The sequence below is a fragment of the Saccostrea echinata genome, unplaced genomic scaffold (assembly GCF_033153115.1).
Source record: "Saccostrea echinata isolate AGI-Se365-2 ecotype Australia unplaced genomic scaffold, CSIRO_AGI_Sech_v1 ptg000054l, whole genome shotgun sequence".
Taxonomy (NCBI): domain Eukaryota; kingdom Metazoa; phylum Mollusca; class Bivalvia; order Ostreida; family Ostreidae; genus Saccostrea; species Saccostrea echinata.
In genome coordinates this window covers 38073098-38295971 of record NW_026889803.1, presented here as the reverse complement: position 1 = coordinate 38295971, position 222874 = coordinate 38073098, and the positions used below count along the sequence as shown (strand labels likewise).

Here is a 222874-nt window from a genome sequence, read left to right as displayed (position 1 = left end):
TTCAAGATAGAAAAAAAATCCATTCAATTTAATAGAATGGATCAGAAAGCAATATATATAAACTGCATAATACTGACAGCTAGGATATCATGCAAGTGGACATTATTTTCTATATCTCAAAGGTATATCTGTCTGTATAAAATCAAAAGTTACCAAAACTTGAAACATAATATCATTACTATAAACCACAGCTAAATAAGAATTAACCCCCAACTTAAAGAACTCTTAAAGGGAAAAACAAAAACCACTCCCAAAGCATAGGTCATGTTCCTTGCTGGTTACATTTGTTGCCATGACCATGACCTGGAAGTGACAGGTGAAAGACCTGCCATGGAAGAGTCTAGGTTGGCACCTTGGGAGCGAAGACTCTTAAGGAGAAGTAATGTTGTGGTCAGACAGGTTCAATTGCTGGTGGCTGGATGGCTCAGTTGGAAGAGAACCTGACTAGTGATTCAGGGGGCCTGGATTTGAGTCCTGGTCTGGTCAGTCACAAAAGAGCACATGACTTGTGATATACAATAAAATGCACAATCATACATTGCTATGCACATGAGCATAATATGTAAAAATGAGTCTGTCATTATATCAAGAATTAAACTGGTGAATGTAATAGTGGAAGTGAACTGTGTGCAATAGTTGAATTATTGTTATATCTTCAATTGAATTATTGATATGATTTAATTTCAATTATTGCACACAGTAATTCTTTTAGAGAGAGTAGCTATTTAATTATAGCAATGATATCTTCCATTTCTTATCCATAATTTAAATAATGATCTCTTTACCATAATTAAATTTTTGCTCTCTCTTCAAGAGAATTGATGTGGGCATTATGTTGTGAAATAATTTTTAAAAAAGGAGATCCACGGGTACTCATGGACAGGATTGTCCCTTACCCCCCCCCCCTTTTCAATATTTAAAAACAAGAGGCCCACAGGCCTTATAGGTCACCTGAGTATCTCTTTGCCCTGAGCCCTGCCCTAACACCAGAACCTTGACCCAGGGGACATAAAATTCACAATTTTAGAAGAGGCACCCTTACTCATCATTACTATACTCTTAGTTCATCAGCTAAATACCCAGGAGAAAATTTTCAAAGAATTACTGCATTTTTAACAGTGTAATCATTAAAGCCCCACCCTAACACCAGAACCCCTGACCTAGGGGCCATGAAATTCACAATTTTGGAAGAGGCACCCTTACTCATCATAACTATGTATTCAGTTTGTTTGCTAAATACCCCAGATTAAAGAAGGAAGATTTTTAAAGAAATAATGCATTTTCACTATATATTCAACAGAGCCCAGCCCAAACACCAGAACCCCTGACCCTGGGGCCATGAATTTCACAATTTTGGAAGCGACACCCTTACTCACCATTACTATACTCTTAGTTCAATGGCTTAATACCCAGGAGAAAAGGAGAAGATTGTCAAAGAATTATTGCACTTTTACTATGTAATCATTAAAGCCCCACCCTAACACCAGAACCCCTGACCCAGGGGCCATGAAATTCACAATTCTGGAAGAGGCACTCTTGCTCATCATAACCATGCACTTAGTTTGTTTAAATAATACCCAGGAGCAGAGAGAAGCTTTTTAAAGATTGCATTAATTTTGATGGCTTTAGCCCCACCCCTCAGGTCCCAGGGGGGTAGGGGTTATGAATTTTACAATTTTTACTCCCCTTCACCCATAGATGCTATATGCCAAATTTGGTTGAAATTTGTTTAGTGGTTCCAGAGAAGAAGCTGAAAATGTTCAAATGTTAACGCATGACGGACAACGCATGCTGACGGACGAAAACAGATAGCAATACATTTGTAGGTCACCTGAGTAAACTCAGGTGACCTAAAAAATCTAATTTTTTTAAATTTCTAATCTCTGACAACTTTATCTATATGTCTCTGTTTAAAAATCACATAAATATATCAATCATACGCAATTTCTATTCGCAAAAAATTGTCAAAATGACTATAATTAATTGGAATAAATTATATCTTTTACACAAGTATTCAAACTCTAAATATGATGTATAAAATGAACAAATACAAAGACAACATGCTTTAATTACGCACATACTCTCTTTATGTATATACGTGAAACAACTGTGAATAGAAATTGCCTATGATTGATATATTTATGTGATTTTCAAACAGAGACATAAAGATAAAGTTGTCAGAGATTAGAAATAAAAAAGAAAACATATAGGTAAAGTTGTCAGAGATAAGAAATTAAAAAAAAAAATCAGACTTTTTTTTAATCAAATATTGAAGGGGGAGGAGGTGGGTAGGGAAAATTCTGCCCATGAGTACCTGTGAAGAGATCAACAAAACATTGACACTGACCTTAAATTAATTTTCGCAAGTAGTAATTCCACCACATTATTGAGCTCAATAGAATTAATGTGTGTGTATATGAATTGATATGTGCACATCAAACGAATTGTTGCTCTCATCAGTCATACTGTAATTATTGCTCAATTTGGTTGATACACACATTAATTCAATTATTGTGTGCAATAATTTAACTAATGTTATCTTCCATTAATTACTACAAAATTATAATTATTGTGGAAAATCATGTAAACTATTTGGTTAAAGTTATTCATGTAATGTTTGTGATTTCATTTTCTCAGAATTAATGAATTTATCTGTACACACAGGAGTATAAGGGTTGAGCCACACTATTAGTGCTATTATTGTAATGATATAAAATTGGCAAAGTGAATTTCTTTACAGGCCATATGTAGAACTGAGGTTTGGAATATTATGTTACGATCATCAGGATTTGGTTGCTACAGTAAAGTGCATTTCCAGCAAGGTGAAGTTGATGTTTGAAAAATATTTTGAATCTAATTATCCTTTATTAACACTAAAATTTTGTTCATGCCAACAGATAACAGATAGATTCCACAGAGTGAATATATAGATTTAAGATTTCAATTAAACTAATCATTTAATTCTGTTAAATGTTTATAATTAGATTAAAAAAAAAAAAAGAAATATAAGAGCAAGTTTTGATAATTAATTTTATTTAACTGGAAAAAAACATTCATTCCAGACAGTTTTGAGGACTGTGGATTCTCCTGTAGCATTTTCAGTGGACAATAATAAGAAGTCTTGCATTGACTCAAATCCAAACCCTAATTTGTTGTTGTTGGCACTAATTTTTCCTGAGTATCATAATATACATCACAGTCTCTTTCAAATGTTTATTTCTAAAATTATGTATTAATGTCTGTGTCGTAATTTAAATTTGTATAATCCAGGGGCCAGAACTGGGAGGAACATGTGCAGAACAACAGCAGTTAACCCCCAAATTCGGTGTTCTCCTCCAAGGAATACAGGCAGAGTGAAGCCGGACTGAAGGGATGGCAGTTTTCCTCTCCTGAATTGGGTGGATCCAACATTTTTGCTATCACAGAGTGATGAAACTGTTCTGGTAAAAACATCCTCTACCTAAGAAGACAGTGATTTTTTCCTCCAAATGAATATTCATACTGTCTTGCATGCATATAAGATCAAAAAAAAAAAAAATAAATAAATAAAAAAATAAATAAATAAAAATAAAAAAGATTATATTTCTTTTCAAGATAAGGTCTAAACAATTATTTTATACTATACCTCATCCTTGTTCAAACTGAGCTTGTGTTTTTCTAGTTCACCCACACTTGCAACAATAGGAGTTACCAGATTTTTACCATTCTGCTGAAATAAAAGATTCTTATTTGAAACAATTACAGCAAAACGTCCTGGGGATCTGCTTTATTTACTTCACTAGAACCCCCTAGACCTGAGGATGCTTCCATATCAATATGACCAAACATGGCTTTTCTGTTCTTCAGAAGAATTTTTCCTACATATTCCTATGTTAAATTTTGATCCCCCATTGTGGGGCCATCCTACCCCTGAGGGGGGGGGGGGGGGGTCATGATTTGAATGAACTTGAATCTACACTACCTGAGGATGCTTCCATATCGATATGACTAATCATGGCTTTGCTGTTCTTGAGAAGAAGATTTTTAAAGTTTTTTCCTATACATTCATATGTAAAACTGTGACCCACCCTACCCAGGGGGTGGGGGGGGTGGGGGGTGGGGGGTCATCATTTGAACAAACTTGAATCATCTACACCATGTAAAGAAGGTTGGCTATAAGTTTCAACTTTTTTGGTTATGTAAAGAAGGTTTGCTGTAAGTTTCAACTTTTTTGGCCCATTGGTTCTTGAGAAGAAGATTTTAAAACATGCCACTAAATTTTCACTATTTTTTAATTATCTCCCCTTGAATGAAAGTGTGGCTCTTCATTTGAATAGACTTGAATCCCCTTCACCCAAGGATGCTTTGTGGCAAGATTGGTTGAAATTGGACCAGTGGTTCTGGAGAAGAAGTCAAAAATGTGAAAAGTTTACAGACGGACAGACAGACGGACAGACGTACATGTGTACAGACTGACTACAGACAAAATGTGATCAGAAAAGCTCACCTGAGCTTTCAGCTTAGGTGAGCTAAAATTAAAGTCTACAGAGACACAATGATAGAGTAATTGAAAAAAAAAAATTTTGCATGACTAAATGGAATTTTTTACAACTCTTGAAAATACTGTTTCATAAAATTGCAAGTTTCAGAACCTAAAAAGGTCTATTTTTACAGCCAAAGACTATTTGACCCACACAAAAATATTCATTCCTCCCTTCATGATTGTAGGCATGTGAAGAAAAATAAATCATAGTCTAGGGACTGAAATGTTGATAGAATTTTAACAGAACTTGAAAAAAAGAGAATTAGAACATATTCTTTCCTTTGCACAAGTTACATGCCCCAACTCTGTGATTGATAATTGGATTGGAAGGCTTCTCCAGTTATTTTGATTACTGTAAACCAACTATTATTAATGACAAATTTTTTTTGTGATTTGTCAGTTTTAAACTTATCCGTGATGACTAAGTTTCGCAACTGAAGAAATATTCTACATGAATACACAATAAAATTAATAGTTAGTTGCAAAAAATAATCATGAGTAAAGCAAGGTCACAAAACTTGCAGATATTTCTTGCACATGAATAAAAGTTGGTTTACAATAATCAATTATTATCATTTTCCATCCATTTCCCAACACTATTAACTGTGTATCTTAAAATGAAATGAGGTGCATGATGGAATATGTACATCTGAAGAAGATGAGAAATTTCTCACTCTACTTGGCAAACTCTGAAGTGATCCCCAAACATCTTCCCTAGCAATTTTCAAACCAATTTCTTCATGTGTTTCACGGAGTGCGGTTGCTATCAAATCCTGGTCTGTGTCATCCATCATTCCTCCTGGTAAACTTTAAAAGAATAACATATTTTACGAAGACTTCTCTGAACCGAGAAATTTCTTAAGAACCTCTTGTTTATAGTAATTATATATTACAGAATAAAAATGAATTCTATGCCTTATCATTGTTTTCTTCTTTTATTTACAGTAAAACCTGCTTTAATGAATATGCTTATTATGAATTCATGCTTACAGCAAAGCAATTTTCATTCCCTGAGGTTTTAAACGGATGGTAAAATTAATGGATATATAACAAATCAAGTTTATAATGAACCAAAACTGGACATCCTCGGGCACTTGGCTATAAGCATGTTTTACTGTAATTGACCATAATCGACATGATTGACATCAGCAAGATCTATTCTGAATTTTTACACTAGAATTCATTGCATAATATGAAATCTTTTAATTTGAATAAAAATTACTTTAGCACAATTATACAACGAAAGATCTCACAGTTTACCAGTACATATTATTCCATTATAATATATCTCAGCATTTCTACTTTGCTTTGTGTTTTCTGCAACATTCCTAAAAACCAAGGGAAAATTCAGACAAGAAAACTTTCAATCATAAAGTATTTTCACTAAGACTTACCTGACTTCTCCCCTATGGGAAGGAATTAAGTTTGATCTCACCATGAACAGTATAGATGGCTCACCATTCACTGTACAAAGTGGCACTAATACAGCAGACTTCTTGTGATTATCAGAGACAGTCACTTTTCTTATCACAGATTGCTCATTCACATTATTTTGTAGCTTATCCTGAATTCTTCTTTTGTTTTCTTCAGACAAAATATTCTCAAATGTCACTTTGCTTTCATTGTGCAAAACACGGCTACTATGATACAATTTACATTGCCTGCAGATACCTCCTCTTCTGTGCATAGGCTGTGCGCTACGGAATATATTTGGAAGAAGAAATTTTGTTCCTGGGAGAAAATGCATTTTCTTCATATTCCCATCATCCTAAATATCCCAGCATTACATATATTGGAAGTTCTTTGTAAAGATGTCTACAAATTATTGTTCTGATGATGTCACATCACTTAGGCTCATTTGATAAATATACACCTACAAAGCCATAAAAAAATTAATGTTAAATGCTATATTCTAAATGACAAAGAAATAAATAATATAATTAATTTTCTCCATCTACTCTGAGAAAATTTCCAAAACATCTATTCAGAGACTGGGATTTGCAACTTTGCCATAAAATAAAACAGGTAAAAAACAAAATTTATAAACAAATGGGGATTTAAGATATATTTCAAAGGTAATAACAGTGTTACCTACTGTATATTTGCAATTAATTCTGTCTGGGAGATGTTCTCCTACTAGTCTTTGTAACCTAAACCCAGTGTCTTTAGCATTTTATATGCCATAATCAGACAATTTATTAATTGGACATATAAACTTTTCTCCATGAGAGAGATGGAGGAAGTATTGGTGTAATTGCTTTGTTTCACTTTAATTGATTGGTTGAGAGTTATACAGTTTGAATCATTGACTAATCAGATCAAGCAAAACGGATTGGCATACATCAGAACCTCCTTTATCAATGTCAATGGAGAAAAGTTTATGTGTCTGATTAAAAAATTGTCTAATTTAAATACAATCTGATTAAAATCAGATCCTTTGATCTGCTCACATAGATCACTACATCAGATCCTTTGATCCGCTCACATAGATCACTACCTTGTGTAGCTATCTATGTGAGCAGATCAAAGGATCTGATTTTTATCAGATTGGTCCAATTAAGGCATAAAAAAACACTATGGATGGTGATTAAGTTATAATGACTAGTAGAAGAACATCTCCCTGACAGGGCTCTTGCAGAAATATGACAGGTAATACTGTTATTTACCTTGATAATATATCTTGAAGCAGGGAAACCCCTGTTTGTTTACAAATTTTGTTTCTTACCTGTACCTGTTTGTATTTCTAGGTCACCTGAGTCACTATGGTGACCTTTTGCTATCTGTGTTTTGTCTGTTGTCGTTTGTCATCTGTCGGTCGTAAACTTTTGAACATTTTTAGCTTCTTCTCTGCAACCACTGAACCAATTTCAACCAATTTTGGCATAGAGCATCTATGGATGATGGGGAACCATCAAAATTAACGCAATCTTTAAAAATCTTTCAAACTTTTAGCATGAATGTAATTCATTAAGCAAACAAATTAAATGCATAGTTGTGATGAGCAAGGGTGCCTCATCCAAAATTGTGAATTTCATGGTCCCTGGGTCAAGGGTCCTGATGTTAGGGCGTGCTCTGTTGATTATTCAACTAAATGCATAGTTATGATGAGCAAGGGTGCCTCTTCCAAAGTAGTGAATTTCATGGTCCCTGGGTCAAAGGTTCTGATGTTAGGGCGGACTCTGTTGATTATATATTGAAAATGCATTAATTCTTAAGATATCTTCTCCTCTTTGCCTGGGTATTAAGCAAACAAACTAAATACATAGTCATGATGAGCAAGGGTGCCTCTTCCAAAATTGTGAATTTCATGCCCATGGGTCAGGGGTTCTGGTGTTAGGGTAGGGCTCTAATGAATATATAGTGAAAATGCATTTATTCTTTGAAAATCTTCTCCTCTGGTCCTGGGTATTAAGCCGATGAAGTAAGTGCATAGGTATGATGAGCAAGATTACCTCTTCCAAAGATGTGTCCCAAGGGTCCTAATAATATTTTCTGTATTTATAAGGAAATTAAGACCTGGGAAGTGTGTACTGTTAAAATTTGTCACATTCATAAGCAGTCTGGATGAACCCCCAAACGGGGGTAAACAGAAGTAGGAAAACCATACCCCCAAACAGGGGTATGAGGAAGCGCAGATGCTTAAAAATGTGTGTATTTCACACCAAAAGTAGAGGTTTATAAAAAACGCCGGTGCAAAAGTAACAGGTCATTTTGCAAATGTAAAACCACTCAGAAATGATAGATTAAAGGTGTACAGTAAAACTTGTTTAGTATGAACACGGATATAGCGAATTCACGGACATAGTGAATTTTTCTTGGATTCCCAGCTAAATAAATTTAATGAATTTCTTATATGGATATAACGAATTACGGATATAGTGAAGTAATTTCAGAGGTCCCAGTGACTTCATTATAACCGAGTTTTACTGTATTAAGAGTTTGTATTTTACAAAAATACAACTTTATCGTACAAATCAGGATTTATTCACTGGCACAGTTTGGGATTTATTGCTCCTTGACTTCCAGGTATTTAAGATAAAATATTCAATAAACAGACAAAAACAACTAATACTAAATTGAAATTATAAGGAAATCTATTATTCTACTTTATATCTTTTATTTTCATAATAAAATGCACCAAAATGTGGTGTTCATATTGATTTATTTATGATTGTGGGTTTCAGTCGGCTTTTCCTCTGACTAGCAATCGACAGTCTTTATTATCGATAATCATGCTCATGAAGTGTAACAAAAAATAATACATGTACAGTTAAAAATAAAATTCAAATGCAATTTATCGTATTCATGATCATTGTCTTTTTCTTTTTTTTTCTTATAAGAATTAAATAAAATGTTTGGCCAATATTTTTAATAAATACGATTGTTTGGCATGGGGGAAAACACGATTATATTTTATTTTATTTAAATCTAGATTTTAAATTCAGATTTTCCTTATTATTAGAATATTTTTCCTAGTGTTTTAAATTCCATAATTTAAAAAATCTTAATTGAGACATCACACAAAATTAATAAATTATTTCATGAAATGATAGTAAATATTCCTACAGTACAAATTCAAATTATGGAAAACTTAACCTGTTGAATGTTTTTCTGTTGACATTTTACGAAGTTCATAACAGAAATAACAATATTATCAATGCTTTTTCTTACGATAGATGATATACGCAAGTTTGTTTACACTGGATATGGCAGGAGTTACTGTTCTTGCGCATCGCATGACGGGACGGAAAATCCTCGTTTGAGGGTTCGACCAGACTGATAAGCATAAAGTATTTTTGTGACCAGTAAGCAGTTACATTTAATCTCCATTCAAATTTAGTGTAAACAATAAAATTTTAGTACGTAGAAAAATGATAACCATAGAGGCATTATGAGGCATATTACATGTAGCTTAACTCTATATGAAGTAAAATAAAAAAAAAAAAATAATAAAACTAGTATTTCGTTTCCTTGCCGTCAATCCGGTAAGTTACAAGCATTTTATATTCTTAAGCATAACGTGTTTTTTTTTTTTTTTATAACCCCCCCCCCTCCCCAATGACTGCAATCTCATTTTTTCACATATAAAGAACAAATATGTATACCCTTCTGACGTTCAGTGCTTTCTTGAAAAAAAAGTCCGATGCTGATTGAAAATCTAAGTAGGAAATACTTCGGGCAACATAAATTTTAAACACAATCGAATTGAAGCAATATTTCCGGGATATCTGAAGGTGCCTCGGTGGGGGGTTCGACTATACACGTGTAGGCACTTGCTTTCAGGATGGTGTATTTTGTGTGTTATGCGTTTTTCTACATGTTCTAGGGATGTCTGAATACACTCATTAAAATAAAAATAAAAAATCCATGAAATTAGCACTTTTTAATATTGATAATTTGATATTACTGTATATCTTGGATTTCAGGAGGCACTTTTTAGAGAAATGGCCAATATTTGTATTTTTTTTTTTTTTTTTTTTTTTTTTTTTTTTTTTTGTCATTTTAATTTGAACAACATCAGCAAGTGTGTGAAAATCAAAACATTTCAATTTGATCATTATTCATGATACCATTTATATTTTCATGCATAACATGTACGGTGTCGCATAATGGACAATGATATACTTTTCACATGCAACACACAGAACTTGAATGAATTCTAAACTTATCGAAAAAGAGTCAGTATTGTCAGGCTTCAAACATCTGAGTATGACTGTATTTCTCAGTCAATGTGTGTGTTTTTTGGGTTGCGTTAGAAAAAAAAATAATGTGGGAAAAAAAGGCCCATATACCACAACGCTTATATACTTGATTTTCCTTGACGTTGTCCTTAGATTCTTCAGTCTTGCGTTCCAACATATGAGGGTTGTTCGGAAAGCTCGAGGACCATGTCATCTTCGCTATACTACTTTCAAGAAATTGAAAATAAGCACATTATCATATGTAAAACTAGTATTAATTGTAACGGGGACCGTTACAGATGTTCCCCAAACGCTCCCCAACACCCTCTTGGTGTCTTATTTCCTGTAAGCTTCATTAAATAAGGCAATGAAGTATATTGATCGTTTTTTGCATTTCACGCGCGCGCACGTGCATGCATGTGCAGGATGACCATGTCATCTCATCTATACTATTAATGCATCTTTATATTCTCAGTATCAAAACATTTCGTCAAAAAATAAATAAGTTCCGGCTATATCAAGTATATTGGTCATCTTAGCATTGCATGCATGCGCACCTGCATGCATGTTCCTAATGACCATGCCATTTTGTCTACACTTATAATTTGTCTGTTTATTCTTAGTATCAAAGCTTTTCATAAAAAAATATAAAAGTTATGGCTATATTAAGTATATTGGTCATTTAACACATTGCACGCGCGCGCATGTGCATTCATGAGTATGATGTCCACATCATCTTGTCTACACTTTTAATATATCTGTATATTCTTAATATAAAAACTTTTCATAAAAAAAATATAAAAATTACGGCTATATTAAGTATATTGGTCATTTAACACATTGCACGCGCGCGCACGTGCATGCATATGCATGCATGCATGTGCATGATGACCATGTCATCTTGTCTACACTTTTAATATATATAAATATTTTGAGTATCAAAGCATTTCATCAAAAAGTATAAAAGTTACGAATATATCAAGTATATTTGTCATTTTACGCTTTGCGCGTGCGCACACGTGCATGCATGTGCATGTTGACCATGTCATCTTGTTTACACTTTTAATATATCCTTATATTTTGAGTATCAAAGCATTTCATCAAAATATATAAAAGTTACAGCTATATCAAGTATATTAGTCATTTTACGCATTGCACGCGCACGCACGTGCGCGCAAAATGACCTTGATTCCGCAAATCTACATAACATGCCTATTAACCCTAAAAAGGTTTCACCTCAATCGGATGAGTAGTTGACGAGATCACTCGCGGACAAAAAAGTACCCAGGAAGAAGAAGAAGAAGAAAAATAATAATAATAACTAGAAACTCATTGCGAGCAATGAGAGGTCTTCCGTCCGATTCTGAAAAAAAGAAAACTCAAACTGAAAAAGTGATAAAAGAAATTCAGACACTCTGGAGATTTAACCCTCGTCGTCAGACTGAAAATCCAACGTGCTAACCATTCCCTTATTTGCATTACTTTCTGTCACGACCGGAAGTAACGGCGATACAAGATTTTGTCACGATTCAAATAAACTGATCACTGACTATCAGTCCTGAAAGTTTCAGACTTCAATCGTTTACTGTTGCCGAGCAATAGACCGGAAGTTGACGTTTTATTTCCGGTGGAATCTAACATATTTCAAAACAGCGAAAGAGATGCAATCAAGTGATGCAAGTTTTAGCTTGAAAAAGAAAGAAGAGAAATAATATGATTGCATCCTCTGATCTAAATAATAAAACAGGTTTTGTAATCCTCAGAAAAAGTTCTATCATTTTATAGTTGCATATTTAAGATCAGAGGTTACGCTCTATATTAAATATCGAAAAATTAGCTTTAAAATTGGTTTGTTTTGTTGAATTTTTCACGATATGAGGAAAATGTCGCATTTCATGACGTCATAATGCATTGGCTAGCCAGAAAATTACGTCATTTTGATAGATACGCAGTCATCAAAGGTCTAAATGAGATTTAATGCATTGTCAAAGAAGTTTCAGTTTTTCTGAAATTCACAGGGCCAAAAAAGGCCCTAAGTGGACCTTGTTCTTTAATATTGATACCACTACACTAGCGCAATGTACCAGCCATCATTGATGTTTACCTTGCACTCATTCCCTGAAGTAACGAGTGTCAGGCAGGTTAATCTTTATTTCTTATAGTGTGGAATTATAGGATGAAAACTTGCCAGCTAAATTTTGTGCAAGTACTAGTAGATTTACATCGGATTTGTTACTTGAGTTTTAACAATAACTGATAGCAGAGAAAATAATCTGTTACTGATAAAAACTAAAAAAAAAAAACTATTGTGTTTACTTCCTTTTTTCTTTATGCATTCAACTTTCTATTCTATGCAATTCCAAATTCAGACATGTCCGTGTAATCTTTTTCTGTACTTCTACACTACTGCATCAGACCATTTGTGAAAGGCGGGTCAAGATACATTATTTCGCGCCAAACGTCACGAGTAAATCATCGCGCCTTTTCTTTGGAATGTGTCTTCAATTGAATAAGAGTACGTGATAGCTTCAATGAAATTTTTAAAAATATGTTGCTGTAGCCTGATTTTCGAGTCTAAGAATGTATATTTATCACACTGTACATATTACATATCGTATACGGGCAAGTAACATAAAGGCAGCACTAAGTTTTCTTACACATTTTATATTCCTCTTTACCCCCAAAGTGGATTATTCCAATTAGTAACACATTAATGAAAAGACTGGAATGTTTCGCAACAAAACACGTCTCTCCATATGACGCTCAAGGAATCTGATACCTATTATGTTCTGTAACTTGCATCTATAAAGGAATATTGCCCTACTAAAATCAAAGAAAAATATCATTGAAGTTTATTTTTCTCTCATTTGAAATTGCTATATATGTTATTCAATCAACATGAGAAAGTAACAAATTCTACTTTCAAAATACAATTCCGCAACTCTCCAATTTATGATACAATTGCATAGGTATCTAGCTACATATACATTTGCACCAACATGTTTTCCTCATTTTGTCATATCACAATTGCATCTATGCACATTAATTAGTGCAAAATTAAACTGCAAACTCTTTATGAGGGAGTAAAAAGACACGCTGATATTGTGCCGTCAAACACCGCTGCTCTGACGTCTAAAGACATAGCCCCCCCCCCCCCCCCCCCTTAAGATAAAATCTTATATTTGAGCCCCAAAAAGTGAGAAAAAATTCGGAAATTCTTTGGATTGAATCCAGATCGCCCACTAGAAAATTCAACATGCTAACCATTACACTATCAAACACCGTCTCTTAAAATTGAAAAATGATAAATATTCAGAGTATGGGTTAATCAATTTTTAAACAAACTACATATTTAGCATTCTTGTAAAACTCTTTATTAAGCCTATCAACATCATAAAAAAATATTGAAAAACAAAAAAGTTCAAAAAATTACCCTTTTTAAATCACTTCCTGTGACGACCGGAAGTTACGACGACACACGAAATGTTTCCATCACACATCTACAAACCAAATTCTATCATACCTGAAAGTTTCAGACTCCTACCTTTAACAGTTTCTGAGAACATTCATGGACTAGATTTTTAGTGGAAAAAGTGAAAAATCGTAATAATTCCCGACCGGAAGTAAATTTTTCCAAACTTTTTCAATATTTCAAAATGGCATGAGATAACAAATCATTCCTGAAAATTTGGCTGAAAATGAATGAGTAGTTTTTGAGATATCGCGATTTGAAAAGGTCAGAAAAATAAAAATGAAAAATAATAATAATAACTAGATGGTTCTCGTTGCGAGCAACGAGTGGGTCTTCCGTCTGATTTTGGATAAGATTAGTCAAGATCTTGACTGAGATATTTGTCTGTAAAAAGTGAAAGGATGCATATTGTTTAAAACATTATTCTGAGCTTCTTTTGTTCATTATTGCTTATCAAAATATTTCCCCTTTTTTGAGGTGTCAGAGATTTAGCATTCTGGCCCCTTATGGCCCCTTATTACGTAACATATGATCAAAATTTTATAATATATAGTTGCAGAATGTTAAGATGAACATTTTTGCTTCAGTAATTTATAACAAAATATTGATCATTAAAGAGTTATAGATTAAAGACTTTTGGCCCTTCTGAGCCCCTAGTTTGAGGGGTCAGCCCCTTTTTCTTGATATCAAATGAAAGGTCTTGTGATTTTGAGGACTTTTTGTTCAACAACTATTCAGAAATTTCCTTTCGTTTAAGAGATATATAGAATACCAATATTTAGGGGCCAGCCCTCCAAGTCCTTAATGGGGATGTCTTGCAAAAATTAAAAGGGTGTATGTTGTTTAGAACATTATTCTGAACATCTTTTGTTCAATATTGCTTATCAAAATATTTCTCCTTTTTGAGATACAAAGTGTCAAAGATTTAGCATTCTGGCCCCTTAGGGCCCCTTATTACGTAACATATGATCAAAATTTTATAATATATAGTTGCAGAATGTTAAGATGAACATTTTTGCTTCAGTAATTTATAACAAAATATTGATCATTAAAGAGTTATAGATTAAAGACTTTTGGCCCTTCTGAGCCCCTAGTTTGAGGGGTCAGCCCCTTTTTCTTGATATCAAATGAAAGGTCTTGTGATTTTGAGGACTTTTTGTTCAACAACTATTCAGAAATTTCCTTTCGTTTAAGAGATATATAGAATACCAATATTTAGGGGCCAGCCCTCCAAGTCCTTAATGGGGATGTCTTGCAAAAATTAAAAGGGTGTATATTGTTTAAAACATTATTCTGAACATCTTTTGTTCAATATTGCTTATCAAAATATTTCTCCTTTTCGAGATACAAAGTGTCAAAGATTTATTATTCTGGCCCTTATGGCCCCTTATTACGTAACATATGATCAAACTTTATAATATATAGTTGTAGAATGTTAAGATGAACATTTTTGCTTCAGTAATTTATAACAAAATATTGATCATTAAAGAGTTATAGATAAAAGACTTTTGGCCCTTCTGAGCCCCTAATTTGAGGGGTCAGCCCCTTTTTCTTGATATCAAATAAAAGGTCTTGTGATTTTGAAGACTTTTTGTTCAACAACTATTCAGAAATTTCCTTTCGTTTAAAAGATATCTAGAATAGCAATATTTAGGGGCCAGCCCTCCAAGTCCTTAATGGGGATGTCTTGCAAAAAATTAAAAGGGTGCATATTGTTTAGAACATTATTCTGAACATCTTTTGTTCAATATTGCTTATCAAAATATTTCTCCTTTTCGAGATACAAAGTGTCAAAGATTTAGCATTCTGGCCCCTTATGGCCCCTTATTACGCAACATATGATCAAAATTTTATAATATATAGCTACAGAATGTTAAGATAAACATTTTTGCTTCAGTAATTTATAACAAAATATTGATCATTAAAAAGTTATAGATGAAAGACTTTTGGCCCTTCTGAGCCCCTAATTTGAGGGGCCAGCCCCTTTTTCTTGATATCAAATGAAAGGTCTTGTGATTTTGAAAACTTTTTGTTCAATATGTTTTAACAAAATACTTTTATTTAAAATGTTATTATCAGAAATGTCTCTAAAATTCACTCATAAATCACGTCCTAAATTTTGACCCCCACCGAGCTTCCATACTTTGCACTTCCGGAAAATATGAAAACCAAGGTGCACATCTAGAACATGTCCTCTATCACCACTGAAAGTTTCAACACTCTAGCATTTGTCGTTCCTGAGTTTTTGTGCAGACACAAGGTCTATGTAAAAATCGATCAAAGGGCGATAACTTCTGACCGGAAGTGATTTTTCAAAAACTGACAGGGCGTTATAAACTTCAGATAGCAACGCATTAACCCTGAAAATTTGAAGCAAATCGATCGAGCGATCTCCGAGAAATCTTCTGCACAAAATCGGTAAGGAAAAAAAAAAGAATAATAATAATAATAAGAAAAGTGAAAAATCAACAATAGAATAATAGAAGGGTCTTCCGTTGGAGACGGAAGACCCTAATAATAATAAGAAACAGTAGAATCACTATAGGTCTTCCGTTGAAAACGGAAGACCTAATAAGAAACAGAGTAAAAACAATATGTTCCCCAACTTCGTTTGGGGAACATAAATATTTATTTTGTAGATTAATGACTGTATGAAGTTTCATTCCATAAGATTTGATAGAAATCACGATACTTAATTAAGTTCATATGCAATGTGCCTTACCTATCGATATTTTTTCAAGACATTCTTAATTAAAAATTGTAGTACCAACAGATGTTTGTAGACAAAATTTCAGCATACATTACCAGGGGTTTTGAAAAGATATCAAATGATGAAGATTCTTGTATTTTTTCTAGGAAAAAATTACAACCAATACTAGACATATATGCTTGATTTTTGTTGTTGATATTCCTGTACATAATAACTAATCCTATTTAAAAGAAAAAATAATAATTTCCAAATTGACTAGGTGAGGAACTAAGCAGAATAAACGCATGGCTACTTAAGTGTTATTTCCAATTTCCGTACAACTTTAATTAATAACTCTGTAAAATGTTTGATAGTTAAGCTATCTGCAGAGTTATTTTTCTTTTCAAAGATTTAGCCCATTTGATTTCATTTCTCTCATCATGTTTCACAAAAATGTCTTCGTTACATCATTCCAGTTAAGGACATTGGCAACGAAGCAATCCGGGTTCAAAAATTCTGTATTTGCATTTTCTCTTTTGTACACAATGATTTACAGTTATCGTCCTTGAATTATTTTCAATTGGGAGTGATCTCCCGTAATACGAAATCTTCAGCGTTGTGGAGAGTAAAAATGTGTGTTTCTGAGGTAAACAACATGTCGAACGTTGCATAACACACGATGAAGCGATACCGATCTGCTTCGACAGGTAGATATATATCAGAATCAAAGAAAAGAAGAATCGATTGCTTTATAGAAAACAATGTTAGAAAGATTGTGAATGATCATTCTTATTCTTCAAGACCTACAAGTCATGAAAATCTTGAGAATCCCGATGTCGATGAGCCAGTGTCATTATTTGAAGACGATAATGGAGACCAAGCCTCTATAAATGGGTCACCAAACAGTGCTAATAAGACAGAAAATAGTAACACTTTATGTAATTGTTTAGATGAAGTAGATGGAGAGAATGAATGTGAAACGGGGACCAGTTGGAGGCAGGGTAGACGAATAGTGGAGTTGGGGTTTCTTGTAGCAAACTCTGTGAAGGTTGTTCAGTCTGCCATTCAACTATACCTTTAAACATTACAAATATAGTGCATGAGATACGTTACGGGTTGGGCAGCTTACTGACTATCAGGTATCAACTGTGTGACGGAAAGACTGTTGTGCCAACGGGAAAAAGACATAGTGCGCCCGGTTGTATGTTCGTTCGCCCTAAAACTTGTTCGCCCTTGACGCCGTTCGCCCTGAGTCCGATCGCCCTAAAACTTGTTCGCACAGGGTCCGTTCGTCTTATTTATATTGCAGAAAGTTGAATAATGAACCAATGGATTTTTTAAATAAATTGTATGTACATTGGTACATAAATTGCACACGGGAGACAACAGACGTATGCATGTGGTCACACTATAAATACCTGTCCTATCAAAGACCCGGCAGACCAACAGAAATTAACGTCTCAGTCCTTTAATTGTTTTCAAAACTTACAGTGACATAATTAAGTATAATTAAATCAATTAAGCATGTAAAGAGCATAAATATCAAATTTGAAGATTACGGTAAATAAAAAAAAATTCTGTAGTAACATTTGGAAAAAAAAAACACCAAGTCGTAAAATATTGAATAAAATTAATAATAAATGTTGATATTTATTATTTACTGTATATATAATAGGGCGAACGAGATATAGGGCGAACAAGAATAATGGCGAACGGACCTTGCGCGAACGGACTCGTGCGAACAGGTAGATAGGGCGAACGAACCCGATTACCAGTGCGCCCAAGGAATCTCAGTGGGGGAGAAAAACTTGGGATGTCAGCACAAAGTTAGCTTTAGGTGCAGTATAATGTATAACAATGTTTTTCAAGAAATATATAATACTATGTTAATGTAGACGTTAGTTTGACATTCCTTGGAATCATATATATTTTAAATAATGGCACAATATGTTGTTTTTTTTAAATACTCCAGAATATTTTTTCATACTTGTTGTTTTGCAGTTCAGGTATGCTACACAGTGGTACAGGGGAAAGGAAAGTATCCAACCTATTGTCTACACTGAACATACCCCTTGTTCCAAAACAACACTCAAGAAAAGAGAGAGGGAAATAGGTCAGGCTGTAGAGGAAATTGCTCATTCCAGTGGTTCTGATGCTGCTGTTAGAGAAAGAGAATTGACAGAGTAATACCAAAAAAAAAAAAAACAACAAATTTTTGATAAATTTATATAAAGTGAAATGTATACTTATCCAAATATCATGTAAATTATGGAAGAAATTTTTTTCTTTACATATATCAATAATAATGGACAATTGCACAAAATAGGATATTTGTATTACACCGACAAGATATACATGTAAATTTGTACACTGTCTACATTATAATACATTATTTTTTGTACTTCAGAGAGTCTCCTGTATCTGCATCATTTGATGGTGGCTGGCAAAAACGTGGATCGTGGAAATCTTACAGTAGTCTATCTGGTAATTTTTTGCAAAATAAAGAACTTCACATTTATAATTTGACTCTATAATATATAACAATCTGTGATTCTGGATAAACACATTTATAAGAAATGAATATTTAATTTTTAAAAATTCATGTATTATATCTGTGATGCTTCACACTTTAAATTTTCATGAAGTGCGTTAGTGCTTCATGATAAATATATGCAGATGTGAAGCTTTGTATTTCATGTTCCTCATGACTTATCAAATAATAGATTAATTTCTTATATTTATATTATTTACCGTATCTGATGACTAGTCACAGATTATGTGCTTTGAATGATTATTTTTGGGAAAGAAAAGATTTCTCTATATTTTTTTATGCCATTGAGGTATTCATGTTCATCCATAATAGACATATGTAAAAAAAATTTTCTGTACTTCACAGGTCAAGATTGTGAAATCATTCAAATTGGGGCAGCATACACTGACGAACACAGTTTCAGCAAGTATCTTCTACCTTCCAAACGAATTTCAACTAGTGCTATCGCTTTGACTGGTCTTACTGTTGCTGGGAACCAGATGTATAAGGAAGGTCAACCAGTTCAAGCAACATCCCCATGTGAAGGACTTCGGAACTTTTTGCATTGGTTGTCTACAATTCACAAGCCCATAGTGTTAATGGCTCATAATGATAGATTTGATGCAAATGTCTTTTGTCGTGCGTTAATAGGAAACAAACTTAAGGATGATGCAGGGAAAGTTATTCAAGGATTTGTCGATACTCTTCCACTGTTTAGGAAAAGTGTGCCCGGACTCTCCTCTTACAAACAGACTGATTTGGTAAAGTGTCTCCTTCAAACATACTACTGTGCACATGATGCAGCATCTGATGCAAAATCTCTCCTACAACTTGTAAATTCTCAGACCTTCTTAGAGGATCTCTTTCTTCAACACAGTTTTTCACTTGACTCATACATCAATGTTATTCAATATCATGAGAGAGTGCAGAAGAACAATTCATCACTAATATGCTTAGTGGACAATAATGTCATTTCCAAATTGATGATGACACATATTGCAAAGTCTGGACTTTCTTTATCTCACCTTTTATTGGCTTATAAAAGAGACCCTGAAAATGGTGTGTTCCATCTGTTCTCTGAGAGAACAATTGAAGGCAAAGCAAGGGTGACATGCAATAAGAAAATCATTGGAAACCTTTGTGTTTACCTTAAAAGCATGAGTAATTAAATGTGCAATTTGCAATGGCCTTTATTTACTTTTTTAAATAATTGAATAAAGTGAAACAAAGGGCAGTAACTCTTAAATAGTAAAGAGATGCATAGAGAGGTACATTATCCTTGTAAATATTGGTAAATATTTCATTTTCATCAGGATATCATATAAAATTAACATACAATAATGTGTATCATATAATTGTTAATTACATATCTTACTTAATCAAAATTTGCTCCTTCACAAATAATGATATCAACTTATTTCTTAATTTACATTGAAACCAATATTAAATGACAAATGTATATGTTGAGCAATTTTGAAATTAAGAGTATGGAAAGGTATGCTGGTTGAGTCAGTTATTGTATGTTAAAGCACATTAGTAATTTGTTATAGATTACTGGATAATCCTGTCCATAAACAAGAAACGTTGCCAATCCCCTTAAGATAATTTTTTACTACTATATATAATAACATAGAAAGAATATTAATTCAAGTCAATTTAAATTTTAAAAAAAACTTATTTCGAGCTATTTCAGAATGGTTCCCATCCCAACTTTGAAAGAGGATTTTCGAGTTTGGGCAGTTTACCATTTTTAAAAAAAAAATTTTTTTGCTTGTCCAATTTTTGGGACAAGATCACCACACCACGTTTTGGGACAAGGTCACCGCACACCACACACACACCCCATGTTAAAAGTTACCATAAGCCTGTTATATTTAAGTTTTTGAAGAAAAAAAGTTATTTATTTTCAACATTCTTAGATAAGTATTATGCGTAAAATGATTATGCATTGAAGTGCACGCTACAATTCAGCCTCCATACAGATATTAATTTTAAATTATTTTGAATAGCTATCATATTTTCAGCTGTCTTCCGGCATTTCTGATCTCCTATGCATTTAAAATTAATTCATGTATGCTTTACACAGCCTCAGCTTCCCAGCACAAATCAATCACATTAATTAGTTTTCCTTACCTACGTCGATCATTTTGATTTAAAACCATTTAAAGAATTTTCAATATCATGTCATATTAACTTCTTTCAACTGTTTGCCATATGCATGTATACATTCCACTTGTATTCCTGTTATTTGAGATACAATAAATATCTTTACCTAAATGTTCAGTTTTCAATAAGTTTCTATTCTTTCGGCGAGTCGCAAAGAAGTTAATGAAATATTACCCCCCCAACACCCCCCCCCCTTCAAAAATGGACAGACACATTTATTTTTTATCCTGCTTATATGTTCTACAGATATAAATGGCTTAGTCAGGCAAACTTTTTGAAAAATTATTACTTGTAAGAGATTGGTCTAAGGTATTTAGTTCCGGGAAAACAAAGGTCGGTGAAGCGTGCGAAAAAAGGTTGACGTTGGTTTGGACATATTTTATTGTAATTTATAATTACAAAGGAATTGGGCACAAGTTCTAAAAACTTATAAAGTTGACGTAATTTTGTTCAAGTCCATTGATTAACGATCTATCTAGCGTTTCTTGTCAGAGGCACAAGTTTGGGAATTTTTTAAGTACATTGTGAGTGTTATTCAAAAAATCTGAACAAAGATGTCGAGTGGACAAAAATACGAAATGGATCGTGAGTATTGTTATAAAAATTTATTTTTTATACATTGTACTTTGAAAATATTAAAAGTTAACTTAATTTTGATAATATAATCCCTGCATCAATTATACAATTCATTAGCGATAAGGCTAGTACTTCAGGTCTACTAGGAAATGAATTTAGTTGAACAAAATCGAATCTTATCAGTGTGTTTTTAGGTAAACAATTGCAGACTTTTGTCACAGGTTTAGTTAACTTTATAATCGTACACACGCATGTGACGACATTGATAAAACAGCTACAATAACGTACCCAAAATTCAAATAATTTAAAATTTGATAATATTTGACGAATTAAGCAATTTCATCACCTTCAAATTCAATATTTTTCTCAATTTTGCTAACTTTTTTGGCGAGTGAATAATAATGAACAGTTGCTCTTTTCAACCCGGACACAATTTTTTTTGAAACGTAAAAACATTTTTTTACTAATTTGAATAAAATTGAATGCATAAGAATCTAACAATACTGACAATTGTCTTATGATGTCAATAGTAAAAAGAAGATGTGTTTGTGAAATAAAAAGTAAATACTATCTACTGTGGCTAATTTATACAAAGGGACAGCTTAACAACGCGAAATGTAATAAACTGGGATTATTACATTTTGCGTTATTACATTTTGCGTCGAGATCAACGCAAAATGTAATAACGCGAAATGTAATAATACATTTTTTGGATTATTACATTTTGCGTTATTACATTTTGCGTCGATATCAACGCAAAATGTAATAACGCAAAATGTTATAATACAATTTTTGGATATAACATTTTGCGTTATTACATTTCGCGTTGATCTCGACGCAAAATGTAATAACGCAAAATGTAATAGCAGAATCTTTATGATTATTACATTTTGCTTTATTACATTTTGCGTCGACATTAAGCAAAAACGCATATACGCAAAATGTAATCACACATTTTTTAACAATTACGTTTAATATTCAATTCTTGTTTCGTTTGCTTGTTTGACAATAGTTTGCCTCGAATGAGAATATGTTCGTAGGTACAGCAAGATCTTGTGTATCGAATCAACTGAGAGTCGAATACCTAATATGCAGATACTGTAGGATTGATTGATTGATTATATGTTGTTTTACGTCCCATTCGAGAATTTTTCACTCATATAGAGACATCACCATACATCGGTGAAGGGCTTCAAATTTTGACTTTTACTCGGCACTCAGGGCCATTGAGCAGTGAGGGATCTATATCGTGCCAACGCTTGCCTTGACACGGGGCCTCGGTTTTTAAGGTCTCATCCGAAGGACCCGCAACTTTCACTTCAAAGTGCTGAGCGTATGGCGAAGGAACAGTTGCTACCCATTTTTTATCGACTTAGGTCAGTCGCGACCGAGATTCGAACTCACGACCTCCCGATCACGGAGCGAGCGCTCTACCAACTGAGCTACCGTGAACGGTTCAGATACTGTAGGAAGGGTATATTGCTACACAAGTAAGTTCAGAATTGAAAAGTTTAAATCATCACGTTTATGATATAACTTTATTGTTGGATTACCGTTAAGGTATTTTTCTAGTAAAATATCCAAATGTAGAACAGAATATGTCAGACTTTGTGGTATTTTTAATTTAAGCTCTCTGAGAGATATCAAGACTCTAGGAAAATAAGATTTCAATAAATTATCTTGAAGATATAAAAAAAAGAATACAAATTTATATTTGATGTGGCACTGAAGATGATCTCTTATTTTCCTAACTCTATCTTGATTTGATATTTCTGCACTGGAAAGAATATTCCAAGGAACACTAAGTCAATAATAAACTTTGAAATAGAGAATCTTGGGAATGATACTTCCTTTCATAGAGAAGCCCTAGCACTTATACATGTTTGCATGTAGTTACACATTTTCTCCAAATTCGCTATGTTAATATTTCAGTACATTACGCTCCTATTGGGCAAACAATGTCTACTTGTGTATAATTGCAACGTTGAAAAGGAAATACAATTATAACATTGTTCAGGAAATTTAAGTAATATTTGTTTGTTTTTTTTTTGCTAGTCTTTTTATAATACATGAAAACTAGAATGTTCCAAAGAATGCATGTGTCTCCGGCCTTGTAGCTTCATTAATATATTAAAGACGTAAATAAATCTAGGACTGGTCATCAATTTATTTGCTACTACACCTGTATCAATATAATTTATGCATTCGTCTGCAAAGAAAAAGAGAGGTCAACGAATAGAAGAAGACAAAGATGGAAATTAACAATCAAAGACAAATTTTGGTCCCAAGCTCTCAAACGAGTTATGAAATTGAAACTATTAGAAATAATTAATAATCATTTTTGATTTATGCGTTAGTAAATTTGAGGCCTGTCAATCGATACAAGGCAATGTCTCTATTTAAATGAAAAAAGTCATCGAACAGAACGTAAATCATACAATTAATACGTGTTTCCAACAATGCTCAAAAAAGATTTCAGTTTGTTTTTAATGCATTTATCAGATTTCACGATCCATTGTGGATTATCAATCTCGATATATTTTCATTGTGTAGCAGTTTGTTGGTAATTTTATATCATACACTTTTAATGAATTGTCATGAGTTCATAAACATGTCAAGGTCAATCGGTCGGTTAAGCTGAATTTTTCAGGGTGTTTTATGATAAACAGCTTACATGCTATATAGGCCTAGCATAAACTTTCATGTACCTCTTTCCGAAAAAAGTGTTGTAAATCAGCACTATGAAAAATTTTGAAAAAGTAGGTTAACGTTCAAATCAAATGGTCACGATGTTGAATAGGAATTTTTTATGTAGCGATGCTTTTTTCTGCCCCCGTAATCGAAGATTCGGGGGTATGTAGTTTTTGCCCTGTCCGTACGTCTGTTTGTCTGTTTATCCGAAAAAACTTTAACCTTGTCCATAACTTTTGAGTTGGTGGGGCTATGGCTTTCATATTTCACAGGTGTATTCCTTGTGAGAAGACCTTCCTTTGGGTACCAACAATTTTAACCCTGACCTTGAATTTTAACTTGCATTTGAGAAATTTCAACCCTCGCCATAAGCTGCCATACGGTGGCATCAGTGTTTCACAAATACATTTCTTTTTTTTTTTTTTACCTTTTTAAGTTGAAATATGGTGAGTATTTGACTAAAAAAGTTTTCGTACTTAAAGTGAATTGTTCTTTATATTATAAAGCTGTCCAAAAAAAAATCTAACAAAAGGTTAGAACTTACAATGTATATTTATTTTAAACATTCAAGTAATTCTTTTCTGAGAACTGTATCTAATCACATGCATACATAGCCTGACAAATCTCTGCAAAAAATATTCATGTAAAGATTCGGTGTATAGTTGAAATGAAGCAAGAAAATACAGATAATTATGTTAAAATTGTTTCTTTTGACATGTTTATTAAAAAAACCCACTTCTTTCTGTGCATTGAAATCATTAAAAGACATAGAAGATAAAAAATTAAGACAAATTATATTTTTATTCACAATAATGTTACCCTCACACTTCTTTTCATTGATACGATGACCTAAATATGTTAGTTAACATCGATGACTTGATGCTGGAACAAAAAAAATCCTCATACAAAAATACATAAATTAGAACAGAGATAAGTGAGGTTTATATCGACCGCTTATGGCAAAACTTTCAATCATTGAATTTTCAGATTTTGGCCTGTTTTAAAAAAATGCATAATTTAGCACCACCAAACGTCTCTTATTTCGAACCATCTGTGTTCTTTCTCCATCAGGAAAAGCCATGCATTAGCCCACACTTTACTTTTCCCTAATATATTTTTTTAATTCAGCAGCCAATCCACTTGATCTGCCGGCTAATCGTATTAACCTTCTTACACTTACCGGGTTGGGCACTTGCTCCATAACTTGCCCGGATATATATATGCTTGGACAAGGAATGGCTTTAATTACCTCGTCGAAAATTGGATCTACTTTGGAAATAATATACCTTGAAAGAGGGTCATCTTTCACGCAGACACTAAAAATCTTGCGTAAAATAATGGGAGGCAGATCTTTTAAAGACAGGGGCTCTTTTTCTTCAATTGGCATCTCATTTAAATCATAGATAATCGTGTCGTCATCCGATTCAATTTCCTCAATTACATTTTCAACATCGTTATGTTATATCCATCAGCAAAAAGCACTGGCACAATACTGTAAACGTGGTTATTTTGACGAGTTGAAAAATTGACGATTTTTTGTTTACGAAAATTGACGAGTGTTAATTTTGACGAAATATTGAATCAAGAGTCATGTATATCTTTGATTTCACAAGATTAAAACAAAAATGAATACAAAGAACTCCTAAAAAACAGTTTCAAAACTAGTACTCGGAGTAAGTTCGCCAGAAGCTAGAGGACAAAAAACTTGATTGAAACATTGGCTTAGTTGACTTGAGAACTTCTACGATTAAGCCGCTCTGTGCGAGTTCACGATGTTATAAGCAAGGACCGCGACTTCCTCGGGAACTCATTTACAAGCGTTCTCATCAATAAAATTTAATTTTGCTTGTAAAAACCATCTACAGTGTATAAGATTTGATTGAATTAATTGCTCTTTTGTTCTAGTCTTTGTTTTCATTATACGAGACCGATTGCCTGAGGTGACAAAGTAGGTCAAACATGGTGTGTTAATTGTGACCATAGGTAATAATAGTATATGACATACTCAACGGTTTTTAAAACTGTGATTATATGTTTTCATAACTATTTACAAAAAAAACTTAAACAGTAATTTTGATCTAGTTTCAATGGGGGAAGCCGAGAAAATTAAGCGGTAAAGTTGTACAACGGTCAATGTCTGTTGTGACGCTATATATATGATATGAAGTTTGACGAGTGGAAATTTTGACGAGAAAAGAAAAATCGTCAATATAGTCAAAATTAGCACGTCGTCAAAATTTCCACGTTTACAGTAGCTGGATCAACTGTTAAACTAGCATAATGCTCCCCAGCGTTCTCTGGAAAGTATCCAAGAAAAAGAATGGGATGACTTTCGTTGTATATGTTAGTTGAAGATATGATTCTGTTAAATTCTTGACCTTGTGTAGAAATCACCCCGAACTGCACATTGTATATCTGTGATATAGCTGTTAAGGTAAGATGGTCCCCATAAGTACCTTCTTCTTTCATACTAGAAAGATACTCTTCACTAGACATTTCAGATGTATCTATAAATTCTTTGAAAAGACAAATATTTTGTCTAATATAATCAACCCCCTCTTGTAGAAGACTGAGAGCAGTGCTATGGATGCTTATAGTTTTGAGTTGGTCGCTTATAGCCTCAAACTGACAGTTACCATCTCCTTTGGGGTCATAGGACACATGAATATCATCAGATAGAGGGAGTTCTTGAACTCGATCTGAATGATTCTTTATAACAAAAACTTTTCTCGATGCGATCGTTTAGCTATACTCTGCAAACGCTTTTGAAAATTTTGAATTTCTCTGGGACTTTTTGCAAGGTAATACTTGTTCCTATGTAAGATTTTCTGCTTCTTTTCTAAGACTTTTTGTCGATTTGTTCTTTGTTTTTCTTTTTCAATTTCGAGGGTCTGGCTTGTTATATTTTCAACTGAAATCCACTCTTTACAAAACCTCTGTTTAGGGGATTTGAACAACACTTTGTACAATGAATGGGGCTTTCTAGCAATAATAATTCCAGGTAATACATGCCTACGAGTAGGAACCCTTTGCCCCTTTGTGGGAAACTTTATCCAAACCCTCTATCTCCCCCACTGAATAAGAGGACACGGGGTGTTTGAGCAAAGATCTCCTGATAATCCTATTTCTGCATCTTTTTGATGCCTTTGCTGCCTTCCCCCTAACATTTTTCGGTACACCTGAGCCATCATGAGCTCTGTTAAAATAAACTGCAAAAGGAGTTGCATATCCCAGTACTTCTTTAGGACAAGTATTCAGGGAATGAGATATTTCTGGAAGTTTCTCAACCCAGTTGAAACCCCTAGATTTTGAAGTATTTATCAGGTATCTGAATTTTGACCTAACTTCTCTATTTAATCGTTCACATTTTCCCTGTGACTGAGGATGATAGACTCTACTATTTATGATGTGTACTCCATGCTTTTTAAGATACTTTTTCAGTTCACCTTTGAATTCAGTGCCCCTGTCACATTGAACGATTTTTGGGAATCCATGCTCGTTAAAAATCTTTTTTAATTCTTTGGTGACGGAATGACTTGATTTTATCTGTAGTGGACGTAAAAATACAAATCTCGAGAATACGTTAACTACAGATAATACATACCTGTAAGTATGTCCGTCTAAGCTTACCCTTTCCTTTTTCATATCAATGAGATCAATCTGTATGCGCTCAAAAACGGACTTTGATGTAACTGGCTTCATCTTTGCTTTGTTTGTGAAGCGGGCATGGAGGCGTTGATGAATCTTGCTTTTTCCCAAAATGTTGAGGATTCTTCTCTCTCTGGTCCCAGCATATTTCTTACGTAGTGTATGACTAATAGATCCAGCGCCTGTACCTTGAGCTCTCTTGAATTCTTTCAAAACTTCTTCTTTCAAGGTGTTTTGTTTCAGAACTTCTTTTCCATTACGATAAAGCTTCTCCACACCGTCTTCAACACTGATAGAAAAACTGTTCTTATTTCGCCAGAATTTTATGATAGCATTTTTTTGTAATCTTGTTCTATCTTTCACTGGGATTTTGAATTCATCTTTCGTTAGAAGAAATAAAGTCTCATACGTTTCCTCGTCCACTGGCTGTGGTTGATTTTTTCCGTCCATTTACGATAAACGGCTTAAAGAAAAAATAAATATGTTCAACCTTTTCACGTTAGCGTATATAATTTAAACTTGGAATTCTTAAGAATATTTGACAATTATTTTCCTTGATATTAATACATTTTGCTTCTTAATTTTCGGATTTTTTTTCCTTGTTAAAATTAATCTGAGAGGAAAAAAAAAGAAACAAAGAAAAAATGACTATATACTAACATAAAGATTATAACTAATCATAGTTTGTAATTTTAAACTAACCTTGTTTGACGTTACCTTACAAAACTGCTTTGAAACCCTTTACACTATTTGAATCGTTCGTTCTGTAAACTTCCGGTGTATAAAAAAATAAGAAGAGAACCCGTGTTTCAAAAATTCGAAACTTAATCGGAAATATGTACATGTGTATTTTCTTTTCTCTTGCGCATATCAATATAAAACGAGAATATTCACAATGTACACACGTTTTTCACGGCGAAATAAACATCATTATTTTATTTTATTATACCTCTTTTGATTTTTTCCCTATATAACATTAGATCGTTAGATATTACTAATTCCCTAGAAGTCATTAAGAATGGACTAATCCCCGAGTGTTAGTCAAGTGAGCTAATCCCTGCTTCGAAAGCTAATTCCCGGTTATCCATAATCCTCTAGAATTTACTTTTACATTGCTTTGCCTCGGGAAATAGTCCTGGCCTTGGGGAACTGGAATCTTGCTAACTCCCTCAATGATATACTTAAACTGTATATTAATTACACAAGAATGTTGTACAATCATGTATTTTTTGTCTGTACATGTATTTTATGTTTGTTTTTATGTTTACGAATGAAATGGTAAAAATTATTTTCCAAACTTATGGTTAAACATGATTTGAATATCACTTCATGAAGAAGAATATTTGTTTTAAATATATTATTTTCATTTTCGGGTATATGTTCGTTTTGTTAATTTTTTTAAAGAATGAAAAGCTTGAAAAATTGTTAAGTCGTAGGAAAATTAGATCCCTTGCCTTGAATGGCCAATCGGTAATCCTCGGCTGACTCCGCTACGCTCGAACCTCTAATGTGATAGGTGGAGGAATAAGCATCAGGTTGATATATTTCTCCGCCGGAAACTGCCTTGTCACTCATTTCATATTTCGCTCTGCATAAAGTTCTTCGAAAAGGTTTCTTAATTTGTCTAATTCTTCATTGTAAATAGATTTTGATTACAACTTACGTAAGTAGGCTTTGAAAGCAAAAACAAACTGTTGGGCGTTCCACAAAACAACTGAGATTTCAAATGTATAACATTTAAAAGAAATTAAAATAAGATCACATGACTGAATCAGCAAGATGGTAGAACACCTTTGACGTCCGTGATCAGTGTGCGAGGTACGAGCCATTCCAGGAGCTCCGAGTGTTGAATGCCATTTCAAACAGTGAAATAATTGAAAATGTTCACGTCAATCATAAAGGACAGGGAGTGCATAGTCCAAAAGCTGTATAATACTTCAACTCCACGACCCGTCTTTCAAATCACGTGCTTTGCAGACCTGCAAAACTCTCTCTCTCTCTCATAAAGAATGGGGAGCTTTCTGCAAGCGCAAAAATGAAATGACCAACATACAAAGTTACCCCTCCCCCAACTCACACTTCTAATTTTCTACACTTCTAGTTTTTTACGTTTCATTTTGCTTTCTATTCTCTTTTTGTTTCTTTTCTTTTCACCAAATCATAAAGGGAACTTTTTTTTTTAGTTTTTACCATCATGAAATAATGATTGGACAACGTTTTGGTTTTTTCTTTATTTTGTTTTTGTTTTTTTTTTTCATAAAAGTAAATATAACTTATGTAGGGCTTATAACTGATCTTACAAGGCTGAACTATATGCGACCCTCCCACTGAATCCTTAAGAATTATTTTAAAAAAATATTCCGTTGATTTATGCATTATTAATACTTGGATTAATACATGTTTAGTAGTTTTATACCTAATTATATGAAATATAAATTTAATAGTCGTTACCTGGCAGAAAAGGAAGTTCGTTGCGTCATGTGCCTCGATCTCCTGAATGCTCCAATATACTAAAATCCCTCACCCCCACTCCCACCCCCGCTACGAAAGATGCATGTAACCGTAACAAAAATATGAGTACAAAATTTAATAAATTTTAATTTATTTCCCGATATATGGTTTGATCAATTATAACAAGGTAAATTTGAACAATATTGAATCTCAGGAACAAGTTACTAAAGCATCATTATCTTTTTTTTTTTTTAGTTTTGCAACATAATTTTTCATCAGTATGTTAAAGAAAGCATCTTTCGATAAACTTCCAAAATCAACCGTCGCAGATTTGCTTCCTTGTGCTCCCTAGCATTCAAGAGTTCTTTTTTTAATACTGAAACATGCAAGTCAAACTTTGCGATAGGACATTTCATGTGAGTTTCTTAATATTGTATGAAGACACATATTATTTCATTTTTGAGTATTTGTCGTCTAACCTGTGCAAACATAAAGAAAAAAATGATATGAAGGAACTTAAATGAATTCCTCTTCCCTTATTGACCAATTCACTTCTGTTACTATTCCAATTAATGTCCTTTATTATAAAATATATGTTTAAATCTTATTTTATAACGTTTCGTTTTCAAAACCAAGCAAATAAAACATAGCATTTTGTATTCATACTTTTTGCTTTTATTACATTTTGCGTTGCTCTCAGCGCAAAAAATGAAATAACGCAAAATGTAACAATCAAAATGTACGTTATTACATTTTGCATTGAGATCACCGCAAAATGTAATAACGCAAAATGTAATAAACCTTATTCTCTGTTATAACATTTTGCGTTGATCTCGACGCAAAATGCAATAACGCAAAATGTAATAATCCAAGTTTATTACATTTGGCGTTGTTATTACATTTCGCGTTGTAACACAGCTTAATCAAATTTGACCTTTGGCATTACCAAGGTATCTCTGGCTTAGAATGATCACTAAATGCACATGCAGATAATGATGATGAAAATTATGATGCAGATGATGACGACAATGACGATGAAAGTTAAGGAGGCTAGGCCCTTCATTTCTACAATTTAGGATCCCCTGTACCCAAGGATGTTGCACCAACTTTGTTTAAAATTTTCCCAGTGGTTCTTGAGAAGAAAGTTAAAAATGTAAAATTTGAAAAAGTTTACAGACGGACGTACAGCTAGACGGGCGCCGGACAGAAAAGCTCATTTGAGCTTCAACTCAGGTGAGCTAAAATGTGAACATCCAACCACAATTATATCGGTACATGTTTAAGAAAAACACAAAAAAATTTATCTTAATTCTTACTACTGAAGACAAAATGTAACATTGAAATCTATATACCGGTAATAAGAAAAAAAAGAGAATATTCTGAAATTTCAGTTAAAACAAGAATTCTTGTATCTTTGTATATCATAGTCGTGTTCACCGATCCTGGATACGATTTTCTGACCAAACACTTTTCTCTCTACAGTATTTCAAGTAATGACCTCTCTCTCTGTGTTTGTCAATCTCTCTCTCTCTCTCTCCCTCTCTCTCTCTTCACGACCCTAGTAAATATTCGTCAAAACAATATATCAACGACATCTGACTGTACATATTGTCGCCAATGACCTTTCCTAGGTCATTTCCACAGGCACCTGTTTCGTATACGGGGCACCCCTACTTATTTTTACCAATAAGTAGGAGTGTGGTCATTTCCCTCTATTACCCAGATCATTTCACACCACAATCTAGGTCAATTCACTCCCAACATGAAAATTATCGGTATATTTTTATATTTAAATTTTTTAAAATTATTTATTTATTTATTTTCAACATTTTTTAAACTATGAAATTGCCTTAAAAAGTTCTTTATACTGGTATTGTTATTATTTGAATAAGTATTCAAATAAAGTGAGATGCTGGTAACAATTGTTAAGGAGATGGGCGAACATAGCGTGCAGAAAGCCTATAGCTTCAGATATATATAAATCATGTTCAGTTTGTGAATTTTGACAATTATTATTGTCTCATTATTGAAATTCATGAAATTATGATAAACAAAACTTTTCTGAGGACAATTTTCTCGGCAAAATTTATTCTTTTATTAAAAAAAATTTAATGTGGTATTTCTGGGGTTCGAACCCTAGCAATAAAAACCCTGAATATCATTTTCTTTTGAGACTAGCACGCTAACCACTAGACTACACAAGTCCTGATGAAGAGTGGCATCTAAATCATGTTTGTGATATGACCCTTGACTTAATGGACTTCAAGTATTTCTCGAAAAGATGCGAATGTTATGTCATAAATGTATATCTTTAAGGTAAAGTGGGTCATTGCTCCATATTTTTGATAACCAAAAACTGTATATTTTTATGCAAACTTTGAGGATTAACTTTCAAAAAGGTGGAGCGAAGACCCACTCATATCGAAAAATAATGTTATAGTATGAGAAAATGACTCTTTTTGCTCGCTTTGGTGTGTGTCTAATATTTCACAGGCAAATTATTTCACTCTTTGAGGGATTTTTGCAAATTGTAGAGATTTTACATAAAGTATATTTTAATGTTAGGCGAAATATCAAGGAAAATTTTGATATAATTGAAATTTAATTTTTCATCTTCATGTTTGTCACACTATAGGCTTATCGCTCGTCATGTTCACCCATCTCCTTTCTATGTGATTTTTCAATTCTTGTAATTATAGATCGATAATCCATTAATTAATTTCTTAATAACATGGATCTATTTAGAAAAGAAAAATAAATAATAATAGTTTAGATAAAATAGCAATGAAATTGTGAAAGGAGTTGGATGAACAAGGCGTGCAGAATGCTTATAGCTTCAGATGTACATGTATATAAAAATCATATTCAATTTGTGAATTTAGTATTTAGAGTAGAGTTCTCATTATTGAAATTTATGAAATTATGATAAACAAAATTTTTCTGAGAAAATTATTAAAAAATAATGTGGTATTCGAGGGGTTCGAACCCAGTCGAAAAGCAATAAAAATCCTGAGTGTCATTTTCGTTTGAGACTAACACACTAACCACTAGGCTATACAACTTCTGAGGAAGTGGCATTTTAATCATGTTTGTGATATGACCCTTGACCTGACATCAAGTACGTATTTCTCGGAAAGATGCAAATATGTCATCAAAGTATATTTTTAAGGTATAGTGGGTCTTTGCTCCATGTTTATGTTTACCAAAAATGTATATTTTTAAGCAAACTTTGAGGATAAACTTTCCAAAAATGGAGCGAAGACCCACTCATATCGAAAAATTTTGTTATAGTTTGAGAAAATGATCCAAATTTTGCCCTCTTTAGTGTGTGTAATAAACTATGTTATGTAGGTGAATGATTTCAATCTTTGTGAGATTTTTGCAAATTGTGGCGATTTTACATAAAGTATACTTTAATATTAAATGAAATATCAAAGAAAATTAAGTTATAATTGAGATTTAATTTTTCTCCTTCATGTTTGTCGCACTATAGGCACTTCGCTCGCCTTGATCGCCCATTTTCTTAAAGAAAACTTGCTAGTTTTGAATTTTTAACCTTTCCCAATCAAACTTAAACTAAACATGGGAAAACGAATCGATTGATGCAAAAATAGATTCTTTAAAGTCTGTTTTCAATAAATCTGTTCTCAGTCTTTGGGTGTCTTCCACGAAATTGAACTCCATTACAGTGTATGAGTGTATTTCTCATCGTTAAAATCTTTACGACTCGATATAAAAAATGGAGAGACAGCCCAGGGAAAATCTTCTTTTGATACAGATTTAGAGAGGAACCAGGAATCATAGTAAACGACGATTGAAATGATAAGCCATCTTTTATGAATATCCTGAATTAGTATAAAACATTTTTTTTTAAATAAAATCAAATATATTTCCATAGCTCGATCACCAATTCTTTTTGTGATATGCAAGTTTTTCATAACATTTGATAACTAGTATTAATTGTAACGGGGACCGTTACAGATGTTCCCCAAACGCTCCCCAACTTCCTTTTGGTGTCTTATTCCCTGTAAGTTTTGTTAAATAAGGCAATCAAGTATATTGGGGTTTTCTACACATTGCATGCGTGCGCACTTACATGCATGTACAAAATGACCATGTCAACTTTTCTACACTTTTAATACATCTTTATATTCAAATTTCATCAAAAGAAAAAAAAATCGGCTATATTAAGTATATCTGTCATTTTACGCATTGCACGCGCGCGCACGTGCATGCATGTCCATGATGACCATGTCATCTTGTCAACACTATTAATATATCTACATATTTTGAGTATCAAAGCATTTCATCAAACAGTATAAAAGTTACAGCCATATCAAGTATATTGGTCATTTTAGCATTGCATGCGCGCGCACGTGCTTGCATGTGCATGTTGACAATGTCGTCTTGTCAACATTTATATTATGTCTACATATTCTGAGTATCAAAGCATTTCATCAAGAAATGTAAAAGTTATGGCTATATCAAGTATATTTGTAATTTTACTCATTGCACGTGTACGCACGTGCATGCATGAGTGCGCTGACCATGTCATCTTGTCTACACTTCTAATATATCTTTATATTCCGAGTTTCAAAGCAATTCATCAAAAAATGTACAAGTTAAGTCTATATCAATTGTATTGGTTAAATCAATCATTGCGCATGCGCACACGTGCATGCATGTGCATTCTGACCATGTCATCTTGTCTACACTATTAATATACCCTGATATACTGAGTATCAAAGCATTTCATCAAAAGATATGAAAGTTATGGCTATATCAAGTATATTGGTCATTTTACTCATTGCAAGCGCACGCACGTGCACGCGCGTGCTTGCATGTGTGCGCTGACCATGTCATCTTGTCTACACTTCTAATATATATTTATATTCCGAGTTTCAAAGCAATTCATCAAAAAATGTACAAGTTAAGTCTATATCAATTGTATTTGTAATTTCAATCAATGCGCATGCGCGCACGTGCATGCATGTGCATTCTGACCATGTCATCTTGTCTACACTATTAATATATCCTTATATTCTGAGTATCAAAGTATTTCATCAAAAGATATGAAAGTTATTGCTATATCAAGTATATTAGTCATTTTACTCATTGCACGCGCACGCACGTGCATGCACGTGCGCGCAAAATGACCTTCGTTCCGCAAATCTACATAGCATTCCTATTAACCCTAAAAAGGTTCCACCTCAATCGGATGTGTAGTTTCGGAGATCACTCACGGACAAAAAAGTACCCAGGAAGAAAAATAATAATAACTAGACTCTTGTTGCCATGGCAACAAAAAAGTCTTCCGTTCTTCTAAATCTGTAAGAATTTGCTTTTTTTCTGTGTAAAAAACATACATATCATATTTACTGTGAAAGAAAAAAATAACTGGAAAAAAGTCCTTTCAATACTTAAGGTACTTTCATTTTCATTATCAATCTTGTATAATACATTTGGCACCTGTAAGAGATAAACGTATATCATTAGCAATTTAAAAAAAAATTGTATGCAATCATTTCTAAGACAAACAAACAGACGAACGAACACCGTACTATCATAAACTTCATTGTGTGTATATTTTAACATAATTGTGATGGTGTTATAAAAAAATATAATGAATTAAGTTAGTATCACACTAAACGTAAAGTCACTGAATTTTGTAAAGTTATAATATCAAGATTTGACAGCATACCTATAAGACAGATTATTCATTTACAGCAATTCTTCAGCAATCGATTGATTGATTGATTGATTATACGTATGTTGGTTAACGTCCCTCTCCAGAATTTTTGAATTTTTCACTCACATGGAGACGCCACCACTCGCCGGTGGAGACTGCAAATTTTTGTCCTATACTTTGGCATTTATCGCAATTGAGCAGTGGGGAATCTTTTTTATGCCAGCACCTTCTGCGACAAGGGACCTCGATTTATACGATCTCATCCAAAGGACCGGTCTCCACGTCCCACAATCGAAGTTCATAATACCGAGATATTTTATTTTTTATTTTATTCTATTTTTTTTTTACAAGTTTGTTGCATCAGATTTACTTAAAGATCGTACTTCAAGATCATTTCAAACTCAGGCTACTTAATTGCATTGCATACAGCGTCAAGTGATTTTGATTGACAGGTCAACACACGTGCACTTCGTGTGATACTTTTTAAGCTGAAAAATATACAGGATGTGACCATGACTGACTATGAAATCAGAAAACATTTAATAAGGAATGGGTGTGACCGATATAGAACTAATTTCTGGTCTATGTAAATGGATAGGAGGATCGGGATTAAGAGGGAATCTCTCTCTCTTTCTCTCTTTCAGACGTAAATTGAACATTTCATAATGACAAATCTACCATTATAGAATATGAAATTCTGTATACATGTAAATGGTAATTATATTCACATGTTCCAGATTTAAATCTAAAACGAATACAGTGGCGCCTCGTTAATCCGGACGCCTCCGTCCCCAACGAAATCGTCCGGATAAATGAATCGTCCGGATAAGTGAATCACTTCTTTAAAGACGTACCCTCTCAAAGCATGTACATATGAACATAGTGGTATCAAATGTGAAGGCAAAGAAAACACTTTTATTTTGCCTTGACTTATTGATTTTATTTTTATAGTTTTAAAAGAAATAATTAATATTTAAAAAAGAAAAAATAAAATGTAATTTACATGATGAAAAATGGATAGGCAGTTTTATGTTGAGACTTCCTTTTCTAACACAGGAAACTTTACTCGCCTTCTATTTGACGTGTAGTTACATGGGCTGACCAGATTTTGATCTGCTACTGTTTTATTTTGGCACATTTTTTTTATTTATTCAAGCCCATATTAAGTAGAACTGTTCATTATCACCATTGAGAATGTTCAAGTGACTAACCGCGTATATTCACTACATAGGGAAGTAAGTAACTAAAAACTGTAATCAGTGTACTTATTGCAAACATTCAACGTAAACACAAGCCATATTCAGGATTATCAATACTTTTTCTATAAACTCTAAGTATATACCTTGAAAAAATGTGATCGGCATTTATAACTTACGGCAGTTACGTATTTCTTAGTGCATTAATAGAAATATATTTTCTTGAATTATGTATCATAATAAATTGTCTTACGAAAAGAAAAAAAACGTTTCAAATAATGTACGATCGTAATTTGATAAACATACGCAATACTACAACGAAATCTCGTGATTTATTATTCAGTAAAAAAAATTATTTACAACTCTCCAAAATTCTCATAAATTTATATACCGTTAGCAATTTATTCTATTCTGAACGGATTTATATTTAATTAATGCACAGTGTAAGCTAAATTCTTCGGGCTTTATAATATAAAAGACGTGTGTTTTATCCGAGGTTAACACACGCTAATTATAGACGCTATTGTTTAGAGGTCACTGGTAACCGCCTTCAAACTGACTCCACGGACAATGTTTTTACAATAATTATCACTATTGCAAGAAAGGTGTGAAAAATCGTTCCTCGAAAAATTACCGTCCGGATAAACGAGTCATTTTTCAATGAAATATTACGTTTTGTAGTAGAAATTGACCGTCCGGATCCGGAACGCGAATTTCCGGATTAATGAGACAGAATAATGTGGGAAAAATCGGTTCCCGAAAAATATCGTCCGGAAGGTGAAGCGTCCGGATTATTGGCGTCCGGATTACCGCGGCGCCACTGTATATAATTCAAATGCCTAGCTGCACGAACGTCTCCAAATATTAATCAAGACGGGGGGGGGGGGAGGGGGGGAGGCTTCAAAGGAATTAGATAGTTTTATGTTTTATGAATTATAAGGAAAAGTACGGACGTCAGTTGGATGTACATAATTATATATCATTGCATAAAACTGTGTTCATTCAGGTATACTTATCCCACATATCAACAGACCTGTGCAATTTTTTTTATCATGTTTTTTTTTTTCAAAAGAAACATATAGCGTACCATTATTTCACACAGAATCGCGTTTTCACATATTTTTTTTTAACTCTTTGAGTATTTCACAAGAATCCAAGAATCGTCTTTTCACATCTTTTATAATTCCTTGGGTATATAGAGTATAGATCATGTGTCATAAATAATTTAACTTTTTATCAAATATACATGTAATAACCAAATCTAATCTATAGATTGATTTTCTTTCTTTTAAGTGGCAGATATCAATTTATTTATAAAGGCTTTAAAACAGTACTGTATTACAATTTTCTATCGCTTAATTCCTTTTGGAATGTATGTAATATTTTTTTAATATCGAAAATAAAACTCGGAAATCGGGATAATTTCGCATTCAAATCATAGAGAATAATAAATCGTCTACATTATAGAAAGTTTATAACTATCGTATTCTGAACTTACTATACGAGATAGATAAAATTGCATGCCTGTCCATCACTATAAATGTATATTCAGTGCTTATAATATATTTACTTGAATTAGGTACCTAGCATATATATTAATTTTTTTTTAGATATATTCATGTGTAAATCAATTAACTGTCAATACAGGCTTACACTACATTGGCAACTTTAAACTATACATGCACTGGAAGCGGTAACCAACGTACTCTTACATTTAGAAGAGTGCATATGGAACGTCTAAATATTTTTGATATGGAGAGTGTATATGTCTCTGACGTCATCGATACTATTTCCGCCTTTATCTCGAAAGTTCTATTCTCACTTACAAGTCAGAGTTATCTTTCTTTGCCCATTGTATACACACTAGGTAAATGGGGAAAATGACGGTACTTAAAATCTAGAAAATGCGCAATCCAATTTTAAAACAAATTATATATTTAGTATTTGTAGAATAACCTCTGTTATACATAATAATATCTTGAAAAAATATTAAAAAACAAAAAAGTTGAAAATTGACCAAACACAAAATCACTTCCGGTTCTGACAGGAAGTACCGGAAACACACGAAAACAACTTCGAAACAAAGAGAATGTCATGATCTAATAATCCTGTAAATTTCACATCTTTACCTCAAACCGTTTCCGAGAAAAATTCCGGACAAAAGTCCATTTAAAAATTGGAAATTCGGCCGTAACTTCGGACCGGAAGTGAATTTTTCAAAAAACGGAATTTTATATAAACTTCATATATCAGCCTACTATCATGTGAAAAATTGTGAAAATCTATCCAACCATCTCTGAGTAATCGCGCTCACAAAATTTGGGAGGAATAATAATAATAATAATAATAATAATAATAACTAGACTCTTGTTGCCATGGCAACAAAAAAGTCTTCCGTTCTACTAAATCTGTAAGAATTTGCTTTTTTCTGTGTAAAAAACATACATATCATATTTACTGTGAAAGAAATAAATAACTGGAGGAAAGTCCTTTCAGTACTTAAGGTACTTTGATTTTCATGATCAATCTTGTATAATGCATTTGGCACCTATGAGATATTTACGTATATCATAGAGCAAGGATAATTAGCATTTTAAAAAAAATGTTTGAAATCAATTCTAAGACAAACAAACAGACGAACGAACACCGTACTATCATAAACTTTACTGTGTATATGTTCTGGCATAGTTGTGATGGTGTTATAAAAAAAATTATAATGTATTAAGTTAGTATCAAATTAAACGTAAAGTCACTGAGTTTTGAATATAATATAATATTAAGATTTGACAGCATACCTATAAGAAAGATTATTCAATTACAGTAATTATTCAGCAATCGATTGATTGATTGATTGATTGATTGATTGATTGATTGATTGATTGACTATTCATCTTCTTCTCTTAGAATCATTTGGCCCATTTATCACACTGGTCAAATCCTCACATTATATGACAAGAAAAACATTTAGCGTATTAGATAATCAAACGCTCTCGTGTTATGATCAATCCATTCTATTCATGTGAATGATATGTAGAATTCAAACGTATGCTGGAGATGCCCGTTTTCATAATTGTATTAAATGTTTAGTCAGTAACACGTCTTTCCGATGATGGCAAATTCACAGCTAATTAATTACCTATTTAAAATTCTAATATAAGCCTCGTATTGCACCACCGAAACACTAAATCTGTGTCAGAGTCAAGTGATTTTAGTGCGTTACTGTTGGGACCCACTTTCTTTGAAACAGGTCAAAGTGTTAACAATGAGTAGGTTGTTTGCATAGTTCATTAAAATTTCTAATTAAATTTTTCTTGGTCATCCTTCCAAAGTTTAAATAAAAGTGATGCACCAACTACGGGTGTATATATGATAAATTCTCAAATTTGATTTTTTTGTTTGTTTGTTTGTTCTTTGACGTCCCTCTCGAGAATTTATCACTCACATGGAGACGCCAGCACTCGCCGGTGGAGACTGCAAATTTTTGTCCTATACTTTGGCACTTATCACCATTGATCAGTGAGGAATCTTTTTTGTGCCAGCACCTTCTGCGACACGGGACCTCGATTTAAAGGATCCAAAGGACCGGTCTCCACGTCCCACAATCGAAGTTTATAATACCGAGATATTTTATTTATTTTATTTTATTTTATTTTTTCACAAGTTTGTTGCATTGGATTTACTTAAAGATCATACTTCAAGATCATTTCGAACTCAGGCTATTTTATTGCAGTGCAGACAGCGCGGGTGATCTTGATTGACATGTCAACACACGTGCACTTCGTGTGATACTTTTTAAGCAGAAAAATATACAGAATGTGACCATGACTGACTATGAAATCAGAAAACATTTAATAAAGAATGGGTGTGACTGATATAGAACTAATTTTTGGTCTATGTAAATAGATAGGAGGATCGGGATTAAGAGGGAATCTCTCTCCCCCCCTCTCTCTCTCTCAGACGTAAATTGAACATTTCATGACAAATCCACAGGCACTTGGGGTATGCCCCCCCCTTTTCCATTTTTTTTCCTTTTAAATCTGGGGTTGAGTCACCTTTTTCCAATTTTTGTATTCTAATATTCACTATATGTTATCAATAATGTAACTCTTTTGTCTCTATAAGCTGTTTTTAAATATATCATTTTCGACTGATACATAAAAAGAGAGTTATGTATCAGTCGAAAACGATATATTCAAAAACAGCTTATAGAGACAAAAGAGTTACATTATTGATAACATACAGTGAATATTAGAATACAAAAATAGGAAAAAGGTGACTCGACCCCAGATTTAAAAAGAAAAAAAAAATGGAAAAGGGGGGGGGGTCCATACCCCAAGTGCCTGTGGACAAATCTACCATTATAGAATATGAAATTCTGTATACATGTAAATGGTAATTATATTCACATGTTCCAGATTTAAATCTAAAACGAATATATAATTCAAATGCCTAGCTGCACGAACGTCTCCAAATATTAATCAAGACGGGGGGGGGGGGGGGGGGAGCTTCAAAGGAATTAGATAGTTGCATTATAAATTTATGAATTATAAGGAAAAGTACGGACGTCAGTTGCATGTACATAATTATATATCATTACATTAAATTGTGTTCATTCAGGTACATGTATATACTTATCCCACATATCAACAGGACCTGTGCAATTTTTTTATCATGTTTTTTTTTTCTCAAAAGAAACATACAGAGTAGCATTATTTCACACAGAATCGCATTTTCACATATTTTTTTTTTTAACTCTGGAGTATTTGACAAGAATCCAAGAATCGCCTTTTCACATCTTTTATAACTCCTTGGGTATATAGAATATAGATCATGTGACATAAATAATTTAACTTTTTATCAAAAATACATGTAATAACCAAATCTAATCTACATGTATATACTGATTTTCTTTCTTTTAAGTGACAAATATCAATTTATTTCCAAAGGCTTTAATACAGTCTGTATTACAAATTTCTATCGCTCAGTTCCTTTTTAAGTGTACTTAATATTTTTTAATATCGAAAATAAAACTCGGAAATCGGGATAATTTCGCATTCAAATCATAGAGAATAATAAATCGTCTGCATTATAGAAGGCTTAGTAACTATCCTATTCCGAACTTACTATACGAGATAGATAAATTGCATGCCTGTCCATCACTATAAATGTATATTCAGTGCTTATAATATATTTACTTGAATTACATACCTAGCAGATATAGTAATTTTTTTTTTTACATATATTCATGTGTAAATCAATTAACTGTCAATACAGACTTACACTACACTGGCAACTTCAAACTTTACATGCACTGGAAGCGGTAACTAACGTACTCTTAAATTTTGAAGAGTGAATATAGAACGTCTAAATATTTTGATATGGAGAGTGTATATGTCCCTGACGTCATCGATACTATTTCCGCCTTTATCTCGAAAGTTCTATTCTCACTTACAAGTCAGAGTTATCTTTCTTTGCCCATTGTCTACACACTAGGTAAATAGGGAAAATGACGGTACCGAAAATCTGCAAAATGTGGAATCTGATTTCAAAACAAATTATATATTTAGTATCTGTAGAATAACCTCTGTTATACATAATAAAATCTTGAAAAAATATTAAAAAACAAAAAAGTTGAAAATTGACCAAACAGAAGTTCACTTCCGGTTCTGACAGGAAGTACCGGAAACACACGAAAATAACTTCGAAACAAAGAGAATGTCATGATCTAATACCCCTGTTAATTTCACATCTTTACCTCAAACCGTTTCCGAGAAAAATTCCGGACAAAAGTCCATTTAAAAATTGGAAACTCGGCCGTAACTTCGGACCGGAAGTGAATTTTTCAAAAAACGGAATTTTATATAAACTTCATATATCAGCCTACTATCATGTGAAAAATTGTGAAAATCTATCCAACCATCTCTGAGTAATCGCGCTCACAAAATTTGGGAGGAATAATAATAATAATAATAATAATAACTAGACTCTTGTTGCTATGGCAACAAAAAGGTCTTCCGTTCCTATATGATACCGTTTGCATTGATTTTTTTTGTAGAGAAACGTGTACAGTATGTAATATTTAAGTTGTAAAGAATCTAAAATTTGTCCCTTCGGTACTTGCAGTCCATTGATTTTTACTGCAAAAATGAATGTATCTGTTGTCCTTATATAAGATATTGTATGCATGTTTTTTTTTCATCAGTAGAAGTATATTTAAACTATTTTAAATTTAAAAGTTAAAATGGGGGAGGGGGTTTTATCTAGAAAACAACTTGTCAGTTCTTACAGTACTTTGATTTTCACTACAAAAATGAAAGTATCCACCGTCCTTATATATAAACATGACAAATTTAATACATGTAGTGTATGAATTGAATTTTGCATTTAGAGAAACATCTATATATAAGTCGAAGTAAAAAAGAATAGTAAATATCCTTTCAGTGCTTGCGGTACTTTGATTTTTATTGGCTAATGAAAATACCTTCCATAGGTAACTTATTCTATGCATTGATTTTTATGTATAGAAAAACATGCCTGTTTATACTACACTGTAGTTTGAAAAAATTGGGTATCTAAAACAGTCCTCTCAGTACTTCAGGTACTTTGATATTTACTGCAATTAAATGTAGTCTTCATTCTTATATATGATACTGTATGTATTGATTTTTGTATGCAGAGAAACATGTTAACATAAGTGTTAAAGAAATGCGCTATCAGTACTTTTAGTACTTTGATTTTTGAAAGGAAAAAGAAAGTAGCTGAAATCTATAAAACAGGTGACCTGATTTCAAAACAAATTATATATTTGGCACTTATAGACCTATCTCTATTACGCCTAAAAATATCTTGAAAATATGTTTAAAAACAAAAAAGTCGAAAATTGACCAAAACACAAGTTCACTTCCGGTTTAGACAGGAAGTTCCAGACACAAACGAAAATCACGTAGAAACAAAGAGAATGTCATGATCTATCATTCCTGTAAATTTCACATCTTTACCTCAAACCCTTTCTGAGAAAAACACCGGACAAAAATGCAATTTAAAATTTGAAATACGGCCGTAACTTCGGACCGGAAGTGAATTTTTCAAAAAACGGAATTTTATATAAACTTCATATATCAACCTATTATCCAGTGAAAAATTGTGAAAATCTATCGAAACATCTCTGAGTAATCGCGCTCACAAAATTTGGGAGGAATAATAATAATAATAATAATAATAAAAAGAAACAATACAATCACTATAGGTCTTCCGTTGTGAACGGAAGACCTAAAAAGAAACAATACAATCACTATAAGTCTTCCGTTGTGAACGGAAGACTTAATAATAAAAAGAAACAATACAATCACTATAAGTCTTCCGTTGTGAACGGAAGACTTAATAATAATAATAATAAGAAACAGAGTAAAAACAATATGTTCCCAAACTTCGTTTGGGGAACATAATAAGATAGTCATAGTTTCTAGTATGGGCGGAGTATTAGGATGAAATAATTACTAAAAGCTATTTTGTACGACTTTGTGGAGATGAGTTTGGACACACAGAATAAATCGACTCTTTAAAACCGTTAAACCATTTATTTGCATCTTCAGTTTATTTCAGTTAATAGTTAATCATGTCTATAATTCGGGATGTTGCTGCGTACATGTACATATATATACTTTATACACTTTTAATAAGTGAATACCAGTGTTTGAAACTCACTGCAAAATTAGCCAGACATACAGGGCTGACTGCTAGTAAAAGTCTATGTCCCTTTAAAAGCTAAGTTCATTCCCAGGTACCTGCAAGCCCTATCAGACCAAAATTGCATAAACGTTGCATCTAAGGATATACACTATTAGATTATTGGTTTAGTGTGGGACTTTGCCTTACTTAAAGACTGCTTTCGTTGAGGTGAGCTCTGTAATCTCTGATTACCTATGTTTTGTTTTGATTTCATTTTGCTGTACTTGTAGATCCATGTTAGGAGCTGATTTTTGTTATGTGTCTTTATATTGGTGATTTACAGATTAAGTTTGAGTTTTCAAGTTTCAAGTTTTTATTTAAGGTTGATAATGATTAACCCATTCTCGCAAAAGTTATTGTCCTTAGATTATAGAAACTTTGCCAGTATTATTTTGAGTTAGTTTTTTTTGCAAGATTACATGTCATACCCACATTTGTGTAAGCTGAGATCGACTTTTATTAAGATGTTATGTTCTAAATTTTGAATTTACCCGGTGGAAGAAAATACAAAATTTGTATTTACTCCCACCCCGTAAATTCAAATATGTTCAAAATTTAAAACATGACAAAGAAATGAATTTCATTTTTTATATTTCATGAGGACATGAACGATGTCGCTTCACGCCGGCATATTTCATGAAGGTTATACCTCACGAACTCTCAGAAATATAATTCATATTTATGCCCCGCCATGAATATCACCGGCTCATTTAATGTTTGTCATGGCCGTTTTCCGTCCTCCTGTCCTTTGCGTTTATCTTAGTTTTAAAGCTCTGTTTCAAAGAAACTTTACAAACAATTTTTATCAAACTTCATATGCTGATAAATATTGATCAGGGTTATTCACCTGCAATAACATTTTGTGACCTTGAACTTTTCTTTGACCTTGACCTAACTTTTCTTAAGCCCAGTTTCGTGAAACTATTCAAGATATTTTTATCCAACTTCATATGCTGCTACATATTGATTAGGGCTAAACTGCATCAACATGCCCTTATGACCTTGACCTTTTCTTTGACCTTGACCATACTTCTTTTGAATTAGTGTTTAACTCAGTTTCAGAGAAACCATTCAAGATATTTTTAAGTGAGCGTATGCACTGATACATAATTTGGTAGAAATTTTCAATTATTTTCTACTTTTTTATCATGACCTTTCCAGTGATCTTTGATTTTATTGTTTATTTCTATAAAACTTGGTTTTAAAGAAACCGTTCAAGATATTTCATAAAACATCATACACTAAATCAAATTTTCATGCTGCATTATTAATGAGCCCTGGGTGGGGCATTCATGTTCATGCTGGAAAAAGCTACAGGAGAGCGCGTTTGCTACATATACATTTCTTCAAACCTTTTAGAGAAACCACGTACATTGTATAATGAAGTTTAATTTGATGACAATTGATTCCCTTTTAGCATATTTGCCAGACGGATTGTAAAGCATACATTTTGGTTTAATATTTCTTTCCCTTTTTTAATGATACACCTTGTTCACGTATTCTTCCTGGTGGGTATTTAATGAAATGTTCTTATTTATTACCCTTTTTGTAATTTATGGAGCTTGTCCTTGCTCTTTTTTATTGAATTTTTTTTTAAAAAATTACATAATGAGATTCTAGATTTACTTTAAATTTTCATGTTGTAAAAGAATTAATTTGTGGAATTTAACTTTAGCTAAGATCCATTAAAAGTTACAATTCTCTGAAAAAGAAAAATATATATATGTTGTTAAATAAAATAGAGTCATGTCACCAAAAATTAAATATCAATACTTTTATAAAAGGTTGATCTGAAATAAAATCTGATAGTCATGATTCTTAGCTCTACTGATCACAGACCAGAAGAGCTTATGCGATAGTAAGATGTCCGTCGTCCGTCCATCTGTCTGACTGTCCGTCTATCTGTTAACCATTTTCAAAAGCTACTTCTCCTACAGTTTTGGTCTGATTTCAATGTAACTTGGCACACAAGTAGACTACGCTAAGATAAATAATTTAGTGCATTGGTTTTTGGTATTGATGAACGGTTTTGCCATGGTTACTAAAAATAGAAATTTCTGTGAAATTCTTTTAAAAAAAACCCACTACTCCTCCTACAGTTTTGGTTCTGATTTCAGTATAACTTGGCACACAAGTAGAATACACTAAAATGCATAATTTAGTGTATTGGTTTTTGATATTGATAAACTGTGTTGCCACGGTTACTAAAAATAGAAATTTATGTGAAATTAAAATGCTACTCATCCGACAGTTTTGATCTGATTTCAATATAACTTGGCACACAAGTAGACTACACTAAGATAAATAATTCAATGCATCTTTTTTTTTTTTTGTTTTGATGAACGGTGTTGCGTTAGTTACTAAAATAGAAGTTCTGTGAAATACTTTCAATACCCTACTCCTACTACAGTTTTTGTCTGATTTCAATATAACTTGGCACACACGTTGACTTCAGTAAGGTACATAAGTGCATCGGTTTTTGATTTATTTCTTAACGATGTTGACATGGTTACTTGGTCACTAATAAAATTCTGTGAAATTCCTTTAAAACGCTACCCCTCCTACTGTTTTGAATATAGTGCATCGGTTTTTGATTCAGTTGATGAACAGCAGTATTGCCATGGTTACTAAAAACAGAACTTTCTGTGAAATTCTTTCAAAATTTGCAACTTCTCCTACATTTTTACTCTGAATTCAGTATAACTTGGCACACATTCAAGTAGACTACACTGAGATACATAATTCTTTTGATCATTTTTTGTTTTTTTAAAGTTATTGCCATGGTTACTTAAACAAGAAATGTTTGTGAAATACTTTCAAAACGCTACTCCTCCTACAGTTTTGGTCTGATTTGAATATCATTTGGAAACAAGATTTCAAACTCAGATAAATAATTCTGTGTATCATTTTTAGCTCACCTCAACGAAGTTGGGGGAGCTTATGTAATACCCTCGGCGTCCCAGGTTAAAGTTTTAGGAGCAGATTTCTTTTCAAGTACTTTTATGCCCTACATTACTGGAATAATCAGAGGTGCATGGATCATCTAGTATGTTTCATTGTACCAGTCAAGGTTTCAGGTGCTGAAATTTCAGCTGAAGAATGACCAGGTTACTGTTTTGCAGCAGGTTAGAGTTCTTGGAGCAGGTTAAAGTTTTTGGAGCAGGTCTCATTTCCAAGTAACTATAAGTACTATATTGACCAAACTTGCATGGATGATACATCTAAGGATGCACACTTTAACGTTTGCTTCGGAAGCTGGATCTGACCTTCATTTTCCGAAAGATACCAGGTTAAAGTTTTTGGAGCAGGTCCATTTCCAAGTAACTATAAGCCGTATGTTGACCAAACTTGCATGGATGATACATCAAAGGATGCACACTACTGACTTGCTTCGGATACTGGATCTGACCTACATTTTCCTGATGAGTGACCAGGTTAGTTTTTTGGAGCAGATCTCATTTGCAAGTACTTTAAGCTGTATGTGGACCAAACTTTCATGGATGACGCTTCTAAAGATGCACACTACCAGGCTTGTTTCGGATGCTTTACCTGACCTACCCGGTACATTTTCCAGATGAGTGACCAGGTTAAAGTAAACTAAAAGGGCTATCTGAACCAAACTTGTATGGATGATACATCACGGGATGAACACTCTCAAACTTGCTTCAGATGCTGGATATGACTTATATTTCCTGGATGAGTAACTAATTTAAAGTTTTAGGTATGCCCATTCCCAAGTAACTGCAAGCCCTATCAGACCAAAATTGCATAAATGTTACATCTAGGAATGCACACTACTAGATTATTAGTTTTGAACTTTGCCTTACTTATTTAATTCCTGTGGTAAAATTTAGGAATTTATTTCAAAATTAAGGATTATCTTCCACATGCATAGCTCCGATCTTTGACTTATTTGGCTTCATTCTTTGGCACCTTTTTTTCAAATCTTCAAGGTCTTTTTTATTTAAATATTTTGGATTTCCAACGTTTCGGCTTGAGCATCTCACTGAAGAGACATAAATTGTCAAAATGCGCACCTGTTGCATCAAAATTGGTACCGTATATAAATTACTTAAAGACAACATTCGTTGAGGTGAGCTCTATAATCTCTGATTACCTACTCAGTATTTTTTGATTTGGAATAATGGTGTTGCCATGGTTACTGAAATAAGAAATATTTGTGAAATACTTCCAAATTGCTACTCCTCCTACAGTTTTCATCTGATTTCAGTATGAATTTGCACACAAGTAGACTACACTGAGATTCAGGATTTTATACTGGTTTTTATTTTGATGAACAGTTTTGTCTTGGTTACTTAAAATAAAAATTGGTCCAATGATCCCTACCCCCATCCCAAAAAAGTTACTTCACTAAAATGAGAGTTTGGGCCCATGTGTTCCATCAAAACTTTTGAATGTAAGCCTTAACAAAGCAAGGAGGAATCAGTGCATAACAATCAAATACACAATTTGAGAGACTAATTCTGTACTGGTTTGTTTTACAGCTCAGAACGCAGGATATGTACATAATGAACAACCACAAAACCGTAAGTAGTATTATATTAACTTGATCATGTCTTTTTCACATTGCTTCTTTCAAAAAGGATCAATGCAGGAGAAATAAAAACAAGAGGACATTCATGTTTCTATTTTTAGCATACAATGCAGGGTACAACCAACCTCCTCCTGCATACGGACAAGGGCAGGCTGCGGATTATGGTATCCCGATGACGAACTCCTCTACAAATGTCGTTGTAAGTGTGATCATGACAAAGCACTTGAAAATTTAATTGTTGAATTCTAGTTTATTAAAAAATATCAATTTTTCACTTAAATTTACATTATAATATTCAAATTTGAGTGCAATTTATTCTGAAAAATGTATTAAATAACTTAATAATACATACAATCACTTACGTGGAAAAAAGTAAATTCTTGTTACAAAGACGTATTACCGTATTTTCACCGTGAAGGTCAACAATGCCCCTGCACCCATCGTGGTTGCTGGACCAAGAGAAGAAAATGACTGGCTGCTACCTGCAATCTTTTCCTTTCTCTGCTGTTTCTGGCCTACTGGGATCTGCGCCATTGTTGCAGCCATCAATGTATGATGTTTTTCTTCTAAATACATGTATATAGATATGAGATTTAAAGTGACTTACAATTGCATATTATCCATGCCAAATACTTAAACTATATATAAACAATTTCACTATATATATATATATATATATATATATATATATATATATATATATATATATATATATATATATATATATATATATATATATATATATATATATATATATATATATAAAACTATATATAACTATATATAAACAAGTGTGTATATATATATATATATATATATATATATATATATATATATATATATATATATATATATATATATATATATATATATATATATATATATGAAGCCAAAATACAAAAAATGTAAATAAATACAAGGGTTTCATATTTCACACCCTAGTATGCCCACTTTTATGGTAAGGACTGCATATTGGTTCGATTTCACGATTACATGCAATCTGATTAAAATCAGATCCTTTGACACAAGTGTAGCGATCTATGTGAGCGGATCAAAGAATCTGATTTTAGTCATATTGTGATTATATGTAGCTATTAATCCCAAGATCTATTTGCATATATTAGGAAGATTTTTATTATATTTTTTCAAATATTGAAGTCAGATTTACATTAATATTATCACTGATATTTAATATTTTTGAATACAAGTGAGAAGTCTTTTTAATTTCATGGCTTTATATTTGTACTTGGAGAGGATGTTCGAGAATAAAATAAAAAAAAAACCCAGCAGTTTCTATTAGAAACTCTTTCAAATGAAGACATACCGTATCCGAAGGGAAATAGCTAGCATGCTGACATGTTACAACAGCTGTTATATTCACATCTTCGCTAGCCAAGGGTTTTTTGATCCTCTACAACTCTCCTCATAAATCCAAAGGTTTGGGAGGTAAGTATAGGATCAGAGACCCTCGGTTAGCGGCGATGATACATGCATATTCACTATATTTTAATTATTTGTTCAGGCAAGGGCCCGGTTCGATGTTGGTAACTACGAAGGTGGGCAATCCAGTGCCACTGTGGCTAAATGGCTGACCGTGACCTCGATTGGACTTGGCATAGTCGCTATTATCGTCATTTTTATCCTCTATGCTGTTGTGTTAAAAGAAGCTAAAAACAAATTTCATGGTTATACAACACAAAATCCCCTTGTACAGAGACTAACATATACAACAACAAGAACGACAAAAATCGTTTTCAAGGAATTTATCCTGGTTGTTTTATTGCTTATTACTTGGATGTATCAAATAAGTAGTTTTCTACTGATTACATTCACTGTGATTCATTTTTCAAAAAAAAAAAAATGTTAAGGTAAATTGTTCACAGACACATCAATAGTTTCCGTTTTCTTTCGTACGTGTATCAATGCTAATTTGCGTTGTGTATTTAGTCAGACATGTATTTGTTTTCCTCTTCTCTTCTCTAAGAAACATTCTATGCTGATCCTATTTTTGTTTTGTTTTTTTCAAATTTCAAATTCATCTTAATGAAGTCCAAACCACCAACATCTTATTTAACTTTTGTTCATTGCTCATATCTTTGTACTAATAAAGGTTTGATTAAACCATATTGTTTTAATGTTTTAAATATTTTGTGGTTGCTGATTAAGATTATGGTAAAAAGAACAACGGGAACTTATGAATTATTTTTTATGTAAAATATTTTTTCTTTTATTAAGACATATTTAAGGTCCCTCTCTACACTGCACCATTTGACATAAAATAAAATAAATTTAATTATGCACTGTATGATAAAATTTAAAATAAATCTGTAAGTATCTTAAACATTATATTCGACTAAGATATTGTACAGACCCTGAAACGTGCTACTACCCCAAAAAAGCGTGTGACTTTCGTGCGCTTTTCGTTTCGTGCAAACCGTGTAGCGTTTCGTGTAAACCGTGCAGCGTTTCGTGCAAACCGTGTAGCGTTTCGTGTAAACCGTGCAGCGTTTCGTGTAAGCTCCAAAGCGTTTCGTGCAAACCGTGTAGCGAGCGTGCGAGGAGCGTGTGAGAAACGTGCGACTTTCGTGTAAGAACCGTGTGAGAAACGTGCGAGAATCGTGTGAGAAACGTGTAGGATTCATTCGGAAGTCCTTTTATTTTAAATATGGTTATTGATGGATCAACATCTCATTCTGTGGTGTCTGTAACTAATATTATTCGGATATATCATATACCGGTGGTATTTTAAGAGTGAAAAAAAAATACGGAAACAACAAAATAAAATTACTCGGTAATGTATTACATATTTGTTTGAGTTTCTCTCTTTTTTATTTCAATAAAGATGGACAGAAAATGTGTTAAAAGTAATTAATTATATGCACATAAGTTTAAAGGTATTTGATTCAATACATTTTTTAAAGGGGGCAATACAGAACATTTTTTAAAAGAAAATTCATAAGGAATCCGGTCTTGTCCTTTTCATTCATTTATTTGAATCTCCTCACCATTTTACAATTACGGGATGTGGGATTATATTAGAAAATATCGGTGATTAATACGAAATAATAGATAGATATGGCAGGCGTGAAAAATAAAACGCAAAATTTAGTGTGTTGATATAAATGTGAAGTATTGGAATTCTAGGCCGGGGAGCACAGTTTACTGATTTTCTTTATAAACGAACATAATTTTCTTATAAGATTGTGATACAAATAATTTGAAACGATGAATCATTTAAAGTCTTTTTATGCATAAAATTGGCTGATTAATAATAGTCATATAAATGAATTATAATTCACGTGCATCGGCAAATACAGGGTTAAATATTTCCGGGGGGGGGGATCAAATGAAAATACTAACCGAGTTTTTCTTGTCAACAAGTCTTTTATTGATAATTTTCTTTTTTGAAATAATTTAATGTTTTTTTCAGGGTGCACCCGATGCACCCCTTAAAACAATATTGGAATCTTCTTTACACTTTCAACACTCTTCTTAAGACCGTGATCAAGGTCATTTACAACAGCGATCACGGGCTCCGCGTGCCCGGACTGAAACTTGTTCTGCTATTATTTCTTGTCAATCATAGCTAAGATGACACCCGAAAATAACGATTGATTTTTAATTCGTGAAATTAAACAGTTTTATTAGTATTTAATGGGTATAAATAAATACCCGTGAATTTTATTTCTTAAATTTATCCTATTGTCTGTAAACAGTGAATTAGTTTGCCAGTGCATTCGTGAATAAAATAAATCCTGAATAATCACATATTAGTTGTTTTATTAATCACGCAGTTCTAGAGCATATTTTTTAGTTTTTAGGACATTGGACATTTATATATATTGAATATATTGTGAAGAGTCGCGACTATTGATTACACAATTATTGATTTTTTTGTCTAGACGGGGTTGGAAATCAAGGATTTTAAAAGGTGGTGGGTATAATATTGTTTTTATTTGATAAACACAATGCCTCAAAAGAGAACTAAAGAGTCACAATACCTATCCCCCGGCTTCTCTACCATATAATGATTAATTAAAGTTTATCTCTGTAATGAAATGATATATGTACCATTCTGAATAAAGAGCATTTAATGAATTACATGTATCGGGTCCCGCTGGATATAAGGGTATCCTTTTTCCTTAGAACGGGCACTTGTTTCTATAATATATTTTTTTTTCCGATGGGATACTTACTGAAACAAGTGCCCGTTATATTTAGTCGTGTACAGATTTGAAGATACAACAGTAAGATCTCGGTAACCCCCCCTTTTCTGCACAATGTTCCTGTTAGATGCAGTTAACATATTACCTTTGCAAATTATAAACAGAACTTAATTTAGTCAAATGAATTTTTTTCTTTTACTAAATCAAAAAATGTATAAATCAATCAATAATTAAAAAAAAAAAGGAAAAGAAAATCAATCCGTTTACAGAAATCATACTTAATTTAATCTTTTTTTTTCCAAATCAATAGCTAAGTTTAATTGTCAGTAATAAATAACTATTTAATATCAAACTATAATTGGAAAAAACATCAATGCTGTAAAAGATTATGATTTACAAATATATATTTTTTTTTTCAGTGCGTAATTTAGAATCTAGTGAAAAAAAGTTTGTACACAGACGATAATAAGTAGTTCACCGGGCGGGTCACATACTCAGTGACAACTATTTATTAATTACAACTGAACATTGAATATTTTATCTGTTAATATACATGTAGTACTGGTGTAGCGAGTTTTAATCTTAACTTAATCTGAATGATTGCAATTCTTAACTAATCTTTGATTAATCCGTAATAATTGAAATAAAGTCCGAAAGATTCCGAATAGAAAATCCAGATCGAGGCCAAAGCGTGCCAGAATCGTGTACAAAGCGTGTGAGAAACGTGTACAAAGCGTTTCGTGCAGGCTTTCGTGTAAACCGTGCAGCCTTTTGTGCAAAGTGTTTCGTGTAAACCGTGTAGCGTTTCGTGCAAACCGTGTAGCGTTTCGTGTAAACCGTGCAGCGTTTCGTGCAAACCGTGTAGCGAGCGTGTGGGGTAGTAGCACATTTCAGGGTCTGTAGCTGAAAACATTATTTGCATGTATTATCTCCATTTGAGTAAGCAAAAACTATTTTTCTTTATCATTACTTCATTGACTTTAAAGATTTTTGCTGGAAAAAAGGCATGCTACCTATATAAAAAAAATAATTCTAATAGTAAATTTAAATTATCCTACATTACGCTGTAAAATTTTCTCAAAGTAAAAAAAAAACATTTTTCATCAGTGTAATAAATGATCTTTAATTTGATTTGATATCTCATGGTCAAGGAAAAAACACAATTTGAAGCCTGCTTCTGAATTCTAATTCCGAGGGTCATTAAAAAAAAACGTAGACAATGTCCTTCCCAATCATATTATTGAAAGATTAAAGAACAAAACATTTTCAAGTGTAAACACGTTCATTTTATCGATGTATAAAGTTTCATTCCATTGATTAAATGCAACTCATTTAATTTTGAATTCTACATTTTTTGTTACCACATAGCACCCTTTATTTATTATATTTTTATTATTTATTATAAAAATCTCAATAACACTACCTTTTGAGATTTTATGAGGTTTTCCGAATGCATTATTTAATCGCTCCTCGCTGCTCCGTGACGTCCTTAGACGTCCTTTTTTAAAAACTCTTTTCAGATGAGGATTCTCCTTCTTTAGAAATAGATTTCTTTTAAAAGAGGCAGTATTTTATTAAAATTTGGCATCTGAAATTATACAACAATAATAAAACTGAACATTAAAATTTGATATATTTCGTTTAAACACCATCTATTATATAGGAAAAATCATAGCCATTATAACGTGTATACATGTAGTAAGTGATTTGCTCAGTTTTCATTTGTTTTAAAATTCAAATTATTTCAATGTCTCGTTCAAAATATGTCTATAAAATTTATTCATAATATGGCGTAAAATAAAACATGAGAAAGTCTATTAGACGTATATTTTAAGTGACTATCGTATAATATTCCCATCATTATTAATATACATTCTCCATAGTAAGTTTTCAGATTCAATGATGTTAGGTTTTTGTGCACAACTCGCATTGTCTTATTAGCCAAACCTATGTAAGATCCCAAAAGTCGCACAAACACCACGTGTGATGGATGAATGTGTCATTTATTTTCAGTGCGTAAATGACGACTGATAATTATAAAATAGGCCTCGACTCAGGTGAGCTAAAAAGTTGACAGTCAAACTGCCAGAATAATCAAGTATCAAAAGAGCATAAAAGATTGCACTATACAAAAATTCGATCATCACATTGTATTGAATAACATAAAATAAGAGACGAGGAATACATTTGTATACAAATACAAATATGGTAACATTTGGAAAACCCCACTTAGTGCAATAGTGACGAATTTCATTAGCATTTGGATTTCCACATCATAACATAGTGCGTAAATCAAGGATAGGCAATACTTGTAACTTTCCACGGTCAAAGTGCCAGAATAATCATTAAAAAAACAAGATGTGTTTGTGAACACTGGTGGCAGCTTATAACTATTAAGGTTAAACTTTAAGTTTCTCAAATGCAAGTCAAACTCCAAGGTCAAGACCAAGAGATTAAAAAATGATGCTACTCAAAGAAAGGACTTGTTTATTGGTTATAGGAATGAAATATGAAAGCCAAAGCACCAACCGTTCAAAAGATATAGCGAAGACCATCTTTAAAATAATGTTTGCTTGCTCTCTCCCGACACAGGGTAAAAAATTGGGTCGGTAGGTACATGTAGGTGCGAAAATCTTTTTTTCTCAGAAAATTTCAAAATATATGTTGACGAATGGGAAAATTCAGGAATAAAACGAAAAAAAATTTAATTCCTAGAGGTTTAAAAAAGTTTTGAGTCGGGTCATTTTGAGCCAGTCGGTCGGGAGTTGTAGTACCATCAGATGTTTGTAGACAACATATCAACATACGAGGGGTGATCAGAAAGTTGGCGAACTAATTGAATTGCTTCCATAAAAGAAATAAAATATGGTTTCAATGTTCATTACATCTCCGATTTTAATGTACATCTGCCACTATTCTGCCCATGAGTGAATCACGTGATCCAGGCGGTCACATGACATGCTCCGTAGCGTTCTGTTCACAGAAGCTTAAAGATTTTTCCGAGTCTTATATATTTCTTACCATGAAAGTTATTTTTTTAACAGGAAAAACAGTCCATTTGTCAGAAATGACTAAATTTCGGTAATAGGGTGGGTGGATAAGGATATCCTTTCCCAGAATGAGCATAGTGACCATCAAAACCCGTGTCCTCTGTCTTGGGAGCGTCGTTTATTTAATGTGGATAAAGCATAGGCGCTTTCTTTTTATTATATCTGATATGTTTAAATCCTAAAGTAAACAATATTTTAGGGATTTAATAATTATATAATTGTTAAGATATTCAACTATTTTTCTAACTGTATCTTGGAGATCTTTCATAACAAATTGCTCAACTAAGGACACATATCTCCCCCAGCTTGCTTTCACTGGGCAACGGAACAAACATCAATTTAAAAAGCTCCCTTCCTTCACTTAAACAATCAATCCAATTGATGATTGAACTTCTGGCAAGCTTTTTGTCTTCATAAACATTGTACAAATTACTATATCTTACTGCAAAGGAATTTCCAAAATATACGGAAAACTTTACAGCCGTTCGATCGTTGCTCGAGTACGACTGAGTCAACCATTTTTTGTCACAAGTCATCAACATATAGACGTCATTTTCACATTGTGACGTCACAAACATGGAGGAAAACATCACATAGCATCTGCTATTTATAGAACATTTGCATGAGTATATGTGTGATAAATTTCATTCTGATCTGAATTGTGGTTTTGTAAATATAGAGATAGTTCGTGAACTTTTTTTTTATCACAACTCGCACATTACCAGGGGTTTTGAAAAGATATCAATTGATGAAGAATCTTGTATCTTTTCTTAGAAAAAATTACAACAAGTTCTAGACATATATGCTTGATTTTTTTTTTTTTTTTTTTTTTGATATTCCTGTACATTATAACTAATTCTATTAAAAAGAACAAAATCATTTACAAAATTGACTAGGAACTAAGCAGAATACACGCATGACCCCTTAAGTGCTATTTCCCATTTCCGTACAACTTTAATTGATAACTCTGTAGAATGTTTGATAGTTAATTTATCTGCAGAGTTATTTTTCTTTTCAAAGATTTAGCCACTTGATTTCATGTCTCTCATTATGTTTCATAAAAAAATAATAACGTTACATCTTTCCAGTTACATGTATAAGATAATTTTTTTTACTACTCTATATAATAACATAGAAAAAATATTGATTCAAGTCAATTTGAATAACACCCCCCCCCCCCCCCAAAAAAAAAAGAAAACAACTTATTTCAAGATATTTCAGAATGGTTCCCATCCAAACTATGAAAGAGGATTTTCGAGTTTTGGCAGTTTAACATTTTTTTTATTTGCTTGTCAAATATTTTGGGGCAAGGTCACCACACCACGTGTATGGTTTGATAAAAATAGAACCCCCTGTTAAAAGTTACCCTAGGCCTGTTATATTAAGTTTTTGAAAAAAATATTATTTGTTTTCAAAATTCTGAGATAAATATCCGTAGAATAATTATGCATTAAAGTGCACTCTACAATTCAGCCTCCATACAGATATTAATTTTAAATTATTTTGAATAGCTATCATATTTTCAGCTGTCTTTCGGCATTTCTGATCTCCTGTGCATTTGAAATTAATTCACGCATCCTTTACACAGCCACAGCTTCCCAACACAAATTAATCACATTAATTAGTTTTCCTTACCTACGTCGATCATTTTGATTTAAAACCATTTAAAGAATTTTCAATATTATGTCATATTAACTTCTTTCAACTGTTTGCCATATGCATGTATACATCCCACTTGTATTCCTGTTATTTGAGATACAATAAATATCTTTACCTAAATGTTTAGTTTTCAATAAGTTTCCATTCTTCCGGCGAGTCGCAAAGAAGTTAAGATGAAATTTCATGACGTTTTTTGTTAAAAATGTAAGGTAACAAAATATTACTCCCCCTCCCATCTAGAACTTCAAAAATGGACAGACACATTTATTTTTTATCCTGCTTATATGTTCTACAGATATTAATGGCTTAGTCAGGCAATCTTTTTGAAAAAAAATTACTTGTAAGAGATTGGTCTAAGGTATTTAGTTCCGGAGAAACAAAGGACGGTGAAGCATGCGGGAAAAAGTTGACGTAATTTTGTTTAAGTCCATTGATTAAAGATCTAGCGTTTCTTGTCATAGGCACAAGTTTGGGAATTTTTAAAGTACATTGTGAGTGTTATTCAAAAATTCTGAACAAAGATGTCGAGTGGACAAAAATACGAAATGGATCGTGAGTATTGTTATAAAAGTTTATTTTTTATACATTGTACTTTGAAAATATTACTAGTTAACTTCATTTTGATAATATAATCCCTACATCAATTATACAATTCATTAGCGATAAGGCTAGTACTTCAGGTGTACTAGGAAATGAATTTAGTTGAACAAAATCGAATCTTATCAGTGTGTTTTTAGGTAAACAATTACAGACTTTTGTCACAGGTCTAGTTAACTTTATAAATAATCGTACACACGCATGTGACAACATTGACTGAACTCCTCATATCTTCAAAACAACTACAATATAGTAAAAAGAAGATGTGTTTGTGAAATAAAAAGCAAATTCTACCGACTGTGGCTAATTTATACAAAGGGACAGCTTAATCAAATTTGACCTTTGACATTATCAAGGTATCTGTGACTTATGATTTTGATACATTCGATCACTAGATACACATGCACCTTTGTACATGTACATGCGTGAACGTTTGTACACTACAAAAATAAACTCAAGGCAAGTATATGTGGCCTGTAGTTGGTGGAGGTCGGAGTTCATTCGCTGCACATATTGTCGTCCATCGGTATTTATTGTCGCTGGCTGAAAAGTTACACATGTACATGATGGACATATTGTCGCCAATTATGTGCTTACCCTCACTGCACATATTGTCGCCCCACAGTTAGATTTGCTAAAGGTTTTTTGGTAATTTTATGAATGTAATTGGTGTGTTAATCACACAGACGTGTCTCTTAGGTTATTTTATGCAGCATGATTACATGGATTGTGAAGGTTCATATTGTCGTCCTATACATATTGTCGCCGGCGACATTGTGTACTTCCCTAACTGCACATATTGTTGTCTGTTGATATATATTTTCGCAGGATATACATAATATCGCCGGCGACAAAATTTGCGTACCCTTACAGCGCATATTAAGATAATGATGATGAAAAAAATGATGCAGATGATGACGATAATGATAAGGAAAGTTAAGGAGGCTAGGCCCTTCATTTCTACAATTTAGGATCCCCTGTACCCAGGGATGTCGCACCAACTTTAAAATTTGCCCAGCGGTTCTTGAGCTTCAACTCAGGTGAGCTAAAATGTGAACCTCCAACCAAAATAACGGTACATGTTTAAGAAAAACACAAAAATTTATTTAAATAATTATTAGTACTGTAGAGAAAATGTAAGGTTGAAATCTATATAATAAGAAAAAAAATATTCTGATTTATCAGTTAAAACAGGAATGCTTGTATCTTTGCATATGGGTGACTTCAAAAATAAGGACCACCAGATTGGAATTTTTTGATAAAGTTCAACTACCCATAACATATTTTTAACTTATATCATCATATTATACATGTATTGTAGTTAAAATTCCAAAATTGGATAAAAAAGTTTCAGAATTTTTATTAGTAAAACTTTATTTGAAAAAAGAAAATATCACTACTTCCTTAGAGACTTTATGAAATAAATAATCAAAAGAAATTATAGCTTTTTATGCTATCAGGGATACAACTGATTAGAACTAAACCTTTATAGAATATCTTCTCTTGTATATGTGGAAAAAATGGCTTTTTGATTATTATTTTACATTATTTTTTTTTTCAATTCTGGTTTGAAAAGTTTTAATATGAAAGAAATATGAAACAAAAAAAATTCCCCGCCCAATAAACACATTTTTTGTCCATTTAAGTCAATTCTTTAAATCTAAGCCAAAAAGAATTTTGATATACAAGTTTTCTTGCAAAAATACTAGATTTTTAAAGTGACCATATCTTACATTATTGTGTTGCACTCCTGATATCTGATATATATTTTATCTTACATTGCTTTAAAAATTATAATGCACAATAACCCATTCTTAGTTTGTAAATCAGTTCGTCATTTTGATAATTTTTATCATTTACGGCAAGTTTTTCATATTTACAAGACTTCAAAATATGATTATTTGCAATGCGTATTATATATACATTATATTTAAAAATATGTTTTCAGTGATGAAAACTATTCTCTGAATTGTCTGTAAAATGTCTGTAATTAGTTGATAGACATATGTTTTGAACATCAAATAGTATCAAACATTTTTTTCGATTTATTTTTTAGTCAAGACATATGAAGATCATTGATAATTATAAAACAGTTTTGTTGCATTATTGAATGCAGTAAAATTAAAAATTGAAACCACAGAGCACAAAAATTCATAAAATGTTGGCAACATGAAGTGGTACGAAATTGTGCAATATTTATAGTCCAGTACTTCATAACTAAAACATGAAAGTAGTTAAACTTGGATTTTTATCTTGAATTATTCCCTCTATTTATGTCAAAAACTAGCTAAAATGTATATTTAAAAGATAAAATATATTTTATAGTATATTTCCCTTCACGGGACAAACACTGTAAGCAACCGAGTCAACCAGAAACATTCTACTCATCAATTTTTTCTTTGACGTTTTTCATACTAATTGTTAGGCCATTATTTACACACTGAATTGTCGACGGATTTTTTCGTTATTTCCCGATCATAACAAGGAGCACACGGCGGGTGTGACCAGTCGGCAGAGGATGAATACTCCTCCCTGGCACCTGATCCCACCTCTGATGTTTTGGAGGTCCTTGTTTGCTCTCCACCTACTTTGTAATGTTTAATAGACTTTTGAGCTTGAATACTGTTCGTTATCTCCATATATTTCATTTATTCATATTTGATCAACAATAATTCTAACATATTTGTTGCACTCCTGACCAAGAGCAAGGGAGTCTATAAAGTAGAATTGTGAAGCGAAAATTACATCATAACTTGTTCTGTTGTTTCAGTGAAGTTGAGGTGGAATTACTTGAATTATATAACAATATTTCATTGTGTTTACTTTTTACAATCATAAAAAAATCAAAGAAAAGATAGAAACACATCTGAATTGATAAAATTGAAAAAGAGAAGGATTTTATAATAAGACTGTCAAAAATTTAGTACTAAATTATGCAAATTGATCATTATTAATTAAAGAATATTTATTAGCATGAATAGAAGTCAGTTCATCATATAACCTGAATCTTTAAAAAAGATGTGTTGCACTCCTGACCATAGAAATTACCCTGTAATTAATAAATCTATTTGGTAAAAATGTTCTTTGTATCTTTCTTTTCAAAAATAAAAACCAGAGAATCATATACTGATAAAAGTTTTTTCATGCTGGGGAGCAAAACATCAAATATTGCACTCCTGACATTATTGGGTATGCACAGATAATTGACTTTCATTAATACTGCTTGATTTATATAACATTTTAAAGTTTTAAATTGTATATCAGTTATTGCGTTACACTTTGAAAATTCTTTTTTGACGTAATTGTCTTTCAGATTTTTAAAATCGATGTTTTCTTGGTAACACTTCATTTTTTCTGGTGCACTCCCGACATGGTATAACATTTTTTTTCAACATCAGCCATAGTCACAACTTGGTCAGACAAAAGTTCCTATAGTCTATATTTAAAGCTCAATACTTTGAATATTATCAGGAAAGTCTTTAATTCCAACATGAGCTATTATTTTTTTTCCCACAGATCATCAAAAAATATTGAATTTTCAAAATGTCACAAAAATGTGTTGCACTCCTGAAATTTTTAGCATCATTTTTGGGCATAACTTTTTCGTGAATTGAGGTATCAATGAAATATTTGGCAGGTATATAGACACTATCTAAAAACATATGCTGAAACATAGAAATTTATTCCAATTTCCTGTATTTTTAAAGCAGGTTGATGAAATGTGTTTGGTCATTTTTTTTATTTCACCCATATCATAGTCGTGTTCATCGATCCTTGACACGATTTCTTGAGCAAACACTTTTCTCTCTACAGTATTTCGAGCAATGCTCTCTCTCTCTCTCTCTCTCTCTCTCTCTCTCTGTGTGTGTATCAATCTCTCTCTCTCTCTTCACGACCCTAGTAAATATTCGTCACAACAATATATCAAAGACAATATGTGCCGACGTTTGACTGTACATATTGTCGCCGACAACAATATGTGCCGATGATTTACTGTGGTCCATTATGCAGGAGAAAAATAAGGCTCGTCTCAGCACATATTGTTGCCGGAGACAATATGTACCAATGAACGACAATATGTGCAGTAAGAGTAGGCACATATTGTCGCCGACGCCAATATATACAGAACGACAATATGTACCGTCACACAACCCCTTCCTCCATTCTTAAAACTTAAAATTGGAGCATAAAAAGTAGTTTATTGCAGATTTGACTGGTGTCAAATTTGGTTGTCTACAGCGTGATATGGTATACATACTAAATAACACTAAAATTATTGCTGTTTGCAACAGTGAGTGCTTGTTTGGTTGCAATATACACGTACTATTTTTAATAGCCTATATATTAAAGTGAACATCGAATTCAGGCCCATAGCAACGGTTTCAAAAGTTGGGGGAGGCAACTTCCCAAAGTTATCTGACAAGCAAAAAGAAAAAAGCTAATTTAATGTCCAAATCCTGGAATTTGCCTGAGCTCGACCTTACAACATCAAAAAGGGGGGGGGGTCAACCAGCTTCTAAAGGAAAATTTACTAAGCAAAAACTATACTTAGAAAAAAGTAGCGCCCCCCCCCCCCCCGCGTTCTACTGGCCTGGGGCCCGTTTCACAAAACTATCTTATGACTAAGATCTGTCTTAAGACCGAAAATTATCGTAAGATTGTACCGTAGCTGTTTCACAAAACTGTCATATCTTATGATAATCTTAAGATCTATCTTAATCTTAAGACAACCAGATACATGTCTTAAGACTAAAGTGAACATGGCGGCCGCCTATATTTTGGCTCAAAACAGAAGGAACTTAAGAAGAGAACGAGTATTTAGAGATAGGAACAACCCATTGGACTATATGACTGATGCAGACATCATTGATAAGTTCTGCCTTCCACGCCATTTAATTTTGAGTTTATGTGTAGAGCTTAATGCTCATCTAGCGCGTGATACTAGGCGGTCTCATGCTCTTCCTCCACCACTGCAAATCATGGTGGCACTCAGGTTTTATGCCAGTGGGAACTTTCAAACTGTCACTGGTGATCTTCATGGCATAAGCAAAGCTAGTGTTTCAAGAGTAGTAAATGCTGTATCATCAGCTCTAGTAACTTTGAGTTCCCATTATATAAAATTTCCACAAGACGATAGAAGTATAAATAACACCATACTTGGCTTTTCTCGCATTGCAAATTTTCCTAACGTCATTGGAGCGATGGAACTCATATTCCAATTAAAGCCCCGAAAAATGACGAGCATCTGTTTGTTAACAGAAAAAATTTTCATTCTATAAATGTAATGGCAGTTTGTGATTCCAGGACAAAATTTACTAACATAGTTGCCAAGTGGCCTGGTTCATCACACGATGCTTTTGTGTGGACAAATTCAACACTTAGTGATCTTTTTGAAAATGGATATATTAGAAGAGGTTGGTTGCTTGGGGACAGTGCATACCCTCTGAAAAATTATCTGATGACACCAGTCCTTAACCCAAGCAATCCCCGTGAATTAGCTTACAACGATGCGCATGCTAAGACGAGAAACCCTATTGAAAGAAGCTTCGGAGTGCTTAAAATGCGCTTTCGCTGCATTGATCATTCTGGTGGAACGCTTCTGTTTCATCCAACAAGAGCATGTAGAACTGTGACTGCCTGTGTTGTTCTGCACAACTTGTGCACTGATCACAATGTTCCGGTGCCACAAGCACAAAATCCTGGGGCATATCAACTTAATGCACCAGATATCTACGTCTATCAAGGACCCAATAATGACGGAGCCGAGATCCGCCAAAGATTGATTCTCTCTAGATTTTAAGGTGGCACCACAAAAAAATTGTGCATTCATGAAATATGGTGCCGTTTTCATTTTATGTATTTAGTAAGCATGGATTCGGAACCAAATACACATTAATATTTATTAGAAATATTTTGTTTATCTGTATATTATCCAACTGTTTGTGAAATGGGGAGGAGTGATAGAAGGTGATTTGGTTTTTATAAAATATTGGTAACTTTTAAAAAAAGCGTTTGATGTCCAATTTTCCAATGCTCATAGTAAAATAATAAAGTGTTCAAGTTATCGAGAACAAAAGTAAAATCCATCTACAAGGTTGGTCCCTTGACCCACAACTTTCAGAATTAAAATTCTATTATGCAGCAGCTGCTTACATACAATAATTGTTATTAATTATACCTTCTATCAAATAATTTTTATCACCAAATTTTGATGGAACAATTTTTGAACATCACCTATAGCGATTTTGAATTTGCTCTGTATCAAGATTGTTGTGATTGTAATGAGCACAAAAATAAATAACATGTAGTAAATTGAACACATTTCTACAGGTTTTTTTTATTTATTTTCAGAGGGGGTGTTGACTGTTACTGTGGCGTCACGAACTATCCCCAGCTGACAGAGGTGAAGAGCATGTTGTTCACGTTGTATTTGTAGTTGCTGCTCTGCAATTTCAAGTCGCCGTTCTTCAACTTTCAGTCGTTTTTCCTGCATTTCTAATCTTTTTTTCTCAACAACCAGCCTCTCTTCCTCTGTTGCAACTAATCTTAGCAATGTTATGTCATCATTACAAGAATTCTTTGAGCGTTTCTTTGCTGGCTGTACATGTACATCGGGAAGTCTTTTTTCTGTAAACAAAAATCATATTATACAACCAGAAATACGAAATTCACGTAAACAAAATCGCGAAACTTTTTTTTTCGTAAAATATATTAAAACATTAATTTTGTTATTTTATCTCAATTTCAAAATTTACATGGAGTATTATAAAATGGTGAATAAATGAGATATTTGTTTTCTCTTCATGATACATTGAAATTTTATTTTCGAGCGTTTAACTCCTTTACAGTATTTAAGATACACTTTTTTAAAAACAAAATTAAGAAAAAAAATAACATATCAGTGATTTGATTGGAAGAAAACTTAACATCGAGCAAGAATATTTTTATTTTTATTTTTTATACAATTTCCTATAAAATTTTAGCATGAGATATATCTTAAGACTTGTCTTAAGATTTCTACTACTTAAGGTAGTTTTGTGAAACAGCTGTGACAGATCTTATGATTGTCGTAAGTCAGATCTTAATATTGTCTTAAGATCTGTCTTAGGACAAATCTTAAGATAGTTTTGTGAAACGCGCCCCTGGAATTTAAAAAAAAAAACTTAACTACGTTCGTTGCAACAAGCGTTGCGAGGTTAACTTTTTACTGCAAAAATGGGATATGTTCATAGACGCTTGTTTGAAATAGTACTTATAAAGTAGAGCGTACTATATGAAACATGCGCCCGCCTATGAAGAAGTTACAAATATGACTCAACAAGCTGTGGCAATTGGATTAAAATTCAAATGCTTAATCCATACATAACTATGATTTGCAGCAAATTTATAACTTAGGGGCGGATCAGAGACTTGATTTTATCAGAGTAGACTCTCGAGGACTTTTTCTACTTATTTACAGGGTATCGGACGTAAAAAATTACGGTGTACAAGTGGACTGGTTAACTGAAGTTTCACTGACACTATATTTATCTCCGTTTTGATGAGGATTATTGTATCGAAAAATTGTTTTGCCCAAAATGCACGATTTTAAAAGAACATACATGTATGTGCAACTGACTTTTTTTTCTTTTCAAGTTTTTCAGGTTTTCTTCATGATTTTTTTTTACTTTTTCTGGTTGGTCCCCACTTTTAAAAACAATACTACATGCCTGCAAATCCTACATTGGGAGTAAAATTTGATCATCGCTGTCGTGAAAATCTTTGAGTATGTGCTAGATGAGAGACAAAACACTATTAACAATACTGTCAAAGGTATTATATATTTTTCGCTGTGCTTGTAGATAATGGGCTGATTTTTGGTGTACATGTACGTATGTGTCTTTATGTTGATGATTTACAGATTAAGGTCGAGTTTTAATTGTATTGATCCATTTTACAAAAGTTAAGTATTGCCCTTGAACTTTGAAAATTTCAAAATTTTTCAGTTTTCCAGAATTTTTCTCTTGTGTTTATAGACATTAAATATATTTCATATGTGTCTTTATATTTATTATTTAACAAATTAATTTTGAATTTCATTTTAATTGACTTGTGGAAACGAAAGGTTTTTTTTCACTTAGTTTTGGGATTTTTTTTTTATTTTTCACTGTTTTCCGTTTTTTTTTTTGTTTTTGTTTTGTTGTTTTTTTTTTGTTTTTCAATTTTCTGTACTTGTAGATCCATGTTACGAGCTGATTTTTGTTATGTGTCTTTATATTGATGATTTATAGATCAAGTTTAAGTTTTCAAGTTTCAAGTTTTTATTTAAGGTTGATGATGATTTACCCATTTTCGCAAAAGTTATTGCACTTAGTCTTTAAAAACTTTGCCAGAAATATTCGGAGTTTTTTGTCAGGATTATTTCATACCCACATTTGTGTAAGATGAGATCGACTTTTATTAAGATATGTTCTAAATTCTGAATTTACCAGGTTGGAGAAAATACAAAATTTGTATTTACTCCGACCCGGTAAATTCAAAATTTAGAACATGACAAAGAAATAAATTTCATTTTTGATATTTCAACTCAGTTGCAGAGAAACCATTCAAGATATAATTTTTAAGTAAGCGTTTGCACTGATACATAATTTTGGTTGGAATTTTTCAATTATATTTTATTTTTTAATCCTGGCCTTTCCAGTGACCTTTGACGTTATTGTGTATTCCTATAAAATTTAGTTTTAAAGAAACTGTTCAAGATATTTTCATCAAACTTCATACATTAAAACAAATTTTCATGTTGCATTATTAATGAACACTGGGCGGGGCAAGCTGTAGGAGGGCTACAAATACATTTCTTCGAACCTTTTGGACAAATCTCGTATAATGAAGTTTGATTTGATGAAAATTAATTTCCTTTTTGCATATTTGTCAGACGGATTGTTAAGTATTGTAAACATTTTGGTTTAATTTTTTTCTTCTTTTTAATAATGTACTTTGTTCACGTATTCTTCCTTGTTTGTATTTAATGAAATGTTCCTATTTTCTCTCTGCAATTATGGAGCTTGTCCTTGCTCTTTTTTTATTGAATAATTAAAAATAAAACACTTAATGAAATTGCAGATTTTCTTTAAATTTTCAACTAGTAAAAAATTAAATTGTGGAATTTACCGTTAGCTAAGATCCTCTGCACATAAAAAGTAGAATTCCCAGAAAAAGAAAAAAATCTTTTGTTAAATAAAATCGTGTTATACCACCAAAATATAAATATCAATACTTTTATAAAGGGTCGATCTGGCAAAAACTGATGCTCAAGATTTTAAGCTCTTCCGGTCAAAGACCAGAAGAGCTTATATGCGATAGTAAGGTGTCCGTCGTCCATCTATCTGGCTGTCCATTTGTCTGTAAACAATTTTTCAAAACGCCAGTTCTCCTAAAGTTTTGGAAGTATTACAATATAACTTGGCATACAAGTAAACTATACTAAGATAAACAATTCAGTGCATCGTTTTTGATTTTGATGAATGGCGTTGCCATGGTTACTAAAATTAGAAATCCCTGTGAAATCCCTTTAAAACACTACTCCTCCTACAGTTTTGGTCTGATTTCAGTGTAACTTGGCACACAAGCAGACTACTCTGAGATGCATAAGAACTGTGAACGATAGTATTGTTCTCCCGCTTACCTCCAAGTCAATTTTTCAAAAGTTAACACATTTGAATGATTTTCCTATTGTTTTTTTTTTTTTTTTTTTTTTTAGATATTTATATGAATTTTCATAAAACATTACTTCGTTGGGGAAAAAGGAGAGATTACTCTATAATTTTGGTAAAAAAAAATGTTCACTATAGAAATCAACGGAAAACGGAAAATATTTTCATTTAGAAATCAACGAAAAAAGGAAAATATTTTTAAAACATCAACCTTCCCCCCCCCTCCCCCCCCCCCCCCCGTGAAACAAAAAATCCTTTTTAAGAGTAATATGGACTGTCATTTCACAAATTCATACCAAAGCTTTTTGTGTTTCACGGGGGTGGGGACATATGTTTACAGACAAAAAAACTATATTTGAACAACCAATTTCAAAGGGTTTTACAAATAATACATTGTATTTTATTAATAATATATGTTTAATTTTATATGCGTAAAACATAAGAAAAGATTTAAGGAACATTTATTCATATCCAAGAATATTTTAAAATGTGTTGATGCTTTAAAGCCCGATTTCAATGAAAAATATCCTCTACCCCCTTATTTAAAGAGCTGGAATAAGGGGTAATTAGCTATTTAACACTGGCATTAAAGTTATCATTCAATCACCATTGAACTGTTCTTTGCATTCAACAAAGATTTAACGGCCAAATTGCCATTAGTATGTAATTTAATGGGTGTAAAATGAAGGCGAGAATCGAGAGTTAGCGTGCGTAGTTCTTTAGTGCATTGGTTTTTGATTTTGATGAAAGGTGTTGCCATGGATACTAAAAACAGAAATTTCTGAGATTTTTTATTTAAAAATGTTACTCCTCCAACAGTTTTTGTCTGATTTCAATATAACTTGTAGACTACACTTAGATAAATAATTTAATGCATCGTTTGTTGTTTTGGTGAACGGTCTTGACATGGTTACTAAAATAGAAAGTTCCGTAAAATACTTTCAAAATCTCACTCCTCCTACAGTTTTGTCCTGATTTCAATATAATTGGCACTCACGTAGACTTGACTAAGATGCATAAATAAGTGCATCGTTTTTGATTTTTTAAACAATGTTGCAATGGTTACCAACGAAAGAAATTTCTTAGAAATTCCTTTAAAACGCTACTCCTCCTACTCTTTGGTCTGATTTCAATATTACTTGGCAATCAAGTAGACTACCATACACTAAGATACATAATTTAGTGCATCGGTTTTTAATTTTGATGAACGGTATTGCAATAGTTTCTAAAAACAGAAATTTCTGTGAAATACTTTCAAAATGCAACATCTCCTACAGTTTCAGTCTGATTTCAGTATATAAACTTGGCACACAAATAGACTACACTGAGATACATAATTCTTTTTATCAATTTTTGTTTTCGTTGTTACCATGGTTACAAAATTAGAAACTGTTGTGAAATACTTTCAAAAAGCTACTCCTCCTACAGATTTGGTCTGATTTGAATATGATTTGGACACAAGATTTCAAACTCAGATAAATAATTCTGCGTATCATTTTTTGACTTGGAATTATATTGTTGCCAGGGCTACTAAAATTAGAAGTATTTGTGAAATACTTCCAAAACGCGACTCCTCCTACAGTTTTCATCTGATTTCAATATAAATTTGCACACAAGTAGACTACACTGAGATTCATAAATTTACATTAGTTTTTATTTTGATGAACAGTCTTGCCTTGGTTACTAAAATAAAAATTGTCATGAAATTCTTTCAAAAGTTCAAAAGGTGGTAGGCGCATTAAAACCTCCAAAGGTTTTAATCTGATTGCAATAAATCTTGCCACAAAAGCGACTAAAGTAAGTAATTCTATTTATTGCTGTTGCATAGTTTCAAGTGCGAGTGCTACTAAATTTTTCTTTTTCTTTGTTATAAATACGAACCAGTAGAACTATAGTCTCATCAGAGACTTCTGGTTTGGATTCAGATTTCGCATAATACCATTAATGTAATACCAATAAAATATCGTGTATACTAAATATTGAATTTAGAAATTGAATTTAATTACCGGTATTATACGATCAAAGAAACATATATCGCTAGTACATGCAGAGATTTTTATACCTTATCTACGATGATTATTTAACAGGATATGTATATCTAATTTCTTCTAAATACCGAAAAGAAAGACTATGTGTGAGTAGTTATAATAGGCAGATAAATTCTTGTCACTTCAATGTTTTGTGAAAAATGAATGAAGCTGATTGATTTCCAGACCATTTTATGGAATATAAGATTTCAGATACATGTATTTTGATGTAATAAAAGATTAATTTCATATATTTTGGAATATTTTAATTTATTGGAATTTGTTCCGAAAATGACATACTGCTGGACATTGAAATATACACTGCAAGTGTTCATGTTTTGTTTATTTTGAATGGCAAAAAATATAGTCAAGTTATTCCAACAGATCCTAACATTGTTTTCCTCTTGAAAGCAAATTTAGCTCCAAAGTTTGGTCCAATGATCCCTACCTCATCCCAAAAAGTAATTTTACTAAGATGAGAGTTTGGGCTCATGTGTCCCATCAAAACTTTTGAATGTTGGCCATAACAAAGCAAGGAGTCCGTTCATAATAATCAAATACACAATTTGAGAGACTAATTCTGTACTGGTTTGTTTTACATCTCAGAACGCTGGATTTATGCAAAATGAACAGCCACAAAACCGTGAGTAGTGTTATATTAACTTTACCATGTTTTTTTCACATTGCTTCTTTCAAAAAAGATCAATGCAGGAGAAATCAAAACGGGAGGACATTCATATTTCTATTTTTAGCATACAATGCAGGGTAAAACCAACCTCCTCCGGCATACGGACAAGGACAGGCTGCGGATTATGGTTTCCCGATGACGAATTTCTCTACAAATGTCGATGTAAGTGTGGTCATGACAAAGCACTTGAAATTTTAATTCTAGTTTATTAAAAAGTATCAATTTTTCACTCAAATTTAAATTATAATATTCAAATTTGAGTGCAATTTATACTGAAAAATAACTACGTATGTCAATTTTACTCGGACAGTTATAGACGAATAGTCGGAGGCTTTAGCCGAACGATAGTCGAGTACTCGTTGAAATATAAATTAATATATTTCATGTCATTTTAACTATGTCTTTTACAGACTGCTTATACAATATTTATTCTACGCTATTATCATTATACAACGAATTTCTGAATCGTACACTTTTAATATACGTTATAATAAATATATGTATCCACTGCATTTGATTTCAAATACATGTGTAGTATTTACTGCACATTTTATCTAAATACAGGATATCAGACGTTCGCATTTGTCTTTTCTTTTCATGACGCTACTACATGTACATGTACCCGTTATTGATATATTTCCTGAAGCCATTTGAACGTGTCTTATTAGTGACCCGTGACTGATAAATTTTTTTAAAAATATACACAGCTTGCAAACAATTTTAATTATGAGATTTTGCGCAAACAATCAATACAATCTTGAAATGACTGATATTATTATCGGAAAGAATCACCATTAAACCACACTTGTAACTCCCCCCCCCCCCCCCCCAATTTACGTGTATTTACCAATATGTAAAAGCTATCTGATTATTCTTTTATGGAATTGCAGGTTTAAACTTTATAATTTGGATCTAGCAAATCAATTCTTGAAAGCCTTTTCCATTTACAACAATAAGAGGTAGACAATCCTTTATAATCATATTTGTGATAGCAACATTTTTTCCGTTTCTGCACTTTAGCATCTTTGTGGAGAATTTGCAAGCAAAGTTTCACTTGTTTGACGAATGTTGGCATATATTATGAAACATCATAAATGATGTTCCATGCAGAACGCAACTTCAGTTTCACATATTAGTGATAACGTACATTAAACTGTTTTCCATCCTGAAATCTTTTAAAGTAGGCCAACATTGTAGACTTTGGATGCATGATTGACGAAATAAAAATCGACTCGCAACTAATTTCCTTTGATCAATTAACTAAGACCGGTTAATCCTTACCCTGAGTTTTTACTCACGAGAACACTGATCTGTTAATAAATAAATTGGGCGGATCAAATTTATTACCTTGAATTAAGTTCACTTTTAAGTAGCGAATTTTTAACGAATAACCGAGTAAATATATTTTAGTCGATAGTCGGTATGATCGAACGAAAGTCGATTACTCGAATATATTCGTTGACGGTTGATATCCCTAATTAAATCGAAGATTGCTAGCATACATACAATTACTAAGTACTAACGTGGAAAAAGGTAAATTCTGTTACAAAGATTTATTACCATATTTTCACTGTGAAGGTCACCAATGCCCCTGCACCCACCGTGGTTGCTCCACCAAGAGGAAATGACTGGCTGCTACCTGCAATCATTTCCTGTTTCTTCTGCTTCTGGCCTATTGCGGATCTGCGCCATTATTGCAGCCGTCAATGTATGATGCTAATCTTTTACATACATGTATACATAGAAATGAGATTTAAAGCGACATACAATTGTATATCATCCATGCCAACAACAATTAATACATATATATTTGAAGCCCCAATAAAGAAACACAAGAGTTTCATATTTCACACCCTAGTATGTCCACTTTTATGGTAACAACTGCACGTTGCTTCACGATTACATGCAATCTGATTAAAATCACATCCTTGATCCGCTCACACAAGTATAGGATCTATGTGAGCGGATCAAAGGGTCTGATTTTAATTAGATTGCGATAACATGTAGCTAATAATCTCAAGATCTATTGACATGTATTATGTGATTTTTAACTTATTTTACAAATATTAAAGAATCAGAATAATTTTACATTTCTTTATCACTGATATTTCATATTTTTGAATACAAGTAAGAAGTGAAAAATCCTTTTTAATTTCATGGCTTAATATTTGGACATGGAGAGGCTGTTCAAGAATAAAAATTAAAATAAACAAACAAAACAGTAGTTTCTAACATAAACTCTTTCAAATGAAGACAAACTGTATCAGAAGGGAAGAAAAGATAGCATATTGACATGTTATATTCACATCTTCGCTAGCCAAGGGTTTTTGATCCTCTACAACTCTCTTCATATATCCAAAGGTTTGGGAGGAAAGTAACGGATCAGAAACTTGACTAGCGGCGATGGTTTATTTACTATACATGTATTTTAATTATTTATTCAGGCAAGGGCCCGGTTCGATGTGGGTGACTACGAAGGTGGGCGATCCAGTGCCAGTGTGCCTAAATGGCTGACCTTGACTTCGTTTGGAATCGTCATCGTCGATGTTATCGTCGGTATTCTCCTCTATGCTGTAGTGCTGAAAGAAGCAGAAAGAAATTGCACTTCAGAATCAATATAACAGCAAATCCGTGGTACAGAAACTAACGGCAACAAGAACAAGAAGAATAGTTTCCAAGGAATTTATTTTGATTGTTTTATTGATTTATTACTCGGATATATCAAATAAGTAGTTCTCTTCTGAGTATATTCACTGTAATTCATTTTTCAAAAAAAAAAAAAAAAAAAAAAAAAAAAAAAAAAATTAAAATAAAAAATTGTTAAGGTAAATTGTTCATAGACACATCAATATTTTCCGTTTTCTTTCGTACATGTATCGATGCTAGTTTGCGTTGTGTATTAAGTCAGTGATGTATTTATTTTCGTCTTCTCTAAGAAACATTCTATGCTGATTGCTACTTTTTTTCAAATTTCAAATTCATCGTTATGGAGCCCTAGCCACTAACATCTTATTTCACCTTTGTTCATTGCTCTAATTTTTGTGCTAATAAAGGTTTAATTAAGCCATATTTATACTGATACTTCAACATTATATGCTGATACTTCAACATTATATGCTGATACTTTGTCATTACATGTATATGCTTATATGCAGGACTATGTAATGTTTGGAATGATCAAAATTTCCATAGTGTTAAATGGATTGCGACTGCAATAAACTAAAAGCTCAAAGACCAGTTTTTACAAAAATGTTATAGTGATATGAACAATTCCAGTAAAGGTATTACATATAGAATTTTTAAAACAAAATTTGAATATGAAAAATATTAACTATTTTACCAAAAAAATTTTGATATTTTTTTTTTAAAAATTCAGAACAAGTAACCATCGTCTTCCATAGAGGTGGGTAGATGGAATAATGTTGAAAGAAATGAAAGAGTGTGCTATTTATGTAATAATAATCAAATTGGAGACGAATTTCATTACTTAGTGGAATGTAATGTATTATGTAAATATTTGAAAAGATTTTCTGTTAAAGAAATACTATGTACATCCAAATATTATAAAATTCTGTAAATTGGTGACAAATACTGACCCAGTATTCTTAAGAAAAAATTGTGTGTATTTATCATCAATTTTTTTTGACACTGTCTGTCCTCCTGTAATCTCTGCTCGTCCATAATTATTGTTAATATGTTTACATGTACCTCTTGTACCATTCATATGGTTTTTGAGAGAATAAATGAATGAATGAATGCATGATACTATTACTGATACTGATATGACGATCCCGATGTTTAACCTATTTTTTAAAGCACCATATTGTGACGTATCAGCATAAGTATCAGCATATAATGTCAAAGTATCAGCATATAATGTTAAAGTATCAGCATATAATGACAAACTATCAGCATATAATGTTAAAGTATCAGCACATAATGTTAAAGTATCAGTATATAATGTTGAAGTATCAGCATAAAATGTTGAAGTATCAGCATATAATGACAAACTATCAGCATATAATGTTAAAGTATCAGCACATAATGTTAAAGTATCCGTATATAATGTTGAAGTATCAGCATATAATGACAAACTATCAGCATATAATGTTAAAGTATCAGCACATAATGTTAAAGTATCAGTATATAATGTTGAAGTATCAACATATAATGTTGAAGTATCAGCATATAATGTTAAAGTATCAGTATATAATGAATGTTCTCCACATAAGGCAGCTGAGGCGTTCCATACATTTTTGTTTTAATGTTTTAAATACTATGTGGTTGCCGATTAAAATTATGGTGAAACGACAACGGGAACTTTAGGAATTAATTTTTATTTATTAAAATATATTTATCACTTTTGCAATTAAAATATGCTTAGAAATTTAATTAAGGACCACTCTACACTGCACCCTAATTTCAGGTTAGTTTTGTAGAACTTTAGGCTGACCCACCATGTGACATAAAATAAATTGTATTATGCACTGTAAGACAGAATTGAAATAAATCCAAGTATTCTAAACTTTATATTCGACCAAGATATTGTAACTGAAAACGTTATTTGCAGGTATTTTCTTCATTTGATTAAGCAAAAGTTTTTTTTCGTGGAAAAAAAGGCATGCTTTCTATTTAAAAAAATAATTAGATAATTTCAAAATATCCCCCCTTCACACTATAAAATTATCTCAAAGTTTAAAAAACATTTTTCATCAGTGAATAAAGGCTCCTTAATTTTATTTGATATTATCTCATAATCAGAGGAAAACATTATTTGAAGCCTGTTTCTTAATTCTAATTACGAGAGTCATTAAAAAGATAATGTAGACAATGTCCCTCCCAATCATAGTATTTTTAAAGATCAAAGAAAAAAACATTTTCAAGTATAAACACATTTATTTTGTCTATGTATAGAGTTTCATTCCATTGATTAAATGCAACTCATATAATCTTAAATTCAACATGTTTTGTTACCACAGAGCACGCTTACATTGTAACGTCGAAAACAACCTTTCTAAAAAATTACTCTGCCATTTTATTTATTACACGGCATATAAGGCCTAAACTATTCATAAAATCTCAGTAGGACTACGTTTTCAGAGTTTATGAGGTCCCCCGAATGCATAACAAAATTTTGTCGCTACTCGCTGCTACTGACGTCCTTAGACGCCCACTTTTTTTAAAAACGCTTTTCTCCTTCTTTAGAAATAGATTTCTTTGAAACGAGGCGGTATTTTATTACGATTTGGCATCTGAAATTATATAACAATAATAAATTTAAACATTTCAATTTGATATATTTTGTTTAAACACCATCTATTATAGGAAAAATCATAGCCATTATAACGTGTATATATATACAATGTACATGTAATAAGAGAATTGCTCAGTTTTCACTTTTTTATTCAAATTATTTCTATGTATCGTTCAAAAATATGTCTATCAAATTTATTCATAATATGGCGTAAAATAAAACATGAGAAAGGCTAATAGACGTATTTTATAAGTGATCATCGTATAGTATTCCCGTTGTTATTAACGTTCTCCATTGTTAAGTTTTCAGGTTTAGCGATGGTAGGTTTTTGCACACAACTCGCAATGTCTCATTAGCCAAATCTATGTAGGATTCCAAAAGTCGTACAAACACCACGAGTGATGGATGAATGTGTCGTTTATTCTAAGTGCGTAAATGACGACAGATAATTATAAACAGGTCTTGACTCAGGTGAGCTAAAAGACGACAGTCAACCTGCCAGAATTATCAAGTATGAAAAGAGAGCAAAAAAGTTTGCATAATACAAAATTTTGATCATCACATTGTATTCAATAACAAATTAAAATAAGAGACGTGGAATAAATTTGTATAAAAATCCAGATGTGACGACATTCTGAAAACTCCACTTAGTGCGATCGTGAGGAATTTTCATAAGCATTTGGATTTCTACATCATAACATAGTGCGTAAATCTTGCCAAAGTCAAAGTGCCAGAATAATCCAGAATAATCATTATAAAAAAATGTTTGTGAAACACTGATGCTCTCTTATGGCAGCTTATTACTGAGGTTTAAGTTTCTCAAACTCCAAAGTGAAGACCAAGAAATTTAAAAATGTTGCTACTCAAAAAAGGACCTTTCTATTGGTTATAGTTATGAAATATGAAAGCCAAATCACCAACCGTTCAAAAGTTAAAGCCAAGGTTAAAGATTTTTTAAAAAGTGGATCAAACTCCAAGATCAAGGTCAAAGGGTAAAAGATGCACTTTACTTTGAAACTGGATGGGAACCATTACATGAAAGAAGGAAAAATACTAGATTAACTAAAATGTACAAAATTTATAATAATCAAGTTCCTGAATATCTGACTGATATAATCCCAAATTTGCGTTGTAATTCATCAAGTTGCAGTACGAGAAATTCACACTATAACATACCCAAATGCAGATTACAAACCTATAAGTCAACTTTCATTCCCCTTGTTATTGATGAATGGAACTCATTACCTCTTGTTGTAAGAAATTCTTCCTCATTATCTATTTTTAAAAAGTCTATTTCTTATAATAAAACTATGCCACCCTCTTACTTCAGTTACGGAAATCGACGCTTAAATATATTACATAGAAGACTTCGACACAACTGTGTACTTAATAGCGATCTTTTTCGATGTAATATAATTTTGAGTCCCTTATGTTCCTGTGGAAGAGTGGAGGACACTCATTATTATTTCTTCTCGTGCAAAAAATATACAGAAGCTAGAAAAGAATTTTTCGATAGATTTCTGCAAATGGGAAAATTACAAACTGTTGATACTCATACATTACTCTGGGGGAGATGAAACGTTAAATAATGTTGAAAATGAATACTTATTTTTCATTGTACAAAAATTTATTAAAAAGTCAGGTCGTTTTGGTTGATGCAATAATTATTTCTTGCAAATTCTATACAGCTTGTGTATTGTATAATGTTTCTCTGATTATTATGCTTTTCTGTGTTTTATTCATTTTAAGCTGAAACCCATATATGTAAATATGTTTGGTATAATTCATATGTAGGGAGAGGGCGTATTAAGTTTTAAGAACTTTTGCCCAATCCCAGTTGTAAAGTTTATAGACAATAAAATATGTTCAAACCAAAGCCCTAGCAACAATTGCTCAAAAGTTATGGGCTTCTGGTCAAAATTAAATTTTGGTAATGTTTTGCAAAAGTGGGTCAAATTGTTGGTACCCAACGAAAGGTCTTGTCACAAGGAATACACGTGAAATATAAAAACAACTGCTCTAACCTATCAAAAATATGGGCAAGGTTAAAGTTTTTGCGGATAAACAGACAGGCAGACGGACGAACTGGGCACAAACTATATACCCCCGAATCTTTGATTATGGGGGCATGAAAAAAGTTGCATTATTCAAAATTTTGATCATCACATGGTATTAACAACATTCATTCACTTTATTACGTAGGACTTACACCTTTTTGTGTACGATACAGTTAGTGACACTTGAATAGTAAGGCATAGCGCAATTGTTAAGTACAGTTAGCACAATAATTATACAATAAATAATTCAAAGTGGAGAATGTTAAAATCTTCAAAAAAATTGTTTATAAATTATTTAAAATTTATAATACAGTATGACATTTATTACGCAGTTAAAAAGCATGGCGCAGAAACTTTCCAAAATTACCAAGTTCTTTGACATTGCACATAATAACCATAACACTTATGTAAATGTAAATAAAGATGGGGTTTCCCAGCAATATATTTGAAATATATTTTATACGCAGAATAAAATGGAATTAGTCTTCAATTCCAGATCTGCACAGTTCACACATTTAATTTTCTCTTAAGATATTTTTTATGGCGTCCACTTTCTTTAACTTAATTATAAGATGACAGTCTTGTCTTGTTATTTTGCTTTCTATAATTGAATAACAGAGGTGGAATACATGACGGCAAAATTTGGAAAACCCCACTTAATGTGCTAGTGATGGATTCTCATTAGCATTTGGATTTTCACGCCATAATATAGTGCGTAAATCAAAGATAGACAATACTTGTAACTTGCCACAGATATTTAATTGGTTTTTACATGTTTAATGTATTCTCTTCAATTTTAGAAAATGTCAGATCCTAACATATATTAGGTCTTAAAAGGAACAGAGGACATTTTGTACACAAAAGATACAGGATCTGATGATTATTTGGCGTTCCTTAGATTTTAGACCGTTCTTCCCTCCCCCCCCCCCCTCCCTCTCTCCAATACTAAATTTATTAACATTCACAAAGGCCTGTGATGTTACTACGAAATATCAATATTTCCGCTCTTATTTTGATTCTTCTTTTCGTGTCCCTTGTAAATACTAGTATCTTTGAATAAGTATTTGCAATTTAAGATTTATGAATTATTAAAAAAAAATCAACTGAAGCGTATCAACAGGTATTTTGAATTTCATTCCGTCTATAATAAACCAGGCAACGCGACGACAAAGTCGTTGTAATAAAATTGCATAATTTTGACAATTCAAATGAATATGGATATAATGGGGTTAAACCTGGTTAATTCCTGCAGCTTATTTCATATCCAAAGACGATAACTCTTATTCTTATTAGGTTGGAAATTCATCTGGCTCTGCGTTGTAAATGTATGCGCATGTTTTCTAGCATATTCCTTTTTCATTCCGTAATTTGAATAAAGCAGACGCTAAATTTTTTTAATAAAACTTTATCCAAAAAGAAAAAAAATTAAATCGCTAAAATTACAATTTTAATGAAGAAAAAGCGATCAACTGAGGGCGCGATTTATGAGCACTAATCATAAATTTATAAGTGCATAGTATCAAAATTTCAATTACTTCTAAAACAAATATTAAATTGTTAAAATCATTTAAATGAGGAAAAATGGACAACGAAGAATTCCAATTATAATCGTTTGTCATGACATTAAAGATCGTTTGAAAACTTAAATGAAATTTTACGCTTTTAATTTGAGGTAAATATATTCTTTTTTTTTTTTAAAGTCTTTATTTAATACACAATCTGTTATATCATAATATAATACAAAGTTTAACATTTTTACAGACTGTGGTTTTTAAGAGAGAGGGAGAGAGAGAGAGATACGATATAATACAAAGTTTAACATTTTTCAGACTGTGGTTTTTAAGAGAGAGAGAGAGAGAGGGGAGGGAGAGAGAGACAGTTGGCATGTTATCATGTATTTCAATTTTCATTTAATACATGAATAAGACTGATTCTTATCTTTAATATAACGGATTTATCAAAACAATTGATTCCATTGATTCCCGTTGGTGTCAAATACCTCTTTGTCTCCATTTTTGTATGATAAATATTTCTGAGTTTCATAAAAAAAGTTTGATATGTGAAGTTGCAGGTCTGACATCTAATTTTTTTCCTAAACATCTCATTGTATCAATATATTATTTTACCCACAAGGCCAACAAGTTATGAATATCTTTGTTTTTTCCTAGAAACCCCAAAATAAAACTTTGCTTTGTGAATGAAAGTTGCAGCCCTATCTTTTGCTCACAATATACTTCAAAATTGTTAAGAAAAGTTTGTACATTATCACATTCCCATAGAACATGTATTATTGTTTCTTCTTCCGCATTGCAAAAAGAACATAATTTATCATCTCTTTTCCTAATTTTATATAGATAGGTGTTTGTACCAAGTATTTTATTTAAAATTCTATATTGAAACCATTGAAGTTTACTATTTTTTGTAATTTTAAAAGGAAGTTTAAAAATCATCTTCCATTCATTTTTCCCCAAATCAAAAATATCATTCCATCTTGTTTTCCCAGTGGGTTCAACATCATTAACATTGATTATTTCATAAAACTGTTTTGCTTTCTTACACTTTGAAAGAATATGTGTGCTAGACAAAATTAATTGGTTTGGTAATTTTGCAATAACATAATTAATGTTCATTGGTTTCATCCATGCTTTTACAGCATGTATTATACCTGCAGTATAAATATATTCTTTAAATTATCAAATGACAGTTCACGGTAGCTCAGTCGGTAGAGCGCTCGCTCCATGATCGGGAGGTCGTGAGTTCGAATCTCGGCCGCGACTGACCTGAGTCGATAAAAAATCGGAAGCAACTGTTCCTTCGCCATGCGCTCGGTACATTGAAGTGAAAGTTGCGGGTCTTTGGATCAGACCTTAAAAACCGAGGCCCCGTATCACGACAGGTGTTGGCACGATAGAGATCCCTCACTGTGTAGCGGAGCAGCAATTAACACAAGATGGTTTCAGTGTGATGTTGTTTATTACAAGGATTATATACTACAATGTAGTACCAGATTCTGCAAAACAATATAAAGTACATTAACTAAAGATGATATCACATATAACAGCAGAATCTATTGTCATCATAAAATCAGATAATTACTGCATATTAATTAAGTCATAAAATGATGAATATTGACACAGGTCAATGAGTTATATCTCTTGACAAATGATATTTCTCTTTATATATTCACTTCATATAGTGGATAATAAATATTTACAATATACATGTACATATAGCTACATACCAAACTATGGGCATGAATCCATCTCTAATATATTTCTAATACAGTGTATATGTCTTGCTATGGATTTAATATCTACAATTCATAAGTAACATCTATACACTATATATTCTTTTGTGTCATAAATACATTAGTTCATTACAAAGTTTAAAATCAACTAGTTCATCAGCTTTTGACAAACTTAAATAATTTAATAAATTCTCTCATATGCCTCTTTTCATTCATATAATTATTAATATGAAATGTGAAAGTATTAATATGAAATAAGAATGTCAAAAAGTCAACTTACTGTCAGTGGTCTATAAAATTCTCCAAATAACAAAATACAACTTTATACACTAACTGCTCCTGGGCTAGTAATTAGCTGGACACTCTGGACAAATGGGATTAAAGGTTTTGGCGGGAAAATATTAACCAATGGATATTTTTACTTATTTATTTATTCAAGGTTAAGATTTACACTGTAATTTTAGAACTCTAGAGATTTCTAGACTTTAATTACAGGTAGATGTTATAAATTTATTTAAATGTTTAATATTTAAATAAAACATATTTATTTTAAATCAAGTTTATTATTGAAAGTTATTTCATAACTTTCAATGGCATCTGAAAGAAAATTGCTGTTAATTAAAATCAATATAAAATCATGACTACCACAACTGCTCAATGGCCCTGAGTGCCGAGTAAAGGTCACAATATGAAGCCCTTCACCGGTATATGGTGACGTCTCTACATGTATATGAGTGAAAAATTCTCGAATGGGACGTAAAACAACATACAATCAATCGATCATTAAATTATCAAGTGAGTGCATTAGGCCCTTTGGGCCTCATGTTAGCTCACCTGAGCCAAATCTTCCTTGCCTGTTGATATCGTCGTTGTAAACTTTTCACATTTTCATATTCCTCCAGAACCACATGACCAAAATCAACCAAGCTTGGCACAATCATCCTTGGGTGAAGGAATTTCAAATTTGTTCAATGCAGGGTCTTGAACTTCTCCAAAGGGGAAATAATAGTGAAATACATGTACATTTATGTCTTTTAAAAATCTTCTCCATAAACACTGGACCTCGCCGTTCTCCAGTTCGAGAAAACAGCAAATATATATTGGCTATGATTAGCTCACCTGAACCAAAGGTTCTGATCGAAGTATGTCAGTTGTACATCTTTGTTAGCGTTGTCGTCATCATAACTTTTCACCATTTCATTTTTCTTCAAACCCACACGGCAAATTTCAACCAAACTTGACACAAGGCATCCTTCAGGGTTAAGGGAATTCAAATTAGTTAAGTAAAGGATCACATCCTTCTCCTGGGGGAGATAATAGCAAAACAGTGAAAATACATAAACGACTTTTTAAAAAAATCTTCTCTTAGTAGCATTGGACCAAGTTCAACGAAACTTAGCAGACAGCATCGGGAATTTATATATGTTCAAATGAAGGGATATGTCCTTCAACAAGGGGAAATAATAGCAAAAATGGGGAAATACTTTAACGAATTTTTAAAATCTTCTTCTCCAAAAGTATATTTTTTAAATCGCCATTACTTTTCCCATCATATAGGTTGGACATGCGTAAATCTCATATATTCAATTGAGGAAGAAAATTGAGCACCAGGATTTATTAAAACAATGTACATGTAAATATACATATTGCTAATAATGTTATTGCTTGAAGATATTGATTGCATTTCCTTTACGTCAAAAAGTTTGGCTTCATATGAAAAACCTTTTATTACGAGTTGGGGAAGCAATTTTTCCGAAAACATCTAGTGATACTACATGTAAGTACAATCAATTATTCTACGACCAAGTAAATTTTATTGCCACGTTGACGTTTTGCATTTCAATTACATGTATTACTTTCAATCAGTTAGCTTCTTTATTTGATTTCACGTTATGTCTTGTGCTTGGGTCACGAAATAGTTAAACTTGTTGTACCACATATTCTTACAAGATACTACTTGAACCAAGAACAAGAGAGAGTGATTGTTCTAGTTTAGGTTTCAGAATTGAACAAATTAACTTGTGCATCTAGAGAATATTTACGTTAATAGGCAAGTGGCTGTAAAAAAAATTCCATCTTAAAGTAAAATTGATGTGAATTATTCAAAAATATGCTGCATAACATCAATTCAAAAGTTACCAATTAATAAAAAATATTATAATAGTAATCCCTCACACAATCTGTATTCAAAGGGATTCTAACACGGACTCAAATAAAACTTCAAGGAATGTTTGAGATTCATTGAAAATATATAAACATGTATTGCAAAAAAAATTGAGAAATCTGTTTACAAATTTCTTTATAGTAAATCCTGCTGAATTTCACAAATCTGAATTTAGAATATATACCTTCTAAACAAATTAAGTATATATACAATAATCTTATGGATATCCGCTCCTCAACCAAGAAGGATAACTCTTAAATTTAGCATTTTTAAAATTAAAAAGTGTCAAAATTAAGCTTGAAATTGAAAACTTTTCGTGCAACAATTTTCATTAAATGCATATCATATTGATTCAAAGTTCTTTGAAGATTTAAAAACAGTTTTGTAAAAAGTTGACATCGGAACCCTATAAAAGTACAAAAATAAATACATTATTAAAGAAATCGAATCTTCTTTAATCTAGCCTTAGATACCAATGTTTCTTAGCATGATACCATATTAAAAGTGACCCTTGATGTCTTACATTGATAGAACAAAGGTTTTACACTATGTATTATATAACAGTTGAAGTAACTGGAAAAAAACTAGAGTAGAGAATAAAAAAATATGCAATTTTCTCGAAATGCCTTGAATTTGTTATCCTAAAATATATTTGTTGATCAATTTTCCATAAGAAAATGCATAATAGGTGCTTTTGTTCGCATTTCCTAAAAATATTTTTGAGATTTGATAATTTTCCCTATATTGTATGCCTTGATTAAATATAATGATGAACTTTGAGGAAATACCATAGGTAAAAACACAATTATTTTAAGAATTCAGAGACATTTTTGTAAGCATTTTCAATTACCAGCTCCTGATTTTCAGAACCTAAGGATCGGAGAACCTTAAAACTCATCTCTATGCACATGTGCCTCCGACTTTACAAGTCTTACTTAATATGTCAAAGAGCGTATTCTGGGGACATTTCACAGCGGAAGCAATTCCACCATCACATCTGTAGTAAGCGTCACAAGGTCGTTCAGGATACTGATAATTTCCATCTGCTGTTCCGTTACAAGAAGGAAGATAGCCAAAACCTTTGTATCCTTTAGGTATAGCAAACATATGCACACATTTACCATTGTAGGGGAAGGACTGAACACTCCATGTTTCATCTCGTGGACAAGTACCTGTTTCGATGGTTCTTCCATTCTGACAAATCATGTAGCGAGGTCCATCATATTCGGGCTGTGGCCATAGTCCGTCGTCTTTATCTTCACATTTTGGGTAGAATACCTCACAAGGTATGCAGTGTGATTTTTTACACTGCAGTCTGTAGTATCTACCTGTTGAAATTGAAAAAGAAACGTGTTCAAAGAATTAAGGTGAGAGTTGATCGTTAGATATATGTTAAATGTGATTTTACAATTTGAATAAATTTATAGCTGCCTTTCTAGTATTAAATGTACCTTTTTGTACAACCAAATTGGGATATTGCTTGCTTGAGTAATCACAATTTAGTTATATTTTTCTAAATGTTTTACTTACAAGCCCATTTTGGTTCATAACGTGCTCCACAAACTACTTCGGTGTAATTTTCACAACGAAGTGTTTCATTGGAGAACAAAAGCGGATAATGACACTCATGCAGATGTTTTGCAGTCCAGGAGTTGAACATTTGGCCTATTCCGCCGCCCAAGTCAGGAGCAACTCCAGAACAGTTATAATATCTGTGACAATCTGTGGTGCTTTCTATGACCAAACGTGGATGTCAAACACACATATCATCTATCGTATTATCTGTGGAGTGGGTGTATTATTTTTTGTAATAGAATATCATAAATTGTTATCAAAAAAGCCAATAACTTCTTCAAGGAAGCTAGAAGTAGATTAGCATCATCATTATTTTATTATTAGTATTATATAATTATTAATTTATTTTTGTCTTGTGTGTATCATTTTTGTAAATATTTGTCTTAAAAATATCATAACACATCAAAATCTGAGACTAAAAGAGAAAAGGTTTTTCTCTTGCATGGATACACAAAAAAAAAAGATTATGAACTAATTTTATAAAGTTTATTGTTCGGCATTTTCGTGTCATGCAAAATCGAACAAACTTAAAACTGATATATAAAAAGATAAAAAGTCTTCCTTAAAAAAATTAAATGACAAACGGGAAACAAAACGATTTATGATAAGTCTCGGGGAAAGAAAATATACAACTCGTTAGATAAAAATTCTACCCAACCACAAACCATGGGATATCATAAAAATTATGTACAATTTTTCTGAAATAATGAATCAAAAAGGTAAAAATAACAAACAATAATCGATCTCAAAAATTCCACAAACAATACAAATCTGTGAACAGGGCATTAAAATATTCCAGAGACGTGAGATCAGATGCCTTGAAGGAGTAAACATCCCCTGTTGATCGGTCACACCAGCCGTGAGCCCTATGTGTTGATCAGGTAGACGAGACATTCCGTAGTAAAATTTAGTATAAAATAAAGGCCTGACAATTAGTATGAAACAAGTTAGCCAAAAACCACAATGATAGATTATATCTGCTAACAAGGTAATTATAATGACCAGTAAATTTAAATGAGGAATCTTCTGAGGTTTTAATAGGAAATTGTATAGACTTAAAGAAAAGAGTATAAATTATTTTATATAAAGTTGCATTAATTAATAGCAGAAGATAAATGAGACCTGATGATATGTATTTCAAAACTGACATAAAATCTGAAAGAAAATTGGAAGATTACTACTGAGAGTAGAATGAAATGAAATCAATTGAATAGGTGTTTGAAATACAACTGAATCATACCATTTGGAACTATCCTTAAACTGTACATTTTCAGTAAATCGTCGTAGGTTTTATTGAATGTTTCTGACGTCTGAATAGACTCTTGTAGAAGGAGGGTAATTTCTCGCAAGCGTTTTTCACCTTCTTCTAAAGCCGTCTTGAGAGCATCTATTTTGTTGTCCATGTTAAAGTCTTTATATATTTCATTGTTACCATCATGAATTGTCTGAGAAAAAACAAACTTCCACATCAAGAAACAAAAAGTCAGTTTGATACACCAATGAAATCGGTCCATTTCGTACAAAAAAAATATGACGCTATGTCCTTAAGAAATTGTTCTGAATATTGAATTTAAATAGTCTTCAAGGCACAAAATATTTCCTTTCACATCACACACAGTAGATGTGCGTTTCAGTCAATAAGCAGAGGAATGCATTTAAATGTAATACTAGACAAAACATTTCATATTTAAACGTCATGCAAGTTATAATGGTTATAATCAAAGTACAGCCAGTACTGACTGACGTGGCTTCTTTTCTTGATAACATTTTTAATTGGCAGATGCAAAAAAGATTATTGATATACATTTATACTTTACCATTGTCTTCAACTTTCCTAAATTTAATTTTTTATCTCCATCATGAGTCTACTGTATTCTGCTCTGTTTTTTGCAATATATATATATATATATATATATATATATATATATATATATATATATATATATATATATATATATATATATATATATATATATATATATATATATAAAACTATTTGTGATAAATGAATATTTATTAGAATGCAAAATGTGTACAAAAGTTACACGTGCCTATATTTGAAAATATGAATATATGAATATACATAATATTATAATTTATTATACAAATCCAGGGTTCTCCATCGTTTGAAATTTTACTCTGTTGAAAACTTTACGTGAACCACTAATATTCGCGACATTTTCGCGATCAAATTCGCAACTGAACTACTATCCATTATAATTATAAAAGCATATACATACAATTATATAAATAAAATAATAAATTAATGGATGTTTAAAACAATAAGAATGTATTCATATGATAATGCACATACATGTACAATGTACCACATGTATTAGACAAACCAACTGTACCCCCACCCCCCTCAACACACACACAACTTAAAATAATAAGGACGATTTTTAAAAAATACCGGTAAACTTATATAATATATTTGTATCACTATCTACAAGTTGTACGTATATATTAAACCTTGACATTTTTGTATATATAACTTCATGTTTTACACATACTCTGGAGAGCAGAGGAAATTCTGGTCGATACAATGATCTACAGTAAATTTGCAGTGATTTTTGTCAGTCGATCGAATTACAGAATTTAAAAAAGAAACTTATATAATAGTAAAATACTTTTAGGGGGTGCCTTTAAATTCTTCAGCAATACATTTACATCAAAGAAATGATTACGATGCGATGTTTGACTCACAGTGCCAACATAATTCTAGAGACGTGGTTCTGAAGTATAAAGACATATATTTATAATATATTTTTAAAGTTTGAAATAATATTTTAAAATGCAACTAGCAATTATACAGTTAGATGGAAGTGTGAAAACAAATTATTTGTCATGGTCCTTTATATGTAAAGTCCAGCGAGGGTTAGGAGATAATTAATTTTGCAAGGTGAAGCAAGACAAAGTCCCCTAATTAATTTGGAGATAATTAAAATAAGTGCTCAGCCTTAAAAATTGAAACACGGTAGATCTGTTTGCTTTTTGACTTTGTACTTTTTCTGTTTCACGCATGCACATATATTTAACTATATTTGTAATATGTCTCTACACTGTACTTAATGTCAGTTTATGAGAATAAATTCATTGTCATTGTCATTGTCATTGTTTGATTAAAGTTTCAGTTAGAGAAAATTTATGTTCTGATTTTTTGATTATCACAGATGTTACTGTGTCTCAAATTTTTTTACTGTGTTGCACGCATCGTTACTGAATCGTTTGAATCGTTACAGAGTCGGAGAAAATTTTACTGTGTCGAGACCGACACAGTAAAACACATCCTCGCAAGCCAGGGGTCCTGAGTCAACACGTTCCGTTGGACCCCTGACATATTTCATTCAATATTTGTGGGCTGACTGTAGCGATGTCTTTCGGAAAAATTACAAATCTTTATTGTTTTTCTTATCTCTCAACCAATCACATTAAGCCATTCTATGATAAACAATTTTTAACACGTGCATTTGAGGTGTCAACTGAATCCTTATCTAACTATTTATGAAAGCTTTAATTTGATTGGTGCTTCTCAATGAGAGAAGCAAGCCCACGAATATTGAATGAAATATGCCAGGGGTCCAACGGCAACGTGTTGACTCAGAACCCCTGGCTTGCGAGGATGAGTAAAACAGCTCATGGAGAACCCTGCAAATCTGACTAGCAAAATTTAGAGAATCTTTTCAAACACGCCAAACTTAAAAGCATTTGAAATACAACATGTGAAATTAAGTACGTAATATTATAAACATGATTAACATAACAAATATTGATAATTCAGAGAACGAAGAACAAACAACTACTTTTATATAGATACAAGTACAGTGTACCATTGATTCAAATACAGCTGACTATACATGTATCAGGGAGTGGTTGCATGGCAGAAGGTGGGTCAAAAATTTGTTTCTATATACATTTATTGACTTGGTTTGAGGGTATCGAGCGTTCTGTCGGACCCAAGTACCAAACTGATTGCCTCAGGGTTCTCCACAAGGGGTTTTACCATGGCGGCCCGCCATGGTTGAATTTATGTGCGCCATGGTTAAACGAGCTGCGCCATGGTTAAAATCGTTGGCCGCCATGATTAAATTTTTATTGCATTTCAGTGTTGACACCTACTTTTTAATGACTTGAGTAGTTAATTGTGTTTATACAACGACTGCCAGTGCACCTGGCATGCCTCGAGGGAAAGCGGACAATGCTAATCAAACACGGTCGTTGATCGGCGATTATGCTGTGAAGCGTGACAATGGAGAGTCAATCAGCTGATAATCAATATCTTCATAGTTATTTATCCTGTACACTTGTAATTTCGGGGAATTCCAACGTGTTCTCAATTAGCTCAATACGATAACAAATTTAACAGATGACATAGAAATGAGCAGTAACAACATGAAAATCGGCAAGCGTCCGATTCAAGTTTCTGTGCAAAGAAAAAAAACAATGACCCTATCAACATGATCAACATTTCATATTCTTTGTATTTAATCAATTCCATATGCTTTCTTTCTGATAAAATGTACATCAGTGCCAATGGTAGTATTACTTTTAGAGTTACCTCCCGTTCTTATGAAATGTGGCGTGGATCTATTTTTAGCACTGGAGCACGTGGAGAAGTAAACAAAAGAGGAAAATCGGCGAAAATACAATATGTAGAAAAAAAGAACGTTTAGGATTAAAAGAAAAACAAAAAAGAGAAAGCAAAACTACAGTTATATCAAATTTATGCCCCTGGTTATATTTAGTTACTTCTATCATGCATGCCATCAGTAAGTTTTCATAGACCATGCAGTAAAAAAGCTGAGTCATTAATTGATAGGATGTCGGTGTTTGTGAGTCTGTTAACTTTTAAAAAATGCTACCCATTCATTAGTTTTATTCATATTTAAATAAAACGTTTCATACAACAGGCAACATCAATTCTGTATATATTAATTTTATAATGTTGCCATGGTTACTCTATCAATTTTTTTTCTTTTTGGAATTCCTTCAAATTGTTCCTACAGTCTTCGGATTTTGTTACACATTTGTAAAGAAAGATACATATTAATTTTTTTTATCATGTTTATTCTTATTTATATTTTTTAGATTAGTTGTTTCAACTTTTTGTGTTGCAGTAATTATAAGTTCATTGATTAACGAAGGTTAGGAAGTCTAACACGCATTCGTGTTTTCGGTCACATCATTACTCGTGTTTTCGCCTTTGCGCAGCTTCCTCCATGGTTAAATTTTCAAATGTGGAGAACCCTGTTGCCTGAGGCTGTTAGGCGTTGGTTTTGTTTGAAGAGTCGACAAAACGCACTTCGTCTGCGGACACAGTCAGTAAATGTTTTGTTATTCCTTTAACTTTTATTTTGACACATTTTGCACTGGCTTCCATGTTTGCAAAAGCTGATCCCGCCTAAAGTGTAACGTCACAGCGGTCCAATGTCTCATTGATAGGTCCAATATCTCACTCAGAGGTCCAACTTCAATTTTCTTTGGACCGTTCAGTAAAACGTTGAAAATGTTAGATATTTTTCTAAAGAATTATAAAGAATGTAATTTTTAAAGATATGATTCCGGTAATGGAGTCAGTACGAGTAGGTCAGGCTTAGTGACGAAAAGGTAGAGTGGCCGTGTTTGTGCATATTTTAAGAAGTTGGGTGTCTTGTATGAAGTGTTATATAGTCAAGGGCGTCCAGAGATTCAGGACTGTAATTCTTGGAGACCTAATGTGTAAAATGATGTTTTTGTAGGAGAATTCAATCCAAAATTTGACGTGAGTACATTTAGTTATTACTATTAATAATTACATGTTCCAACCGGTTATATGAATAACACAACTGACAAATACAAGGGGTGATCAAAAAGTTCGCGAAGTAATTGAATTGCTTCCAAAAAAGAAATAAAATTAGATTTCAGTGTTCATTATTTTTTAAAGTAGTCCTCTCCGATATTAATGCACATCTTCCACCGATCTGTCTGTGCGCGAATCACGTGATCCAGGCGGTCACGTGACATGCTCCGTAGCGTTCTGTTCAAAGAAGCTTAAAGATTTTTCCGAGTCTTATATTTCTTTCCATGAAAGTTATTTTTTATAACAAGAACAGCCCATTTGTAAGAAATGGCTAAATCTCGGCAATAGGATGGGTAGATAAGGATATCCTTTCCCAGAATGAGCATGGTGACTTTCAAAACCCGAGTCCTCCGTCTTGGGAGCGTAGTTTATCCAATGTGGATAAAGCATGGGCGCATTCTTTTTAATCATATCTAATATGTTTAAATTATTGTTAAGACATTCAACTAATTTTCTAATTGTAACTTAGGGATCTTTCATGACAGATTGCTCAACTAAGGACACATCTTTTCCCCAGCTTGCTTTCACTGAGCAACATAACAAACATCATTTTTAACCATATCCCTTCCTTCACTAAAACAATCAATCCAATTAATGATTGAACTTCTGGCAAGTCTTTTGTCTTCATAAACCTTGTACAAATTATTATATTATACTGCAAAGGAATCTCCATGATATACGAAAAACTTTACAGCCGTTTGTTGCTCGAGTACGACTGAGTCAGCCATTTTTTGTCACAAGTCACCTACATATTGACGTTATTCTCACATTATGAGGTCACAAACTCGGAGTAAAACATTATAAAATATCTGCTATTTATAGTAGATGTGCATGACTATATGTGTGCCAAATTTCATTCTGATCTGAATTGTGGTTTTGTAAATATAGAGATAGTTCGCGAACTTTTTGATCAGCCTCGTACTTTACTTTGTCGATCAATGGTGTTTTAACCCGACATTCGAATTCTAACTAACGCAAGTCAAGAAATAATCCTATCTCAAAAAAAAAAAAAAAAAAAAAAAAAAAAAAAAAACAAACAAACAAACAAACAAACAAACAAACAAAAACAAAAACAAAAAAAAACATCTCAGACTTCACATAACAGTAGTTAAAAACAGAAAAAATCAGAAAGGGCGACAGAGGAAATGCTGTCAATTCAGACGCAACTAACTGAAATAAAAAACGATCTAAAATTTTTCAAAGATTCATCAGTAAACAGCGAAGAACTTCTGTACACAGTTCAAGCTCTAAAAATAACGGTGACTGTTTACTTTGTTAATTATTTGATAGCATTATTCCGTTATATACCATGTGTTGTTCTAATCTTTAAAAAGCTGAAATTGTCTGGACAAATTTTAGAAAAAGACCATTTAATGATATTTTGCGCAAATTTGTCTACGTCGCATGACAAGACCTTTATCTCTGACAAGTATAGTATCATTCATGAAAATAGAATCAAGCAATTTTTTAAATACAGCTAGCTTAAGATTATTTTTACTTAATATATAAAAATCGAATGGATTTCGCATGAAATTTTTTCGATGATTTTTGCATTAATATCATTATTCCACTTTGAAATTGTAAACACATACTTCTAGCAGGTTTTTTTTTTAAAAATATGTTCTTTTTTCTTCTCTAAAGCTATATACGGCATATCTGAGCTTGAAAAATAATAATACGAGACTGAGTGTAAATATACATGATAAATGTTATCTACTTTCAAGCTGAAATTTTCACCGATTTTGAGCTTGAATAACCTCACGTTTTTATAGTTAAAATGACTTCAAATTTGTCTGTTATTTAAATGTGGAGTCGGTAAATAAATCGATTATTGTTTTAATTTCTTTGAACTGCGATTGATTTAAATTGCGTAATTTACAGGAAAGTCCTTATAAAGTAATAAAACAAATAGAAAGATCTATTTAATTTTGGTTACCTGAACTTATCAAAAAATACGCCATATATGACTTTAAAGCATATCATTTTTAAATTGTGTGTATAAATAAAATAAAAGCATAAAATCTTAAATTTGAACCTCCATACATATATTTTTCGCAGTTTTGCTAGTTTCCATTACTAAGGTTAGTAATATTTACACAACTAAGACATTTATCGGGAAGCGTTATACAACATGTTTCTTTTGTTCCATAGAATTTGCCGGAGTGGATAAAATTTCGGTTTTGAAAACTTTTTAATTTATTGTATTTTCTGAAATGGAACAAAAGGGTTTCATCGCAATGGGCAAAATTTTGAAATTCAAATCATTCGAATGAGATGAATTTTACAGTGTAAAAAGGTGTTGTCTGTTGTTCAAACAAAGCACGGAATACACAGATCTTTCAAAAAAAATTGACGACTTAGCTTTCATAGGAATATTTATTTTTATTCGAAAAAGAAGTTATTCTTTAAACAAAGGTTCAAACAACCATATGCTCATGAAAACAACTTCCATTACGTTAAAGAGTTTGGTTTTAGAAGAAGAACATTTTTTAAGAAAAGGGGAAACATTTTATTCTGAAAAAACTGTTAGTATCTTATGAAACTATGTACGACAATTGTCAATTTTTCTTAGAGCAAATATCGTTTATTGACACATTGACGTTTTACAATTTAATTACTATTTTTAACCAATCAGCCTCTTTATTTAAATTCACGGCATGTCTTGTGCTAAATGTAACGAAATATTCAAAACTTTTTTTTTACCAGTTTTTTTTTTACGAGACACTATATGCGCTAAGACCATGGGAGTGTGATTGTTTTGGTTAAGGTTTCAGATTGCATCTGGAGAATACTTTTGACAAATGACTGTCAAAAGATTTCCAGTAAAAGTAAAATTGACGTGAATTATATAAAATATCTGCAGAGCATTTTTTCTGGAAACAATTAACAACAAATATATTAGTTCATCGCACAACCTGCCTTATCATAGTTCATATTTTTCGCTGATGTGTATCATACGAATCGTTAGGCCTTTCTTTTTCTTTTTTTTTTTTTTTTTTTACTAAATTTGACAACGGAAGATTCCGAAATATTCCATCTACCTGATCGATACATAGGTCTCAAGGCGGGTGTTTCTGGATGACAGTTGATGCTTACTCTATCGAGGAACCTGATCCCCCCTCTAGAGTTTCTAGGGTACGTGTTTTATACCTTGCTAACAGATTGTATTGTTTGTTGATTTTTTTTTGGATCAATCAATGTTGAAACTCGTTATTATAAAAGCCCAGAAGGTTCATTCCAGATTCGAATTTCGAAATAACGATATTCGTAATAGCGATATTCGTACAGGAGATTCGAAATTCTATTTTCGTATTCAAGATCTAAATAAATGAGTCGGAAGGTATGATAAAGATTCGGTTACTCCTCTTTCTTAAGTTTTGGCTTTCATGAAATGTTTGTATTTAAATTGATAACAAGGAGGTCATTTGAATTAATAACGACAAAAGATTTCAAAATATACTTTGATGATAACAAATGATAACATGCTTATATATTAATAAATTACCCACGTGAAAGTTATGTTAAAATCTTCTCAATAACAGTATATAACGTCCATTCCCATACTTAAACAAAGAAAAACATTTTATTGTTTATATTTATGTCTGTATAAATAAGGATATAAAGTAGAATTAAGTATTACTCAGTTCTATAAACCAGAGTCACATTAAAGAATCCTCAATTCGTGTAAACCTGTTGGACAGTGACTGAGTTATAATGAACAGTGACTGGGTTAGGTTGCTCGGTGACTGTGTTATGTTGAATAGTGACTGGGTTATTTTGTTCAGTAACTGGGTTATGTTGGTTAATGACGGGGTTATGTTTCTCAGTGACCAGGTTATGTTTCTCAGTGACCAGGTTACGTTTCTCAGTGACTGGGTTATGTTTCTCATTGACTGGGTGAAGTTTTCCAGTGACTGGATAAGATTCAGTGACTGGGTTATGTTGTTCAGTGACTAGGTTAAGTTATTCGGTGACTCGGTTCTGATGAACAGTGACTGGGTAATATTGAACAGTGACTGGGTTATGTTGTTCAGTGACTGGGTTATGTTGTTCAGTGACTGGATAATGTTGAACAGTGACTGGTTTATGTTGTTCAAACACTGGGTTCTTATGAACAGTGACTAGGTTATGTTGAACAGTGACTGGGTCATGTTGAACAGTGACTGGGTAATGTTAAACAGTGACTTCATTAGGTCTTACTGTTACTGGGTTGTTTTTCTCATTGATTTGGGTACGATGAACAGTGATTGGGTTATGTTGTACATGACTGGGTCATGTTGAACATTAACTTGGTATGTGTAACAGTGACTGGGTTATGCAGCTCAGTGACTAGATTATCGTGTTCAAAAAACTAGGTTATGTTAATTGTTCAGTGACACTATAATGAAGGGTCACATTAAAGAATCCTCACTTCTAGTAAACCTGTGGTGCAGTGACTGGGTAATGTTGAACAGTGACTGGGTTATGTTGTTCAAACACTGGGTTCTTATGAACAGTGACTAGGTTATGTTGAACAGTGACTGGGTCATGTTGAACAGTGACTGGGTAATGTTAAACAGTGACTTCATTAGGTCTTACTGTTACTGGGTTGTTTTCCTCATTGATTTGGGTACGATGAACAGTGATTGGATTATGTTGTACATGACTGGGTCATGTTGAACATTAACTTGGTATGTGTAACAGTGACTGGGTTATGCAGCTCAGTGACTAGATTATCGTGTTCAAAAAACTAGGTTATGTTAATTGTTCAGTGACACTATAATGAAGGGTCACATTAAAGAATCCTCACTTCTAGTAAACCTGTTGTGCAGTGACTGGGTCATGTTGAACAGTGACTGGGTCATGTTGAACATTGACTTGGTAATGCTGTTCAGTAACAGGATTATGTTGTTTAATGACTGGGTTATGTTTCTCATTGACTAGATTAGGTTTTCCAGTGACTTGGTTATGTTTCTAACTGACTGGGTTTTGTTGTACAGTGAATGGGTAATGTAGAACAGTGACTGGGTTATGTTGTTCAGTGACTGGGTTATGTTGATCAGTGACTGATTTACTGTATGTTGAACAGTGACTGGGTTATGTTGAACAGTGACTGGGTTATGTTGTTCAATGACTGGGTTACGTTGATCAGTGACTGGTTTACTGTATGTTGAACAGTGACTGGGTTATGTTGAACAGTGACTGGGTTATGTTGATCAGTGACTGGTTTACTATATGTTGAACAGTGACTGGGTTATGTTGATCAGTGACTGGTTTACTGTATGTTGAACAGTGACTGGGTTATGTTGAACAGTGACTGGGTTATGTTGTTCAGTGACTGGGTTATGTTGATCAGTGACTGGTTTACTGTATGTTGAACAGTGACTGGGTTATGTTGATCAGTGACTGGTTTACTGTATGTTGAACAGTGACTGGGTTATGTTGAACAGTGACTGGATTAGGTTTCCCAGTGACTGGGTAATGTTGAACAGTGACTGGATAATGTTGAACATTGACTGGATAATGTTGAACAGTGACTTGGTTAGGTTTCCCAGTGACTGGGTTGTTCTTCTCATTGACTGGGTTATGCTGAACAGTTACTTGTTCATGTTATTTAGTAACGCTGAATGTGTTATGTTCTTTAATGACTGGGTAATGTTACTCAGTGACTGGGTTATGTTGAACAGTGACTGCATTATGTTGAACAGTGATTAGGTTATGTTGTTCAAAGACTAGGTTATGTTGCTCGGTGACTGGGTTATTTTTTTTCTGTGACCTAATGGCTATAAACAAGGGTCACATTAAAGAATCATCACTTCTTGTAAACCTGCAGGTAAACGACACTGAGGGACTTTTTAATTGCTTTTCAGTGATCAATTTGATTTCTACATGCTTGTATTTATGGGCGGGATTCCTTATACCCCATCCTTCTTGCCTCGGAAGATTAACGTAATAAATAATTATTGTAAAATTTAATTATTTTCTGCAGTACATACGCACATACTAACTAGTTCACTAGTTCTACCATTGGTATTGGCCATGAAAACGCAATCTATTCATTTATTATGTTATAACTATTAAATACCACAACCTTCCTGAAAGTCGTTCATTCGCAAGAACTATTAGGATTATGATTATAGTTCGTATTGATTGCCACTCATAATCATCGTAGGCCTTTCAACTAATTTTCAAGTTGCACATGTGATAAAAAACATTTGATGGATAGATTTATAGGTGCGTGAAATTTTCAAAATAGAGTACATGTATAATCTATGCATACATTTAATTAAACCATTAAAATAGTACATGTATATAATCATTTATTGGTTGGTACGATGTTGTGTTTTAAGGAAAGGTAACTCAAGCGTAAAAGAACGATCAACAAATTGCCGATTTATGAGCTATCGTTTATAGGGATGGTATATAGACTGCTTTAACTTGTATTTTATGTATACAAAAGCTTGTGTACACAAGAGGGTTGACCTGCTTTAAACTAGTTGTCTTTCTTTACATCGAACCCTAGAAATTCGATTGGTTTACAGAAATATATTGCATCGGGATCAATTTGTGTACAGAAGTATATTGCATCGGGATCGAATTTGTGTTATATTACAAAAAACAAAAACAAAAAACAAAAAACAAAACAAACATACCGGAACATAAATTTTAAATAACAATCGAACTGATATAATATTTCCGGAATGTCTGAAGGTAGCTTAAGGAAGGATTCTCTTATATTCTTCTCATATTTCTTGTATTTGAAAATTAATGAAATTTTCAGTTCCGCCAAAAATATAGTCCCTGCTGGATTTCAAACTCAGTTTACCATTTCTATTTAAAATTGTACAATTATGATGAACAAAGAAAAATATGATCATTTTAATACATTACAGCTAAGTATATAAGGCATACAAGCAAATATACTTGGAATATTTCATCTAGTCAGAAACCAGACAAAAATCCCTCCTTAATGGCGAGTTTGACTTTATTAAATCTGTCAAATCACGGGATGTGCCCACGAGACTGGCCCATAGCAACGGTTTCAAAAGTAGTTGGGGGGGGGGGGGGGGTTGGCTTCCCAGAAAAGTCTGATAAGCAAAAAAAGCTAATTAACTGTTCAAATCCTGAAATTTGCAAGTGCTCGACCTTACAATAACAAAATGGGGGGGGGGGGAGGGGGCAACCAGCATCTATATGAAAATTTACTATAGCAAAATACCATACTCAGAAAAAAAATTGTCCCCTGTTTCCCTCACCTAGATCCTTCCTTGTTGAAAAAAATGTCCGAATTGAATTGAAATTCTGTCAGTTTATATCTAAACAACACCTGGAAGTGTGTGAAAATCGAACCATTTCATATCATTATTTATGATAACATTAACAATTTTATACATCATGTAACTCATGGACAGTTTCAAATTTCTCACATAAAATGAAACGAAATGAAGTAGCTAGACGAAATTATGGAAAAAGATTCAGCATACAGGCCTCTAATATAGCGAATGACCGTGTGTGTGTTTTATCACTGTTTATAGGCGGATGGCAGTCATATAGAATAGTGGGAAATACTTTACAGTGTGATTTATAGAAAATCAATACTGTCGTAAATAAGTCGTTTTATCAAACAAGAGGCCTATCTACATGAAATCTTACACCATTCACTTTGACGTTACCCTTCAGTCTTGAAATCCGCAATATTTCAAGTTGAAGTCTACACCCTGCATTTCCTTTAGATATTCCCAAACTGTTGCTTCGTGTTCCTGCTCTTCTTTCAACCACTGTACCGCTGGACACGTCATTACTGGTGATGTAAATATAGTTGAAAATTACGACCTAAAAGCAATCATTTTTTTTAAAAACCTAAAATAATACAGGGAATCCTGATCTTTCAACAGAAATTCATTTCTATTACGAATATGTCGAGATTTTTTCCAGACGATGGGCGAAATATGAAGAGGAAGACCTGAACACTTTGTCAGATATCCGTCTGTCTGTCTAGTTGTCTCTCTGATAGTCTGTTCTTGTTGATTTTCTGCACCTTTTTCTAAACGCTTGCAGTTATTGAGCTGATTTTTGGTATTTGAGTATACCTTGATGAGTTACAGATCAAGTTTGCATTTCGTTCCTCTTCGATGACTTATTACGGAATTATGGCCTTTTTAATTTCCAACGGGGTACAGATTTCCAACAAGGTTTTTCGCCCTTTTTTCCTGAACACTTGCATATATTGAGCTGCTTTTAGGTATACACGTGTCACAGGGTCATCGTTAAAGAATATAACGCTGGATTCGGATTTATGAAGTTTTAATGAGGATAACAAAGAAATGAAACCTAGAAAACATAGAAAACACACTCACAACACACACACATTAACAAGAGACAAATACAGCACATTAAACAAAATTACAAATTACACAACATGAAAATTCACGTCGCTGCCAATGAAGATAAATTACGTATTATCGAAATTGGTTTAATAAGTATTTACATCATTAGAAATAAATCTTACCAGGTATCCAGTATTATAAAATATGAAATATAATTATCACATCATCGTGAAAGTCGATGACTTCAAACATAAAGGTTTGGACCTCTTACACCGTAAAGGTAGAAATCTAATAGTTATTTGATTTGGCGGGATAAGCGCTTATGTAGTGCACGAAGTTAGTATACATGCATATTAATTATCAAATAGTGGTCTGTCATTGGTCCACTGGTCGTATTCGTATACCTGGTCAGTTTGTAAACTAAAAATAGAAATATCACGTGACAAAACAAAACATTCACACATGGCACTCATTCACACAGACGGCGCTATGTTTGATTAGCAATGCGCGCTAATCAAATATAATTTATTAACAAAATATTTAATTAAATATCAACTGTGACACACGTCTACCTTGATGAGTCATTGATCAAGTTTACATTTTGTTCCGCTTCAATGATTTTTGACGGAATTCATTTTTTTAGGTGAAGTAGATTACACTTGCCGGAAGGGGACTAGTATTGCTTATGCAACATTCTCAGAATGATTGTTACAACTGTAGTTTAGAAGAACTTGGACTTAATTCTGCATCTGACAATCCAACTTACAGTTCACTTTTTGAGGATGAAATTTTTCAAAATAACATTTCATTCTTTAATACTATTAAACATTCCAGACAACAAAATTGAGTTCAATCTACCCTATACCTATACTGGATTCCTAAACTTCATAAAATCCTTACAAAGATACATTGTAGGAGGTTCAACAAATGCTCTACCAAGTCCCCATCCTTACTCACTACAAAAGTGTTAACTGCTGTAAAGGAGAAACCTCAGACATATTGTGCTATAACATCTTCGTGAAGTGGTGTAAAAATTAAATAATATGGATTCTTAAGAAATCCAAAGAACTTTCAGAAAATTTGAAATCACAATTGTTTTCCTAAAAGTCAGCAAAATCAAAACGTATGACTTTCTAAACTTTATAATTGTCAACCATTCCTCACGATAAATTTAAAAAAAACTAGGCTTTTTGATATCGTGGGCAACTGCTTCTTCAATAAAAATGAAACTCGGAAATTTTCATATCTTGTGATTGTTCATCTACAAAATTGCTTTGTAAACCAGAAGTCTCTGAAAAGCTTTACTGGTTTTCACTTAACAAAAGTAGAAAAAAGTAGCACTTGGACTTGAAACTATGGCAACAGCAATAAATAAATAATGTTCCTAAGAATAGTCTATTTTTGTGGCAAATTTAATTGCAATTGGACAAAAACTGTAGTAGGAATAACCTTTTGAAAGAATTTCACAGAAATTTATATTTTTAATAAGCAATGCAACACCTTTTGTCAAAAGCTGATATAAAGGATTATGTATCTTAGTGAAGTCCACCTGTGTACCAAGTTTTATTGAAATCGGACCAAAGCTGTAGAAGTAGCATTTTGAAAAATTGTTTACAGACAGCTAGACAGACGGACGGACGACGGGTGTCGCATAATTTACGTTTCGGATACTTCGCGTTCCGGCCGGAACCTTAAAATCATAATATTGGTTCCAGATTTTACTGTAAGTTTGGTTCCGGCCATGGCTGCAATCTTCAAATCGCGGTATTTATCTGCCAGTTTTCATGCTACACTGAACCATAGAAGTATAGTTTATTACTTGAAGATTAATCATGGCGCAGCGGCATGCCATTTTGTACAGCCATTTTAAAAAAAACGAATAAATAGCCCAAGTAAAGATCGTGAAATACGCTTTCTGATACATATACACCGAATAAAATTTGGTCGCATGAAAGGCTTCGTTTATCTAATGCATACAAATTAAGTCCCATTGTTTATTTAGTGCATGTCAGGTGTGAATTTCTCGCTTGAATGCACGCAGACCCGGTATCTACAGGGTAAAGAGGATAGAACATATACTAAACTGAGATTACAAAATCCTAAAAAGAAGCGCAATGTCAAAGATCAATTTGATCAGTAAATTTTAATTTTATAATCTGATAAAGTAAAGAATTAAATACAAAATGGTATATGTATTTACAGAGATGCATTCTCTGTTTAAATGATATTACAAGTGTTGCAAATTCCACAATGTCGAGCCTCGAATACATTGCTTCCATTCCTCATAGATATTATCACTTGGCATGAAAATATGATTTATATTCCATTAGAAATAAACAATCATAAAAAAATATAATTCACTGATGAAGATAGTTATGTAGTTTTTGTGATAAATTAACAATGGATATTTCATGAATTTGTGGTTTATTCTGCAATGAAACAAACATGAAAACATAACGATATGGTTTATTACCTTAGAATAAACAAACACAAGTAATTAATGAAAAATTATGTTGTTATTGCTTTTTTAAAGACCGTAGGAAGAAAAAAAAGCAAGGTTGAAATATGAAAAGTAAGGACCAGCAATGTTGATTGTGAAAATAGCAGTGAGGTAAACTGAATTAGCTCAAGTATTTTAGTTTATCAAGGTTTTAGCAAATTTTAAATGATTTTTTTTTTAATGTTTTAAATGCACTTTTCTGTGTAACACAATTGATATCCACAGCCGTGTTTAATTACATTGATGCCTACAGCCGTCTATTTTATTAGTGCTTTGATTAAATAAGACAAGCAAGTGTTTATAGGGCATAATAATCCCTATGCTTGTCTTAAGAAATGTGTATTATATATTAAAGATGAATTAGACAAGCAAGTGTTTATAGGGCACAATAATCCCTAGGCTTGTCTAAGGAATTTGTAGATTCTTTATTAATAATAATATATTTACGATGTATATTTTTCATGTATTTATAAATATTGTGTGTTTCTCTTAAATCAGTTTATAGGTCAATACTGTACATTGTAAATTAAAATGTTAGATATAGAGGATATTCAATGTTTTGTAGATGAATATGGAATTTATTTCACGAGTGGGACAGGATTTTTTGATATTTTCACGAGTGCGAAGCACGAGTGAAAATATCAAAAAATCCTGTCTCACGAGTGAAATAAATTCCATATTCATCTACAAAACATTGAATTTTCTGTTTATTACATTTTTTTATTTCCCCTTTGCCTCTGTCTTTTCTTAACACAGTGTCATAGGTTTGACGTCATAGTTGATTAGACTGAAGCTAGCAGCCAATAACAGCAGCCATTAAGCCCGTAGAAGCTAGCAGCCAATAAGGAAAATCATCACAGGACTGAGAGTACTCTGACGCAATACTGTTTAATGCCTCATTTTCGACAATTTATAATTAATAATTAGATAATTAATGCAACATTTAATTATTTAATAATTCAAACACTTGGAGGCAGTTAAGCTCACCTGCATAAGGAAAATTATGCGGTTTCAAAACAAACAAACAAACAAAAAAAGAAAATGTCATCATCTTTGACCGCTTAAGAACAAACCAACATTGGAAATAGATTAAGGACTTCCGGGAGAATCCCTTTTAAGCTCTTTTACGGGTCTCAGGAATTTGATGGTGCCAAAAGGCTAACCTGAAATTTGCTTACTCCTAATATTTACATTGATAAGGGTTTGAAGGTAATTTAATCTATTTTAAGTTATGATCCTTGAAGTGTGCTTCGACAATTACTGGCACAAGGTAAAGAATCCACAGGGCTATTATATACGGCCATGAAAATTAGGCTGAAGTGGTACCACCAAGTGGTGCCAAGGGCGGGTTACATATTTCAAGCAGCTATTATACCTCTTATCTTATAAGTGTGTTTTAAATCATTACTGTGGCAAGATAGAAGATTTCTAGGACTATCATTTCCCGCAATCGGTATGAGGCTGTAGTGGCATCACCAAGTGGTGCCAACGGTGGGGAACATATTTCAAGCTTTCATTTTTCAACTATCATTGACCACTAGAACAAACTAACACTAAACTGGAAAAAAGTTAAGGGCCATAATTAGGGAGTATCCCTTGTCAACTTTTTGACAGGTTTCAATGACTAGAAAAGGCCAGTTAGGTAACCTGAACTTTGTTGTATTTCACTTTGTCTATTGATATATGGATTAAAAGTCAGATGTAATACCCCTTATCTTTGAAGTGTGCTTCAAATCATTACTGGGGAAAGGTAGAGGGCCCCTAGGACTATCATTTCCCGCTATCCGAATGGGGCTGTAGTGGTACCACCAAGTGGTGCCAAGGGTGGGGGACATATTTCAAGCATTCATTTTGAAAGCATCTTTGGCTACTAGAACAAAGTAACACTAGTGAAAGGTTAAGGACCTAAGAGAGAACCACTTGCCTGGTTTTTGAAGGGTCCCTGAGAAAGGAAGGGACCAGTTAGCTAACCTGAACTTTGTTGTTTTTCACTTTATGTTTTAATATACGGTAAAAGGTTAGCTATTATACCCCTTATCTTTGAAGTGTGCTTCAAATCATTACTGGGGTAAGGTAGAGGGCCACTACGACTATCATTTCCCGCTATCCGAAAGGGGCTGTAGTGGTACCACCAAGTGGTGCCAAGGGTGGGGGACGTATTTCAAGCATTCATTTTGAAAGCATCTTTGGCTACTAGAACAAAGTAACACTAGTGAAAGGTTAAGGACCTAAGAGAGAACCACTTGCCTGGTTTTTGAAGGGTCCCTGAGAAAGAAAGGGGCCAGTTAGCTAACCTGAACTTTGTTGTTTTTCACTTTATGTTTTAAAATACGGTAAAAGGTTAGCTATTATACCCCTTATCTTTGAAGTGTGCTTCAAATCATTACTGGGGAAAGGTAGAGGGCCCCTAGGACTATCATTTCCCGCTATCCGAATGGGGCTGTAGTGGTACCACCAAGTGGTGCCAAGGGTGGGGGACATATTTCAAGCATTCATTTTGAAAGCATCTTTGGCTACTAGAACAAAGTAACACTAGTGAAAGGTTAAGGACCTTAGGGAGAACCACTTGCCTGGTTTTTGAAGGGTCCCTGGGAAGAAAAAGGGCCAGTTAGCTAACCTGAACTTTGTTTTTTTCACTTTGTGTTTTAATATACAGTTTAAATGTCAGCTATTATACCCCTTATCTTTGAGGTGTGCTTCAAATCATTACTGGGGCAAGGTAGAGGGCCCCTAGGACTATCATTTCCCGCTATCCGAATGGGGCTGTAGTGGTACCACCAAGTGGTGCCATGGGTGGGTGGGGGGGGGGGCGTATTTCAAACTTTCATTTTCAAATCACCTTAGGTCCACGGAAGAAACTAATACTGGTTGAGGATCATTGAAAAATTTTATTGGGTTCTCTCGGTCCTGATGGGGGCCATTTCAACTTTGTCGTATATTTACAATGGATATTGAAACACGGATAAAGATCAGTTATTATGAGCCTTTTTTTGGAAGTGGATATGCATCATACCGTTAGTAGGGCATAGTAGGTGGCGTATCAGGCTATCATTTGCCGATCTCAGATTAAGACTTTATGGGAACCACCTAGTTGTGCTTTAGTTGAAATCCCTTTTTGAAGTATTATTTTTCGCAATATTTGAACACCATAACAAACCAACACAAGGGAAGGATAAGGGATCGTAGGAAGTATTCCTTTTCAGTTTTTGGAGGGTCTTTAAGACTTGACATTGCCAATATTCTGAGAGAAACTTTTCTTTTTTTTTTCTTGTTCACTTTTCAAGAAAATTTAAGATTCGTCTATTACCCCCTTATCTTTGAAGTGTGCATGAAAGTACTTTTGTGGCAGAATGGGGGGGGGGGGGGGCTTATCATTTTCGCTTTTAAGTTGGAACTGTAGAGGTTCCACCAAGTGGGTTGTTTCAAGCGTTTTTTCTTCTCCGCCATCTTTGAATAATGTAACAAACCAACACTAGGCAAAGGAAAGGGATCATAGGAAGTGCGCCTTGTTATGTTTTAAGAGAGTCTTTGAGGCAATTATCTCATCCGAACCATGTCACATTTTAGCATTACATTTGGAGATGAGGTTGTTCATTTACTCAGGTGACTTATTGCTGTATTTTCGTTTGTTGTCATTTGTCGTCCGTCGTATGTTATATTTAAACATATTCAGCTTTTTCTATGCGACCTTTATATATATTTTAATCAATTTTGGTATATAGCATGTGTGATAAAAGGAGAGGAAAGTTGTGAATTTCATGTTCCTGGCTCTTTGGAGCCCAGTTATGTCCAAGACAAGATGTAGTTATGATATCGACAGATTATTTTTTCATAGTTTGCTACAATATTTCTTTTTTCTTGTTCGTATGTTACAATATTCAATATTTACAAAGCTTTTCTTACTGTACGTATCCACGATATCGCAATCATGATTATTCAATGGATGTTGGTTACCTCCCTCAATGTTATGTTACCTGAATGCTATAATTTTCTGAAGTTCCTCCTGTAGTGTCGATATCGTCGATATCATTTCGATGTCGATTCATGTTTGCTCAAGCATTTCAAACTGCTGTCCTTGCCATTGTGTATGTATGTCTTTTTTTAAATACTTTAAATTTAGGAAGATTGACGATATCGTATGGATATTAAATCATTTTCGATATCATTCTTGTGGATGCATTTCTTTATGCTACAGTTATGAGTACGTTCTTTTTGATTATTAAGTTTGCCCTAATGTCGAAATCGTACCGATATTGAATTATGATTCCGCAAACCATGATATTTTTACCAACGTTCACCCTTACCCAAAACCTTACCTTAACTCCAACCTCCTGAAAAAAACAACCCCTTGCCCTTTATTTGTCATCCTTATTTATTTAGATACTTATGCCAAATAATGAATGCACATCGACATCATACTTGCGACGTTCTATAAATATGTTTCTTCCTCAATTTGGAAATAAACTGTACAGATCTGTATCGATATCGATGATATTGTCGAAATCAACGGTGTCGAAATAAAACTAAGTTTAATATTTATCCAGTATTTCCAATTCCATAGTAATGATCAGGATCGATAGCATTACAATATCGATGTTATATTGTCGATATCGACATCAAATTTGTTGGAACCTGAGGGGTGGGGTTCAAACTATCAAATTTAATGTAACTTTTAAAAGTCTTATTTACTCCTAGACATCAAGCAGTCAGACTTTTAGAATTTATAAGATATGAGAATTACGAACAGTCAAAGCAAACAATACAAAATTGTTAGCAGAGCCACAAGGACCTCTGAAAACAGAGGAGGGACCAGGTACCTTAAATGAGTGAGCATCCCCTGTCGTCCGTTCAAATCCGTTGTTTGCTCTTTGTCATTATTGGGAAACTGGAGAATTCAGTAGACAATTCAGTGTAAAAGTAATGGACTTAACGAGAGATTGTAGTTGCAATCATAGCCATTTTTCAACCATAGAATTTGCAAAATATTGTGTATAAACGAGATTCTTTATATCCTTGTATAATCAACTTATTCGTTAGATGCTTGCTTATTTTATGAATTCCAATAAGCAATGATACCTCAAAAGCAAACTGTGAAATTCATGGTCCTTAGATTTGGAGTATTGATGTAAGAGTTGGGCTTTATACATGTTGATCATATAGGTAAAGTAATATTCTTTAAAGTCTTCTTCTCTCAGCTGTATATTTAGGAGACAAACTAAATACAAAGAAATGATAAGCAAGTGTGCCTCTTCCAAAATTTTGAATTAAGGCCTCTTGGTCATGGTCATTTTGTTAGGGTGGGGCTATATTGGTCATACATGTATAGTGATATTGCTTCAATTCTTTGAAAATCTTCTTCTCTGTTCCTGTGTATTAAGCTGACAAAGTGCATGGTTAAGAAAAGAAACAAGGAAGGGTGACCTTTCCAAAATTCTGAAACTGGTCCAATGGATCAAGTGTTCTGGTTCTGAGCAGGGTACCATTGATCTTATGAGTAAACAGAGAGAAGTTAGTTTCTTTTGTTTATTCAGTTATGATAATTAATCACTGTAAATACTGTAGTTGATCAATAAAAATAAAAAAAATAATTTATACTCAACAAAAAAGCAAAGGGTCATGGAATTAAGTCTTATTTATATATATATATATATATATATATATATATATATATATATATATATATATATATATATATATATATATATATATATATATATATATATATATATATATATATATATATACAAGAGTTTTGTTTTAAGAATAATATTTATGTGGCTGTCGTACATTCTGCTTTTTATTAGCACAAATTCGATTACCGAGTTTACATTTGCAATATCCCCCTCCCAAAATGAGAAACAGCCGTCAAAGGTCAAGGTAAAGAAATTTTGTGTAAGGCTATAATTTTCAATAAGAGGCCCATGGGCCACAACGCTCACCTGAGTAACTTTGGCCTTGCTGTTTTGTACCTGATCCCCCCACCTCCTGTAGTACATATTGTGGCCCCGCCCTACCCCCAGGGGTCATGATTTGAACAATTAGAATCTACACTACCCCAGGATGCTTCTACATAAGTTTCAGCTTTTCTGGCCCAGTGGTTTTTGAGAAGATTTTTAAAGATTTTTACTACATATTTCAATGTAAAACTTGGATCCCCTATTGTGGCCCAGCCCTACCCCCGGGGGTCATGATTTGAACAATTTAGAATTTACACTACCCCAGAATGCTTCCACATAACTTTCAGCTTTTCTGGCCCCGATGGTTCTTGAGAAGAAGATTCTTTAATTACCCTACCCAAGTTTTGTCTTTACTTGATTATCTCCCCTTTGAAGGGGACTTGGTCCTTCATATTTACAATTTAAACTCCCCCTCACCAAAGGATGCTTTGTACCAAGTTTGGCTAAAACTGGCCCAGTGGTTCTTGAGAAGAAGTTGGAAATGTGAAAAGTTTACAGACGGACGGACGACGGACAACTGGTGATCCGAAAAGCTCACTTGAACTTTCAGTTCAGGTGAGCTAAAAATTACTTTAGACTTTGAAATTTGACATGTGCTGACCTTAATTAATGACAACATACCGCAGAGGCGACATATGGATGTACATAACGGTTGTGCCAAAAGCATGTTGCAATTGGGTATGCTCAACGACAACTGGTTCGACAGTTAAACGTCAGTCAAAGCGTATCAAGGAGGTAAAGGGAAAGGTCCCAGAACACAGGAGGGGGGGGGGGGGAGGGGTTGCAACAAAGACCTTAGTGACAGGCCAAAAAGTACGACAGCCCGTCAGCAGTGTGAAATTTGCTCTTGCCAAAACGCATCGGTTCATGTCTGCCGAAATCTTGAATAGGAAGTATAAGAATGTTCATGGGTTGCAAAAACCCACTCAGACGTTAAGAAATAGGATACCTGCAGCAAATTTGCATGTTTACAAGACAGCATATCCGTCCATGTTTGACTGTAATACCTCGCAATGCTTGTCTTGAGTTAGCAATAACCATGAACATTGGCAATAACGAGACCGATTCTGTTCACAGATGAATCCAAGTTTTGTGTGGGCTTCCATGATGGTCGTCTCTGTGTGCGGCGCCAAAAGAATTAACAGTACCATAACTATTGTGTTGCTAAGCATAACCGCTTTCTGTCATGGTTTGGAGTGGGTTATGTTCCGATAGATTACGGAACAGTATTTCATTCGGAATGGTCCGTTAACTGGTCTTATCTACAGGATGAGATTTTTCACAACATTGTTTGTCCTTATACAGCTGCTACTAGTATTGGTCAAGATTTTGATCGCATGGATAATAAGACCAAACACGGCTCGAGTTGTTGAACAATATATTTCTAATGAAACAATTGAACAAATGCAATGACCTTCATGTTTGCCACACTTAAACCCAGTAGAACAAACTTGGGATGTCCTTCAGCGATGTGTACGACTGATGTGCCTCCAACAAATGTACAGGAAGTGGAAAATGCTCTCTGTGAAGAACTGAGCAAGATCCCATTGCAAATGATTAGAACTCTTATTCGGAGTTCTCTGAGGCATTGTCATGCTGTTGTATCAGCGCTTGGTAGTCACACAAAATATTGAAGCATTTGCACAGCGAATTTTATCAAATCTGATGACATTTAAAATCTCTATAATTTGCACTTCCATATTGGATTTATGAGACTGTACACTAGGAAACAATCGAATACTAAATAAAATTCATTTTTTATACCCGCACTTTCTAAATGAAATATATGGAGATAACGAACAGTATTCAAACTCAAAAGTCCATTAACCATTACAAAATAGAAGCAGAGCAAACACGGACCTCCAAAACATCAGAGGTGGGATCAGGTGCCATGGAGGAGTGAGCATCCCATGCCGACCGGTCACACCCGCCGTGTGCTCCTTGTCATGATCGGGAAATAACGGAAAAATCCGTCGACAATTCAGTGTGTAAATAATGGCCTAACAATAAGTATGAAAAACGTCAGTCAGTATTTGACTCAATGATAAATTGTACGACAATCGACAATCATGTAGACTTTACATCTGTAGACTTGTCAATTGTCTTTGTGTTTTATTCAGGGCACGGAAATATAAATTCCGGAAAACAAAGTTTACAACATCAAAAATACACACATTCATAGTATAAACTCAAAGTCAACACAGTTTTATGTTCGGAACTACATGCTAGGATGTCGGAATTACCTACTTACATATGTAGATTATGAAACTGATACAATTAAAAGTTTGGATTTACAAACTTACAAGTTTGGATTTACAAACTTACAAGTCTGGATTTTTTAACACGATTACTCTCCATAAGTGTTCTCTTCTTTTCATGTATACGATTTTGGACAAATTCTGCTTCATATGAATATAAAAAAGGTCTGCTTATAACGGGGCGCAATTGGTGCCCATGGGAATTCCATCTTGTACAACAAAATAAGACGAGCTAATAGCTATAAGCTCGCAACATAGAGAATATTAATTCTCTTTGACAAAATACATTTGTCTCAATCATTGACTTATATTCGAAAGCATACAGCTTAATTTATCGTGGGGAATGATTGTGTATAAAGTTCAAAAGTCTTAAGTTTTTAAGCTGATGATTTTGGTAAATTCTTGTGATTTCAAATTTTCATAAAGTTCCTTAGAATTTTTAAGTATCCACATCTGATTTACATCACTTCTCGAATATATTGTTGCACAGTACTCTTGAAGTTTCTCCTTCACTACTGTTAATATCTTTGTGAGGAGTAAAGAAAGAGGCTTGGTAGAACATTTACTGGAACCCGTTATGTATCTTTGTTTGTAAGGATTTTTATGAAGTTTCGGAATCCAATATAGATATGGTAATTCAAATTCATTATGGTTGTTTGCAATATTAAAAATATTCAAAACTGACATATATGATTTTGAAAAATTTCTTCTTTAGAAAGGGAACTATGAGTATAATTTGGATTACCACTTGTAGAATTAAATCCAAGTTCCTCTAAAATACATTTAATATAATGAGCCTTACAAACAAAGACAATGTTGTTACCTGAGTTGTCACCAGGGACCAGTACGTACTGATCATATAATCTATTTCTTTTTTCACTTCTGGATTATTGAATACAGAAGGATAGAAGGTTCTCATATGGTTCTCAATCTTTTAATGCGCGATTTTAATATACATCTGATACATTTAATCCATTCTGACAAAGTGTCAAGGTCTTCTTTTTCATATCTGGCCCATCGCCTGGCGTAATCCTCTACAGAATCCATAATATTTAAGAAATTTCGACGCCAGTTGAAGGATCGGGGTTCCCTATATTTAGGACCTTTTAAAATTAGTGATCTAAGGTCCTCATTATTAACTATATTTACGTCACCAGTAATAACGTGTCCAGCAGGACTATAGTTATAGGGTGAAGAAGAACATGAACACAATGGAGGAATATGTTTCAGATATTCGATATCCAGGCCCTGTAAAGTTTTCTTGTAATGTTGTTACCCTATTCCGTCCGTGTGTCACATTTTCTTCTTCCTCAAACTCCTCTTATATTTTAAGCAGTAACCAATCAGTCTTTTGGAATATAATAGGTGTCCTGTAGGTTTGCAATAAGGCTTTGAAATTTTCAATTTTACCCTTATCACCTGCATATGTTGTTTATGTCTCTCAGTTGATCCGATACGCAAGAGCATGCTCTACGTATGAACAATTTCTAAAACGAGGCAAGCTATTAACAAACAAGTTGACGAAACAAGGGTATCAACAGTGTCATTTGAAGTCCTCTTTTCGCAATTTTTTCGGTCGATATAATGACCTTGTCAGCACATACAACCTATCATTGAGTCAAATGCTGACTGACGTTTCTCATACTAATTGTTATGCCATTATATATACACTGAACTTTCTACGGATTTATCTGGTTTTTGTTTCCCGATCATGACAAGAAGCACACGACGGATGTGACCGGTCGGCAGGGGATGCTTACTCCTCCATGGCACCTGATCCCTCCTCTAATTTTTCCGGTCCGAGTTTGCTCTGCTTCAAATTTGTATCGTTTCATTGGACTTTTGAGATAGAATACCGTTCCCAGAACTCCTCTTACATTTAAAATAGTATCCTAATCATCTTTTGGAACATGGTTGGTGGTGTCCTGTATGAGCATTAATGTTACTAATGACCCTGGGGTCAAATGGAGGTCAAAAATGCAAAAAATTCCTGGTTCCTAGAACTCCTCTTACATTTTACACAGTAGCCTCATCATCTTATGGAAGATGGTTGATGGTGTCCCGTAGCTGTGCAATAAGGTTTTGGAATTTTCATTTTCACCCTTAGGGTCATATGGGGTCGAAAAATGACGTTTTTATGCAAAAAGCCCCTGGTTCCCAGAACCCCTCTTACATTTTTAGCTCTTCTGATCGAAATTTGTCCGTTGTCTGTCGTCGTTGTCGTTGGCGTTGTCGTAAACTTTTCACATTTTCATCTTCTCCAGAAGTACTTGGCCAATTTCAATCAAACTTGGCACAAAGTATCCTTGGGTGAAGGGGATTCAAGTTTGTTCAAATGAAGGGATAATTAGAGAGATATTACAAAATAGCAAAAAATTAATGGCATTATTGAAAAATCTTCTTCTCAAGAACCAATGGGCCAGGAAAGACGAAACTCGTGTGGAATTATTGTCAGATAGTGTAGATTCAAGTTTGTCCAAATCATGACCCCTGGGGGTAGGGTGGGGCCACAATGGACAATCAAAGTTTTACATAGGAATATATAGGAAAAATCTTCAAAAATCTTCTTCCCAAGAACAGCAAAGCTATAATTGGGCATATTTATATGGAAGCATCCTCAGGTGGTGTAGATTCAAGTTTGTTCAAATTATAACCTCCAGGGGTAGGGTGGGGCTACAATAAAAGTTCAAACTTGTAGAGAAAAAAGTCACAGTTAGTCAAAAAATTATGTAAGCATCCTGAGTTAGTGTAGATTTTATTTTGTTCAAATCATACCCCCACTCCCTTTTAGGGGTAGTTTGGGACCACTTATGCATTTAAGCTTTTCAATACTAAACTGATTTTTGCTTTTTTCCTAGCCACAGTGCTCGGGTGAGCGATCTGGCCCCTGGGCCTCCTGTACACAGTAGCCTAATCATCTTATGGAAGATGGTTGGTGGTGTTCTGGAGATGTGCAATAATGTTTCGGAATTTTCATTTTCACCCTGGGGGTCAAATAGGGATTCATGAATCCACCTAGAACATGTATAAATTCAAGGTTATCTCGATTCATCTCAAACGTTAATAGTTGTCCCATATAGTTTGAGATAATGCGGTTTGACTGTATCTACCTTACTAACCATGACAACACTGTTCAACTAAATCTCTTTAAAGAAGATAAACAGAATTATGTATCTTAGTATAATCTACTTGTACAGTCTCATTCAAATTAGATAAAACGGTAGGAGGAGTAGTGCTTTGTAAGAACAATTTTGATTCCACTCTATGTAATGAAGCTATCACAATAAGTTTCCATTGCTCTTGCCAAGTGGGTCTTGAAAAGTTTTTATTTCTTATACGTTCCAATGTAAAACTTTAATTGCCTCTTATGGCCCCACTCTATCCCTGGGGGTCATGTGTGGACAAATTAAATCTACACTATGTTATGAAGCTTTCAAATAGATTAAACACTTCTGACTCAGTGGTTCTGGAGAATAAGACTTTTGAAATTTTCAGTCATCTTATATCTCCTTAAAATGAGCTTTACCCTTATTTGAACAAACTTAAATCCCCTTTACCCAAGGAAACTTTTAGGCGATTTTGTTTTAACTGGTCCAGCAGTTCTTGAGAAGATAATATTGTAAAAATTTTACGCCAAAGACAACAACAACAACAGAGATTTTAATCAGAATTGAAAGCTTATTTGATCCGTCAGATCAAATGAACTAAAAATAAAGGCTGGTGGTTGTGGTGGTGGTGGTGGTGGGGGGGGGGGGGGTGCAACACTTGCTTAACAAAATACTCAATATAAAGCTGTTCCCAAAATTTTGCATTCATAGGATATGTATATGTTAGCAAACTTTTTCAAAGTGCCATGAGATTTGGTTCTTGTCGAAGGGAGGGACCAAATCGACGCAAGGAAATGGTTTAACAACATACAAAATATAACGTTTTACATAGAAATTAACTCTTTGTTTCTCTATATATTTTATCACACCTCTAGTGTGTTTCTTGTTATTTTGATTAGAATAATGATGATTAATTGCTGCCTTGTCCAATTTTGTACAGGCCCATATGGTAATTATACCCTGTTTACCCGTCTGCACAAGTCTGGTGAGGGTCTATGTGAGTAATTTTCGAACATAATTTGGTTCATTTTTGCATACTCAAAATATGAAAACAGTCATGTATTTTGTAATGGATTTAAGCCTTGAACTCAGTTGCAGTTTTCTTTGTGACCTGGATGGAAGAAAAAATGGTCAAGAAATTTATTTGCAGAGGTTTTCTATAAACTTGACCACCATCCTAGAAAATAAATGTTTGGTCCAGGTAGGGCAAACGGGAGAAAAAATAAACCCTGGACAAGGATTGTACAAAAAGAGTTTACTTTGACCTTTCATCTATTAAAATTAGAAAGAACGTTTGCTCAAGACAAGTATATGTTGATGCAAAGAGATTTTCTGACCTTCATTTTTCATCTAGAAAATTGATTCAATGTCACCGCAAACCCTCTAACCAAGAGGACTCTATGTATAAAGTATGAGCTCAAAAGAGCCAAGCGGGGAGAAAATATGCTCTGAACAAGGATTGTACACAATGAGGTTTTCTTTACCTTGACCTTTGTTTGAAAAAAATGGCATTGAACACCCTCCGTCCATGGGTACTCTATGAGTAAAGTTTGAGCCAGGTAAGGCCAAGGGGAGAGAAGACATACTCTGAACAAATTTTTCTTATGCAAAGCTATTTTCTGACATTGATCTTTCATCTAGAAAATTGATTCAAGGTCACTGCATAAACTCTACCCAAGGACACTCTATTGTTTGAAAGAGTTATCAACCTTGCCTTTGAATAGTGCATTCAACCATGACTGAGGCAAAATAGGGCTTTCGTTTCCCACTGTCACATTTGGGTTGAAGGGGTACCATTAAGTAGTGTTAACGTTAAGGTTTGGGACCAAATTGTTAGCATTTTTTTTCTTTGTCATCTTTGGATAACATTTAAAATAGCACTGCTATGAGTAGGTATTCTTATTTAGTATATCTTGTCAACCTTTTGAGGGATCTCCGGCTCTCTGGCCCTGGAAGGGACCAGTAGACTAAACCAAACTTTTTTTCACATTGCATTGTGAGATGAAGTTAAAAAAAACACTACTACCTCCCTTACCATTGAAGTGTAAAAACAACAAAGTTCAGGTTAGCTTACTGGCCGTTTTTCTTCCCAGGGACCCTTCAAAAACCTGGCGAGTTGTTCTTCCTAAGGTCCTTAACCTTTCACTAGTGTTACTTTGTTCTAGTAGCCAAAGATGCTTTCAAAATGAATGCCTAAAATACGTCTACCACCCATGGCACCACTTGGTGGTACCACTACAGCCCCATTCGGATAGCGGGAAATGATAGTCCTAGGGGCCCTCTACCTTGCCCCAGTAATGATTTGAAGCACACTTCAAAGATAAGGGGTATAATAGCTGACATTTAAACTGTATATTAAAACACAAAGTGAAAAAAACAAAGTTCAGGTTAGCTTACCGGCCCTTTCCTTTCCAATGGACTCTTCAAAAACAGGCAAGTGGTTCTCTCTAAGGTCTCTAACCTTTCACTAGTGTTACTTTGTTCTAGTAGCCAAAGATGCTTTCAAAATGAATGCTTGAAATATGTCCCCCACCTATGGCACCACTTGGTGGTACCACTACAGCCCCATTCGGATAGCGGGAAATGATAGTCCTAGGGGCCCTCTACCTTGCCCCAGTAATGATTTGAAGCACACTTCAAAGATAAGGGGTATAATAACTGACCTTTTTCCGTATATTAACACATAAAGTGAAAAACAACAAAGTTCAGGTTAGCTAACTGGCCTCTTCCTTTCTCAGGGACCCTTCAAAAACCAGGCAAGTGGTTCTCTCTTAGGTCCTTAACCTTTCACTAGTGTTACTTTGTTCTAGTAGCCAAAGATGCTTTCAAAATGAATGCTTGAAATACGTCCCCAACTCATGGCACCACTTGGTGGTACCACTACAGCCCCATTCGGATAGCGGGAAATGATAGTCCTAGGGGCCCTCTACCTTGCCCCAGTAATGATTTGAAGCACACTTCAAAGATAAGGGGTATAATAGCTGACCTTTTTCCGTATATTAAAACATAAAGTGAAAAACAACAAAGTTCAGCTTAGCTTACTGGCCCTTTTTCTTCAACAGGACCCTTCGAAAACCTGGCAAGTGGTTCTCCCTAAGGTCCTTAACCTTTCACTAGTGTTACTTTGTTCTAGTAGCCAAAGATGCTTTCGAAATGAATGCTTGAAATACGTCCCCCACCCATGGCACCACTTGGTGGTACCAATACAGCAACAATCTGATAGCTGGAAATGATAGTCCTAGGGGCTCTCTACCTTGCCCCAGTAATGATTTGAAGCACACTTCAAAGATAAACGGTATATTAACTGACCTTTAACCCGTATATTAAAACACGAAGTGAAAAACAGGGATCTCCGGCTCTCTGGCCCTGGAAGGGACCAGTAGACTAAACCAAACTTTTTTTCACATTGCATTGTGAGATGAAGTTAAAAAAACACTACTACCTCCCTTACCATTGAAGTGTAAAAACAACAAAGTTCAGGTTAGCTAACTGGCCCCTTCTTTTCCCAGGGACACTTCCAAAACCTGGCAAGTGGTTCTCCCTAAGGTCCTTAACCGTATATCAATAGACAAAGTGAAAAACAACAAAGTTCAGGTTACCTAACTGGCCTTTTATAGTCATTGGAACCTGTCAAAAAATTGACAAAGGATACTCCCTAAGGCCCTTAAGTTTTTTCCAGTTTAGTGTTAGTTTGTTCTAGTGGTCAATGATGGTTGAAAAATGAAAGCATGAAAGATGTTCCCCACCGTTGGCACCACTTGGTGGTGCCGTTACAGCCTCAAACCGATTGCGGGAAAAGATAGTCCTAGAAATCTTCTATCTTGCACAGTAATGATTTAAAGCACACTTATAAGATAAGAGGTATAATAACTGCTTGAAATATGTAACCCGCCCTTGGCACCACTTGGTGGTACCACTTCAGTCTAAATTTTATGGCCGTATATAATAGCCCTGTGGACCCTTTTACCTTGAGCCAGTAATTGTTCGAAGCAGATTAAATTACCTTCAAACCCTTATCAATGTAAATATTAGGAGTAAGCAAATTTCAGGTTAGCCTTTTGGCACCATCATGTTCCTGAGACCCGTAAAAGAGCTTAAAAGGGATTCTCCCGGAAGTACTTAACCTATTTCCAATGCTGTTTTATTCTTAAGCGGTCAAAGATGGTGACATTTTCTTCTTTTTGTTTGTTTGTTTGTTTGTTGTGAAACCGCATAATTTTCCTTATGCAGGTGAGCTTAACTGCCTCCAAGTGTTTGAATTATTAATTAATAATTAAGTGTTGCATTAATTATCTAATTATTAATTATAAATTGTCGAAAATGAGGCATTAAACAGTATTGCGTCAGAGTACTCTCAGTCCTTTGATGAATTTCCTTAGTGGCTGCTAGCTTCTACGGGCTTAATGGCTGCTGTTATTGGCTGCTAGCTTCAGTCTAGTAACTTTTAATCCATATATCAATAGACAAAGTGAAATTCAACAAAGTTCAGGTTACCTAACTGTCCTTTTCTAGTCATTGAAACCTGTCAAAAAGTTGACAAGGGATACTCCCTAATTATGGCCCTTAACTTTTTTCCAGTTTAGTGTTAGTTTGTTCTAGTGGTCAATGATAGTTGAAAAATGAAAGCTTGAAATATGTTCCCCACTGTTGGCACCACTTGGTGGTGCCACTACAGCCTTATACCGATTGCGGGAAATGATAGTCCTAGAAATCTTCTATCTTGCCACAGTAATGATTTAAAACACACTTATAAGATAAGAGGTATAATAGCTGCTTGAAATATGTAACCCGCCCTTGGCACCACTTGGTGGTACCACTTCAGCCTAATTTTCATGGCCGTATATAAAAGCCCTGTGGATTCTTTACCTTGTGCCAGTAATTGTTCGAAGCACACTTCAAGGATCATAACTTAAAATAGATTAAATTACCTTCAAACCCTTATCAATGTAAATATTAGGAGTAAGCAAATTTCAGGTTAGCCTTTTGGCACCATCATGTTCCTGAGACCCGTAAAAGAGCTTAAAAGGGATTCTCCCGGAAGTACTTAACCTATTTCCAATGCTGTTTTATTCTTAAGCGGTCAAAGATGGTGACATTTTCTTCTTTTTGTTTGTTTGTTTGTTTGTTGTGAAACCGCATAATTTTCCTTATGCAGGTGAGCTTAACTGCCTCCAAGTGTTTGAATTATTAATTAATAATTAAGTGTTGCATTAATTATCTAATTATTAATTATAAATTGTCGAAAATGAGGCATTAAACAGTATTGCGTCAGAGTACTCTCAGTCCTTTGATGAATTTCCTTAGTGGCTGCTAGCTTCTACGGGCTTAATGGCTGCTGTTATTGGCTGCTAGCTTCAGTCTAGTAACTTTTAATCCATATATCAATAGACAAAGTGAAATTCAACAAAGTTCAGGTTACCTAACTGTCCTTTTCTAGTCATTGAAACCTGTCAAAAAGTTGACAAGGGATACTCCCTAATTATGGCCCTTAACTTTTTTCCAGTTTAGTGTTAGTTTGTTCTAGTGGTCAATGATAGTTGAAAAATGAAAGCTTGAAATATGTTCCCCACTGTTGGCACCACTTGGTGGTGCCACTACAGCCTTATACCGATTGCGGGAAATGATAGTCCTAGAAATCTTCTATCTTGCCACAGTAATGATTTAAAACACACTTATAAGATAAGAGGTATAATAGCTGCTTGAAATATGTAACCCGCCCTTGGCACCACTTGGTGGTACCACTTCAGCCTAATTTTCATGGCCGTATATAATAGCCCTGTGGATTCTTTACCTTGTGCCAGTAATTGTTCGAAGCACACTTCAAGGATCATAACTTAAAATAGATTAAATTACCTTCAAACCCTTATCAATGTAAATATTAGGAGTAAGCAAATTTCAGGTTAGCCTTTTGGCACCATCATATTCCTGAGACCCGTAAAAGAGCTTAAAAGGGATTCTCCCGGAAGTCCTTAATCTATTTCCAATGTTGGTTTGTTCCTAAGCGGTCAAAGATGATGACATTTTCTTTTTTTTTTGTTTGTTTGTTTGTTTTGAAACCGCACAATTTTCCTTATGCAGGTGAGCTTAACTGTCTCCAAGTGTTTGAATTATTAAATAATTAAGTGTTGCATTAATTATCTTATTATTAATTATAAATTGTCAAAAATGAGGCATTAAACAGTATTGCGTCAGAGTACTCTCAGTCCTGTGATGAATTTCCTTATTGGCTGCTAGCTTCTACGGGCTTAATGGCTGCTGTTATTGGCTGCTAGCTTCAGTCTAGTTCATAGTTGAGCGGTTGAGACGTCATAGCTTAGCAGTTGTGAGATTGAAAACATTACATTGCATGGATTTTAGCAACATATTTGGGAAGAAATTTGAAGTTTTAGCTCTATCAAGATGATTTAGTTACTATCTCTATCTTATGACAGGCAGAAATTATTTTGTTACTTACTTTGATATTCTTTCACACTGTGAGAGAATATCATTATGGTATCCTTTCACACTGTGAGAGAATATCATTTTGGTATCCTTTCACACTGTGAGAGAATATCACTTTTATGCAATAAATAAATCACAGTATTTCAATGTTGAAAATGTAATAAAATAATTTAGTCGGTCAAATCGGGTACTATTGCAAAATGACTTTCTTACATAATTCTTGGAGGAGTTTAAACACTTTCTATCTTTACCAAGGAAACAAGAAGAAAACAGATAAACATATTCCCGTTTATGGGTGAGAAAAATAAACTTCAATAAGTAAAAGTCAACCCCGAGGTATTAATTCAAACATTAATATGGTCATGGAAATTAACTCTCCATCTTCTACAAAGGAAATGATAAATATACAAATCTATTTTTGGATGCGAAACAACACCTTCCAATTATTAGGAGATTAACTTACTTTTAAAAGTCACCTATAACACAATGAAAGTCAAACTAAGGAATCCTTTCTTCGGACAAAAGACCAGAACAATGGACAAACAATCTCCGGTATAAATAGGAGGAACCGGGAGAGTCCAAAGAGACGGCTACTGAGATATCAAGAGAGTCACTGGACCTCGTAATTCCTCCCCTGAACTGGACTGGACACTTGGGATAGGTTTACGGAAATTCCGAACTTTAACTCTGAAAAGACTTTAATTTTTAATTCGAATTGTTAACTTTGAAAAGACTTTAAATTTTATTCTACGAACTTTAATTAAAAACTATACGATCACTGTTGTTTTTTATGACTATATGTAACTTAATAAAATTTGGTAGAGAATTTAATCATCTTGTCTTGATTCTAGCTCTGCTCCGTTACATCTGTAACTTTGATGCATGTCCTACCCAACCACCCATTAAGATATTTGGGAAATAACTTTTATTCCTTGATGTTTTTTATACATAAAACACAATAAGAAAATGACAATTTTTATGACACTTTCAAACTTTATCGTTTTATATATACCATTATGTTTAGTGAATATCAAAATTTGTGGAGAATACATGTAGGCAGAAGGCAAGCTGCAATAATGTAACACCCCTCCATTTTTTTAAGTCTCAGCCCCCTCCCCAAATTTAAAAAAAGGAGGAGGTTATAACAGCTCCAAAAATTAAAAAAAGTGTTAAGTTAATTATCTGAGCCCCCCCCCCCAAAAAAAAAAAAAAAAAAATTGAGGAGTTTAAATTATACAGTAGCATCTGCAAAAATGTAAGATTTGTTATTTCATTATTTTTTATCATTTGCAAATTAAAAATAATCATTATTCCAGGTTACAATTTCTGAGAGTAATATCAAACATTTTTGTTTCCTGTTCATTGTATTCTACCTTATAAAAAGATAATAATAAAGTATTTTCAAACATTTTTGTAACTAAGTTGTTTCTGTTCCACTTTATTACGAAGATCAGGTAGCCCGGAACCAAAATTATGGTCATAATTAACGTTCCGGGTTACAATTGCTGAGAGTATTTTCAAATATTTTTCTTACTAAGTTGTTTCTTTTCCACTTTATTACGAAGATAAAGTAGCCCGGAACTAAAATTATGGTCATAATTAACGTTCCGGGTTACAATTGCTGTGTATTTTTAAACATCTTTTGTTACTAGGTTGTTTCTTTTCCACTTTATTACGAAGATAAAGTAGCCCGGAACCATAAATAATGTTCCGGGTTACAGTCTCTGATATTGTACTTTCATGTATATTAGTTGAAACTGATTCGTTGAGAAACATTTGTTAAAAAAACACGATTACCCTCTGAAGGTGTATTTCTTGTGACAAGACTTTCTCTAGTATACCAACAATTTTGACCTTGACCTTGGAGTTTCAACTATTGAAAAAAATTAACTTTAACCTTGGCCATAACTTTTGACATTTGATGCTAGGGCTTTTATATTTCACATGTATATTTCATGTGACGGCTCCTTTCCCTGGGAATCATTGAGTTTCACCCTTTGAGTTTGACCCACTTTTTAAAAACTCTAACCTTGGCCATATATAACTTTTGAACGGTTGGTTCTTCGGCTTTCATATTTTACAGGTATTTTCATTGATACAAGTCCTTTTTTTGGAAAACAACATTTTGATCTTTTGACTTTGACCTTAGAGTTTAACTTGCACTTTAGAAACTTTACCTTTCACAAAAGACTGCCGTACGGGAGCATCATGCAGTGTTTCACAAACGCATTTTGTTTTTTTTTTTATTACTTCTCACTTTATCTAATGTGTTTACGTTAAAGCGTTTGAACTTTTTAAAACTATTAATCTAAAACAAGTCCAGTATTTAATGTGAGCATGTAACCCTGTCTTTGACACATAATCTTTCAATTTTAGTCTTAAAAGTTTATTATTATTTATCAATTGCTTTAGACATATATCTTATCGCATTTCAACAATAACAAACAATGCCAAATAATACATAATGGCACCTTACTGTTGCATAAGTCCCTGACCAGTAGAGCCAAAAACCACTCTACACGTAAGTACCCTGACGTTAAAATTAAAAGGATGCTGGAGTTCCTGATTGACAACATCTACATGCATGTAGTCTTTTGAAACCAGGTCTTCTAACAATCTGATGGAATCCAAAAGGGCACTTATTGTGCTCCTTTATCAGCCGACCTGTTTTTATATTCCCATGAAGCAGAATTTATTCAAAAACTTCTAAATGACATGAGAAGACGAAAACAATTGCTATGGCCATCAACAACTCAATATTCAGATAAATCGACGATGTTTTATCAATCAACAGTAGTTACTTTCATTCATATGTCGACTCGATATAAAAGACATCACAGAGTCTGCTACCTATGTTTCCTATTTAAATGCTTTACTAACTTCTTTGCACGATCAATTTTTAAACCGAGACAGGCTACTGTTTTATGCCCTGTTCACAGATTTGTATTGTTTGTAGTTTTTTAAGATCATTCACTTTTCATTATCTTCACCTAATTTATTTTCCCTCTATATGTAGATTCTTATGAAAAATTGTGGCCTCTCTCTCTCTCTCTCTCTCTCTTCCGAGATGACACATTAAAGCATCTGACATTAAGTTTGAAACCCCGGATATGAAGTCCCAGTGTAAGCTGCCATTGATAAGCTGGTGGTCTGGCAAATGACACAATTTCTAAATATAGAGATGTAAAAAAAATGCTCAAAGAATGTTCTCAAACAAAACAGCTAAGCCATCTAAAGAAAAACTAAACAAGATGGCCTAGCTGTTTTAACAGCTACATGTAGGCCATCTTAAAGAAAAACTACACAAGATGGCCTGGCTGTTCTAACAGCTAGGCCATCTTAAAGAAAAACTACACAAGATGGTATATGTAGTGATCTAGCCTATTGTGTTAATGATGATCAGCGCGTATGCTAAACATGGCATCGAATAGATCAGCCAAGGCGTGGATCCAAGAATGTACAGAAAAACGAAATCAAGTGAAAACATTTACATAAATACTCGCATTAAAGGCATAAACACAACTGGTATGAATTGATAACAAAAACTTTACTTTTATGTGTTCTCTTGTACGTCTGACTCACATTTTAAGGACATCCTCTTACTACAGACCTACATCGATACCATCCTCACAATGTCAAGGTTTTATGATTTCGGAACTCCACACAAACCCTTGACATAAGTCGTTATTTAAAAGTTGGGCTAGAAAGCTACTATTTCATTTGTTCTTGGTCTAGGACTGGAACCAATCAGAAAACTACAGAAGCGTAATAGGGCCGCAGCAGTATCTTTTATTAATTTGTTTTAACAAATTACTAATTTGTTATAACAAATTATCAATTTGTTATAATAAATTATCAATTTGTTAAAACAGATTATTAATTTGTTATAACAAATTACTAATTTGTTATAACAAATTATCAATTTGTTATAACAAATTATTAATCTGTTATAACAAATTACTAATTTGTTATAACAAATTATCATTTTGTTATAACAAATTATTAATTTGTTATAACAGATTACTAATTTGTTATAACAGATTACTAATTTGTTATAACAAATTACTAATTTGATATAACAAATTATCAATTTGATATAACAAATTATTATTTTGTTATAACAAATTATTATTTTGTTATAACAAATTATTAATTTGTTATAACAGATTAGTAATTTGTTATAACAAATTGATAATTTGATATAAAAAATTGATAATTTGATATAACAAATTATTAATTTGATATAACAAATTAGTAATTTGTTATAACAAATTAGTAATTTGTTTTAACAAATTAGTAATTTATAATAACAAATTAGTAATTTGATTTAAAAAATTATTATTTTTTACAAAATATGAAGGTGAATACAGATATATGGAAGCCAGATCAGATCAGAAATCTTATTTTAAATCGGTTTTATGGAAACGTAAAGCATAAGCTTTGGAGAGCTTTTGATCAATATGTTAATGTGAATTTAGATGAATTAGCAACTTAGATTAAAGCACTTTAATTTTTGTTTAATTGCAGGTTGTTTTTTTTAATTTTTGTTTTGTTTTGTTGTTGTTTGTTTTGTTTTTTTTTTTGTTTTTTTTTTGAGTCAGTTCCTTGGAATAGATTTCTCTGTTAGACAATTAAAAGAATAGCTGCATCCCAGGGATTATGTAGAATAAATACAGAATGTTGGATCCTTCGAGAAAAATTCGAAGTTCCGGACAATTAAATATGATTTCAACGTCGTCCATTCAAATCAACACTTTTTTCAATGTCAACACAGGGGTCAAAAGGGGAGAAGACCTATTTTTTCCTTCTTTACACATGTGTAATATTTTGTGTGTATTGTTATAATAAATTATATTGCTTAACGATTTCTTGTAAAATATATGAGTAGTCCTATATGAGACAACCAGGATACAAATTACAAATGAATTTGAAGAAACAACTGTCAAAGTTTTCAGCCAATAATAAGTTATGAAGGCTTTAGTTGGACTTCGAGGGCTTTTCCAAAAGGCACGTATTTTGATTATAAAAATTACATACATACATGAAAAAATTTCACAAGGTATCTCAATTCAAATTTTACGAAGTACTACCCACTCAAGAATATTGTTTATTTTCGTTTTCAGAAAAGGTTATTACAGAGTGTTTATCAATTTTTCTATGATAATTTATCTACAAATTCATTTTTTATCAATGTTGCCTTTATTGCCCCCAGCATAAATTGGGGCCAAGGAGGTTCACCAGAGGAGCAGATTCAGGTTTATGCATTAGGAACGGCGGTTTAGTTTAAAATATATTTTATTCATGATACATAAACTGGATTGAACAGTAGGCATAAATCATTTGGTACATATATAGAATGAATCGAGAGAGAGAGGGAGGGGGGGTAAAATAAAATAAAAGACATATTGAAAAAAAACATATTATAATGAACATGTTGATTCAGGGTGGGAAAAATTCCCTCTCCAAATAACATGTCTTTGATAAGATATTTTTTCCTAGCATACGAACGGGGATGCAATGACCTGGTAGATGGGAGTCAAGGACGGAGCCCTGGTGGGGGAGGAGGACAAAATTCAAATAGAGCTCCTAAGAATAAGTAAATAGGAACCAAAGAATTTGATGCATTGCATCTTTATAACAATAATGTTTGATAGTGAAAACTCTAAATGCTAAAAGATGTAAATCCAGATTAACATATTGGTCAAAAGCTGTAGCTGCAGAGCTTGTACATTCATTATTTTCACAAATCCAACTTATAAAAAGATTTCTGATCTCATCTGGCTTCCATAGATCTGTATACACTTTCACTTTATCAAAATTATTAATTTGTTATAACAAATTACCAATTTATTATAACAAATTAATAATTTGTTATAACAAATTATTAATTTGTTATAACAAATTATTAATTTGTTATATCAAATTGATAATTTGTTATATCAAATTAGTAATCTGTTATATCAAATTAGTAATCTGTTATAACAAATTAGTAATCTGTTATAACAAATTATAATCTGTTATAACAAATTAGTAATTTGTTAAAACAAATTAATAAAAGATACTGCTGCGGCCCTAATACGCTTCCGTAGGAAACAGCTTTTATTGTAGGTAAGTTTTGTATATATGACAGTTTATAAATATTGTAGGATTTGTGACTTGTTACTTCAAATGAAACACCGGGGATTAATTTGTTGAAGACCGTTCTCTTTACAATCACAAGTTCTCTGGAGTTGGGCAATTTGATAACGACGGATTTGAAAAATATACTCTCATTGGTTTGTTTATAATTACCCATTACGTCATGTGTAACCAAAGCCCAACTTTTAAATAAAGACTTATGTCAAGGGTTTTGTGGAGTTCCGAAATCACAAAACCTTGACATTGTGAGGATGCATCGATACTTAATTGATTTTTTTTTATTGTTTCAGATCAACTTCACTGATCCTGAGGTAGGGGAGGCCGGGGAGATTTTGGAAATAAATAATCTGTCCTTCTTTATGCAATTTTAAATTGCATTGTTGGTTAATGGCAAAAAAGTCATCAATTCACTTCTCCTATTCTTAAAATAAACCCAAAATTATTGTCATCTCTCTCGAGAGATGACACATTAAGTTTGTTACCCGGACATGAAGCCCCAGTGTAAGCTGCCATTGATAAGCTGGTGGTCTGGCAAATGACACGATTTCTAAATATAGAGATGTAAACAAAATTGCTAAATGACAAAGAATGGGGGCGATCTGTCAAACAGGCCATCTTAAAAAAGAAAAACTATACACATTAATCATAGAGAGTCACAGAGACAGAATCGCTTGGATAGTGGTGGGTCTTCAAAATACATGCAGTTATCTAATCATGGTCAGCGCGTGTGTATATCTAATCATGGTCAGCGCGTGTGTATCAGAATGCATTAAACATGGCATCGATTAGAACGGCCAAGGCATGGATCAAAGTATTTACAGAAAAACAAAGTGGCGGGTCTTCGCATCGATTAGATCAGCCAAGGCGTGGATCCAAGAATTTACAGAAATACAAAATCAAAGTAAATACTCGCATTAAAAGTTTAAATACGACTGATGTGAATTGATGTCGAAAATTTTACCTTTATGTGTATCTTAGTCATTCAATAACTCGATGCCATTTTTAAAATATTTTTTTTTAAACAAATAGTAAATGTTAAAACTACAGGCATTGGAAGAAAGATAAATATAATCATCGTGAGTTTTTACGCATGTCTGCACTATTCTTTGTTTTTTGTTCTATAAAAAATAAATGTCAGAAATACAATATTGTTACCTCTGTATAAAAGACGCAACTTCTTTACCCGACTCGTATTTTGAGAATTTATAATTAAAGCACTTGCAATCATTTTCTCTGTGTAATTTTAAATTGCATTATTGGTAAATGGCAAAAAGCAATCAAATCACTTCTCTTATTCTTGAAATATTATTATATAAAATGATTGTTTCCTTGAACAGCCTAAATATCAGGGTTGGTAAATTGGTACTCTTTCAGATAATTTGTAAATGCATAATTTTAGTTTATAACGTTTAAATTTTATTACTGACCTATATTTAAATGCATGTGAGGGTTATTTCTTTGGATAAACCATATATTTAAAAGTGGAAAATCTTTCGAAATCACCTGAGGGCCGGTGTCGTATAATGAGACTTCTCCCATATTGAGACTTCCCCCGGAAGGCTGGCTATATAGTGAGATATCCCCCGGGAAGACTGGCTTTATAGTGAAACTTCCCCCCGGAAGATCGACTGGCAATAGAGTGAGACTTCTCCCGGGGAGGTCTCACTATATAGCCTGTCTCTCCCCCTTTCATAGTGAGACTTCCCCTCAAATGTAGTTTCCGGAATATTTTATTTCATTGTAAAACAATATTTTTCAGTATATGAATAAAAGTTCTCCATTAATTAATAATTAAAACATCTTAATAGCCTTTTAACAGTTTGTTAGCCAAAAATAATTTTGGGATGACATGTACATGTATATTGATGTGAGATAACTGAATGAAAAATGTACGTTTTTGTTACAAGTATACATCTTTCTTTACTACTTTGTGTTTATTGCATTCTCCCTGAAGGTTAACATAAGCAAATTCCAAGAGTCCACGAGTAATGATCTTTTAAATGTTAAATGTATTTCTTTTTGGAACGATTGATTTATTGTGCACGATAAATTTTTATGCGCACTTCTATATTTATTCATACATGTATCTATTTTATAAGATCATTGTCAAAATCCAAATATATATACATCGTCGATGTAAATAAAATACAACTGAACATGGAAGGGGGAAGTCTCACTATGGTCGTTTAAGGGGGAAGGCTCACTCTATAGTAATCCCCCCCCCATCGGGGAGTCTTACTATATATAGCCAGATTTCCAGGGGGGGGGGTCGTCTCACTGGGGGGGGGGGTCTCACCATATTACACCGGACTAATTCAGGTTAGCTAGGAACACTAAGGTTTTACCAATCTTCTTGTATAACAATTGTTTACAAATTTTACGAATACTGCTCAGTGGTTACATTTTAAACACATATACAAAAAAAAAAAAAAAAAAAAAAAAAAAAATTGAAATTACTGTTGCAAATGTTCACTGAAAGGCAGCTTGCCTCTCCCTTCCCCACATTTTTTGTTGCAGCATATTCATACCCCCCTCCCCCCATGTGTTTTTTGAGAAAGTCAAAAAGTTTAAATCTTCCCTCCCCATCCACGAAATAAGAATTTCGAGTTTGAACACCCCCTTTTTTCCTAGTGTAAGATTATTCAGGTAAGTTGTAATTTTTTTTCTGACTACTCCCCTTTTTTTGGAAAAAAGTTCTTTTGCTTGTAATCGCTGAGGAAAAAATGTTACATTCCACTGTCTATTGATGAAGCCAAAGAGATGACATTTCAGGCTTTCTGGAAAGCCAAACTTGTTATATAAAATGATTGTTTCCTAGAACAGCCTAAAAATCAGGGTTGGTAAACTGTGACTCTTTTTAAGATATTCTGTAAATGCTTAATTTTAGCTGATATAGTTTAAATTTTATTACTTTCCTCTTTTTAAATGTATATGAGCGAGCTTCATTTCATTAAACTAGGCTTTATGTGTATATATTGCAAGAAAAGTTACGTTGTTGGCATTTTTTTTTACTTTTCTATGTAGCTGCAGAACTGTAGCTCTCCGCTTGAGAAAAGTTCGAGTTTTCTCAAGCAGAGAGCTACAGTTCTGCAGCTATTTTCTATATGCTATTTTTCTCAGTAGCGTGTACATGTACATGTGCTTATAATATATAAAGCGTTAAAAGATGAATCTGGACAGTAGAAGGCTTTGATATAAGAGTGGCTTATTTCAGTTCCCCTTTATATCGACAGTGGCTCGATGGCCAAGTCACTTAGGAGGTACCGGTCGGACTATTTTAAGTTAGCGCTATAATTAAAACTTCTTGGCTGCTGTCAGAGTAAGCTGCTATGAATTAAAGTCAAAAAGAACGCTCAGGTTTTACCCATCTTTTTTTATAACAGTTGTTTATGAATTTTACGAATACTGCTTAGTGGTTACATTATTTAAATACATTGCGCCAAAAAAAAAAAAATATTTGAAATGAATAAAATATTATATTTTTACACAGTTTAAATATTACAGGCATATATGTCATGAGGATGGCCACACCCTCCCAATTTATTTAAACATAACCTTTAATTGTTGCAAATGTTCACTAATAGGCCGCTTGCCTCCCCCTTTCTTCACACTAGTTATATCCTCCCCAAATAAATGTGGGTTTTTTTTTTTGAAAAAGTGAAAAAAAAAAAATTAAATCTTCCCTCCCCATCCACGAAGTAGGATTTTTGAGTTTGGACTCCCACCCCTTGTTTTTCATTCCTAGTCAAAGATTGTTCAGGTATTTTGTTTCTTGTTTGTTTATTGTTTAACGTCCCTCTCGAGAATTTTTCACTCATATGTAGACGCCACCACTTTCGGTGGAGTGCTGCAAATTTTGACCTATACTCGGCACTTAGGGCCATTGAGCAGTGAGGGATCGTTTTCGTGCCACACGGGATTTCGGTTTATACGGTCTCATCCGAAGGACTGATCTCCACATCCCACAGGTGGATTCGAACCCGCGACTTAAGGATCAACTCCTTACTCCGCGACTCTAGAGCGAACGCCCTAACCACTGCGCCAGGTGGGCGACTTCAAGTATTTTGTATTTTTTTCCTGATTACCCCCCCCCCCCTTTAATAATGATTCTTCTGCCTGTAATACCTGATAAAAATGTAACATTCCATTGTGTATTCTGTGACATTAATGAAGCCAAAGAGATGATATTTCAGGCCTTCTGGAAAGCCAAACTTGTACCTGACATAATGAACAGTTTTCGGCTTATAATTATAACCATTACATATAATGCAATTTTGTCTCCCCAAAAAGTGTTTAGAGCTTCCTTAAGTCTGAAAATAGCTGAGTAATTCTCAAGAGGAGTTGAGAATTCGTTTGAGAATTCTCAAAGTTTTATGACGGCAGACCCTGGTGTATGATATGGTATAACCCCCCCCCCCCCCGACACACACACACACGCACACACACTCCCCACCATCTGTAATTTCTTGAAGACACGAAAACTTAATTACCAAAATACACGAATTTCCAGCATATCATATATACATTCTGATATCTGATATTATTTCCCATTTCTGTATTGTTTTTGTTATACGTTTTTGAGATTACAATTCAAACAATATATTAAAAAACTGTTCCGAGAGAAGCTACCCTCTTCGAAAGGTGGGTCTTTAGATTACTCATTAATTTAGAACTTTACAGAATTGCAATTTCAAGACAATGGCATTGCACTGGATATAAATTTGTATGGTATAGTTACTGCTGGATTTGTGTCATCGTGCGGTGACAGTAATATTAAGTTGCTTGAGCATGTTTTATCGTATTTTATATACATAAGGGTTGGACACAAGTTCTTTCAACTTAGTCCTTTCCCTGTTATGCATACAATGATTAATGAACATTTGATTTCATGGATGGACAACGAAATCAACAAAAAAATGCTGTTCAACGATGAAACCGCAGTAGTACGTAAAACAGTCTGTCATAATGAAAAAAAGATAACGAAAAAATTATCGATCAAAAAATAATAATAAAAAAACTAAAAACAATAAAAATGTGTGAAGAGAGCATAAAACACGGACCCGGAAATTCTAGAGGCTACGCATAGATATAGATATGAAGTTTTCTAATGCTATAGTAGTTTTTCCACCAAAACCACCGAGAACGCAATTGTTGTGTAGTACGTTAAAATTTGCCGTTGACTCTGCTGATCTCCTTGTTAAAAGAGGTTCACATCCTGTTTCTGATAGAACTTGTCACTAGATGAAAATATGGTAATGATTCACGCACCAGTTAGCTGTGTCTACTTTTCTCTGACAGCTTTTTTTCATTTAATGTCCACAGAGTAACACGTTTTTGACGAAAAAGACTTGCATTAATAGAAAGTGATTTATGTACCTGAACTTAACAAAGACTACTAGTATAAGAGAGGATTTTTTAATAAGTACATTCAAATTTTCCTCAAGTAACTTGATATCAGGACCAACATGTACTTATATTCATGTCGTATTTACATGTTCCTCTGATATCTTTTTTTTTAAAGGAACTCTTTCAGTTCTGCAACGCCCATCGTTATCCGACCATATCAGGACACATGCATCCGTCATTTTTTTCTTTGATAAGACTCAAGCTCTTCGTCATCAGAAGTCATCATGATTATTTCATGAAAAAAGGACAAGTGTTAATTATTTAAAAAGTACTCACTAAGACAGCTGTAAGATGTAAAGGTAAAATATGAAAGATGTTATTTGATAGGAATCAATCCTAATTATAAGATTAATTTAGAAAGAAGGACAATTAGAAAGGATTATTGAATAAATTTTCTTTCTAGTGTGACAGTTTTGTTTGAATGTTTGTTATATTTTTTACTCGCCTGTTCGACTTGATACCTGAGCGAAAATCGCATTGTGCTTTTAAGAGATTTACAGCCTTTGCATGCTTTACTTGCTCTGGTATTTACTTCCGGGTAAACAAAGACGGTGAAGCGTGCGAAAAAAGGTTGACGTAATTTTGTTCAAGTCCATTGATTGCAGCTCTAGAGTGTCGTGTCAGACGCACAAGTTTGGGAATTTTTAAAAAGACGATTGTGAGTGTTATTTGGATATTCTGAAGAAAGATGTCGAGCGGACAAAAATACGAAGTGGATCGTGAGTATTGTTAATAAAGTTTATTACTTGTAAAATGAAAATATTAATAGTTAATTTGAGTTAAAAAATATAATCATTGCAACAATTATACAACATGGCGATAAGGCTAGCACTTCAGATGTACGAGGAAAATAATTCAAGTGGATCAAAATCGAATTTTATCAATGTCTTTTAAAAGTAAGCAATCCAGTCTTTTGTCACAGGCCTGGTCATTTCTATAAATAACCCACACGTTGCGCCAACGTTTCAGATCTTCAAAATGGCTTCAATGATGTAGCATAAAATCTCAGTTCGAATTCTAAAATTTAAAAGTGGAGAATAGTTGACTAATTAAGCAATTTCATTACGTCCAAATTCAAATATTTTTCTCAATTTTCCTAACTTTTTCTTGTGAGGGAATAGTGAACAGTCAGTCTATTTTCATCGCAGGCATATTTATTAAAAAAATGTAAAAACGCGTTCTTGCTAATTTGAATGAAGTTGAATGCATTAAGTATCTAATAATGCTGACAATTGCCATATGATGTCAGTAGTAACTGTTTGTGAAAAACAAATGTCACCGAGTGTGCACCAGATGTCTGATTTCTTATCACAAATACTAGTGTTTGTGTTATCGTTTTGTCCATTACAAAAGTAAACTCAGGGCAAGTATCTGTTGCCTATATAGTCGGTGGGGGGTTGGAATTCATCCGCTGCTTCTATAAGCTACATCTGCACCATGTATGAAGTATTATGGAGAGAGATAAACAAGCCAACAGGCAGACGAGTGGTATGTTGGAGATTCAAAGGGGTGGATGGATGGGTATATGGTATTTAATATCACTAAAATAACTGCTGTACAACAGTGCGTGCATGGTTGTTTGCCAAGTAATATTTTTACATGTATAAAATGAACATCGAGTTTTAATAACTCAGATCGTTTGTCAAGGTTGCGGGAAGGTTACCTTTTTTTTAATTGTACTGCAAAATGAGATAATTAAAGTTATACAAGACTCAATACGCTGTGGCAATTTGATAAAAATCAAATGTTTAATCCATATCTAACTTCCGATTTGCGGCAAAATATCAGATTTAAGAGCGTGTCAAAGATATGATTTTAGTCTACATTCTGATTTAAATCAGTGTAGACTCTCGGGGATTTTTTTCTACTCAGTTACAGGATATCGAATGTGGAAAATATTTTAGTCTACATTCTGATTTTAATCAGCATGTAGACTCTCGAAGACTTTTTCTACTCAGTTACAGGGTGTCAGATGTGGAAAATTACAATGTACAAGTCGTTTAACTGAAATTTCTACTCTCGTTTTGAGGAGTATTGCAAAGGAAAATTGTTTTGCCAAAAATGCACTGTTTTTTAAAGAATTTGAGTTGTGCAACTGACTTTTCCTTTTCTTTTTGATTTTCAAGTTTTCCATTTTTTTCCTCCTGAATTGATTTTTTAATATACTTTTTCTGGCTGGTCCCCACTTTTAAAAACGATGCTACATGCCTGCAAGTCCTACATTTTAAGAATAAACTTGATCATCGCTTTGGTAAAAAAATCTTTGAGTGCGTGCCAAATGAGAGACAAAACGCTGTTAACAATACAAGTAGGACAAAAATATCCTGATTGTAGCATATTTTGTCAAAGAAAAAGATCTCATGTTCCAGATGGACACCATCTGTAAAAAGACAAAAAAATATCAATAAGAAGGAGAAAAAGATACATGTACGTGACTGACATTCTTCACGTCATTATTTATCTGTAAACTGATCTTTCTCAAATTTTATGGCTTGGGGGGCGGGAGGGACAGATTTGAAATATGTATAAACATACTGATATGTCTCATGTAATTGCTCCACATGAAAAAAATATCGCAAGATAAATTTGATTTAACTATATTCAGTAAGGAAAGAAAAAAAATCCCATTAAATTCCCCCATTCACCGCATATCCTGTCGCAACCTCTCCCTTGTTATATTTAATCTTCTGGCATCGATAACAAGTTTTTTATGAGAGTTCGAGGAAGGACCTACCTGTTAGGACTCTATGCTCAACCAGTTGATCCTCCCCCCTTATTGATCAGAGTTGTAAAGCAAAGCAATTTTATCATAATTCAAACAGAGAGCTAGGAAGTATTCGTGTTCAAGTGATACACAACTTTCCGTACCTTTAAGTTTCAATCGATGCACTTCAGGACTTTGGGGTACTAGACAGGGTTTTTCTTTCGTGATATGACAGGATTTTAAAAAAAAATCCATACGTATACTTTGCGATACATTACGGGGGGCTATCCTAATTATAATCAATGTCGTGAATATTTGAATTGGTAACAAAAATATTTATTGATGAATGTGCCAGAAATAGTGCACACAGGGTACGTAATATTCGTATCCTTTAAAAGGACGTTTAAAGTATTCCATATGTGTATAACTTCTTTTAAGGTTTTGCCAAAGGTCAACATGTCCAAAAAATTATTTTTACAATAACTCCAAAACTATGTGGTTTATAAAGTTAAAACTTTTACAGTTTATAAATATATCATTGATTAACAGATAGAAAGTATCACTTGATAACAAATACTTAAAAAAATATTTATCGACAAAAATTCTTTTTAAAAAATGCATATATTTTTTTTTTTAAAAATACACCTAATTAATTCCGTACTTTTAGTGAAAGCCACCATTGCATATACAATATATGTTTATCAATGAAGGGCAAGTTGGACTTCGATACCTTCTGGAAAGTTGTTTTCCCTGTTTATTTTGTCCAAATGTTAAGATTTGAAACCGAAAGTACATTGCAAATGGCGGATTTTATAGGGGTCTTGTCTTTATACATGTCATGCTTTAAATAACAGCCTTTCAGAGACCATTCACGTCCAACTTGCCCTTCATTGATAAACATATATTATTTCTACATTGATGGTTTTCACTAAAAGTACAGAATTAAGCAGGTGCATTTTTTTAAAATATGCAAATTTTTTGAGATTTGTTTTCTCAAAAAATATATTTTCTTAAATATTTGTTTTCAAGTGATACTTTCTATCTGTTAATCAATGATATATTTATAAACTGTAAAAGTTTTAACCTTATACCTCACATAGTTTTGGAGCTATTGTAAAAATAAATTTTTGGACATCTTGACCTTTGACAAAACCTTAACAAGACTTGCTTTAACTATTTTTATGCCCCGCCATGAATATGGCCGGGACATATAGTGTTTGTCATGTCCGTCTTCCGTCCTTCCGTCTGTCTTCCCGTCGCGCTTTGCTCTGATCAAAGCTCAGTTTCAAAAAAACTATCCAAGATATTTTTATCAAACCTCATATGCTGATAGATATTGATGAGAGCTATGCAACTGCACCAAAATTTTTTGACCTTGACCTTTCCTTTGACCTTGACCTCACTTTTCTTAAATTAGTGTTTAGCTCAGTTTTAAAGATACCATTCAAGATAGTGTAATCAAACTTCATATGTTGATACATACTGATGTAAGTTGTTCAACTGCATCAATATTTTTTTACCTTGACCTTTCATTTGACCTTGACCTCACTTTTCTTAAATTACTGTTTAGCTCAGTTTTAAAGAAACCATTCAATATAGTGTTGTCAAACTTCATATGCTGATACATACAGATGAGAGCTATTTAACTGCATCAACATTTTTTGACCTTGACCTTTCCTTTGACCTTGACTGCACTTTTCTTAAATTAGTGTCAAACTTCATATGGTGATACATACTGATGTGAGCTATTCAACTGCACCAATATTTTTTGACCTTGATCTTTCATTTGCCCTTGACCTCGCTTTTCTATATTTGTGTTTAACTCAGTTTTAAAGAAACCATTCATAATATTTTTATCAAACTTCATATGCTAATAGATACTGATGTAACCTTTTCAACTGCATCAACATTTTTTACCTTTTCTTTGACCTTAACTTCATTATTTTAAATAAGTGTTTAGCTCAGTTTTAAATAAATTTATTTAAAATATTTTTATCAAACTTAATATGAGAACTATTCAACTGCATAAAAAATGTTTGACCTTGAACTTTCCTGTGACCTTTACCTCACTTTTCTTAAATTTGCATTTTGCTTTATTTTAAAGAAACCAGTTAAGATACATGTATATTTATGTAAGCTTATGCACTTATACATAATTTGGTAAGAATTTATCATCTTTATCCAACTTTTTAGATTTCAATTTCAATTTTAAAGAAGCTATTCAAGATATTTTCATCAAATTTCATACACTAATACAAATTTTCACGTTGCATTACTAATATACCCTCGGCGGGGCATTCATGTCCTATGGACATATTTCTAGCATTAATAACAAGTGAATATAATTTTTCTAGCTTCTTCTGGTATGTGTCTTTATATTTATGATTTACAGGTCAAATACGAGTTCATTTTTACACAATTCAGAGTTTGAAAATTTCTAATTTTTTTTTGTTTTTATGTGTCTTTATGTTGATGATTTAAAGATTGAGTTTAACTTTTAATTTTATTGACACATTTAACGAAAGACATTGCCCTTATACTTTGGAAATTCTTCCTGTGCTTTTAGATGACGAGCTGATTTTTTCCCTATTTGTTATTATATAAATTTGTAATTTTTCACTATTTTAACGACAGTGTTTGATTAACTTTGAAAGATGCTCAATTTATGTAAGGTACATGTAAAAAAGGTTGAAATAACCAATTAAATTTGAATTTGTTGAGGGTATACAATTAAAATAAAATTTACACAAAGTTTAACATCTGTACATAAAAGTTAAGCAACTGTCATTTGATAATCAAAGAAATGTAAAAGTTTAGGGGACTCCAAAAAGTTCACATCTGTTATTTGATCTATGTGTATCTTTTTAAAGGCTAGTTGCATTTCGATACTAATTAAATTTACAATAAAGTAGTAAAATTAACACAATTCTTAATGCTCAAAAGCTAAAGAAAATTGCCAAACAACCATTACCCTTCTTTATTACTACACAACAACCTGCATCCATTGTATCCGCTCGAAACAGGGTTTATGATACAGCAGAGTCTTTGCGCAGCCAAAACATCACTGTTAAGATTCAAAAGAATCAGATCATCTTGCCCAATGGCTCCAGCTATAAAGATGACATACCATTTCTATCAAATGCGGACGCCTTATTGGTAACGCCTGAAGAGACAGAACATCTAGACTCAGTTGAAACAAAAAACTCGGACCCCATCAAAAAGGACGGCTCGGAATTTATGGCTTTCGGTGCTCGAGTTAAGACTGTGGAGGATGTCAAGAATATGTACAGCAAGGTTTTAATAGATCCATATGCAGCAAGTGCAGATAATCGTATCTTAGTTTATAGATTTTCTACAGAAGATGGTACCGTGCATGAAAATTATCATGATGATTGTGAACATGGGGCAGGGCGCAGACTTTTGCGATACATGAGAGAAAATCACATTCACAACACAGCTTTCGTCATTACAAGATGGATGGGCGAAGCCCATATTGGACCTCAAAGATTCGCAATCATGGAACATCTAATAAACGAAGTCGCTAATTCCATGGAAATTTGACTTTTGAAGCCATATGCACGGTAATCTGACAGTACATAACTTTAACAATAATACAACTTAGTAAAGAACTATTATAATTGACATAATAGGCGTTTTATGAAATGTGGCCTTTATGATTTTGTAAATATGTTTTTCTTTTCATAAGAGAATACGAATATTAATGCCGTCTTCATTTCAAATCTTAAAATATTGAAAGTTGTGTTTAAAAAATCTTTATTTTTGTCAATAGAAATGCAAAAATCCGGATTTAAAAATAATTTCCGACTTGGAAAATATATTTGTAGTTTTCCGGAATTTAAATGTTCACTCTTTTTTGTTTATTATTTTATCTTCATGACGGCATATCCGATATGATTTATTTTCTCTGCTCTTCCGACCAAATCTCTAACAAGTCCATATCTACCTCTCTATGATGCATGTGTCTTTATTACTAAACCCTTCTCCAATCTTCTCTTCTACCTTTAGAGCAACTTCTTTTCTGTTTCTCATTCTGCATGTTTATGAGTTAATGATGGTAAGTGAATGTTTGTCCAAGTGTTTTGCAACAGTTCAATTTCATATATCATGTCTGGTGTTACAGTAGTTTCAGCAAACTGTCAGGGTCTGCATGATTATAAAAAGAGAAAGGATGTACTCCAATATTATAAGCAATTTCAATGCAATATTCTGTGTCTACAAGATACTCATTTTACAAGTGATATGGAGAATGATATAAGAAATGAATGGGGATATGAGGCATATTTTAATTCTTTTTCATCAAAGTCAAGAGGTGTAGCTATATTTTTGAATAATAATTTTGAGCATAAGGTTCATAATAAAATATCTGATGATGCAGGGAATCTTTTGGCTCTAGATTTGACAATTGAAAACAAGCGTCTGAGCTTAATTACAATATATGGACCAAATGAGGATACACCCTCATTTTATGAAAGACTATCAGAAATTATAAAAGATTTATCAAATCAAGATGTTATTTTGGTAGGAGATTTTAATTTAGTTTTGGACCCAGAAAAAGATTATTTCAATTATCTTCACATTAATAATCCAAAGGCAAGAAGTAAAGTTTTAGAAATCATTTCTGATTACAATTTCAGTGATATTTATAGAGAAATGAATCCTGATGAAACAAGATATACTTGGCGTAAACCTTCCCCATGTAAACAAGCAAGATTAGACTTCTTTCTTATATCAAGTTCTTATTTAAATAGTGTAGAAGAAAGTAAAATTTTGAATAGTTATAAATCTGACCACTCACCTATATATTTAAAGATTAAACTAAATGAGCTGACACATGGAAAGGGTTTGTGGAAATTTAATAACTCACTTCTTCAAGATATTAAGTATATTGAAACAGTCAACAAAGTTATTCAGGAAACAAAAGAAAATTATGCATTACCTATATATTCTAAAGAATATATCAAAGATATATCACCTGCAGAAATTCAGTTTACTATAGATGATCAGCTTTTTCTTGAAACACTCTTAATGGAAATTAGAGGTAAAACCATTTCATTTTCTAGTTATATAAAGAAAAAAAGCAATGAGAAAGAAAAACAGCTAATGTCTGAAATTGAAAATCTGGAAAAAGACTATGATAAAAATATCCAAACAATTAATGATAAGAAAAAGGAATTGGAAAATATTAGAGACCACAAACTTATGGGAAATATTATAAGGTCTAGAGTAAAATGGATGAATGAAGGAGAAAAACCAACTAATTACTTTCTCAACCTTGAGAACAGACACTATACAAATAAAATAATCCCTAAATTGATTAAAGATGAATCAATAGATTCGGAAGTAACAAATCAGAAAGACATTCTTCTGGAAATTGAAAAATATTATAAAATACTCTATGAGGCTAATTCTGCGGTAACAGATGTTGATTTAAGTGATCATACTTGGGATATTTCTGCAGAAAAACTTACTGATACACAAAAGAATAGTCTTGAAGGGGAAATATCTTTGAATGAAGCATTACTAGTTTTGAAAAATATGTCAAATGATAAAAGTCCTGGAAGCGATGGCTTTACAACAGAATTCTTCAAAGTGTTTTGGAAACAGCTAGGTAATTTCATAGTAAGATCAATAAATTATGGTTATAAAAAAGGAGAGCTTTCTGTAACACAAAAACAGGGAATTATCACTTGTATACCTAAAGAAGGAAAAAGTAAATTTTTTATAAAAAATTGGCGCCCAATATCTTTACTAAATGTTGTCTATAAAATAGGTTCTGGCTGTATAGCAAGTCGAATGAAAAATATCTTGAACACAATCATAAGTTCAGACCAGACAGGTTTTGTACCCGGAAGATACATAGGTGAAAATACTAGATTAATTTATGATTTAATGCATTATACAGAAGAAAGAAATATCCCTGGATTGTTGTTAATGATTGATTTTGAAAAAGCTTTTGACACAGTGTCATGGAATTTTATTGATAAAGCCCTTACATTCTTTAATTTTGGGCCTTCTCTAAGAAGATGGATTTCAGTATTTCAATGTAATATTGTATCAGCTATCAATCAAGCAGGTCATTTATCCAATTTTTTTAAACTAGGCCGTGGCTGTCGTCAGGGTGATCCAATTTCACCATATTTATTTTTACTATGTGCAGAAATTTTAGCTTTAAAAATAAAAAATAACAAAAAAATTAAAGGTATTAAAATTGATGAGGAGGAATATTTAATGTCTCAATATGCGGATGATACGCTAGTTATACTAGATGGAACAGAACAATCCCTAAGAAACTGTATTGAAGAAATAAATAAATTTTATAAATTATCAGGACTTAAAATTAATCTCTCTAAGACACAAATAGTATGGATAGGAAGCAAAAAGTATTCAAATGAAAGATTACTTAATGAAATGAATTTCCAGTGGACAACACAATTTAAAGTATTAGGTATTTATTTTGACGTGGACTTAACTAGAATTCCAAAACTTAATTATGACAAAAAATTGGTTAAAATTAAGAATATAATACTACAATGGAGTAAAAGACGTACAACTCCCTTGGGTAGGATTTCACTTATTAAATCACTACTAATAGCACAGTTAAACCATCTCTTTATTGCTTTACCTTCACCTTCTGAATGTTTTGTTAAAAATCTAAATAATGTTATGTTTAATTTTCTATGGAGATCTAAAGTGGACAAGATAAAAAGAAAACAAATTACTCAAGAGTATAAGAGTGGTGGATTGAATATGATCGATATAAATAACTACATTAAGGGCTTAAAATCATCTTGGATTAAAAGACTATTCAATGGCCAGGATTCAAAATGGAGATCACTTATTCAAAAAGCCTTTAATATTGAAAAATTATTTAATACTGGCTCAAATTATATTGAACTAATTTTACAAAGTATAACTAATAATTTTTGGAAAGATACATTAATTGCCTTCAAGAACATAGAAGACAAAATGAAAATAGATTCCTGGGAAGATTTCATCTCTCAACCATTATGGCACAATAAAAAACTCAAAATTGACAATAAGCCCATTTTTTACTCTAAATGGTTTATCAATGGTGTAATATTTATTTCAGATTTGTTAGATGAACAGGGAACTTTTCTAAAATTAGAAGAACTTCAAGCAAAATTTAATATAGAAACCAATTTTTTAACCTATGCGAGTCTACAGAAAGTTATAAAAGTAGCTATGGCTGTAGAAAAAGTAAACAAAGAAAGGTCAAACCCAAAGCCCATTCTACCTTTTTATTTAAAATTATTCTGTTTAGCTAAAAAAGGAACAAAACCTATGTATAATATTTTGAATACAGAACATGTAGTACCTTTCTCAAAAGTGAAATGGAGTAAACATTTTGAAATTCAAGATTCCCTATGGGAAATGCTATACAAAATTCCTTTCCAATGTACAAAAAGTTCTAAATTACAATGGCTACAATTCAGAATAAATCAACATATCTTAGTTACAAATAAAATTTTATATAAAATGGGTTTGAAAGATACTAAATTGTGTAGCTTCTGTCAGACATGTGAGGAAACAATTTTTCATATTATGTGGGAATGCCAGAAGGTTCAAGAACTTATAAATAGTTTTACCATTCTTTGCGAAGCTCATAATATAGAATTTCCAATAGATAGTTGTACATTCATACTTGGAAACCCAATACCCAATAGTAAAGAATTAAATACAATACTGTTATGTATTAAATCATTTATATACAGAACTAAATGTCGTAATGAGGTTTTGAGATTACAAGGATTACGTGGAGATGTTAAAACATTACTATCTACCATGAAATATAGCGCAACAAAAAGTAATCAAATTAAAGAGTTTAATAATAAATGGAAAAATTGGCTTTCACTTATGTAAGACCCTGCAAATAGGCACTTAAAGATATTTTGCACAATCCTTGGACATACTCTTACCAGTACTTTAATGAACAGACATTTATCTTTGATCATGCTCTTTTTTTACCATTCTCAACCCCCTCCCCTCTCCTTCTTTCTTTCTCTCTCTCTCTCTATCTCTCAGTTGTCACAATTATAATTTTTTTTTGTTTATTTGTTTATTATATTCATTAATGATATAATGTTGTAATCCAGATTATAGACATGTATGTGACAATTGGTATTAATAAAAAAAAAAAAAAAAAAAAAAAAATTTACAATAAATACATAATTAACCTGTAAAAGATTTAAATTAGCTGGAAAGGATTAAAAAGAGAAATGTTTTGTCTGTAATCTTGATTTCTGGCCAGAGTTGGTATTTGTCATGTGAAGCCAGTTTAGCTGTATGAACAGTGTAACCACTGGACCCAGAACAGCTTTACTTCAGAAGAAGTTCTTATATATGGTGGACATTTTATTCATCACTTTCAATATAAACATGTATACCTGTTGAAAAGATTCTGTAAATCTTTTGCTGTATTTCGGCATAGTATACTTAATATATAAAGCCATTAGAACACTATGCAGAGATGGGTATTTATATATAGAGAGAGACAAACTGACAGGAAGCATAATAAGAAATAGCTACAGATGGACCTATATGCTATATGTAACGGGATTCATACACATATAAATATTATTTTTATTAATTTTATGCCCTGTAATCGAAGATTTGTGGGCCTGTACTTTTTGCACTGTCCGTCCGTCTGTCTGTCTAGCTGTTTGTCCGCGTAAACTTTAACCTTTCCGGGGCTTACCCATAACTTCTGATTCAATGGAGCTATGGCTTTCATGTTTCACATGTTATTCTTTGTGGAAAGACTTTTCTTCGGATACATACATTTTCCCTCTTGACCTTGGAGATTGACCCACTTTTGCAAAATTTTACCAAACTTTAACTTTCAAAAAGCCCTTAACTTTTGAACGGTTGGGGTTAGGGCTTTCATACTTCAAATGTGTATTTCTTTCCCTGGGTACAACTATTTTTGACCTTTTGACCTCCTTGGAGTTTGACCCACAAACTTTAACCTTGGTCATAACTTTTGAACGGTTAGTGCTAAGACTTTCGTGTTTTGCATGTGTATTCCTTATGACAAAACCTTTCCTTGAATCTATTTTTTTTTAAACTTTTGACTCTAGAGTTTGATACACTTTTAAAAAAACTTTAACCTTGGCCTTAACTTTAGAACGGTTATTATTAAGGCTTTCATATTTCACAGGTATATTTCTTGTGACAAGACCTATCTTTGGGTACTCATAATATTGACCCTTTGACCTTGACCTTTGAGTTCGAAAAACTCTTTTGAAAAACTTTAACCTTGACCATAACTTTTGAACAGATATAGCTAGGGCTTTCAGATTTCACAGATGTATTCCTTGTTACAAAACCTTTCCTTTGGTACCAAAAATTTTGACCCTTTGACTTTGACCTTGGAGTTTGACGTACTTTTGAAAAACGTTAACCTTGGCCATAACTTCTGAACAGTTGATGTTGGGGCTTTCATATTTTACGAGTATATTCCTTGTGACAAGACCTTTCTTTTGGTATCAATTGTTTTGACCTCTTGACCTTGGAGTTTGACTTGCATTTATTTGTTTGTTTCTTTGTATGTTGTTTAACGTCCCTCTCGAGATTTTTTCACTCATATGGAGACGCCATATTGAGAAACATTACTATTACCTTTGCCATGAGCTGCCATACGGGGGCATCAGTGTTCCCTAAACACATCTTGTCTTTATAGTGAAGAACCTTGTCATTGTATTCTTCCTTGTCATTATTGAAAAAGATGTTTTTTTCTGACTTATCATCCATTTGCAATATGTGGGGTTCTTCTTTGCTCTATTTCATTGAAAAAAATACTTGATGAAATCGTAGATTTGACCTAAAATATACAAGTAGTTATAACATTGTAGATTTTACTGTTAGCTAAGATCCATTGTACAGTAAAAATACAATTCTCTGAAAAGGAAAGAATCGTATGTTTTGTTACAAGAATAAAAATCGAGTCGAAATTTATATATTCCACGTCAAAGCAATGGGAAAATCAGTTTTGAGTAATCATACGTACACAATTTAAGATAATAATTCTTTACTGGTTTGTTTCTACAGCCAAGAACGCTGGATATGTACAAAATGAACAGCCACAAAACCGTAAGTGATGCGATACTATATCATATAATAATTATATGTATCTTTTTTTCTAATTGCTTCCTTCAAAAGGGGTTGAAAACTTGCAGCGTAAATCCTGTTTCCATTTTTAGCATACAATGCGGGGTACAACCAACCCCCCGCGTATGGACAACAGCAACCTGCGGGTTATGGATTCCCGATGACGACAAACTCCTCTACAAATGTTGTTGTAAGTGTGGTCATGACAAAAGACTTGAAAGTTCAATTTTGTTGAATCCCAGTTTATTTAAAAAAAACATCAAATTTTCACCCCAATTTAAAATATAATATTTAACTTTATTGGAGAGCATTTTATAACGAAATACAGTACATTGCAAGTATACATATAAATTTACGAGATAAAATTCTTGTTATAAAGATTGATCATATTTTCACTCTGTAGGTCACCAATGCCCCTGCACCCATCGTGGTTGCTGCACCAAGAGGAAACGACTGGCTGGTGCCCGCCATTCTCTCCTGCTTCTTCTGTTTCTGGCCTACTGGGATCTGCGCTATTGTGGCGGCTGTCAATGTATGATGTTTATCTTTTACATATAGACATAAGATTTAAAGCGACATACATTTTATATCACCCAATGCGTCAACAATTAACACATAGTAGAAGCCACAGTATACAGAAACACAAGGGTTTCATATTTCACACCTTAGTATGCCAACTTTTATGGTAACAACTGCACGTAGTTTCGATTGTACGATCATATATACCTAATCACCTCAAGATCTATATAGAATGATTTTCAAAATATTGTACAAATGTCGAAGAATCGGTTTTACATTAATATTATCACTGATATTTCATAATTATGAATATTCACAAGTAAGAAATGAGAAGTTTACCTTTCATTTCATGGCTTTGTACATACATGGAGAGGATGTTCGAGAATAAAATCATAAAGCAGAGGTTTCAATTAGAAAGTTAACTCTTTCAAATGAAATCATCTCTGAAGGAACAATAGCTAGCATATCGACATATTACTCCAGCTGGTATATTCACAGTCACTATATTTTAATTACTTGTTCAGGCAAGGGCCCGTTTCGATGTCGGTGACTACGAAGGTGGGCGATCCAGTGCCAGCTGGGCTAAAGGGTTGACCTTGACCTCGCTTGGAGTCGGCATCCTCTCTGTTATCATCATTATAATCCTCTACGTGGTTGTGTTGAAAGAAGCCGAAAATGAATTACACGGCTTTACAACACAGAAACCGTGGAACTGGAACTAACAACAAAAAACATCAACAATAACAACAAAAACCGTTGCCAAGGAATTTATCCTGATTGTTTTATTGGATTATTACTTGTACGAATATATCAAATACGTAGTTCTGTACTGAGTATATGCACTTTAATTCATTTGTCCCAAAATGTAAAAGTTAATTGTAAATAGTGTAAACCTTTCATAGACAAATCAATGTTCGTTGTTTCTTTTCGTTTGTAGATATATGTTAGTTTGCGTTGTGTCTTTAATCAGTCATGTGTTTGTTTGCACAGGAATGGTTTCATCTTGTCCCAGAAACATTTTATCTTGATCACTGCATTTTTTTTAAAATTTCAAATTCATCGTAATAGTCTCAAAATCACTAACAATTTTTTTTTCTTTTCGTTCATTACTAAAATTTTTGTACTAAATATAAATAAAGGTTTTAAACCATGTTGTGGTGTTATAGATACTATGTAGCTGCTGATTAAAATGGTAAACACGAGAAGGGGAACTTTATAAGTAAATTTTAATTTATTTAACATATTTCTTACTTTACAATCTAAAAATAGTAAATTAGAAATTTATCTGATTTGAAGAAACATATTATCCCATAATCAAGGGCATACATGTATAAGGTGAAGCTTGCTACTGAATTCTAATATTCTAACTGTTATGTAATTTTGTTACCAGTGCAAGTTTTTAAGTTCAATGACGACAGGTTTTTGCACATGACTAGCGATGTCTAATTATACAAGCCCTTTGTAGGATCTTAAGAGTCATACAAACACCACGTTTGGTGGATGAATGTGTCATTTATTTGAAGTGAATAATGACGACAGATAATTAAAAAATAGGCCTCGGCTCAGGTGAGCTAAAAGGCAGTAGACGAAATGCCAGAATAACCAAGTATAAAAGAGAGCAAATATGGTTGCATTGTACAACATTTTGGTTGTGGTATGGAATAACATAATTAAAATAACAGGGGTGGAATACATAACAGGTTTGGTTGCATTTTGGCGGACAATACTTGGAAAACCCCACTTAGTACGCTAGTGATGAATTCTCATTAGCATTTGGATTTCCACACCATCATATAGTGTATCAACCATGGATAGGCAATACTTCTGTTACATTAAAAGTTTGTATCTAAATCTGACGCCTTAACTTATCTATAGCTTATATACATGTATAAGTTTAAACTGAAGATTTAAACTTTTAATGTAACACTTGTATCTTGCAACATTTTTATACGTGTTTTATGGATTCCCATCAATTTGAGAGAATGTCCCAAATTCACCTTAACATATGGGTGAAAAAAAATACCACCAAATTGAAGTTTTTTGAAAAAACTCAACGAATCATAGCACATTTTTCACTTACATCATCATACTGTACATGTACATGGATTTTAGTTAAAATTCCTGAAGTGGCAATAGATTAGCAACTGCATAAAAAGGTTTCAGAATTTTTATGAGTTAAACTTTATTTGATTGAGTTTCTTTTCTTGTATATGTGAAAAAATTGGCTTTTTAGCTCACCTCGACGAAGTCGTGATGAATTTATGCTATACCCCCGGCGTCGGAGTTCCGGTTAAAGTTTTAGGAGCAAGTTCATTGCCAAGTAATTATAAGCCCTACATGGACCAAACTTGCATGGATGATGCATCTAGGGATGGATACCACATTTGCTTTGGATGCTGGATCTGACCTAAATTTTCCAGATGAGTGACAAGGTTAAAGTTTATGGAGCAGGTCCATTGCCAAGTATCCATAAGCACTACCTGGATCAAACTTGTATGTATGATGCATCTAGGGATTGACACTATCACAGTTGCTGTGTGACCGGGTTAAAGTTTTTGGAGTAGGTACATTCCCAAGTAACTATAAGCCCTATCTGGACCAAACTTGCATGGATCATACATCGAGGGATGGACACTACCAAACTTGTTTCAGATGCTGGATCTGACCTAATTTTCCAAATGAGTGACCAGGTTAAAGTTTTTCGAGCAGTAACTAAACTATAAGCCCTACCTGGACCAAACTTGCATGGATGATGCATCTAGGGATCGATAAGCACTATCACACTTGCTTCAAATGCTGGATCTGTTTTTAGAGCAGGTCCATTTCAAAGTATCCATAAGTCCTATCTGGACCAAACTTGTATGTGTGATGCATCTAGGGAGGTACACTATCTCAGTTGCTTCGGATGCTGAATCTGACCTAGATTTTCCAGATGAGTGAGCAGGTTAAAGTTTCTGGAGCAGGTGCATTCCCAAGTAACTATAAGCACTACATGTACCTGGACCAAACTAGCATGGATGATGCATCTAGGGATCGATGGGCACTATCACACTTGCTTCAGATGCTGGAGCTGTTTTTACAGCAGGTCCATGCCCAAGTATCCATAAGCCCTATCTGGACCAAACTTATATGTGTGATGCATCTAGGGATGTACACTATCACATTTGCTTCGGATGCTGAATTTGACCTACATTTTCCAGATGAGTGACCAGGTTAAAGTTTTTGGAGAAGGTCCATTCCCAAGTAACTATAAGCCCTACCTGTACCAAACTTGCATGGATGGTGCATCAAGGCATGTGCATTAACTAACCTGCTTTAGATGCTGGACCTGAACTACATTTTCCGCATGAGTGAATTTGAGACATATTTTAACTAAATTAGCAAGGATGATGTATCTCGGGATTGATACTTCAAGACTTGCTTTGAATTCTGAATCTGACCTACATTTTCCAGATGAGTGACCGGAGTAATGTTTTTGAAGTAGCTATATAATATTATGGCCCGTTATGACTTAACGTGCATAGATGGTGCATCTAAGGATGAAAACTTCCAGACTTGCTTTGGATGTTGGAACTCACCAAAAATTTTTTTGATTAGTAAACAGGTTAAATGTTTTTGGAGCAGGTCTATTTCCAAGAACCTTTGAGTCCTACTTAAACCAAACTTGCATGGATATTGATCTTGGGGTGTACACTAACTAGAAAAAAATATATGAGATTTGCCTTACTTATAGATAACATTCATCGAGGTGAGCTTCGTAATCTTTGATTACCTATGTTTGATTGGTATTTTACATTAATTTTTTCCAATTCTGGTTTGAAAGGTTTTAATATGAAAGAAATTTGTTATATAATAAATTTCCCAAAAATTTACTTTATGGTCCATTAAGTCAATTCTTTAAATCTAAGCCAAAATAAATTTTGATAAACAAATTCACTAACAAAAACACTACATTTTAAATCAATTCCATTTAACCATATTTTGTTGCACTCTTTACATCTGATATGCATTTTATTAAACACACAGTTTTACAAACTGTAGCTCACAATAACTCATTTAAAGTTTGTAAATCAGTTCGTCGTTTTGATATTTTTTATCATTTACGGCAATTTTTTTATATTTATTTTCTAGATTTCAAAAATATGATTATTTGCTTGTGTATCATATATATGAGAATAGTGGTGAAAACTATTCTGTGAATTGATTGTAAAATGTCCAAATAATGTCTGTAATTTGGTGATATACATAATGATTTGAACTACAAATAGTATCAAACATTTTCTGCAAGTTATTATTTTACTTCCCTACCCACAGGGGTCTTGATTTGAACAAACTTGAATGTATAAAACATGAGGATGCTTCCATATAAATATGATAATCATGGCTTTCCTATTTTACGAAGAAGATTGTAAAAGTTTGATTTAAGATACAGTAGTCGAAGTCCATTGATAATTACAAACAGTTTTTTGCGCTCCTGGCTGCAGTAAAAGAAGAAGGTATGGTTTTAGCTTTATTGTGCCCTAAAAATTTAATGTTTTCAAAAAGTTTTGAAACTGGCTTAAATATTAGTTGAGTATATGACTGTAATAAATCAGGAAAGAATATAGCATGATGGAGTACCATTCTGGATATATGACGTCGTTAATTTGATGCATTTCTCTATTTTAAACAGAAAAAGCCTCAAAATGACCCATTTCAAGGGTTATTTTCCTGAAGAAAATAGTGTCCACAGCCGTCGACCGCGTTAATTTTTAGATATGTTGTGTAAAATTCTTCGAAAAATCACATATCTCAAAATCTTTGTGGGCGATGCCTGTGGACAATATTATCTGAAAGAAAATTCCATTGAAAATTGATGTCTTCTGCAACTTTTTAAGAAAATACGGAAAAATGCACAAGTTTATGACGTCACAATTAGCATTTGGAAGGTCATGTGAGAAAAAAGATTTGTATGATCTTTCTGCATGGAATTTCAATAATTCAAAAAGCATGCGTTTTAATTTTTTATATCACTTTTATTTTTAAGAAAAACACAGGGCAAGATTTGTATTGAAACCGTACCTTGTTCTTTAAAAGTAAAACCATAGAACACAAAAATTCAAAAAGTGTTAGCAACATATTGTGAAATACTTATAGTCCAATACTTATGGTTAAAACACATAAAAGTATACTTGGCTTTATATCTTGAATTATTCCCTATTTATGTCAAAAACTAGCTCAAAATATATATTAAGAAGATGAAAGTATATTTTATAGTATATTTTCCTTCACGGGACAAACACTATAAGCAATTGAGGTCAATCAGAAACATTCTACTCATCGATTTTTTTCCTTATATTTTTTCATTTTTGATCAGCAATAATTCTAACATTTTTGTTATACTTCTGACCAAGAGCATGCGAGTCTTTAAAGTAGAACTGTGAAGAATAAATCACATCAGAACATGTTCTGTTGTTTCAGTAAAAATGAGATGGATTTACTTGAATTTTATAACAGTTGTTTAGTGTTTTTTCTCATTCATAAAATATTCAAAGGAAAGCAACATATCTGGATTGGTAAAATCCATTAAAAAGGAGAGATTTTAATAACAAATTTGTCAATAATTTAGTACCAAATTATTCAAATAGATCATTATTGATTAAATGATATTTATAAATATGAATAGAAGTCTTTTCATCATATAACTTGGATCTTTCAAAAATGTGTTGCACTCCTGACCATAGAAATATAGCTCTGAAACACAGACAGACCCTGTAATTTGATAGGTCTATTTGGTAAAAATGTTCTTTGTGTCTTTATTTTCCACAATAGACATCAGAGAATCATATACTCATGCTTGGGAACAAAGCATCAAATGTTGCACTCATAACATAATTGGATATGCTCAAATAGTTGACTCTTATTAATGCTGTTCGTGATTTATATAATATCTCTAAATTAGAAATGGTATATCACTTATTGTTATACACTTTGAAATTCTTATGACTTAATTGTCAATACAGATTTTTTCCTGTTACACTCCAGACATTATAACATTTTTTCAGCATCAGCCATGACCACAGCTTTGTCAAGCAAATGTTGCTTCAGTCTACATTTAAAGCTCAATACTGAAAATATTATCAGGCAGGAATGTCTTTCTTTCAAACATAATCCAGTTTTATTTATTTCACAGATCTTCAAAAAAAATATTGAATTTTCAAAATCTTATAAAAGGTGTTGCATTCCTGACATTTTTAGCATCATGTTTGGGCATAACTTTTTTGTGTCTTGAGATATCAATGAGATATTTGGCAGGAATTTACACAATATCAAAAGATATATACTAAACATAGAAGTTTATTCCCAGTGCCTGTTCTTTTAGTGCAGGTCGATAAATATGTGTCTGGTCATTTTTTTTGTTTTGAATTCACCCATATAACAGGTCTTACTATCATTCCAATGACAGCGTGTCAGTTCGCTTGATCAAACGTTCGAAACTTTCAGACGTTGATTACAATATTATTCATTGCCTTGCTGTTTGATATCGAAAATGCAAACGTCTTTGCATATAAACACAGAGCCCCCAAATACCACCAAGAGTATTGACCAATCACATCGAACACGTTGAATGTATGATTGTTTACAACGGCATATGTAGAAAACAGCAACAAGTGACCAATCAAAGCCTGTTTTACTTCCTATGATCATAAGAGTCATGTTCAATTGTGAATTGATCTGATAAAGATAACATCAGAAAATTTATAACATAAAGCTAGTAAAGCAACAGGTCAGCAAGTATATACACTGTATATGTATTATGCAAGTAATAGCTGAAAAAAGTCCTATATTTTATACTTTTTAGTTGAAGTTCCCCATCAAACATATTCCGAAAGCTTTGAATGACCACGTGTTGTTGTTGTTCACTATATATGCTCACTAGTAAACAGACATTCATAACGATTGGTCAGTGCTGTTAGTGGTCGTGTTTGGTTCCCGGTTAAAACAACCAATCGATGAGTAATATGGTGATCAACATATGTAACAATAACACGCTCAATTAAGCAAAGTGACAAGCTGTTATTGGAATGATAGCAGAAGAAAGGGAGTAAATTGTGTACACAGAAGATATGTAGTGATGATTATTCCTTGAATCACCAGTGGCTGCTACAGGGTCACCATTTCCGAGCCATCAAGTGTTAGCTAGATTTCAAAAACTAGCATATACAGTCAAATAATCTTATGCTACGATGAGAAATGGGGCAGATATCATAAGAATAATGGTCTAACTATTTTGTACATAACTACTGATTGAGGATCCCTTTGGATTTACCAGATATGCGATGGAATGCCCCGATTTTAAGGAAATGCAAAATTAACATACATGTATAATCAAATATTTGTATTTATCTTCGAATCAGCTGCACCTATCATCAAAACAATTGCATGAAAATAGGTTAAACCCAATCATACCTATCATAAATTTATTTGCAGATAGGTATATTTGATTTAGAGATACACGTAGGTATAAAAGAATTGAAGATAAATTCAAAGATAGGTAACGGCATAATTTATTTAATTGATTTGCGATTAAATAAGTGAATGCACCTATCTTGAAATCCTTTAAAGAGAAGTTTTAATTGAACTTATCTTAAATTGCATTAAACCTAACTTTAAATCAAACTGTACTTATCTTCAAATGATTTAAGAAATGAATGTAATATTTTTTTCTTTGACCGACGTATCAAAGAAAAAATTTGGACGGAAAACGTCATCAATGCGCGTAGCGCATTGATGAAAACGTTTTCTGTCCAAATTTTTTCTTTGATACGTCGGTCAAAGAAAAAAATATTACATTCATTTCTTATCATTTAATTATGATTTTAAAATAATAAAATGAAACTTTCCCTCAGTTTACTATAAAATTTACGCATCAAAAACAGTGCGTAGGAATATATCACAACAATGTTGCTGAAATTCAAAATGGCTATAGGCCTAACGAAGAAACAACGTTCTCAAATATTGTCGTGTCACTACCAACCTTTTCTAACAATAATTAACAGTTCTTTAACACAAAAAACTTACCTGTTGTGTTATTAATTTTTTGCTATATCCCAATGGGTATATTTTCCCCGGTTCGTAAATTTAAAGGGATGCTACTCAGATATCCTAACAACTCTTTCTATAGGTCACAGAAATTTTGAATTTCATTTGCGCATCTCTTCATCTGAATTTCAAACCGAACATATAAATATGTATCACAACCTGTCCATGCTGTAAAATCTGAAAGAGTCTGTTGCCTACTGTTTAACATTGAAAGAATTCCGTCCTCATTCATGCAGCGCCCTTCATGCCGTGTCGTTTTTCTCGAACATTCGACTCCTAAGAATTAACAGATTAACGGCATTTCCCCGCTTTGGTAGCATAAAAACATTTCTTCACAGTTCTATTGTTCATACCAGTTATCTCAAAGTCAAACATTTAACATAGGTATGCTGATTTCTTTCCTTCTTTCCCATTACTGTATTGTTGTCATGCAGACGATCTGATTTGTTTAGCAAAGGGGGATAATTCAAAAAGAAACGAAAGTAGACAATAAGTCAGGAACGTAACGGACAAGTTTCGAAATTCAGGAATATATCTATTAGAGAAAAGGTATTCAATTGTTCCTTCATGAACTTCTGGAAGCGGGAAATACACATGTAAAGACAGGCAAAGTAGTTCCGGCTGCTAAGTGCAAGCGAACTCCAAATTCTATTGATGCAGTTATCAAAAGAATTTTTTATCCAATCAGAATCAATTATTTTATAGAAATTAAATGATTAAAAGATACGTATTATTTAATTGGACCTTTATGTAAATGAATTAATGATATGTGTAATTCATTTGAATCTAGGTTCAATTGTTCAAAGATAAGTATACATATTTACACCTATCTTTATTTCATTTATACCTATCATTAATTTCATTATACCTATCTTCTAGTTAATTTCGCGTTTTAGATTTTAGGCTGTTGTCGACGAACGCTCCCATCGAACAGGCCAGGAGGTGAATGTATTATTACAAAAGAAAAAGATATGGGGCAAAAACATGAGCAAATAAGGAATAAAATGTCCATATCTGAACAAGTCCTAATGAGAAAAATTAGAATTCGATATTTTCAACATCAATATAATCTTGATATAGATCCACTCAAAATGGTATACTTTAATTAGCAATGATAGTATTTTAAATGCTTTCTCTGTTACTACGGGGATTATCGGTTGCAACAATTGTAGAAAATAACCAATTGAAAGGTAATCGAATAATTGATAGGAATCAGTTTTCATACAAATAAAAGAGAAAATATTCTGTGGATGTATACATTTATCTATAAATTAAAATAGTTTGTTCTATTTGTGAATATTAATTAATTAACAATTAATTTACCCAAGGTTGTAGAAAATATGCCCATCGAAATCCAGGACCTAATTTTTATGATTAGCTTTTTTGCGTTGGCTCATTTGGCAGATTAACAGCATGAGGACTTTTTAGAGGAAAAAAATGGACGTTTTTAACGAAAGATTTACAATACATTTTAACGGAATTTTAATTAGATAGGATGTTGAAACTTTAGCGGTAGTGTAAAGTCAAATAAACAACTCATTGAACTGCATCAATCTTTTCCAATTTCGTATGCATCTGTATTTACACATGAAATATCTACTTTGTGTTACTTGCTAGAAGATATTTACGAATTATATCATTTTGTAAAGATAATCAATACTAAAATTATACAAATTTTTGAAGCCTCCGATGTTATTACAACAAGTCAATATTTCCGCACGTTTTGTTTCATATCCTATTTAAATACCTTTGCATTATTAAAGCTTAGCATGCACTTAATAATTTATGAATAATGTAAAAGATCATTTGATGTTTATCAACTGTGACATTGAATTTGCGTCAAACATAAACCAGCCATTGGTTTAACAAATCGTTGGTATAAAATTGCACAATTTTAACAATTCAAATGTTTCGTTTCCCCCCCCCCCCCCACAATATATAAATTTTGTTTAAAATTTGTATTGAATATAGCTAAATACACCCATTGTCTTGTCTATACTGTCATACTGCCTTTGTTTATATCCATAAGTTGATACGGTTATTGCTCCATTGTATGGTCCTCGTCTACATAAAGGATTTTTATGCCCCCGGATCGAAAGATCCCGGGGGAATATTGTTTTTGTCATGTCTGTCTGTCTGTCTGTTTATCTGTTTGTCTGTTTATCTGTTTGTCTGTCTGTCTGTTGTCAACTTTAACCTTGCCCATAACTTTTGATTGGTTGGAGCTATGACTTTCATATCTCACATGTGTATTCCTTGTGACAAGACCTTTCTCTGGGTACCATCATATTTGACGTTTTGACCTTGACCTTGGAGTTTGATCTACTTTTGCAAAATTTTATGAGACTTTAATCTTGGCCATAACTTCTGAACAGTTGGTGCTTGGGGTTTCAAACTTCACATATGTATTTTTTGTGACAAGGCCTTCCTTTGGATGCCAACAACTTTAACCTTTTGACCTTGACCTTGGAGTTTGACCTACTTTTGAAAAACTTTAACCTTGGCCATAACTTTTGAACAGTTGGTGCTTGGGGTTTCAAACTTCACATCCGTATTCTTTGTGACAAGACCTTCCTCTGGATATCAACCTCTTTGACCCTTTGACCTTGACCTAGGAGTTTGACCTACGTTTGAAAAACGTTAACCTTGGCCATAACTTTTGAACGGTTAGAGCTAGGGCTTTCATACTTCACATATGTAATCCTTGTGACATCACCTTCCTTTGGATACCAACCACTTTGGCCCTTTAACCTTGACGTAAGAGTTTGACCTACTTTTGAAAAACTTTAACCTTGGCCATAATTTTTGAATGGTTGGTGCTAAGGCATTCATACTTTACATATGTAATCCTTGTGACAAGACATTCCTTTGGATACCAACCACTTTGACCCTTTGACCTTGACATAGCAGTTTGACCTACTTTCGAAAAACTTTAACCTTGGCCATAACCTTTGAATGGTTGGTGCTAGGGCTTTCATACTTTACATATGTAATTCTTGTGACAAGACCTTCCTTTGGATACCAACATCTTTGACCTTGACCTTGATGTTTTACTTACTTTTAAAAAACTTTAACCTTCGCCATAACTTTTGAACAGTTGCAGCTATGGCTTTCAAATTAAACATTTTTTTTATCTTTTGGCCTGGATTTTGACTCGCATTTGAGAAACTTTAACCTTCGCCATAAGCTGCCATACGGGGGCATCAGTGTTTCACAAACACATCTTGTTATTCAAGGTTTTTATTTTTGAACGGTAGAAATTTCTTTTGTTTCACGATGTGCAATAAATCATACATGTTAAAGTTAAATATTACAAATTTGTGTCAAATAAGTCTCTCTTAGCATTAAAAAAATCAGGTTATCATCCACTCAAGGTTAAATGAAAATAGAAAAATGATCTAGTAGACGTAAGAAAAAAACTTTTTTTTGAACAACATAACATCTTAAGCAAATAGGCTTTGTACATCATATAAACATGTATTAAGTTAGAAAGAATCATCTCTCTAAATGGACTATTGCTAAGATTGATGTAGTACTTTCTATTACTACAAGAAATTCTTGTAACATTTAACTGTTGAATATTTGTTAATATAAATCGTATGAAACCGTATACAGGTGTGTGAAACAAGACCACAAAACCATATACATGTATGACACAGGACTTCACAGATATTTGACTTTACAGCCTCTTGTCCTGTGTCAAGAAGTTTGCAAAGTAGCAGAATGCAACTTTTCAAACTTAAGAACAGGAAAAAATTATAGAATAATGCTGCACTACTGTTCTGAAAGTCGATAATAAGATGGACAAGAGAGAGAGAGGTAAATAAGAGTGTCAATTCAAAATATTTATAAGCCTTTATAAAGTACTTCCTATTACAAGAATTTTTATCTGAGGATAATAAGGTTTTAAATGGTAGAACATAAAAGCTGGCAAATATTTTGGCTGTCAAAGGTAATTGGTGAACCCATGCAGAACACTGCATACATGTAGTCCATTTTTTTTTTCATAAATGTTTATTGTGATAAATACTGCATGCTTTAAGGTCAGACGAGACTTTCCATCCTCAGTAATGTTTCCTCACAAAAAATTGAGGTACATTACCAGGTATTTATGCACGATACGTGATGGTGCTACTTCCTATATATAGTCCTTTTGTGTATCAGTTAAATTGCAGATGTCACTTTTTCGGTGTTTATATCTTTTAACACATTTTGAAAACAATTTATAAATCACAGAATAGTAAAAATTATAAATAACTTTTGCATGTTACAAAGAAATATAAAATAAGATCATCGACGAGCGTATCGTCAGACTTTAACAAATAACATATCGTGAATGTACATGTAAATCTTTATGAGGTTGGGGAAATAGGGGAATAACTTAAGTTTTATTTTTCAAATTGAAACATAGAAAATTGAGTTATTCCGCTTTGCAATATGTGCATAAAAGTGATTTGACGGCGCTACAGAATTTTTGCCCTATGCATGAGCAACTTTTTCAGGTTTATCTCTGATGGATATAGAATAACAGAGGAACATGTTGACAAAGAAAGATGGACAACACTTTCCTTCCTAATTTACCTCCAGGAAATCTTAACAAAACAGTTATTCTTGTATTTCAACTTTCTTTCATTTTAATGCAGTTCTGTATATCATGATAAGACAATGGACTTCAATAGAAGTCTTCATTACATTTCCTCTCATTAGTAATACATTGTACATTGAATATCTTTCATATTACATCCTTTACCATATTGGTACGTAAATACCAATGGTTTTTTTGTTGCTTGTTTAACGTTTCATTCATGTTGAGACGCCATCACTTGCCGGTGGAGGGCTGCAAATTTAGACCTGTACTCGGCACCTACGGTCTTTGAGCAGTGAGAGATCTTTTTTTGGTGCCAGCACCTGCGATACTGGAACTCGGTTTATATGGTCTCTTCCAAAGAACCGGCCTCCACGTCACTCAGTGGATTCGAACCTGCGACGTAAGAATCAACTCCTTACTCCGCGACCCTATCTTAGAGTAAACACCCTAACCACTGCGTCAAATGGGTGACTATACCCATATGTAATTATACGCCAGAAATCCCTGTTTCATAATATGTGTAATCTAAAATGTATACAAATTAGTTTAAATGATATGAATTTCCCTGATTCATTATACATGTTATATTAAAACTTAACTTTTTTTAAACAATATATTTTCATCAGTAAAAAATGCTCTTTATATTATAATGCCCATATATGAACAGGATTTCAAAACATCATGGTATCCTCACATAAATACTGTAAAATCTCTTATTTTCCATGGGAAATGGGCTGTTATTTTCGCTGTGTTCTCGGCGTGAACAGACCCTTGGATTCATATCTCCCACGAAATGTTAAAATTTCATCTTTCAGTATGATATTTTTTCTTTAACCACGAAATCAAATTTCTTTAATCCATTTTTGTCAAACTACAAAAATTTGACCCCCAAAATAAGTGATTTTACGGTATAAAGCAGGATTAGTTAATTTTCAACCAAGCGCATAATCATAATTATTTTTCTTGAACATATTATCTACAAGTAATGTTAATTAAATTTGGAGGCATGGAGGCTTAAAAGTTAATCAAATGTAGAAGCTTATAAGAGTGGAATCGTGCATATTCTTTTCACACGATAAATCAAAGTCAAGGTATTCTGACATCACAAACAGCAGATGATAAGCTCAGAAACATAGCACAATTTGTTGTTTGTCTTCTACAAAATTACTATCTTAAAAATCAGTTGATCTTTTACAAAATTACCTTGTTAAAAATTAATGTGATTCTACATAAAAGTACTCTGATGTTAATATCAAAAAATTCTGGAGTTCCCCACTGACATTATCTATAATGCTGTCTTTGAAGACCTGGTCTTCCAACAGTCTTTTATATATAAATATTGCCTCTTTATTCGCAGCCATTTTTGTATTCTTGAGAAGCAGAATTTATTGAATAACTACAACATGAAAAGTAGAAGACTCCCGCTGTCGTCATTTTAAAACCCGAAGACGTGTTATCAATTAACGATTTTCTTTTCCCCCATTTAATGATTATAATAAAAAATTAATAACACCACAAAGTCTGACTCTGCTTCATAATCGGATGTTTACTTGAAAAAGATATACCGGTAACCAAAGTATATCTATCAAGTTTATATATACTTTCATTCCAATAACAACGTGTCAGTTTACTTGATCGACCGTAGTAGAATTTCACAAATTGATATATTTAACCATGTAATCCTTCGATTGGATGTTTGATTTCAATTGAATCAATACTACTTTGCATATGAAACAAAGAATCCTGCAATCCACAAATAATGCTGACCGATCACATTGAATGATTGTTCACAAGTATGGCAATTGTAGGAAGTCCGTTTTCTGCATGTGTCATATTTGGTTGCGATTAGCTATTCATAGTACAAGGAAGAGACCTAAAGATTTTAATTTAATTAATACAATATTTGATTAACACTACAAAGCGCTAGAATTTCTTGAACATTTAAAATAAAACTCTAGCGCTTTGTTGTGTGAATCAAACGTATTGCAATATGCATTTAATAGCTACCACTTGCATACCGCAACCATCTACTAGTACTCAAGAGTGTTGATTTACTAGTTTTCATGTAAAGGTTCTTATAATATTTTATCCGGTCAATTCGCAATTGATCAGGACACGTAAGATACAGAAAATAAAACAGGCTTTGACTGACCACATGTTGCTGTTTTCTATCGTAGTAAACAATCATTCAACGAGTTCGATGCGATTGGTCGATACTCTCGGTGGTGTTTCAGAGTCCTGTGTTTAATATGTAAAATAGTATGCATGTTTTTTTTAAACCAACCAGCCAATCATTGAGTATTATGGTAATCAACGAGTGAAAGTTAAGCATGATTGATCAAGCAAACTGACAAGCTAATATTGGGATGATAGTAGTATATACTGTATATTTATCAATAAATGTTTATAAAAGGAAATATTTGTAATCGAACACAAACAAATGTTGATTGACAGGTATTCTTAGGAATCACAAATTCAGAGAAACAAGCAGATTCAAAGAATTGTGGCCCTTCGCTTTCGGTGTCTTAGTGGTTGGGATGCGATTATTTATGGCATATTGTAACTGTCTTGTTTGTGTGTCCTGTCTTGTCAGTCCATCATACATAAAAATATAAATTGTTGAATTAATAAAAGCAATATCAAAGATTAAAGCTTCTCAAAACTGCATCAAACTTCAAGATCAAGGTCACGACGTCAAATATTATATTAATACAATCCGAAAAGTCTTATCACAAGTAATAAACGTGTAGAAAATATGAATGCCCTTTTTCTTTTGAAGTAAAAGTAATGGCCAAAGTTCAAGTTCTGATAAATAAGTTAAACGTCTAGGTCAAGGTTTGAAGTAAAAAATGATATATTTTTCTGAAGGGTGTTGTCATAGGTAATATACATGTATATAAAAGCCCTATTTTTTTCACATTTAAAAGTTATAACCAATTAAAAAATAATGAAAAAGACTGTAAGTCATAGTAATATTAAAGGTCAAGGTCACGAGGTCTAAACAAGAGGACACTAGGAAAGGTCTTGAGACAGGTAATGCACATGTCATATATAAATGCCCAGTCTTTTTTCATTCAAAAGTTGTCAGCAATGTTTAAGTTTTTTGAAACTTCAAGGTCATATGATTAAAGCATCTTAGCACATTTGGAAACTTCTTGTCACAGGTAATGTATATGTCAAATAGAAATACCCTAATCTTCCCTCCGTCAAAATTTAGCCACAATGATAGACTTTTTGAAAATTAGGTCAAACGTGAAGGTCAAGGTTACGGGATCAAATATAATAGCACATTCAAAGACTTCATGTTTCAGGTTATGCACTTGTCAAAGATCAGGGAATCTCAATGTGTTACATAATATGTTAACTACTCAATGGCTTCTAACATATTGTTTCATTAATTGCTTTAAAATAATTAAAAATTATGTTTTTATGTTTTTATTTTTGCCGTTAAAAACGACTGCATAACTAAGATGTTGCAAAACATTATCAATCATTATTGTGTTGATATGTCGTTTTAGTATAAACTGTTTAATTTTAATTGTTACATTATTACTCAGAATTATTTGATTGATTGATTGATTGATTGTACGCTGTTTTACCTCCCATTGGAGATTTTTTCACTCATATAGAGACGTCACCATATACCGATGAAGAGCTTCAAATTTAGACCTATACTCGGCACTCAGGGCCTTGAGCAGTTAGGGTTCTTTATTGTGCCAACGCCTACAGTGACACCGGACCTCGGTTTTTAAATTCTCATCCGAAAAACCGTGATTTTCACCTCTAGTGCGCTTGGCGAAGGAACAGTCACTGCCTATGTTTACGTCTTAGGTTTGACACGAGCGATGAACGAGAATCGAACCTATGCCCCCCCCCCCCCCCCCGCCCCCCATCACGAAGCGAACACCCTACCACTAGGCTACCGTGACCGATCTCAGTGTTATTTAAAAAAAAGATGTGAAATATTTTTCTCAAAGAGGAGGAGAATGTAACGGGGGAATTGTAATAAATCAATTAATATTATTAATTATCATTTACCCCCTGGTAATTATATACTTCCGGCTAAAATAGAGAACAATAAAGCGTGCAAAGAAAGTTTACGTGATTACGTCCAAGTATTCGTCAGTATATAGAATAGAATTTATTTGCCAATCATGGTCCCATTGGGGGCATAACATAGATACAAGCATAATTTGTAACACTCAAGAGGACAAAAAAATACATGAACATACAGCAATAAAGAACATAAAAATACTAGATGTTGAGTCTAAGCAAAACAGAGTTGATGAATAATTTCAATTATCTCCCTTACACCAGGAAGTCATATATGGCATTACAATTGAGTCCCTAAACTACAAAAGATTTCAAGGGACAGTGCTCTAGGAAATACATGTCTCAGAAGTGTAACTGTCTGGACAGCATTCCTCCTCATAACTTATGTAGAACAGTAATTCAATAATGTATGTATCACATAAAATAGAGAAAATGTACATAATCGAAAAATTTAAACAAATTTTACCATGGTGGGTGTATAAATGTAAATAGATTACAAGATAAAGGTGCATTAATGGTTGCCAGTCTACAGAAGACATCAAGGGACGGTGCTCTAGGAAATGCATTAATTCTAGTCAATTAAAAAAAAAAACATGAATAAAAGGTTGCACTCCTCCTCATGTCTAATGTAGATAAGCAAAATGAGCACAATTATAATTAACAAAATGTAGCAATATACAGTAATACTGTTTAAAAATCATATACAGTGTTTTGATATGAATTGACTTAGTATTCTTAAGATTGACTCATTTTCATTTGAAAATAGCCATATAAGCTTCTCATTAAAATCAAGATTAGGGAAATTGGTACATAATTCTGAGACAGATTTTAAGAAAATTTCTCGTTCATCTTTGAATTTAGTGCATTTGAAGAGAAAATGTATTTCATCCTCCACCTCATTCAAATCACATTTCGAACATAATCGCATGTGTGCTGGGATACCCTGGAACCTTCCAACTTCAATTTGTAAATGATGTGAAGATATTCTAAATCAGGCATCTCCTCAACTCAAAATTCTGAATGATATTAGGATAATTTTCGAAACCAAATTGATCTTTAATTTTGACATAAGTACGTAGTTTACCATCCATATAACTGCCCAAATTGTCATGCCATAATTTTATGTAAGTTTTCTTCAGAATTTTGTGTATTGTATATTTACTAACTTTTTTCCAGTTGTTTAAACATCCCTTCAGTTCCGGTATATTTTCTAGAATAGTGTGTAGTGACCTGTACCAAGAGGATCTATTAACAGCATCTAGTTTCTTAGAATGTTTATATGCATTTCTAAGTAAAGGAAATTCTCTATCATTTTCTTCCAATCTTTCAAGTCTTTGCCAGTATCTAACCATGCTTTTTACTATGTCAAAGTGTAACGGGAATCTACCAAGATCTGATAAAACAGCAAAATATGTAGATTTTTTATGCACACCAAGAAGAAATTTACAAAGCTTTATGTGAAGTTTTTCACACATGGTACTAGAGTATATCTGATCCAAAGAGACCTTATCCCCCCTTCTGAATTTACTAGCTTTGCAATTGAATGATCCCCAAATCTCGCATCCATATAGAAGAATTGCTTTAATTGTGTGATCAAACACATGTAGGCATGTTTTAATTTTGGGATTCAATGAAAGAAATTTTTTCTGTAGTTTGAAATATGCTTTTAAAGCCTTTTTATATAAATCACCTTGAGCAAAGGAGAAAATGCCTGATGCACTGAAGTATATACCAAGATATCTACAATGTTGTACACATTCAAGGTTATATTCTTGATATTTAAAAATATATTTGATATGTCTGCCCGCTTTGTTGAAGACCAGAATTTTTGTTTTCTGTGGATTTAGGGTAAGACACCAATTCTGGCAGTATTTCTCTAAGATGTTAAGTTTGGACTGTAATCCTTCTGCTGAGGTAGATAATAAAATAATGTCATCTGCATACATCAAACAATGTATAGGAGAGTCATTTATGAAAACAGGGTCCATTGATTTTTCAAGATAGTTGGGAAGATCATTCATGAAAATCTTAAACAGGTTTGGGCTAAAATTATCTCCTTGTTTAACCCCTAATTTTATTGGAAAGAAATCTGTTACACTGTTTTCAATTCGTATGCAAGACCTGCTAACTTTATACATTTGTTTAATAATATTATAGAATAGTGAGCCTACTCCAGCTTCAAGTAGCTTGATTTTCAGTCCTGTGTGAATAACAGTATCAAAAGCTTTCTGGAAGTCAACAAAGCAAGCAAACACTCTACCTTCCTTTCTTTGACAATATTCATCAATTATACATTTGAGAATAAACATATGATCGGTGGTTCTAGCACTCTGTGTAAACCCCACCTGACACTCATGAATTATTTTGTTTTTTGTTAAAAAATCATCAAGCCTTTTATTTAATACGCTATTGAATAGCTTACCAATGGCACTAGTTACAGCTATACCTCTATAGTTGTTTGGATCTGATATATCATTTGCTTTATATATAGGAACTATGAAACCATCTGCCCACTGTTTAGGATAATTACTGCTAAACAAACAAGCATTAAATAATTTTTGAATACATGGAATCAGAACTTGTTGGCCACTTTTTAACATATTGTTAGTTAGGCTATCAAGACCAGGCGCTTTATTCCATTTTAGGTTTGAAATTGCTTTCTGAATTTCATTTCTGGAGATGGAATTATCTAATTCGTTAAAAATCTTTTGCTTCTCTAGAGTGTCAAGTACAGTTTCCAGATGTATAATGCGATCCTTAAAATTGCCTTTGATCTCATTAAGTTTTTGAAAGTGTGATACCCAAGTTGATGGATCAACGGCAGAGCTTCTTTCCTCCCCTTTTTTATTGCCCCGAAGTTCATTTAAAAGATGCCAATACTGTTTGGGATTCTTATCGTGTAAAGTGTCTAGCTGTTCAAGAATCGACTGTCTATATTTTCTGTATTTTAATTTCCTTAATTTTATGTACTCCCTATAAAGCTTATAAAAGTGATTTTTCACTGAACGGTCTTTTGGAAATTTTGAGTACACTTGACCATATCTTAGCAAATTATTTATGGGATTTTTTCAAATCTAGATCATACCATTTTTTGTGTTTTGGTTTGTTACAAGTCTTATATTTTTTCTTTTTCTTGAGCGAGGCATTAGCTGCTGATAAAATCATCTCAGTAAGCTCTGCTGCAGCTTCATCAACTGATATATGAATTCCATCAATACATTTCTCATTATATGCAGACAGTTTAGTTTGTAACCTTTCTTCACACATTGCAAGCTGAAATTTATATGATGAATCATCATCCCAAATATATTTTGGTTCAAGCTGGTAAATATTCCCATCTGTTTTGATTTGCTGGATATTGTATGAAGCTGTTATTGTCCATTCAAGCTTGCAGTGTGTGTCTGAAAGGATTGGAATAAAATCATTCACTTTAAAATGTAAAATTTGATCCAGGATATCTTCAGACACTATAACATAGTCTACAACGCTAGCCCCATTTGGAGTATAACATGTGTAGTGGCCAAACATATCCCCAAGGACTCGACCATTTAATATGCGTAACTGATTGCTAATGCAGCAATCAATAAGTTCTTTGCCCCTACTATCAATTATTTTATCTGGACTTCACCTGTTTATCAAATTCCTGTCAATTGGATAGTTGTCAAAAATAGGTGCAAAATATTCATCATCTTGAACAATAAAATCTGGCTCTTCAGCTACCCTGGAGTTAAAATCTCCACATAGAAGAATGTCACCCGTATTTTTATAAATACACATATCTGCTTCGATACAGTCAAGAATATCTTTGTCTAACCTCTGGGTATATGTAGAGCCACTAGGTGGATAATATACAAGGCAGATAAACAGATCTTTCTTAAAACCAAAGAAGTTTTTTTCCAGTTTAACCCATTGGTAATCGGGATTTGTGTTTTTTAAAATTTTGATATGATTTTTTAAATCAGGTTTTCGTAAAATTGCCAATCCTCCAAAATGACGTTGGTTGTGTTTGGATGCTGCTCTACATATTGTATGAACATGAAATTGACCAATATTTTGAATATTTAATTCATTACCCAAATGAGTTTTAGCCAACAAAACAAGATCATACTTGTTAATTTCTTTTATAAACAAGGGATCTTGTGTTTTGTCATAGTATTTTGACTTCAACCCCCCAGTGTTCCAAAAACACATTTTGATAGATGATTTGAATCCTGTGTTATTTTGCATTCTATTAATTTAAAACAAACTTGTTTAAAATAGTCAGCAAAAGAGTAAAGTATTCTTCAATGTAGTATAATTAATAATCTACACTATATCAACTATAACTTGGAATGAGAGTTTAGTATCTTAAACCTCCAAATCAGTAAAGGAAAAAAAAATGTATATACAAGTATATGTATATATATACAAAATATATCAAACAAAAGAAAAAAAAACAAACACAAAAAAAAAAAAGCCTAAGACTAGTTACACTACAATATAGCTGATACTACATACTATCTGTATGAATGTAAGAAAAATGTGTAGACAATATATAGAATCACACTTTATACATATCAGAATGAGCTTTTTATCTTTTTCCATTGCCTCGACCTCTGCCACTTTGTGGTTTTCTCCCTCTTGATGCGCTCCTTGGGCGTCTTACAGGTAATGGGATGTTCAGCATGGAGTGAATGGCTCTTTTTAAGTTCACCGCCAGTAAGGATAACCCTTTGTCATTTAGGTGTACGCCATCATCTCTAAGGACATCTTGGTTTGGGTTCCCGTGTACCAACATGTTATTGTGATCTGCCAAAGTAGTTCTGTTTTCACCTGTGAATTTCTGTTTGAGGAGGGCATTTATTATCTGCCCATTGGTTGAATGGTTCATGTCATCACATCTTGGTGTAGTAAGCGAAATCACAATTTTAATTAATGGCCACTTGCTGCAGATTTCAGAGGTCAGTTGAAACAAACTATCGACGCATGCTTGTGGTGTTTTAGACCTCAAATCATTAGTTAGGGAATGGAGCACAATAAGTGTTGGTGGATCCACAACTGATGATAAATACTGGGATGTATCCTTAATGGTATACTTGATAATTTTGTGTATACCCACAGAACTTGACAACTTGTCTTCCTTTATGCCTTCCACATTTGAGGTTCCAATCAAAAGTACAGTAGGACGTTGAAGGCTGTCAATGTCTTGCATAGCTGACTGAAACTGGGGTTGATGTACGCTTCCTGAAAACTGTATTTTCATTTTATAATTTCATCTCTTGCATTATCAAGTTTCATGGACAATTCTTTTAAACTGTTATTTAGCCTGTCAATTTCGTCATTTTTGTCTTTTATTTGCCTTGAAAACACTTCTTGTTCTTCACGGGCATTTGAGATAGTTACTGTAAGTTGTTCTCTCGTTGCTTGGAGTATATTTTTTTCCGTTACCAGTAGTTTTTCTAGCTGCTCTTCTCTGAGTGCCGCATTGCTTTTTTCAAGTCGAATCTGAACTTCTAGGTGGGTTTTCTCATCTCTAATTGTTCTGATTTTATTTTGTAGTGTATGGATCGTTTCACCTGACAATTCTTTTGATTTTTCTTGTTTTTTGTCGCACAATTTGTTGTCAATGTCTGTTAATGTCTTTTGGATTTTCTCTGTATTTGTAGCTACACTTTTTCCTAGTTTTAGAAAAGATTCTGCAAATACGGATTCTAGTCTTTGGATATTAGCAACGTCTCCTACCTGGGTTTCAGTACTTTTGTTGAAGGATATGCATTCCGCGCTAAGACTCTGTGAATTATTGCTACTTGAAAATAATTTTGGGATTTGTTTCTTCATGTTTTTCTTCTGTGTCGCTTTCCTGTAGCGTTTTAAGAGGACCACAAATTTTTGTACTATTCTCAAAATTATTGGGAAGTCTTTCACAGCAAAATCATTGTGGCAAGTTCCTTGAACTTGAATAAGTCCTGACTTAATGAAGAAAGTAACTTTGTAAATTCTTTCATTATTTAGATTCTTTACATCAATTGTTACTTTCTGTAAAGGTTGATGCGAGGATATGGTTGAGGGGGTGTCGACCCAAGAGACGTTCTTGTCATTTTGTTTTCCCATGATGTCATAGAAATAAATATGTAGGGCTTTAAGCCACGCTTGAATTCTTTCGAACGTGGTTCTATATGCAATCATTCGGGCTTCTGTCTCATAAATTAAATCGTACTATCTATCTCTTCAAATAGACAACGATTAGATTTGTCCGTAGTGGGTTCTGTCATATTTGGCGGGAGACAGTCAGCAGAGTAATGTTTCTCTAGATCGTCATTTTTTAGAATTTCTACAATGATCGGGTCCCCAGATCTGATATCCATATTATTTTTACCTTTTCGACGACAATATTCACTAGGTCTGCCTCTGTTGGAGGTAATATATGGCTGATAAAAAGCACAAATCTCAATATTTGTTCCGACCTTCCATTACCGGAACCGGAAGTATATAAATTGTACTGTTTTGATTCAGAGGCTTAAGTTTCGGAAATTTACAACTAACAAAACATTGCATTATTCAGAAATTTTGAACAAAGATGTCTAGCGGACAGAAATACGAAGGGGATCGTGAGTATTGCTTGTCGTTAAAATACGCTTAACAATGAGAAGGATCAATATTACTACTTAACTTGATTTAAAAAAAATTAGCTAACAGCTGTATACTTAGTATTCAGGAATATGACAAGGACACATACTTGTACTTCAGATTTACGAGGAAGATAAATTAAGATGATCGAAATCGAATATTATAAAAGTGATTTAAAATAAAAATGTACACTTTTGTCTAAAGTCTGTCAACTGTTTAAATATCACACATGCGTTGTGTCATCGTCAATAAAAAGTATAGTTACCCGTCAGACCAACGTTGTACATCACACCTTCGATGATGTAGAGTAAAAAATTATGATTCAAATTCTAAATTTTACAATTTGGTAAAAAAAGTTGACGAATTGAGCAATGTCATTACGTTTAAATTCAGTAATTTGAACTTGACCTTTGACAGAAAGTGAATGTGATTTAGACTTTTGGTCATCATCAATTAACCTAATAAGTTTGAAACTAATAGTTCAAATAGTACATACTCGACATACATGTATTGCATCCACAACACTGTTGTTAACTCTATTAACATCTCAGACATTGAATGCAAACGTCCGATTTTGCAAACTTGATAGAAAGTTGCATACTAGTATATCAAACATTTGTTGACAAATGCCACATAATATGAATAAGAATTAATTTTGGTTGACGGATTTTTCTGTTATTACCCGATCATGACAAGGAGCACACGGCGGGTGTGACCGGTCGGTAGGGGATGCTCACTCCTCCATGACATCTGATCCCACCTCTGATGTTTTGAGAGGCCCTTGTTTGCTCTGCTCCAATATTTGTATTGTTTAATGGACTTTTGATCTTGAATACTGTTCGTCATCTCCATACATTTTATTTTGAAAAAAAGTCAGCAGTAGTATAATTTTGGTAACTTTGATCTTGACAATGGCCGAGTTGTAAACGAGGATAATTTTAACCTTGAAATTGTTTAAGTGATGTTTTTCGTGCCAAGGATATGTAAAATCCGACAGTTTTTGCGTTAATTTTGTATGGACTTGTATAGGCACTTTCCCCACACAATGAGAATAGACCTTAATTAAACCCCCTCCCCAACAACCACGATTTAAGAATTTGAGTTTTGTGAGTATGCATATTCCTATCTTTCTATTGTTTTTTAGTGATTTTTTTCTTCTTGATCCCTTGTTTGATAAAACGATGTTACATATAGCTGCAGTTCCTTAATATAAGCTTACCCTTGCCGTGTTTAAAATCTTTGATTATGTGCCAAATGAGAGACAAAACAATATTAAAAAATAGTCAAAAATATCCTGATTGGAGAGTTTAATGTCAGTTTCATGATCATGAAAAAGTTTTCATGCACATAAGGTAGACTTGCATTTCTGTACATTATCTGTGATTGTATATTTAGAATGGAGCCTTGGGTTGTCATTCTTTACTAATAATATAATATTACATATTAAGTATTTTCACACAACTGTTATCTGGGTAATCTGGAAAAAAATTCTTACATCTTACTCATAGACTATTTTAAAAAAAATTAAATGTGATGTTTCTCACGTCAAGTCCAGATGAAAACATATCAAGAGTAAACAGTTAAGGTTGACTTATCCCTAACAAAAAATCCCATGATGTTCCCATTCAATTCGTATCCTGTCGTTTATCTCTTCCTTGTTATTATTTCTGCTTGAATAAACGTATTTATGACGATATTTCAAGTTCGGGGTGGGGACAACCTGTATGTTTTGCAATACATTTTGATGAATATACTAGAAAAAAAATCTAAAAGAAAGGTAAAGCAAGGCCTTTAAAAATCCATCAAAATTCATCGGAGCTATATCATACACTCTCCTGGAAAAGTAACATTTTTTTTAATATGACATGAGTAGCAAAAAGACTTTTTTTCTTTCTACAGGTAAAACGTCCTTAAAAAAAAACACGCACAAAAATATAAATTGGCAATAAACATTATCATGGAACAGTGTGTGATCATTTATTAAATGTGGCACTTTGAAACTCAACGCTAATGAAAAACCAGAAAGTTTAGATTGTTTTTCTCTAATCAAGAATATTAAAAATGTTGACGAAAGTAAATATTTTAAATCTGATTACTCACCGATATATCTTAAAATTAAATTAAATAAAGTGACACATGGAAATTGGTTTATAGAAATTATTTACTCAGTTCTCATATGAAGCAGGATTTATTCAAAAACTTCTACATGAGAAGAAGAAAACACTTAATGTGGCCTTCAACTCGACATTTAGATATATCGACGACGTATTATCAATTATCAATAGTTACTTCCATTCATATGTCGACTCGATAATTTCAAGTGAGCTTGAAATAAAAGATACCACAGAGTCTGATATATCTGTTTCGTATACGGATATTTTATCTGAAAAAGACTTTAACCTAACGACAAAGCTTTATGATAAACTTGATGACTTCATTTTCTCAATCGTCAACTTCCCTTACTTATGTAGTAATATACATGTACCCTTATAACCTGCAGCTGCATATGGGTTTTTTGTCTCCCAGTTGATTCAATATGCAAGAGCATACTCTACGTATGAACAATTTCTAAAACGAGCCAAGCTGAAAATCTTAATTATATAAAAAAGAATGAGAGAGAGAGTTATTCAGAGATAGAAAATCTCATTATAATCCAGCAAATATTTTTGTTTCAAAATATCTTTTTGGCATATCATTTCGAATAAAATTTTGCATTATCATATCTCTGCAATCAAATTTGAAATCTATTATTAAATCACTGCCAAATCCAATTAAATCATTCATTAGTTTGTAAGTGCTCAATAACATATTGATAATTTTTTTTATTTATTTATTTTGAGAAATTAAATTTCAATCATCTCGTGAAATGGCTTGAACAAATAGTATATTATGTAAAATATAATATTTTTTCTACTAACATTCATTATACTTGTCTCTGAACATTATCCTATAAAAAAAAATGTAGACGATACCAATATATCGGTAAAATAACCAGCCTCAAGTACATGTTAAAATAAGTTTCCGTGAATTTTAACTTTGCAATATTACTAAATGTTTTATTTCTAAAGAAAAGCGAAACAGCATGATATTTCGTGCAGGAAAGTGATAAATTGAAATATCTGGTAAATCACAGGGGCTTCCGGGGGCTTCCAACAGGGCTTCGCCCTGGACCTACTGGGGGCCTCAGGGCGGCCCCAGACCCTCTGCCGTTCTCTGCGTACACTTCACTCCCATTCTGGCGACGCGCCTGATTAAAATCTTTGAGTGTGTGCCAAAAGAGAGAAAAACACTGTTATAAACTAGACAAAAAATCCTTTAGGTAGAGATTCAAATCAACTTCTGAGATCATGAATAAGGTATCGTGACCTGAGGTAAACGTGCATTTATGGACACAATCTGTGAAAAATGTAAATTAATTAAAAATGAAAAAGAATTAGATTTATTAGATTTAGGATGAAGACTTGAGAACTGAAGACTAGTTTTATTTAGCTTTAATGTGGAGACATATCTATTGAATTCAATGATTTTGGAAAAACTAAAATCTTGTATTTCTCACGTAATTCTTCGAATGGCAAGTTGAGATGTAAGTATCAGGAGTAAATCTACCCTCATCTATTCAATGTATACTTATCCTGTCGCTAATGTCTTCCTTGTTATTATTTCTATTTGTCAATGGAATACATGTATTTATGACAGTATTTCAAGTTCGGGAGTGGAACTTCATGTAAAAACTCTATGATCAGAATTGTTCGGAAAACAAAGAGGTCGAAATATTCAAAAGGAAAGAGATATTGAGATAGGAAATATAAGCTTTCAATACCCTTCTGTGTACAAATGGAACATAACTTTGCTTTCATATCATTTCGTGCTCAAATGAAAGATAACTTTGCCTTCAATACCCTTTCGTGTTTAAATGAAACATAACTTTGAATCTTTTAAGGCCTAACGTACTCTGTTCTGAATTTCTTCCCAAAAAAATCCCAAAATTGATTTTTATCAACAACGAAAGTATAAGATTCAAATGGAAAACGGTTTGACCTATAAAGTAAAATTAATTTGGTGTCTAACCATGTTATGAAGAAAAAGAAAATTTGACTCAGTAAATAGAAAAAGCACTTATTTATTATCACAATATAAAATTTAGAATATGAGGTATGTATGAAAATGATATTCTATCACGTTGTTTATCTATGCTTGTAAAATAAATGTGACCATCAGCTAGAGTTATCCTTCTTTAATTTTTCCCTTTTTTTGAAAAAGAAACTAGAGTGTTCCAAGGAACACATGTGTCGCCTGCTTTGTAGCTTCATTAAAGGTGTAAATAAATCTTAGAGAGGTCAGCTTTTTATTTACTATAGGCATGATTGACTGATAGTTCATGCATTTGCCTGCAAAGAAAAAATGGCATCCATGGATAGTATAAGTCTGCGATAGAATCTGACAATCAAAGAAAATATGGTATCACAACCTCAAATGAATAATTAAATTGAAATTATTAGAAATGTTGTCATTTTATTAATACGTGTTTCGAACAATCCTCCAAAATTTTTACTGCAATTGTCAGTCTACACGATCCATTGTTGAATACCGATCCTGATGTATTTTTATGGTATTTAAATATGCCTGTGTGGTAACTGAATAGCACATAGTTTCGAAGTATTTTTTTCATGATCTAAATCATTCAAAAGAGATTTCAGTCTGTCTTTACTGCAATTCTCAGTCTACAAGATCCATTTTGGAATACTGATCCCGATGAATTTTCATAGTATTTAAATAAAAGTTTGTCTGGTATAAATGTTTCTGGCATAAATGTATAATAAAGTATTACTCATCAAATAATATGATTCGAGCAAAAAGTCTATAGTAGCATTTGAATAATTTGCTCTGAAGTGCGAAAAAAATTGTATTTTCCTATATAATCCTATTGTAAACGCAACTGTATTTTGAGATGGTCCCTAAAAAATAACTAGACGGTAAATTTTCAATAAACTTGGCATGTATGCTGGAGTGTAAGGTACATAAGGAATAAAATTAAAGAGTTTTTCTAAAGTAGTTTTCACACAATAAAACCCCAGTCGGCCCCCTTAAATGTCAAAAATATGCTGAATATGGCACTATGAAATATTTTTTAAAAGTTGGTCAAAGGTCAAGGTCAAAGGTCAGGAGGTGGGTAACCATGGTAATTTACAGAAGCCATAGTGCCAAGCATTATTTGAGCAAAATATCAAATCCATACCTCTTACAGTTCTTGAGATATAGGATGTGACAGACAGACAAACAGACAGACACCGGATAAAGTGATCCCTTAGTGCCGCTCTGCTCTGCAGACGACACAAAAATACCTTAATAATAAATAATACTCTACGTATTAACTGTCAATTTTACTTCATTTTAGTTCACAAAAGGAAATAGAAATTTTTTAAGTTGTAAAAGGGAAATAAACATGGTGCAAATGTTTTAGACAGAAAACTATCAAATATATAAGCAAAAGAAAATACAAGGCAAAGTTGGAAACATCTTAACATTCACCTAAAGAGTGTGATTGTCATGTAGGATAATAACAACTAATGAAACAAATGTTCGGATACATTTGGATTTCTTCATAAGTTATCAATCTTATCAGAGGGACATTAGACCTTAGAGTTTGAATACTTATCAATCACTATATAATTATATGAAGTGTGCACTTCATGAGTTGAGGTACACATATTGTTGATCATTTTGTGATATAACAACGATTTAGGAAAATCAGGGCATATTTTACAAATACATATTGAAGGTATGTGCCAGAGGAAGAAGGAAAAAGAAAGATTTTTTTTTTTTTTTTTTTTTTTTTTTTTTTTTGGTGTTGTTGTTTAACGTCCCTCTCGAGAATTTTTCACTGATATGGAGACGCCACCACTTTCGGGTGGAGAGCTGCAAATTTTGTCCTATACTCGGCACTTAGGGCCATTGAGCAGTGAGGGGTCTTTTTCGTGCCAGCACCTACTGCGACATGGGACCTCGGTTTATACGGTCTCATCCATAGGACCGGTCTCCACGTCCCACAGTAGGATTCGAACCCGTGACGCAAGGATCAACTCCTTACTCCGCGACTCTAGAGTAGACGTTCTAACCACTGCGCCACGCGGGCGACAAAAAGAAAGATTGATTGATCGTTGTTCATCGTCCCATTCCAGAACTTTTCACCCATATAGAGTTGTCCCCATATACCGTTGAAGGGCTTCAAATTTAGAACTTTACTCGGCATTATGGTTATTGAGCAGTGAGGGTTCTTTATCGTGGCAACTACTTTCGTGACAAATTCTCGATTTGTTAAGCTATCGTGCAAAGTCTTCAACCTATTATACGCTATAAGCGTAGCGGTGTCCGCCATATTTCTATCCTCTGCGATAGTTACAATTCCAATATAACCTAAATTATGAGCATCGGATTCAATTATTCATGTACATGTATATATAAATTGTAATAATAAGTATTTGAAGTCTTGAAATCACTTTACAAACATGCAAATAACTTCATCTTGTTCTACATATTTTTTTAGTGTTGAGCTTCCTTCCATGACATTCAAACGAACTTCATGCATTGATACCTTACTATCATGAAAGTTTCGATGGAACTTCGTGCTGAGAGAGAGAGAAGGGGGATTGAGATTTTGTAAGCAAAATGAATAATTTTTTCCTTTGGTATTACTTGTTTCTAAAATACGATATTTCAAATAGAAACAATAGGTAACTGATGATAAACATTCGTTTTATGGAATTTTTTCAAATAATTACTGGTCACATAATAGCAACGAGGTGTGAAACGATTTAAAACAGAAAACCGGATTGTCCAGTTTTGACAGATCACTGTTATTTACAAGTTTCAGGCGTGTGTGGACCATGTTGATGTAGGCGAAAGGCAAAATTTAGATAAAATATTGAATTTCATACTTTTATAAATTATCATTTGTTTTACTCAAGGTGGGATTTCCAGTTATCAAGCTTGTACTATCTGTATCTTGGAAGCAATGTAAAAATTGGCTGTTTTTCTTTGGTAAATATGTCATCTGTGAGAAAAAAAAAATCACCAAATTAATTATCAACATATTGTCGCCGTCAGAGTAGCTCAGTCGGTAGAGCGCTCGCTCCTTGATCGGAAGGTCGTGAGTTCGAATCTCAGCCACGATTGACCTAAGTCGATAAAAAAAAAAATAGGTAGCAATTGTTCCTTCGTCAGGCGCTCGGCATTTTGCTGTAAAAGTTGCGGGTCTTAAAAACCGAGGCCCCGTGTCACGACAGGCGTTGGCACGATAAGGATCCCTCACTGCTCAATGGCCCTTTAGACCGAGTAAAGGTCTAAATTTGAAGCCCTTCACCGTTATATGGTGACGTCTCCATATGAGTGAAAAATTCTCGAATGGGATGTAAAACTACATACAATCAATCAATTAATCAACTTATTGTCTAATGGTTTTTATTTTCATTGAATCGTATTTACTTAGAAGTAACTAGCGCAAGATAGTACAAGTTTGTAACTTGTATGATTTGGTTTACACAACCGGCCTTCTTGAGACGTGTGCAATTGGCTCTGACTACGATCGATCACATATATTTGGAACTGTTAAAGCTGAACACGATTTGTAAAAGGAATGTGTCCGCCATATTCGATTGATCTCTCGCTATATCTGAGGGTCTCTATATAAAGCCGCTTACTTAGTCACTGTTCATTGTAATCAATCGTCACCGGTGTATACGGACGTATGCTAAACAGCACTCGGTAGCGACAGAAAAGAACTGTGTACTTCTAATGCAGGAGAGTAAGATACCAAAGAAACTTACAACAGTTGCATAGGTCAGTGCAGTATACAAACAAAAACAAATACACGTTACTACAATCGAATGTAAACAAAGGTAATGCTAGATACCAAGCACGAACACGGGTCGCCATTCCACGCCGATATCCGTGACAATAAAGCAGTCAGGTGTAACGAATGCGAAGAGTACACCCCGGTGTTGATATCGTAGATAGTAATATCGAAAATGGCGTATGCCTATTTACGAGTCGTGTTCACCTTTAATATCGCAGGGGAGGGAAATATGGCGGACACCGCTTCGCTTGGAGCTTTTAATAGGTTTGTGACTTTCCACGACAGCTTTAAGGTCGAAACCAAAAACCCGTGACCTTCTCTTCTAGTGACGGGCTCTTCCCTAACAAAACTATACTAAAGTTCACTATATTTTAGTATAGTATCAAAGTTTTTACTATCGTAAATCAAAGTTTCCATAATAGTAAATCAAAATATTTTTATAATGAATTTTAGATTGTTATATGTTATGTTTTCTAATTCATACATGCATTATTTTTATATTAAATGGACATATTACTTGTATATTCGCATATCATTTAAAAATTTTACATCATTGGTATTAAAATACAGATATTTAAAACTTTAAAATCTCAAAAAAAAAAAAAAAAAAAAAAAAACTTCTAGGGTAAAGTTTCAAAGTGAATCAAAGTATCAATGTATTTACTATAGTTAATTATGGTAAACTATAATTAAATTTTTGTTAGGGTTGGCGAAGGAAGAGTCACTATCTAAGTTTAAGTCTTAAGTTTACGCAGCTCGGCGAACGAGAATCGAACCAAGTCTCCTGATCACGAAGCGAATGCCCTACCACTAGGCTACAGTAACCGGTGAAGAAAAGAAAGTTCTGGTATAATAATTGTGGTATTCCAGTCAGTCAGCCCCCCCCCCCCCCCGTCTGTCAGACTATGTTCTTCCTCAAACTCCACTTACTTTTTGTAATAAACTCACTTTTTAATAGAATTGATGGCGTTTTACGAAAGCCCTGAGCTCTTATTCGAGTTTCGAAATACGAAATTCAAAAAACAAGATCAACAAAATCCGAATTTCGAATGTAGAGATTCAAGGTCTAAATTAACCAATCAAAAGTCGGATTTTAAGATTAGATTACTCCCCTTTGCTAAGGATTTACCATGAAAAAATCGTTGAATATATATATAACAAACAAGACATTTGATTAAATAACAAAGCTAGGATTACATATATCAAAACATAATAAAAATGTTGGGTTTCATTAAAAATTTGCTTAAATTCTCATCATAACTTCTTAAATAATAAAATGAAAAAATAATAATAATATAATATATTTATAAGCAAATATAAGCAATAAATCGAGTGAATAGCGAGTTATAGTAATAAGTGTTAAAAAGTGGCTAGTGTTTGTAACAAGGTATTACAAAGTGGCCAGTGACCAAGTGAGACCGAGAGACAAACCCTTCATGTACGGGTGGCTGAAACAATGATTTCTCTTTGTCGAGGACCATAGGAAATAATTTTAGTTTGGTGTGAGCTGGAGTTTAGGGTAGGGGTAGGTATAGCTAAACATTTTCAGTGGGAGAAAGCTCTCCCAAGCAAAACTTCCGTTTCAAGCCAAAAACAAAAAGAGTCATCAGACCTAATTATTGAGGAGACACAAGCATAAAGTAGCTATGTTTTCTATTGTATACTTTATATCTTTATATCCTTTAAATAAGGGGGGGGAGGGGGCATACACGGCCCCCGTACCCCCGGGTCCTACGGTAAGTTGTTTACTTTATTACATCTCTACACAAGTGTTCAGTGATTTATATATTCAACATTCATCGTCAATCTTGTAATGCATGAGCAAACCATTTAAATCCGATAACTATTTAAAAGGAAACCTCTTGGGTCTCGCACAATCCAATCCAATACATAATTCAAAAGCTACAGAGAGAAAAAATATACAAGTGTTTGATAATAATTATCATAAACATTGTACCAACATTATTTACCCAATATATATCTTTTGGACTTTGAGAAAATTGTATTGCATAAAAGTATATGTATTAAAATTATCTAGATCATTTTTTAACATGTGCGTTTTTTACACAGGAAAAAATCTTCCATGACAAGAAGTATTGATAAAGAAAAATGTATTTGCTTACTTAAAAGGGAAAATACATGCAAAGTTTTCAGTTATTCTATCTTGGTCTAATATTATGTTTGAATACTTGAATTAAATACAAATTGTGTAAAACAATGTTCATTGAAATTTATTTTGTCAGTGATTGCAATTTATTTTATTCCAAATAAGATAGTGGCTCAGTCTAACTACACAAGTGTACATGCACATTAATAAATCATTAAAATTAAACGGAGCATAAATTCAGTTAAGAAGTTTTGGAAAGAAAATTTTTAAACATTTTTGCACATCTACAGTACTCCACCAATCCTATTCTGAAGGATGATTCGGCTACTACGTTAAATGTAAGAGGAGTTCTGGGTACATGGTTTTAACATAGAAATGATTTTTGATCACCAAAGGGCCCCCAAGGTGAAATACGAATTCCAGAACTTCATTGCACTCCCCGGACTCGACCAGTCAGATTCCCAAATATTAGCATTATTTGGCTACTGCTTAAATATAAGAGGATTCGGGGAACATAGTTTTCATAGAAAAACATTATTTTTCGACCTTCATAAGGCCCTAGGCTGAAAATGAGAAATCTGAAACATTATTTTTCATGTACCGCACACTATCAATTACTGTTCATTCCAAAAGATCTGAAATTGAAAATCAAAAACCTTATTGAACATGTAAAAGGTAGTTAAAGATAATGAACAGTGATCGATCTGAAAAATCCACAAACAATAAAAGTATGTGAAGAGGGCATAAAACAAGGACCCCTGGAAGCTCCAGAGGTGGGATCAGGTGCCTAGGAGGAGTAAACATCCCCTGTGGACCGGTCACACCCGCCGTGAGCCCTATGTATTGATCAGGTAGGCGGAACTATCCATAGTCAATTCATTAAAAAACAAAGGCCTAACAATTGGAATGAAACAAGTCAGCCGAACTAGGACCCAATGATAGGTTATATTCGCTAGCAAAGTCATTATAACGACCATAAAATTTACGAAATGCTGACTTTAAATGAGGGTGTTGAAATCCCTGTAACATTAACTTATCAGTGAGTAGCCTGCCTCGCTTTAAAAATTGATCGTACTCAGAGCAAGCTCTTGAGTAGGTAATAAGACATAAACACCAGAAGCAGGTGGGAGTGGAATATTACTACACAGATAAGGAAAGTTACGATGGAAAAGCTAAAGTCATCTCGTTTGTCATACAATTTAATTGTTAATTGGCCTTTATCGTCTCTAGTCAGTAAAATAACTAAATATGAAACAGATGTGCAGTACACTATGAAAGTTTAGAAGGCTCATGCGAGATTCGAGTTTCGAAATACAAAATTTGAATTTCGGGATTAAAGATCTAAATGGACCAATCAAAAGGCAGATTCAAGAGTGGATTACTCCCATTTTCTTAGTTTTGCTTATCAAGAATTCTTTTTATATATTTAGAACGAACGGGTCATTTGATTAAATACTAATGCAAGAAAGAATGTTTATTTATCTAAACGAAATATAAAAAATGAATTTGGATTAAGCTGAGAAAAGTATTTATAAATTCTTATATTTGCTTGTAAACAAAATTTAATATATAAGTTTTATATATAAATAAAACAAGTGGAATGACAAGTTCATTACGTACATAAATTAATTAATTAATCTCCGATGACAAGGGAAAAATTATAATATGAGATGAAATACTAAGGACCTTCTCCACAGTTATCATGATTTTATGATGAAAATTACTTACATAAGAGGCGTATGGTCACATTAAATTCTCACAAGTGTGCATGCACATTAATAAAACATTAGAATTTTAACAATTTAAGGAAGTTACAGTAATTCTGTAAAGTTTGCACAGCCATAAATGCTGGATACATCAATGTTCAAAAACTGGCGCAGCCATAGAACCATGGTTGCATTATTAATTTTATAAACTCTTCTTTCACGTTGTTAATGATGTTTATTTTCTTAAGGAATTTACCCATTTTACTTAAAAGAAAGACATTCAAAACTAAAAAAAAAAACATCTAACTAAAGACATTAATGCTTTTAATTTTAGAATACAATGCTGGATACAATCAACTTCCGACAAATGAACAACAACCTTCAGGTTCTGGTTACCCGATGGCGAGATCATCAACAAATGTTGTTGTAAGTCTAAAAGAATTGTTGTATTTAAACGAAGTTTATTTTAAAACATCAAATTTTCACGTCAATTTCAAGTATAATATGTAAAATGAAATTTTAAGAAGACCGAATTTTGATGTTTTGCGAGTATAAAATCTGAACTTATCATGATAAAACATATATTTTTTTTCCATCCTGTAGGTTACCAGTACCCCTACACCTATCGTTGTTACTGCACCAAAAGAAAACGACTGGCTGATGCCCGCCATTTTTTCTTGTTTCTGCTCTTTCTGTCCTACTGGAATCTGTGCCATTATTGCAGCTGTCAATGTATGATGCCTATCTTAATAAAAGCAATTTTTACATATGATTGTACATGCAACGGTAGGAGAGAAACTGTACAATTCTGACAGTTCACGAGGAATCAGTTTAACATTAATATTATATTTATGTATACTACAGTAAAACTTGTCTTACCCGGATATTGTCTGAAAACCTGCCTATTACGATGTAAACTTAAAATCCCTTTCAGTTAATTCAGTGAATTATCTGAAGTGTTCTCTATCCATGCATTTTTTATGGAACCAGTGGCTTCCGTATAACACAAGTTTTATTGATTATTTACGAAAAAAAGTGTAGCACCACTAAATGTTCTAAAGAAAAAATAGTAAAGCAAATTATTTAAAAAAAAAAAAAATAGAAACCTTCTTGACAGCTGTATTCATTTATTGATTTCATCGTTTTCTGAATGTAATTTTAAATTTTAAAAAAATCTGACATCGAAAAGTGGGCATGGATTATTTTATCACGTCACTAAAAAGTGTATATATACCTTTTAGTGCAATGCAAGAGTTACATACTGATTGTATACTTTGCACACACGTCGATGTTGTTGTTCTGTAATATGAATTATGTGCGCATTTAATGATTTTTTTAGACAATTTTATAGACGTTTTCATTGAGTTGTAAAACTGTTACACTTTCAACAAGCATTCTGAGAGTATTGCATTAGCAATACTAGTCCCCTACCGGCAAGTGTAATCTGGTTCCAGTTAAGAATTGAAAATGCCATAATTCCGTCAAAAATTAATGAAGCGGGAGGAAATGCAAACTTGATCTATAACTAATCAAGGTAAAGCCACATACCAAAAATCAGCTCAATATCTACAAGCGTTTAGAAGAAAATTGCGGAAAACCCGTAAAAGTTGAAAAGGCCGTAATTCCGTCAAAAATCAATGAAGCGGAACGAAATGCAAACTTGATCTGTAACTCATCAAGATACACTCACATACCAAAAATCAGCTCAATATCTGCAAGCGTTTAGGAAAAAAGTGCGGAAAACCAAGTGGGACAGACTGACAGACAGACAGAGGGACAGACAGACAGACGGACAGACAGACAGACAGACGGACGGACAGACGGACGGACACACTCAGAGGAAACCTATAGTCCCCTCCGGTTTCACCGGTAGGGGACTAATAAGCAGATTGACTACAAATGCAAAAGTTCAAAAAGAGTTCATTAGTATCTAAACAGTGCCAAACAGAAAAAAACTTATGCCTTGCAAATGTTAAGAAAAGGTTCTGTCATATAGGTTAGAGGTGACTTTGGTGTATCCAATTTTACAGGTGTATTTTGTGAAGCATTGTATATCCCAACAGACATTAGTCGAGAATCTTCCCTTACACTAAATTAATTTTCTTCATTGATATCTTCAGCAGACAGAGAGTGTACAGAAGATAAGGAAAACTGATTTTGCAAAATTGTTTCATGAAGAATATCATCTCTGTTTCCATCCACTAAAAGGAGGCAAAGCATCGTGGCGTCGTTTTTTCAAAGTAGGGGGCAGTCAGAATAGAAACTTTGACAAGCAAAAAGAAAAAAAAATATTAGAAAAGTTGTAAAACCTATTTCATGCGGAAAGGGGAGGGAGGGGATAGACTCCATCTACCATCTTAGACAAAATTAATAGGGTATATCAGATGGGAGAAAATGACCATACTGCAACAAAGTGTGGAAGATCCAACAGGTCTTTCATTGAAAATTTCAATTCTACATAACCCAAGATTATTCTTGAAAAAAAATCATAGACCCCCATCCCTCGCTTTTCTGTGATAAACAACAAATATCTAGTGTTGTCCAATCGGTCGATTTTTAGTAACGGGTTACTCGCTTACTTTTCCGATCGAGTCACCGGTTATTCGGATGGTTTTTCTTTAGATCTCAAATAATCATTTTCGCGGTATATATGTTCAATGGTAACTGAAATACATTTTGTATATGTTATGTCGTTACCATTTCTATTTTCTATATATACTGATATGTATAAAATACAAATGCACTGCTTATGAACTTCATTCTTAATTACAAACTCACTTTATTAAATATCTTCTAAATAATTTTTTCTCGAACATCCCTTAATAGTTTGCTGTTTTGCGGAATGTCCTTTAATATAATATATCGCTTGTTTCAGAGTTAAATTTTAATCTTAGGTTGTTTAGCATTATTGTTAAAACAAAATTACATTTTTTCCTGCTGATTTAAACATGTTAACAAGTAAACTTTTATAAATCCGAGTAACCGAGTAGCAGTTTTACTAACCGATACTCGCATCGTTCGATGGTTTCCCGGTTAACCGGGTACTCGTTGACAACACAACAAATATCACAAAAGTTCTTAATGTGATTAATACTTTAATAATCTCACCAATAGCACCACAAGTAAATAAGTGTAAAACATATTGAAAAATTCAATAAATTAATGTATTTCCTAGCTAATAACAGTTAATGCATCTATTTTTAAGCAGGGTGGGAATTTCATATATTTCATAAATTAAAAGAAATGCATTTATTTTCTGATTACACATGTTTACTGTAATATATAAGAGGCGCTGTGTCAACACATTTTGAAAAAAATTTTTTTTAGGTGCATTAAATTTGGGACAAAATCAACGTACTTTGAATTGTTTTTTCAAAGTGCGTTAAGAGTGTACAACAACTTTTTTTTTTTTTTACCATGGAGGCACTTAACGCACTTTGAAAAAATAAGTATTAAACACAACTCTTGACTTAGATGTTAGTAATAGACAGCATTATTTTGTTACATTTCTTTCGAAAAACTGACGATTTGATCTACCGTCATCGACAACAAGGAGAAGATTGGTAAAAGATCTTTTTAATATTCCGCCGACCTGCATAACCTTTATCAAAAATATATGCACAATGATTCCTCAAGGCAAAAAAAGACATTTAAAGGGTAATTAAAACATGCTTTTTGACATGACTGCCTTTTTAATTATATCAAATCACAGATTTAGAAGTAATTGGGCTGCATAACTTTTGTTTATAAACTTTTTTTTAAAAGAAAAAGTTCTTAGTAAACGAGATAAAAATTTCAGTCGAGTAAGTAATGTGGCTAAGGTTTATTTTTCTTACTATCAAATAAATGAGTCAACCACTGTTTCATATATGCTCAAATTGCATCCCCTTATAAACAAACCTATTTTTGTATTCATATGAAGCAAAATTTATTCAAAAAACTTCTACATGAGAAGAAAAAAAAAACCCCACTTGCTGTGGCCTTCAACTCGACATTTCGATATATCGACGACGTATTATCAATAGTTACTTTCATTCACATGTCGACTCGATATATCCAAGTGAGCTTGAAATAAAAAATACCACAGATTCTGACACATCTGTTTCATATTTAGATATTTTACTAGAAAAAGACGTTAATGGTCATATTTAGATGTTTTACTACAAAAAGTCGTTAATGGTAACCTAACAACAAAGCTTTATGATAAACGTGATGACTTCAACTTTTCAATCGTCATCTTCACTTACTTATGAAGCAATGTACCCTTATCACCTACATATGAGGTTTATGTCTCTCAGTTGATTCGATATGCAAGAGCATGCTCTTACGTATGAACACGTCGCCCGCGTGGCTCAGTGGTTAGAGCGTCTGCTCTAGAGTCGCGGAGTAAGGAGTTGATCCTTACGTCGCGGGTTCGAATCCAACTGCGGGACGTGGAGACCGGTCCTTCGGATGAGACCGTATAAACCGAGGTCCCGTGTCGCAGTAGGTGCTGGCACGAAAAAGATCCCTCACTGCTCAATTACCCTTAGTGCCGAGTATAGGTCAAAATTTGTAGCCCTCCACCGGCAAGTGGTGGAGTCTCCATATGAGTGAAAAATTCTCGAGAGGGACGTTAAACAACAAACAACCAAACAAACAAAACGTATGAACAATTTCTAAAATGAGGCAAGCTATTGAAAACAAGTTGACGAAACAAGGATATCAACAGTCTCGTTTGAAGTCCTCTTTTCGCAAGTTTTTCGGTCGATACAATGATCTTGTCAGCACATACAACTTATCATTGAGTCAAATGCTGACTGACGTTTTTCATAATAATTGTTAGGCCATTATTTATACACTGAACTGTCTATGGATTTTTCCGGTTTTTCCCGATCATGACAAGGAGCACACGGCGAGTGTGACCGGCCGGCAGGGGATGCTTACTCCTCCATGGCACATGATCCCACCTCTAATTTTTGAGGTCCGTGTTTGCTCTGCTCCAAATTTGTATCGTTTCATTGGACTCTTGAGATTGAATACTGTTCGTTATCTTCATATTTCATTCACAATAGATAGATAAATGAATATGATTGATTAAAAGATAGACAGATAAGAGAGAGAGAGAGAGAGAATTTTCATGTATGGAAAATCGTAATTGCTGTCTTTTCCCTAAGACAAATGCGATGCTTTACGAGGGGTGATCAAATGTTCGCGAACTATCTCTATATTTACAAAACCACAATTCAGATCAGAATGAAATTTTGCATACATATAGTCATACAAATGTTCAATAAAGAGCAGTTTTCACGTGAAGTTTTGCTCCATGTTTGTGACGTCACAATGTGAAAATGACGTCTATATGTAGATGACTTGTGACAAAAAATGGTTGACTCAGTCGTACTCGATCAACGAACGGCTGTAAAGGTTTTCGTATATCTTGTAAATTCCTTTGCCGTAACATATAATAATTTGTACAAGGTTTATGAAGACAAAAGATTTGCCAGAAGTTCAATCATTGATTAGATTGATTGTTTTATTGAAGGAAGGGAGATGTTTAAAAATGTTTGTTCTGTTGCCCAGTGAAAACAAGCTCAGGAGAGATGTGTCCTTAGTTGAGCAATTTGTTATGTGAGATCGCCAAGTTAAAGTTAGAAAAAAAAGTTGAATATCTTAACAATAATATAATTATTAAATCCCTAAAATATTGTTTACTTTAGGCTTTAAACATATCAGATATGATAAAAAGAAGGCGCCCATGCTTTATCGACATTGGACAAACGACGCTCCCAAGACAGAGGACACGGGTTTTTATGGTCGCCATGCTCATTCTGGGAAAGGTTATCCTTATCCCCCCATCCCATTGCCGAGATTTAGATATTTCGGACAAATGGACTGTTCTTGTTATAAAAAGTAACTTTCATAATAACAAATATAAGACTCGGAAAAAGCTTCTTTGAACAGAACGCTACGGAGCATGTCAAATGACCGCTTGTATCACTTGATTTGCGCATGGACAGAACGGTGGCAGATATACATTAAAATCTGAAAGGACTACTTTAAAAATAATGACCACTGACACCTTATTTGATTTCTTTTATGAAAGCAATTCAATTAGTTCGCGAACTTTTTTATCACCCCTCGTAAGTTATTTATCGACCCCTGTATCTACTGAACTTATTACAAACTGGATAAAATACAAAAAACGAAATTATGCTATTAATTAAACAAACATCTTTCCATTATTTCTAAAAGACCCATTTCCCTTTTATAACATTTACGAAAACCTTTGGGACCAAGACAACCCCTAAAAATCTTTAAAAAGTCTGTATTTCAGATCTTGAAGTGACGTCATCACAAAAAAGTTATCTAACCAGGTTCAAATAATTATTTAACATAATTAAAATTTGCAAGAATATTGACCAAGTCGTGCACATTTTTTTCAAAGTGCATTTATATGGTCGATATTAACACACTTCGACTTTTTTTTCAAAGTGCGTTAACTTGGTCCCAAAGGATGTATTCACAATTTCAAAAGAATTGACCTACAGGAGATAACAAATTCCCGGAAAAAATGAAATTTAAAAATCCTTGTTTAATCAGTTGGTTTCTACCGTACATATGTCTAAATTTTTTCAAATTTGTTTTTTGCACCTAAAATTTATTATTTACAACTTTAAAATAAACCTCCAAAGTTGGCCGAAACAGCATTTTGTTCATAAACCGTCGATTTTTGCATGGAATTTTGTCCTAGAAGTCCTTCAAAGCAGGCCTGCTCCTAAATAAGATTGTGATATTTCTATAGGTTGGGATGTAAGAAATAAATTGAAATAGGATTATATAGGGGCACTCCTGCCCTAGGGTCGAAATTCACAAAAAACCTGTAAAAAATAAGGCAACTTGATTTTGACAATCTGCTTTACATTTATACATTGTACAAGTCAGAATAGCTCATTTGATATAAGCGTTGACTGTCTACACCGTGGGTACTTTTTTAAAGTCGGGGGTTCGAATCCACATGGTGCCACATTTTTAACGTTTTAAATTCTCGCCTTTTCAAAAAATGTTTAAATCTAAAAAATAGGTTTGTGTATTTTCCATCCTTATCTATCCTTTATGTATGTCCATTCTTGATATGACAGACACTAGAGAGAGCAATTCGTAACATTCCAATGTACCTAAAACACAGTCAAGCGGAACTATACCTCAGTATAGCACACTTTTTTCGAGGACAAGAATAACTCACTCTGTGTTACTCGATACAGGTATTCTCAGCTGCATTGAGCTGCGATGGATTTCAATTGTATTTGTTCCTTAGAATTGAATCACATTGCTTTTATTCGGTCATTACTATAGTGCTTGTCTGGGTTAATATGTTACGTATTGCTTGAATTATTTGAGCTTAATATATTAATTAAGAAATAATGTATCATTTTTAAACATCTATCGGGATATAAATACGGGTTGGTCAAGAGATCAAATTCCATAAAGCCCGAAGGGCTTTATGGTAAATTTGATCTCGTACCAACCCGTATTTATATCCCGATAGATGTTTTATAAATAATACATTATTTCTTATATTTACATTTATGACTTATTCATATTTTATATTTTCCTGATTACAATTTTTATCGCGTGAATTTTTTTTTTAACTTAACGGCACGTATTTGATTCATTGATTGCGCTTCGACCCTTTATGACGTCACTGAGAAATTAAATCGAACGTTTATGACGCGAGGAACCCGTGTTTATACGAATATATATACATTTGTGGTATCTCTCTATTATATAAACATGCAGAGAGCAAATGTCTTCATACCTGTATGAAGTTTTTCGAAGGTCATAGGTCATTATGTGACCTAATCACACAGCGCAGTAATATCTACATAAAAAGACTTACTCCACTTAGCAATATAGCATGTTTTTCATGCATAAAAATGTACAAAATACGCAAGTAAAATAATAATCATTTTATTTACAATGTAAACGAGTATTTAATACAGTTCTTGATCGATTTTACATAGAGAATAGAAAACTACGTGTTATAAGTTTCATGTCTGAGCTGCATAGTCTCGACGTTAACCCTTATTTTTCTCGCAGACCTCTGAATGCTATAATTTTTTTTCCATTAAACTTTACTCACAATAAATTTGAAAATCTGTTGAAAAATATCAATATAATGCAATCACGCCACAAACAGCTGACAAACACTGCACTTTGGAAGTTCGGTAGGCACACCTCCATCATCGAGATCGTTGTGACGTTGTCTTAACAATGTAAGCTGTCGCCAGTGTCTCCATGTCAACATCATAAATTAATAAATATGCCTTACTGAAATCGTAGATTTTATGTTTTTGATGAAATTTTGTACTTAATTTCAAGTTATCTGGCTCGGACAAGTGTCTCCATCCATCCCTTTCCGACCGAAATTCCTCCAACTTTTTAGTATCAAACATCGGACGTGTTTCTTGTGTTTTTTAACATCGAATATGGACTCTCGTGAATACAAAAATTCCCAGACACCAATATGGTCACTATAATAATTGATCACAAGAAGCCTTTCACAGAATATTCCCTTCAAAAAAATCCTTTGCCAGATGAATTTGAAGCGTAACCGCTTTTCAAGCCGATTTACACCTAGCGTAATTTGTCAAAATCTACGACGTACAGTTAGTGCAATATTTATATTCGATTACATTCGATTGTCCGTCTCAAATGCATATATAAGTAATAAATAACAAGTTTAAAAACTTCAATGGGAATTGAAGTGGGTCGGTACGTGATCAAATCTTCTGAGAAGGCCTTCGGCCTTCACAGGATTTGATCACGTGACCGACCCACTTCAATTCCCATTGAAGTTTTTAAACTTGTTATTTATTTCTTAAATAGATACGCATTGCTCTTAATAGTGTTATATAAAAGAAAACATTTGCAAATGTAAATATTTTAGAATGTCATACATGTACTTTTTGTACATAGTCAATGTTCTAAACTCAGATCTTAAGTTTTGAAACAGTAGGGCTACATATCAGTTACTGCACTCCCTTGGATTTCATTTATATAATTTGCATACATCAATGGCATGTTTTTATTATATCCATTTAAATGGGTTGTAAGATAAATACAAATATAACAACAATAGAATTGAGACTATAGACATTACCATTATGTACAGTGAGAAGTGAAGACAATTATCAATTATTACATTTCGAGATAACAAACTCAGAATGTGTTGACAATATCATGCTACATAGTCAATGTCTATGAAAGGGTTCCTCCTACCTCTACTACTGAAATAAAGATTTATGTATATATATATATATATATATATATATATATATATATATATATATATATATATATATATATATATATATATATATATATATATATATATATATATATATAAAATTATAACATGGATTAGCCTGAAGTCATTAACCGGAACAGAAATCGACAAGCTTTTGGTAAACGAAAAAACCAATTCCGGCACTATAGGTCAGATCCCTATTTATATAGAAGTGAACCTTTAACGCAAACAAAGAGCGTAATTATTCAAAGTGCGTTGTAACAAGGCGCGTAAATGACCGTTGACGTTAAATAATATAACAACATAATGATTAAAAACTTGTTTCTTTTTTTCTCATTATTATTTAAAAGACGAAGCAAATTTTTGGTGGTGCTTAACTATTTTTTTGAGTAGTGTTTATTCACAAGTAAGAAAAGTTTTTATCTCATGTTATGACTTTGTTCATGCAAAGGATGTTTAAGAAAAAAACAATGAGATGAATTTCGAAAAAAATTACAAACTAATCTAAAGATTAAATTGACTTGTATTCACATGAACAATTGTAGCTGAATTCACTTTTCTCACTTGTTCAGGCAAGAGCCCGTTTTTATGAAGGTGACTACGAAGGTGGTAAATCCAATGCCAGTTGGGCTTAATTACTGACCTTCACCTCGCTTGAACTCGGTATCCTCTCCATTATTGTCTTGATTTTCCTCTACCTCGTCAAGTTGAATGAAAGCCAATCTAACGAATATACAAGAAGGGCCCAGTTGTACTACAGTTAACCAAAAACTAATCATTACGGAGCATTAACTTTGTTTTATTGATTGGTTTACATGTTCAGTTAAATCATTTACGCAGTAAGCCTAGTACATGTTCTGTATATTCAATGATCATACAGAATCGTTATTTTTCAATTGATAATAATAGGAAACTTTTATAGGCAAATAAACATTCAAAAGTATATTTTTCCCAGCTTTCTTTCGCTTGTGCATTCAGGATTTTTCATTCATGTATTTGTTTGAACAAAAACGTTTTATTCTGTCCTCAAAGTATTCTATGCGGTCCATTTTGTGTGTGTGTGTTTTTTAAAAATATTTCAAATCAATCGCAATGGTCTCGAAGCTACCAACACAGTCTTTATACTTTTTTCATAATTTTGATTTTTGTTCAAATAAAGTTTTAACCATATCGTTGTGGTGTGATTCATACTATATATATATACAGTAGCTAATAAAAATGGAATGGAGTAAAATCAAATATAGGGAGCCTTGAAAATCAACCTTTATTACACATCTTATTTCTTTATAGCTGCTCTTAGAGGAAATGAAGGTAATTGTGGATCGTGAGATGCTAAAAACCATTCCCTAATCACCACTAGCTTTTCATTTGATAAGCATTTCCAATTCAATCGTAAGCTAGATTTTTTGGTACCTGTATGGACCACTTTGAAATTAGCGTTAAAAACATCGCAATGTATTCCACTTTTACAGTATTGTATTTGCATGCATTCTTTCAGAGTATGAGAATGACTACAACTCACTGTAAATATAAGTAAAAGGTTCACAACTGATTTCGCATTGAATATATATAAATAAATATGAATTGAATGCTTATTTAAACTATTTTTTTTTATTTTTCACACTTATAATTTGTAATCCAACGTGTTTTACACATTGGCATGATTTGTCAGTTTGTTACATGTGCAAAAATTCATTTATGATTTTTGATTTATTTTTGAGATCATTATGTTTTGGAATTACTGAGTCATAGATAAGATGAAAAATTACACCTTTTTTTTATTGCAAAAATAAGGTACATGTATTTTTCATTAAATTCAAAATACTACAGAGCTAGACTCCGGATGACATGTGGGGTTAGAATTAGTTCTCAAGTAAAGATGAATTGTTTTTTCTCCTAATCGCATATCTTTTAAGTGTTTAGATGTAATGAATAAAAAATATTATCAATACACATAATTTGATTTTCGAGCTAGGGATCTTTGATGGTTCAACAGGTATGCCTATGCCTATACATCTTGCACTTGCTACTTTTGCGGAGCAGACCTTATAGCGAGTAAGCCAGGATTACATGTATGTACACTAACGCAAAACTGTAATCATTAGTTGCTGTGATGTCTTAAAATGCAATTAGTAAAATTCATGTGAGAAATTGCTTCAATCAAAGAACTGGAAGAGCCCATTTCAGCTACATTAAGTTTCCAAAAAGAGACTTTTTGATGAAAACAAAAATCCTCAGCTAGGACAGATTGCTTTCAAAAAAGTTTGACACACTCGTTAGCCTTTGTAAAATATCTTCTTTTTGCCCTCTAAACTGATCTTTCCAGAGATTCACGAAGACACTTGACAAGACTAATATCACATACTTTGTATTGTATAATTGTGTTTTATGCTTTAAGCTCATAATAGAACTTCTTGTGAATGAACCCAAAATATGAGTTTTGCAGATGAAATATGATCTACAGTGAGACAGGCAGATGGAAGTTGATTCTTGTTTCTTCCAAATCTTTGCTTTTGCTTAGGCTTTAAACTGTTGATTTGACAATCCTACAATAGGTATTATCGTTTTCAGGATATATTTATTTCAGGATACAATGACCCTGTAAGCAAATACAATCTATCATTAAGTCGAATGTTGAATGACTTTTTTCAGACAAATTGTTAGGCCATTATATTTCCACTGAATTGTCTACGGATTTTTTTCGTTTTCCATATAATGAAAAGGAGCACACGGCAAGTGTGATCGGTCGACAGGGGATTCTTACTCCTCCATTGTTCCTGATCCCACCTCTGGTTTCAAAGGTCCATTGATCACAACTTGTATTATGTAAATGCACTTTTGAGCATGATCGGTGTTCGTTATTTTCACATTTCATTATTAAGACGATGTGTGGCGACTAGTGCGAAATTTCTTTGTATCAATTAATAATTGTCATGTGACCAGTATCAATTGAATACCCTAATAAATAAAATCAAAATTTTGTCAGGTGACTGCGTGGACATTCTTTATCAATACTGTGTTTAGTATACAATTTTGCCTGTGTTAACAATGTTTTTCAAAGAAGAACACGAAAGATGTACAAGATTAAGACTGTGTCTTTTTATCCAATGATGAGAATTCTTCTATATATAAGTACTCTCTCTCTCTCTCTCTCTCTCTCTCTCTCTCTCTCTCTCTCTCTCTCTCTCTCTCTCTCTCTCTCTCTCTCTCAGTTTTTAATAAGATACGTAATTGATATTTCATAAAGCATAATTACAATTCCTGTGCATTAAGTGTAGCTTGGTAATTTCCATCCACTCGCTCACTGCTATGTGCTGTGTAATTTTATATAAAATTCGTTATTTTGTATTTTGTAGAATTTGGAGGGACGATCATAAATGTTGGTTTTTCAAACGAAACAACTTCGTGTAAAATTTTAGTTCTTTGAGAGCCATTTCATCAATATTTTAATATCAACACTTTTCATAAGGTCAGTCTGACTGAAAGTGTTCACGTAGACCACACTACATGTACTCGTAATGTCATAAAGAATTGTCAAACAATGAACAAAATATTGTTCATATACAATAATCATTTCGCACGAAATGCTGTATTTATAAATCGAATACTGTAAACCAACTTTTATTCGCGTGCGAGAAATTTTCGCGAGGTTCGCGAGAGCCTCGTCATCGCGAATATTTCTCGCCGCGAACCGGTCCTTAAAGTCTCTCTTTCTATTAACAACAGATCAAAAAAAAAAGGCTTGATCTCGAAAACTAATAGTCGCCAACTAGTTTATTCCCGGTAAATCGCGAAATAAAGTCGTCGCGAATAAAAGTTGGTTTACAGTATAATTTTTATACAGTAGATAACACATGAAATTATTTACTGGTTACGAAAGCCAAGAAGGCTCATTCGAGATTCGAGTTTTTATTAATCAAATAAGTGCAAACCTCAGACAAGGTGATATGTTGACCTTAACTATAATAAAAAAAAATCTTAATTATTCATTAACTTGATCTTTCATGTCTCATGAAGAAAAACAACCCACAAAATTTAGGGAAACGTTCAGAATGTAGCTTTTTGAAAATACTGCTGGCAAATGACTAGATGTTGAAAGAAAAGCAGTAAAATCTTAAGCATATGCGTTTTTTACTCGTACTGATTAATATCTTATTGATATTTTCAATCTCATCTAAAACACCATCTTAATGCATAACTTCTTAAAGATATTTTGTGGACAGACTAAAAACTGAAAAAGGGTCAGGGAGGTAGACACATCTTCCCTTTCTCTTTCCTTCAAACACAACGTACCTTTAAAAACATTTTTCACTTTCTGTATTATCCTTTTCTTCAATTTTCAATAGCTGAGTCTCATTCGGGTCTGTATATAATTTACTGGTATTGAATTTAGCAAGAGCTCCTACTATATTTTCCCAAAATGAAAAGTAGACTTTTTTCCCCCGGAAAACTGGTCCTAGAGTAGGATTTTCCCCCGGAAAATATGCTCTAGAGTAGGATTTCCTCCACGGAAAAATGACTCTAGAACCAGAATAGGATTTCCCCTACGGAAATCCCACACAAGATTAAATTTTCCGGGGAAATACTTCTGTGTAATGGTTATAGTGAGATTTCCCCCAGAGCCAACCCCCCCCCATAAAATATCATGGCTGTACCTGTGTATGAAGGGAAGGGGACGATCGACATATTGTTACAAGTATCCCTTCTTCAAAATGGTAACCAGTTTCATTGAACCATACGAAGTACGAAAAATGAAAATTTTAAATCCCATTTTTTTCTCAGTAACCGTCCAACCATTTTTTTACATTTAAAATAAAAAAAAAAAGAGCATTAAAGTCTTATTCTTTTCATCTGTTCAAATCTCGTTTCTAAAACAAATCGTACAATGTAATCGATTTGACAATTTTAACTGTATTCATAGAATCAAAAAGGGATTTTATATTAAATGAATTTTTTCTCCAATTGTATTGCAAACTACATATACATAATAATGATGTGTGTCTCCTCAAAATAATGCCATGGATCTAAAAATGGCTCATTCATTTCTATAAAAAAAATTTAAAAAAAAAAAAAACTTTTAGAGAGTACCTATCTGCTCTCTGCTTTTAAATCCAATATCATATCGCTAGGATGTAGGGGTCATACTTATGCTTCGCCTTAATTGCAAAAGCAGTGTTTGTTGTATTGTTGTGTGTATGGTTTTGGCTTTTTCCCCCTTTGAAGAACTATTCGATTTGAATACTCGCAAAATGGCATGTGAAACCTATCAATAACATAAATTTTAGAATTTTCGCACCATTCTTCGTAAAAAGGATGGATCCATAGATGAAATACTGGGCCTTTAGAGGGTTAACAAATTATAAAATAACTAAAAGTGACCTGATATAACTTAAAATTCGAACGAGGGTGTTGAGAGATCCAGTTTTATGATTTTTTGAGGATATTACAATTTCCAAAGATTTAAAATGTTGGGTTGAGACTCAATAATTCGAACTATATACAGTTGTATTTTCATTTTTGGGTCGAAAACACTCATATTTCCATAAAAGAATCAGTTGACTTTCATATATTTTAGCCAAATATTGATGACATGATTTATAAGCATTGATTAAAGAGGGGAAATCCTGCTCTGAGAAAGAAAGAGGGGGAAATTTGGCTCTAGTGTGAGATCTTCCCTCGGGGGAAATCCTACTCTAGAGTACAGATTCCGGGAGGGGGGGGGGGCTGGCTATGGGGGAAATTCTACTCTACAACACCGGTATTGAATATAGCAAGAGCTCCTCACTACACTTCCCCAAATACTTGTATTTAATACATTGAATATCTTTTGTCTTATTTGCCGATTCTTGAAAATCATATTAATTTCTCGTACAGATGATGAGTGACATCCGCCAGATAAATTAAGTTGCGATCGCCATTAATATACAAGTATTATCCCAGAAGATACTGGCTTCCGTATGAATGCTTAGATATGTTTAGAAATGGAATTTTACACAAAACAAGGTAATAAGAAGATGCGTAACATCTTTCTTGAAAGAAGGATAATTGACAACCTACCTTAAATATCGCTGACAAAGCAAAGAAAATTGAAAATTGTTCAAACTCGAAAATCATATTTTGTATGTGTTTGGGATTTCGGGGTGAGTGGGCTAGTTTCCAACTTTTTCATCGAGAAAAAAATCTTCAATCATTAACATGAATAATTTCTTAATTTGATAACTATACTGGAACAAATGGGGGGAGTGTTGCACCTAATTTTCTTTGAAAATTTTAATACTAAATTAGTAATAAAATGTGAAGTTTGGAGAACATGGGGGGTTGATGGCAGCCCCTCCCATCCCATCTATCATCAGTTCTACGTGTCTGATTGAAGACCTTCCAAATTTTCTTCAGACAACTCTATGAAGCTACTCAATCTTTCAATATACAATATATAAAAAAAATTCCCACTCCAATTTTTTAACAATTAATACATGTATCTGAAAATAAGTAAAGTAAAATGATATGAAAACGGACAATTTTTTTTTTTATAAATTGAGCGTTGCCATCCCTCTTTCTCCCCACCTATCATTTATATCGACAAGGGACACTGTTCTCTCTCTCTCTCTCTCTCAAACACTCACAAGATCACACACAAATTTAACAAGTTTTTTAAGCGCCTTACCCTAGAAATTAAATAATTAACAAATTTCCAAAAAATCTTTGACAAGGAACAAAGAGGAATTTTTCCCTAACACAAAATTCTAGTGGGATTGGGGGTTCCAACTTTTTTGACAAAAGAAAATTTAAAATATATTACCATGGCAGAATTTGACTTCTTGTACATGTATGCTGCAATAAGAAGTGTGGGGGATGAACATTTTCACACTAAATAAAAGTTAAAGTTATATTTCATTCCATAATTAACAAAAATTGTTCCAATTTTAAACTCAGTGTAACAGTAATTGGCCCCGATATAAGAATACTTTGTTTCGTAAGATGTTAGTATTTCTCTTATATAACAAAAGTATGTTTATCAATTAATGTTTAGAAAAATGAACTATTTGAAATCGAAAGTAAAGCAGCCGTGTAGCAACGCTTTTCAAAAAGTTTCAAAATAATCTGACTAGCAAAAAAAAAAAACCCTCCTCAACTGACACGATCCTGGAATTTACAAAAACAAAGATTGGGGAGGGGGACAATCCGTATCTAAATGAAAATTTATTATAGCATATCACTATGCTCCAAAAAAGGAGGGGGCGCCCCTCCCCCCTCTGCGTTCTACGGGCCTGAAAAGAAAACGTTGATTTTCTAGTATTCTAAGGAAATAACAAACTCAAGGAAATGTCTGCTGACAAAGCTTACAAAAATTCACTTGAGGTTGCGAGTCATTTTTGCTGCTTTTCTATTAACTTAATCTGGATTATAATTCCCGACATTTATAATTTTTAACCTCAAATCTTTCGCATTCAACACTGTCCTTGATCTCTCGGTGCCACATTTTTCGATTTTGAAAGAGCAGGAAATATCCTTAATGTTTTACAAAAAGAGGAAGTTAAACTAGTGGCTTCAAAAGTATATGAGGAAATTGAAGAGTACCTTTATTTTTCGTTTATTGTTTCAGAGGTATTGTAAATTATGCCTTTTCATGTTTTAATTATGCTCTAAAAAACGACTGCATTTCGGCTTATTTATGACATATTTCTATGCTGGAGAAATACTTATCAGGAAATATTTAGTATAAGCAGATCAATCCTAAGTGTCTATTACACATGATTTTAGGGATTTTCGGAAATTCTCCAGACAAATACAATTTTTGAAAGAATTTTAAGCTTTTGATATTTGATAGCTAGAGAAATTTTTTGTGGAATCATTGTTTCATATTTAGATGTTTACTGACTATAGACAATAAGGGCAAACTAACAACTACATTGTATGACAAACAAGATGACTTTAAATTTCCATCGTCAACTTTCCTTATGCATGTGCCGCCCGCGTGGCGCAGTGGTTAGAGCGTTTGCTCTAGAGTCGCGGAGAAAGGAGTTGATCCTTACGTCGCGGGTTCGAATCCCACTGTGGGACGTGGAGACCGGTCCTTCGGATGAGACCGTATAAACCGAAGTCCCGTGTCGCAGTAGGTGCTGGCACGAAAAAGATCCCTCACTGCTCAATGGCCCAAAGTGCCGAGTATAGGTCTATATTGCGATTCGTTAACAAATAACATCGTATGCGATACGTTTTTCCAGTACCGATGTACCGGCAAAATGCTTGGGCTTTAGGTTTATAAACTAAATTATGAAATTTAAGATATCAGAAACGTTTCGATCGTCCCAAACAGTACTGATCGGTAAAGGTTTCTGTTGTATGGTTGCATTTCGTTGCCAAACTGTACTGAAATCAACTAGAACTTTTCTGTTGCTACGTATTTATAGAAGTTTATAAACTTTGCTTATAAATGGATTAATAAAATATGAAAAGAGCATTTTAACAGTTATTAAAAATATTGCAATACATATTGCAATACAGTTCCAAATATTGCAATATATCGCAATATGAAATTTCCAACCAACACCCAGCCCTCGGTCGACAGGGGGTTTTTACTCCCCCAAGGCACGTATTCCTACCTTTGGAATTTTCGGGGGTCAGTGTTTTATGCCTTGTTCACAGATTTGTATTGTTTGTAGATTTTTTTGAGATCGATCACTGTTCGTTATCTTCACCTTTTTCATTTAATTCGAGGAAGTCAATGTTCTTGGGCAACCAAACTTTTGGTAGTTCGTGGAGACGTATTTTCATTAGTAACTCGAATATACACGGAAGGTTCAATGATTCGATACATTGACAAAATAAATGTTCGTGGGGATGAAAATTCGTGGGTAAGAGTGTTCTAAGTAGTCTTAAACATACTCCTCAAGAACAATGTCGATTCCTCAGTATGTTAAATTTTTAAGGAAATATCCTTGAAGACAGTTGATAAAGAATCACCTGTTTACAGCAAATACAAAGGAAATAAAGGATCTATTAGGAGAGAGTACAAGAACGACGGATCATAGAAAGCGGGTTCTCCTTACAGCATGAAGAGAGCAAAACGGTCAGAAATTTTTTTTTTACATTGTCAGCATTCTTACCAATATTCATTAAATTCATCTTCTGCTCATTATTATCTTTTAATTAACTGTTAAGCTAAATATTTATATCGCAAAAGAGCTCTCGTATGTTGTCCTTGTGTAAAAGTTAGCCGTCGATTTTAAAAGTCAGCGCTTCTCGCAAAAGTCCATTACTACCAGATGAAAATAAAGGATAATAACTTATGTAGAAGTTTGTTTTTCTTTCTTTTGTGTAAATAGAAATTTCCGTTAGGAAAAAAATATGTTTGAGTTTGATCAAATGGAGACTGGATTGCTACATGTACCGAGAAATTTAACAAAATAATGTTGTAAATGACCAAATACAAGGTAAGTAAATCTAGTTCCATTTATATTGAAAAAGCAGCTATCAATTATGTCATAAAGTCTGGATCTTAATTTATCGTGGGGAATGGTTGTATAAAGTGTTGAAAAGTCGTACGTTTTGATGTGATTGATTTTGGTAATGGTAAAATTTTGTATATGAGTCATTATCTAACAAAATCAAACAAGACGCCCATGGCCCATAAAAAGTGCTAGAGTTGAAATGGCACTGCTGTTCTTCATCATCAGATTTTTTCCTTCTGAATTCCCATGAAAAATTTGAGCGTATATAGTGCCCCCAACCTCGCTAGCGCTACAGGGGTCATGATTTATACAAACCTAAACCCAAAGTACATGTATATGGGAATGCATAGTATTATAATAAATTACACTCACTTATTTTTCTGTATTTTTCTGAGTGTGTTATATAAAATTTGCTCCCCGATTTTAGCTCCGCCCTAACACAAGCATTCACGATCTAAACAGACCTGAATTCACCTGAATAAATAATATTTGTTCAGTCTGATTTATTCATACCCTCTACTCCTGTTTTTAAGTTGATTTCCTATATATGTCAATGTCAAGTTTCTGTTTTAGCCCCAATCTAGTTCCACGGGCAGTAGTTTGAACAAAAAGGAATCTTCGCAATACATGCATACGAATATGAGTAATTGGGGTCGGTTTTTTTTTTTTCAGGAAAAAGTTTCAAAAGTGTCTTTTTATATTCTGTATTTCAAGCAAATTTTGATCCCGTATTGTGGCCCCATCCTATCCCCGGCTGTAGGGCCCTGTTTAATATCTGCTCCATCTTGGGAAGCTTGCATTTTCTTGTTACATTACTTTGAACTTTAATCTCTCTAGAATTCATTCAAACATCAGTAAGTATTCTTGATGACATTATTTTCTGAAGTAATGTTTTAAAATGTCTTTTGGAAAAATTTGCTTGCATAGGATTTATATTTTCTGGTGTCAGACTAAATTTACATGCTAATGATATTTTTGTCATGCATTTCGTGGATGAAAATCAATAGGTCCACTGATATCTATTCTCTCCATTCCACATTGACAAACAATTGTAAAATAAACATAGAAATATAGTTTTCTAATTACAATTCTGTAAGGCAAGTTGTTTCTATATTCCTTTGTTGTTCTATCAGAATACAAATTTCGGGTGGAGTCGATCCTGCCCCCCCACCCCCCCGAAAAAAAAAACACGAATGAACGCGTATTGTAATGTGAAAACAAATTGTTTGTCATTTAAATGCATAAGAGATGCTGCTCTCTCTCTCTCTCTCCTTATCCTTAAAGCGCCGATTTTCTTTGTAAGACATTGGCACATACTACCTTTTATTATATGTATCATGTTATGAGGTGAGAAACTACTCCTTTTTACTGAGACGGTGACCAGGCCCCAGGATCATGAAACAGATTTAGACTTAAGTCAAATTTTCAATTGCCTGTAGAATGTTTATTAATTATTGAATTAATCTCTAAATTTGCAGATAACAACACTTTTGTAATGCAATATTGAAAAAAGAGATATTTTAGTTTTGTTCTGCTAGATTTCTAGAACATTGTATTACACCATAGAGATTTTGACTTAAGCTTAAGATGTTTCATGATCCCGGGGCCGGGACATCTTTCAAATATTTGTGTTTTTTTTAGGGAAAAAAGGAAAAAATAACTTTAAATTGATTTTAATATAAATAAATATTGCATCGTAGATTAACCAGAACCACGTGTTCGAAGAGGTAAAATGAAAACATTTAATAGGGCAATCTGGTGGAATGCTGATTTTTCTCTTCCTATTTTCTATAACAAAGTGACTTAAATTAAATGTACAACTTCTTGATTTTTATATCATCCTGTATTTAATTAAATGTCCATGAATGTTCAAATCTTTGACGAGGAACACTTGCATTTAAAATTTTATTCATGTGTACTAGAATTTTTTTTACTTGATTAGGACCTACATGAATCTTTAATATCGATTCATCTTTCAAGGAGTATTTTCAGCTTTCAGAACACACATTTTTAGTAAATGACTGCCTTTATATTAAAAAACATCACTCATCTCCATAAGAATCTTCAGGTCTTGACCGACTTTAATTTAAAAAGATATCTGATTACAATGGAAACAATGATGTAGTCTTTAATTGAGCACCGTTTCTTACGATTTAAATTCGACTAACTTAAGATATGCAGGTATCATGTTCAAGGGATTATGCAGCCGAGGGTTCAAGTTTAAGTATGACTTTGAAAAAGAATAATAAGAAAAGAATTGAACAGAACACCAAGGCCAATTTTTAATATTTGTGTGAGCTTTGTATTGAATGGGTTTTTAAACCTTTTACATGCCCATTTAACTCTCGGTACCTTCGTTTGCATGAATGCAGAATCTCGTGGTGCTAGAAAAAGATTTAAAGATAAACTTGGCCACTAGAATTTTCTTCCGGGTAAAGCGGAAAACCCTGAAACGTACAAAAGGGGTGAAATAATTATGACCAAGCATACGCCAGTATATTAATTACATTGGGTTGTGTCAGAGTCACAAATTTAGGAAATTTACAATTGGAACTACATTGTGTATTTTAGTCAAAAATTTTAAACAAAAATGTCTAGCCGACAAAAATTCCAAGGAGATTGTGAGTATTCTTAAAAGAGTTTACTACCTTTAGTTAAAATAGTACATGTTACAACGAGAAAGGTGAATATTAATACTGAACTCGATAAAAAAAAAAATCAACAATTCAGTTCGACAAGACAAGGGGACATGATACTTCAGATACAGAAGATAAATCAAGTTGTTCGGGAAAAAAAACCGATCAATTTGTTTTAGATAAAAAGAGTGCACTTGACAAAAGTCCAACTTTTAAATTTCACACACAAATTGTCTGTGATCACTGAAAAGGATTGGAATCCATCAGTCCCACATTCTTCAATACATCTATAATGATGCAGCATGACATTTTATGAATCGAATTCTAAGATTTGGCAAACGTTGACGAAATAAACAGTTTCCTGAAATATATCATATATTCAAATATATATATACAGATATCCTCAGCTCCTTAAGAATTTGTATTTAATGGAATTTATATATCTTGACTTAACGCCCTTCGAAATTCCAATTGCAGTGAATATATAGAAAAGCATTCATCACTTCTTTTGCATTTTTGAGACTACCGCTAGATGGATAAATGATAATCTTGAAACAAAGCTAAGGTTTACCTTGACATTTGACAGTGAATGTGATTGGACCTTGGTCATCAGCAACTATAAAAAGTTTGAGACTAATATGTAAAATATTACATACTTTTCATGCTGCGTCAACAACGCTGTAAGGTTCACACACAAATACGATTAGTTAGTTTTTTCCTTTGCAATTTTATTGGGAGGGAATAATAAACGGTAACTATTTACATCTCAAACATTGAATGCAGAAAGTACGATTTTGCTAAGTTGATAAAAATTAGCAGAGATTAAACATCTAACAATGCTTAGAATTGTCAAGAAGAAAATAAGAAGTGTTTGTGATTAAAAGAGATCACCGAGCGATAACGAACAGCAATTTTTTGGTTACTTTACCTTGCCAGTGGCCAAATAAATTGAGAAAAGTATTGACTTTGACATTGCCTAGGTTATATTGGTTCAGGGTCCTGTAAGGGACATGTAAAATTCGACAAATGTTGGCGTAAATTTTCACATTTGTTTACCGCATCTTACTCAGAATGGACGTTACGATCCCAATAATTTAAAGTTTATTTTTGTCTTATTTTCCTTTACCCTTTTTGTGCTTTACAGGTTTCTTTGGTTTTGTTTTTCTCGTCATTTTCTTCAGACTGACACTTACTTTAAAAAAGATGATACATGTCTGTAGTTTTAAATTTGATCGTCACCGTGATTAAAAGTTTTTAAAATGTGCCAAATTAGAAACAAAAGCCTGTTTAAAAACTGGACAAAAATATCTTTTTTGTATAGTTTCCTCACACGTCATGTCCAGCTGTGAACGTATCGGTAGTTAAGGTTATTAGGTAACCTACCCTCATCTAATTAATAAAAAAAATCCAATTATACCCAATTCATTGCATAATTCTGCTTGTAAATGAGTACATGTAATTATGACAATATTTCACGTTCGGAAGAGGGTTTCATGTTAGAACTCCATTATCGGAGTTGTTCAAATAGCACTGAGGTCAAAATATCCAAAAGGAAATAGAGATAGGAAATATCAGTTTTCAACACCCTTTCGTATTCAAATGAAAGATAACTTAGAATCCTAATGTTCAATGGCGGAATCATTTTGTGATAGATCGTATTTGGAAGTAATCACAGGCACTTGGGGTCTGGACCCCCCCCCCCCCCTTTTCCATTTTTTTTCTTTTTAAATATGGAGTCGATTCACCTTTTTCCTATTTTTGTATTCTAATATGCACTATATGTTATCAATAATGTAACTCTTTTGTATCTATATGCTGTTTTTAAATATACCGTTTTCGACTGATACATAAAAAGAGAGAAGGCTTGCAACTCTTTTCTCATCGTCTGCCTCACCTCGCTTAAACTTCGCCTGATTATTTATCGAAAGAATAAGAAAACATGGAATATGCATACATTAATAAATTTGTTATACATTCTTCTTTCTTTCCATATTTCCATTTAATTTTTATGTGCCCCCGATTTGTAAATATTTCGATTAAATCATCCGCATCTAGGGTAAATTTTGTTGATGTGCACCAGCTGGGACGGAAGTGCAATAACGGTAACTCTAACTTTATAAATGTTCTGCATTAAAAAAAAATTCCAGGCTTTGTAATAACAATATTGTGGAATTTGGTTGTCTAGGTCGTCTATTTAAAGTATAATCTTCATCCATTAAAATTTTTCTAGTTAAAGTTATCTTGTTATTCACAGAACTTACCGTTACATGTTATATGAAGAGAAAATTCGGGATGTTTTCCTTCTCGCATTTAATGTTCCGAATTACATTACATGTAATGATGATACCCGAAAATACCGGGCACTTCCGTCCCAGCTGGTGCACATCAACAAAAGGATGACTGCACTTAAGGACATGCGAAAATTGCGACAAAATAAACTTTCAAAACAAGCATTTTTCTTTTAATTGCACAAATGGTCAACATCTAATCTACAACTTTATGTAATTAAATTAAATAAAAGTACGTATTTACGAAGTACGAAGCTGTTTTCTAAGGCGGGGGTCATCACAATTCCTTGAATCTCCGTACGATAATGAGGACGCCCACCTTTTCACTGACTTTATACATAGTCAGCGCATGTTTGTCTATTGTTCTCCGTTTAACAGTAGTTGTATATTTGCATTAACAATGTTGTGTCAAAAGGAGATTAATAGACAAACATGCGCTCATGGTTTAAACGAGAAAAAACTGCTTCTTCTTACATCGCTCTCTCTATTGTAACCAAGGGCTGTGACATGTTGAATATTATAATTCACCACGTGATTTCTTACCTCAGGTAACTCTGTGAATATTAAATTCCGTCACGTGACTTGTAAAGTAGCATGTTTTGTGCTAACTAGGACAAAGTGCTCGAACACGTTAAATTGTTAGGCATTGATTTAAAAGATACTTTACTTACATGGACGTCGCTCATATTGTTAATTTCGTTTTTGAAACCTCTGAAAATAGTGTACTTGTGCCATACAGAATAAAGAGGGAATGAGAAGGAATGGGAAAGAGTGATCTCGTATTTTTTAAATACATGTCATTGTTATTTATCTAGTCTAATTTTAGAGCCATTCTTACAATGTTAGCTCCACCTCTCATGCATACCTAATGTTTAATCAAGGGCAGGTAAGTGTAAATTCTCTACACTTGGAAAGAGTAAGGACAGAAAACATAGAATCATTTTATTGTATAACAGTCTAAGATCATTGTAATATTTAAATTCGGCTCGAAATTGACAGGATTCTTTCATAAATATATGAAAATGAAATAAGAGTTTGATATAAAAGCAACAGAAGCGACCGAAAAAGACCCAAAAACCGGCGTTAAGTGCAGTCATCCTTTACCCTAGATGCGGATGATTTAATCGAAATATTTACAAATCGGGGGCACATAAAAATTAAATGGAAATATGAAAAGAAAGAAGAATGTATAACGAATTTATTGATGTATGCATATTCCATGTTTTCTTATTCTTTCGATAAATAATCAGGCGAAGTTTAAGCGAGGTGAGGCAGACGATGAGAAAAGAGTTGCAAGCCTTCTCTCTTTTTATGTATCAGTCGAAAACGGTATATTTAAAAACAGCATATAGAGACAAAAGAGTTACATTATTGATAACATATAGTGCATATTAGAATACAAAAATAGGAAAAAGGTGAATCGACTCCATATTTAAAAAGAAAAAAAATGGAAAAGGGGGGGGGGGTCCAGACCCCAAGTGCCTGTGGAAGTAATTGCATATTTTATAAACACATATTGAGGAATGGGGCAGAAATAGGGCACGCAGGGAACGGCAAAATTTCGTAACTGCATTTATCAAGCCTAAAGTTTAGAAAATTGTTTCTTTTCAAAATGAAAGAAAAAACTACATTGTATTAAATTTAATGCTAAATGTGGAACCTTATTTACACGACATAAATCGTATACTACTAGATTTAATCTCGCGCAAGCGCGGGGAATTGAATTTATATCACTACCGACAGAAAAATTCCAATAATATTTATTGTAGTTTCTACTGACAACCTAAAGAGTTATAGCAGGAAGGAATACTTTGTTCAAATTCCCGCATTTAGCGTTGGAGCACAGCAGAAGTAGATGTACGTTACCCCCCCCCCTTTTTTTTTTTTATTAAAAACTTGGGAAAATAGCATTTTCATTAATTGACGTTCATTGTGAAACCTGTTATAATATGTTCTGGATATTGTACTTCAGGTGCTCTTATTTCATTTCGTCAAGGATAAAAGCAGCGAATATGCACATTTTAATGATAAATTGATTTTTTTTTTTCCTTTTTTTTTTTTTTTTTGCCCTTTTCTTTTTTTTTTGCCCTTTTCTTTTTTTTTTTTGTAAACATATATTACAGGTAGCTTTTAACGCCCTATGAATATAGGCCGAGTATTTGATACAAAAAAATGTATTCAGGAAAAAAAATGAAATGTATTGATTAAAACACAGAATTTTAACAGCTTTAATTTATTTGAACAATACCTTTTTTATTAATTTTCTCTTTTCATGTAAGCAAATTTATTACGAAGTAGAAATTGTACTTCGGGTTCGTTGCCACTATGCTCTCAGTGATTAAATACTAATTTTACCAATAAATTTATTAGGAAAACCTACTAATTTTCTTTTGATATATAACTATATTCACAACTTATAGTGTTATTAATGATTTACCATTATTTCAATGACCATTTACACAAAAGCTTTTTTTATATTCATGCAGCTATAATCGCCTCATTTTAACATCGGACTCGATGCTATATAATGTTCTAGAAGTTTCCGCCTATATTAAGATTGGTGAATGAGGAAGCTAATTTGCACATTTCCCTTTTTAATCGGTTATCACAACTTAATTCTTTTATATCATTTAAATCAAGTTTTGATTGAATAATTCAGTGATGACGTTTTAGGAAATAAATAAACTTTTGCTTGTTGTCAGTTTCATTAAAAATATCTGAATATAGTTTACGGACATCATCTTGTATCTAGTGTATTCTTAGAGGAGTTAGTAAGAACTCTGGGGCACCTGTTTCGGAGCTTACATTTATTTGCAAAATTTATTAATTTATAAGTATAGATTAGGCATTTTTGTAGATAAAGAAATATGTATCACGTCCTTAAATAGCTGCCCTAGATCATTAAATGTGTAGAGTCAGTACGTTTTCTTTGTATTATACCATGGTTTCATATGCTTATAGACAGGCTCCTTACGGCAAGAAAAGCTGCATTAATATAGATTTGGATTGAGGAAGGGAGGGAGTTTGCTCTTTTTAATGTTTTTACATTTTTCGAAAATCGTATCATATAACCAAATTTATGCAAGCCAAGTGTTACTATTATTAGTCCCCTACCGGTGAAACCGGAAGGGACTATAGGTTTCCTCTGCGACTGTCCGTCCGTCCGTCCGTCTGCCTGTCTGTATGTCAGTGTGTCCCACTTGGTTTTCCGCAACTTTTTTCTTTTCAGGTTATAGATTTTGACAGAAGACTCTAAGTAATATTGTTCATTGTTTTCAGCAATTTCTACCAGCGAATATTTAATATACTTGGCGAAATAACACCAGATGTAATAAAGAATGAGTATTTTTCCCGAGTTGAATTGGGTTTTTTTTTTTTTTTTTTTTTTTTTTTTTGGTTTGTGTTTTGAGTTAAGAACAACGATTAACGTTTTACGTTTTCCATACGTAAGCAGACGTGTTTACCGACAGTCTTGTTATTTAAACATAATGTGATTTTATTGTCAAAGGGTTCGAAAACACCTTAATCTCTCGTGCGTTCACTGTTACAGGAAGTCATTTATTTTCTATTCTACAGTTTTCAATGGTATCTGATCAATCCATACCTTGTTCAATTTGGAGCATTGCATAAGTACCCGACAACTATAATTGTCAACAATTCAAAAGAATTTATTTTAAAAAATTGCATTTTGTAAGATGAGCTGTTCTGACCAAAGCATACATGTATGTCTAATGGCAATCAAACACGTCTTGGTAAGGCAGACTTCATTCAAGACATTTCATTCATAAACAAGTAATTACCGAAATGTCCATATTTGGGAGGGGGGGGGGCACTTTTCATATACAGGGTCTTACAAAATGACATCCTAAAAAGAAAAGGGGATACCGGTAGGGGACATGTATTGCTTATTCAATGCTCTCAGAATGCTTCTTTCAAGATGAAACAAAAGGATGAGAAATCAAACAATTTTCTATAAGAAACTACCAACTTTATTCAATAGAAAGACATTCAAAATCAAAAACATCTAACCAACGACATTCATGCTTTTATTTTTAGCATACAATGCGGGGTACGATCAACTTCCCACATACGAACAACAGCAGCCTTCAGCTTATGGTTACCCGATGACGAGATCATCAACAAATGTTATCGTAAGTCTGTGATCGTACATGGGAGATATAAATACAATGCGATCTAATCATAATAAAAATTGTATATTGTTGCTTTTGTCACCCTGTAGGTCACCAATGCCCCTGCACCACACGTGGTTGCTGCACGAAGAGGAAACGACTGGCTGGTGCCTGCCGTTCTTTCGTGTCTCTGCTGTTTCTGGCCTACTGGGATCTGTGCCATCGTTGCAGCTTCAAATGTATGATGTTATCTTGTATTTTTTTTTTTATGAAAGTAATTCATACACATGATTTTACATGCAAAGACAGAGTAGGAACTTCACTTTGACTCGATTTTACGATTAGGTACAACAATCTCAAGATATATTTGCTGATATTCAGAATACTGCTCAATTCTCGAGGAATCGGTTTTACGTTAATATTATATTTACATCTAATACAGTAAAACTTGTCTTGTCTTAGTCTTACCAGCATGTTGAGTGAAAACATTCCTATTACGATGTAAACCTACATCCCTTTCAGTTGATTCCATTGTTTAAAATGTTGTCTTAACCGAAATGTTCTCTAATCCGGCCAATTTTTATGGAACCAATGGCATCTGGATTAGACAAGTTTTACTGTATTACAAAAGCAGTGTAGCACCACAAAAAACGAAGCTTTTTGACACATTTATTCAATTATTTATTTAATTATTTTTAGCATGTGATTTTGATTTTAAAAAAATTGACATCGCAAAGTGGGCATGGTGAATATTTTCAAGTCACTTTAAAAAGTGTAAAACCAGCGTTAGCTGCAATGCAAGAGCATTTTGTATAATTTTCACACGCGTCGAAATTGTTCTTCTGTAATATCTTCCTTTCTTGTCGCCGTTTTGCAGAGCATTGTTACTAGTTCTTTAAACCCTTTGATCCAGAATGTCCCTCACATGCTCGATTATATCAAGATAAGGAGAATTTGCAGGTCAATACAATCTGTTAATGATTATTTTTTAATGAGGCCATGAACAATTCTTGCTATGAACAATAGACCAGAGAGTCTCTTCAAGGTAGCTTTGATTAGTTAGAGTTCCACCAATGATGTGTAAATAAGTACATCCATGATCTGTTACACCAGTCCAAACTATCAAAGAATCTCCGCAGAAGAATGCAGAAGAAACCTTTTGCGTAACAAATATGAAGATAAGTTTCTGTCATATAGGTTAAAGTTGCCTTTGGTGCAAGCACTTTTACAGGTATATTTTTGTGAAGCATTGTTCATCCAAATAGACATTACCCGAGAAACTTCCCTAACACTAAATCCATTTCTTTATTGATATCTGGAGCTGATAGATAGTGTGCAGAAAGTTGAAATAACTTATTTTGCTATAGTGTTCCATGAAGAATATTATGTCTGTTTCCTTCCACTCTGAGGAGACAAAGCATCGTAGCATCGTTTTTTTCCCAAAGTTGGAAGAAGTCAGAAAAGAAAGTTTGACAAGCAAAAAAGGAAAAATATTCGCCGAAAACCTGTTACTTGGTGGGGGAGGAAGGGGGTGGATTCCAACTACGTCTTCAGGCAAAAAAGAAGATATATAATTAGGAAAATGTTACCATACTTCAAAAAACAAGAGACCTATGGGTCACAACGCTCACCTGGTAACTAAAACCCTTCTAGATTCTTCTTCCTATATATTCCTATGTAAATCTTTGATCCCCATTGTAGCCCCAACCTACCCCCCGGGTCATCATTTGAACAAAATCGAATCTACACTTCCTGAGGATGCTTCCATTTAGATAAGACTTATCACGGCTTTGCTGTTCTTGTGATCTGAGGAAGAATTTAAATTTTTTGTTACCTAAATTAGAATTAAAAATTCCAAAATAATACAACTGTTTTTTTTAACCCCGTTTCTCTCATTATCTTCGGCTAGTACTTCAGTAGATGTAGTACTTCAGTAGATGTGAACAAGTAAGATGGCATGGATTGCTTAAATAATGAGTTTGTGTCATTTAATCATTGAATCATATAATAAAACAATCACTGCTGTGTTCTTTCGGTCATTACGATGATTTTGCCACCTTCGAAGTACAATATTCACCTCGCCCTTCGGGCTCAGTGAATATTTACTCCTCAGGTGTCTTAATCATTTAATTGACCTCAAAAACCAGCAATAAATGTATATTATTTCCCTTTGAAAAGGGTTTGCCCTTCATTTGAACAACAACAGCAACAACAACAAAAAAAAACAACAACAACATACAAACAAACACCTCCATCCTCCTGAACGATGTGCATGAATTAGGGTCTCCACGCCCTCTTTACACAGCTGGAATCGGAATTGTTACTTTGTCCACCTGAACAGGATATTATATCTTGTCATCATGTACAGATATGAAGTACTGAAATGTCGTTCTCTTTCAGTGTTCTGTGACTAACAAAAAATATCACATAATTCGTTGATGTGGTTCATACTTTAATTATCTCACCAAAACCGCCACCAGTAAATAAGTGTAATGTATATTGAAAAATTCAGTAAATTTATGTATTTCCTAGCTAATAACAGTAAAAAAAATGTATTTCTCAAGCAGGGTGGGAATTTCATGTATTTCATGAAATTCATGAAATACATTATACTTCTGATTACACATTTACTATAACATATCCAATGAAATCAGAAAATAACGAAGAGTAATCAAACTCATAAGTTCATTGGAACAAAATGGGAGCAGATAAACACTGACCTCTAAAAACATAAGAGTGTGATCAGGTGTGATGGAGGAGTAAGAATTTCTGCCGGCCGGTTACACCCGCCGTGTACTCCTTGCCATGATCGGGTGAACGGAAAAGCCCGTAGAAAATCCAGTGAGAAAAAAATGGCCTAACAATGTCAACATTCGAATTAACAATATTTTGAAGTTGCTAATATTGTCATTGTATCGAACATTAAATTTGCAAAATGTTGACTTTAAATGGGGCTTTTGATATCCTTGTATCATCAACTTATTTGTCAAGAGCGTGTCTTGTTTTAGAAATTTTTTGTACTTGGAAATGCTTTTGTATATCGAATCAACTAAGAGACATAAAATCCATATCCAGGTGTTAATGGTATAATGTTACATAAATAAAGAAAGTTAACAACAGAAAAGTTGAAGTCATCGCGTTTATTATAATTTTTAGGAGTAAGTTTGCAATCAATGTCTTTCTGTACTAAAATCCAAATGAAAAACAGATGTGTCAGAAACTGTGATATCTTTCATTTCGAGTTAAAAGGGATATATTGAATCAACGCATGAATGAAAATGAATATTGTTAACTGAAAAAAGTCGTCGATAAATCTAATGTCCAATTAAAGGTCACAGCAAGAGACTTCATTTTTCATGTAGAGGTTAACGTTTTTGAGAAAAATTCTGCTTCATGTGAATACAAAAGTAGGTCTGTTAATAACACGGCACAATTAGTACCCATTGGAATTCCAATCGATTGATGGAAGACTTGATATCCAAAAACTTCATAGATATTGTAAATCAGAAACTCCTAGCATCTTTTTAAAGGTGCTTAGACACAGATTTGAACTTAATATTTTCTCAAATTTTCTGTATAATATCACGACTTATATACTGCAATAGCATTTCACCCGAATATATAATTAAAAACTTATTTTATCTGGAAATTATTGGAACTACGAATTCCGGGACGCGTTTGATTAACACACACATCTTTGCACCTACACAAATTTTAACTTTATCCTTATTATTTAAGGAAAGAAGCGATTTTGTTATGTATTAATGAAAAATATTACATCTATAATCCAGAAAATTCAGAGTAGAAATGTTCGAAAGCAAAACCAACTCACCAGTATTGTCAGTCCGTGCTCTGTGATGTGTACAGAGTTTAACAAGTTGAACACACCCGTGAAATGTAAACTGTTTTTGTAAACAGGGCACGAGCTCTGTAATTGTTAATGTTTACGATTCACCGGGTGTGTTCAATTGTTAAACTCTGCACACACCACTAAGCACTGACTTACAATACTGTGAGTGGGTTTTGCCTTCGAACATTTCTACTCTGAATTTTCTGGGTTATAGTTTTAATATTTTTCATTAATACATAACAGAATTGTCACTTTTCTTAAGTATTAAGAATAAAGTTAAAATATGTGAAAGCGCAAGGATGTGTCCAACGCGTCCAGAAATCCGAAGTTTTAATAACTTCGAGATGAAATAAGATTTTTATCATACTTTAGTATGAAATGCTATAGCAACATATAAGTCATGAAATTATACAGAAGGTTTGGGAAAATATTAACTTCAAATCTGTGCCCAAGCACCTTTAATATCAACATTTGAGTCCTTGAGTGTACAGTTAGAATGTTTTTTAACAAAAACATTTTGTAAATGATCAATGACAAAGTATGTAAATTTGTGAGTTCCATTTTTATTGAAAAAGCAGCTGTCTATGATGTCAAAAAGGAATGGTCGAACAAAGTGTTGAAAAGTCGTATATTTGGTGTTATTGTTTTTGGTAAACTTTTGTGAATTCAGATTTTCTAAAAGTTCCTCGGAGTTTTTAAGTATTCAAATCTGATTACTAGTATATAATTAATACCGCTTCTCAAATATGTTGTTGTACAGTACTCCTGAGTTTCTCATTCACTGCATGCTGTTAATATTTTGGTGAGGAGTTAAGAAAGAGGCTTTGTGGAATATTTACTGGAACGTTAACCCGTTCTGTATCTTTGTATGAAAGGATTATTAAGTAGTATAGGAATCCAGTATAGGTTTTGTAATTCAAATTTAGTTTGATTGTTTGGAATATTGAACAGAAAATATTTAAAACTGACGTATGATTTTGAAGAATTTCCGCCTTAGAAAGTAAATTTGTAGCGTAAATGACCGCTGACAATATATATATAACATAATGATTTACAACTTGTGTCTATATTTCTCACTCTTATTTATAAGACAAAGCAATCTTTTGGTGGTGCTTAACTTTTGGAAGTAGATTATATTCACAAGAAAAAAGTTTTTTTCCCTCATATTATGGATCTGTTTATGCAGAAGACGTTCACGTAAAAAGTAATGAGATTAATTTTTAATAGACCTTTTAAAAAATTACAAACACATCTAAAGATTAAATTAATTGGTAGTCACAATCACATTGATACAAGGGCTGATAAATTCGCTATTTTTACTTGTTCAGGCAAGAAGCCGTTTCGACGAGGGTGACTACGAAGGTGGGCAATCTAGTGCCAACTCGGCTAAAAGGCTGACCTTAATCTCGCTTGGACTCGGCATCCTCTCTCTTGCCGCCTATATTATCCTCAAATTCGTCGTGTTGAAAGAAACCGAAAGCCAAATTAATGAATATACAACAACAACGACCCTGTGGAACTGGAACCCAAACTAATCTTTACGGAGTACTAACTTTGATTTATTGTTTTACATGTCCAGTTAAATCATTTGCGCAGTAGTATATAATCACTGTACATTCCACGATCATAGAAACGTTAATTTTTAATTGTTGATATAATGCAAAAGTTTTAATTAACAAATTAACATTCGATATTATAATTTTCCTTCCTTCATTTCGCTTTCAGGTTTTTTTTTTCAGTCATGTATTTGTTTCTACAAGAGACGTTTTATCTTGACTCAGAAACAATTAATCCAGTCCTCTGGGTGTATGTGTTTGTTTTTAGAAATTCAAATTAATTGTTATAGTCTCTAAGCTACTAACATCAGTCTTTACACTTTTCTTTATCATGTAGAATTTTGTTCTAATAAAGTTTTTTATAATATTGTTGTGATTTCATTCAAACTATGTAGAAGCTAGTTGTAATGGAATGGATTAAAGTCGTACCCAAAGAGCCTTAAGGGACCAGGCAATATTTATCACCAGGATGGGACCGGTGCAAAGCATAATAAGACAGTTACTTTTTTGGGCATTCATAAGGTTGGACAAGCAGTTTTTTAACAACAGTAATGTTGATGGGAAATCTATATTTTTCTTATAAAAAGCAGTACAAACCAAAATTCATCACAGTTAAGACAAATTACCATGTCATACAATTTGTATGGAAATAAATAACTACATGTATGAAACTTAATATTATTTATTTTAAATATTCATATCAGTGTATTAAATATAATGAAGTGAGAGAATATTTGAATTCATAGTCATATATGAATAGTAATTTATTACCCTGAAATAAACTCTCAAATCACAGGTTCCTTCTATTTTCAATAATTTAGACGTGACCTTGAGTGTGGAACTGTCGTCTGTCTCTTTTAACATTTCTAAATTGTCTGTAAGTTAAGATATTATTTAAGATCTAGAAAGTGTGGGCTATCGAAAGAAAAAAATTCCAAATTTGCCATATTCTATTGAGAAACAAAAAAGTTATTGCCAATTAAGAGAACACACTGATATAGATTTGACTGTCCTTAACATGATGAGTGATACGTTTTATGAAAATTTAAGTCTTTTTACAATATTTCATTTAACAATTAAAAAGTATGTGCTTTTACAAGAACAAAAAGTCTCTGACGAGACTGTAGCTCTACAGGTTGTACTTATAAAGGAAGATAAAAGTAGCATTTGGACTTGAAACGTTGCAACAGAAATAAATAGAATAATGATCTTCGGTTTAGTCTCTTTTTGTTGCAAGATTTATTGCAATCAGACTAAAACTGTTTGAGAAGTAGCCTTTTAAAACAATTTTTACAGAAATTTCGATATAAATAACCATGGCAACATCATTCAACAAAATAAAAAAAAACAATAACGACAATTATGTATCTCAGTGTAATCTACTTGTATGCCAAGTTATACTGAAATCAGACAAAAAGTGTAGGAGGAGTACCGTTTTGAAAGTATTTCAAGAAAATTTCTATTTTTCTATTTTTAGTAACCGTGGCCACACTGTTCATTGAAACCCAAAACTGGTAGAGAGAATAATGTATCTTAGTGTAGTCTACTTGTGTGCCAAGTTCTACTAAAATCAGACCAAAACTGTAGGAGGTGAGGCTTTTTGAAAGTATTTCAAGGAAGTATATATTTTTAGTAACCATGGCAACATCGTTCATCAAAATCAAAAACCTATAGAAAGAATTATGTATCTGAGTGTAGTCTACTTGTGTGCAAAGTTATATTGAAATGAGATCAAAACAGTAGGAGGAGTAGCGTTTGAAAATATTTCGAAGAAATCTCTATTTTTAATAACCATGGCAACACCGTTCATTGAAATCAAAAACCGATATACAGAATTATGTATCTTAGTGTAGTCTACTTGCGTGCCAAGTACTACTGAAATCGGACCAAAACTGTAGGAGGAAAAGCATTTTGAAAGTATTTCATGGAAGTATGTTTTTTTAGTAACCATGGCAACACTGTTCATCAAAATCAAAAACCGATATAAAGAATCATGTATCTTAGTGCAGTCTACTTGTGTGCCAAGTTATATTGAAATGAGATCAAAACTATAGGAGGAGTAGCGTTTTGAAAGTATTTCCAAGAAATCCCTATTTTTAGTAATCATATGCATGGCAACGCCGTTCATTGAAATCAAAAACCGATATACAGAACTATGTATCATAGTGTAGTCTACTTGTGTGCCAAGTTCTAATGAAATCAGACAAAAACTGTAGGAGGAGTAGCATGTTGAAAGTATTTCCAAGAAATTTCTATTTTTAGTAACCATGGCAACACCGCTCAATGAAATCAAAAAACCGATACTAAGAATTATGTATCTTATTATAATCTAGTTGTGTGCCAAGTTATATCAAAATTATATCAAAACTATAGGAGGAGTAGCGTTTTGAAATTTTTTCACAGAAAATTCTATTTTTTAGTTACCATGGCAACAGCGTCCATTGAAATCAAAAATCAATCATTATGGACTCCATTATGGACTCTTTCGGTGGTGAATATGGTTTGTTATTCACCAGAAAAATATCAATATTGGCTGAGGCGAACCACCGAAAGCGAAAGAGTACATAATTGTCTTATTATATATTCCGGATTTGAATGAATAAGACATTGAAGGCTGCATGATGATATCTTTTTTTCAAGAACGAACCTCTATCGTAGAAAATTTAAAAAAAAAAAAAAAAAAAAAAAAAAAAACAACGTAAGATTACTACTTATAACTTCCGTGATTTCATTCCGCTGTGTGTAAGACATCGAAATGTTTGGAAAACAATCCTGGGATAGACTTGCCTAACATTTGTCCTGCTCAGATACACAGCTGGCTCCGGCCGTTGTAACAATATTGTTTTCATCGTTGGGGTATTGATTGTGACGTCACAATGCCACTGCACGCACACTGACCCTCCGGTGAATACGGCTTCAAATCCAGTGAATATGTAGTGTCATGAACCGTTTGCGTTTGTATAGATTATATAGGTTCTATTTATAGACTATATAATAAACAGAATTATGTATCTCAATATAGTCTAGTTGTGTGCCAAGATATACTGATTTCAGACCAAAACTGTAGGAGGAGTAGCGTTTTGAAAGTATTTCCAAGAAATTTCTATTTTTAGTAACCATGGCAACAACGTTCATTGAAATCAAAAACCGATATACAGAATTATGTATCTTAGTGTAGTCTACTTGTGTGCCAAATCATATTGAATTTAGGCAAAAACTGTAGGAGGAATAGCGTTTTGTAAAATTGTTTACAGACGGACAGACAGACAGACGACGGACACCTTACTATCACATAAGCTCTTCTGGTCTCTGACCAGTAGAGCTAAAAATGATACCAGGTTTGACATACATGTATTTTATTGAAAAAATTAAAAGGTTATGGTCAAATAAGAGAAAACAACAATATCGATTCGACTGTTCTTAACATGATGATAGAAGCTTTCTATGAAAATTAGTCTTTTTATGATATTTCCTTTTACATTTAGAAAGTATATACTATAACAAAAAATACCAAATTTGCCATATTTCATTGAAAAATAAAAAAAGTTATGGTCAATTAAGAGAACACACTAACTGGGATAGACCTTAACATGATGATAGATGCTTTCTATTGAAATTCAATTCTTCTTACAGTATAGTATCTAAATTTAGAAAGCACATTCTATTACGTGTAAAACAATACCATATTTGCCGTATTGCCAATGAAAAATTAAATACATATAGATAGATAGATAGATAGATAGATAGATAGATAGATAGATAGATATAGAAATAAATATAGATACAATTAAGAGAACACTCCATTATCGATTGACTGACCTTAACATGATGATGCTATAAAAATTCAATTTTCTTACAATGTAAGAAACTCCATTCTTCTAAATCAGAAGCATTTAGAATTCTTGATTATTTTCAAATGTAAATACATATCAGAAATTAAATTAGATTTTCAAAGTTTGTACCAAAGGGCACAGAGATCTCCCTCATTTTCCTGTTTGTTAAAATGAAATATGGCTATGTTCTTCATTTGTTTAACCCAAATTTTATACATTTGCTAGTTGAATTTAATCCAGAATCACACTAAAATTTCCTAAACATTTAGTTCTTAAAAGAAAATTACTAACTTTACTTTAACTGAATGGAGTATAAACTTATAGGTGGTAGTCATATATATATGTAATATATATATATATATATATATATATAAATTAGCCCTATGTATTGAACCTGTATACGGATCGAGTACTTAATAGCCAAATTTGGTATAAAAGCAATGACCTAACGTTGGGCGAAATACGACCTAAAGACAGGTTGTATTTACAAACAAGGGCATTATAACGACCGTACACTTTGGGAAAAGCTGACTTTTTAACAGGAATGAAATGAACAAAAGAGACTAAAACAGACAATATGCATCGCGGTTGGCAAAAGTGGCAAGTCTCAAAACAACTATTTGAAATAATGTTTCAAATGTTGTTCCATATTTTTTGAGATGTTTAACTTTGCAAGCATCAATGGTCAAAGAATGGTATTATACAGTGCTACGACATTGCTTGGTAAACCTGTTTGCCCATTTTTATGGTATTAATAGATGCACTTATCCAAGCTCTGGACATCATGCTGTGTGGAAAGTTTCTGATTAGGATTTACGCGGCTCCCTCGCTGTGAGGTGAAAGGAACTTGGTACAGAGATACGCAATGAAGTGGTAAAAATATTCGTTAGAATGGAACCTTCTGGTCGTTCTTATAGAACGTCTGTTACAAAATGACACGCCCATTTCTTTAGAAAGGAGAAAGCAATATTCGTTGCAATATTTTATACACTACAATCTCTGCGACTAGCAATACAAGTTTTGTTGAAATGGGGATTTTATAAAGTAGGGAAGAAAGTGAGAGATTCCTCTCTTCTGTGAAACTCAAGTATTGCAACGAATATGTTCATAATTATGTATTTATCATATTTATTGAGGTTGTCACAATAGGTGTATCGATCGATCAAGTGCTTATGAAGACTGTCAATCTGATTAGCTATTGTATTAAAAACTACTTATGGAATACCTACAGGTGAAGCATGTCAAAAATAATTGTGAAGAAATGGGCTTGCCAGTATGTTACAACCAACGTTCAAAAGGAAAATTTTACTTCAATGCGCATCATTGTATATGAAGGGCGTTAAAGTGGTAAATTTTCTGTTTGAAGGAAACGTTCTGAGATTTCTTTTGAACAATGGTTGCTACGTAATGACACTCCCATTTCTTTATGGTTTATTGTAAGGACGAATGGATGGGGATGGATGGGAAAATACCAGTCTGCATTGAGAGAGAGCCCTCAAAGTTTATGGTAAATTTTCTTACAGCTATGCTTTATTCGAATTTCTGTGGAACAGGTGTCTATAAATATATTAGCCAATCAAATCGGAAGTGTACATAAACAGCAGGCCATGCAGGTAAACACCTGTTTTATCGATACACGTGTTCTGATAACTTAACATACATGAATTATACATACATGTAATTATGTACATATTCGTTGCAATTCCTGAGTTTTGCAGAAGCGGAGAGACTCCTACGTAGTCTCCCAACTTCATGTGATATCTTAAATCATTGCGACGAATATTGCTTTCTCAATTCTAAAGAAATGGGCGTGTCATTATGTAATGATTGACATTCGATAAGAAGACCCAAACGTTCCAGTCAAACGAAAAAAAATACCACTTCAATGCGCTTCATTGTACCTGTATGGACCAGTCACTACTGAATTCTCTTTGTATATGTAAAATACAGATGAATTATTGAATGGTTATTTAACGTAGCTACATGTAAAATCTAAATTAAGAATTTTTCGGTCCGCTTATCCTGGAAATGCGCCTATTTCAATATGGCGGACTGCAGTTATAAATAACGTGCTCCAAGAAACGTTCACGGGAATAGTTACAGGAAAACTCAGCAGTAAACGTAGATGAAGTAGATTAGAGCAAATGAGAGAATATAACATGTCAACAGATAGGACAACAATAAAACTTTTTTATGAAATAGAATATTCGTATGTCGCAAACGACTTACTTCCCTATTCCAAAGCAGACAACAAAGCTGATGTAGATCATATAATGACATCAAATGAAACGAAAGACAAAGAGTTGTTGAGCTGAAGGACATGGCAGACCAGTTTATATGCTCACAGCCACAGGGTAAATGCATTCGTTTGCATTTTTTCCAACTTAAAAAACCGTTGTCGACTCGGTACTTTATTGTACGAATCCATTGGCCTAAATGCACTGTTAAGAAGTGATTTTCCAATCAACCATAATTAAATTTTGTTTTTGCCGGTATATATTTATTTGATCCATTTTTTTTTTCAGCCATCATGATGGTACATGTACATTCTGGTATGGGACCAACCCATGTAGTAAATTTTCTCAGCACCTTGAACACTCCACCTATTGGTGCCACAACATTGAAGAAAAAGAGATCTCGGCCTCTGTTGTGCAACCAGGCCATGAAGTCTTGATGTTCGTTTTAACATATTTTATTGATTAAATCAAAAGGATTGGAAACAAGTTCTAATATAACTTACTACTTCCTCTCCTTATATAATACAATATGTCATGCAAATTAAAGAAAAATAATACAAATGATACAAATAAAGTTTAGTATATCAACTACGAAAATCTACATGTTTTATCAATAAATTTATGAACAGCAGCAAAAATACTGTTATTTATCTGTAAAGGCAAATTTTCATCACCACATAGGTTTAATAGTGGCCAATTTAAGGATGAACAAGCGACTGAAAAGAGTATTTCTAGCATTGAAATAAGTTTTGCATGTAAAAAAGAAATGGTACACGTCTTCGCGTTTTCCGCACGAACACGAAGGACTATTAATAATATTTCGTTTATATAAATCATAGTTTAGTATACGATGTCTTAGCCTACTATGAATGAAATTGGTATTTCGCTTTCCAAAAGAGAAGTATGATGGTGGATTTTTAAGTTTTCCTACCAAGTTTTTTTTCGGAATAAATTAATTGAGATGCCTTCCCTAACCTCTATTTTTAGTAAATTCCATTGTTTTATAGCATCAGGTACAAAGGAATTTCTAATAATTCTAATCTGCAACTTGGAACAATATAATCTTCTTTATTATGGGTATTGTATGTGAATACATGTTCGCGTTTATTGGGGACAATATTGTGCAAATATTCAGGCACTCTTCCTGTATGAATTTTGAACATAGTTGTCATTTTTGCAATATATCGCCTAGCTTTTAATGTTTCCCATCCACTTTCAGAATATAGTGCTTCTCTAAAAACAAAAATAGGAAGTCCTGTTACAATTCTAGCGGAGTTAGTTGTATTTTTCTAGCTTTTCAAATCTTGTTTAGAGCCGGCATCCCAAACAATGGAAGCATATTCAAGCTTAGGTCTCATAAACGTAATATACAATTTTGATAGGTTTTTCCGATTTTGAACTCAAGCTTTTTCAAAAGGCCAAGTTTTTATAAGTACTGCTTACGACACCATCAATATATTCAGACCAACTAAGGTTTTGTGAGAATGATAGACCCAGATGACGATGAACTGGAACATACTCCAGTCTGTCACCTTTAAAAAAATAACTTTGACATAATAGAAATGTCTTTCTTACTAAAAAATACAACCTTTGTTTTGGATGGATTAAATCTAAGTAGCCACTTATTTGACCATAGTTCCAAAATCTGTAAATCATGGTTAAAGAAGATGGATGTAAAAGGCGGACGAAGTGCCTACAGTGCGACAAACATGAAGTGAAAAATAAAATCTCAATTATATAAAAACTTTCTTTGATATTTCATCTAATATTAAAGTATACTTAATGTAAGATCCTTACTATTTACAAAAGTCTCACAAAGGCTGGAATTATTTGCCTATGAAATAGCGTACACACACTAAAGAGGACAAAAAGGATCATTTTCTCATACTTTAACAAAACTTTTCGATATGAGTGGGTCTTCGCTCCATTTTTTTGAAAGTTAGTCCTAAAAGTTTGCATAAAAATATATTTTTTTGGTTTACATAAACATGGAGCATATATAAATATATATATTTATGGAAAATTCAACATATAAGATTGATAAAATACATTTTTTACTTTGTATTCTCATTTGAAATTGGTAGTAAAATAACTATTTTTGCAGTTCTTTGTCTGTAAATATATGCCCCCCCCCCCTCGAGAAAAAACAAATGCTTTGGTATGAAATACCGAAAAACAATTTATAATACCTGTAAAAAGGGGGGGGGGGTTTTGTTTCACGGGGAGGGGTTAGATGTTTTGAAATATTCTCCGTTTTTTATTGATTCCTGTAGTAAAAAACAAGTCTCTTTTTATCTCAAATAAGTTATGATTTATTAAATTCAAATAAACATCTATATAAATATGAAAAATCATTCAAATATGTTAACTTTTGAAAATTGAATTGGAGGTAGGCGACAGAACAATACTATCGTTCGCAGTTCTTTTATATATCAGATAAATCCATCAAGTACGGTGTATAAGATATATGAATGTGAGGTCCAGACCATTCATCTGATAATGATTCAGCTACTGCAGCTCGACCAAAGAATGAGCTTCCATCTCTGAAAAAAAGGAGGACAAGAATCACTTGATGAAACTGAACTAACATAGACTACTTTTTTTGTCAATTTCATATTATCTCTTATATGAGTGTAACATCTGATAATGTACTATGTCAGTGTTACATGTCAGGTGCGATGATAGGCTGCTTCTGACTATTCTTTTTAAAAAATATTATGCCTAATCCACGGTGCAAGTGATATGTCGGATTTGGTTATAGGCCACTCAACATATAGACTGTTCTTTATTATGCATAATCTACTGTGCGAGTGTTTTTCAGGTTCGTTAATAAGCTGCTCCACATATTCATGTACACTCTTCATTTTCATTTTTCATATAAAATGTCCTGTGTGGAGTGTTTATATCAAGTACAGTAATGGGCTGTTTATACGTTATCATTAATATTTTGTTTTTAATTTTCATGTATATAGAGGATATTCAATGTTTTGTAGAGGAATATGAAATTTATTTCTCAAGTGGGACAGGATTTTTTTTTAATATTTTCACGAGTGCGAAACATGGATGAATATATCAAAAGATCCTGTCCCACTCGTGAAATAAATTCCATATTCATCTACAAAACATTGAATTTTCTGTTTATTACATTTTCTTAGATATGCCTCTGTCTTTTCGTAACACAGTGTCAAATGCTGTGACGTCATAGTTGAGCGGTTAAGACGTCATAGCTAAGCGATTTCGAGATTGAAAAAAGTTGTAAACATGAATTTTTAACAACATATTTGGAAAAAAATTGGCAGTATAACTATTAGTGTCTGTCAGGATGGCTCATTAACTCTATCTTATAACTCAGGCCAGGGATTTTTTTTAAAAAAACACTCTTCGTGAAGGGAAGGAAAATTGTAAGTTTTGTCGCACTTCTGATATTCTCACACTGTGAGAATACCATTTTGATATCCTTTCACACTGTGTTTGAATACTACTTTTATTCAGTAAATAAATTACAGTATTTCACT

At 33.1% G+C, this 222874-nt stretch overlaps 5 protein-coding genes across 11 annotated transcripts; 3 read left to right on the top strand and 2 right to left on the bottom strand.

Moving 5' to 3' along the window:
* Window positions 1–3035: 3035 nt before the first annotated feature.
* Window positions 3036–9669, bottom strand: LOC133205434 (mitochondrial coenzyme A diphosphatase NUDT8-like). 3 transcript variants are annotated; one of them, XM_061341250.1, is made up of 5 exons: window positions 9628–9669; window positions 5917–6395; window positions 5197–5329; window positions 3626–3709; window positions 3036–3460 (listed from the first exon to the last, which is right to left on the bottom strand). In XM_061341250.1, the coding sequence occupies exons 2-5, from the start codon at window positions 6276–6278 to the stop codon at window positions 3233–3235; spliced, it is 807 nt and encodes a 268-aa protein (XP_061197234.1). In that variant the 5' UTR covers window positions 6279–6395; window positions 9628–9669; the 3' UTR covers window positions 3036–3232. The 3 variants fall into 3 exon arrangements, with proteins under 3 accessions (XP_061197234.1, XP_061197235.1, XP_061197237.1); XM_061341253.1 differs by having other exon boundaries at window positions 3037–3460; window positions 3626–3706; window positions 9628–9662; XM_061341251.1 differs by lacking the exon at window positions 9628–9669 and having other exon boundaries at window positions 5917–6412.
* A 7374-nt stretch (window positions 9670–17043) lies between these two features.
* Window positions 17044–20063, top strand: LOC133204856 (uncharacterized). Its single transcript, XM_061340600.1, has 4 exons — window positions 17044–17412; window positions 18366–18547; window positions 18772–18848; window positions 19261–20063. The coding sequence occupies exons 1-4, from the start codon at window positions 17044–17046 to the stop codon at window positions 20061–20063; spliced, it is 1431 nt and encodes a 476-aa protein (XP_061196584.1).
* A 1455-nt stretch (window positions 20064–21518) lies between these two features.
* Window positions 21519–146245, top strand: LOC133205217 (proline-rich transmembrane protein 1-like). 3 transcript variants are annotated; one of them, XM_061340981.1, is made up of 5 exons: window positions 21519–21645; window positions 144516–144557; window positions 144668–144765; window positions 144979–145107; window positions 145619–146245. In XM_061340981.1, exons 1-5 carry the CDS (start codon window positions 21615–21617, stop codon window positions 145814–145816), a joined length of 498 nt encoding a protein of 165 aa, XP_061196965.1. In that variant the 5' UTR covers window positions 21519–21614; the 3' UTR covers window positions 145817–146245. The 3 variants fall into 3 exon arrangements, with proteins under 3 accessions (XP_061196965.1, XP_061196964.1, XP_061196963.1); XM_061340980.1 differs by lacking the exon at window positions 21519–21645 and adding an exon at window positions 58899–59021; XM_061340979.1 differs by lacking the exon at window positions 21519–21645 and adding an exon at window positions 132306–132441.
* LOC133206303 (chitin-binding domain protein cbd-1-like) lies at window positions 85088–87160 on the bottom strand. 2 transcript variants are annotated; one of them, XM_061342255.1, is made up of 3 exons: window positions 87011–87160; window positions 85726–85977; window positions 85088–85523 (listed from the first exon to the last, which is right to left on the bottom strand). In XM_061342255.1, the coding sequence occupies exons 2-3, from the start codon at window positions 85853–85855 to the stop codon at window positions 85096–85098; spliced, it is 558 nt and encodes a 185-aa protein (XP_061198239.1). In that variant the 5' UTR covers window positions 85856–85977; window positions 87011–87160; the 3' UTR covers window positions 85088–85095. The 2 variants fall into 2 exon arrangements, with proteins under 2 accessions (XP_061198239.1, XP_061198240.1); XM_061342256.1 differs by lacking the exon at window positions 87011–87160 and having other exon boundaries at window positions 85088–85519; window positions 85726–85860.
* Window positions 146246–168350: 22105 nt separating the features above from the next.
* LOC133205614 (proline-rich transmembrane protein 1-like) lies at window positions 168351–213447 on the top strand. Of its 2 annotated transcripts, none has more exons than XM_061341453.1 (4): window positions 168351–168404; window positions 207810–207904; window positions 207994–208122; window positions 213062–213447. In XM_061341453.1, the coding sequence occupies exons 1-4, from the start codon at window positions 168374–168376 to the stop codon at window positions 213266–213268; spliced, it is 462 nt and encodes a 153-aa protein (XP_061197437.1). In that variant the 5' UTR covers window positions 168351–168373; the 3' UTR covers window positions 213269–213447. The 2 variants fall into 2 exon arrangements, with proteins under 2 accessions (XP_061197437.1, XP_061197438.1); XM_061341454.1 differs by lacking the exon at window positions 168351–168404 and adding an exon at window positions 201362–201450.
* Window positions 213448–222874: the final 9427 nt, after the last annotated feature.

Bases quoted from the DNA above. Each gene is read 5' to 3' on its own strand.
- LOC133205434 (XM_061341250.1), bottom strand. From the start codon at position 6,278: ATGAAGAAAATGCATTTTCTCCCAGGAACAAAATTTCTTCTTCCAAAT. The intron at 5,330-5,916 runs GTAAGTCTTAGT...ATTCTTTTAAAG, and splicing joins TCCCATAGGGGAGAAGTCAG to TTTACCAGGAGGAATGATGG. The intron at 3,710-5,196 runs GTGAGAAATTTC...CTTTTATTTCAG, and splicing joins TTCAGAGTTTGCCAAGTAGA to CAGAATGGTAAAAATCTGGT.
- LOC133204856 (XM_061340600.1), top strand. From the start codon at position 17,044: ATGAAGCGATACCGATCTGCTTCGACAGGTAGATATATATCAGAATCA. The intron at 17,413-18,365 runs GTTGTTCAGTCT...GTTGTTTTGCAG, and splicing joins TTGTAGCAAACTCTGTGAAG to TTCAGGTATGCTACACAGTG. The intron at 18,849-19,260 runs GTAATTTTTTGC...TGTACTTCACAG, and splicing joins ATCTTACAGTAGTCTATCTG to GTCAAGATTGTGAAATCATT.
- LOC133205217 (XM_061340981.1), top strand. From the start codon at position 21,615: ATGTCGAGTGGACAAAAATACGAAATGGATC. The intron at 144,766-144,978 runs GTAAGTGTGGTC...TTCACTCTGTAG, and splicing joins ACTCCTCTACAAATGTTGTT to GTCACCAATGCCCCTGCACC. The intron at 145,108-145,618 runs GTATGATGTTTA...TTACTTGTTCAG, and splicing joins CTATTGTGGCGGCTGTCAAT to GCAAGGGCCCGTTTCGATGT.
- LOC133206303 (XM_061342255.1), bottom strand. From the start codon at position 85,855: ATGTTCAACTCCTGGACTGCAAAACATCTGCATGAGTGTCATTATCCG. The intron at 85,524-85,725 runs GTAAGTAAAACA...CAATTTCAACAG, and splicing joins TTATGAACCAAAATGGGCTT to GTAGATACTACAGACTGCAG.
- LOC133205614 (XM_061341453.1), top strand. From the start codon at position 168,374: ATGTCTAGCGGACAGAAATACGAAGGGGATC. The intron at 168,405-207,809 runs GTGAGTATTGCT...TTTTATTTTTAG, and splicing joins ACAGAAATACGAAGGGGATC to CATACAATGCGGGGTACGAT. The intron at 208,123-213,061 runs GTATGATGTTAT...TTACTTGTTCAG, and splicing joins CCATCGTTGCAGCTTCAAAT to GCAAGAAGCCGTTTCGACGA.